This window comes from Meles meles, chromosome 5 (genome assembly GCF_922984935.1).
Source record: "Meles meles chromosome 5, mMelMel3.1 paternal haplotype, whole genome shotgun sequence".
Classification (NCBI taxonomy): domain Eukaryota; kingdom Metazoa; phylum Chordata; class Mammalia; order Carnivora; family Mustelidae; genus Meles; species Meles meles.
The window spans coordinates 147,631,564-147,919,921 of record NC_060070.1 but is presented as its reverse complement, the minus strand read 5'-3'; the positions used below and the strand labels follow the sequence as shown (position 1 = coordinate 147,919,921).

The following is a 288,358-nucleotide window of genomic DNA, read 5'->3' as shown; positions in this document are numbered from 1 at the left end:
CATGGAATGCAATCCTAAAGAAACTTCTTCTGAAATGTGCTCCCCTTCCGAAATATTCCGGGAGGAATACAATCCAGTATTTTACCAGTATTTTTTCCCAAGAACACATTACCATACCCTAGGGGAAGTCATCTCACAAGGAAAAGGAATCAGATATTTTAACCTGTTATTTTAAAAATTCAATAAATTTAGAAAACTGTAACAGGCAAAGCAGAATTAATATACTAGACAGAAGAAATTAAGTGTAATTAATGTCCTGAAAGAGATAAGGGAAGATATTGAAGAGAAGACACAAAAAAATGGGTCATCATTTGGAAAGGGTCCGAAAAATGAAATAGTTAAAATGACAAGCTCAGTACGTGGTTTCAAAAAGAGAATGAACATCGCGAACAACAACAAGAAACAGAGAAAGTTAGAAGATCAGGAAAGGTAAGTCTTCCAAAAGGCACCTAGGAAGAACAGAAGGCAAAATTTCTTTAAAATAAAATTTAAGATACAAGAACATAGAAGGAGAAGTGCATTCACATAATAGAAAACCCCCAAATAAAAACAAAATAATGAAAAGTAAGGACATATTTAAAGAGTTAGGGAATGATATTTTCCCAGATTTATGGTGAATATTATCCTCCGATTAAAAGTTCATAGAATGCCATTAAATTAATAAATAAATGGGGGAAATCCCACAACTCGGAATATTTCAGATAATTTTAAGAAAACAAGAGTGAATAAAAAAGTTCTAAAACCTTCCAGAGGCTAAGACCAGATCACTCATTGAAAATCAGATTTTCAAAGCAACGCTGGTCATAAGGAGACATTAAATTAATTTATCAAAGTAATGAGGGATAAAAGCTTCAAGCCCAGGATTATACAAAATAGCTAAATATCATTTAAATAATGGGGAAAACAAGTCTCCAAGGCCCCAGGGGATCCAGCATATTCCTGAAAACAAAGGGGAGTGCTATGACTCTTAGGAAAGTCGGGTTAAGTAAGTAACTTGGTGAAATTGTCGAAATAAGCAAGGAAAAGCAATAACAAAAGTATATAGCTAATATTCCAGAAATAAGTATAGAAATCATGAATATGGGGAGTAACGGGAAAAAGCAGAATGAGGCGAGAGTATGCTAAGGGATATGTTTTACTTGGGGGAAGATACATAGATTAAAATTTTAAGAAACTGAGACTGAACTTTAGTAAGTTGTGTGTAAGCACTAGAAGACTAAGAGTAGAATACATAACTTTCAAACCAGGGAAAGAATATTTATCGTATCTGATTGAATGCAGGGAGTGAAAACAAAAAGAAATCATAAAAAATGATGCTCAATAAAAAATGCCAAGTAAGAGGGGAGACATAAAACTTCAAATGAGTAACTCAGTAAATAACTTGTTATACTGTCACAAAACAGAGACTCACAGATCCAATTAAAAATTAGACAATAAAAAAACAAAAAATATCAATAAAAGCAAGAAACGTCAACATACACAAACATAAAACAGAGGCTGTCTACCTTTTTAGACTGATTACTGCCAGCTGCAAATAAATATAATGTGGAAAAAAAGGGAGTTACAACCAAGATTTTAAATGTTGTTAATACTATAAGAAATTACAAATGTAGATTTGAAGACCTAATAATATATATATATATATATTTCTGACAAATTTTAAATGCCAAATATTGCACTAAAAAGAAAATTTTAAAAATAGTTAAGACCAATAACCACTAAAGAAACAGTGATGTTTATCAGGATTTCTCCAGTGCTCGCTTCGGCAGCACATATACTATCAGGACTTCTCCAGAGCTTAGATATGCTTAAACTATAGGTAAAAGAATGTGTAAGAAATGGATAAAAGTAGTGCTTTCTGGGAATGGGGACTGGCGATTAAGGAGAATTATTGTTATTGTATCCTTTTGTATGTTTCAGAATATTGCCCTATGTACATGTATGACTATTAAAGATAATTTCTGACTGATTCATTCAAGAGTATATCATTAGTGAGTAAACCAATTAAGACTTCTGAAATGTGACATTTTATTCATTTAATTTATATTGGAAGTTAGAGGCATTTGAAAAAAAAAAGGTAAATTAGTAATATGAGTCCTAGTTCTCACTAAATACACTGTTCTCCATTGTAGGGAGCGTAATTGGTCCAACTGGTATGGAAAACAAAATGGAGGCTTCCCCAAAAATTAAAAAATACCATGCAATTCAGCAATCCCACCACTGGGTACTTATCCAAAGGAAATGAGAATAGGATTTTGTTAAGATACACACACTCCCATGTTTATCACAGCATTATTCACAATAGCCAAAATATGGAAACAAAGCAAATGTTCAACAACAGATAAATGGATAAAAAAGCTATGGAACATAGACAAAATGGAATATTATGCAGCCTTGAGAAAGGGAAGTTGTCCTGCTATCTGTGACAATGTGGATGGACTTGAGCATATCATGCTAAGCAGATAAGTCAGACAAAGACAAGTACTATACAAGATCACTTGTATGTGGAATCTAAAAAAGTCAACCCTATAAAAAAAGAGTAAAATGGTGGATACTAGAGGATAGGGGTATGAGGACATAATACTGATAGTTTTTAAGGGTATAAATTTGTAAGAAGCAGTAAATACGCCATAGACATGTAATGCAATGTATAATAAATATAGACAATAATATTGTTCTATAATTACATAATGTGATAAATACCGCTACAATGGCAATCATTTTATAATACTGAAATGTATCAAAGTGAAATGCCGTACACCTTAGATTCATGCAATGTTACCGGCTAATTCATTCCATTAAAAAAAGAAAAGGTATACATTGTTCTTAGAAGTAGACAAAAGAAGGGGGTGCCCAGGGGGTGCAGTTGGTTAGGCACTATACTCCTGGTTTCGGCTCAGATCATGATCTCAGGATTGTAAGATCGAGTCCCACATCAGGCTCCACTCTCAGCACAGAGTCTGCTCAAGTTTCTCTCCCACTTTCCCTCAGCCCCTCCCCACACTGTGCTCTTGCTCTCTAAAACAAAATAAACCTTTTTTTAAAAAAAAATACCTAAAAGAAGTGTAGTTACTAACACAATTTTTACTTCAATAATGTTCTCAGGAAGCAACTGTTAAAAAAAAAAAAAAGAAATTAAGCCCAACATTAAATATGAGAATTTAAGACAAATTCCAATCAAGGAAGAAAGAAATATAAAACCACAGAGAAGTACCATAACCTCGTTGTTAAGTGATAAAATAACTTGTTATCACTTAGATCAGGGGTTAGCAAACTGCAGACGCACGGGCCAGATCTGACCCTTGGCCTGTGTCTGTTACTAAACTTTTATAGGAACCCAGCAACACTTTCTCATTCACATACTGTGTAACGTGACCACGATGGCACGGTCGGGTACATGTGGCAGACACAAACCTAATATATTTGTCATCTGTCCCTCTACAAAGAAGTTTCGCTGACCTCTGATCCAGATGAAGTGGGGGTGGGGAGGCAGAACCACCTAGAAAAATTCTTATGCCAAAATATTACATGAAAATTCTATGAACATACTATTACAGTAAATAGAAGAGAACTACAAAAAGCAGTTACTAGTATTTGAATGGTACCAGTATGGCTGCTCTCTCTTTCCTCCTATTTTTTTTTATGATTTTATTTATTTGAGAGAGAGAGAGAGAATAAGTGGGGGGGGGGGGCAAAGGCAGAGGGAGAAGCAGATCCCAGGACCCTGAGACCATGACCCAAGCTGAAGGCAGACATTCAACCCACTGAGCCACCCAGGTGCCCCATTTCCTCCCTTATTTTTTAACTCAGTGGGAAATGTGGTCACAGTACATTTGTATTTTTATCTTATGACATTAATTTTCTGAACTGTAAGAATATGGCAACCGCAAAATCAGGAGAGGGCAATATGAAACGCCAAAAAAATGTGAATGAAAATTCAATTTGGAGAAATGGAAGAAACTGTCTAGAGTATGGTAAACTTGCCTGCACCAAACTGGTCACTTAAATCCCACAAAAAGAATGGGAAATTACCATAATTTGTGAGTCTTTTGATGGTCACTCATGAGCAGAATACTGATGCTCCCTAATATTGTCATAAAATGTTCTAATTTACAGATATTATCTCATTTAATCACAGACTAAGAAGATAATTTTTTTTTTTTTACAACATATAGTACATATGATTTCTGGAGTAAAATTCAGTGATTCATCACTTACATGCCACATCCAGTGCTCATCGCAACACCTGCCCTCCTTAATGCCCATCCCCCATCTATTCCCACCCACCTATTTCCATCAACCCTCAGTTTGTTCTCTTTTGTGAAGAATCTCTTATGGTTTGTTTCCCTCTCTCCTTTTCCCCCTTTTCCCCCTTCCCATATGTTCATCTGGTTTTTTCTTAATTTCTACACACAAGCGAGAATATATGGTATTGGTCCTTCTCTGACTGAATTATTTCACTAAGCATGATACACTCTAGCTCCATCCACATTATTGCAAATGGCGGGATTTCATCCTTTCTGGCGGCTGCGTAATATTCCGTTATTTATATACACACATACACACACACCACATCTTCTTTATCCATTCATCCGTCGACGGGCATCTGGGCTCTCGCTGTAGTCTGGCTATTGTTGATGATGCTATAAACACTGGGGTGCATATGTCCCTTCGAATCTGTATTTTTGTATCTTTTGGGTAAATACCCAGTAGTGCAATTGCTGGTCATAGGGTAGCTCTATTTTCAACTTTTTGAGGAGCCTCTATACTGTTTCCCACAGTGGCTGCACCATTTGCATTTCCACCAACAGTGCACGAGGGCTCCCCTTTCTCCACATCCCCACGAACACTTGTTGTTTCTTGTGTTGTTAATTTTAAGCATTTTGACAGGTGGGAGGCGCTATCTCTCTGTGGTTTCGATTCATATTTCCCTGATGATGAACGATGTTGAGCATAAAAGATCAACTTTTACATCCTTTTTGTGCATGGAGAAAGGAGGCTGCCAGGCTCAAAGAGATTTCATGTTTGGGAAGCAGGAACAGAAAGCAGAACTTTTATTAGCATCTTGATTGTGTCCACCTTTGAAAATAAAAGAAGGGTTTTTGGCTTCTTTTAAGGTGATGAGAACGTTAACCACTTGATTTTAAAAAATGACAAGATGTTTTTCATTACCGGTTGGTGGAAAGGATACTGAGTTAAGATGATTTTATGTTCCCCTCTGTGTTCTCACTATTATCATTTAAGCTAAGTCATCATGAACTCAGCTTAACATGTGATCTTTGTTACTGAATTCCTTTGAAGCAATCATTTTTAAATAAAAAGATTATCAATCACCCCTAAAAAATTAAATAAAGTCCATGTGGGCCATGAATAAGAGAAACTAAGTGAAAATAATCATTACTGTTGCACGTCTCTCTTGGTTTCATGTTAGGAGAATGTCTTACTTAACTACTCACCTTTTGTAATAGTACTGAAATAGGATAGAAAGTATCACTGTTCAGCATCAGTTTCTTGTCCTGTTGGGAGAACTATATGGGGGCCCTGTCCTCAGGATGCCCTTAATTTTCAAGTTGTAAAGAGTACTATAAAAATCTACTGGATTGTCTCATAGGACAAAGAATCCTTTTATTCTACTCCTTAGGCTTGATAAGCACAATAAATATAATAATGAATGAGGCTTTCACTGTCAATAACGCAGTTTAATGATTTTGCTGGAAATAATTCTTCTTGTTCAAGAAAAAAGTTAAACTGCATTTCGTTGTGAATAATAGCTCTTTCCATTTTTTTTTTTTTTTAATACTTTTTTTTATTTATTTGACAGAGAGAAATCACAACTAGGCAGAGAGGCAGGCAGAGAGAGAGGAGGAAGCAGGCTCCCTGCAGAGCAGAGAGCCTGATGTGGGGCTCGATCCCAGGACTCTGGGATCATGACCTGAGCTGAAGGCAGAGGCTTTAACCCACTGAGCCACCCAGGCGCCCCATCTTTCCATTTTTTTTTATTATATGTTTTTGAAAGCCAGGAATGCATCACTGCCCAGGAAACCTTCATAAGCCCTTGTGCTAAAAAGGCCCTAATGACCAAGGAAAGCAAAGACAAACCCACTGGGGCTCTGGGCATGTATCTCTGAGCTTCATCTTTATTAGAGAAATTTCTTTGAAATCCCATGTTTAATCTCTAAAATTCATGATCAGTTTGTTTTCTAGTTCTTACTCTGTCTTTGGGTGAAAACCTCAAATTTTCAAATTACTAAAGATTAATTTAATTGCTATTCAGAGAAGATGATGCTTGGGTACCCACCAGCTTCAAGTATCCAATGACATGGGATGTCAAAAGGAGTAGGAGATGAATGAATGAAGTAAATGACCTAATTTAAGCCTTGCTTCTTTGGAAATATGTGTACTTAGATCAATTAGTGAAAAAGTTCTTTATCCTTCAAATTCATTAAACACAGCAGGAAGAATTCAAGCTAGGAAAATGAGCATAACCACCCTGCTGGCAGGTGCTAGCTAAATTTTTCCAGCCTCTCCTGGGATAAGAACTATTAATCTATTCTATTAGGGAAACAAAAAAAGATAAGAGCTTATTTAATACTTCACTTTTCTCCCATTTCAAATTAAGTCACCCTCCAAAAACAACGGAGAAACATCAAAAGGGGCCCCTACCATGATTTGGCAGCCTTTGATAGTGAATAACGTCTAGACTATGTAATTTTCTGTACCGTGTATCACAATTCAACACATAAAAAAGAGCTAAATAAATCCACAATAAAATCCGTAGGATCACATTGTAACTTCCTCAAGAAATTCGATCCTCCAGTAAAATTGATGTCATTGCTACCTTGTCCAAATTTTCACTAGAAGTTAACATGATGAAATTGGTTTTTCCTTAATATAGCTATAGGATTGTAAAAACAAAATTCAGTTGGCCATTTTTCCTGGACCAAAACTCATTCTTTGACAACTGTGACCTATAATTCCAGAAATACTTACTTCCAGTTCAGGTGTCTTTGCTATTTGTTTTCATACAGACTAAATGGACATCGCAGAAAGACTGGATTTTAGAGCCGATGGATAACATGTAAATCCTTCATTTTATACATGAGAAAACCAGGAGTTGCTGAGGTGGTGATAAAATCAAGGTCGCCAGGCTCTTACTTATAATCACAACCAGGCTTTTAACTTGTGTCTCCTGAAACACTTTTTTTAAAGATAACATGCCATCCTATTCTTTTACTTATATTTAATCTCCCTATTACATTTTTTATCTTAAATATTAACTCATAATATTTGTGATTTTTTATGAGCCGGATGCAGGATTCGATCCCACAATCCTGAGATCATGACCTGAGTCATGATCTGACCAAGAGTCAGATATTTAACCCAATGAGCCACCCATGCACCCCTAATATTTGTGAGTTTTATGCTAAAATTATTACTTTCATTAAAGAATAAACCAATTTACCACTCACATATACTGTTTTTAAAAAGCAAAACAGATTTTGCTAGCAGATTTTCTAAAAGATTTATTTATTTATTTGACAGACAGATCACAAGTAGGCAGAGAGGCAGGCAGAGAGAGAGAGGAGGAAGCAGGCTCCCTGCTGAGCAGAGAGCCCAATGCGGGGCTCGATCCCAGAAGCCCGGGATCATGACCTGAGCCGAAGGCAGAGGCTTTAACCCACTGAGCCACCCAGGTGCCCCTGCTAGCAGATTTCCTAGAGGTTTCAACATTAAAGGTATGTAAAGCACCCCTAGCAATCTTCCTCATGTCAGCAGGACTTTCAGGAGGATGAAGAGACCATGTGGAGAGGAAAATCAGTTTGGTCTTTACTAGGACAAGACAGCATAATTACTGGCACTCAGAACCAAAGTATAAAATAAATTCTCAGTCAAAAGGACTGGACATTAGGGGCGCCTGGGTGGCTCAGTGGGTTAAGACTGCCTTCGGCTCAGGTCATGACCTTGGGGTCCTGGGATCAAGCCCCGCATCGGGCTCTCTGCTCAGCGGGAAGCCTGCTCCCTCCTCTCTCTCTGCCTGCTGCTCTGCCTACTTGTGATCTCTGACTGTCGAATAAATAAATAAATAAATAAATAATTTTTTTTTTTTTTTTTAAAAAAAGGTCTGGACATTGATGTGCTGTGAACCATTGAATATTCACCAGCTTATGCAACACGGTTTCTCAGAGTTAACTCTTCTAAATTAAGTCAGCATAAGCCTACTAGAGCGGAGTTTCTCATCGGGAGTGGCTGTGTGTCTCCTGGGGTCATCAGGAAAAGTGTGGGAAGGAGTGGGTTTCTAGTTGTCGGAAGGCCTACGGAGAACGAGTCGCACGACACAGGCTGAACATCAGCAGTAACTCGACATTCTATCCGAGAAGTCTCTTTGTGCTGTTTTTCTTATCTTAAGGGATAGACACTATGGTAAAAAGAGAAAAATTAAAGATGGCTAACTGTTGAAGGTTTGTTTAAAAAAAAACAACAACAAAGGGCGCCTGGGTGTCTCAGTCACTAAGTGTCTGCCTTCAGCTCAGGTCATGATTCCAGAGTCCTGGAATCAAGCCCTGTGTCGTTGGTCTCCCCACTCAGCAGGAAGCCTGCTTCTCCGTCTCCCTCTGCTGCTCCCTCTCATTCTCTCTCTCTCAAAAAAATAAATATAATCTTGAAAAAAATAAAAATAAAACTTAAAAACCCAACAAAATTAGTTTTGCTTTTATCAACTATTATTAGCAATAATAACATAAAAACAAACAAAAACAGTAAAAGAAAAAATTGCTGCCTTGGAATCATACTAAACTTTGCTTTACCAAGGATTATGATAGGAAAACTTGAGCGAGTGCGACAGCAGCCTCGGGCACTGATGTCACAATTGGAGGGAAGAAGCAGTTAGGATCCAGGGAGAAGTAAGCCCGTGAAAAGGCTGCAAGTGAAAATACACAAAGACACAGAATCCCAGTGGTCTGGGGCGAGGGTCCCCACATGTGCCCAGGACTTTTGTATGACATTTTAGCAAAAGTAAAGTAAGGTTTCAGGCAAGCTTCTGAGGTGGGAGCCCAGTGACAAAAGCCAAAATCAGAGATAGGTCTTTATCAGCTCTATCATGGGCCAAAGGTATCCCAAGAAAGGATCCTTGAATCACAAGGGCACCATCCTTGGGAAGAGGGAGGGCAACTGAGGATTCTTTGTCTGTTGCCCCCCAAAGACACTGCCCTCTCCATGAAGAACTTGCATGTTAAAAGGTTTAAGTTGATGGACAGGTGGGTCTGTTGGGAATGTTTGGGATGATCTGGGTTTTTTTGGTCTGGTCATTTGGTAATTTCCCTGAGTTTATGACCAGTGCTAAGATTTAAAGAATGGTAATAATATGTAATGACGTATATACTGAAATTAACTGAAACAGAACAGATGGCCACGCCTCCCCAGCTCGCCAGCATGAGCCTGAGAATGTGGTACGACCTGATGGGGTGGAATCCAAAAACCTTTTCTAAATTTCATGTGCTTTGTTCACAGCCTTCCTTAAGTGATCTGTCATTTTGTTTCATTATCCTCCAAGCTCCCCTTCCCATTTCTATTACGAACGCAAGAATTATATGAAAAACTTATATTTTTGATTAAAACCTGTGAATTCCTTAAAATGAATTCAAATCCAAAAAGTGTTAAATCTGGGGGCGCCTGGGTGGCTCAGTGGGTTAAGCCTCTGCCTTCGGCTCAGGTCATGATCCCAGGGTCCTGGGATCGAGTCCCGCATCGGGCTCTCTGCTCAGCGGGAGCCTGCTTCCCTCTCTCTCTCTGCCTGCCTCTCTGCCTACTTGTGATCTCTGTCAAATAAATAAACAAAATGTTTAAAAAAAAAGTGTTAAATCTGGATATCACTAATATTCTACAAAACTTTTTTGCATATTTGCTCTTCCCTGAAACAAAAACTCATCTCCTTAGCAGTAGATAATACCTATATGAGAAAGGACATGCACCTGAAGAAGTTTTGGCCATTGAGATATTTGGTGTCATTTGTGCTCTGAATGTCCATGCAAGTGCAAAATTTTTACTGGCCTATTTTTACGTGGAATGTGCTTAGAGAGGGAAGTTTCTATAAATCCATTAGCTTCTCCAGCTGCACTGTCTTTCATCTTTATTCACCTTACGCCTCCATTAAGAGAGACAAATAAGAGTTTCTTCATGGTTTGAGAATGTATTTGCTTGTCGTTTCTTTCTAATAGAGTGTTTTTTTAGAGCAGTTTTAGGTTCACAGCAAAATTGAATGGAACGTCTGTTTCCCACATGCCCCCTGTCCCCACACCAGCACAGCCTCCCCCACTGTCAACACGCTGCAACACAGTGGTCCGTCTGTTACAATCGATGGACCTGCAATGGCTTCTCATTATCACCCGAACTCAGTAGGCTACACTGGGATGCATTCTTGGTGCTGTACGTTCTATGGGTCTCGACAAACGTATAATAACACGTATCCACCGTTATACTGTCATACAGTCTAGGTTCACCGCCTAAAAATCGCCGTGATGCCTAGCGGCCTCAGGAGGTAAAATGTCCAACTCTTTTTTTTTTTTAAGATTTTATTTATTCATTTCACAGACAGATCACAAGTAGGCAGAGAGCCAGGCAGAGAGAGAGGGGGAAGCAGGCTCCCCACTGAGCAGAGAGCCCAACGTGGGGCTCAATCCCAGGACCCTGAGAGCATGACCTGAGCTGAAGGCAGAGGCTTAACCCACTGAGCCACCCAGGTGCCCCAAAATGCCCAACTCTTGATTCAGCTCAGATAATGAATGCAGGGTCATGGGGTCGAGCCTACGGCCAGGCTCTGTGCTCAGCAGGGGTCTGCTTGAGGTCCTCTCCCTCCCTCTCCCTCCCTCTCCCTCTGCTGCTCGCCCTGCTCATGATCTCTCTCTCTCTCTCTAATTGGTAAAACAAATAAAATAAATAAATAAATAAAATCTTTTAAAAATCCTCTGTGCTTGTCATTTTTGATGCTGAATTTTGATTAAAAACATATCTGTTGCTATTAAAGATATTATAGATGGTAATCATTTTTAGCGAGATATGTGAATCCAAAATAGGCTGAAGGATTCTGTTAAACGATGTCTTGTTTTGCTTTTCTCAAGTCTTATTATACACACGCCAATAAACTCCTCATTCAAACGGCCTTTAAATACAGACCATATACTAAGATGGAAAACCAATAGGGATATAAGGTCCTGTTTCTATGAGGGAGAGTTACTGCTAAGAAATATCTCCCCATTTGAGCTTGGTAGTGTCACCTGAGGGAATATTCCAGTTTCCGGAAATAAAGCCATTTCATTATTTCCACTCTAACAGTACGGATCCAGATCCCATAAATTCAGAGTTTCACAGGCCTTGAGCCCCATGGTATGTTCCCTTTAAATAGGGTTCTGTGGTTAAAAGCATTTCAGAAATGGTGCGTACTCTTGTTTGGGGATTTTTTTTTTTTTTTTGAGATTTACAAAGTACATTACCCATTTACAAATTGTGAAGTCCTACACCAAATAATTTGTTTAACTCCACCTATTCTAGCACTTTCCCAACTCATTTAATCACAGAACACTCTAGGGATTAAAAAAATAAATAAATAAAAATGAAAAGCATAGGAGAGACTAGTTGCATCAAAATTCTCAGGGGACACCACGATCAAGTGGGATTTATTCCAGGGCTGCAGGGTTGGTTCAACATCCGCAAATCAATCAATGTGATAGAACACATTAATAAAAGAAAGAACAAGAACCATATGATACTCTCAATAGATGCTGAAAAAGCATTTGACAAAGTACAGCATCCCTTCCTGATCAAAACTCTTCAAAGTGTAGGGATAGAGGGCACATACCTCAATATTATCAAAGCCATCTATGAAAAACCCACCGCAAATATCATTCTCAATGGAGAAAAACTGAAAGCTTTTCCATTAAGGTCAGGAACACGGCAGGGATGTCCATTATCACCACTGCTATTCAACATAGTATTAGAAGTCCTAGCCTCAGCAATCAGACAACAAAAAGAAATTAAAGGCATCCAAATTGGTAAAGAAGAAGTCAAACTATCACTCTTTGCAGATGATATGATACTATATGTGGAAAACCCAAAAGACTCCACTCCAAAACTGCTAGAACTTGTCCAGGAATTCAGTAAAGTGTCAGGATATAAAATCAATGCACAGAAATCAGTTGCATTTCTGTACACCAACAACAAGACTGAAGAAAGAGAAATTAAGGAGTCAATCCCATTCACAATTGTACCCAAAACTATAAGATACCTAGGAATAAACCTAACCAAAGAGACTAAGAATCTATACACAGAAAATTATAAAGTACTCATGAAAGAAATTGAGGAAGACACAAAAAAATGGAAAAATGTTCCATGCTCCTGGATTGGAAGAATAAATATTGTGAAAATGTCTATGCTACCTAAAGCAATCTACACATTTAATGCAATCCCTATCAAAATACCATCCATTTTTTTCAAAGAAATGGAACAAATAATCCTAAAATTTATATGGAACCAGAAAAGACCTCGAATAGCCAAAGGAATATTGAAGAACAAAGTCAAAGTTGGTGGCATCACAATTCCGGACTTCAAGCTCTATTACAAAGCTGTCATCATCAAGACAGCATGGTACTGGCACAAAAACCGACACATAGACCAGTGGAACAGAATAGAGAGCCCAGAAATCGACCCTCAACTCTATGGCCAACTCATCTTCGACAAAGCAGGAAAGAATGTCCAATGGAAAAAAGACAGCCTCTTCAATAAATGGTGCTGGGAAAATTGGACAGCCACATGCAGAAAAATGAAATTGGACCACTTCCTTACACCACACATGAAAATAGACTCCAAATGGATGAAGGACCTCAATGTGAGAAAGGAATCCATCAAAATCCTTGAGGAGAACGCAGGCAGCAACCTCTTCGACCTCAGCCGCAGCAACATCTTCCTAGGAACAACGGCAAAGGCAAGGGAAGCAAGGGCGAAAATGAACTATTGGGATTTCATCAAGATCAAAAGCTTTTGCCCAGCAAAGGAAACAGTTAACAAAACCAAAAGACAGCTGACAGAATGGGAGAAGATATTTGCAAACGACATATCAGATAAAGGGCTAGTATCCAAAATCTATAAGGAACTTAGCAAACTCAACACCCAAAGAACAAACAATCCAATCAAGAAATGGGCGGAGGACATGAACAGACATTTCTGCAAAGAAGACATCCAGATGGCCAACAGACACATGAAAAAGTGCTCCACGTCACTCGGCATCAGGGAAATACAAATCAAAACCACAATGAGATATCACCTCACACCAGTCAGAATGGCTAAAATTAACAAGTCAGGAAATGACAGATGCTGGCGAGGATGTGGAGAAAGGGGAACCCTCCTCCACTGTTGGTGGGAATGCAAGCTGGTCCAACCACTCTGGAAAACAGCATGGAGGTTCCTCAAAATGTTGAAAATAGAACTACCCTATGACCCAGCAATTGCACTACTGGGTATTTACCCTAAAGATACAAACATAGTGATCCGAAGGGGCACGTGTACCCGAATGTTTATAGCAGCAATGTCTACAATAGCCAGACTATGGAAAGAACCTAGATGTCCATCAACAGATGAATGGATCAAGAAGATGTGGTATATATACACAATGGAATACTATGCAGCCATCAAAAGAAATGAAATCTTGCCATTTGCGACGACGTGGATGGAACTAGAGCGTATCATGCTTAGTGAAATAAGTCAATCGGAGAAAGACAACTATCATATGATCTCCCTGATATGAGGACATGGAGAAGCAACATGGGGGGGGTAGGGGGATAGGAGAAGAATAAATGAAACAAGATGGGATTGGGAGGGAGACAAACCATAAATGACTCTTAATCTCACAAAACAAACTGGGGGTTGCTGGGGGGAGGTGGGATTGGGAGAGGGGGAGCGGGCTATGGACATTGGGGAGGGGAGGCGAACCATAAGAGACTATGGACTCCGAAAAACAACCTGAGGGTTTTGAAGGGTCAGGGGTGGGAGGTTGGGGGAACAGGTGGTGGGTGATGGGGAGGGCACGTTTTGCATGGAGCACTGGGTGTTGTGCAAAAAGAATGAATACTGTTACGCTGAAAAAAAAATAAATAAATAAAAAGGGAAAAAAAAATAATATCACTTATGAAGGTGGAAGGCCAGATACAGTTCCAAGATAAGATAACTGTTCATGGCTACCATATGCTCCAAATGTGATCAAAAGTATGGTAAGTGGACAGCAAAGTATTCAAATCCAAAATCCCAGGCCATGAATTCGGCTTCACTACCTCTAGCTGTACGATCTTAAATAAAACATTGTTTCTTGGGGCGCCTGGGTGGCTCAGTGGGTTAAACCTCTGCCTTCTGCTCAGGTCATGATCTCAGGGTCCTGGGATCCAGCCCTGCATTGGGCTCTCTGCTCAGTAGGGAGCCTGCTTCCCCCTCCCCCTCTGCCTGCTTCAGTAGGGAGCCTGCTTCCCCCTCCCCCTCTGCCTGCTTCTCTGCCTACTTGTGATCTCTCTCTCTGTGTCAAATAAATAAAATCTTAAAAACAAAACAAAACAAAACAAAAAAAATTCTCAGGGGAGTTGTTTCCAAGTGCAAGTTCTAGTAAACCAAGACAGAAAAATAAGATAATATGTGTCACCATTAATATTTTTTAAATGCATGTATAATCTACCATTCTATAGTTTAATTTCCCCTGCGTTATATTTTAGTATTATACTGACGTTTTAAAATTGTGAATCTGAACGGCCATGTTCCACATTTAATGGAGTTTTCTAGACGTCTCACCAGTGTTTTCATTAATGGGTGTAATAAATTTGTGGTAGTACACATTCCAAAACTATGAACAAAGAACTCAAAAGCAATAACCACAATACTTACACTAAAATATACTACCCCATAGACAGTTTATGACTGCCCAAAATGCATATCCTGCAAGAAAGAATCTATTGAACCCAAATACAAAAGTAGATAGAACAATTGTAGGAATGAGAAGATGACAGATTCTAAGTATATATTTTTAAAATATATACAAGATGCTTCACTTATAAACAGTTACGCTCATCATCTCTGTACTGGGATGAGAGGCTGATAAGAAAATGGTTACATAGTACATAAAGCACCTAGCCCCACACATAGCATTTAATTATGTCCCCAAGTTAATACATTTTACAAACATTCCCTATTAAACAAATCGTTGCAAAATTTGGTTGTATGTATACTATTAATCATATGTACCAAAATATATTTAACCTAAGGAACAGGTAACGCTCAAGTGAAATAAGAATGACCAATATATTCCCAACTTTTAAATGCCTTCTCTTCCAAAATGTTCACTATTTACATAATGACTTCGATCATAACTTTTACCCATAAAGGAGACTTTCTGTAGGTTATCAGAGTCAGTGTCTGTATCCCAGTTTTCTGGTATGATATGAAAAACAAAATTATGATTGTCTGTAATGTTTATAAACAAAGCGCTTACTTATAGTTAGGCAAAGACTCTAAAAGTACATGACTTGTGACTTCGTTAGGTTTCTTCCTCCATGTACCCTCTCATTCCCAATTCATGGATCTGTTTCCACTGCGAATCATAAATCCCTCTGGCAAAGACCACCCAGGTTCCATCATAAAATGGCAGCTGCCCGCACATACCCCATTTCTCAACGACGTTGTACTTGTGGGAAACACCTAATACAACTATAAAAACCATAGCGGACTGTTCAGAATGTATAAAGTCTAGAGAATGAATGGCTTTATACACATAATGATTGCCTTTTTTAAGACAAAATTTTATTTTATTCATAACAGATTCATTAAATAAAGATAGGAATTACAGAAAGGTAAATAAAAATCACCTATAATGGTAGTGCAGATCAATTACCTAGTAAATTTTTGATTACTTTTTTTCTATGCAGATACGTGCACACAGTGAAAATGCATCATATGGGTTTTTAATGTATGTATAACATTTATAGCATGTGATGTATGCGTACTAATTTTTTAGAGTGGTAGAAATGTATGAAAACTTTATATAATTTGTCCTTTAGAAAAGTTCCATTAACATTTATTGACCCTAACCAAAAGCTTTTTTCATACAAAATTCTTGACAATCTCAGCTATTATAATATCTTTGCCTATCTGAAAAAGACAAAACATCCCACTTCATTCATGTCTTAATCTGCTGTAGTTTGATTTCTAATAATGCTGAACATGTTTTGATAAAAAGATTAACCTTTTTCATTTTATGCATCATTATCATTTCATTTTGTGAATCTTTGCCAATTTTTATTGGAGTTTTGTCATTATCTTTATATCTTAATTTATAAAGCCTCTTTATAAAATAGTAATTTTTTTCATTAACCATGTTTGGAAAATACTTCCCAGCTTACCTACTGACATTTTCCCCCAGATTTATTATCATAGTACTTATTTATCAGCCTTTATAATTGAAAAGGTCATGAATTTCTGAAATCCAGTAGTATTAATAACTAGTGTATCAGCTTTCATCCTATGAACACTTCATTCTTATATTTTTTTGTTCCTCATAGTCTGTAACATCTTAATTCAAAAGAAACTTTAAAATAGCTTAATACCAAATAAGTCAATCAGAGAAAGACAATTATCATATGATCTCTCTGATATGAGGAAAGTGAGAGGCAGGGCAGGGGATCATGCGGGTAGGGAGGGAAAAAAATGAAACAGATCAGGAAGGGACAAAAACCATAAGAGACTTTTAATCTCAGGAAACAAACTGAGGGTTGCTGGGGGGTGTGGGGGGTAGGGAGAGGGTGTCTGGCTGATGGACACTGGGGAGGGTATGTGCTATGGTGAGTGCTGTGAATTGTGTGCTGAGTATTGTGAATCTGATGATTCACAGACCTATACCCTGAAGCAAATAATAAATTATATGTCAATTAAGAAATAAAATAGCTTAATATATGAGACTCATAAAATGAGACAATTGGAATAAAGAGAAAAATTATAAAATTTGGAAAGGAAAAGAAAAATAAAAATACTTTAAACGTCAAGAAACATTCTTACTAATTAAGCATAATTTTGGTTCTAGATGTCAAGGCTAAAAAAAATACAGTACTACAACCATTTTAATTTATTTTTTAAAATGTAAAGCATATTAGTTCATCTAGGGTGGCAATTTTTCCTAGAACCTAATTCTAAATGATCATAGGGATTTTGATGCAAGGGACTATGGGATTCATTCATTCCTTCATTCAGTTAACAATGCTTGCGTGTCTGATTTGTGCCCTGCTCAGGCTCTGGCCTTAGCTGTGGGATTATTAGTTTTAGGGCCCTGAGCACATGTGTCTCCCCCATTACTGAATCATCATCCAATCTGTTTCTCCATCTGCCTTTTCCCAAGTAGAATACTTAGAACCAAAATGATGAGGTATAATATTTGTGTTTCTTTTGGTTGCAGAAAGAAAAAAAAAAGGAAGAAAAGAAAAAAGAAACAATGCAAGTTAGATTTGTAAAAAATTGACTTACTGGAAATATACTGGAGTCTCTTACAGAATCTGAGAGTGTTGAACAAGCAAGTGTCAGAAATGATAGAAATCAAGGCAATTCCAGAGCTTCAGTGGGAGGAGTTTGTACGAGAAGTGTGTGTCTTCCTTCTAGAGCAGTACCTTGGACCCGGACTACACGTTAGAATCATCAGACGAGACCTTTTTGAAGTACCATACCCAGGCCCATCCCAAACCAATCAAATCAGCGTTTGGGGGCCAAGGCCTACTCAGCAGTATGTTTTAGAGAGTTCCAGATGCTTTTGAAGTACAGTCATTGCTGAACTGCTCTGAGGGCTGCATTTAACATCATTCGGCTGCCAACAACGCCTCGCCTCAGGGTTTCTCTTAGTTCAGCATTCAGAATCCAATGGACAGAGAAGGGAATGTGTCCAGTTTGACAAAGATGTACATCATGGCTGAATCAGTCATGGCCCCGAGGGAGGCTCATAAACCAAACATAGCTTCCGGGTTGGGGGACCGGTTGTCCTGGCTGCCCGAAACTGAGTTATTTCATAGGATGTGAGACATTGAGGCTAAAACTGGGAAACCAGGTAAGCCAGGGCAACTGGTCACGCTGTTGGGGAGCCAGACTATGGAACAGAGTTAGGAGGAATTCTCAGGAGAGGGACGAGTAGGTTGAGCCCCTCAAGAGCCCTGCATCACATTGGGTGAAATCTTCGTGTTTATGTCACTCTTACCATTTGAAGTGTCTTGTGACTCACTGGGGGCGGGGGAGAAGGAAGGGAAGAGAATGTGGATGTGGTGGTTCACCTGAAGTACTACATAAGGTTTAGCAGAAAGGCACTTGGGTGTCTCAGTCGGTTGAGTCCGACTCTGGATTTCAGCTCCAGTCATGATCTCATGGGTCATGGGATCAGGCTCTGCACTGGGCTCTACGCTCAGTGGGGAATCTGCTTAAGGATTCTTTCTCTCTCTCTCCCTCCGCCCCCCTCCCTATGCTTGTGCACTCATGCTCTCTCTAATAAATAAATAAATCTTTAGAAAAAAGTTTCGCACAATCTCACCATATTAAATGCAGGATATTTTAAAGAATAAACAAAACTGAGTGAAGTATGGAGATTTAGATTACAGAAACTCTTTTATGAGTTTAGTGGGCCTAGCAGCAAAAATCTTAAATACATAGATATTGAAAAAATTTTGTATAAATCTTTCCTAAAGCTCTAAAATACTTGAAGTCTACTTCATAACCAAAACTAAAAAATCACAAATGTGGAAATGCAAAATGTGGCACAAATGTTATCTTTGACAGCCAAATGTCATCCCTCTCCACATTTTAAAATGAAAACATTAGAAGAAGTAGGACATTTTAACTTAAAAATGGCATGCTATTTCCAGTGTCTCTGCTCTCTACTAGTCTAACTTGACTGAATGACTTTTTTTTTTTTTTAAATCTTAATTGCTTTTAATTCAGTAGGCCTATGGACTGTTCAGTCATAAGGCAATGGCAAGAGGAGAGGTACAAACACTGATATGGGAGTTTTTTATCTACAAAGAGAAGCTCACAGCAACTCCTTAAATCCTTAAATTATAAACTGTGATGAATGTAAATCATCACTCGATACAATGGGCATTCTGGAAATCTATTGCACAGCTTCTAGGAGAGGCCATAAGATCTAGAGGTCCCTAGAACTCTTGAACCAAAGTAAACAATGTCAATGGTACCAGGCATTGGGGAGCACACAATGGAATTTGTTATATATAAGGATGCTGGATAGGTTGAAAATTCCCTTCAGCAATACAGAGGAGGGATCTACAACAGATTTAACATTAAAGATTTAACACTGACTCAAAATATACCCTGCAATGGAAACCAGTGTCCTTGGAGTATGGAAGGAAGAACTAGTCAATATTGAACTAACCTAACAATGAACAACCTAACCGACCTAACCAACATCCCCCTGACAGGTACCACAGCTACACAACTCCCAGTTGAAGCACACGCAAGTTACTGCCCATGATACATGTTTTGAGAAATGCATCCTAAGAAATAACCTTGCCGTGTGAGTCTGCAAGCACAGATCTCACGATTTCTGTGCTTCAGAAGAGATTATAATCGTGTGGACAGGAACTGTTACAATCTCAGACAAAGACTAACTACAAAGAAACAGAGAGAAAGGGCCATGTTCCTTCCAAGAAGAAATATGGCTTTTCTGAGCAATAGTTTTCTGGTTTGCTGACATTCTAAATTTTTAATTCCTTAATTAGGCAATGGGAATTGGTTTCTATTCCTCAAAATAATCAAATGATCCATGGTAGGCCGGAAATCAAAAAGAGAAACCATGATAAAATGGATTATTGTTCTTTAGACAAAAACGAATTGATATTGAAGAGAGAGAAATAAAATAGTTCAGATTAAGTGTATAGTTTAATGACCAAAAAAAGAACTTGTCTGCTTGGATTTTCCCTAATCTGTCAAGTTTATTACCTCAGCATTTACACTAAGTGTGTTTCTTTATAAAAAGCACCAGCCAGCCCATATTAAAATAGACTTCACAGGGTGCCTGGGTGGCTCAGTCGGTTAAGTGGCCTACTCTTGACCTCAGGGTTGTAAGTTCAAGCTCTGCATTGGGCTCCAACCCCGGGACTGGAGTCTACTTCAGAAACAAACAAACAGCCTTCTCAGAGAAAGCAAAAGAACCAAGTTATTTGGGAAATTATGAGTTACTTTTCCATCTATTGTTTTGCTGCAATTTGCTTGCGCTCGTTTTGTTTTGAGAAGGCTTAGATGATCCTTGAATCCTTTCAACATTTTGTTACGACTTTTCCTCAGTTCCCCGGAAATGAGGCCCCTTGTCAGAATAGTCGCTGGAGCTCACTTTGGCGAGTTCCTCTCCTTGGTCCTCACTTTCCAATCGCTTCCAACCATAGAGAAAAACTGGGTTCGTGGGGAAGTTTGTTGTATGAAATCCATCTTGTGCCACGCCCAAAACCGCCACAGGTGGGTGACTTTTGTGGTTGCTCGTCTAAAAACGCCCGTACTCTGACTAACACAGGAGGCATGACCACCTGAGGCCATGTCAAGGGAACGGAAGGATCCAAGTGTCAACGGAGGTTTCCCAGAAGCCACATCGCTGAAGGCACGGTTTGTTCCCCTGCGTGTTTTGTACCCAGACACTAATGACAAGTGCTGGGTGCATCAGGGGGACCACATTGGCACCTCAGAGCCTCCGGGTCTCCTGTCTCAGGGCTCTGGTACCTCAGATTTATCTCCCACTGAGGTGCTCCGCCCATCACATATACAGACTCTGGACCCACAGACCCGCAGGTAAAGCTTTTATGAAAGAGAAGACAGGGCCGCCCGGGTGGCTCAGTCGGTTAAGGGTCTGCCTCTGGCTCAGGTCATGATCCCGGGGTCCTGGGATCAAGTCCCACATCGAGCTCAGCAGAAGCCTGCTTTTCCTTCTGTCCTTCCTCTCTGCTCATTCTCTCTCTCAAATAAATAAATAAAATCTAAAAAAATAAATAAGTAAAAAATAAATAAATAAATAAATAAATAAGTAAATAAGCAAACAAAATTGCTTTTTCTCTTTCGCAGTTATCATTAAGTCAAAGGGAAAGGAACGGTTTGAAATCAGCACTCTTGCTCAGAAAAGCTCCTTGACTAATTTGTCTGGACCTGAAAAAGCCTAATGCTCCCGCACTCCTGCAATTTGATCCCAGCCCCCCTCGGGCTGAGACCTGCACAGTCCTGAAGAGGACTGCAGTCCCGTGCCCTCCTTCTCCATTCATTTACAAACTTGATGGGTTTCTGCATCTTCCAGCTCCTCAGGCTTTTGCCAGTTGGGTCTCCTAGGGTGGAATTTCAGGGTCCTTTTTGAAACCCAGAAGTAAATTCCAGACTTGGAGGACACCAGGGAGGGCCCAACAGGCCTCTCGGGGCAGGCACCTGTCTCAGTGGTCCTTCCTGGGGAGGGGACCGGTCTGGCCTCGCGCTGAAAGATCCTGCTGACCGGGCATCACCGACAGGCAGGACTGCTGATGCCTGAACGATCCTCAGCAGGAACTTAAATCAAAGACTCCCATCCAGGGATCTTAAGGCCTTTAAAGCCCTTAACCGCATGCCCAAACAAAATCTCAAGATACACCGAAAGAAAAGATATGGCAGCTTTGAGAAATGAGAGAAGTAAAAAGCCATGGGAGGCTGTGAACTTGCTGTCATTCACCAGGAACAAATGAGAGGTAGACAGTAAGGTCTGGGGCAGAGAGGACAGTTTATCACAGACATGGTCTTCTAGGGACCAGGAATCAACCACGTTTAAAAAAAAAAAAAATCCAGTCATGTCTTAGAGAAAGCAAACTGAAGTTAAATAATCGAATCAGCATTGTCTTTGAGGCACACCACACTTGTCTGACTACATTTTCACGGTCTGTCTAAATATTTAGGACTGTTAGAATTCCAGAGCTTTGCAACATGAGAGTACAACAGCATTTTCATAAGGCTGCGCAAAATATCATATTTAGGGGCTGAAATTCTTCAGGCAAAATAATTACACCACCCCCAAATACCTGAAAACATTTCTTTTCTTTTTCTTTTTCTTTTTTTTCATTTGAAAATGAAAACATTTTCAAAGTGTGCTATGCAATCCCTCACACAGAGAGATAGGGCCTGCGAGAGCTCAGCTTACCCCAGTGAGGGCTTCAGGAAAGCAGCTGTTTCCAGAACAATGAAACATGCAGGGGCAAACAAGAGAAGAGAAAAATACATACGGGGAAAAGACTAGAAGGGAAATAATTATTTTTTAAAAGTCTAATGTCAGTATCTTAGGATCGCACAGGTCAGCATGACCGGGACTGATTCCAAACCGCTGACCCTGTCCTTTCGCTGGGGCTTGGAGAACATTCCTTCAGGTCAGGCAGGACCTCAGGAGCTGGGAGGGACCTCGGAGCCAAGAGGTGACTCACTCGGTGCACGTAGGAAGGGGGACGTTGCCATGGCTTCCTGACCTAAGCACGATGACTCTGCGAGGGACTGAACAGGTGGATGGCTCCCATCTGTCCTCGCCTTACTCCATGGAGGTGAGCTGCCCTTTCTGTGTACAAGTGGGAAAACATAAAGCCTGACACCAATGGACACACCATTTTTTACACATAACTACTGCACGAGGCCCGCTAAATCTTAATAGACTGCGGTCTTCGGGTGAAATTCAAAAGTGCTCTATTAGGGTCACTGTTGTTTTTTTTTTTAATTTTTTAATTTTTTTATTTATTTAAAAGAGAGCATGGCAAGGAGGGGCAGAGGGAGAGGGAGACGCAGACTCCCTGGAGAGCACGGAGCCCGACAGGAGCTCAGTCCCACGGCCCTGAGATGACCTGAGCTGAAACCAAGAGTCAGATACTTAACTGACTGAGCCACCCAGGTGCCCCTAAATCAGAGTCACTTTCAATAAAGTTCTCCAGTACAGATTCCCATGGGAATACTAATATACTTAAAATTCTGCCTATTCTTACAAGACAGCAATAACCTTTAGACACCAGCTGGCACTCCTCTCCACTGGTCTAGCAGCTAATTTAAAAAATAATAATCATCTGAAATTGTTAAATAAATAAATGGGATTAAATCCACCAAACACTGATTTTCTCGGCCGTCCTACTTTGCGTAGTAACAGGAGCTGCTCTAAATGAGATCAAAAGCTCTTTTCTTTCCATCCGCAACCTGAAAACTCCCACCACCTGCTCATTGCCCTCAAAGCCGTGTTCGTGTATTTGGTTGCTTTTAGGGAAGTTCTCACTTCAAACATGTAATTATCGATGCCAAAGGAAGCCGGTGTTGTCTGGAGTAAGTCACTCGCTGGCTTTCAATGACAGATTCCACAAGTCTCTAACACCACGGGTGTATCACTGATGACGACTCACCAGCTTTAGCAGACCAAAGCTGTGATTTCCTGCACAAAACATATTGAAACTGAGCCCTCTGTCATCACCCGCTATCCCCGGGACGCATCCTCGTTCTGCGTACCGCCATGGGGACTCGTTGTGCTGAACTCTGGACGAAGACTCAGGAAATTCACCACCTCATTTTCAAGGTGTGAATATAGCCTATCATTCTCCATTAGTTATCGAGCCCTAGCAGGGCACCTGGCACCTATTCTGACAGAGGGCATTTTTATAGAAATTCGGGACATAGCTAGAGCCGCACCCCCCCTTGAGGGAAAGAAAAGACTACAGGCGTCAACATGTGTTGAAAAAGTCATTAGAATTCTGCCTCCAACTCATCACTTGCCTACAGAGAGGAAATGACCTCTCTAGGGCTACAAGTGAATTTTGCAGGAAAGAAATTTTCAGTTAAAAAAAAACAAAAGATTCGGGTGCCTGGGTGGCTCAGTGGGTTAAAGCCTCTGCCTTTGGCCCGGGTCATGATCTCAGGGTCCTGGAATTGAGTCCCCACATCGGGCTCTCTGCTTGGCAGGGAGCCTGCTTCCTCCTCTCTCTCTGCCTGCCTCTCTGCCTACTTGTAATTTCTCTCTGTCAAATAAATTAATTAATCTTTAAAAAAAAGATTTATTTACTTATTTGAGAGAGAAAGAGAGAAAGTGCAAGTAGGGAGAGGGGCAGAGGGACAAGCAAACTCCCTGCTACGCAGGTTCGATCCCAGGACCTTGAGATTGTGACCTGAGCCGAAATCAAGAGCTGGGTACTTAAGTGACTGAGCCACCCAGGTACACCCCAAATTTTACTCTTTTACATAAAAAAGGCCAAGAACCTTCTTTCTGCAAATATGTACCTCCTATACAATTAAGAAAACTATACTTACTGAAATCAAGTCAGTAAAATGTGGTTAATATTACCCCGTATACATAAGATATTTAATATTATGTTACGTCTCCTACTTTTCAGATCAGCCAACAAAGAAAGACTGGTAAGAGCCAACTTTAGGATTTAGGGAGGATTTCATGAGGACAAATGACCATTCTGATACTACCATGCGTTGAATACAACCCATTGCTTTCTTAATATCTCATTTTGCCATATTTCTGGACCCTAGCCCTTGATTAGATGCTTAGAAGAATTTTATAAATCTTTGAGCATTCTTACCCTTTGAAAGAAGTTTAATCCAATTAAGTTTATGGGTATGGGTAGATAAAAAAACAAATATACCTTCAAAATGTAATCTACACTGACACATCAATGTCAAAAATTTTAACTAGTCTTTATTCAGCTTACACTATTGGCAAAATAGAATAGCATCCTTTTATCCCTATTTCCATATAAGTATTATATAAATGCATTAGAACACTATAAGCCTCATTTGTCAGGGACACTACAAGATTCACTGGAATAGAAGATGACAGGTTCCAGGGCGCCTGGGTGGCTCAGTGGGTTGAGCCTCTGCCTTCAGCTCAGGTCATGATCCCAGGGTCCTGAGATCGAGCCCCACATCAGGTTCTCTGCTCAGCGGGGAGCCTGCTTCCCTCCCACTCTCTCTCTCTCTCTCTGCCTACTTGTGATCTCTGTCTGTCAAATAAATAAATAAAAACTTAAAAAAAAAAAAAAGAAGGTAACAGGTTCCTATGTATGGGTATGTGTGCTGGCTTGTACATTTCCTATCTTCTGAGGTTGCTTTTTTTTTTTTTCTTTCTTTAAGTAAGCTCTGAGCCTAATGTGGGGCTCAAAATCCTGCCTCTGAAATCAAGTCACATGCTTTACCACTGAGCCAACCAGGAGCGCTCGAGGATGTTCACGTTAAATTGTTTTTCTCATTAAAGAAGAAAAAAATTATCCTTAAATTACTTGCTGCCATTTTCTCCATGGCTCACCTGAAAGTTAAGTGAAGGGAAAAGAGTGAGATATCAAAATAATACGTGAAATAAGACAGAGACAGAACTATTCATAAATATTGATGAAATTCAAAGAAGCATATAAAACTAGTTTTCTGAATCTTACCCCAACAACAACAAAAAATAATTGAAAACATGGATGAAATATAAACTTTCCAAAATATAAAATTTACTCTAGAAGAAAACAGCCAACAGGGATGCTGGGGTGGTTCAGCCAGTTAAGCATCTGCCTTTTGTTTCAGGTCATGATCTCGGGGTCCTGGGATGAGTCCCACATTACGCTCCTTGCTCAGTGGGGAGCCTGCTTCTCCCCCTGCTTGTGCTCCTCTCCGTCTCTCTGACAAATAAGTAAATAAATAAAATCTTCAAAATAAATAAATAAAAATAATAATAAAATAGCCAATAGTTCAAATGAAAATAAAAAAGGAGTTGATCAAAGATCTAGTTCCCTCACTTAACAAAAGGCACCAGATCCACATGGTATCACAGGGGAATTTTACAAACTCCTAAGAGCAGTAGAGTCTAGTGCTACATGGTTTGTTCCATAGCACAAAAAAGGAAGAAAACATATTTATTTTTAAAAATGGATGGTTTTATATATATATATATATATAAAACATAAAATATATATATAACATATATATAACAAAATATATATGTACACACACAGACATATATATAACATAAAAACATATGTATAACAATCTGTATTGGAACCCAATAAAGATTACACAGAAAGGACTTTTCAGACCAGTCTTACTTGTGAACACAAGTCCTGAGTGAGTGAGGGTACTAATTTCAGAGAGGTAAAGCAGGTTTTAGGGGAATGTAATCTAGTTGGACGGCAAGCCCCAAAAGAATGCCCAGAACTAAAATAAGAGTATCTCAGGTTCATTAATTACTAATAGATTGAATCTTCTAAGCAAGGACACAGCAGCAGGAATTTCAAAAACTGTTTTTTTCAAAATGTAGATTGTAGATCAGCTGCACGGGTTATAGATGGAGATTCAGGAAACTAACCCCAGACTTGCTGAATTAGAGTAATTCAGACTTGAGGCCCTGGAGAAGTAAACATCTAAGTCCAGGAAGCAAGGAGAACCTCCAACAAGATGAACCCAAGGAAGTCCACACCAAGACACATAATAATTAAAACATCAAACATTAAAGAGAGTATCTTAAAATCAAAAGAGAAAGAAAATGGTTAGGTACAGAGGAAACCCCATAAGGCTATGGCCGATGTTTTAGCAGAAACTTTGTAAACCAGAAAGGAGTGGTATGATATATTCAAAGTGATGAAAAGGAAAAAAAAAAAGAAAAAACTATAACCAAAAATATTCTATCCAGCAAGGTTATCATTGAGAAATAAAGAAAAGGTAAAGAGTTTCCCAGATACAAGTTAAAGGAGTTCATCACCACTAAGCCAGCCATACAAGGAAAGTAAAGGTAGTGTATCAGTAGCTTGTAAAGCCAGTATGAAGGTTTAAAGACAAAAGTAGTAAAATCAGTTGTATCCACAAAAATTGGTTACAGAATTCACAAGATAAAAAATGGAAAGTACGACATCATATATGTAAATGTGGAGAGGTGAATTAAAACATTGTGCTTTTAGAATGTGTTTGAATGTAAGTGACCATCAACTAAACACAAACTGCTATTTCCACAGGATGCTAATTATGAACCTCATGGTAATACCTATAATAGATACACAAAAATATCTATTATACCTATAATAGATACACAAAAAATACCTATAATATCTATAGTATTATAGGTACTATACCTATAATAGATACACAAAGACCTATAATACCTATAATAGATACACAAAAAATAAAGAAAAAATCCAAGCATAACAGTAAAGAAAGTCATCGACTGCAAGGGAAAAGAGCAAAAGAAAAAGAAAGGAAGAGAGAAGCACAGCAAAACAACCAGAAAACAATTACTAAAACAAAAAACTCATAACAATTAACAATATGGAAATAAGCACATACTTATCAATATTATTTTAAGTGTGAGTAGACTAAATGCTCTAATCAAAAGACACAGGATGACTGCATTGGCAACAACAACAAAACAACTAGGTCCATCTCTCTGCTGCCCGCAAGAGCCTCACTACAGACCTAAAGACATACAAACTGAAAGTGAAGGGTTGGGAAAAAGATGATCCATGCAAATGGAAGAAAAATAACAGGATAGCAATATTATGTCAGACAAAAGAGACTTTAAAACAAAGATGCAACAAGAGACAAAGAAGGGCATTACATAATGATAAAAGGACCAATCCAACAAGAGGACATAACAATTATAAATATCTCCATAACTTACAGAGGAGCACCTAAATACATAAAACAAATATTCACAGACAAAAGGGGGAAAAGTGACAATGATACAAGAGTAGATGACTTGTCACTTGCAATATGCCACTTACATCAACAGAGAGATCACCCAGACAGAAAATCAATAAGGAAACAGTAGCTTTGAATGACACATTGGATCCGATGGACTTAACAGATAAATATATAAAACATTTCATCTCAAACAGCAGAATAAACACTTTTTTCAAGTGCATATGGCACATTCTATAGGATAGTTCATATGTTAGGCCACAAAGAATGCCTCAATAAATTGAAAAGACTGAAATCATAGCAAACATCTTTCCCGACCACCAAAGAATGAAACCAGAAATCAATTACAAGTTAAAAAATTGGAAAAAGAACACAAACACTTGGAGGCTAAACAACATGCTACTAAAACCCAATGGGTCAGTGAAGAAATCAAAGAGGAAATTTAGACCTGGGTGGCTCAGTGGGTTAAGCCGCTGCCTTCGGCTCAGGTCATGGTCTCAGGGTCCCCGCATCGGGCTCTCTGCTCCGCGGGGAGCCTGCTTCCCCCCCTCTCTCTCTGTCTGCTGCTCTACTTGTGATCTCTCTCTCTCTCTCTGTGTCAAATAAATAAATAAAATATTTTTTAAAAAAGTAAAAAAAAAAAATACCTGAAGACAAATGAAAATGGAAACACAATGGATCCAAGTCCTTGGGAAGAGCAAAAGCAGTTCTAAGAGGAAAGTTTATAGTAACACAAGCGTACCCCAAGAAACAAGAAAAATCTCAAATAAACTATCTAACCTCATCCCTAAGAAACTAGAAAAAGAACAAAGCCCGAAGTTAGTAAAATGGACAGGATAAAGATTGGAGCAGAAAAAAATGAAATAGACTGAAAAGATAATAGAAAAGATCGATGAAACTAAGAGCTAATTCTTTGAAAAGATAAACAAAATGGATAAGCGTTAGCCAGACCATCCAAGACAACCCAAGAAAACCCCAAGAGGTCTCAAATAAATAAAACTTGAGATGAAAGAAGAGAAGTTAGAAGCAACACCACAGAAATACAAAGGATTATAAGTGATTACAATGATAAATTTGGATTACCTAGAAGAAACGGATAAATTCCTAGAAAGATACAATATCCTAACACTAAATCAGAAGGAAATAGAAAATATGGACAGATAGATTACCAGTAACAAAATCAAATCAATAATCAAAAAACAATAAACACAAGTCCAGGATCAGAAGACCATCACAGGTGAATTCTATCAAACATGTAAGAAAGAATTAAAACCTATCCTTCTCAAACTATGCCAAAAAATAAAAGGAATGCTTCCAAATTCATTCTACAAGGCTAGCATTACTCTGATACCAAAATCAGACAAAGACAGTAAAAAAGGAAATCATAAACCAATATCCCTGATGAACACTGATGCAAAAATCCCCAATAAAATATTAACAAACCAAATTCAACAATACATTAAAAGGATCATTCAGCATAATCATAATCAAGTGAGATTTATTTCAGAGATTCATGAATGATTCAATATCCACAAATCAACCCATCTGATACAATACACTAACAAAGTGATGGATAAAAATCATATGATCATCTCAGTAGATACAGAAAAAACATTTGATAAAATTCTACATCCATTCCTGACAAAAAATCTCAACAAAGTGGGTTTAGATAGAATATACCTCAACATCATAAAGGTCATATATGAGAAACGCACAGCTAACATCATACTCAATGGTGAAAACCTGAGAGTTTTCCCCCTAAGATCAGGACCAGGACAAGGATGTCCATTCTCACCACCGTTACTCAATACACAGAAGCCCTAGCCATGACAGTCACAAGAAGAAATAAAGGCATCCGAATCGGAACGAAAGAAGTTAAACTGTCACTGTTTGCAGATGACCTGATACTCTATATAGAAAACCCTAAAAACTCCACCAGAAAACTATTAGAATAAATGAATTCAGTAAAGTTGTAGGATACAAAATAAATATACAAAAATCTATTGCATTTCTATACATTAATATCAAAGTAGCAGGAAGAGAAATTAAGAAAACAGCTTCTATGACCGCATGAAGGTTTCCCCATTAACTCAACATCTCCATGTGCTCCTTTACCCTGATTCTCTTTAACACTTCATTTAATTAATGTTTTATATCATGTTCTCAGTATTAAGAATTATCAAAAGCATATTACAAAAGTACTATATATAGTAACCCATACAGAATATTATAAAATATCATATGGGTTATATATGTATTTATACACAAATGTAAAATATTCCAAATAGATTTGCCCATTAATAATTGGAATCATATCCATCAAAATGTCAATGGTGGTCTATCTGAATTATGTGATTCAAGGTATGTGTGTTTTCTATATTTCTAATGTCCTGGAATAAATGTCTTTTTCTTATTGAAAGGACCAGGATGTATTATTATTTTTTAAGTAGGTTCCACACCCAGCGTGGAGCCCAATGAAGGGCTTGAACTCATGACCCTAAGATGAAGACCTGAGCGCTGAGATTAAGAGTCAGCTGCTTAACCACTGAGGCACTCAGGTGCCTCCAGGAGGTTTGTTTTTTTTTTTATTGAATAAATTTTTTGAAAAAAAATTTTTTGAAAAAAAATTATTGAATAAATTTTGAATACTGAATAAATATTGAAAAAACATTTATTGAATAAATATTTTTTATTGAATAAATATTGAATAAACATTGAATAATATGTCTCTGATCATGTAATTACCTACTTGAGGGGAGGGTGTATATTATATATCCCCACAGCTCTCCACATGCATGGATATGAACATAAGAGGATACAAATAGGGGGAATGTTGAATTGTATGTTGGAATGGAACAGAAAGAAATCATGTTATTATTGTCTGCATCAATACAGGCCAAATAGTAACCTGATCAGGAAATCTACCATATGAAGACATCAGGCCTGTGGTTTTCCTCTGAGAGAGCTGTCTGCTTCATCAGGGAGAGTTGTGAAATGTTTCAGATCATGTTTTTATCATCCAGTGGTGGGGGTAAGGCAATACATGACATTTCGTTGGATGCTAAAGACCCTGTGATTTTTTAGCACATGTGCACACAAAGAATTGCATCACTCAAAATGCCAGAAGTCCACCGTTAGGAAAGTTGGTCAGATTAATCATTTAATTTACTTACTACTTATAAAAAAAAATGAGGCAAATGAAAACTCAAGGCAGTAGGATTTCATATTAGATCATATGCCCCACAGTGTGTGGCAAATGAATGGCAGCCTCAGTTCCTTGACACTCTTCGTAGTGAGAGGAGTGTCCTTCCTGGCAGCTCTGGATGCTGGAGTACGGCAGAAATGATGTGAGGCCAGTTTCTGGACTTCGCCTTTAAAAAAAACAGGTACTTCTGCCTTGCATTGTTAGAACCGAGCTACTAGGTGAGAAGACTACTGTGAGACCATCATGCCATGAGGAGCCCAAACCATAGGGAGAAGCCTTAGAAAATGAGGGGCGCTTGGGTGGCTCAGTGGGTTAAGCCTCTGCCTTCAGCTCAGGTCACGATCTTGGGGACGTGGTATCGAGTCCCGCATCGGGCTCTCTGCTCGGCAGGGAGCCTGCATCCCCCTTCTCTCTCTGCCTACTTGTGATCTCTGTCCGTCAAATAAATAAATAAAATCTTTAAGAAAGAAAGAAAGAAAGAAAGAAAGAAAGAAAGAAAGAAAGAAAGAAAGAAAGAAAATGAGATGCCATGTGGAGAAATAGAGACTAAGGAACACGGAGGTGCCAGGTATGCAGAAAGGCATCATGGACGTCGATTCTCCAACTCCAGATAGGCACTCCCTGTGCGTATCAGAAGACAGGCCCAGCTAGTCTTGCTGAAATTTCTGACCCCCACACAACTGTGTGCCAAATGATATGATTGTGTGAAGCCACTAAAATGTCTCCTTTTATCTGGAGTCTTTCTCCTTTGCCTCCTGGAAACTCAAAATGGTGGACGTATTGCGTTTTAATGTATTTCTAGAGAACACGTAAACCATTTTCTCTGCAATAAACAAGTAGACCTCAAATCTCTAAATAGAATTCTGGCAACAATTTAAACCATGGTTTTCCAATTTTGCAAATGATCCTATTTTTGATGCAGCCAACAGTTATAATTATCTACGAAACTCTAGCTAGCTAAAATGGGCATAAATCAGCCATTGTGCTGACTGGGACTCCATTACGACATTAATTAATTTAACACAACTTTATGACATAGAATTAGTCATATACATGTGTTCACTACTGAACTGAAAACTCCTTCAGGACACGAACAACGTCTGCTACATTTCTTATATTCCACCAAAATGCACCCTGCTGTGCATATGGGATGTGTTCAGCAAATGCTTGTGCTTGACTATAACACAGCCTACCGTTAGAAATTAATTATTTTGGTTAAATTCAGCATCACCTCCCTCCAGTCTTCTATTTGGAAGCCGTAAAGCTCTTGATTTAATTTCTGGCTTGCCATAGAATCCTCACTCTTGAAAGATTTCCAGTGTGATCCAGTCAAACATCAGTATTTCACAGATGAGGAAATTCACCAAGAGCTAAGTGACTTGCTCAAACTGATGGAGTTAGTAAGTGTAGAATAAAGTCATTATAAACTTTAAATTAGTTCCTTTAACAGATTGCTGGCGAAAGGACCAGGACAGCTGTAGGATGGTGGAGCTCCTGGATGGGGAAGGACTGAAGCGTAGGGAGCTGGTGAAACCGGAAGTGGCAGACATTGAGAAGAACCCAGTTACGTCATAATCCATCTGGAGCACCGATCAGCGGGGGCCCATATCACTCACAAACCTGAAGGGGAAAAAATGCTAAAAGACAGAAATGTGAAGGGGCTGCATGGTTATAAGAGGCAATAAGGATTTCTTTTTAAAATTAATTGTATAGAGTAAATCATAACACCAGATATTTCTGCACTAAGACTCTTCATGTACTGCTGCTTACTGTACTGTGAATCATCGCAAGATAATATATGCAAGAGGCTAGCTTGAAATTTGTGCTTCCCCTTCTCCAGTGAACTGGACTCTCAGAAATGGAGAGCAAATCAGGATGGCCAAAGCCGTCAGCAGCTGAGGGAGAGCAAACTTTCTAGCCATCTTACATTTCCGTTGTGTGTTTTGTAGGAAAAGCAGATTTGGGTGGTCGAAAAAATAACCAGTGGAAAGTACAGGTGTAGACGGTGGGTATGCTTCCTTGAAAATTCTGTGAAAATCCAGCTTGGGTTTTATCTGCATGACCTAAGAACCTCAGGATGAGAGCATACTTGAAGCCTTGTCCTCTCCATGCAGAATCCAAAATGGATTTGCAGAGTTGTCTATAAAAACACTGAACAATAGGGCTTAAGCACAACAAAGGAAAGTGTCATTTATTAATCTGTATTCCACGGTAATTAAAAAAAAAAAAAAACAGCAGAAAGAAACTGCTTGGCTCTATATGAGGCCTTAGGTAAGTAAGGCAAAGTCTTCATGTCCTTAGTTAAGGTATAAGCGCTTAGAGATTCCACTATGAAGAGTAAGTCCCAATGAGTCTGATTGTCAACTCATGGTATCCATCAACTTTCATGCATATAGCATATACCAGATGCTGCAGAGGGGGTACATCCCCCTAATCCCCACCACGGCCCCCCAAGACAGCTATTGCTTCTACTTTTAAACATAAAGAATTTCATGCTTGCAAAGGTCAAGTATCTCTCTTGAGGTCACATAGCTTATCAGTGGTGAAGCCAAAATCCAGTGAAGCTTATTACGAATCAAGCACATGCCAATCCTTCTACCCATCAGTTCAGTAAAGCAGATATTGTTATCCTTATTTTCACTATGAAGTAGCTGAGACTCAGAAAGTAGATTACAAAACTCAAATGAATGGAGAGAAGGGTAGCAGATTGGGCATCTTATCCAGGGCCAATGTTCTCCACTGCAGACTCTTGTCCTCAATGGGTAGCTTATTCTCACAGTTTTAATCCTTTGCTTGAAGGTGACTTGCACGCTAACAATAATTTAAGAGCTGACCATTCAAACTATGTAGGATCCCCAGCTTAAGACGGTGTTTACTGTCTTCGTTATCACAAGTGATAAAACCCAAGGTGCTTCAGGGGACTACAAGGAGCTCCTACTGCATCCCTTTCAGATCGGTTAGACCAGGCTGGCTTGTGTCATGTAAACAACAATCATGTAATTTTGGTAATTTAACAGAACACGCGCAAAGTCTGGCAGTGGGCCTAGGCCAACCTCCATGGCAGGCATCCTCCACGCGGTGACGCAGGGATCCAAGTGGCTTTGATCTTGAGGCTCTCTGGTCTCTGTGTGAGGCCTTCATCTTTCCCATGGCCGGGGAACAAACTGAGCCAAGACTCCCAAGGGCTTTCACGGTCTCCATCTGGGATTGGAGTGTATTCCTTCTTTTCACATTTCCTTGACCAGAATCCCTCATCTGCCACCACCTCACGCAGAAAAGTCTGGGAAGTGTGATTTGCTGTGTACTCAAGGAAGAGGAAAATAAAATGAAACTCAGTGAATACATAGCCTCTCTGACACATTAACCTAAAGAAGTGGGTGCAGACACCACGCACGCACACACACACACACACACACACACACAGCAAAAGGTTAGGAATTAGCAAGTGAGACCACAGATTCAGAATTGAAATAAATTTTTCTGGACAGAGAGACATAGAGCCTCACTCTATTTTATTAACTGAACTAAGAGGAGGCAAGAGTTAATAAACTAGCGATACCAGAAAAAACAACAACAACAACAATGTTTACATATGGTGATTAAATAAAAGAAAACTTACACATCAAAATGTGAAGTGTATTTTATTTAAATGGCAAAAGTGAAAGAAGGTTTAGGACTATCTAGCTCGACGGCAAGAGTTTATGCATAATTTCATTTACTGGACAACCCAACTTCCCAAATTCTATTCAGTATCTCCATTTTTGTAGCACTGAACAAGGTTCTACAGCAAGGCTGAAAAAATCCAGACAGTTTCACCCCCTTGAAGAGGACATTTTGATAGATGAGAAAAGCGGGCATGTCTGAAACAGGAGGACAAGATCACTGGCGATGAACTCTTGAAGGACGCCACAAAAGCATCATGCCTCGAAAGCCTCACAGGGGGCTCCCCAAAGAAATAAGCCACCTTCCTGCTGTTTGTGTTTCCAACCCAAGATACGTTTCTCCCGGCTGCTCCCTCTCATTTCCGCTGGTGCCGCGGTCATTCATCCTTTCATGCTGGCTTGGAAGCCCACGTGCGAGACTCCGGAGCCAAATCATCCAGAATGAGGAAAGTACATCATAGAGGCTTGTCAGCCCCATTCATCATGTCTGTCAGCTCTAGCAACACACAGAACCCTTAAGATGAGCCTCTGTCAGCCCACCTCGCGAGAAAGTGACATGTCCCAAGACTGCCAGCTCACCGTCAGGGAAACCGTCTTTTCCTCACTTGGTCCTCACAAACATTCTTCGATGTGAAACACAAAGACGGTGTAAGACAGAAATGTACTGATTCATTTCAATAAGCCTTTCAGAAGTCATAGTCTGTGCTGAGCAAAGTGATTTTCAGCTGACTTTATCTTATTAGTGAGGACTCTGGGGAAATTTTGTGGGGTAAATCCTTTTCTGCATTACCAGGCAGAAGAAACAGTCTTGCACACACACTTTTTTTTTTTTTTTTCTTCCCAGAGCCTAAATCTGGCCTGAGAGAAAGTTCTACTTGGCGAGCTCTCATTAATTCCACTGGTCTGATTTGTCCACAATTTTGTGATTCATTTATTTCTGCTAGTTTCTTCCTTAATGTTAAGGAAAGAAAAAAAAAGTAAAAAAGTTAAAAAAAAAGGAGGAAAAAAAAATCTACTTCTCACTTTCCCCCAAAATCAACATTTTCAGGACAAAAGTAAATTATATTTTCATGTGATTAATTAGGGATCAAACCACGATGTTGTATTTTCTTTTTCATGAAACAGGAAGATATGAAAGTAAAGGAAGTTTTCTCCCCAAAGAAGTTGTTGAGTCATGGGCTTGGTAAATCAATTTTATCATTTGGGGGAATTCTTGGTTACTAAAAGGTCTCATTTCTAAGTAAGTTGGAAGTGGAACTTTTGGAATATTTTTCACCCCTTGTTTTACCGGGGTGAAAGAAATGTGAGGGAGAAGGGAGTCAAATAGGCATTTTCTATGCACCTGATTTTTTTTTTCCATTTTATTTATTTTTTCAGCGTAACAGTATTCATTCTTTTTGCACAACACCCAGTGCTCCATGCAAAACGTGTTATGCACCTGATTTTTCACTTTTTTTTCCTTTCTGATAACAACCAAAATTCATCTGACTTTCAGGCCTTTGTGGTTAAAGAAAGAATATAACTGGAAAGGCTGACTACCATTGACCCTTGAACAACACAGCGGTTGAGTGCTAACCCATGCAGACAAAAACAACAAACAAACAAACAAACAAAAAACCCACTTATAACTTTTGACTCCCCCCAAAACTGAGTAGCAATGACTGGAGCCTTACTGATAACAAAGTTGATTAATGCATACTTTGCATATGTTATTATGTATTGCATTCTTAAAATAAAGTAAGCTATAGAAAAGAAATTATTAAGCAAATCACAAGAATCAGAAAATACATTTACAATATGTTGTACTGTATTTAGCAAAAAAAAAAAAAAAATTCAGCCTATCTGTTCAATCACTTGTTGGACTCTACAGTGCTCTCTGGTACTTTATTGTATTCCTTATTAAATTCAGAAGAGCAACTTCCTCCAAAAAGTTTTGTAATCGTTACCATCTCTTCCTTATTATCTCAATCATCAGTGTATGTTAGAGAGATTTTTAGCAATGCCTAATTATATGAAGCCTGTGTTGAACAACGTCATATTTACCCCCATATAACTCAGTGGGTGTCATATTCCCCCGACGTCACGTTTCAGATTTTCTACATTAATACAGCGATACGATCATCCTCACTCTTTCTTCCATCTGTAATTCTCCACCTACCCAGACTTCAGAAAGGAACAAGAGAAACTAACATATTGCTTGACTTTGTTGTTTAATAATGACATGCACATAGAAGGTATTACGATCATTGACTGCAAGGATCACTCTAGACTTTCCTTCTTTTAAACATACAAAGAAAAACCTCAGAGCTCCTGGGTGGCCAAGTGGGTCAAGCATCCAACTCTCGACTCTTGATTTCAGCTCAGGTCATGTTCTTGGGGTCTTGAAATTGAGCCCCCCTCGGGCTCCACGCAGGGCATGGAACCTGCTTAAGATTCTCCCTTTTCTTCCCCATCCCTTCCACTCGCACTCTCTCTTAAAAAAAAAAAAAGAAAAATAACATAACTCATTCAAGATTCGTATCGCCATCCCTGGAGTTGTCTGGGCATGGCTTTTTGTGACTCAACGACAAAACTGACATCTCAGTGCTGGCCCCAATTGGCTGCCCCAGTCAGCCTCTCCCTTTTTGGGTCTAGGTAACTTACAAGTGCAATTGTCTTACCTTGAGTGTAACAAAGCCAGCGCTGGTGGGGGGCTGGGAGTGGTTTCTAGACCAAAGACCATGCCTTGGGGTCTCAAAGCATTTTCCTCCTACCCGACCCCACCACATCCTTTCCAACAGGAGCCCTTGGGCCTTTCACTGCACCAAGCCGCCCCTGACCCAGACAAAGTATAGTCTACTGGCTGCAGACAAACAGAAGGTTCAAGAAAGGCCTCATGGAGCCTGGAATAGGCCCCTCTTAGGTCTGCATGGATGCAGAAAGAGTTTGGAGGTTTTTCAGTTACATTTAGCTCAGCTGCCATGTTCCAAACGCCAAGCTAAGACACGACAGAACATAGACAGTGTTGCCTCGATGCTCTGTAGGATCCAGTAAGGGCAAAACATACCGACGACGTGTTGTGATAGAGGGAGAACCCTGGTGCTAGAACGGACACCTGATAAATGAGAAGGTACCTGGGGTCCTCCCCGCAGATGATAAGGGAGCCAAGTCTGGAAGGACGAGTGGGGGTCACACGTACGGACAGCAGGAAAAAGCGCTCAGGGCAGAGGGGACAACAGTGTCTGAAGCAGGATGTGAAGTATGAAAGATACTAGGACAGGTACCATGATTCTGTGTTGTCAGTCTTTAGGAGTGGCCAAGTCAAGAGAGGAAAGTTTTGCATGGTGTGCTAATATTTTATACATACTCTTCATTCCGTAGAAGGCCCTGGAAGAATTTTGACAGAAGAAGGATATAAGAAGAATCAACGGAGTTTGATGTCAGGTAGATTGATTCAGAAACCAATTTTTAGAAGCCCACTCTGTGTCGGGCACTCTAGAGAGAGGTGCACACATAAACACGAGCTAGATCTCCTCGTGCCTTTCCATCGCTTCCGGTCTGACTGCCAGAAGCAAAAGGATGATAGAGACAAGGAGATAGAAAGGAGCACGAGAGTTTCTGCTTGGGCGGCTGGGTGAAGAGTGGTGCTATTTACAGAAACTGGGCACAGAGAGAAGGTAAAAGTGCGCTGGGTTTAGAACATCTTTTCTGGACGCTGAGGGTAAATGCTCAGCAGGGAGCTGGAGCCCACACTGGGATGTTCCCTCTGGGCATCACTGGTAGCCAGGAATTTGTTTAACCAGGAGTCAGCAAACCAGAGCCTGGGGAACAAATGCAGATCACAGCCCATTCTTCTATGGCCTTCAGACTCTACTCCCATGTGCTAACACTGTGAGCCACAGAAGCTAAGGGGATCCCCCCCTCTCAGTCCCAGTTCCTCCTGCTCACCGTGCCTGCCCGTTGACCAATGGCCATTGGTCCTCTTCTGGCCCCATCCCCTTGTAACAATGCTCCTGCCGGCCCCATCCTCTTGTACCAATGCTCCTGCTGGGGCATCAGTCCCACCCCCTGGAACCAGAGAGAGTCCCCAGCTGAAGGCTGGAGCCCCCAAATGCAAAAGGCAAACAGGACCACAGAGGGCTAAGTGTTGCCTTTTTGACACAAATCCCAAATCATTCACTATTTGGGCCTAAAAACAAACAAACAAACGAACACAAAAAAACAAAAAAAGGTTGCCAACCCCAGGTTGAAACTGAATGGTGATATTGAAAATAACAAGCCTTTGTATGTAATGCCACTGGCTTTCAGCTCAGATTAACAAACATAATCTCAGCCATTTAGATGTTTTATAATTAATAAGTTTATTATTTATTATTAATAAATTTATTATTAAATAAATAAGTTTATTATTTACTATTAAGTGGGTTTTTTTTAGGATTTTATTTATTTGCGAGAGAGTGAGAGAGCACAAGCAGGGGGAGTGGCAGAGGGGGAGGGAGAAACAGACTCCTTGCTTAGTGGGGAGCCGGTTGCGGGGCTCGATCCCAGGACCCCGAGATCATGACCTGAGCCGAAGGCAGACCCTTCAGCGACTGAGCCACCCAGGCGCCCCTTATTCAGAAGTTTTAAACTGGAAATACCGACAACTGAACACACACATTCGCTTCCAGAGAAGCTCTTTACTCCATCCTCCTCTCCCTTGCAGTCTGGAGAAAGAAAAATAAAAACTAATTTGTCAGCATGACTGAATCCCTTGCAGAAACTGTCAGATAACTTGCTCTCAGTTTCTCATACTTTGGGGTGAACTTCCCTTAGAGACTCATCAGCGCACCTGGCTTTCCATGGCAGCGAGGTTTTAAATCCCCTCGAGCCTATCACTTCCCTGGTGAAAGAAAGAAATCGAGGCACTGTGCGTTTGGCCACAAAACAACAACTTAAAAAGTCAAGTTAAAAAGCTTGTGGGAGGTAATTAAATGCTATTAGAAGCAAACGGAACCTAATTTGCCCGGATCACCAAGTGCGGTGTGGTCTTTTGAAAACGCGTCCAAATACAGGAATCAAATTTGATCCTCTAAGTCCTCCTTTTCTTCAGGATGCCTGTTTATTCAAAGCACAGATGGGGAGGAAAATCAGAAAAAGACTTTGGTCGACCCACATAAAACAGCATATTTGAGTGTGGGCATGAAGGGAGATGAGTTTGGGAAGGATTTTCATTTGTTTGATGTGTGAGATAGACTTGGGGAAGTGGCAAGGCACCGGCTTGATTTAATCTCTCCCAAGGAGGAGCTTTGGAAGGCTCTGAAAAAAAGCAAGCTCCCTCGGTAAGCACATACTTCTGTGCTCTCACGTCTTTGGTATTTTCCAGCATAATAAAAGTGGGGGATTTCCAGGACTGGCGTTCCTGGGTACTATGGACAGGAAGAAGAAAAGTTACGAAGGAACATGAACTGCCATCGACAAATGGAGCTTTTTTTAGGGTTTGAACATTTTCAATACATTTCCTCTGGATGAGGTCATGCCCGTGCGTGTCTTATATACAGCTCCAGGTGGGAAAGACCAAAATGGAAATCAGCAGAGCACCCTGCATGCACGGAGAACAGGTTTCTTGCTAACAGCACTCATGACCTCCCTACCCGAACCCCTAGGTCTCCCCAGTCTCCCCAGAAACAAGAAAATGGTTTCTCGGGAGATGCCCTAGCGTCGTCACTGCATGTCAGGAAAATCTGGCTATAAACTACTGCTTAAATCTAAGTGTAAGCTTTGATGGCTACTTAAAGCAAATTGAGCTTTTGAACCCGATGAGGTGTGTTCCTTTGAAATGTGGGCATCAATCTGGAGCTCAGCACAAATACGAACCGACAGGGGGGAGGACTCCGGATGGGGGATCATAATGGAAAGGAATGGCCCGCTGGTTGGTAACATTTCCATATGGACACAAGCAGCAAGACCACAAAAGATCAAAGAGCAACCGAAGAAGAAGAAGGGAGTGTTCGGTCTCATAATTGTGCATGTGTGTGAACACACGGCTTTCTGTAAGGATAATGGCAGAAACATGTTTTTGCAAGTGGGGTTCAGATACACCAGCTAATGGGGGTGCCTGGCTGAGCCTCGATCGGCAAAAATCTGCTCTTCCTTTACAAAGGATGCTACTGATGGATGGTATCTCAAATTTGTGGTAGCACCTAACAGACGCTTTTTGGGGGGGAAATACTGCAAAGTTTAATAGATTTCATTCTATTTTTTTAAAGATTTTATTTATTTATTTGATCGAGATCACAAGGAGGCAGAGAGGCAGGCAGAGAAAGAAGGGGAAGGCAGAGGCTTTAACCCACTGAGTCACCCAGGTGCCCCTCATTCTATTTTTTTTTTTAATTTATTTATTTGTCAGAGAGAGAGAGAGAGAGAGAAAGCACAATCAGGAGGAGGAGAGGTAGGCAGAAGGAGAGGGAGAAGCAGGCTTCCCGCTGAGCAAGGAGCCTGATTTGGGACTCTATCCCAGGACCCTGGATCAGGACCAGAGCCAAAGACAGACATTTAACCCACTGAGCCACCCAAGGATCCCAATAGCCTTCATCCTAAAACACAGAAAAGTGAATTAAGAAAACAGACTTTTTTTAAAGGGAGACTGTTAATAATAATGACCACTTAAAGCAAAACCAATATACATGGTCACAAGAGTGCCCTCTGCAGAGTTTCACAGGGGTAAGGGGAAAACTTGAACAGTGACCATCGAGTACAAACAAGAACAACCAGTGCTTGGGTTTCAATGTCTTTACGTCCTAATTTCACAAGATTCTCAGGAGAGAATTTCTCTCTGGTCAAGCCCTGTCAATCCCTCTTGTGGCCAAAGCTCAAGACAAAAGAATTCCGCCCACGCTTACATGGAGTCAGAGCAGAAAACGAACTTAGCGTTATTCCAACCTTTAAGTATTAGTGACAGATACGAGATTTGTTTGTGTTTTTTTGTCTGTTTTGTTTTAACTACTGTCTTTCACAAGGAACAACTTTGTTCTTTAAAGATTTTATTTATTTGACAGAGAGAGAGAGAGATCACAAGCAGGCAGAGGGCAGGCAGAGAGAGAGAGGGAAGCAGGCTCCCCGCGGAGCAGAGAGCCCGATACGGGGCTCGATCCCAGGACCCTGGGATCATGACCTGAGCCGAAGGCAGAGGCTTAACCCACTGAGCCACCCAGGCGCCCCCTGGATTGCTTTTTAACATGAAGGCACACAACCCCGCATCACCAGATAGAGGCATTTTTCATAAATCACCTTTTCACTGTATTTTCCCTTTTGCTCTAACCACAAGCCAAACTTATGTAAATACCTTCCTCCTTGCTAGGTTTCCTCTCTTCCCATTCTCCTGCCCACTTGCCCTCATCTGGAGACTCAGGATTTGCTTTAAGCATAATCCTTCCAGAGACTCCTGGGGGGTTCAGTCAGTTAAGGGTCTGCCTTGGGCTCAAGTCATGATCCCAGGGTCCTTTGGATCAGTTGAGCCCCACACTGGGCGTCCTGCTCAGTGGGGAGTCTGCTTCTCCCTCTCCCTCTTCCCTTCCCCACTCTGGTCATGCTCTCCCTCTCTCTCAAATAAATAAAATCTTAAAAAAAAAAAAAAGAAAAAAAAAAGAAGAAGAATCTTCCCTCAGGGGTTGTAGACTGAATTTGGTTAAGAGCGTGGGTGTGTGGAGGGGGCAGGCAAGTATGGTTCAGAATAGCATCAAATTCAAGAACTCTGGTTTAGTCAATTTTATACACCTTAAAATGTCATTTAAATCACCGGTTCAATAGGAAGTTTTAAGAAAGAGAGAGAGAGAGAGAAATTGTGGGGTTTTCCACAGGCTTTTTTTCCCCCCGGCTCACCTTTCAGCTGCTATGCGGGGGAATGCAGGTGGGTGCCAGGTTACACCGGGCCCTGGGGTGCTGTTTCCCAGCTGCCAATCTCCTCCTGGGGTCAGTGAGTAGGCATATAGCTCATTCCATTTGTAACCACGAGAAGCAGAAGCCCCCGGGAAAACACGTACTCTCCATATGCTCGCCCTGTGCAGTGGTCTAGGTGAATCACAGTTGGGGAGAGAGAAGGCAAAGGGATGTGTCTTGACACTTTATTTCCTCAGAGATACGGGGACGTCATTTCCAGGGTTAGTACAATGCCTTAAAATGGACCACTAATCTGACCCAGCCAGGGAATGGGATGCTTTTAACAGCTTTCCATTAAGTGCACCTGAATTCTATTGCTAAGGCTTCCACAAAACTATCAGAAAAGAAAGAAGAAAGAAAGAAAGGAAGAATAGAAAGAAAGAAGAAAGAAAGAAAGAATGAAAGAAAGAAAGAAAGACAGAAAGAAAGAAAGAAAGAAAGAGAAAGAAAAGAAAGAGAAATGCTTTAATATGTATCCCTTCTAAGCCATATGATTTCAGAACCTCCTCACCCAGCTCATGCCCCCCCACCCCTCACTCGGTCATCTGTCCTCCCACCATGGCAGAGCTGGGCCATGCTGTACGCCTTCCTGCCCATATGAACCCCAGTTGCTGAAAAAGTGAGGCCAAAAGAAACAGCCAATAAAAACAGAAACAGCTGTAACAATTCTGCACAGCATGATCTTGATTTCCTTGAGTTTTGTGTTTTTGCCTCTTTTTGCTTGCTCCTTCTCTTTCTCTCTCCAGCTCCATTTTTCATACAACACCTTCCGTGTCGGGGCCTGAAATGGAGCAAAGATACACTTTCTCCTTCTGCAAACCCCTATAATGCAGAAATAGGGTCCCTTTTGAATAACCGGCTCTCAAACATGCAGAGCCGAGGGGAGGCTGAAGCAAGGGAATTGAGCCAAGAATCAGCACCAAAGGCAGGTGCAAAGATTTTTTTTTTTCCCCCGAAACAGAAGTAATAGACCCAGCTCTCAAATTGGCTCTTCCTCGGGCTGCTGTTGCCAGCGGGTGTCCCCGTTGTTAGGGGCGTCCACGGAAGCCATTCTTTTGCATTTCAGCTCTGTGTTTGTCCCTGCCTCTCCAAAAAGAAAACCTGTCCTGAAGCCTTCCCCGGACGGGTCTTCACAGTGGCCTGATTTGACACCCATTTCCTCCAACTCAGCCATGCAATGGTAGTTTGTAAATGCACGGAGCTGTTGGAGGAATGATATTAGTGGCTTCAGAAAAGAAAAAAAGGGACAGACCAGAACAACTCAGAGCACTGAGCAAACAGAGTAGGAAAGACTCCTGGCAGATTGTGATCAGTGCCTTCTTTCCTGTCCGTGCAGGCTCACGAACCCGGGAATGTTTACCTTCCGCAGAACGCATGCACAATCAAAGACCTGCTCCTTCGGTCCCCTCCCCAGCAGGTGCTGCGCCCCAAACCCACGTTCCAGCTGAAATGTTTGTCGTGGGTGGCACTGACCTCTAATGGTTAGGAAATCCTCCTTTTTACTTTATTTTTGTAAGGGATTGGGTGGTATATGCTTTGTTTTGTTTCCCTCCAGCTGCTTCCTTTCTTTACCCAGGCTCTGGAACGAGCCCCAGTCTGGGCTAAGCCCAATGGCGAACGGGTAGGAATAAGGGTCCTTTCATCGGGGCACAGCCCTGTTTTTCAGATGGTGTGGAGCAGATCTGTAGTTTATTATTAATAATAGCACATGCGTGACACCGCATCTTCAAAGGGCTATGCAAACATTAATTCTTTTGTGCTGTGCAAAAAGCAGGCAGCAGCGTCTTTTTAAAGTGAATCTCCCAGGCTTCTGGAGAGGGGTGGAAAAAACACAGCTCCAGCTAGAGATGAATGAATCAAACCCTGGAGGTCTGGGATCTGGGTCCAATTGAGGAGCGCTTTGAGAAAAAAAAAAAAAAAAAAATCCAGAGTTTTATCTGAACTCTAGCATGTTCCAAATTCTACCCTCTTTCACACTCACATGGAAGTCTTCCGAAGGCAAGCTGTGGTATCTTTGTTCTGGGGATAAAATAAACAGAATAAAAGGGAGAAAAACAGAGCAGGACAAATGTGTGTTCTCCACAATGTTGAAACGCGATCTGAGGTCTCTAGCAGCAAGGATAATTCTCACCAGTTTGCTGAAGCTCGTCCTTCAATTTCACTTAATAAGTGATTTCTTTGTCAAAGTCACAATCTTCTGTTAAAAAGTGACCATTAATACCCCATTTGGCAGAAACAAAGAAAGAGAATCCAGAGGTCTCCCCTTCCACTGGACTTCCCCAAAAGATTTTTCCCCTGGTATTTTAAAAATAGAGCATTTGAAAAAAAAATATATATATATATATACATACATATAGAGAGCATTTGCTACTTACAAAAGGATAAACATAATATATGTGTCTATGTCACAAGGCGTAATGATAAAGTGAAGAGTAACAGAACCGCTACCTCACTTGGACACTAGAACGTCACCAATGGTGGCTGTGTGTTTCTTCTTTCCACACCTTGCCTTCCTGACCGAGGTCATCATGGTCCTGAATTCTATGATGAGTGTCCCTGTGGCAGACTGACCGCACTAATACCCCCCATTAATGTCCTCCTATGGCCTTGGCCTTATAATGTCGTCGTCCCCTCACATTTTAAGGCTAGGCTTGGTACCATGACTTGCGTTTGCCAATAGGATGTAAGCAACACGCATGCACAGTCCTGTTGGCCCTTTGCAGGACTGTGCTTGCATATTCTCTCCCTCGGGGCCTTGTCATGAGAACATGGCCAGACTAGCCATCTGGATGGCATCACACTAGGTCAGGGCCATCCTGGAGGAGTCAAGAGCCAAGACAAGGGCATGTGCCAGCCCAGATTACCAGAACCACCTGGCCAACCACGGCTCCCCAGGCAGCATGAGGGTGCCCAGCTAGGACCGGCCGAGCCCCAGCAAGATAGAGTGAATGCGGCAGACGGCGCGCTACATAAATACTACATGTCTCCTTACATCACCAACCTGTGTAGTGGTTGTGGGCCGTATTTTTTGCCAATAGACGATTTATATAATTCCCTTCTTCTTTTTGAAAAAGCCACAGAGGCATACAGTGCAGAAAAGCACATTGCTAGGCCCTGCCATTTTATCTTTTTCTTTTTTCACAATTTTACCGCAACACATTTTCCTTTGTGACTTGCGTTGTCCACATATCATTAGATTTCTTACTTCCATTTACGTAGTTTCGTGGACAGTGATTTGTCCTCACAGTGATTTGTTATTTAGCTTTTGTGACCATAAACTGTCCTCTCCATTCGTCTGTAGACGGACACAGGATTTCCTATTGAAAGGCATCTGGATTGCTCTCAGTTTGGGTTATCACAAACAATAAACTCACTCATGTATGTCTCCTAAAAGCTCATTTACAAGTTTTTCTAGAGCACATATACCTAGGAGTACAATGGCAGGACTATGGGATATGAGAATGTTCACATTTTGAAGCCAATGCCACCCTGTTTTCCAAATTGGTAGTAAGAACGTGTACCTCCAACAATATATATTCTCCAAGGTCCCCCACCCATCTGCATCAAACGAGCAGCAGCAGAAGAAATATGCAGGTCCCTTTTGGGAGGTTTCAACGGCTGAGTCCTGGAAGCAGCACATACCACCTCTGCTCACACATCATTGGCTCAACCTCAAACACATGACTTTTTTGGTGCAGGTGTCCCTGGGAAATGTAGTCCAGGAAGAGGAGGCAATGAGCTGACCACCTCATCCGTCCCTGACAGCTTCTAGTGCTTCGAATACTAAAATATCTTTTATTAGGTAAGCACCCCACAGTCTATACAGCACATTTGCATAAAGTTTCTTACTTTCACACGCTCACCAACTCTCTTGGGAAATTAGATCAATTATCATTATCCTCATTTTGTAAGTGAGGAAAGTAGGGCTCAAAGTGGTTAAATGACTTGCCCAAGGTCACAAAGTTAGTAATTTGCTAGAGACAGAATATAATATCAACTCTTTTTCCCCAAAGTCTTGTCCCATTTCTAGTATAATTAACCTTTCTTTTCCCCAATACTCATTCATCCAACAACTGAAATTAATTTTTGTATAACTACTACATGTCTACTGCACTATGCGTCCTTCCAAAAATACAAAAAAATGAACATCATAGGGATCCTGCTACAAAAACCCTACATTTTGTAGTTTTCTAGGTGTATCAGCTGCTATCTATCTGCTGTCTCTATTTACTCACAGCTCAGTCTCCTCACACTAAGTTCACCAATAACTTTCAGTTCATGGTAGATCTAGTTCAGGCCTCATCTTATTTGAATTCTGTGAAACCATTCCAAATTGAGACCCTTCCCTCCTTGTCCTGCTGTCATCCTTTAATTCCCATGATCCTGCACTGTCCTGATTTTCTTCCTACCTCTCTGTTTAGTAATTTGAGTTACTCTTCTCTTATCCTCCGCTAATGGGTCTTTGCGTATTGAGAATACCTAACCCTACCCGCCACAACCAGATCTTTCTTTAAAGACCCAAATGAAATATCACCTTCTTGGTGAATTTGTACCTAATTCCCCAGGCAAACGGAAGTATCTCCAATGTGCAGCAAAACTTGATTCTGAGTTCCTTCACAGCACTGACCATGTTCCACCTCATTAATCGTCTGGTCGGCTTGAGATACGGAGTCTTACCAGTTGAACTGATCTCCTTTGAGGCTCAATCCTGGCATATCTTGTCTTCTTCTAAATTCATTTTTGGCTGAAGGCCTTTATAAATGCTATCTCCCCTACCTGGAAGACTTTCTCTTTTACCTGGTTAATCCCCAAATCTCTTTCTCAGCAAAACTGACTTTTCCCATGAAGCCTCTCCTGACTCTGCCATGAGTTCAGGTCCCCTTGTGATGTATGTACTTGTCCCTCTTGGCACGTGTCACAATTGTAGTGCAATATTCAACTGTGAAATTCATTTCATTTCTGTTTATTCCATTAAAATTTAAGTCCTGAGATCACAAGGTCCAGGTGTGTAGTCTTTACTGATGTACCTTCTTTACATACAGTGGCCCTTCAGGAGATGTTTGTTGAGTGAAATAATTTTATTACGGCAGAGTAAACTCTCAATGAGTTTTTAGATTCTCTCTCACGCATGACTCACAGTTGGCTAAAATCAAGGAGTTCTTTCCTCACCCAAACTCTAGAGTCTCATTATTTGGTGGATCTCAGGCAGAACTATAAATATATTTGCTTGTAGACATCATCTTACAAGATTCAACCCACTGGGTTTGCATTCTGCTAGTCCACGTACACCATCTCTCCCACTTTCTGTCATCTGACTACATGATAATCAAGTCACTGACAAGGGCTGAACAGAACAAATAAGAGTCGAGGCTCTAAAACCTGCCTCTTGAAACTACTGCTTAGTAGATGACTGTGATACTTCACCAGAGAGGTTCACCTTGCCAGCTATATTATCCTGATCATGGCTAATTTTTGAAGGAGAGTCTGTATATCAAATACCCTTATGCTGCACATGAAAACCTAACCTTTTAAGGTCCAAAAGAAATGATCAAATTCTACCTAACTTCTCTAAACAAAAGTGCCCTCTTCTGCCTCCAGGTATCCCCATTGTATTCCTGCCATTCTAATCTCGCTGACATATATTATTGCTGATTGTTTGGACAGTACTAATCCTCACGACTCACATTCAGTTCCTTCAAGGCAACAAGGGCTCACATCTGCTGCATTGAAATGACTATTTATTGAAGATCTCCACCAGGCCAGAGACTGGTATTTTAAATGCACCAACTTATTTCTTTTTGGGGTAAATATTACAAGGATGAGCACTTCAGAGATGAGGAAACCAAATCTCAGAGACATTAGTTTACTTTATAGTCCTCGTCTGGCTTGGGTCCTGGCTCTTAGCATATAGTAAATGAGTGACTGTCAAATTAAAGTATACAAGTGATGTTGGTGGCAATCTGTATGGGGATTCTGCCCTCCCAGAGACTAGGATATTAATATCTTGCATTCGATACTGACTGGACTACATCTGAGCTGCTGTTCCAGATGAAAGTTCCCTGATGCATTATTAATTCTCTCTTTCAAAGAGAGTATGCATTCTATATTGCTTCAGGCAAACAGAGACAGGACAGATGTGTTATTTGGAAAAACACTGTTGCAGGAAACAAACGTATGCAAATTATGCCTCTCTGTACACTTCAAAACCCATTCTTAAATGGGTAAACTTCTTCAAGGTGACATACTGACATTGTGAAATAATTTCTCTCATTAGACTACACTGGCTACAATTCAGGCTTTTTAATGGAAGACCGAGGAGATGAAAACTGTCTTCCAAAAGCATGGAGTGATTGTTTCTACTGAGGATTTTTCTTCTCAAGCGAATCTAGACAAATACACAGTGAGACAGAGTGGATAATGAGGACTGTAAGTGATTCCAATGGGGAACTTGCACAACAAATCTATATATTTTTTTTCGGAGTCAGCCACAAAAACCCAGCTTGGGGGTAATGTTTTATATAAAGGTTTGCACAATCTTTGCAAAAGTACAGGATTTTTTTTTTTTTAAGATTTATTTATTTGAGAGAGAGAGAGTATACAAGGGTGGGGAGCAGTTGGGAGAGGGAGTCTTAAGCCAACTCCATGTGGAGCACAGAGCCCAACGTGGGGCTCAATCTTACAACCCTGACATCATGATCTGTGCTGAAACCAAGAGCTGAATGCTTCACTGACTGTACCACCCAGGCACCCCCGATATTTAATCTTAATTAATGTTTTCTGCTCATTTCTGCTTATAAGAACATCAGCTGAATGACTTTCTCATTTACTTTTATCTATTTATCTATCCATCTATCTTTCGAGAGGGAGGGGGAGGCAGTGGAGGGGAGGAGGGAGAGGGAGGGAGAGAATCTCAGGACCCTGAGATCATGACCTGAGCCAAAATCAAGAGTCGGATACTTAACCAATTAGGCCACCCAGGCACCCTAAAAGTATAGGATTTTCTAATCGAATTTCCTCTTATAGGTAAGAAAACGTAGGTCCAGCGAAGATGAGTCTCCCAGAGCACAAGGCGGTTATGTTAGAACTCAGATTAGAGCCCACTGTCCAGCCCTGGAGTCAAGCTGCTACATCACTGTCACCCTACCCGCTCACGCAAATGGGTCCCCACGACATGTAATTTCCATGTCAGAGTCGCAGGACATGACCACCCAGACTTCCGGTGGCAGCTCATGCCCCCACTGGCCTGTGCGGCCTTTCTCTCTGGCCTGGCGTTCGCAGTTCACTGGTCGAGACGCAATTCCTTCCATGTAGTGGGCACTCGTTTGACGGTCTGTGCATCCCATAGGGCTGGGCCAATACACTCTTCCCTCCTGTGAGCCATGACTGGAGAGATCTATAACACAACGTGCAGCAGGACACAGTAGGCAGGGCCTGGCATGGACTTCATTTTTTATTACGTTCAGTTGGCCAACATATAGTGCACCACAAGTTTTTGTTGTAGTGTTCAATGATTCACTGGTGTGTATAACTCCCAGTGCTCATCACCACACATGCCCCCCTTAATGCCCATCACCCGGTACCCCATCCTCCCATTCCCCTCCCTTCTGTAACCCTGAGTTTGTTTCCTGGAGTCCAGAGTCGCTCACGGTCTGTCTCCCTCTCTGATTTCTTCCCACTCAGTTTCCTTCCCCTCCCCTGTGGTCCTCCACACTATTCCTTATGTTCCACATATGAGTGGAACCATATGATAATTGTCTTTTTCTGCTTGACTTATTTCACTCAGCATAATCCCCTCCAGTTCCATCCATGTTGATGCAAATATTGGGTATTTGTCCTTTCTGATGGCTTGAGTAATGTTCCATTGTAAGTATGAACCATATCTTTTTATCCATTCATCTGTTGAAGGGCATCTTGGTTCCTTCCAGTTTGGCTATTGTGGACATTAGCATGGACTTCAGAATCTAATGGCAGGGCTGTCAATCCTGCTTCTGTTCATTCGCTCTATCTACATGTCCCCCCTTTCTAAAGTCTTCTGAACTTCAGCTTCCTCAGCTTTGCCATGGGAGACATCATGGCTACTCCACATTGTTGGGATGGGGAGTAAGCGAGATAATGCACGAATTGTATTTATCACATGGAAGATGATGAGTAATTCATTGCCATTTATTAATGCTGTCCTTAAATTGTGGCCACAAGTTTGCACTAGGTTTTCTGAGTTGTCGTTTTCAATGGCGGCTGTTACGGGAACATATCTTTTCCAGGGGTGCCTGGGTGTCTCAGTTGGTTGGGCGTTTGACCTTGATTTCAGCTCAGTTCATGATCCCGGTCAGGTTCGTGGGATCAAACCCCATGTCAGGCTCCACACTCAGCAAGGAGCTTGCTTGTCCCTCGCCCACTGCTCCTACCCCCAGCTCGCTCTCACACATACTCTCTCTCAAATAAATAAAATCTTTTTTAGAGAGAGAGAGAGAGAATAGATCCTTTCCAGAACATGAAAAAACAATCTACAGGGATCATATTGAGAACAATATATTCCTGCTAAATCACCTTTACACAAGCAGAATGCGTGGAATGGACAAAGGATGGTAAGGAAAATAGAAAAGCCTTCTTTCTACATGTTGTTTCCACCCCAGACATTCCGTTTCTCTTTTCTTCTTTCACTCGAGTAGTTCAGTAGGCTGGATCCAGCTCACCTTCAACAACAACCTTGAGATGATGTTTAGGAGCCTCCCGGCTTGTATTTAGGCAGGGTTCTTGAAAGAAACAGAAGTCATAAGAAACTGACTTGTCCAAAGCAACCCAGTTCCTCGTCCATGAGGAGCGCCCTACACTGCCGATGAGAGCCAAGGCTCAAGACAGCTGCCTAGTGATGGCCTTCACAACAACGCGGGAGGATTTGCAGGTTCCTTCTTGGTGACCAGTCAGCTTAAGGAATTCTTCTCCATACGTGTCCCTATTTGGAAAATAAGAATTAATTACCGAGTTCCGAAGCACAGTATCACAAAATCCAAGTGAGCTGACACAAAAGCATCGAGCGTATGGGTACAAGGATAAAGTCCTTCTGCAGGTGCAAGACCACACCCACTTCTAACTACTGAAGAGTGGATCTGCAATACTGTATTAGATTCAGGTGTACAACACAGGGAGTCAGTACACACATGATGAAACTAATAAGACCACGCCCACTTCTGACAGCGCTCGTCATTCCAGGGATCCCTAAGGCTGCTGTTGGGCTCCATCGTTAGCTAGAAGGGCTTCAAGTACACTTTGACCTCAGTTAAACACTGGAAACTATTATACTGCTTTTAGGATGATCACAATTGAGAGATACAGACTAAAATCAGCCAAGGGAAAGGGGATACAGAGCAGAGTCAAAGAAAGTATGAAATGTGGATCTTCTGGCTGTCCTTTCCCCAGGGACTCAGGGTCCACTTTACTTTCCTGGCACTGACGGGTGACAATATGCAGAGTGTTTCCAAGCGGTGGAGCTCATTCAAGCCTCAGCGTCCAGGGCCTTCACTGGGGCTCCGTCACCTCGGCATGACTAACTGCCCAGACAGCTGATCTCAGTCTCCAGCCCCTCCAGCTCATGCATGATGCAAACCCCATCATAAATCACGTGGTTGGTGCAGCCCAGAGCTTTCAGTCCAAACAGCGTTGCTCCCATCTGGCTGGCCAAAGGCCACCAGGTAAACAGAAGTGCTTTTCTCAATGTCAACTTTTGGACAACTTCTCTAAGATGACACATTCTAGGGCCTTAGAGATTCCCTCCCAGGAAACAAGGTCAGAGGCCAGACTTCTCTCTGGGGAAGGCTGAGTTCTTCACCTCTCAGTTGGAGAGTTGGTTTTGCCCAAGGATGCTCCCCTATTCTAACTAGACAAAAAGAAAATCTGTAAGTGGCCTTATCCATGAAACAAACATTTCTTCGGCGTATATTTTATCCGGGTCTTCTCTGAAATGTTTTCCTAACACTGTCTCCATTAGCCCTCACTGCAGCCTGCTACAGTGGGCACTAGCTTAATGGTACTTTCGAGATGAGGGAACTGAGGGTTGCCTCAAATTGCAGAGCCGCTGAGTGACGATGATGTAATGAACAGGAGGCAAGTGAGTGCAGAGGTACAATGAGGAGACTTACGTAAGAGTTCATGCTAATCCTCAACACACTGCAAATGTACTGCCTTTCCCATGGGACATGGATCTCCACACACCCAGCCAAAGAGGCCAAGGTCACTGAATGAAAATCGTCCCGTACTGTCATTCTGTTCCACAGGATAAGTGAATTCGGATCGCCACAACAAGTGACTCCTCTTGCCATGCATTTAAGAGAAGTAAATGTAAGACAGAAGGACATGAAGATTTACCAGGAGCTCACGATGCCTTGATCAAAGAAGGCTTCATTGACAACAGCATTCCAAATGGTCTCTTTGTCTGGAATCCCAGAGATCTGTACACCCTGGGGCACTGCACAATGATAAGATTGCGGGTGAAAGGCATACCTTTCTTCTAAAACCGGATAAGGGCAATTCTGAAAGGGGAGGTGGGAAGACCGGTGTTTGAGTCTTCCAATATACATGCCTTGTCAGAGAGAGAAATTTAGAAAAGAGAACACAAGGATGCTGGGAGTTTAAAAATGGTTTCCCTTAAAACATTCCATATGAGCCTGGCCCGTGCCAATCTTCACGTACCCCAGGGTGCCTTGGTTTGGTACCAACTCGTCTGGTTGATCCCATTTCAATTAATCTCAGATTTAGGGGTAAAGCTTCCATTAACTTGCTGTGTGACCAATTGTGTGGATATTTCACAAATAAATTGGGAGTCCTGAAAGAGGACTGAACATATGCGGAATTCAATGTGAAACCCAGCCGGAGAGTCTGACCCGATACCAAGGCGGGGAGGGGAGTCTTCATTTTTCTGAGGAACGGTGATTGAAGGGATGTGCCCCCAAGGGAGCTGTGAGGGAAAGTTCCCGCCCCAGCCCAGGACAGGACAAACGATGCAGTCTACCATCATATAGCACGACGGAGGAGTGGTCTACCCACGGCCATCCTTCCACGGCAGAATGAGATCTCCAGGGTGGCCAGTGGTTCCCACAACAGCGACACAGACAGCCAGATGTGGAGAAGCGACATGGGCCAGTTCTAAGCAGCAGAAGTTGCTGTTAGTGGAAAAACATGGGTCGGCCCCCTCTTAGACCTGTTTCTGAGTAGAGAATTCCCAGAGGAGGAGGGAAGGAGCTTAAGTTCCTTCCGGAAAGCAAAGCAAAATGGTGAGCATGAGCAGTGGAAGGACTATGTGGGTCTGGAGCCATTTTTAGGACCATTTTGTACCTCCACATCTCTCCAGTGGGTGGTCTTGGAAACATCGGTTACAAGGCTGATTTTAAAGAAATATGAAATACAGATGTTTTCCCCTTTTATTGCCTGTAAATTTTATAAACAGGTAATTGTGAAATTTAATATGTAAAATTGCCTCACTCCGAGGGTTATTTTATAATGATTAGAAACGAAACGATCTTTAAAGAAATTTGGCCAAAACATTGTCCGTGCCTCATTGTACCTACACTCTACAAACTACTGTAGCTTTCTGTTTTCAATAGAATTAGAAAGGCATCCAATCCACACCAGTATAATGAGTTGAAAAGTGAAAAGTTTGGGTTAAGTACCCAGTTGTACGACTCCTATGAAAACAAAGAAGAATGGTCTAGGTTTGGTGCTGACTTAGCCCACAGGATTGACGAAGCTCTTTGACTATTTGGTTTTGTGTCCCCAAGGTCCATACCACCTCATAGATCACAGTCCTTCGAATTTGGGGCTTGTATAGTCTGGAAAATGCGCACAGACCCTCTCCTGGCCGTGGTGTATGAGTTGAGAGGAGGATGTCTCGAATTTTTAGTTGAGAGGAGGATGAGAAGCTTCATCACTTATAGGATGGGAAGCTTCCATAAGGCAGGGAACCCCCAGCAGCAGCAGCTACCGCTCAAATAAAGTGGAAAAGAAAACCAGAGAGAGGGTTGACTCTCAGCACTTTCCTCAGAGGGAGGGGTGTACGCTCAGCTTTCTTGTTTTTGGCATCTCTAATGAAGACCTGGCCAAAGCGTATTTCTAGCAACACTTGGAAGGGCGCGGTGCCTTGAAGTCATGGGTAAAGGCACCGGGAAGGGAGGGTAGACGTGTTTCAGACTGTGCTTGGGAGAATTTGCCTTTGTTTCCAATTCATGGCCTCCTTCAGCCATGACATAGCATAAATGGAAGACGGAGCTTAAAAAAAAAAAAGAAAGAAAGAAGGCAGGATGGTTTTGTTTCTGCAAATGCCTTGGACAAAGCATGTGTTTCTGTTTAATACTGGATAAGCTCCAATTGATGTCTAGATCCTTGTCAAAATGTTTACTTTTCTGTGGGATTTTTTTTTTTTTTTCCAGTGGGGCATTATGAAGCCATGGCTATGGGGCCGGGCTTCAAAGCTGCAGCCGGCCGCCCTTGGAAAACCATTGTCGTGCCCGCTGCCCCATCCCTGTTCAAATGAAATCTTACTTAAAAAAAAAAAAATTATTTGGGGCCTCAAAAAGATAAATCTCCATACAAAACGAGAAGAAACTGAGGAAGAGTTGAAGGAAATTCACCAAAGCAACTACTGAGACGACAAATACTGAAAGCATGAATGTTTGTTTTCCTTGGGATCCTCGGCGTGATTTTTTGGTGTCATGTAAAACAACAAAAATCGCTTGTTTTATTTTTAAGCAGTTGTGAACTACTGACCTGAGTGGGCACAGCCCCTGCAGAGGGAACTTGGAAAATAAAAAAAACGTTCCCCTGTGTTCGCCTGGTTATTTCATTCAACGCCACAGGCCTGTAGGAGGTAAAATTCATATGCCCTGAATTATAAATATGTCAAGACAATAAGTGAATAAACCTGAGAAGTTTTAGCTTACATTTTCCCTAGAAAACTTAACCCTTAATAAAAGCCACATATATGATATGAGATGACGGGACAAAAGCCACATACTATGATATAAGAGATGACGGAACAAATAGAAAGAGAAAAAAAAGAGTGGGTAGAGAACAGCTCTTCAGTTACAAAGATAAAAGAATTTTGTAAAAATAAGCGAAAACGAAAGCCTCTGAGAGTCCCTGTAAAAGGATCCGATTTCTCCCTTTCCAATCTTTAAAATCCTTTAGATCAATTTCTTTTAAGTCCTGGGTAAAAGAGCCACTTTTCCATCCCCCGGCAGAGTGCTGAAATTGGATCCCCAAGTTCTGGGCTTTGGTCTTGCCCCTCTCCCTCCTTCTGACTGGAGGTTTGTGAGTTAGTGTTTGATGCTTTAGAAACCATCCCCAAAGGTAGTGGCTTAAGACAACAACGGATTATTAATTCATGATGCCGAGGGCTGGCTGGCTGGTTCTACCCCCTTGGCTGTCTTGCCGGAGCCGGTAGAGTGAGGCTGACCTCATCCTCACGTCTGAGGCTCCAGCCCAGCCTCCGGGAGGCCCATTCAGGCTGCACCTGGGACCACAAAGATCCCCAGCAGGAAGAAAGGGAGAGAGAATTGCACAAGCCCGTCAAGCCGCTGTGTGTACCCTGTTTGCTGTTGTTCCACTGGCCAAAAACAACATGAGTCAGTGCGGTTAGAGCAGGTGTAGACGACGTAAGGGAGTAGATACAGGGACGTGTGAACGATGTGATAGTGTTACTGTAACAACCTGTCAGTCTAGGCTAGTCAGTTCACCTGCCTGAGACGCATTCTCTTCACCTCCAAATTGGAAAACATAATAATTTGCACTACTTTAAAAAACTGGAGAATTAGATGAGAAAATATATATGGAAGTTTTGAAAAATGGAAAGAACTCTAGAATTGCAAAATATTATTTTGACAGAGAAATCTGTATTGTTCCAAGTAGTCCCACCACCCCACGACGTTATGTTTTTAATTTTTACGAATGTCCCAACCACTTTTAAATAAATTCATCCCCATAAAAAATAACTTAAACTTTTTTTGTATGTATATTTTAAAACCAAATCACTTCTTTTTAAGATTTTATTTTTTTAAGTAATCTCTGTACCCAATATGGGACTCTAACTCACAACGCCCAGATCAGGAGTCGCACGCTCTACTGACTGAGCCAGCAAGGCGCCCCCCCAAATCACTACTTTTTTTTAACTGAATTTTTAAAACACTGAATTCAATCGCCCGATCTACCTTCAGCAGAAAAAAAATCTGATGTCATCCAATCAAATGTTTACAGAACTACGGCTTTGTCTACACAATGCCAAAATATCTGGTTAATTTACCAAAGTTGGTTTTTATAAGGCATCAAGATGTCTCATCTACCTAACGCTAATGATTTTGAATCTCTACTGCTCAACTGGACTGTTTTATTTCATTTTTTTTTTAATAAGGTGCTACAGCTGCCCGCTTAAGAGCTTTCATTAAGAATATGAATATGCCCTGAGACTAAAAATGTCTTTTGTTGAGACTTTTATCCACCACACCCAATGAATCTCTTCTACATTTATTCTAGCAAAATAAATAAATTATACTTAGAACAACCAAGAGACTAAACAGAACAAACAGTATGTTGAGTTACAACTGCCAGAGAAAGGTGGGGTATCTTCTCCGCAGGCCCTCCTGCGTTTAAACAAGTGAACAAAGCACATAAGCAGCATTCCAGTAGAATCGTCACCTTTGGGGCGCCTGGGTGGCTCAGTGGGTTAAAGCCTCTGCCTTCGGCTCAGGTCATGGTCCCAGAGTCCTGGGATCCAGCCCCGCATTGCATCGGGCCCTCTGCTCAGCAGGGAGCCTGCTTCCTCCTCTCACTCTCTGCCTGCCTCCCTGCCTACTTGTGATCTCTGTCAAATAAATAAATAAAATCTTTAAGAAAAAAAAAAAAAAAGGAATCGTCACCTTCAATTAATGAGAAGGGAGCTGGAACAGCAATGCTGATTGGTCCCAAGTAGAGTTTGGAACTCCAATCTCCTAATTTGGTCCCCAAATTCAAGGGAGAACTAAGAGGATTTTTATATTTGGGGTTTCAATTCTTTAACTTTTACTTACCCACATGTCACATAATTTTAATTTCTTAACACTCACTGCTCCAGGAAGTGGAAGCTTTACAAGAAAAGCTTTGTGTGGGATGTCTGGTGGCTCAACAGGTTAAGCGTCTGCCTTCGGCTCAGGTCATGATCTTGGGGTCCTGGGATCAAGCCCCGCATCAGGCTCCCTGTTCAGTGGGGACCCTGCTCTCCCTCTGCCTCTGTTGCTCCCCCAGCTCATGCTCTCCCTCTCTCTCAAATAAATAAATAAAATCTTTAATAATAATAATAATAATAGTGACATTCATTAAGGGGCAATTGGAACCGTTCTCATCTTAGCACCCAGCACTATCCAGAGCAGACAACCTCTTACCCCTTTTTGTTCTTTCTTTTTTCCTCTGCTTCCTGCTTGACCCATTTCTCTTCCTTTTTTTTTTTTCTATTCTATTTCCTGATGGTGTCATTAGCTGCCGCAGAATTTCTTAGCAAACACATTGGTTTACTGTAAATCTGAGTCGTGTTCTGTGATGAAGAGTGCTTTGAGATGACGCACAGTGTTGTGCTAGTTTCAGGTGTTAAGGAGGTGGCATCACAGCAGGTGTCCTCCTTCATCCCCATCGCCCATTTCACCCGCCCCCCCAGCCACCTCCCCTCTGGTGACCATCAGCGTGTTCTCTACAGTGAAGAGTCTGTTTCTGGATTTGTCTCTCTCTCTTTTTTCCCTTTGCTGGTTTATTTCTTAAATTCCACGTATGAATGCAATCATATGGTATTTGTCTTTCTCTGACTGGCCTATTTAAAAGAAAACCCTCTTGAAATATGATTATCCTATGGCCATAGAGCTCTTCACCTACAACTTTCTATCTTGATGGAGAGTTTTGGCTAGGAATTTGCTGGGCCTCGCTAGTGGGTATGAAGTTTCATATTTAGGAAACCCAAACACTTTTCTGTCACATATATGGCCTAAGTCAGTACATAGGAGTTATAATAAAGGGGAAGAACAGTTCAAGGCCCCACAGAATCACCATAGTTTAATTTGTTGATATTTCCAGCATCTCATAGGTTACACTTATATTTCTGAATCACCACAAGATTAGAAGTGCTGGCAATAATCAAATTTGGAGAGGAAAAAAAGATTTAATTCTATCTAATACAACTTTTGGCTTAAGTGTAGTTTCTGGCATTCTAATTTTTGAAAATGAATAATGCTGCTAATCAATAATTCATTCACAACCACATTATAAACTGAGAAGTATAATTGTTCTGGTTTAACTTTTTGATCCTACACAGTAAAATTAGATTACACTAATTATAGCCAGAGACAGTGACCATTATGTTTTTAAATAACAATCTCCTTCTAATCCCTATGACCAGCTTCCTCTTCTATATCCAACCACCCCCAAGCAACCTCTCCATGAGCCGTAAGGAACGTGGGCTCCATCCTCAGACCTGGCAATGAGGCCATTGCCCTAGATGTTGCTGTAGAAATCCCTGCACTGGCTTTCTTCCCTAGGACTAAAGGAACGTTCCTCCCCAGGGCCTTATGCCTTCATCCTTCAAGACTCTGAACCCTGGAATTTCCTTCATCAAGGGCCCTATACCCCCTTCCAAGACCAGGGTAATGAGCAGAGTTTTCATCCCTAGGCTCAAGGATTCACCCATCTTCCCAGAAGGCCACCTGTAGGGGGAATCAACCTAAAGATAGGAAGATAGAGGGCCTCACTATTGCTTTCATCTTCTCCACCACCACCCAAGAACACAGAGCGAACCTACAGAATTTACCACTTTTCCCAAACCCTCAGTGCCCTTTTGGGTTTAATGTCTTTGCATGCGCTCTTCTCCAAAATCCAGACTTCTCTCCCCTTTTCATGCCTCAAGAGGTCTCCAAAAGATCCAATTCCACTTCTTTTTGAAAATTCTCATAACTTCTCTGGATCGATTGGGTGTCTTCTCCTTTGAATTACTATAGCCTATTTTACTAATATTTACCATACAAATTAACACATCTGACTATAATTATTTAGTCACATATTTGCCTCCTTCTCATGAAAAATTTGAGGCCAGCAAGACTTAATTCAAATGGTGATGCTTCATAAATATTTAATAATTATGTGTCGAATTAAATGCACTAAACACAGTCTATTTATACCCTCTTTATCAAGCACATTTCTCATGCTAAAATTCTTTAGGCTATGTCTTAGTAGAATATTACATTTTTATTAATGTAAAGGAATAGAATAGTAAACTCAAAATTGGTTATTTTCCAAATGTGGACAATTCCAAAAATTCCATCTATAAAAATAAACGTTTGATGTATCACGTAGTCCTTGATAAAAACTGTTGATTAGGGGCACCTGGGTGGTTCAGTCAATTAAGGGTCTGACTCTCAACTTCAGCTTAGGTCTTGATCTCAGGGTCATGAGATTGAGCTCCATGTCAGCTCTGTCCTGGGCACGGAGTCTGCTTAAGATTCTCTCTCTCCCTCTCCCTGTGCCCTTCCCTCCCCACCCTCTCTCAAAAAAATTTTTTTTCCAATTATACTTAGTATGGTTTTGTTTTTTTTTTCTTAGTATGGTTTTAAATGGGGAGAGATGCCCACAATCAAAAATATAACCAAGGAAATATATCACATTCATATGTTGGATGCATCCATCAAATCAGCTATTACTAACAGTTGGGTCAAACCAGAATGTCCCATCCTAGAGAAATAAATTCACATTGATATCCATGTACAGAAATGGGAAATATTATCAGAGGAATCTCACGAGGGTCAGGTTACTGCCCAAGGTCACTATGGGATTGAACCTATGACCGTCTTAGAGACAGAAAGATCAAAATTTGGGAGTCACTAAAATATGCATGGTAAATGGGCAACTGGGGCCATAGGGGAAATGCCAGTGAGGAGCAGCTGGTCAGTTAGAAGGAGAGAAGAACACTGAAGGGTCTGGACAAACAGAGGAGCTGGTGCAGGAGGTGGAGAAGGTGACATCAGAAAAGATGGAGAAGAAACAAGAGCAGGAATGTTCCAGAAACCAAAAGACGGGAGAACTGCATGAAAGCAGCTCCACATGACCAGACCTTGTACACACATCACACAGTTGACCATGAGGCAGTCCTGATGTGCACGTAGAGGGTCTCTGTTAGAAGTTCACATCAAGACTAAAGCCAGATTCGGTGAGCTGAATGACTGGAAGGCCATGACGATGTAGGACTAAAGAAAGGAATCTTTTAGAAGGCATTGAAAGGAAACACAAACACAAAGAGGAAGCTTGAAAGATAAGGAAGGTCCAAAGCTGTTCTTAACGGTGCGTATTTTCCACTGTCATGGAAGCAGAAAATAGGCAAATAAAGCAATTTTAAATATGGTATAGTTGTATTTGCTAAAGCCATTGGCTTCCTAAATTTATACAGCAGAATCTCGGTAGTTCTAGGCTCTCCATACTCAATGTTCGGTCAGCTCCTTAGCATTCCCCGGGAGGTAGTTAAAACTACAAAATCTCAGACCCTACGCCGGAATCTGTCTTTTAATAAAAATTGACGGTGATTTAAATGCATTTTAAAGTTTAAAAACCACGAATCTAGATTTTACTGTCGATAACCCAAGAGAAATCTTATCCGTTATAGTTTAAAATTGTTTTAATTTATTCTGTGTACACACCATAGTTACATCTAATTTATTTGTAAATATCAGCATTGCTCTTTTTCAAATCCCATAATTAACTAGTTTCAAGTTACACTATCTCGAGTAATGAACATTTCACTCTTTTTTTTTTTTTTAAGATTTTATTTATTTATTTGACAGATAGAGATCACAAGTAGGCAGAGAGGCAGGCAGAGAGAGAGGAGGAAGCAGGCTCCCCGCGGAGCAGAGAGCCCGATGCGGGGCTCGATCCCAGGACCCTGAGATCATGACCTGAGCCGAAGGCAGCGGCTTATTCCACTGAGCCACCCAGGCGCCCCTGAACATTTCATTCTTAAAGTGGAATGCAATCACATCCATGCATGCAGAGGGGTGCAGTCACTTGGGTGTGACCCTCCCCGCAGGTGCAGTGTTTTTTTAGCCCTCTCCAATTCAAGCCCTTTTCCATTTTCCAAAGGCAAATATTTTACCGATTTCTCTGAACAATGATGCTTCTTTTCCTCCAACCTAAACCAGCTTATGTCATAGATATATTGTAGCAGAATAAATAAAGGGCTTCACGGGGCTCGTTTTATATGGGATGCAGCTGAAGTCATAATAGTAGAAAAGGAGAAAGGATCTGAGGAGGAGGGAGAGGATTCCGTAAAAGGAAATCACACACAGAAACAATCCTTGTCCGCATAATTCCAACATACACAAATTTCAGCTATCGCGGTTAAGTGAAATACTGCTGCTTTCCAACAACAGGATTCAAATTTCAGTGACTGCAATGGATCAATTGTGAGTAATCACTCGAAGTATAAACTTTGCTGCTAGCTCTTCAGTCCACAAAACTCTACGTAAATAAATCAGTGTTGCACCCTATCCCGTGACCAACCGTCACACTTTCGTCAGTCTGCTGGTGACTGATCACTGTACATCTACTAGTTTGTGCAGGTAGAGACAGAAAAGCATGTCGTTCCATTGCCCCCGTCTCCCATTGAAAAGCCCACTTGACATTCTATCAAAAAAAAAAAAAAAAGGACAATCAAGAGGGAAATGCCCAACAAAGATACAAGTAGAGCACAGAAATGCAAAGCGCTAATACAGGAGTTAAGTTAGAATCTTCCATGCCTGCCTGACCATGGGAACGTTGACCCTGCTACCATCTGAGAGACTCTGGACATATGACCAATAAAAACGCAGTGAAAGAGGACTTACCAACAAACACGAGGAAACTAGTTGTGATGAAAAGGGTCGCGTTGTCTTAGAGGAAGTGACATCTGTAAGACATAAATTTCACATTAAAAGAACGCTCAGGGATATTTCATGACACCGAAGGCACAACGGATGAGATGTCAGAAGGTCATCCACACTTAGAAAGAAGTATGGCGATTTGCCATGGCCAAGAAGATATTCATTCCACGAGTTACATGATGAGAAGACGGCAAGCATGGTTCAAACTACCCTTGACAAATTTGTATAAAGGAACAAAGTGCTTTAATTCTCCAAATTTCTGTTTCAAATTATAAAATACGAAATAGAGTTTTACTGCTTTATTTTTTTCATTTCCCTATACATTTACGACTGAGAATAAGAGAATTTTTAATGTTTTAGCAAAAAACTGTAAAGGTCACTGATAAACATATTTTTTTCCTAATGATTATTAAAATTGCTTTGTGCATTTTCAGTTCTCAAGGTTATTTTTGCAATCCCACACTACCGTGCAGAGGACTGTCAGTCGAGATGACAGACAGATAGACAGATAAGATAGAGAGGCAGAAGTAGGGATTACAGATAGAGATATCTAGAGAAAAGAAAATGGTCAAAATGAATTCAGACATAGGGTAACTCCTTGAACTATCTTCTTTTGAGGTTTTTAAGTGCCAACCAAGGTCCACAAAGAGAAGTAAGCTTGCATATATCTAGGCAATGGGTATCCAATTATGATATTCACATGTATAAAACATGCAGATTGGGGCTCGGTTGGCTGGCTCAGGGATGCACCATGTGACTCTTTCTCTTGGGGTTGTGTGTTCAGCCCCACATTGGGTGTAGAGATGGTTAAAAAAAAAAAATTCACAAGAAACAAACCAAAACATGCAGAAATTGAGCATGGACTTATCTTTTAACTTGGAAAGGATTTACAAGAGATAATTCCATGAGAGTCTTACCAGCAACACTTCATATGTAATGAAGGAAACTCCTTTCCAAGTGTTACTTCGCTACACATGATAAATGTAATCCTACTTTTATATACATTCTAGTCTTCTAAGTTAAATCATACTCAGACCCACAAGGGAAAACCTCTAAGAACAGAGTATCACTATTTCACCTATAAAATTAAAAGCCTACATTAAAATATATAACCATTTTTATATAAATTTCCATTGGATCTATAACATTTTATATAAAGTAAGTAAAAATGAGGTTGGTCTTACTGACTGTTCTTAATCCGTAAGGCACAAAGTGTTTACATGCACAAGAACATGAAAATAAAGCTATTATTTGGTTTTCAGAGATTATCAAATTATAATATCAAATTATAATCTAATTATAATGTGAAAAACAATTCCTTAAAAAAAGGTAGAAAATAATAAAATGTATGCTAAAGATGACGGCACACAATTAGTTCAACAATGAAGAAAACTCTCCTTTAACCATTAGTTGCTTTTTCAAAAAAAAAAAGATTTTATTTATTTATCTATTTGAGAGAGAGAGCTAGGGAGAGAGACAGAGCATGCATGAATGCTCACGTTGGGGAGGCGCAGAGGGAGAGGGACAAGCAGACTCCCCACGGAGCAGGGAGCCCTGCCAGGATCACAACCTGAGCAGAAGGCACACGCTTAACTGACTGAGCCACCCAGGTGCCCGGTTAGTTACTTTCCATACAAAATTCCTATTTGTTTTGCAGAGCTTCTCAACTGCTGAGAAACTGCCAGTTTCTTTTCATTCCATAGGGTAGAGTTGCTATTGGAAAGCCTTGCGTCTAGGTGGGCCCAACGACTGGTTCTCACCAGTTGATTTAAGAGAGAAAATTGATTTGATCACTTTCAGGTCAAGGTGGTGAAGAGGACAGTGCAACCTAGCCCTTCAGGCAGTTGGCAGCAGGGATTCAAGGATTTGGGGCAGAGCAGACTCACAAGATGGAAGAGCCTGGATCTTCATCACAAAGAGAAAAGCTGCCTGACCACTGGGAACACCCACATTAGCATATAAATGAACCGGAAATATTTATCACTTTCTTACACCATACACAAAAATAAATTCAAAATGGACTAAGACCTAAATGTGAAACCTGAAACTATAAAAATCCTAGAAGAGAACACGCACGCACAGTGACCTCTTTGACGTTGCCATAAAAACTTTTTTCTAGATATGTCTCCTGAGGCAAGGGAAACGAAAGCAAAAATAAACTACTGGGAACTACATCAAAATAAAAAGCTTCTGCACAGTGAAGAAAACAATCGATAAGCCTACAAGGTAACCTACAAAATGGGAGAAGATATTCACAAATGACATAGCTGATAAAGGGTTAGTATCCAAAATATATAAAGAACTTAAAAACCCAACACCCCAAAAAACAAATCATTCAATTGAAGAATAGGCAGAAGAACAGACATTTCTCCAAAGGAGACATCCAGATGGCCAACAGACACATGAAAAGACACTCAGTATCACTAATCAAAAGGGAAATGCATATCAAAGTACAATAACTTATCACCTTATACCTCTCAGAATGGCTAAATTCCACAACACAAGAAGCAACAAGGGTTCGCAAAAATGTGAAGAAAAAGGAACTTCTGTGCACTGTTGATAAGAACGCAAACTGGTGCAGCCACTATGGAAAAGAGTATGGAGGTTCCGCAGAAAAGTTAAAATAGAGCTACCCTATGATTTAGCAATTGCGCTACTGGGTATTTACCCAAAGAATACAAAAACACTAATTCAAAGGGATGCATGCATTATTTATAAGAACCAAGATATGGAAACAGCCCAAGTGTCCATCGATCGATGAACGGATAAGGAAGAAGTGGTATACATATACAATGGAATATAATTCAGCCTCAAAAAAGAATGAAATCTTGCCATTTGCAATGACACGGATGGAACTAGAGAGTATAATGCCAAGAAAAGTCCGTCCAAGAAAGACAAATACCACACGATTTCACTCATACGTGGCATCTAAGAAACAAAACAGATGCACAAAGCAAATGAGAGAGAGGGAGACAAATCAAGAAACCGACTCCTGACTATAGAGAACAAACTGATGGTTACGAGGGGGGAGAAGTGTGTGTGGGGGGGGTTATGAAACAGGAGGTGGGGATTAAGGAGTGTCCTAGTGAGGAGCACTGGGTGACATATGGAAATGCTGAATCACTGTAATCTACACCTGAAACTAATATAACACTGTATGTTAACTAACTAGAATTAAAAACTTAAAAAGCCAAAAAAACACTCATCATAGCTGAAATGGTGGGGTTTTACTGTGTCTAATAATATCGATAAAAGGATATTGTTTCTTAGGTACCATAAGCCATACTTTCTAACCCAGTGCTGTACAATAGAACGTTCTACAATGATGGAAATCTTTCTGTGCTGTCCAATATGGCATCCACAAAACACCTGTGGACATTGAAGGAATAAACTGTGACTTTATTTAAGCTTAAATGTTAATAACCACGTGTGGCTAATGACTACCATAATGGGAAGCTCAGTCCTTATCTTGAGGAACACCATTCCAACTTTCAACAGGCTCTGTAATACCTGCCTATGTACTAACAGTCTGTGTTCCTGGGTCTTGAAAAGCTGACAAAAGGCAAGGTAAATTTTGGTTGATTATATTTTTCTAAAGAGAAAGAGGATAATGAACAACTACCTACATCTATTATCTCCAAAACATATTTTAGTTTTCCTTCAGAAGCACGTTTGAAGGTAAGGTTTGCTATTGATCGCCACTGGGGCAGAGGGCAGGGGGTTTGTCAGAAAAGTCTGGAGAATCATATCCTTGACAACGCAGGGTCCACTGCTGCCTGTTGGGTAAATATTCCAACCTATACTCTCTTCCCTTTCTCTCATTTTGTCAATAAAATTTCTCAAGCCACCAAATTATCCAGAGCTACAGTGACATGGATTCTTACGTTAAGTAACGTAAGTGAAATATGCATATGACGGGTCATAGACACGCATATGGTCAAAGTCCGTCTCTAGTTTGTACAGTATTTCCATAACCACTTGGAGTACCTGTATGATCCTGAGGTATAAACTTGGGGTACCTTCACTACCTACGAACACCTCACAGTGAACCCATTGTTGATAGTGGTGTGAATCATGGAATTCCCTCTTGTCCACCATCCGCTTCACTCTCGGCCATGCCCCGAAGTCCATGCAATGGCAGCATCCTGAGCACCCGGCCTGAGAGCTGGGGCATGAAACACCTCCTGTACTCTGGCAAAGATCATTAGTATAGAAAGAAAACTGGAGTAAAGCAAATCAGATTTCCTCTAGAGACACAGTATAAAATATCAGTTTTGAAGCAAAGGGCAAGGCAATGAGTAAATTCTGTTGATTTTAATGCTTTATGATTGTTTACTATTTATCTCTTGGCAACTTCAGATGTTTAAAAAGAGCATTTATTTTGAAAAATTAGTATTTATCACTGTTTATAAAGAGACAGAACAAACAAATCTAACCAAGATACTATCCAAAAAGGGGGAAAAAGAGAGAAAAAACAGATGAGGCCCTTGTCAATTTTTAATCGGCAAAGCAAAGAGCATCACACTAATAAAACTTAATTAAATCATTAAATATTTAAAATGAATTTCTGACTCTAGCTTATGGAATGAATTCCCTTTTATGTATTTGAAACCCTATTATGAAGTCTATACATAAAGCAAAATCAAATGTAGAACCAAACAATTTAATGTATTCATCCCAATCAAAAATTCCATTTCATTTATCCTTCCAAAATCTAAATCACCTCAGAACACTGCATCACCATTTACATTTCCCTCACATCAGGAAACACATAACAAAACAGTGCTACAAATACTTCGCCCACGAAGTGGCTGTACCTTACAAAATATAACTCATTCATTTTACATGTTTCATTTCATTTCAATAATAATGTATAATAATATTGCCCAATTTTCAATGAATGTCGAATTTCTGGTAGAAGATATATATATATATATATATTTTTTTTTTTTTTAACTAACTTCATTTTCTTCAGATCACTCACAACCAACCACCTACACATGTGTATGTCCTCAATGTCCTTCAGACAAGCATTTCTCACAGTGAGGAGTACGTATATGCCTTTGTAAGACAGAATCAGATTCATGATTACTTTCTTTGGTAAAGACACACTGTATCAGCTAATTATTACATGGATTCGAATACATCTATTGGGTAACCATCTCTCTTATAGAATACTATATATATAGTAAAAGCTTGACATAATTGTGCTAGGCTACCAAAGCTGTGAATACCTATGGATGCACAAATACATTACAAAAGTCACAAGTAACCCCATGGCCAACCAAGGGTGGAAGGATGCCAACTCGTTTGTTGGCACGTACACTGAAACTCACGTTAAGGTGGCTTTAGCAGGAAGCAGGAACAACACCCCTTGCTAGACCCAGAATGTTGATAAGTATGGAGATCGTTGCTCCCTCTGAAACTTTCAGGCTTCCCTTGAAGGACAGAAATGCTTTAGACCTAAGTGTGGCGGTAGAAACCCAAGCCATCTGCTTCCAAGCCACAGACCTCCCTTCTCTTTGATCTGCCCACCACCAGTGATCTCTCAGCATCCCGTCTGTGGCCCAAATCACAAACTACACTCATTTCTTTTTTTTCTGCCTCTCTTACAGTCATCCAAATCTGCCAATTCTACCCAAACGTCTTTGAACTTCTCCGCACTGTCTCCCTTTCAAGTTGTCCTGAGCCCAGTCTCCATAACCCTTCCAGGCTTACCCTGCAACTGGGCCTCCTGGTCTCTCCCTGGGCTTTCCTTTTGTGCACTGTACCAGGTTGTAAACCCATTTCACAGCTTACTTGAATCCTATCTCTTCGCAATCTCCTCCATACGTTCGTGGGCTCTCACACAGAGAAAGCAATGGAAATCTTCATGAGGAGGGGGATTGTCTGAGGACACAGAAGTCTGTTTCGGGGAAATAATCCCACAAATGCACCCCTAAATGCAGCTGCTTCACCTTAAAATGAACAATTAAATTAATAACCACCACCATAGGGAATAAACCAACCCCATACACACTTTTGTTTTCTTTTTTCTTATTCTTGGCAGACATGGTAGTTATACCTAAGGCAAGAGTGATTTAAGATTTTGGATTTAAAAGCAAAAACTTCATAATCTATAGCTAATATGTTAGACTGTGCTTCCCTAATGGATATATTAGGGAAAAAATTTCTTTTGCTTTCATATCCTTCCCCCAAATTTCTCTCATTTCGCATCTCCTTCCAAGTTCACCATTACCATTCTTTAAGGATACGAAATCCCTGAACTTGTCACACAAGACCTTCACAGTCTGACCCAATAGTACTTTACACACCCCAACCACTGACCCCAGGCTGCAGGCAAAATGGACTATGATGAACGTTCAGCTCTTAGCTGCTCTCTGGACGGACTGACACGCTCCATCCGCGGTTCTGACCTGCCATCTTACGAATTCTAAAACCGTTCAGTTATTCAAGGACTTGTCAGATTTCACTTCTACGAAATAAGGAGATGTGCTTAAGGCTCTGGGATTATAGTTTAAAACCAAACAGATCTGCAAAAGAAAGAAGCATTGTCAGATGAATAGGAGAAAAAAAGAAGAGCCAAGAGGGAAAGTTATGAAATGATGAAACACTCAAGCGTTTCCTTTCAAAACTTCAAGGAGACTTGGTATCCTTCAGTTTTATAAAGGGAAAACACAGAATTGAAATGTACATTATCTGTTTGCCTCTTAAACATCTGTATTGGGTTTTACAAAGAAATAATGGCCTCAGTAGCTGCTCCAAATGATACTTTAGATTTTTTATTTTCTTAAATCATTCTTATCTTGTGTCCAGTAAGGAACTTCTACTATAGTAAGGAAAACATTGATAACTTATAAACATGATAGAAGTTTATTGTCTAAGCTTAACCATGTCAACAAAAAACCACTATGTACCCTCATGCTTATTGTCTGAGGATACCATGTCAATAAAGCATATTCTCTAATTTATATAGATAAGGAGTTTTTTTAAAAAAAGTCTCTACTCTCTTCTTTGGTCTTTTAATGGAGAAAATTGAAACAAACTAGTAAAATGCTTTCCAAAAATATGTTTTTTCAATATAAACCCTCTTGTGCTACTTCTTGATATTATAACATGGAAGATGGGCCTTCAGCCGTCTCAGTCATGCATGGCTTTCTACATATTTCGGTGAGACTCCAACAAACTGGCTACCTCTTAAGGGAAAAGCAAAAAAACAAACAAACAAAAAAAAAACCAAAAAAACCTTCTATCCCAATATGGCTGAGGGGGCAGGGAATGAGTTTGACTGGTTTACTGAAGGATAATGCTAAAACTCATTAAGTACTTAAAGCATACTAAAGAAAAAGGGGATACATTTCACTTTGTATGTTACTATTCTGTATTCTAGAAAACAAATCTGGAAATCTGAGTGATAAAATTATTTTTATAATTCAATAGAAAGTTAAGCTAATTTAGCTGAAAACTATGGGAGCTTACTGTGTATTTGTCAGACTTAATGATACTTCATACTATGCTATTCAACTAAAAAAGGGGGCATCTGGGTAGCTCAGTCGGCTAAGCATCCAGCTCTTGTTTTAGCTCAGGTCATGACCTTGGGGTCATGGAGTCAAGTCCCGAGTTGGGCTCCACACTCAGCGCAGAACCTGCTTGGGATTCTCTCCCTCTTATGACCTCTACCCACCCATGCGTGTGCTCTCTCTCTCTCCCTCTCTTTCTCAAATAAATAAATAAAATCTTAAAAATAAACTGAAAAGAAGATTAGATTCAAAGTCAGATGTATCAGGCTTTTCATCCATGCTCTACTGTCAACTCCAGGTAAGATATTTAAACCTCTTTGCACCCCGATTTCTTCACATATAAAATACTTCTGTATCTACCTTACCACATTTGTATCAGTACATTACAATTATGTTTTTTCCACATTAGACAGTAAACTCAAGCACTAAGACTATGGCTGATGCATTTTTTTTCCCTCCCCACAGCATAGCAAAATTCTTAACACTGTGCTCTCACAAGTAGCACAGAAGAGTGGAGGATTGAAATTTTACATTGGAATTATAATTCCCCAGAAATGAAAACCAGAAAATAGTTAAGAATTCCAAAAATTTTGTGAAACACAGAGTCCAACAATCTTGGGTTTCTTTCATGGAGAAGTTGTCAGAACCTTACCTGTGTAAATACATAGTAGGATCATCCCAGAGGAAGCTATAGTCAGTGGCCGAATCCCTCTTAACCAAAGTGATCAGCACCAATAGCTTCTTGGTGAATGACAAAGTCCTTCAAACACAACGATCCCAACCACCAAAGAAGAAATAAATGCTTCTCTTCCCATATGGCCTTGCCCTCTACTTTGAATACACATGTAAGTATCCTTTTCCCTCAAAGGCCAGACCTATTGCACTTTATCCATGATTTCTAGATTTCACTTCTTTAATGTAAAATCATATGAAGATAGTAGAAAAAAAATCTAAGTACGGAGTCCTAAGATATAATTGTTTTAATTGTTTCCATCTGGTAGATTATTCCTAATTTGATAGTGAATGTTTTCAGACTCAAGGGTCTTACCAATGTCTTCCATTCTTATTTTTATTGAAACAGCTCTCTTATCAAACCTACATGTAATGACATGTAAGTTAGTATGTAAATAGATTTATTTAGTATGTAAATACATTTACATACTATTTCATGATGTTATATAATGATAATAGCAAGCACCATGGGCATTAACCAGTATGAAGACAAACAACACTGTTTCTTGGGGAACATTAACTCACCTACAGGGAGCTGTGGTGGCCTGCAGGGGGCCCTCCTGAGTAGCTAGTCAGCTAACGGGGGGCACCAGTAGTATGTTTTAGAAGAGAACAAGGGATATCTCAACAGTGGGAGAGTTACTTAAGTGAAGGTCACTTATGTGGATGTTTGTGGATGTAGAAAAGACACTGCAGAGGACCTTGGGTTTAAAAGGATCCTAAAACAACCCCTTCCAAATCTAAAATCATTTGTGATCACCAAGAAGATATTCTGTAAAGCTTTTTTTTTTTTTTTTAAGTTTTTTGTTTGCTTATTTATTTGAGAGAGAATGTGAGAGAGCACAAGCAGGGTTGGGGGCAGAAGGAAAGGGAGAAGCAAACTCCCCACTGGGCAGGGAGCCTGACGTGGGACTCAAACCCAGGATCCTAGGATCATGACCTGTGTTTACAATATATATTTAAACATAGTTAATGTATTACAGCTTGACTGATGCCCAAAATGTTTCCCTAGAAGACGATCCTGGCTACAGTCTGTTCCTTGCTTACTATCATCCTAAGTCTGACCTCAGGTACCCCAAATTCATTTTGCTTCTTACCAATTAAGGTGCAGTAGAACAGTCTGGGAAAGCTCACGGTATTGTCCCATTTCCCATTAAACGTAAGCGGTCCAAATTCATTTTGCTTCTTACCAATTAAGGTGCAGTAGAACAGTCTGGGAAAGCTCACGGTATTGTCCCATTTCCCATTAAACATAAGCGGTCCAAATTCATTTTGCTTCTTACCAATTAAGGTGCAGTAGAACAGTCTGGGAAAGCTCACGGTATTGTCCCATTTCCCATTAAACGTAAGCGGCCCAAATTCATTTTGCTTCTTACCAATTAAGGTGCAGTAGAACAGGCTCGGAAAGCTCACGGTATTGCCCATTTCCCATTAAACGTAAGTGGCCCATTACAATTTAGTAAAAGTGCTGGCTGTGACTTCATAAAGGGCCCACTGATCTATAGCCCAAAACATTTAGGCAGGAATGGAGAACTTACAGATAAAGCATCTGCCTTGGGTTCAAAATAAATTTGCCACCCACGAGGCATTTACAGAGCCAAGGTAGAAAGTATGTTATCTAATTAAGATCTAAAGAATGATCAGGAATCCAGTGGTGACTTTACTTGCCACTCCAGCCCAAGCATTTCAGACCTCCTGTTTCTAAAGGGGTAGTAAGCAATAAGGAGTTGCCCCTGATATAGCAGCATGCAAGCTATATTCATTTCGTAGTCCACGGGGCCGTATATCAAGAGCAGTCATCTATAGTGGGTATCATACAAGATGAGAAATGAACTTTATTGCTCCAATGATCCTTTTTGCTGAAGGTCACACACCTACCTTGTTCTTCTGCCCCTTCTCCGTTGTCAGATTTCCACGAGTACCAGACCCGGTTGGAAAACAAAGTTGTCAGTTGCAGGTGGCACGTATCTGATTATCCCTAGGAGTAAAATAACTTTTCCACCAAACAGATTAAGAATGTCAAGAATCTCCCGGCAGTAGAGCCACAGTTGGGAGTTTGTTTCAGGCAACTGGGATTCACGACTCAGAATTTTCACCTTGCTTCACCAAAAAATAGCTTCGTTTTTTTGCGAACTGACTTGTGAAACATACAAGAGTGTCGGCAAAGAGCGTCACATACAGCATTTTTATTTATTTGAAAACAAACAGAAACTCTTGAGAGCTTAGTGAAATGTCAGTTTGTGTTTTTTTTTTCCATAAAGAATATTCCTTTTAGCACTAAAATTGCAAAAGTCATAAATTAGTAAAAGAAACAAATATTACAAAGCTATTTTGTCTCAGAGAATCTCACAGAGTAGCTCAAAAGGTCAGTATTTCATTGCTAATACTCAAAACCAACTTCACCTTTCAGCTGACCCACAACAGAAAATTTTCTTCTACATTCACGAGTTGTTTGAGACATTTCTGTCTTTTTAAATGCCTGCTTTTGAAGGTACCACCTAAGAAATTATTTTATGGGAATCAAGGAGACAGCTCTAAGCTCATGCAACCAGACTGGTCCGTTTTATAAGCACACAAAGAGAAGTGTCGTGGTTGGGTTTACTGTTCCTAGCTCTCCAACAACAAGCCAACCTTCAAAGATTCCTACTGTTGCAATTACACAACAGACACCAAAAATGCTACATCATAGCTGTAAATCACGTTGGAAAATTAATTTGGGAACCAGGGAAAGGTGCATGGAAAGTTACAAAACAGATGCAGGTAACAGACAGGAAAAGAATACATTCCAGTAATATTCAAGTTGTATTGCAAAGTGAAGGTCTCCACAGCCGCTGTTTTTTAAACTGTCACCCATAAGAAAGCTGGGTTCACTGGCTTCCAGAAATCTCTCTGTCCCCAAATCTCCTTTCAGAGAGGAACTGGCACCAGTTAGAAAAAGGTAACTGGCAGGCAGCACATACCAAAATATCAATGAGTCCTTAACATTTAAAACCAACTTAAATGCCTACGCCTTGCCACTAACCAGCATTAGCTGTTTCTCTACCTTAGTTATTCTCATCTATTAAAAGATGCCTGAAAAAATAAGGTCTGAAAGAGGAACGAAGGGACCTTCCTACATCCTCCTGAATCGTTAGTTTCAGGCAATCTGTAATCTTTGTAAATTGCTAACAACCAAGAGGTGTTTATAAATTTCAGTAGAAAGAAGCTAACTAAAGCCAGGGCCAACATTTGCACATCTATTACTCAACACCAGTTGGACTGGGAATTAAACTTCACAGATCAACTAACGACTGACAAACATAAACCAACTTCACCTTCCACATGCCAAGAGCTTTCCAACAGATTAATTTCTCCTCTTTCTTTTATTAGCATAAACAAACACAGTTACACAGCAGCAACTGATCTCTTTGTGGTATTGCACAGGCAAAAACAAATACCCAAGCAATACTGTGATTTAAAAGCAATCTTTTAGGGAAAACTTTACTTTGGAAAGACTATGGGACGATTAAAAAAAAATTAAAAGCAGTTTATGATCATTTTCACAGGAGGGTTACAGATTATGAAACTGCTTCATAACATGCAGCTCTATCACTAAAGCGTTCCCAAAATACTATAATCCATAATAATCTATCATTTTCAAAACGTTATTTTAAAGTGAATATTCTATGATCACCAAGAACTTACAACCTTTCAATATTTATAACTACAGCTCAAGGAGGTGAGGAAGTCTGGACAGAGGAGGGAGAGGAGGGACACAAGGGAAGCCAGGGAAAGGTCCAGCCCTGGGAGACCCATGGGAAGTGACACAGGAATGTGGACTTTATTCTAAGGGACAAAGGGAGGCCATCCAGGGGTTGAAGGAGGGAGATGTCCTTAGCTTTGTATTTTTCAAGTGAAGTCTAGCAAAGAGCAGAACCTACATTGAAGGCAGCACAAGAGGAAACAGGGTTGTTAATTAGGGGACGACTGGTCATCCAGGAGAGATGGAACAGCTTGTGACAGCAGGTCAGAAAACAAAACAAAACAAAACAAAAAAAAACGGGTAAGTCTGAAACAGATTTAGGACTAAAGAAGGGTTCCAACGTAAAACAAATTATACAGAGGAGGGAGAAAGAAAGCAAGAGAGAAAGAGATTCTCCATCTGTAAACTCCTTGCCGTGCATTGTTGTGTGGATAAAAATGGAAATGTAATGCTGCGTATCCCCCATCTCCCACACGGCCTCGTCCACAGCAAAAACTCAAAAACATGAAAATGCTAATTTTTAGGCAGAAACCAAATTTTAAGCACTTCTTCTCACAAGCGACGCAAGCTGTATCCCCGCCACCACCACCACCCCAGGGTCAAATCCTGTATCTTTAGGCCTTTCCGCCGCAGGCAAAGACTGCAGCCCACCGAGGCAACCGGAAGTGACTGTTGCAGGTGTCAGTTTCACTCTCGGCTGCCATGCAGACGGTTGTCCACGTGCTGAACCGCCTACCTTTAGGCGTTGGCAGGTACTCTTGCACAGCCAATAGAACCAACCTAACCTATGAAAACAGACCTCAACAAGTTTAGTCAGAGTTCCGATTTAAATGTCGAGGACAATCAAGACCATGAGTTTGCATTCTTTTTCCAGAAGTCTATTTTACTTCTATGGGTTAAAACCTCAAGGTGAAACCCTTTGGATTGAAAAAACTGAGACATGGCCTAGTTTGGATGCCACACTCGCCAAGGCAGAGTTCTGGAAGGGGCACAACTATAGTTCGAGCCATGTGCCAGGTGCAAGGTATGGGTGAATTGTGTGGGCACTCCTGCCACAGGCCACGGGATGACCTCGGTGGACGACAGGGCACAGGAGAACAATCCTGTTTCTGGAACGAGACTCAGACCACCATTACACCGCGAAGGAGCGTGTCCTTTCTATACCGCCTGTTGACGTGCATACATTTATATTTTATATTTATAAGGGTGCAGTCCTAATAAAAGGCAAGAACTCAGTAGGCCTCTTCAAAATGCATAGAACCAGCCCACCATTATGCAGAATGACTGTCTTCTCCCTGAGTCATCTACTGGGCCCTATAGCAGAGCCGTGTATCTTACTCAGCAATTAAATCAGGGGGGAAAGAATCTCAGAGAAAGTTACTCCTGAACATTCTTTAGATCGCCCACAAAGGAAGATATTTGTGGTTTAGTACATACTTACTGTCTTGCAATAAACCTCGCCCGGTCGGCTTTTGTTTCAACATCGAAACCAATTGCTGTTTCTTCAGTTGAGACACTAGACGAAACACCAGGCCTGTCTGGAGTGGCCTTATTGTAAATATTTATTATTTGTGTTTTTTTGTTTTTATGAAGCACATGGAATTGAGTGAGATAATGCCCTATAGGTCCACTACATACAAAATAAAATTACTTTTTATCCATTTTCAGAACTGCCACTCAGATCAAGTCCTACTCTGATTACTGACTGAAAGGAACATTCAAGAACAATGTGAACAAAGGCATCATCTGCTATAACTGTCACATTAACCCTTTTTGCCCCACCTTGTTAGAGACAACACATCGGCACTGACCATTTGGGTTCTTAATGAACTGGACTGCTAAATGTGCAGAAGGGAAAAAAAAGTGAGATTTGTTTTCCTCTTTTCTCACTCATACGTGTACATACATCCCAAACGACCCCAAAGTCACCTGACTCTCCCATCGATACTCATTTCAGTTTAGAAACAGAAGACAAATTGAAGATCCTTCTCTTTGCCTCCAGGTCCACTCTCCACCCCCTCCCCCTGCTCTCTGTCCCCATGGACCACATCAGCAGGACGCCGGTCCTTTCCTGTTGAGGTCAGCGCATGGGCAGCCCCGGCAGGAGACAGATGAAAGGAAGGAGAATGGGGCCGGTGAGCTTATCCATTCTCCGGGGCTCCTCTGTTAAGTTTGCTCTAGATACAAATCACTGCTTCTTGTCTGCAAGAGTCTCTCTCTGTTCCATTTCCAGATATGCTCCCCGCTCTCACCTCTCTGGATCCACACTACCCATCTAAGACGACCTCATCTCCATACTCTCATAAACTAGCGCTCCTTGAAGTGCGCGGGTCTCCTTGTGCCGCCTGCTTCCTGTTCGAATTCTAGACAAGATAAATTAGTTTCACAGATGAAAACCCCAAATCTGAGAAGTTGGCAGACCCAAAGTGAAACAATTAATGAGACATTCATTCAGTGAAAGATACAGTGGGAATACACCGGACACTTGGTCTCTGGGAAGAGAAATTTCTCTGAAACTAACCAAAGGAACACAAAAGTGGCATGTTCCTTGGATCACAGAGCTAGAAGTTCAACGGAACAGACCTTGGGCATGGGTGGATGCGGGAGCTTGACCTCTGTTACCAGGAACGTGTCCCTGTGCTCCACACCTTGGTTTTTCTCCATGTTGACTTCATTCCTGGGCAGGCCATCCCCACAGGGAAGAAAAGAGCTACGAGAAGCTGTAAGATGACTTTCCCTAGATGACTGCAGCCAAGCTCTACTCACGTGCCTACCCAAGGACTAATCATAGTGAGTTACGGTTGGTGAAATGAACAAGCTGGCCGTCTCTGGAGTAGGATATTAGGGTCAGCCCCGCTCAAAAAGCATGAAGTCGGTGAGAAATACATTCTAGAAGGAAGGAAGGAAGGCAGGAAAGAAAGAAAGAAAGAGTGAGTGGAAGGAAGGAAGGAAGGAAGGAGGGAGGGAAAGAAGGAAGCTTTTCCCAGAAGTAGGGGTAAAAGAAATAATGCACAGACAGAACCAACAGACAGATAGCTGGTGTACAAGAAAAGAATCAGTTATTCTGAAACCCACTGAGTTTATACTTAACTACCACACATACTACAACCCAATAATGCTGACCTAATCTGAACCTTATTCCAGGGAAACAAAAGAAAATGATGACATCCGCACGACTGTTATAAGTTCTAGAGGACTTTCACATTTGTGATTCTCGCTTAATTCAGTGATTCCAGGCTAGGAATTCCAGATTCCTTGCCTACAGCATTCTTCAAGGTCAGACGAATGCTGGTGAATTTTGAGAATCCAAAGATTATTTCTAAAGGCTTCAATTGTGTTCACATGTTGTTAAGGAACTACAGTTAAACATCTGAGAAAAGCTCACGGTCGTCAGTTTTATTGTGCTAAGAATTGCTGTGGAAATTCGGCCAGAGACCCATCAAGATATATTTCTGGGCCAAAGGCCAAAGTTCCAGGATTGGTCATGTCTTCTTTTCTGCAATCTGCATTTTACCCAGGACCCAGGGGTCACACGAATCCTAAAAATACAGCCTCCCCACCCCCTGTGAAAACAACTTGACCAAGACTTTTACCATAATATTGCAGAAAGGCATGGATATGTGTGCTCACTTACCCAGAAATGTGTGGTTAGGAGAAAAATCTCAAACAAATGATCGAGAGGTCAAGGCCAGTAAACTCTTGTGATGGTTTTGAAGTAAATTGTGGGTTTGCTCTGGTGAAATTTAGTGGTCAGAAAAACACATGAAGGCCTCATGATGAAGCATTTAATAAAATGGCGACTAGTGACAAACTCTGGATCTCACTCAATTTTGTGATCATTAGAACCTGATCCGTAAGGTTGAGAGGACAGACCCAATACTCCGAAGTGAAAGACGGAACCAAATTTGTTTTTCTCTCTTGATCAAAATAAGAAGTATTTATCAGCTGTAAAAAAGAATGCACTTTTGCCATTTGCAACTACAGGACATGGACGGAGCTGGAGAGTACAATGCTGAGGGACAGATAAAGACCAAATGACTTCCCTCATATGTGGCATTTAAGAAGCAAAACAAGGACGGGGGTGCCTGGGTGGCTCAGTGGGTTAAAGCCTCTGCCTTTCACTCAGGTCATGATCCCAGGGTCCTGGGATCGAGCCCCGCATCGGGCTCTCTGCTTGGCAGGGAGCCTGCTTCCTCCTCTCTCTCTCTCTGCCTGCCTCTCTGCCTACTTGTGATCTCTGTCTGTCAAATAAATAAATAAATAATCTTTAAAAAAAAAAAAGAAGAAGAAGAAGCAAAACAAGGAGGCCAAAGGAAAAAAGAAAAAAGAGAGACAAACCCAGAAACAGACTCTTCACTCTAGAGAACACACTGATGGTCAGCAGAGGGGCGGGGGGGGGGAGGGGGGAAATAGATGATGGGACCGAGGAGGACACTTGGCTGTGATGAGCCCTGGGTGTTGTATGGAAGAGTTGAGTCACATATTGTACCCCTGAAACTAACACGACATTACATGTTAACCATGCTGGAATGAATGAGAGATGAAGGAAGGAAGGAAGGAAGGAAGGGGGAAAGGAAGGAAAGGAGGGAGGGTAAGGGGAGAGGGGAGGAGAGGAGAAGAGAAGAAGGAAAGGAAGCGGGGAAGGAAGAAAGGGAAAATGAACATTAAGGTACTGCCAAGGTTATTATCTATACAAATGTGTGTGTTTATGTTTATATATTAATGGTATAGATTTATATAAAACTGTTTATAGATATTTTTCAGAGATTTTTCTAAATCTCGGAGTAAGGACAGCAGACGGATCTTGAGGGGCCCAACTACAACTGAGAGTCCCATCACGTGAGGTTTTAAAAAGTGTCTTTCTGCAAAGTGACGGCAACATTGATCAAAGCCAATCGGCAGACTGGAGGTCAGTAATCCCCAGGACAGAGTTTATCCGGAGCCGCTAGTTAGAAAAATCAAAGTTGATAACATCTGTCAAAACTCAAAAATATTTTCGTAGCACTTGACATGAGAGTCAAGTGAAAATACCTGCTCTGTGGAGGGAAAGTCTCATTACGGGGACAGACCGGATGGGAGGATAAAAAAAAGAGGAGCGAGGGGAAACTGACTCTGAAATCTCGAGCTTTACTCGTGGGTTCACCCAACAATGCCTTGGGAGCCCTTTTGTTTCCTGCCAATTGCCGAACGGAAAGAAAGCAGCCCAAGTCTGCCTTTTACCCCTCACTGAGCAGGGCAAGAAAGAACAATTTCGAGTATGCAATTTCCTTCTGTAAGGAGTTGGAAGTCCTACTTTAGTCTGTGAAGCTGCATCTGAAGAATTATCTAAAAATACATGTAAAGGAAACTGATCAAAGGCTTTGATGCCCTTTTTTGGTGTTTAAGTGAAAATGAAATGTAGTACTAGGAACCCAGATTCGGTCACAACTGAGTCAGGTCCAGAATCGATGGAGACACATCTCTGAGTGTACCAACATCTGGCCAATTTGGAATCTCCCCATTTTCTAAACAATGACTGTGGAGCATCACTTAAAGCCCACAATTCAAACAGTTTTCATCACAAACTGTCACATGAACTTCGACATGTTAACACTGTGCTGGAAAAGGTTGCTAATGGGGAGAATTATCACAGACTGAGAAGCAAAATAAGAGCTCTTGCTAGGGAAGGAACGCCGCTGGTTCACCTGACCCTGGACAGGATGTCCAGCAGGCTCCGGCAAAGTTACGAAACAGATCAGTTTCGCGATTCAATCCTGGGTCTCCTGCCGTGAGACACGGTATGTCCTCGACATGGTTCAGTGACAGTTCACCATCACCGTTTTAGGAAAGAAACCAGAGGGAAGAAGAGTTGGTGGGAGATTTGATTTTACCATGCTTCCATCCCACTAGAGTTAAGACGTACTTTCCCACAAATCAGATCAAGTATGCCTGACACAGGTGTCAAATAAGTGATGAAAGGATGCGTTACATAGTTTCCATGCTGAACTATATCCACACACCCCGGACCACAGGTTCTAATGTTATCCCCAAGCCAGTTCAACATGTAAAAATATCAGTCCTATCCCCTGGAGAGTACATAAAGATTACAAAAGATAATCGCATAATTAAAAATGTAACTATACAATACTTAGGAGAGGGACAGACAGCCATACAAAGGGTCAACGAATATGGTACCAACCATGGAAAAATGAACAGCCAGAGCAAACCAATCTGCTGGGCATGAAAGAATCTTAAGGGTTAATCCACCTTCTCTCCGTGTGTCTCATTTGATATTCTATCCTAAAATGCTATTCCTCCAATAAAGTGTAAATAATTTGCATTCCAAAAGCATGGGGGTGGAAGAGAGTCTGACACTCTTGTAACCTAAGTGTGCGAGATTATCACAGGTGCAGGCAATTAGTAAGCAGATTGCCCTACGCCCAGAGTCCTTGGGGACCTGTCAAAAAGCAGTAAAGAGACATTCGAGATCTCAGCTCGGTTACAAATAGAATGAAGCCGAGAAAGCTTACTCACCCTGTTCTCATCTTCTCCATTTTCTTTTGAAATGGAGAACACACATTAGGAGTCGCTTTGAAGTTCGGGCTGCCTGAATATGATATTATTGATTTCTATAGCAGGTTTCTGCTCTGCAATGCGGATGTGCATTTTTCAAACATATTAAGCGAGCCTTTGATCTGATGTGGACCACCAGAACACCGTCTAGGGGCTGAAAACCATTTCTATATAAGGGTTTGCTGGGCTGAGGGTGGGGGCAGAGGGCTCTAGCTTGAAAGAGGTTGGAAATATCCCATCTGAAAGCTCTTTTCAGTTCTCCTCAGCCTAAACATTTTACTCGGAGGGGTCAAAGGTCACCAACTGTCAAAACAAAACCAAAATTACACAGTGCTCCTGCAAGGAAGCGAAGCAGAGGGGAAACTCCGAGTTCACCCACCGGGCTCCTCAAGGCAGCCTGCAGTGAACGGTAAAAATGCCCTTAAAAAGTAACAGGTATGTTCTTCCAAATCCTACTGATCTTCACAAGGCGTTCAACAGATGTCGAAGATGAGACTCTCCGGGATCAACGCAGAGCCTGCACTGAGCTACTCTCGAAGAAGGACCGGGGCCAGGCCAGACTTTGAGCTGTCAAAGCAACCGGTCCACTAGCTAGCTCCAAAACACCAGATGGTTTCATACCCCTAAAGGTTCATAAATCTTCCTTGAAAGCGTCCAATTTCAAAAGGGGGCTGTTTTCTTCGCGGGATCGGCGAATGGGGTAACTTTTTTTTGCCATTGGGTATCTCACCCACAAAACCCTAACAGCCTTTTAAGCTTTCTTGCTCTACAAGCTGGAGACCACCAGAGACAAGCAAGAAGCTCAGAGCAGGAGGCCATCTGCTAGCCAACTCCCTGTGAATGGAAGATGGACCTGAGCTTGGATTTCTCAACCCTGACTGTCTCATGACCATGTAAGGACGTTCTGGAAGTTTAAACATTCAGGGTCTGAGTGGATCTACTTATCCCTCATTCAGGAACTTGACAAGTATTTCTGAGTTGTTTTTTGTTTTTGTTTTTCCCTTAATGCAACACAACTAGCTTTTAAAATCCTGTTTGACTGTGCTCAGGGGGGGAAAAAAAGGAGAAATTTCTCTTCTCAAAGGTCTTCCTGAGTGGAGGTAACCTCAACTTTTCAGGAGCCCCCACACTCTTTTTTTTTTTTAATTTTTTTTAAAGATTTTATTTATTTGACAAACAGAGATCACAAGTAGGCAGAGGGGCAGGCAGAGAGAGAGGGGAAAGCAGGCTCCCTGCTGAGCAGAGAGCCCGATGCAGGGCTCGATCCCAGGACCCGGAGATCATGACTCGAGCTGATGGCAGAGGCTTAACCCACTGAGCCACCCAGGCACCCCTATCCCCATACTCTTAATACATGGATGTGTTTGAGCTCCCCTCTTCCCACTCCCTACCCAGTGGGAGACAGGCAAGAAAAGTACAGTAGAACTGGAGGGAAAGAGGCAGAAGACCAGAGAGCATGGCAGCATGATGTGGACAACCAGCTCGTTTCATTTACAGAGGTTGGGGTGTGTACACGGTGTATGCAAGCACATTTCTGCACCAAGTTGACCACAGTGGGACTCAGAGTCCCCCTAACCAGCCAATAAGAGTCTGCAAAAATTAGGGGTGTTGGGTTTTTATATGGAAGTTTGTGAATCAGAAAAGGGACGCTGTTTTGGGCATCAATCTCATATAGTGAAGCAAATGAACTCAACTACCATTACTTTACACTATGCCCAGGTGTCCGTCTCTAGTCTGTCTGTGTACCTTCATCCTCCTCCCAGATTTCTTCCTTCCTTATCTCAGTGGACAAACATCTCATCTTCCGATTTAGCACAATATTTGTGGAAGGGCCAAAGAAAAGAGAGCATGGATATGAAGTGCACTATAAACTAGGAAGCTTTATAATAATCTCAATTATGAGTAGTAATTCATACCCTAAGATATACAAAAGATTAAGTGAAAAGTAAGACTTCTGAAGAAGGTTAAATGCTCAGGATTGCTTAACTTGCAGAAAACTAGGTCCAGAGCATCTGGGTGACCTAGTCAGTTAAGCTACCGACTCTTGATTTTGGCTCAGGTCATGATCTCAGGATTGTGAGATTGAGCCACACATCGGGCTCCTTGCTGAGCAGGGAGCCTGCTTAAGATTCTCTCTCTCCCTCTCCTTCTCACCCTCCCCCCCACTCATGCTCTCTCTCTCTCTCTCAAAAAATAAAATTAGGTCCAAGGTCATTTAATACATTCAAGTACATAGAAATTATTAGTAGGCTAAGGAGGTCTTCAAACTCTGTGTAAAACCAGAAAAAAAAAAATGGGTGCCTTCAAGTGTCAAGGTGTAGGTAATAAAAAATTCCAATGGTCTGGGTTGTTGAGTCCTGGAGTGGATGAATCATGAAAGGAGACGGTGGCCTGACCTCCCAGGAGTTGTGCAAGAAGAAGAGTGGTCACCATCTGATGTGGTTCATACTTCGTAACCAAGCAAAAGAAATAAGAGAGATTAGGTCATCCCAACCATATTTGCCAAATCCAAAATGGTCCGAGTACTACATTAAAAAAAAAAAAAACAACCTTATGCAAAGTCCCTGTAACTTCAGTGTAACATGCATGCATTAAAAAAGAAAATCTATTGGGGCGCCTGGGCGGCTCAGTGGGTTGGGCCGCTGCCTTCGGCTCAGGTCATGGTCTCAAGGTCCTGGGATCGAGTCCCGCATCGGGCTCTCTGCTCAGCAGGGAGCCTGCTTCCCCCCCCCTCTCTCTCTCTGCCTGCTTCTCTGTCTACTTGTGATCTCTCTCTGTCAAATAACTAAATGGAATCTTTAAAAAAAAAAAAAAAAAGAAAATCTATTAATTTGAAAATTAGCTTAAAATGCCATGTTACTGACGAACCATGAACAATATTCCTAAGATAAAATATATACCACACAACAAATGCAAACGTTACAAAAGCCATTTTAGTTGGCACTTCTGCTTACAAGACACTCCAAGGGGTTCAGAATTATATGACAGATGTGGTCATAGCAACATAAGAGCGAGTTTCTCTGTTCTTATCAGCACCGCCCAAAGCCTTTAGAATCTGAGTTGTCCAAAAAATTTTGGATTTTTTAAAGTAAACCCTATGCCCAATGTGGGGTTCAACGTTACAACCCTGAGATCAAGAGTGGGCACGTTCTACTGACTGAAGAAGCCAGGCGGCCCCCCACTGCATCTCAAGAAAATATTTTGGTCAAATTAAGAGCTTCCATTCTTTCAGGGGCTGGTCATCATGAACATGGTCACAGTACGTCCAGACAAATGTTAGCAGCTTCCTTGTTAAAAGTTCCCTCAGTGGACATGGAGATGCAACATGGGGGGTTAGGAGGATAGGAGAAGAATAAATGAAACAAGATGGGATTGGGAGGGAGACAAACCATAAATGACTCTTAATCTCACAAAACAAACTGGGGGCTGCTGGGGAGAGGGGGGGTTGGGAGAGGGTGAAGGGGTTATGGACACTGGGGAGGGTATGTGCTATCGTGAGTGCTGTGAAGTGTGTAAACCTGGCAATTCACAGACCTGTACCCCTGGGGATAAAAATACATTATATGTTTATAAAAAAAAAAATTGGAAGGGGAGGCGAACCATAAGAGACTACGGACTCTGAAAAACAACCTGAGGGTTTTGAAGGGGTTGGGGGGGAGGGGAGAGGTTGGGGAAGCAGGTGGTGGGTAATAGGGAGGGCACGTATTGCATGGAGCACTGGGTGTTGTGCAAAAACAATGAATACTGTTATGCTGAAAAAATAAATAAATTTAAATAATGGAAAAAAAAATTCCCTCCGTGATACTTTATATGTATACGCCTGTGTATATGTTTACATATGTGTATTTTACACACACACACACACACATTTTTTTTTAATTTTTTTTTTAAGAAGATGAAGGGAAGTAGCTAAAATTCTCTTCTGACTTCCAGGTTTTATGATATGGTATTTTCACTTCTCTTGTACAGACTTTACACTGATAAAAGGGAAAAAAAGTATTACGGTAATAAAAAGAAGTCTGTATTTTAGATCTTTTGTGTAGTAGAAAGTGGGATCCTAACGTTCAGTTGCAAGCCCGTAGCTTTATTGTATGGTGTGTGTGTCACACACACACACGCACACAAATTCCACTGCTGCTCAGCCTGAAAAAAATTCACACACTGGCTATCTGGTCCTGACAGGAGGGGTCCAGGCAGGAGAATGAAATCCCTCCCTTAGCATGACCTCCGCTCTTTTTATCCTCCCCAAGAACACCAGTGAGAGACGGGGTGGTTTTTATTCCACACCAGCTCTTTCAAATGACAGAGAACTTTGGCACATCTGGGCAGCAGACACTCAGTGACACCAATGACCGTTTTTAGGAAGGCTGTCCTGTGGGTTGGTCCCAAAAGAGATGGTACCTACAAAAATACTAGAAGGACAAAAAACAGGGTCCTGTTCAAATGGAAGCAGGCTGCTGAGGGGCTTTCCATACACCCTTTACTACATCTATGTTCACCCTTTGGCTTAAACTACCCAGTAAGTTCTCGATTCTACGTCCCAGAAGATCCTGCCAAGAACAAGTTTCCTCCTACACAGACACCAACTCACATAGATCAAATGCCACAAGCAGCAAATGGTCAAAAGAGTAAGAGGGTTTTCTTTTTTAATTGAGGATGATCAACCACTAAAATTGTAAGATGTCAAAAGAAAATGAAAAATAAAATTGTGAAATGCTTTCAAGTGTATAAAAGTCTGTGACTTGATTCTCCTTTTCATCGAGTTAATGAACACATTCAACACCTCATCTGTTTGCCCTTTTGTGGTTGACGTGGAAGTCCGAGTCTCTCGGATTTCAAGTACACAATGCGATCTGGGCAGTTAGAGTCACCATGTTATACGTTAGATCATCAGCAGACCTTATCCATCCTAGGATGGAAAGTTTGTAACCTTCTACCAACCTCTTCCTAATCCCCACCGCCGCCCCCGCCAGCCCTTGGCAATCACTTTCCACCCTGTTTCTAGGAGTTTGACTTCTCTGTTTTTCAGATTCCACATATCACTGATGCCATGCAGTATCTGTCTTTCTCTGCCCGGTTTATTTCATTTAGCATATTGCCGCCCCTCCCCCCAGTTTCATTCATGTTGCCACAGATGGACAGAATTTCCTTCTTTTTATGGTTGTGTAACATTCTACAGTGCGTGTGCTGTGTGCGTGTGTGTGCGCGCGCGTGCACGCGCGTGCATGTGCACACATTTTCTTTACCTGTTCATCCAATCCCAGACACTTCGGTGGTTTCCATACTGACGAGTTGTGAATACTCCTACAACAAACACGGAAGCACAGCTATCGCTTTGAAGTGCTGGTTCCGTTTCCCTTAGATTTACACACAGAGGTGGGGTTACTAGATCATATGATAGTTCCATTTTAAATTTCTAGAGAAATCTCCACAGTGGTTTTCCGTAATAGGTGCCCCAATTTACATTCCCACCAATGATAGGCGAGAGTTCCCTTTCACCCACATCCTCCTCAACGGTTATTATTTCTTGTCTTTAATAGTAGTTTAAGAGTGTTTGAAGTCATACCTCATTGTGGTTTGGATTTGCATTTCCCTCATGATTAATGATGTTGAGCATCTTTTTATATAATGGTTAGCCATTAGTATGTCTTCTTTGGGGAAAAAAAAAGTCTATTCAGGAAAACTGCAGTATAGAAAACAGATACACAAAAATCAGTTGTGTATCTATACACCAACAATAAGTGATCAGAAAGAGAAATAAAACTATCCCATTTTCAATAGCTTCAAAAAGAACAAAATACAAATAAGTTTACCGAAGAAAGTGAAAGATCTCTATACTGAAAACTAGAAGATATTGTGTAAGAAACTGAAAGAAAACACAAAGAAGAGGAAAGACATTCCATGCTCCTGAAGTAGAGGAGAGTGTTAAAATGTCCATACCATCCAAACCGAGCTTCAGATTCAATGCAATCCCTACTGAAATTGCAAGGGCATTTTACACACATTAAAAAAAAAAAAATCCTAAAATTCATATAGAACCACAAAGACACCAAATGGCTGAAAAAAGTAATCTTTTTTTTTTTAAAGTTCTATTTATTTATTTGCCAGAAAGAAAGAGTGTGTACAAGCAGGGAAGGAGCAGGCAGAGGGAGAAGCAGACTTCCCCGCTGAGCAAGGCACCTGATGAACGACTTGATCCCAGGACCTTGGGATCATGACCTGAGCCAAACGCAGACACTTAACCGACTGAGCCACCCAGGCGCCCCTTGGCCAAACTAATCTTGAGAAAGAAAAACCAAGCTGGAGGCATAATAGTTCCTGATGTCAAACTGTACTTCAAAAATACAGTAATCAAAACAGTATGATGTTGGCATTTAAAAAAAGACACAGAGATTAATGGAATAAAATAGAGAACCTAGAAATAAACACACAATATAAACAGGCAATTTATGACAAAGGAGCCAGGACTATCCAACGGGGAAAGGACAATCTCTACAATAAATGGTGTTGGGAAAACTGGATAGACATATGATAAAGAATGAAACTGAATCCCCATCAAGATAACACCTGGAATCATAACACCTCTAGAAGAAAACACAAGAGGTAATTTTCTTGACATTGGTCTTGGAGACAGTGGTCTCCTTGACATTGGTCATGGCAGATTTTGGTGGATTTGACACCAAAAACAAAGGAAACAACAAAAATAAATAAGTGGGAATACATCAAACTAAAAAAGCAAAACAACGAAGGAAACCAAAGGAAATTATCAACAAAATGAAGAGGCTACCAATGAAATGAGAGAAAATATTTGCAAGCCACATACACAGTAAGGGGTTAATATCTAGAACAATAAAGGAATGCTTAGTTTAATAGCAAAAAAAAATTTTTTTCAAATGGGCGAAGAATAAATTTTGATAAATCTCCAGCTCACACTCCCGATGATAGGTATGGCAAGCTTTTCCTACCAGAGTAACAAAGGCCTTCCATGTCTCCTTTACTTTTTTTCATTTCCACCCATCTGTTCTGTGACTGCAGTCCACAGTGTACATCCCGCATTCAGAAGTCATCACCCCAAAGTGAACTCTGACAGATTAGTCCCAGTGGGTAATACTTATTAATGAGGAATATAAAAAGCAAGGTAATGCTTACAGTTTAGCAACCCATTGTTCTCTAAATTCTATTTCGGAACTGAATGGCAGTAGAAGAATTAGCTAGGGGACCTCAATAATATATGGTTAGAAAATCATGAAAAATAAAGTGGTAGCCTTAATGAATTATATGGTTTGGGATTTATTATTACTGTTGTATTTTTATCCCTTTTAGTTCTCCGGTCCCTCAGGTTAATGACATACTATGAAGATGAATACCAACAAAGAGGAACCTGGTAATGAAATCATAGTGAAGAGAGAAAGACAAAGACAGAATATATGAGGCAAGAAGTGGAATTTCAGGAAGTCAGCAGTGGGATGCACGTGAAGGATGGCTTGCCTAGAGACAAAGCAAAGTTCTCAAGGTCGCCCAAGAACTGAAAACAAGCCGGAAGGGAGAAGTTGTATGCCAGAAAAAACATTAATTTCATAAAAATATGACAAAGCCAAAAGCCAACTTTCAATCAATAAGAGAAGCTGATAATGTATGTGTAGATACAAAAATTTAAGGACGGAGGTAGGTCTGAGATCAGATACACAAATCAGCAGCGGGAGAGCCACAACACAAAAGAGCCTGAAAAACAAATCACCACTCAGGTGTCCAACTCAGGTATCCAACAAAAGAACAAGAGAAACAGTCTGGGGAGCCGAAACACAAAAGATCGTGCAAATGGCTAGAACCAGAGGATGCTTAAGCATGGGATTTGGTGGATCAGAAAATGGAAGAAACTCTAGCACCAAAAGCAAAGACTCTGAGGGAGGGTTCATATCCGAGCACTTCTGGGAACAAGCCCAGTTGTAAAGCTTGGACACTGTAACACTTAACAGTGAATGCAGGTCGAAATTAAGTTTTGCTATGACATTGAGATGAAGACAATAGTATTTGTCAGTTTATTTTTTTCATTAAACTGTAAAAGTAATGTGTATTTAGCCACTGACCATTGAGATCTTCAGGTCAGAGTCCAGATTACCTATTAAGAACTTTTTAGTCATTTTTACATACTTGGATAGGTCATCTGGTCATAAAAGGACATCTTAACAGAACAAAATCATACATTTGCTCATCTACCAATGTTTGACTGATCACACAAGAACTTAGGACATTCTGCTATACTTAATGCCACACATACAATCTATTTTAGATAAGCCCCAAATTGCTATATAGCAATTAAATGTATATTTATATTTATGCACATGAAATATACACAGAAATACACATATGCAAACATATCTATAATATATGAGCTATTATTCTCCTTTGCTTGCCACAAAAAGCTCTGAATATGTTGAGAGATACAATCATATCCTTCTCCAACTCATTCCTTTTTTTGAGGGCCGTTTCTTTTGCTTTAATCACCTAATTATAAATAACAATTTTGTTCTTAGAGACCATGGCCATTTCAATTGACCAAGAGCAGAGAAAACCTAATAAGTGCTGATATCTTATCCTTAATTTAATTACCATTCTTCTGATAAATTGGAAAAACAATCATGTTCAGATATCATTCAGGATGATAAAATCTCTCCCATTCATCAGTCTTTGCCCAGGCTAAATTCTTTCTCACTTCGGTCTTGAATTCCACTACTTACAAAGGTCACCAGCTCATTATTCTTCTACCCTTAAATCAGGTTCTCAATATACTTTTTCCAGTTCCAGGGGCAAAAAGATATCCAAGTTTATTAAAGCTTGATGACAACATGAAAGTTAGAGCAGACCTGACTGGAGCAGATTTTATAGACATATTTTTAAATTCCTCTCTCAGAAACATTTTTATGATGAAATATTAAAAATGAAGATGCTTTAAACAAAGAAGACCACTAAAATACTTTAGATAAAAGGACATTTGGCTATCCTCTGATATCCTTTCTTATAAAAAGGAAAGTAGACATTTTAAAAAATTCAATTGAAATTCATTTTACCCATGTGCAACAACACTGCTTTATATAAAATAGATCATGGTTTATCTTGTAACTGTGGGAATGTTTATATTTTTCAGTGTGGAATATCAAAAGACTTGTGTTCTGATGGATTTCAGAGGAAGATTTAATATCCTCAAATTTGCATGTACCTGAATCTCTGACTGTACTTTCTCCTTCTGCTGGTAACTATAAACTCTGGGGCAAGAAAATAGAAAGAAGAGAGAGGGAAAGAGAGAAGGAGAGGTGAGGGGGAGGAAAGAAAGGAGAGACAGAGAGCAGAGAGACAGACAGACAGATGGACAGAACATAAGCAAGTGAGCTTGAGAGAGAAAGGAAGAAAAGCCAGAAAGGGAGAAGGAAGGAAGGAAGAGAGGGGAGGGAGGGAGGAAAGGAGGGAGGAGAAAGGGAGGGAGTGAGGGGGAAAAAGGGAAGGAAGCAAAAACATATTTGAACATACTAAAGAAGACCAAATGCAGGACACTTCTAGAGGAGAGGCAATAGGAGAAGAAGGGAAGGACAAGGGTGATTTTCCTGTCTTACATGGCTTTCAACTTGAAGAAAGACTGTAATAAAGTTCCTTTGGGCAGCTAAAACCCTGTTGGAAATCTTACTATTCTGGGCAACTGACACCTCTTGAAAGTGAGCAGATAATTTCAGAAAAGAAAGACCCAGGGAAGAGGAGACCCAAGTTCTATATACAAAGCCCACACAAATTTCTGGCTGACCTCTAGCAAACTCCAAGCAGCACAGGTAAGAATTAAAGAACTGAAGTAAGGTTCTTTACTACCATCCAAGAAATGCAGATTGAAGTTTGATTCTTGTTAAATTAATTGCCAGATAAAACACACAGGCAAGCAAAATGTAATTCTCTCCAATCCACTATATTGAAATCCAAACACAATATAGCAGATTTATATTGTGCACAATGATTTATATTGTGCACAATGAGTACAATATAAAATTGACAGGAGCCAATGAAGCAATGGGAAAATGTCACTTATTTTCCAAAGAAAAGTCAATTAACAGAGTTTACTCTTGAGGTGATTTAGGTATTTGAGCAAACAAGAATTTCAGAACCATTATATTGAAAATGAGTCATATGAAGCTAAATAGGACCAAAATGAATGAAAAGAAAGAATCTCAGCAGAGAAACAGAATTTAAAAAAGCAAATGGAACATTCCAGAAAAGTACAATAACTTTTTTGACAGATTCAATAAACTTGAAGGTAGAATATAAAAATTACCTAATATGAAGAACAAAGAGGGAAAAAAGGAAAAAGAAACAGAGTCTAAGGGACCTATGGGGCAGATTTTAAAAGTCCAATTTACATTTAATGGGTGTCTCTGAGAGAGAGGAGAATATTGGGCAAAAATATTTCAATAATAGCCAAAAAATTTTCAAGTTGGTGAAAATGTACAGATATAAGAATTTCAAAGACACCCATATCGTGCAAATCCAAAGATTACCATGTCTCAGCGTATCATAGAGAAATCCCTGAAAGCAACAAGAAGAAACAATACATTTAACACTGGAGAACAATGATTAGTTAACATGTGACTTCTCATCTAAAATTATAGATCCTAGAAGACACTGGAATGCATATTTAAAGTGTTAAAAATATGACTAAAACATACTGGACAAAGATATTACTCAAAATAAAGGCAAAATAGGACAGTTTAGATTTTAAAAAATGACAGTTTTCGTAAGCAAACTTGTACTATATGAAATGTTAAAATTTTTTCAGTTTTACAAGAAATGATATGAGAGGCTAATCTGGATTTCTAGGAAGCAATGGAAAACACCAGAAACAGCAGATTTCTGGATAAATAGATAATCCTATCTCCTCTCTTAATGTCTGCATAATATGTTGAATGCAAAAAAATCCAACACCGTTTTGTGAGTTGTATCATGTATGGGTATGGAACACATAGAATGGCAATAGCAGAAAGAATGGGAGAGGGATAAATGGACCTACGTAATTGTAAGGTTTCTATATTTTACGTGCATTGAAACCCTGAGGCTAACCAGCCCGTGAAAAGTTATGAATAAATACTGTAATTGCTAGAGCAACTAGAAAAAAATTTATTAGAATCTGAAGGTCATAATAATTCATTTTCAAGATAGTAACTGTCACTTCAATCAAATCTAAGGAAGTAAATACATTTAAGCCCAATAGAATAATCATTGGCTTTATACTCCTAGTAAATACATTTTCTGTTGTTTCTTTTCAATATATTTAGTGTTTTTCATAATTGTGTTTATGCAGAAATTGTAAAAGTTCAAGGGGATCAGTGGAGCACTGATTTAGTCACAACAGCAACAAACTCCTCATTTCATTTGGATTATCAAGAGAATTTTCTATCAATATTTCGCATAAAGGCATGTATGCGAATAATTATCATGCAATTGTTTATAGTGAGAGGGGAATAGAGCTATTTGGAAGAGTGGACTAATAAAGTGTTAGCACAGTCAATGAAGCATCACAAGGAGTTAGAATTGACAGACTCCATGTCCACGTAGCAACCTGAACTCATCTTATAAATACAGCAATGAAAACAGTGAGTGTGATGACGATTCGATGAAATCTCTAAGACCATATCTCTGAGATAAATTACAAATGTATTCCCACGCGACAACAATACACATCGTACAGGAACACATACAAAGTAATTGCTACAAACAAACTAGAACGATCGAGTGTGGGAAAAGGAAAGTAAAAGGAGGGTAGAAAGGAATAAGAAGAGAGAGATGATATAGACAGGTAATAAATAAAAAAATGATGGGAGTAGGTATGCATTGAACAATAAGTGATAATGTGTGCTGAAATAAATTACCCTTCATGTAACTGAGGCCCATTCAAAACAACAACAAGGCAAGGAGAAACAAAGGAACTGGATTTTTTGAACATTGCTTTTTGCTCTTTTTCCTTCTTCTTTTCTTTCCAGCTCCGGATATGTAGGATTCAATCCTGCACTAGTTTTAACTTAAATCGACAGGTTTTATGAAAGGCCCATCTAACTATGGTGTGGTAACTCTTGGCAGTCAGAATTGAGAGCATTCAGCAGAATCAGTTGCAGTGATCAGACCACAAAGTCGGGTTCCAACACTGACCCATTCCTAAAATCAAATGAAGTATGATTCACTGGTCTTAAACTTTTTAACTTGGACCTTTGTCTTAATGATCCAGGCCAGAAGTTAACAATCTATAGCTTGCAGGCCAAATGCAACCAAACAAGTTGCTTTTGAACATGTCATGAGCTAAGAATGTTATTTCTATTTTAAAAAGATTATGTAAGTACCTATGTTATATCCTTCATTTTGGCTCTTGGCTAGCCAAGCCTAAAACACTCTCTGGCTCTCATAAAAAGTTTCCTGACCCCTAATTCGATTCTAGAAAAAAAAATAATTATTTCTAGTATTCCTTCCTTTGTAAGACTTGTGTCCTGGCTTCCAAGAAGTAGTTTTAGAAGCAGTCTTTTGGACCAAAGGAGGAACCTGTCCCTGATTGAAAAGCCCTGAGCTAGAATATGGGGAAATGTATTCCTGGTTGAGGAAAAAAAGACTGAAGCTAGGTAGACATCAAAGTTCATTTGCAGAAGAATGTAAGGACTGAACATAATAGCCACACCAGAGGACAAGGATGCCTGCAGCCTAAGTTTTCTAAGATGTACATAACCGAACCTTCCATTCTACACACTTTGCTTGCAGTGGTATGTTGATACCCCTCCCATTGAGAGATGTATCTGTTCTGTCCCCTCCCATATGAGCATGCCAGTGACCATGAAGGAAATGATATGTAGCTTCCAAGGTCTGGACTGGTTGATCTTAGAACCCTGCCTCCATGCTGTGAGGAAGCCCAGATCACATGGAGAGGCCATGAGTAGGAATTCAACTGGATAACCCCCGCTGAGTTAACATCAACTACATCAACGAATTGCCAGACATCTGACTGAGGAAGCCTTGGAGACACCTTTGGCCCTAGCCAACACTTGGATGCAACCTGCATGAAAGACCCAGAGGAACAATCCTGAGACATATTAATAAATTGATTAATATTATTATTTTAAGACACTAAAATTTGGGGTATTTTTTTGCAGTGATAAATAATCAGAACAACCAGATGATTCTTAACATGATTCAACGTATAGTTAAGTAAGTACTGTACAGAGAAGCCACTAACCCACATGTGTTATTCGATGTGATTTCATGAGACCTTTGCATGATACCTTAACTAAAGTCTGTCCCTTGTTGACGTACAGAGCTTTATGAGCAGAATCAGGAACTTTCCCAAATCATGATATATGATACTCATCAAATTTGGTTATAAAGTAATTAACTGTCACAATCATTCAGTATAGCCCCAGCAAGCCAGAAATGGATGCAATAATAATTTGAGACTCCTTTTTCTCACTCAATGGTTTAAGCACATAGGGAGTCTATATAACTCCCTAATAAACAATAACACACAATTTGTTCCAAGAAACAAGCATATGTCTTCATCCAAAATCCTGGAGTTTCTTCCCACATAACCCTTTCTGAAAAGAGAAGGCTTAAAGATAGAAACTTGAAATTTGGGGCTGGAAGGAAAGCAGACAGCTTTAATGTCATCTTTTATGAACTGTGTGCTAAAATGTATCAGTCAGGAGGGAGAATATATACAATAAAGTCTTTCATAATACTATAAAACAACATTTTTGGTTTTATGTTTGGGATGATAACGTTTCCTTTGCTTGGAATGACATTGAAGTAAACTACAAGAAAAGACTTTGGAGATTTCTTTTCCAACAAGGGCAAACCCACGACATTTTCACAGAGCCTTTGATCTTAACCTTGGAAATCTGTCTGCTTAGGATAAAGGCAGAGAAAATGAGCAGGAAAGCTCTAAAGGTGAGCTGCTGTTATTAAATGCAAATATATTCATTAAGGAATTGGCCAAACAGGAAGGTATATTCCACTTTTAATGAATTTTTTAAACACACAAATATTCTGCAGGTGTGCGTTCATAATTTAATTAACCTTTGAAGGAAGCATTGGTTATCAGTGTAAATGGGCCGGGGCGATAAAACGCTGTCAGACCTAAGTTTTCACCTCTTATTTTATATATGTCAGAAACATTTTTTAAATGCATCAAAAGCAGACTTTCTTCCACTTTCATATCTTTGACCTTCCTGCAGTCACTGGAAGCCCCAATGGCATCATTTTGATGGGATTTTTAATTTACGTCACATTGCTAGAAAGAACACAGATGATAGAAGTAACACATGTAATTAAAAAAAAAACATTTTCTAAAAACATCGACACGGATGAGAAATTAAGACATATTTTGCACGTAAATGTATCTTTGTGATATATACAGTGACACCGTGACAATTATCTAAGTAATTTAGAACAGACACACTTACACGTCCACTGCTCCCCTCCCCAGCAAAAACTGAGTAAAAGTGACTTATACAATTTTTAAAGTTAAAATACTCTAGAACAGAATCTACCCATCACTCTACAGGATTCTGATCCCAATGCTAAAAAAATGGCTACATTCTTTTAATCATCATTGTTCAAAAAGTGAAAATTATTAATGATGTCACTAACAGTTGCTTCATCTACAAAGCTTAGCAAACAATTTGATTTTTTAAATTTTTAAATTTTTAAAATTTAAATTTTTAAACTAATTTGCTCACATGTAAAAAAATTTTTAAAGTTCTCACTAAAAGAAGATACAGATCCATGCAAACTAATGCAGAAGCATACTTGCTGAAATTGCTTGAAACACTAATGGGAAAGAAAATTTTGGGTCTTGACAAATGAGATTAAAGTTCTCTTTCAAACGAATGTTATCAATATCGCTTCATTTTTAATACTTCATTTATGTAGACAAGAGTTTGGAGGATAGAGTTATTTCACATACTTCCCTTCAAAACATATTCCCAAATGATAAAATGTGTGTTTCTAAGTAATTGATGGGACCTTAATGGGAAAGCTTTCTATAAACCAAACATGGAAACAATCTCACAATTTCATCCATACACATCCATGATTTTCATTTATATAAATGGAGATTATTTTCAGGCCCGGCTGAAAGTAAAGTCTCTCCCCAATTCTGCAGTTATTAACAGAAACATACAGCTTATAGTCACTCTCTCTGTGAAATTAATGTCCCTTTCTGGAAGAAACACTCTGTTTCTCATCTATTAAGTTCATCATAGAAGGAAGGACTACAAATGGCCTGTAGAAAAGGGGATCCTCAAATACCACATCACATACAATGGTAATAATAATATCGCTTCTCTCAAGTGGTCGACAGATAACCTTTTAATTTTTTTTAATCTACAAGAATTCTTTGACTTTCATTCTACTAATGATGTAGTAGTGACAAGTGAAAAAGTTAAATGAAGATTTTGACACAAGCAAGACTCCTATTAGTAATTCTTTGAGACCAAAATGGCAGATAAACTCAAAGACCAATTTGAAGTAGAAATAAAATTAATGGCTCTTCCTTCCTTATCTGTATAACTCATTAAGAAATATTTTAACAAACGCAGTTTTTTTTTTTTAAACGCGATTAAGAATCACACTCAAATTCTATCTGACAGTCTTAGTGTCTCCTTAAAGGATTCAAAGTGTTTAAAACACTCCGTTTCTCTTTCTTCTCTCTTTGGGAACTCAATTACCTTGGCATTTTTGCTTGAAGTAATGTGTTTCTCAGTGTGTCTTCAAGGTCACATCTGCATGTCCTCAGGAACTCACTATCTTCAGCTGCACAAGACGTTCGGTGGGCAAAAAAGTATGAATGTGGAAGGCAAGGAGAGTGTTTGGGTTTTTTTTTTTTTAATTTTATTTATTTATTTGATGGACAGAGATCACAAGTAGGCAGAGAGGCAGGCAGAGAGAGCGGGAAGCAGGCTCCCTGCTGAGCAGAGAGCCCAATGTGGGGCTCGATCCCAGGACCCTGAGATCATGACCTGAGCTGAAGGCAGAGGCTTAACCCACTGAGCCACCCAGGCGCCCCTGGAAGGCAAGGAGAACTAGGACCAGCGTGGCAAGCAGGAACCTGGGCCAACTGTCAGTAATCAAATATGCTCAATGCATTGTTCTTTACCTGTGCAATGAGTACTTGGGTTAGATACACTGTCTAGTGCCTCTCGTCTCTAAAACTACGGTTTCAACAGATTAGAGATTGTTCAGAAGTGGCCCTTCAGGACGACTAATCTTCCTGATGGATAAACAGATTGAGACTGAAATGGACACAGGCAGGAGCAAATGGAGAAGCTAGTGGAAGTATTCAGGTCAAGATGACCTGGGAAGAGGAGAAAAGAAAATTTTGGGAAGTTAAGGAGGCAGAATAATTGCAACGTAGGAATGGAGTGGGAGTCAAAGGGGACAAGAGAAAAAAAGCAAATAAACACTATTCTGGGAGGGTAAGTGTGGTTGATGGGGAGGACAGTTTAAGAGAAAAGCTGAGTAGGTATGGATTACTAAAAAATTACTCAAGGTGGTTGGAGATGTGTAGGTTGAAATGTGTAGCAGGTAAGTGGCATCTCAGAGGACAAGGCAGGAAGGAGGACAGAGTTGGGATCAAGTTCACGGACGTGACAGGTAGTCATGGCACAAGGCAGGACGCTCAGTGGGAAATGAGAAACGGAATGACCCAGAATTGACAATAGCTAGGGACTTGGGACTTATTTGGATTCAGCAATGAAATAATCATCGGAGACTATTAAGAGAAAACAGAACAAAACAAAATGAACTACTTATATATTCTTGTTCCCATGTATGGTATTGGGGGGAGGGGCTGGAAATTGTTACATTTTCATTATGGCTGAGAATAATGTCATTTATCAAAGAGGTTTCACAGGTGTTTAAAACACACACACGCATTTGATCTCCTACTCTTGCGTACTGGTTAATTTCCCCTCATATTTCCTTAAGTCTATGCTTTACGTTTTGGATCCTATTAAATGCATAAAGACTGTTGATAGCTTCATCTCCACTGCTGACGGTATACAGTACCACGAAGGATGGCCTTTTAAGCTTCTTGCCTTAATCTTAAACCTGCCTAGGAGTCATGCCATCACCCCAGCAATTTTAAGTAATTCACCTGATGTGCATTCTCTGTCCTCCCCCCACTTACGTTCTCTTAGTCACTTCGCTCTAGGTCAGGGCTTCTCAACACTGGAACTACTGATGTTGGAGATGCTGTAGCCTTTGGTTTTGGTGGCTGCGCGGAGTGTTGTACTTACCGGCATTTCTGGACTCTACCCGGTCGATGTCAGGACCGCCCCCACATTCAGTCATGACAATCAAAACTGTCTCCAGACAGTGGCCAATGTGGGTCGGCTCCCACCTCCTCAGCCTTCGAAAGTAATTCTTTTAGGGATATCACTTGTATCCAGTATCTAACTGGCATTTGCCACCCTTAAAGAAACTAAGTCATTCTTTTTCTTTTAATAATTAACTTGTCCCATATTTTTGAGATTTGATCTTATTCTAACTTTTAATTGCGTGTGTGTCTGCTCATGTTCTCTATGCTTCCTTCTGTTAAACAGAATGGCTTTTATTTTGTGTACGTGTGTGTGTGTGCCTGCTTATACTTCCTTTCTCTGAGTTAGAAGGCTTATAATCTGTTTCCCATATTGTTAGTGGTAATAATAAATTTGCCTCATCTGTTGATTCCTTTCCTTTCTTAGAATACTAGCTTGATTTTATCTATTGATTCTCCACTCTGAGCCATGAAAAAAATAACTGGCTCATCTGTCCTACCTTGGGTAGCAGGTGTAATTTTGCCAGTTTTTTTTAAGCTTACTTTTTGGATCTTTTTTTTAGAATTAGGGAGGGCCAGAATTCTGAGATCTCCTTATCCCGAAAGTCTTCATAATCACTGTGTAACTCTCCTTTGCCCTTGTAATTTAGAAGTGCATGTATGCATACGTCTATGTATACATATAGATAAACACACACTAACATATACCTACACAGAGGATATAAACACATATGAGAAGCATAAAATACGTGTATATGTATATGTGCGTGTGTATGTATAGAGCATTTGGTCAATACAACATCCCATCTAGTAATTATTATTTATATTTAAACCCCAAATGCTAAAGAGTTTTGCTAAACAAATGTCACTTTAGTTACTCCCGAGTCTCAAAGCATATATTATGCTGCTAATACATTTTGCATTTAATGAATAAATTAAAGAAAAAGAGGGACATGTCCCAGCAAGCTATTTTAGGCAAATTCCAGGAGATAAACGTATTGTAGGATGATGGGTATATAGACTAGAACTGAAGTATATTATTTCCCACGAAGAACCTGCCCTACTTCTTAGTCTGAGTCCTTTCAATACCCTGAAAGTGATGAGCCAAGGAGGAAGGCAGAGATGACAGCTGTCAAGACATGCACGGCCCTATGAGCTCTGACACTATCGGAAGGTTCTCTTCGGATCAGTACAGATCGGGTGCCCTGATCGCATGTCCCTGACTCCTCCCGACTGCCCCAGTCCCTCCCCAAGGGCCCCGCCAGTCTCACCACAATTGAACAATTAAAGAATTAATGTCTGTCCGGGAGTACAGGCCCCTCAGAGAGCCTGGTATGTTGCTGTAGCATTCAGTTCTGTTTGGTCGTGGCCGTGCTAATTATAAAATTTAAAATTATCCCTGGAAGTAGCGACGGCTCAGAGTCCCACTTCCTATTAGATGATGACTCCATGAGTGTGTCCGTATCTATACAGAGAGATCATTCTCCCCGAAAGCGGGCATGCTTCAGATCCACTTTCCATTTTAGAAGATACACACACACACACTCTCACACATACGCACGCACGCGCATATGCACATAATATTGGAGTATGAAGAATCTTTTATAAAAAAGTTATCGGGGGGCACCTGGGTGGCTCAGTGGGTTAAAGCCTCTGCCTTCGGCTCAGGTCATGATCTCAGGGTCCTGGGATCGAGCCCCGCGTCGGGCTCTCTGCTCTGCAGGGAACCTGCTTCCCCCTTCTCTGCCTGCCTTTCTGCCTACTTGTGATCTCAATCTATCAAATAAATAAATAAATAAAATCTTTAAAAAAAAAAGAAAAGAAAAGAAAAGTTATCGGGACACCTGGGTGGCTCAGTGGGTTAAGCCTCTGCCTTCGGCTCAGGTCATGAACCCAGGGTCCAGGGATCGAGCCCCACGTTGTGCTCCCTGCTCCGTGGAAAACCTGCTTCTCCCTCTCCCGTTCTCCCTACTTGTGTTCCCTCTCTTACTATGTCTCTCTCTGTCAAATAAATAAATAAAATCTTAAAAAAAAAAAAAAAGCTATCATCTGCCCCATTTCGCGTTAGCCCACAGCCAATATCTGATGCTTTTCCTTGAAAAAAAATGCCATCTTAAAGGGTGACTCTGCAGTTTCCACACATTCTCCTCTGATCTGGCATTGTCCTATATCATGCATCAAAATGTGTCCAAAGGGACGTGTTGATGGGAACAAATACGTGACAAGAAACTCACAGGACAAGCTAATGCCGAGAACCCAAGAGAATTAGAGCAGAGGACGTGAATATTTATCAGTGAAAATAAATTACAGGAGACATTTCCAGAAGTTTCCATTATGGCTTTCTGATTGAAGGAGAAAATGCCCTGAAGACACTGCTAACCGATTAAGAACTTGGGTTCTGGAGTTACTTAAGGAAGCTGATGACCTGCAAAGCCCTGGCAGAGATAAGCATTAAATACAGGCACTTAAGGGAAAGTATACCTCGTAATATGCATGAAATTGACATACACAGAGGATGTAACAAAATCATTACTGTTGTTTGTCCTGAAAATAGTGCGGTTCAAGAAAGGGCCACCGTGACTGATTCCTTCTCCAGTGTGCCTTTCACGTTTTGTTATTTTATATGGAAAACATGTAACCTCTCTGATCTTTCAGTCCAGGTTTTGCAAGACCGCTGGTTGGGAATTCTTAAATCCACTAACAGTACACCTTTCATCATTTGAAACTTTCACTTTATTAAAGGCGATTCATGACCGGTATAAATTGAAATATCACTGTGATTCTCTTATCTGATGATGTTTAAACTTCTTAATTTCTTTTACTTTTTAATGTTCTCCACATCCTGCAGTAGATAGCTTTCAAGCTTTGTGAATTCTTTTTAATATTTTTGCATCATCAGTGAGACAAGAAAAAGCAGTATTATTCCAAATTTAAAAACAAACAAAAGAAAACTCAAAGAAACTGCAAGCTCCATTCCTAATTAGTAAGAAAAGAAACCTGATGTTACTTCATGTTAAAAATCAGAATCATTTAGAAGAGATGACAAAACTGTTCACAAGTTTCAGGTACTAAAAATTTCCCGGCAAATTGAACATCATTTTAGCAATTTATTTGGCTGCTTGACAGAAATCAATCATCAGCTCCCGGTTTATCCTAAGCCCCCACATGGCAAACAAATGAAGTTTCGTAAATAAAAACAAACAGGTCTATTCACAGTGAGTGTCCTTATTGCTCTAAATTAAGGGCAGGGTTTGGTAAAGAGAAAGATCTTTAAAAGAGCCATGTACAAAAATTAAGGTAAAGGCAGGTGATGTAGATAGCGGAAAGAAATAGGACCACTATGACTTTTTGCATAAAATACGCCTTTTGCATTATTTAGGTATTGCAATATCCCATTAACAGGAAATGGGGGTGGTGAGGCAGCAAGGAAGCAAATGAGATTTTACAGAGAAACATGCCTCTGTTTGGAGTCAAATAAATCCCTTGGCCTCCCAGAATGAAAACAACACAGGTGTCCTTAGATTGCTTTTTTCCTGGCTACCTACAAAAGTCACAACATTATGTTGTCACTTCTTATGGCGGCTTTCCCTACTCTTAAGTTTCTGAAAGAAGAGGGGAATAGAGGGCAGTATTAACTTTTCAGCCATGGGGCACTGCTCTCTTAAAAATTAATTCAGACTCTCACTGTCCAGGGTTAAAAAATGGACACCACTTAGGGTCGATGAAATCCCGACCCACCTTCAGACAGAGAGAGCCCGTATATCCCCACATTGGATATGTAGGGTACAAAATCTAGCATGGCTTACAATGAGGAAGATGATTTTTAAGGGATGTGACTCTTCATTGAGATTTCTAGGTCTCAGAAGAGCACTTGGAAAATCTCTGAGGCACAACTGTGGCAGCAGCAACTATGGTAGAAAGTAAATGCCCTAGAAAAGAATTATTTTAAAAATGAGCTCACCTGTTGATTAACTGGGAGAGGCATATGGTGACATTGAAGTTAAAGGTCACGGCTGCTTCAGATGCAAGGACTCGAAAATGAGAGAAAGTCGTCAATAACCCGGTTCTTATTCATTAAAATCATTTCATTTAGGAAATCTCTAGAAGGCGGATGGAACTTTTGAGCCCATGAAAGATGAATTTTTGTCACCTTGGCCCTGGAGGGGTGCTGGATCAGAGAAATAAAGGGATCATAAATTAGTGAAGTCTGTCCACTCTGTCCTCGAGGAGAGTGCAAATTATTGCCCAGAATTTTGTTTTTACTACATCATATTCCCAGGGTGTGTGTGTGTGTGTTCGTCCTTGAAAACCTCCATGTTGCTTGCCCAGAATAAAGTCTCTAAGGTCAGGGGTGATTTCTTATTTCTCGTTCATGCCCAACTGTGTTTGTTAAATGATTCATTTCCAAGTCTTCTTTGCATCCCTCCTGATTCCTAATGAAGCAATAATCCTTCCAGCATCTACATTTGACTAATGACTTCAAATTCTTGACAACGAATCTCTTCAGGCCTCTGTCCTTTAATCTGTAAACTGGGGACACTAAGCTAAATTTACATAAATGTTAAAGTCAAAAGAAATGAAGAGATGAAAATACCCATTTTAAAACAAAGTACCACGCATATATGTCATTTTAAAGGGGGCAACAGAGAATGTGTAAGAGCAAGAAAAAGACGACAGCGAAAATAGCAAGCGCATGATGGGAGATCGAATGTCCTACTTTCTCCTTATTCTGTATGTTCTGATACTTCCTGTGTCCGTTGAGATCTTGATTTCACCTGGCACTTCTGAACGGAGAAAAAAAGAATACCCACCGCTAATCCATGAGACACCTAAGTGATATATAACGCCATATTCAAGAGCTATAAAGGTAAATTTCACATCAATGACTGCTGTAGTAGCATGGGTCCTTTCACCCAAAATAGCCTCCACACCTCACCTTCATCATTTCTCTCATTTCCTTTCGGGCTAATTAATCAAAATCCTTCCTCGAATGTTCATTTCTGGCCAGTATGTCTTCCTGAATATGAATAAGAAATAAAATACCATTTGATGTTTGAAATTATGGGGGTAATCTCAATGACGGAAATAGATGACTGGCCAAAGGGAAGGGAATGTCTGATTAAATATATTCATGAAGATGTCAAAAGCTTATAAAGCCAATATCTGGGAGAGAAAGCTGTTGGACTACCAGACCTTCTCTGGCGACGTGTGTTTCTCAAAAGTATCACCACCATGGACAACAATGGGTGGTCGCTGAAAGGTACGTGCAACAACTCACGGATTTGTTGAATTATCCACACTCTTGAGGGGGGTGGCACTAATCTGAAACTTCAGTTATTATTCTCTGAGCAAGAGGTTTCAGGTTTACAGAGTTTAGGAGAGCTATCTAGCCACTGGTCTGGAAACCAGTTGTACAAGAGCACGAGAGGACGCTCAATCTCAAATGGAGATCATCCTTCTTCCAGAGACATTGAGCTAACGTCTGAGATGTGTTGGCGGCCTTAATTCAGAATGCGCGTGCTCCGTTAACTAGTTGGCAAAACTCAGAGGTGCTGCTGAATGTACCACAGCGCACAGGGCAGCTCCCAGAACAAGGAATGATCCAGCTCAAAAGCGCCCATAATGCCAAAGTTGAGAAACTCTGGCCTGGAATAAGACGACCAACGTCTATGGGTCCGATCTATCACAACTCCAGAAGGTAGACACCAACATTTTCTCATTCCCAGGACTCTGACGCGAGTCAGCCTGGTGAAACTTTGAACTCTGCAGTCATAACATAGAGACAATGATAGTAGAAGTGTCTCCTATCATCCTTTGTCAGCTGGGTTTCAGCCAAATGACATTTCAAAGAGAAAAACAGCCTAGTAATAATTAACCATCTTTACTTTCTTGGTTCTTGGTTGACATTTGCAAGAAAAAGAAATTAGCAACAACCATAAAATTCATTTTAGGAAAGGAAGAACAAAAACATTTATCTATTTTATCTCTTCTTAGACTGAGAATCCTTCAGATGATAAATGTAGTCAGAGTTAAATACTATCTATGAAGTGATGAATTTCCTAGAACTAATATTCCAATTTCTCGACCTGTAGCACACTTTTTATTTACACCTGTAGATAAAATATCCGTTCAGATAAATTACACGACTCTAAAGGCTCTAAAATAAGCTTTTTGGACATATCATGTTTTTTTGAAAAATTAGAAGTCTGTTCGATGACTCACAACATTCCTGTCTTTCCTTTTGCAGCTAAAGGTTGTGAGTTACAGTCTCTATTAACAAAAAATTTTAGATATTTGTAGGTATTTCGGTTTAGGAAGTTTTGCACACATAAATGTTCAGCACTTGCCTCGTGTCATCCTAGACATTTCCGATTACATTTACTGAAGTTTCCATCGAAGCTTGGTTTTCTGATAATACATTTCTAATTTAGATACTCTTTTAGAGTAGTTTCATTGATTCTAATAAGTGATTTTAATAGCTTGTTTCTTTCCTTTTGAAAGTATAAATTACTGATATGGCAGAGGTCCGTATCTGCCCATCGGCTGAGCTATCACCATGATGACTAATCATCTCTGACTAATTGTCCAAGATTTTACAATGGGGTGGTTTTGTAGATGGAACAGAAGAAAGGGATCAAGCCAACTTTCTAGGGCCATTGTGAGCATGCGTTAAGGGCAAAGTACCATTCTTTTCGAGGAATGGCAGTGACTCTCCAAGCCCTGAGTCCTCGTGCCCACTCCTGGCGCCCTGGTGACCTGGGTGCAGCCTGGGCACCCACAGGTGTGCGGGACATCACACGACACAGTGAGAGCGAAAACGCTGGTGTCCAGCCTCCTCCGCCAGCTAATAATAGGACATAATAATATAATATAAGGATAATAATATCACTTAACCTCTCTAAGCCTTCTGCTTCATCAGTGTAATTTGATGATAATAACGAAGGCCGCATCGCTCACAAGGTTACTAGGAAACACACATTTAAAAAAAATGCAAAGCTTTTGGCAAGGAGTCAAGAATCGCAGAGGGTTATGAAGGTGAGTTAGCAGATCTAGGCCATGGCACCGCTTCCTGTTCGGTTCCCTTCGTACTCCGTATCGACCATTGTCAATCGTATTTATTCTGATCAGGCATGAAAGTAAAACAAACTGATGTACCTTGTGGGGTCTGCCATTCCGGGGTCTAAAATGCAAGTAGTCGTCAACACAGAGTTTCAAAGATGACAGACTCACAGAGAGCCCGGCGCTGCTGGAAGTCCGCAGAAACCCCCAAGATGTGCAACTCACTTAGACGAATGACTTAAACACCCTGGCTCAGAGTTCATTTAAGCTCCGAATGTTTGCCAAGTAGGGAAGCTCTCCTGGGAGCAAGACCAAAATGCAGGGAGTAACCGCTTCTCCAACTATGTCTCTGTGCAAATATAATTACATACTGAAATGTACACGGTGGGAGATGTTGGTCCTTCCCTACCCCGGGCTATCACATGGTGGGGGGGGGGGGGCGCAGGACTTCCGATAACCTCCGCTGAACAGACCGCCTCACAGTGCTTGGCGTTTCTATCTGAGCAGGGTCTCTCCTGCCCCTGCTGCTGCTGGTGTCAGACCTGCTCCTGTGCCAGGGCGTGGCCTCCCTGCCTATCTGTCCCACCGGTGCTGTCAACTGCCAGGTGTCCCTCCGAGACCTGTTTGACCGCGCGGTCATCCTTTCCCACTACATCCATAACCTCTCCTCGGAGATGTTCAACGAATTCGTAAGTATTGCACTTGTGACTTCTTCCCGGAAGGGGAAGCTTCCTGGGCGTGAGGGGACTAGCTTGCCCTTGAGACGGGAACGCTGCCAGAGCTGAATCTCAAATAACATGATTTTTATTTTTATTTTATTTTTTAAGATTTTATTTATTTATTTGTGTGACAGAGAGATCACAAGTAGGCAGAGAGGCAGGCAGAGAGAGAGGAAGGGAAGCAGGCTCTCCGTTGAGCAGCGACCCCGACATGGGGCTCGATCCCAGGACCCCGGGATCATGACCTGAGCTGAAGACAGAGGCTTTAACCCACTGAGCCACCCAGGTGCCCTAACATGATTTTTTAATGTAAAAAAGCCATTGGCTCCTAAAATGGGGGATAAGAAGGGCCAGCTTCATGACACCTCAAAGATTCTTTAAGAGTACGATAACTCTTTAAAGTTTTCCTTTAATTCATTTTCTTTAAAAAAAACCTTTCTGATGAATGTTAAGCGCCCCCATTAGCCGGATGGGGCTGCTGTAACAGAATCCTGCAGGTTGTGTGGCTTCCACAGAAATGTGCTTTCAGGCAGTTCTGGAGGCTGGTGGTGTGAGACCAGGATACAAACGTGGTCAGGTTGTGATAAAGGCAAACATCTTCCCATCTTGCCTTTCCCTTGCCTTGTCCTCCTGGTGGTAGAAGGTAGAAGGTAGAAGGTAGGGATGGGCAATTCTCTGGTGTATCTTCTTGTAAGGACAGTAATCCTCCTGGGTCAAGGATCCAGCCTGAAGACCTCATTTCACCTTGCTGACCTCTATAAAAGGCCCATCTTCAAATATAATTGACTGGGGGTCAGGACTTCACCATTGGAACTTTGGGAAGACACAACCAATCACTCCATAACAACACCCCAGCATCAAGCGCTTCTGGGGGGAGCTTGGGAAAAGGGAAGCATGTTGAGTGCTTGTCCTTGTGTTTGGGTCTGTGTCTCCCGAGGCATTCGTCACCAAGCATCCCAGATCTCTATTAAATGACAATCACGCTGCCTCGAATGGACTTAATCCAAGAAAGTTAAACTTAGCTGAATCCATGTCAGGAAAACAAACAATAATAGCTCTTCTGAAACCGCAAAATGCTATAAATTATTGCTCAAAGATGTCCAGCGTATAGATGCAGAACCAGAATTGAAGGGTTGGTTTAGAATAGGAAACAATTTTCTCCTTCTGATTACGGTACTTTGAAAGTTGTGTGTTACCGTGTAGGAGAGCTTCCATACATCAGAGCGTCACCGTAAAGAATGGGGCTCGAGGGGCGCCTGGGTGGCTCAGTGGTTTAAGCCTCTGCCTTTGGCTCAGGTCATGATCTCAGGGTCCTGGGATCGAGCCCTGCATCAGGCTCTCTGCTCAGTGGGGAGCCTGTTTCTCCCTCTCTCTCTGCCTGCCTCTCTGCCTACTTGTGACCTCTCTCTCTGTCAAATAAATAAATATTAAAAAAAAAAAAAAGAATGGGGCTCGATGTTTGTAATAAACACGTATCCCATCGTTCTCTTTACTCGCCGGTTCTCCCTTCATCCTCCGCATTTGACTGCCTTTCTGGTGTCTCTCACGTCTTCCCAGCAACCTCCTTAGATTTTTCACTGCTTTTGGTAGAGATTAGCTTTATGTCAATGCTTTGCCTAGTTAGTGTTGCGGATGTTGTTGTTGTTGGTGGTGGTGGTGGGGTGTGTGTGTGTGTGGGTGTGGGTGTGTGTGTATTTTAACTCTGAGTCCACTGATTAATATTTCCTAAAATTTTATACCATTTTTTTAGACTTAACATTTTCTAACAATCAACAAAATTGTTTTACGCATCTATGACGCACATGGTAAAGTACAGGAGTGAATTCAGATGTTAGGCAAAGAAAAGTTAGAACTTTATTATACTTATGAGGGGAGCATATCGGCTTGGACCCCCCCAGTAGAGAAAATATTAAATGGCAAAATAAAGGTACATACGCAAAAGAATATTGGTTCAAATACTAAAGAAAGAGGATAGTTAACAAAATATTTAAGGTTTCTTTTCTTTCTTTTTTTTGGTATTTTTAGTGTTTGCTTTCTAAATAGTAACTTGTGGAAAGGGTAGAATTCAACAAGGGAATCACAAAAAAGGCAAGAGGTTGGGATTTGGAAAAGAAAGAGTAAAAAAAAAAAAAGGAATACATCAATAGAGAAAATCAAAATAAAAGGCCAGGGAAAAGGTGACTTTCTCAATTCTTTAGTTTCAGTTTTTTATGTAGTTCTCACTTAAAAAAAAATTATACATCAAGTATGTTAATATTCTGGTAATGGGCTCATTTAACCAAAGCTCACACAACTGTAACTAATTAAATTTGCGTGCTTGCTTTCAGGATAAAAGGTATGCCCAGGGCCGGGGGTTCATTACCAAGGCCATCAACAGCTGCCACACTTCCTCCCTCTCCACCCCTGAAGACAAGGAGCAAGCCCAGCAGATCCACGTGAGTCTTCTCGCCGGATTTCTCACCAACACCACTGAGGTGTCCCCACACTATAGACTGTCAGAAGTGCTGGGTTAGCTAAGGCTGATGCACACGCAGAGAAATATGGAGGAAGAGCAAGTCCTCAGAGAGAGATGACAGTCTGTAGCAACGAAGCATCAGTAAAACCAAGTGAGGACTAAACACCATAGCAGCAAAATAAATCTCTAAGTTGATCGTGCAACCAGCATGATTTTAATCAGTGCCTTGGACCCAGGATTGCATCGATCATACCGTAGGAAAGCCTGAACTGAACTGGACTCCCATGTATAAATGGGAAGGTCTGCCAGATTCAGGGATGGGGAAGACATGCAGAGGGTTGTATTTATCCCGGGACACGCCTGGCTCTTCCGCTGGCAGCATTCCACATTACCGAGCCCCAGCCTGGTGAGCCAACTCTTCCAGACTCTGCAGGCTCCCTTCTGAAGCTCCTTCTGCTTCTCTGACACCTGCTTCTCGCTTCATTCTTCCCAGACTTCCCCCATCACCTGTCACGTCCGAATCCTAAGTCTCTCCCCAGATCAGGTCCTGTCAAATACTATGTTTCTTTTCTCTTGGCTATAACGATTGCTTCTGTCCTGATGGCCACAAAGTCCACACGGGAAGCCCCAATCATTTATCCCCATTTTTTTTTTTAATCATAAGAATCTCTCCTTTCTGATTCCCTGCCACAGGCACCATCTTAACGTGACTTAAATGAAGCCTCTTCACAGATATGTCCCCATACATGCAATCACAACTTCATTAATGGGTCCCCGCCTTCCTGCTGCCTGCTAAGCTCCTTAATAGCACTGATGTTGATGAGGACGATAAAATGAAGGGAAAGAATGAGGAAGGATGAGGAGGAGGTAAAATGTATTGAGGGCCACTCCCTGGCCAGACACTTGACCAAGCCACGGACATGCATCGCTGTAGTTAATCCTCACAAAAAAGAAGCCAAGGACACTAGGCACCGCTATTCCACGTGCAGAGATGAAGCTGAAGCTTGCAGAGGTTGGGAAATCTGGAGGCGTGACGGGGTAGTAAGCCCTGAGTCTGAGCTTCCTCTAACTCAAAGCCCTCACCCTTACTCGTTATGCTCCAAGGAGCCCAACGAGATGGCCATTCACGGCTTACACCTCCTTCATATCCCAGGACATGTTTTTGTGGCCATATCTGTTGGGTTCCTCTCCATTCTTCACTTCTTCTACCCTAGACTAGCTCCCAGACCTCAGGAAAGCAAGCCTTGGAAATCAGAGACAAGCAGCTCCTAAGAGTTTCATGTGCGATCCAGACCTCCCTTGTAAATTCCACTGATGACGTTCCCCCCAGCACGGCGCCCTTTACTCACCTGCACTGCTCAGCAGGGGAGAGCGCTCTGGTCGCAGCACAGGGACAGGGGCTGGTACAGACTGAGGAGACCACATTCATGAGGGCCACGCCTTCTTCACCGGCTCTTCATTCTAATACAAAATAAAAACTACACATCACAAGTGGATCCACTGAAGAATGATTTGACTCATTTAAAGGAACGTGTCCTCGGATAAACGTGATGTGGACCCTTTGTCACTGGCACTCGTCGAATCTTTCTTTTTTTTTTTTTTAAAGATTTTATTTATTTATTTGACAGACAGAGATCACAAGTAGGCAGAGAGGCAGACAGAGAGAGAGAGAAGCAGGCTCCCCGCTGAGCAGAGAGCCCAACGAGGGGCTCGATCCCAGGACCCTAGGATCATGACCTGAGCCGAAGACAGAGGCTTAACCCACTGAGCCACCCAGGCGCCCAGTGGAATCTGTCTTTCTAAAGTCAGGTACTAGAGGCACATCCCGAGAACCAACAAAACTCTTTTTGGACAAGCAGAGCTGTCAAATAGAAAAAAACTCAGTAACTGGGCAGATGGCAGGACTTCCGAGGAAAACAAAATTCCTCATGCTATCAACTAGAATTCTCGTTAGAGGAAGTAGTTATTCAAATAAGCAAGATATATATATTTTTTATTTTAGCAAAGTCTAAGTCCATAGCTTAAACATTTTTTTTTTACAACTTTAACCACCTACAAACATTTTTACATACATATAGGAATAACAAAGAGATTGTTTAGGTCAGCCTCTCCGTGCAAAAATTCATAAGCAACTAAACCCACTGTGTCATGCTTTCTTTAAATTTGACTTATTTGGGAGAGGGCACAAACCAGGAGGAGGAGCAGAGGGAGACAGAGAAGTAGATTCCCTGCTCAGCAGGGAGCCCGATGTGGGGCTCGATCCCAGGACCCTGGGATTATGACCTGAGCTAAAGGCAGACGATTAACCCACTAAGCGCACAGCGGCCCCCTGTGTTATGCTTTCTTTAACGTGGTTGTTTTATGTGGTCACGTAGCACGAAGACCTTCTGAACTTGGTACTCAGAGTGCTGCGCTCCTGGAACGACCCCCTGTATCATCTAGTCACAGAAGTGCGGGGCATGCAAGAAGCCCCAGAATCGATTCTGTCCAGGGCCATCGAGATTGAGGAACAAAACAGAAGACTTCTAGAGGGTATGGAGAAGATAGTTGGCCAGGTGAGTATCCTCCTGGTTTGTTTTCCTCATCAATGAAAGAGGTGACCTCCATGGTGAGAAACAAGTTCCCAAATACCTCTCTTTGCAAGAACTAAATTTAGGCATTTCCCATTCTAGGCGCTGCTATTAAGTAAAGCAAGATTCTAGTAATCCATACTGGTAGGTTCTACTGTAAGTGACTCTTAGGGTGTGATAGATGACAGGTGCAGCTTTCCCTCCAGAACATACAAATCCACCCAAAGCTTGCCCCTTCTTGGGGACCAGGGTTTATAATATTTTCCAGGAAAAGAAAACTAGAGGATGGAGTCTGCAAGATAAACATTTTTCTCAAAGTATCCCAGGGCGCCTGCTACTGAAATTCGGTTCATGTCGTTTCTCTTTTCTCCCCGCACCAAAGGATGACAGTGGGAAGGGAGAAAAGAGAAAACAAAAATCAGGCAAGATGGTATTTCTTGCCACTACCCCAGCCCCACCTCTGCTGGACTTACTTGTCAGAGAGAGAAGAGATTGTCAGAGATTGAAAAGATGAAGTCAGATTTCAGTGGGTCACAAAAGAAGGGAGTGTCGCTTTTCTGAACTTATTTTGTCCTTTGCAGAAAGTGGTGTCATCCCAAATTTTATGTTTTCTTTTGAGGGGAGGTTTCCAAAATCAACACTCATAACATTACATCTAATCTCCCCAAATGACATCATGTGTGGATTGAGTTAATAGTTATATTATCGATCTCCAATCAGATGGGATCATTTCAGCTCAAGTGAGGTGGCACCCAAACAGCTTTATGAGGTTCTCAGAAATAATTTCTCATCTAAAGAAAAAGATAGTATAGTAAGAGTAACAGGAGTGATTTCATTCTTCCCTTACTCCATACAAAGTACATGTTATCATGTGTCCTGCTTGTCACTTTCATGGGAGAAGAATACATCCAACCAGACACAAAGCATATTTCCACCTCGAGACATGAAATAGACACCAAGAGTTTCAAGTTATTTTCTTCATTACTGCCAGCTCGCTTTCTGAGGGCACTAATTTGTTCTAGAATACTTCTTTCTTTTCTTTTCTTTTTTTTTTTTTTTTTTTAACCATTTGTTTCTTCTTATTCTTATGAGTGTCCCTTGCACAGTAAATTTCATCTTAGGGCCCAAGCACCAAAAGTAAACATAAAGCAAGGCAACAAATACACACACTACAAACACACACACTTTAAATTCCAATAGGAAATCCCAAGTTTAAAAAATATTCTTCCTCTATAGGAGACAGTTCAACAGATCGGGGTCTACATTTATCCCCCATGTGTATCCAGTGGCTCTCAAAGCCACTGACGTGCCCACTTCCCAAGCTGCCTACTGGGTCTCTCAGTCCTCTGGAGATTCCCAGTTTGCAAAGCCTGGAGGAACAGAGACCCAGGTCCCCCTCCTTCACATTCATCTGCGTCCTTTTGCTTTCACGGTCATGCTTCCCAGCCCACCACCAGTCCTCACCACTGAGGGGGTCACTGCTCGCACCCCCACTCTTTCTCATAGACACTGTCTTCAGCATCTCCCACCCTAGAGGTCTCAAAACAAAGCACCCGTTGCTCGTAGACCTTTGGCGGCGGGTAGCGGTCTTGGGTAGATCATGAAAGTCTCCGGACTCTTTCAGCAGATCTTTGAGATAGACGTCACAAACGACCTGCATCTCAAACCATCTGGGGCAATCCTTACTGTTTCTGAGGTCTTTTGTCTATGCACGACACGGAGAAGAGAACTGGTTTGAAGCAGGAAACAGATAAATGTAATTGTGCTGAACTATCAGAAGAAACACGGTACAAAGAACACATCAGAGAAAAGATTCAGGACATGAAATAGAACCCTCGACGGAGAGAACTGAGACTAGCTCCTGGGTTGTCCCTTGGTCACATTCACATACAGACACGTACGGCCCATAAATACACAGACATAGGGCACATTGCAATGGTATTGGTCTTGCAATGGAGCCTTTCTCAGTCTACAGCAAACGTGTGGTTCTCCATTTCCTCCGCTGCACGCACAGCTCATCCATGGTCACCTACACGTTAGGACACTCACACCCGAACCCTGCTTCTACTTTTTAGACTACGAATAGATTCCAGATACACTCGCTCAGTAACCCATGCCTCTTGTCTAGAGAGCTTAACGTCCATGCTTCTTGCCCAAATCTTAATTTGACATTTAGCAGGAACCAAGATACGTACAAACGAGTAATACTAAGTCACTATCTTTTCGGCGATTAGGTTCATCCTGGAGTCAGAGAAAACGAGGTCTACTCCGTCTGGTCAGGACTACCATCTCTGCAGATGGCTGATGAAGACTCGCGCCTTTTTGCTTTTTATAACCTGCTCCACTGCCTACGCAGGGATTCACACAAGATTGACAATTATCTCAAGCTCCTGAAGTGCCGGATCGTCTACGACAGCAACTGCTAAGCCCACATCCCCACCGTCCCTTTCTGGAAGGTTCTTAACGATCCGTCCCATAGCAAGCTCCTCTTAGCTTTACAGCTTTCTCATGCAGGCTTGGGTGTAATGGGTCTCATCTTAAAAAATAAAAACTGACTCCTGAGAGATGTCAAAATCAAAAAAAGGCGATTTGTCAAAGTTTCTTGTCTTCATTTCATAGAAAATCAAGAGAATCCATCACGATCATTGGGAAGTTCTTATTGACATTTGTCACAAAGAGCAGAAGCTAGCATTACAAATAAGGACATGAGCAGCTTCCTTTAGAATCACTGCAAATTATTACGGGTCATGTTATTAGAACTCAAGAATTAGGTAAATCATCATGACGGTCATGCTCCCAGGAAGAGTGAGCTCTCGGGACGGCTAATGAGAGTCTGCCGCACGCTCTCGGCTAACTCTCACCGTGTTCCAACAGACAATGGAAGCACTCAGAGGCTGTGATGTCCCCACATAGCACGAGATTTACTGAGCTGTCTTCAGCTCCGTAGGCGACCGTCTCGGTCCATTCTGGCTGCAGTAACAAACCACCACACTCACAAACAACAGAAATTAATTTCCACAGCATGGCCAGGTGAGGGCGCTCCCTCTTCCAGGTCACAGATCTCCTGCTGCGACCTGAAGGAACCAGGGACTGGGGGCGGGAGGGTCAGTTTTATGAGAGTACTAAGCCAGTCAGGAGGGCTCCACCCTCATAACTAATCACCTCCCAAATGCCCCACCTACTAATACAATTGCATTCTAGCGTTTAGGATTTCAACATAGCAATTTGGACCAGGACAGATTCAAACCTGAAATGGCATTATCCTTCTTCAGCGGCTGTTTTCAACCACGTACCACTGAACTCGTCTTGTGGGCATCATCGTGGATGCAATCCATAGATTCCAGTCACTCTGGGTCTCATAAGTCCATTCAAGTCTCAACTCCATTTCATATTCAAACTATTGTAATGTTATCTTCTGCCCTTTTGTGGCTCACAGGATCTACCAGGGGAAGGGGAGGTGGCTGCAAGGTTTCTTTCCTCTCCTTTTTTCTGGATGGATCTCCATCTCTCTTTGCTCTGCTAGAATGGGAGAGAGGATGAGGAGAGATGGGCAAGTTCTGGCTTCACTGACTTATGTGGTGCTGCCCATGGCCTTCTCATCACCAACAGAAACTAACCTTGAATTCCCACAAGTGGCAAGTGTCTCTCTCGTGGGGCACCCTTCTGATTTTCCAGGACATTCACAAATGGGGGCACCCCCACTGTCTAATGTCTTTGCCAGGGGAAATACTCTGGCCTGATTCTTTATCTACCCCACCACTGAGCCCCCTGCAGTGTTCTCCCCAGCCTCTACTGCTGCTCCCCTCACCCTGCCCACACCCTACTGGAGAACACCGGCTCAGGTCTACTGTCTACTAGGGAACCCACAGCAAACTCATGCATCATCACCACTCCAGACAATCAAGGGGCCATTACACTGCTTTGCTCTTTGTCCCATCCTGGGGTCTCCTGACCATTCCTCTTCTCTTCCTGTTCCCATAGACACAGAGCGGATCAGAAAGTTGGGTTCATGAACACACAGGAATCTGAGGGACGACATGTGGTTTCCCCCTTCATTGAGAAGCAATGAATTACTATCTCAGTCAATAATTTTCTTGGAGAGTTGGCCTTGCAAACACTCCCTGCTGGGCCACTGGATCACAACATCCTCCTCACATACTTAGTCGCCTGCTGGAGGGACGGAACTGGATTAGGGTGGCTCAGCTTGTCCGACTGCTGCTAAATAACCCGGGATTAGGGCCCATCTCCGCTAGCTCTCTGCAGAAGGTGGTGGGACTGCCAGGCTGTCTCTACAGCAGCTTTAGGGCTTTGGCAGGAATTCCGAGACAACAGACAATAGGAAATACTCCATCTAACGTCCTGAAATAGAGGAAATAAAAAGCTGGAGCAGCAGGAGGATAAGGAGCAAAGGGGTGAGGGGAAGAAGGTTAAACGTGAGTAGAAGACTTGAGTTGGAAGGGATGAAATGTTACTAGTACTGTAGTTGGTGAAGACCTAAATCTATTTCTTTGATTTTGTACCCTAACAGCGAACATTATGTCATATTCTCCTCATACTCCACCTGCCCCCTCTCCCTTCCTTTTCTGAAATTTTCCTTAGTATTATTCTTTGTCCTTACCGATAAACTCGCAATCGCTCCAGAGATGACAGAACTTGGCATGTCTTCCGATCAGAACTCAAGGCAATTTCCCTCCACTGCGTGAAGAAGCCTTTCCCCCCCACACACAGGGATGCTACCCAACAAAACCAACCTCTTCTCTTGTGGCCAACATCATTTTTGTTTGAGTCCTGCTTCTGTCTCTCGCCATAATGACCTGAACCTTTCAGAACACAACAGAATACCCTGCCCTAAACCAATTGTGAACCTCCCTTTTCCTCTGCCTGCATACAAAATGTCAGCTTTCTCATCTTCCAGTTTTCTTTTGAAGGCAGAAGAATATGAGAAAAAAACCCGTAGGCCCTTCCTTTCTCATTCATTTATTGCTGAAAACACCTAATTCTATTGTGTTACCCACTTAACTTCCTTTCCTTCAGTTTCTTGATATTTCCAACAGGGAGGATGGTATTTGTCAGTGGCGAGATTTGGCAATAAATGGACAAGGCGGTTGGAAGAAACGTAAGGTCACCACCAGCCCACAGACATCGTCGTGTGTTCTTCTCTTATAAAGTTTATTCCCAGCACAGATTCAAGACCTCAGACAAATACCTGAGGTGGTGATATTAAAAGGCTTCTCGCAGCTTGACCATGACATATAAAGTGAATACTGTAGTTTCCAGACAAGATTGAGCAGAGCCATGGGTGTTCTGTAGAGTCAGCGAGGGGCAGGCGGAAAGGGGATATTTGGGAAGAATATAACAATCACTCCCCTGCCAACCAGAGTGAGTCTATTTTTTTCTTCCTTTTACGGATATCCATGTAAGATCACATTTGAGGAAATAGGGCCTCTTATAGGAAGAACAAGAGCAGCGGTTACAAAACAGAAACAAACAAGTATCCTTGAAACGCACTGATCGGAGCGATGAGCCCACCATGTGTCCCAAGCCCCATAAGGACTAAAAGAGGTTTAGAAAATCTGCGTCTCCCGGAAGTTTGCTCTCAAGGGGTGGAGAGAGTGACATCAACATGCCAATCACTATACCGGATGGTAGAGAAGAGTCGGTAGAGCAAGTCATGTGAACCCAAGTACTGGGGGAATAAGAGGAGAGTGAGAAGACCTCTGGATGTGAGAACGAGAGAGTGTTCTGGACTGATGGGCGCATCCTGGAGTTCTGAAGGTTGATGGGATATTGAAAGGCACAACTAGGAAGAAGGGACATCTGTCAATTCATCTGAAATCATTTCACAATGTCAGGATCTCCTGCATTCTGAGCTGTTAATACAAAAGGAACTGAGCTGTTAGTCTGTAGAGCATTTAAGGTATCGGTAAATATCAAGTTTGATCAAAACGCAAGAAATGTGCACTTTTTAGCAGATGTGGAATAGCTCTCGTCCTTAGGCTCACATGATATGCTGTGCACAGTACCGGGGGTGGGGGGGTAGGGAGAGCATGAAAGGATGGCTTATGCACCGGGAAGATCCTATACGTCAATCTGGAAAGTTTGCACTTATTCTACAAGGCAACAGGAAACCAGGAAATTTTTGTTCAAGAGAGCAAGATGTCCAGAATTGGAAAATAGAAACACTAATCTGGTTTGGAGGGCTGTGGGAGTATGGGACTGGCAGAGCAAAGAAGCAGGCCCAGAAACAAGATGGAACAGTATGACGACACTCAAAAAGCACTCACATCAGAGACACATACATACATGGTAAAGCACAGTGAATTCGTAAGAGTCAAATGAAAACCCGTCTTTACAGAACCAGCCCTACACAAAACCTAAACAGAAGTCATGCCTGACCCCCCAAAATCTGTCCCCCCTCTCCAAAAGTTTCTCATTCTCTGCTCTTGAATCCACTCCTGTTTACTATCCATTCATTATCTTATACCCAGCAAATAGTCAGTTAATCATGAACCAAATAAATAATTAAAAAGTGTCCACTCCAGCATAACAAATGATATGGAGGACATGGGGAGATGGAGAGGAGAAGGGAGTTGAGAGAAACTGGAAGGGGAGATGAACCATGAGAGACTATGGACTCTGAAAAACAACCTAAGGGTTTTGAAGGGGCGGGGGTGGGAGGTTGGGGGAGCCAGGTGGTGGGTAATAGGGAGGGCACGTACTGCATGGAGCACTGGGGATGGTGCAAAAACAATGAATACTGTTATGCTGAAAAAAAAAATAAATTTTAAAGTTATTTAAAAAAAAAGTGTCCACTCCAAAGATAATATTCATATTTCAAGACACTTAAAACCAGAAAGCCTGTAATCCTCTGAAAATATAGCTTTAAGAGGGCATTGGCTGCTCCCCAGCATCTTTCCAAAATGCCCAGGAGTCATCCAGACCTGACTGTGCCACTCAGAAAGCTTCTGCAATAACTGTAACCTATTTGGACAGCGAAGATAGGAAAGACAAATGGAGAAATGAATGACATTTAGAACTCGATGCAGGAATAAATGGAAAAGATAACGTGGGTTTTAAAAACAGGTCTACACTTCCATGCCATACAACATGACAGGAGCCAGGCCAGCCTCGGTGACGGCTCTGTAGGAACTGGCTACAAGATGTCTTACTCAACTCAACTGTTCAGTCACGATTCCCTGATGCTTGCACTCGGAGCCACTCATCCCACTTGAGTGCTCTCACGAAAAGGGAATATGCTCATTGCATATTTGAAAGTTGCTAAGAGAGTAAATCATAAGAGTTCTCATCACACACACACAAATTCCTGTAACGATGCATGGTGAAGGCTGTTAACTAGACCTATTATGGTGATCACTTCATAATACATACAGACATCAAATCATTATGCTGTGCACCTGAAGCTAATGTAACTGTTACACGTCAATTACACCTCCTTTGGAAAACAGTGTGGAGATTCCTCAAGAAATTAAAAATAGAGCTTCCCTATGACCCTGCAATTGCACTACTGGGTGTTTACCCAGAAGATACAGATGTAGTGAAAAGAAGGGATTTCTGTAGCCCAATGTTCATAGCAGCAATGGCCATGGTCGCCAAACTGTGGAAAGAACCAAGATGCCCTTCAACGGACGAATGGATAAGGAAGATGTGGTCCATATACACGATGGAGTATTATGCCTCCATCAGAAAGGATGAATACCCAACTTTTGTAGCAACATGGACGGGACTGGAAGAGATTATGCTGAATGAAATAAGTCAAGCAGAGAGTCAAGTATCATATGGTTTCACTTATTTGTGGAGCATAACAAAGAACATGGAGGACATGGGGAGACGGAGAGGAGAAGGGAGTTGAGGGAAATTGGAAGGGGAGATGAACCATGAGAGACTATGGACTCTGAAAAACAATCTGAGGGTTTCGAAGGGGTGCAGGGTGGGAGGTTGGGGGAACCAGGTGGTGGGTAATAGGGAGGGCATGTATGGCATGGAGCCCTGGGTGTGGTGCGTAAACAATGAATTCCGTTACACTGAAAAGAAATTTAAAAAAAAATAAGGAATAGACTTATATTTTGAATAAAGAAAGCAAATCAACTAATATTTTCTTTTTTTTAAAAGATTTTATTTATTTTTCTGGCAGACAGAGATCACAAGTAGGCAGAGACGGGGAAGCAGGCTTCCTGCTGAGCAGAAAGCCCCATGCGGGGCTCGATCCCAGGACCCTGAGACCATGACTTGAGCCAAAGAAAGAGGCTTAACAGCCAGGCGCCCCGACTAATATTGTTTTCTTCTGTAAATGTTGTACTCTAGCTAGCATATTGGGTCTCAAAACTCAATCTCCAAATGTAGTTTATGTTTACACAGAGAAAAAGAAAAGTGTCCTCACCTGGTAACATTAACTGCAGAATGATTGAGCGACAATAGCTTATAAAAACCACTAAATCCTACAAGTTGTAGCCCAGCCCTGTACTCTGCTATTGGACATTTAACAAATATTTAATTAATTCCCACGTTACCCAGGCACTGTGGTTAAGTGTCTGGTTCATATCACTGAGCAAAGCAGGCAGACCCTTTCCATCATGGAGTGACATTCTGTCTGAATAGACATGAATATGAGTGCATTGTAGTATGGTAGCAGGTGACTGATGCTACGGACAAAGACACAGCAAAGCAGGGTAAGGAATTTAGGAAATACAGGTGGAGAAAAAGAAATTATTTTTAAAGATAGGAGAGAACCACTAGGAAGAGCAAAAGCTGACTTCCCTGTGAAATCACACAAGTTCTGTCCTGTGTGCTCGGACTTCCTTCTCTCCTGCAAGACTTCAAAAATGTTTCTTTCTCTGAGGCTCTCAGCCTGATGTGTATTCCTCAAACTCATGCAAACATGAGTATTTTACACAGTCTGTCTTTCTTTATTTGAACCGAAAGATTTGAGGGTAAACTCCCCCGGACTGAGTACGTTTTCATGCAGGCAATTAAAAAAAAAAAAAAATTCTGTTTCCTAAATCACTAACCTCCAAACTATTTTCACCATCCAGTCCAGCACCCTAGCAGGGCCCCCAAATTATATAATTTTAAATTTTTCTGCATCTATTGCTATTCTAATATATTATGGCATTTTTAAATAGGCATAAAATAGAAATTAAAGGACAATGAGATAAAAATAAATAGAAATGCTGATATTTCCTTCGCAAAGGGATGAAGACACTCACTTTTAAGACCACTGGACTAATAGATTCTGTATGCACACATATAATTATACTACAGTTTAACCATCGTAATAAAATAATTCTTTTACATGCAATTTAAATCAAAGCACTCAGAGTGCCACAAGGGGCTGGGAATACCATTACATGTGAATATCTCTCTTCATATGCATATATAAAATTTTGTAAGCTCAATTAAGTAATCACCATTAGCCCCTTTTATTATTCCATCAGTTCATCTGGTGCTAAATAATAGTCCAGATTGTACAATACAATTCATTTCCATGAGGATCTAAGTCTCAAGGCATGGCTAAAAGCAGAGCAATGGCCTATAAGAAGAAACAACATGTAGTTATGTTTATCATTACACATATCCACCTGTATACAGAAGTAAGGAAAAAATGCGAGACTTAAAATTGGATGAAACAGAAAGCTTACTCACTCGGAAATGGATGTGCAATTCATCTAGAACTTACTTACCTACTCAACTTCCCCCAGCTTCCAGAGAAAGAGGGCTCTTCCGTTTCCTTCTACCTGCGATGAAGTTTTCCACTTTCTTCCACAACTGCCTTCATTAAAAAGTCTCCCCTAAGACACTATAAAACTATAAGATAGAACCTGTATTGCTGAACAAGACGAGATAATATAGATCTATTTGTGCCCACTCTTTGCCCTGGAAATAACAAGAGGCCACTAAAAGAGATTTCTAATAGTTGCTAAGAAGATGGGGAACTGGTTTGGGATCTGAATACTGGAGGAGCAACACAGCAGTACCCAATGAAGAAGGGGATCCATGCTCCGCATTTCCTGACCCCCAACCAGCACCGGAAGACAGCCGGGGAAGGGCTATTCCTCCCGGACATGGAACCCAAATGAATACCAGGTGAGGTAGGCCAGAGCAGTGAGGGGGATAGATTGGAAGGACCACTCCCATCTGGTGTGGTGGAGACTCTGAGGCTGTCACACAGGACAAGGAAGAGACACCACATAAGCAGTCTGATTCTGGAAGTCCCTTTGTCCCCAGGGTCCTGTATCTCTCCTCCAGAGGGCACCTGCGAAGGAATTCCGCAGTGCAGCCTGGGAACACTCTCTGTCCCTCAGAGGAAAAGATCTCGTCAGACAAGCACCTGGCCAGAGAAGCCTCTGCAAGCCTGAAACCCTTCTTCACGTTGGAGTAGGTGGGAAGGACCACCAGAAGACCTCAGCACACAGGCAGCAGGGCTGTCTTTGACTCTAAAAGGCAAAATATCCCATCCTTTATCCAGAGACATTGGAGCGTCTAGGAGCCCTTTACGTGGATAATGCCATAGTAAGTTCTAGCTCAGGAAGCCTTTTTATTCCCATAGGTCCTGCGGTTGGTTTGGTTGGTTCATTGGATTTTTTTCTTTGTTTGTTTGTTTGTTTTGTTTTGTTGGGGTTTTTTGGTCTTACTTCACGACAACCAATGGTCCAGACTGGAGGAACCCATTTTGCTTCCTCAGAGAGCACATCTGGGGCCAGTGGGAGCCCAAGAAGCAACAGATAAGTCAACCAGACTAAAATTACATGGCAAAGGCTTTGAAGTTTAAAGTCAGTGGAAACACAGCCCACAAAGTCGGCCTGAAACTTCATGCTAAATACAAACAGGTTGCCCTTCTGCTGAAACAAATGACTGAAATAAGATCTTAAAGTCCTCTAACCTAAGATAAAAACGTCCAAGCAACAAATGAAAATGACTTGTCATGCCGAGAAGCAGGACAATAAAACCTTGCATGAGTAAAGACAACCAACCCATGCCAAGACTGGAACTAATCAGATAGGATTATCTGACAGAGGTCTTAAATCAGCCATCCTAAAAAGATTTCAAGATAAATTACAAATTCTCTAGGAACATGTGGGAAAAAAAACTTACCAAAGAAGTCGAAGTTATAAAAAAGAACCACATGGAAATTGTATACATGAAACATACAATAACAGCAACAACAAAACAGTCACAGAGTAGGAATGACAGAAGATAAGAATCAGTGAACTTAAGGACAACTCAGTGAAATTCATGCAATCTGGACAACAGAGAGAAAATTAACTAAAGCAGAAATGAACAGAGCTCCAGGGGCCTATAGGACATCCATTAGAAATCTAACATTCTTCTCAACATATTCAGAAAAAAAGGTAGAAACAGAATGGAGCCGAAAGACTAATCAAAGAAAGAGTGTCTGAAAGCTTCCTAAATGTGGAAAGGAACACAAACCTGCAGATTCATAATGTGCAGCATCTCAAAATAAAAGGATAAACCCAAAGAAATCCATACCAAGACACATCATAATTAAATTTTAGAAAATGCAGGACATAGAAAAAAATCTAGACACTAATCAAGAAGAAATGATGCATTAGTTATAGGGAAGCACCAAGCCAAAGGTCAGTTGATTTATCTAAGAAAACTATGATGGATATGAGGAAATAAGCCATACACATGGAAAGAACTATCACAAATTCCATATGTGGCTGAACTATCCTTCAGGAATGCAGGGGAAATAAAAGCATTCACAGATGAAGAAGAAAACTAAAAGAATATGTCACTAGCAGATCTAGTCTTAAAGATTGGCTAAAGAAATTCTACAAATAGAAAGGAAGTAACAATACAATTTTGGAGCATCAGGATAAAAGAAAGAAAGATGGAAAGAACTGAGTATTTACAACAGACCAATCTCAACCTCATGAGTTTTATATATCACATTTATTGATTGAAACAAAAATGATAATACCATTTGATACTCATGACAGTACTATTAAAGGTGGGGAAGACTGCAAATGGAAATAAGGGTTCTACACTTTCCCAAGGTAATACTAATAGGCTATTATTATACTGATAAGTCATTCATTCATAGATAGATAGATAAATAGGCAGGCAAACAGACAGACTCACCCAGAAAACAGAGACATTCAAAAGCACTGGAAGTAAATTAATATGTAATCTTCTATGCCCAAGTCAAGAAAGTCAAGCCCAAGAAAGTCAAAAAAAGATAAAGATAAACAAGAACCAGCAGAACAAAAGAAAGCAAACGATAAAATGGCAGACTTAAGAACTGACATATCATTAGTTACCTGAAATACACATGGTCTAAACAGACCAATCTAGAGAAAAAGACCTACAGAGTGAATAAAAGAAAAGAAATGAGACACTTGTATGTCGATTCAAAGAAACTCACTTCAAATGTAATGTCACAAGTATATTGAAAATAAAAGGATAAAAAAAGATATACCATGCAAACATTAATTTAAAGAGGAAGGAATGACTATATAAATATCTGACAAAATAGACATCTAAGTAAAGAAAATTCCTAGGGACAAAGAAAAATACAAGGACATTATATAAGGCAAAAGGATCAATCCAGCAGGAAGCAGGAAGACATAATCTTCTCAAATATGTACACACCAAATAACAGAGTCTAAAAAATTCATGAAGCAGAAACTGGTAAAGCAGAAAGGAGAAATGAGTAAATCCACAATTATGGTTTTGACACTATTACCTCCTTCTCAGAAACTGAATACAACTGTGGGACAGAAAATCACCAAGGACCTAAATGACACACTTAGGACACCCAGCAATAATAAAATAAATGTTTTTTTCCAAGTGCCCGTGGACCATTAAGATAGACCATATCTTGAACCGTGAAGCAAAGCTCAACAAACTTAAAAGTATTGAAATCATAGAATGTATTCCCTAACTAAAATGCAAACAAAACAAGCCCCCCCAAGAAAAAGAAATCTACAGATTTAATGCAATCTCTATCAAAATACCAATGCCATTTTTCACAGAACTGGAACAAATAATCCTAAAATTTGTATAGAACCAAAGACTCCAAGGAACCAAGACAATCTTGACAAAGAACAGGGAAGCTGGAGGCATCACAACCACAGATTTCAAGCCATACTCCAAAGCTGTAGTAATCAAAACAGTATAGTATTGGCACAAAAACAGACACACAGATCAAGAGAACAGAGTAGAGAGCCGAGAAATGAACCCACACTTATATGGTCAATTAATCTACAATGATGTAGGCAAGGATATACAATGGGGAAGAAATCATCTCTTCCACAAATGGTTCTGAAAACTGGACTGCTACATGCTGAAGAATGAAACTGGACTGCTTTCTTATACCACACAAAAAATAAACTCAAAATTGGATTAAAAAATGTAAATGTGAGAACTGAAACCATAAAACTCCTAGAAGAAACATAGGCAGTAATTTATTTGACATTGGATGCAGAAACATTTTTCCAGATATTTTTCCTAAGGCAGGGGAAACAAAAGCAAAATTAAACTAGGGGGACCACACCAAAATAAAAGGCTTTTGCACAGTGAAGGAAACCAACATCAAAACAAAAAGGCAACCTATTGAATGGGATAAGATATTTACAAAGGATGTATCCAATAAGTGGTTAATATATCCACAATATATAAAGACCTTATACAACTCAATAACAACAACACAACAAAACCCAAACAATCCAATTAAAAAATGGGCAGAGGGCCTGGAAAGACATTTTTCCAAAGAAGACATACAAATGGCCAGCAGATATACGAACACATGCTCAGGATCACCTAACCAGCAGGGAAATGCAAATCAAAACCACAACGCCATGACCTTACACCTGTCAGAATGGCTAGAATCAAAATGTCAAGAAATGACAAGTGTTGTCAAGGATGTGGAGAAAAAGGCCAACTTGTGTACAGTTGGTGGGAAGGCAAATTGGTGCAGCCACTGTGGAAAACAGTGTGGAAATGCTTCAAAAATTTAAAAATAGAATTACCATATGATCCACTAATTCTACTTTTGGATATTTACCCAAAGGAAATGAAAACACTAATTAGAAAAGATATATACACCCCCTATGTTCATTGCAACATTATCTAGAATAGCCAAGACAGGGAAGCAACCCACGTGTCCATCATTAGATGAAAGGGTTAAGGTGTGGTGTGTGTATGCATAATCGACTATTATTAGCGATATAAAAATGATGAGATCTTGCCATTTGCAATAACATGGATGGATGCAGCTGGTACAAAGCTAAGTGAGGTAAGTCAGAAAAAGATAAATACCATATGACTTCACTTGTATGTAGAATTTAAGAGACAAGAACAAAGAAAAAAAGAAAGAGACAAATAACACAGACTCTTAAATATAGAGACCTGGTGGTTACCAGAAGGGAGGTGGCTGGGGAGATGGGTGAAGTAAGTAAAGGGGGTTAAGACCAGACTGATCATGACGGACAGGGAGCAATGTACAGGGGTACTGAATCATTGTATTGTACACCTGAGATTAACATAACACTGTATGCTAATTACACTTCAATTAAATATAATATATATTTTTTTAAATAAAAGACATAAAGAGGTCCTTCCTAAATGACTGTATATAGCATTGTGCATGGACGGGGTGATTAAATACTGAAAATGTATTAGATCCCCAACAGTAAATTCATTTTGCTTCCAATAAAAAAAATACTGGAACTTCAGGGGTCAGCAAATGGCTAAGATAAATTTTTAAATAAAAACAAAAATGAAAAAAAAATCCTATTCAGATACGCTTTCTTTACTTTTTATATTATTTGGTAGGTATTTCAACCAATAGTCTTGACATAAAAAAAGGGGTTTCATGTCCTAATAATTACCCAGTGGGATTCACCAGATATCTAGAAAATGAAGAAATCTTGAAAATCAACTAGACAGTCCTTCCATTTAAGAGTTGCATAAATAAATCCAAGAATGATTATGTCATTTATCTAAACTCATAAAATTAGATGACCAAAGTAGAAATAGAAACTAAAATTTTCTAATTTTAATCCGACGGAATTTCTCATAAACCATGCTATCACTTGAAAACTCTACTTTTCAAGGAAGCACAGTTTTGAACACATACTGCTGCAAATCTAGCTTTTTCTCCTAAATCTCTGTGTCTTTATATATTTGTACATGCTATAAACGTATATGGGATACACTTCAAAGGTAACATTTTGAGAGATAAATGTCATACCCTAAGCAGCCTGGAAACAAGAAGTCACCTGCAGACATTAACAAAGGTCATGGCCATCAGGGGCCCAGCGAAGAGTATTTTTTGGAAATTACCAAAGTAAAAACTGAATAATTCAGTTATTTCTAGTTAGTCTCATTAATGTGTCAGTTACATTCCTTTGCGTTGATTATCAAATAAGTCCTTCTACATGACCATTAAGTTTCCACAGATCCCTAAATGTCCGTGTTTCTGACGACCAGACTCTTCCTGGCTTATATAATTATCATCGAAGCTCCTCCCAGGCAGGCTCATATGTCATCCACAAACTCAGCCAAATATCACATGCCATATGTCAATATCTCTGTTTATATGTCCTAACTGTATTTTTAAACAATTTTTATTTGGACGCTACCGTGTCTATCAGGCAACATTTAGGAAATCTCTCCTTTCCTTTGGGCTTTATGCCTGTATTTATAGATGTCCTTCCATAACTGAACAGAGAGGGGAAAATGTACTTTTTATGGTAGTTATTTTTTCCCCTTTTCCCCCATTTATTCAGCTGCGAACAGGAAATGAAAAGAATTGAGCAACGGAGTTGAACAAACGATAAAAAACCTCTATTTCTGGCAGGCAGCAAGCGATCTACGGTCCACACGCTGGCGGGGGAGACACTCACTGGTCCCGTGGGCTTCCGCTTAGGCTCGGAGTTCGCGGAGTATATTTCCCCAACGTGACAGCAAAGTGCACAAAACAATAGAGAATGAAGCAGATGCCAAGAGCAGGGTGAACCCAAACTAATCGGGTAATATTGCTATAATTTTTCAGCCTTTTTTTTTCCCCTCTTACACGACTAAGCTTGCTCTGAGTGAAAGCTGTAGGTTTTCAAATCCTGTTGACCATCCCAAAGTGAGAAGCCAGAACATTCCATGAACACGGGGTGTGGAGTGGGGGAGGCCTGTCAGCCGCAGCTCTGACTGAACAGAGGGTGCTGTTAGGGAGCAAAGGGAGGCAACTCGGAAATACGTGATGGGCCCCCCAAAATAGGTATTTGAGTGGAAGTTAAAAGACAATTTTCTGACAGTGTGGAATACTGTAGGGCATCTTGAAAACTCAAACATCCATCCTGTGCACTCAATTATCAACTCTGGTGTTATTCCACTAAGACAGAAAACAGAGAATAAGGGACATGTAACTTCTACTGGCGGGGGTGGGGAAGGTTGCGGGGGGGACCATGAAGGCCTAAAAAGGAGAGTGTCTTGAGGGGGAAAGGGTGCAGAAAGGAAGACAGCAGGGTGCAAAAGGGGTATTTCACCAGTTTCCCAAGATGGACTGGATCTGGTTCTGAGCCCAGAGAAAAAGAAAAATGCACCTGCTCTGTTTACTCCTAAACCAAACAAGCGGAAATGCAAGGGAACACCATTAAGTGCAACCTTTCCGCTTTAAGAACAAAGAAAGAAACTTCTATGAACCAGCATTTGAACTTAACTGCCCTGTTAAACACTGCTTCTATGACAAAGGAGTTCAAAATGGCTTACAAATGAACTTTTGGAACAAAACCTTTCCCAGGTAAGAGATTTCCTATAAAGAGGCAAAGGGAGGGGAAAAAAAATTAAAAGATTATCCCAGGAACCAATTTTGATAGGTCGAGGAAAACCCATAAAGTCTGTAGAAAGAGACAAGTTAAAATTTAAAATTTCCCCAAGCCACCAAATCCTACATCTTGGGTAAAATAATTTTAGTCTTAGTGATGCATTAATAAAGTCTTTATGCCGTATGTTAACTTAAAAGCTATCATTCAATGAATACCATCCATGTGTGACTGCATTTGAAGCTCTGAAACCTGACCCTTTGTTTATCAGCAGGCAGTGAGGCCAGAGAACTGAGGTTTGAAAAATAAACTGTTTAAGTGAGTTAATCATTTCAAGTGTGATTAGCTCTTCCAATTTCAGCTCCATCATAATGACAATCAAATCACTGACCACCTGAGTTCCCGATTTTAAAGTATCTCTGGGACTGCCCTGAAATTGCCTCCTTTTACTTAGTTGTCAAGTGAGTCCAGGGTTTATTATCTGCTTCCCCTGACAAGAGTGTAAATTCCATGAGGGGCAGGGCCTTCCAATCATTTACCACTGGATCTCCAGTACCTAGACTAGTACAAGACACGAGGCGTTGTTGAGGGAAGGAATGAATCATATAAAAAAATGATTTTCCTACATCGACCATATTAAAAAACATATAAATGCTAAAGCTAGTAAGGGGACATTTGAACCTGTGGTTTATCTGTTAGGATAATCTCAATTCTAATTACTTTCAACTATCTTTCAGTTGTCAGTAAATCATTAGCCAGGCAATTTACTACCAACATGGTGACCATCTCTGTCTTTACAAAAGCATTCAGGTTCAATAATGCTATTCTAAATATAATCCTAGAAGGCAAATATTAAGGAAAGTAATTCCAGGCCATTAGGTTAACTACAGGCCAACACCATCCAACAGCAGAAAGCTCTTGGCTTGAGACTCAAGAAACTAAAATTCTAGTCTAAACATTTACTCACCACTTGTGGGAACTTGTGTAGGCCATCTGACCTCTCTGAGCTAAAGCCTCGTCTGTGAAACGTCAAGATTAGATGTGATTGCCAAGACCTCTGCTAGCTCTAAAAGCCTATAAGGGTAATAAATTGAAATGATTAGCTAGAAGAAATCTGGACCATGCACATATACATACTAGTAACAGAGAACACCCAGAGTTTTTACTGAGGACCAGACTCTCTTCCAAGCACATAACATCAACGGACACACAAAATATTCACAAATGAGCCTTTGAGCTAGCTTTAGGCCTCTTCATTCTAAAGAAAGAGAAACTGAGGCCAAGACATGTTAGACCACTTTCTCAAGGCTCAAACAGATACACATGCACAGCCAAAGGCATCAAGTGATCTGCCCTCTGCCTGCTGTCGTCCTCCCCTCTACCTGTTTTGACATATCCGCGCTCAAGCCCCCTGGACTTCTCTCTGGACCCCGAGGATAGAAACATGTTCCTGTCTCAGATTCTTGGCCCTGGTTGCTCTCTTTGTTTGGAGGGTCCTTTCCATGCCTGGTTTCCTTTCTTATCTGGGTCTTACAGCAAAGCTCATTGGCCCACCCTGATCCCCCTAACGAAAGTCATCAGGATACCTAACCACTTCTTTTTTCCCCTGTATTTACAACCATCTAAAACGATCTCATTGCTTATTCATTCGTTCATTGAGCATCTCCTGAAAGTAGAAGAGAAGTGCTAAAGGGCAAGGATTTTGATTTGTCATCCCTGTATCTCCAGGAGCTAGACCAACAGTGAGGACAAAGTAGTTACACTAATTAACTACAGGAAAAAGGACCAGGGAATGAATGATAAGCTAATAAAAATGACTTTCCTATATTCATCCTAGTTACTCGAAAGGAGGAATGCTGAAGGTACTCCAGGATGCAGTGGATCTCGGCGGAGCCATTTAAGTAAGAGTTTCAGACAAAGGAGAATTGAGTTTTCTGACAGTCTTTAGTTCCCCCGTTTCTCAGAGCCCCTGCTTTACTGTCAACTCCCATCGAAATAATTATGTAAACATCTCACTTTTTTATTAAGCGAGTGTGTTCATTTCAGAGAGGAGTTCAGATCTTTCGCTAAATCGCCCAAGAAACTGAGTGACAATATGAGTCATCAAAAGCGTTAAGCCCACAGAATCTAACACTTCCGAGATGTCTTAACTTTTCCATTAAAATTTCTGTGCTCAAAGAGCCACAGCACGAGTGACGTGGAGGGAACAGAAGCAACAGCAACCAGGTTTTCATGTCCTCTCTGGGGAAGGTGGTAAAAGATCATTTTATCACTACAGAAAAAGGGGACGGTGAGCAAGTCTTGAGCACGGTCTGCTTTTGGAGGTGCCTTAAAGAACACACGGAGAGTGGACCTGGGTGGCTCAGTAGGTTAAGCGTCTGCCTTTGGCTCAGGTCATGACTCCAGGGTCCTGGGGTGGAAGCGAGCCCCACGTCTGGATCCCTGCTCAGTGAGAAGACTGCTTCTCCCTCTGCCTCTCCCCTGCTGGAGCTTTCTCTCTCTCCTCTATCAAATGAATAAATCTTTAAAATCTTTAAAAAAGAAAACGAAACAAAAAAACACGGGGTGCCCTAGACTGGAAGGGCATGCGGCAGGGAAAGGTCAAGTCTTTCACGGTCCTCAAATTCTCATGCTCACTTCCATCAATTATTTAAGGTAGCTTGAAACATCCATACGAAATACAAAGAAAAGATAAAAACAAAGAGGATTTTAAAAATGGCATCAGGGAAATGACAACCCAAGAAATTCACTGAGGCCAGGACTGAAGTGAATACACAAGCAGCCTTCGGAGCTTGGACCCCTAGACCCTTGCCAGTTCCCATACTGACCCTATCTTTTCCAGCATCCGGTGGGAGGAGGGCCTTGGGAGACAGAACCAGGAAGTCTGGGATTCAGACGAAGCCCAGTCAGGTGCATCATTCATAGCATGGATGGGCAATGTAGCCCAAGACAGGCATTGCTTTCAAATCCAAGAGAATGTTCCTCCCGTGGGTTCCCATAAAGAGGACACTGGGCGGTGAAAGAAATACAGCAGCATCCTTACACGAGGTGCATCAACATGTTTTGTAAGCCTGTTCCATATAAAAATCACTCACTGGGGGCGCCTGGGTGGCTCAGTGGGTTAAGCCTCTGCCTTCGGCTCAGGTCATGATCTCAGGGTCCTGGGATCGAGCCCCGCGTCTGGCTCTCTGCTTCGCAGGGAGCCTGCTTCCTCCTCTCTCTGCCTGCCTCTCTGCCTACTTGTGATCTCTTTCTCTGTCAAAAAAAAAAAAAAAAAAAAATTAAAAAAAAAATCACTCACTGGAGGCTGGGGCATTGTACGAAGGGAGTAATTCGATCAAAACGAGGATTTGGGGGGCCAACAGCAGTGAGCGGTCAATTAATGTCGTTCTGGCCGGACCACAGATGGTTCTGCTGGGGTGTGTGTCTATGCGTGAGGGGGTGTGTGAGGGCATTCACGTGTTTATAAACATCTTTTGTTCAAGGGAGCTTTCCACAGAACGGGAGCAGCAGGGTCCCTAAGGCAGTGTTCCCTGAGAGTTTCGGGGAGCGTGGCTATCCTGCATTGTGCGTCAGCTTGAAACAATGGTCTAAATTGGGATGGGCTCTCATTCTTATAGGAAAGATGAGGTATCCGCCCAACACCTAAGGGAAATATCTCAGTTCCTAAGGGAAAAAGCAAGAAGCCGCCCCGGGATGCAGTTTTGGAAATACAGATGAAAGGACCAACAGCGCCCCAAAGTTCACCAGCAGGAGGTACATGAAAATTATATATGCAGGCAAACCCCAATTATGCATGTCTTTTAGCCTTTTTTTTTTCCTTTTAAATCTCAGGAAAGCACCTCAGAAATGGTTCGTCTCGAATGACAGACCATTTTCTGTATAGTACAGGAGAGTTGACTGGAAAATATTTACCCAGAGAACTAAATAAATTCATGTACTGCATAAGCTCAAAAATTATAAGGAGCGCCTAGCTGGGTCACTCCGTAGAGTGTTCAATTCCTGATCTCGGGGTTTTCCATTTGAGCACTATGTTTGTTATTTATGTATGTTAACTAAAAATAAAATCTTTACAAAAATGTAAGTCGGGGGTGCCTGGGTGGCTCAGTGGGTTAAGCCTCTGCCTTCAGCTCAGGTCATGATCTCAGGGTTCTGGGATCGAGTCCGGCATCGGGTTCTCTGCTCAGCAGGGAGCCTGCTTCCTCCTCTCTCTGTCTGCCTCTCTGCCTACTTGTGATCTCTGTCTGTCAAATAAATAAAGTCTTTTAAAAAAAAATGTAAGCCAGTTGTTTGATTTGAATAGTTTTTTAAAAAATAAAATATTTTATTTATTTATTTGACTGAGAGAGATCACAGGTAGGCAGAGAGGCAGGCAGAGAGAGAGGGAGAAGCAGGCTCCCCGCTGAGCAGAGTGCCCAAGTGGGGCTCGATCCCAGGACCCTGGGATCATGACCTGACCTGAAGGCAGAGGCCCAACCCACTGAGCCCCTCAGGTACCCCTGATTTGGATAGTTTAAAAAAAAAATGAGTTTTGTTTTAGAGTAGGTACACCTGAGCCCCTCTGCTTAGCAAGAAATGAGGTGGGCAGGGGACCTGGGCGGCTCAGTCAGTTAAGCATCTGCCTTCTTCCGCTCAGGTCATGAGCTCTGCCATCGGGCCCCCCGTTCAGTGGGGAGTCTGCTTCCCCCTCTGTCCCTCCCTGCTCATGCTCCTGCATTCTTTCTCTCAAATAAATAAACAAAATCTTTAAAAAAAAAAAAAATGATGTGGCCAGATGTGTATTCAAGACATTGCTGGCTCATGATATTTTTACCACGCACTTCCAAAGAAAATAAGTGTACCTCTCTATTCTTGCTTTGTTGTAAGACTCTAGGAAAACAATGTGTCGTTTAATATTTAATATTGATGTTTAATTTCTGTGCTCATATATAAATCTACATACTATATATATAGTCATTCTTAAATATTTCACGTACACTTTTTCGAAGCAGACCCCTAAACTCTTCCGTAGGAATCTCACGGAGGACACCGTTCTTTACCTTATTCTCTTAATGAGGAACCTTGCGAAAAAATTCCTTCCTGGGATTAGTACACAAAGTAACTGTACCTCTTGAACAACTGGTCTATTTCTAACCTAAACTCGGTGAACTATGGAATTGTCCATGTTACGATTTTTCAGTTCGTTGTTAAAAAGTTTAGTGCTGAATTTTTGGTCTATTTGTGGCAAGTGTGTAGGTTTGTATAATATGCATTTAATATTTTTGTCATTGTTTATCTTTTAAAGTTTAAATTGTTTTTCATTTAATTTACTTTTAGTGATATTTTGCAATATTTTCTTGGTGTGTTTTAAGTCTGTTTTAAATCTACAATAGTGGGATGGACTTGTTAGTCTGTTTTCTCTTTATATACAATATGGGATTAAGTAGTCTGCTTTATCAAAAAGAAAGAAAGAAAGAAAGAAAGAAAGAAAGAAAGAAAGAAAAGAAAAGGAAAGGAAAGGAAAGAAAAGAAAAGAAAAGAAAAACAATAAGGGGTGCCTGGCTGGCTTGGAGATCATGTAACTCTTGATCTCGGGGTCATGAGTTCAAGGCCCATATTGGATATAGAGATGACTTAAATAAAACTTAAAAAAAAAATCCACAAAATCTGGTGTACTTTTTAAATCAGATAACTGATAATCTAATAAGTGGATATCTGGAGGGCAAGAAAATAAATACATTGTGGACTTACATTTTTATTACTTTGAAACAGAACTGAAGACAGCATACCTCCCCAATGTCCATAAGTTTTAAAAATTAATTTAAATTGATTTCCTTTAATGTGCTGGCTTTTTGGGTATGTGTTAGGGATGGAATTGTTTATTGTTGTTCTACCTAAAACTATCAGGGAAAGTCTAATTGTGAAATAAAACTGCATTCAAAATTTTTATACACATGAAACATAATATTCATTAGTTATAGAATTTGAATCCTTTGTGATAGTATTAGTCTTAATATCTTAATTTTTTTGTCTTACGTCACACAGAAATCATTTTCTCCAACTACTACATCCCCAAATTACCGTCAATAAATTTATCATAATAGTACTATATGTTTTGGCAGCCACTAGAATATAGAATATACTTAACAGTGATATGAATATGGTAATATTTTTTAAGTCTTCCAATATTTGGTAACTCAGTTCTCCAATTTACTCACACTTGGAATATAAGTATTTAAATAAGCTTAAAAGGAGCAGGTCAAATAAAAATATTCAAGTAACTTCTTTAAACTTCCATCTCAAAATTTCTAATATGGCAATTTTATCAAAGTGTTTACTATAGCATCAATTTTCTAGCTTAATGCTTTTATAACACAGAGTTCATACCATTCATGATTTTGTCTAGTTGATAAGTACCCTCAATATTGCTTTATGATATTTATGATATTTCTTTTTTTTTTTTAAAGATTTTATTTATTTATTTGACAGAGAGAGATCACAAGTGGGCAGAGAGGCAGGCAGAGAGAGTGAGAGGGAAGCAGGCTCCCTGCCGAGCAGAGAGCCCGATGCGGGACTCGATCCCAGGACCCTGAGATCATGACCTGAGCCGAAGGCAGCGGCTTAAACCACTGAGCCACCCAGGCGCCCCATGCTTTATGATATTTCTAACTTCCACCTAAAGTTTTTCTTTGCCATCAAATACGGTTTCCATAGATGGTGAAGGCCATATTTAGATACATAGACATTTCCAGTTCAGAAAATGACTTAAGAAAGAAGAAAATCTTTTTTTTTTTTTTTTTTTGTGGAACTGTTCTTCAAATTCAAAAAGCAGAAGATTTCCCAGAGAAGGAGGAAAAGAGCAGATGTTCTGGAAATAGGAATAACAGAACGTGTACATTTAGAAAGATGGGGGGGAAAATAGCAAGATAAGGAACAATGCAGATGAGAGACGACTGCCCAGAATCAAGGCCACAAGAGCTAACTGTTCTGAGAGGCAGGGAATGGTCGAAAATGTTGACATCAGAGGCACCTGGGTGGCTCAGTGGGTTAAAGCCTCTGCCTTCACCTCAGATCATGATCCTGGGGTCCTGGGATCGAGCTCCACATCGGGCTCTCTGCTCAGCAGGGAGCCTGCTTCCCTTCCTCTCTCTCTGCCTGCTTCTCTGCCTACTTGTGATCTCTCTCTGTCAAATAAATAAATAAAATCTTTTAAAAAAATGTTGACATCAACAGAGATGCTATGAAGAATGCACACTGAGCAAAGGTCACTGTATACAGTTAAAACAATGTATTAATAATACTCTAGAACAGTCTCAATGAAAACATACAGAATGAGTTCAGATCATAAGGATGTAAAGTAGACACGTAGATGTAAGATGTTGACTATTCATCCTAGAATTGTGGTAGTAAAGCAAGGACAGTCGTCCCCCCCACACCCATACCTTCCAAGATCTCCAGCAGATGCCTGAAACCGCAGAGGGTACTGAACCCTTCAGATGCAGTTTTTCCCATACATACATACCTATGAGAGAGCTTCACTTATAAATTAGGCCAAGTAATAGCGATAACTAATAAAATAGAACGATGATAACAGTATGCTATAATAAAGCTAAGTGAATGGGATCTCTCTCTCAGAATAGCGTACAGTATGGTAGTCTCTCCTTGGGATGATGGGAGATGATAAAATGCCTACATGAGGAGATAAAATGAGATGAACGACATAGGCATCGTGACCTAGCGTTAGGTTGTTATCGACCTTCGGACAGGAAGTCAGGAGGAGGCGCATCGCTTCCGGATCATGGCTGACCACCAGTAACTGAAATGGCAGAAAGCAAATCGGCACAAAATGGGGGACCAGTGCAAAATGCTGGGGCAGAAGCTACACTCCGATGAAAACAGGTCACCATGAGACATGATTTCCACCCCTCCTCAGCTTGGGGCACATTTCTCTTTGCCCTAGATTAATCGGCTATTTATTTATTCAGTGACTTTTCATTTCATGACTATTCTAAATATAACAATCTGCGTTATTTAAAAATACGCACTGGGACTTATTCACCTAGATATAGTATGAAGTACCCGATAGTGACACATTTTGAAAGAGCCCTTGAGCTACACTTATTTCAAGGCGATTCAATGACTGTGGCTCTCGAGTAGTAAATATATAGCACAGGTACACACTAGTTCAATACTCATCACAATTACACGACGCTTTACGAACTACTGTACTTTGCACTGTTTTTAAAATTTCACTCAAGAGTTGCATATCCTTCTACTGGATTGCCATAATAAATTCAAAATGAAATTGAAAAAAAAATCCACTACAAATAAAATCCAAACGATATTAAAATTCTATTTAAAAGGCACTGTGCAACACCATAAATCACATCCCTTTCTCCTGCTCTCAGAAATAAAATTAACGTGGAGCACCTGAGTGGTTCAGTCAGTTGAGCATCTCCCTTCAGCTCAGGTCATGATCCCAGGGTCCTGGGATCGAGCCCGCAGAGGGCTCCCTGCTCAGTGAACAGTCTGCTTCTCTCTCTCCCTCTGCCTCCCACCACCCTCATCTCTGTCTTTCTCTCTCTCAAATAAATCAATAAATCTTAAAAAAAAAGAAAGAAAATTAATGAAAGAGAGTCCCCAAATATCTCTACCAACGCCTTCTGTGTGCCTATTATGTAAACCCACAGCTTCTCATTTCTCCTTGTAGGAATTTTAACTATACAAGAGCCTAAAATTTGGGTGAGTGACTTCTAAAAAATTCAGTCACATGATTGCTATAATAAGTGTACACTGATTTTAATACCATAAGACAAATATATTGTATTTTATATTTTATTGTTATGGGGATGGGGAGAGGAGAGTGACATGGTGTCTAGGTAGAAGGAGGCACCGAGGAAGGTAAACTATCAGTTGTTACAGGGAAAGGTAAATTATAGTTGCCCATGACATTTGCCGCTAATTATAACAATCATCCTCCTAGACAACAGGAGGATAATGATACTCAATCAAGAGTAAGTACTCACAATTTCCTCCCCAGGCTCCACAGCCCCCATTGGTTTCAGTTCCTCTGTCGTCCTCCAGCGAGACGAGGATCATTCTTTCCTGAATTCTTTCTCAACCATCCTTTAACCCTTTTTTCTAGCCCATGATCAAAGAGCTCTTCGTCTTGGCATTGAGCAATCCAACTGAAAACCTGACAGGGGAAGAAAGAAGGAGTCTATTCAAACTAGGAAGACAGACTCAGAGAATAAAAGCAAAATAGAGACATCTAAAAACAATACGTGGCCACAAATAAAATATGATGAAAGCACACGTATGAGTTGACTTATGCTGTGTTGAATGATTCTCAAGGCATGATATACAAGAGGATTTCTAACCTTTGTCTCGAGCCTAAAATAGGCCTGAAGCTACGCATTTCAATGTTTACCCTTAAGTGAAAAAATGCACCTGAAAACATAATTATTGAGAACTAGACAGATACTACTCTGAATAACGGTGTCCCCAGTTTTCCACTATAATTTTCATGTACTTTCATATGTGTCTGAAGTATGTACCCAAAATACGTACTCAACTCTCCCGCACTTTCTATAATAAGGGCAATTTTTGAAGTATATAAGCAAATATAAATTAACCAGATACTTTTATAAAGCTTGAAATACCATACTGTAAAATACCCTATATGTATAAACCAGGGAAAACTGTGTGTTCTGATTTGGGGTTGATAAAATATAGTTATCACGGCCCTCGACCCCATCAGGAAATATACAGTAAATGCCGACCAGAGGTTCTCATTGTGCAGTGAGGAGAGATCCAGGGAAAGTAAGTTTAAATTGCACTAGGTGCAATTTTGAGCAAACAAGAAGCAATTTTTGATATGTCAGAAAAATCTACCAAGGGTGGTAATGGATTTAGCTTGATCTGTGAATGAAAAAAACAGCCACTCATTACTCTTACTGCTATCATAGTCACCATGGCCAACCCTGGCACCATCAACTTCATCGGTATTTATATTCAAAATCCCTCGATAGTCCCTACCATCATAAATAACTATGATACCCTGGGTAAGTCACCTGCTAGGACATGTCCAAGTAAAACAATGTCTGAGGCAGGGACAGATACAGTTCGCGTGGGACTTGAAGCTGATATATTCTAGGGGTTCCACTTCAAGAGGAAAACACAAAATTGTGGATGCAAAAATGACGCATAAACATACATATTTGGAATGAACGAAAACCAACCGCAACAGGTTTCAAAATGTTAAGGCTGACGAATACATTATACACTCAAGGAAAACAAACATTTTCACGAATAACCTATCAGGCCACCACTGCGGTACGTTTTACCTACATGTTTTGGCCTCAGCGTCCACGATTCCCTCTGTTGTAGAGACACGAGACAGCTAATTTAGTCTTTCCGTGAACGTGGTTAATAACATTTTCTTTTCTTTTTATTAAGAGTTTAGAAATGACTCTTGGCTTTTTGATGCATTATCGGTAATTTCCTTTTTTAATTTTTGCATGACCAGGAATGGAAAGGTTTGTTGGTAACTTGGGAGAACTTCTGTCAGGCCTTTACATACATGGGCATAATTTAGAACATTTTTGTGCAGACAAGGTCCCGCGTCTATAGAAAAAAGCTTTATATATTGGAAACCATAGTTTTCCTCCAACAGCCACACAAGGGCACTCTCAATGCCATAGCATATGTCCCCAAGGCTTTGGTGCCCTCGAGGAGCAGGTGACAACAGTAGGCAGCAGAAGTGATCCCAGAAGTCATTCCTAAACAAGATGACGAGCACTGATTCAATGATACTTGAAAGCAACTATGAATCACATAAACAGATACTAATGAACTCTAAACATATCCCCGACTCAGCTTCTCTTCATGAGATCCCTAAAAAAATATCATTTGACATTAATGGTTGGAGCTAATAAATACATTTATTATCTTGATTGTATATTAGGAGCATATATATGCATATGTAAAAATGTATTAAATTATATACTTCAAATAGTCTCACCTTATTATATGTTGTTTATAAATTTGATTTTCTTGTTAAGATTTTATTTACTTATTTCAGAGAGAGAGCGTGCAAGCATGAGTGGGAGGAGGGACAGAGGGAGAAGCAGTCTCCCCGCTGAGCAGGGAGCCCAGTGCCGGGCTAGATCCCAGGTCCCTGGGATCATGATCTGAGCCCAAGGCAGATGCTTCACCAACTGAGCCACCCAGGTGCCCCAAATTTGTTTGTAAAAGCAATGTATCACTCCAAATCTAATCAGGGTTCAGAAAACACTCAGTCACTTGAACAGAGAAGTTTTGATATAAAGAAAAATTAAGTGTTGTGAGCTCTTCCCCCGGTAAGCCCACAGGGTTCCTGGATTCTAGATGAAGGCATGGCATGATATGACTAATTCAGGAGTCTTTCATTGATAAAGTTGGCATAACTCTGAAAAAAGAATAATTAACTATAATGAAGGGCAATGGTAAAGATGTACGGAAAATTTTTTTTAAAAGTTGGAGGGAGAATATTTAAAGAGGATCAAACTTGGAAGTGGTGCCCTCTTCAAGGCTGAATGAAGACCAGATTGGAAAAAGTCTGTTTTACCGCCCACAGCATGGCAGCGAAGTTAGCTGCATTGCCTAAAGCAGAGATGGTCCATGGGTGTTAAACAGTAGAAATGGATGAATGAATGAATGACAGTCAGCCTCTCCCAGCTGCAGGTGAAACAATGCCGGTGAATGAGAGCATGAAAGGAGTCATGGATTCAAAGCGGAACCCTATTACACTGTTGGTGGGAAGGCAAGCTGGTACAGCCACTCTGGAGAACAGTATGGAAGTTCCTCAAGATGTTAAAAATAGAGCTACCCTACGACCCAGAAATTGCACTACCGGGTAATTACCCCAATGATACAGATGCAGTGAAAAGAAGGGGCACAAACACCCCAATGTTCATAGCAACACTGTCCATGATAGCCAAACTATGGAAGGAGCCAAGATCCCCTTCAACAAAGAAGATGTGGTCCATGTATACAGTGGAACATTACTCAGCCATCAGAAAGGGTGACTACCCACCATTTGCACTGACACGGACGGGACTGGAGGGCATTATGCCGCGTGAAATAAGTCAGTCAGAGAAAGACAATTATCATATGGCTTCCCTCATTCTGGAACACAAGGAATAGCATGAAGGACCGAGGGGAAGGAAGGGAAAACGGAGTGGGAAGAAACCAGAGGGGGAGACAAACCATGAGACTCTGGACTCCAGGAATCAAACAAGGGTTACAGAAGGGAGGGGGGTGGAGGGCTGGGGTAACGGGGTGATGGGCATTAAGGTGACGAGCACTGGGTGTTATACGCAACTAATGAATCATTGAACACTACATCAAAAACTAATCGTGGTCAAATGGGCATGATAAAACAAATAAATTAAATAACTAAACAAAGGAGTCGGGATGGAGTTCCAGCGGCGCCATCGGTTGGCGCACAGGACTGATACAGAAGGAGGTGGGGGCCCACTCCCCGAGGGGGCGCTGTGCAGCAGGTCGTATGCCCTGTCTAGTCAGGAGGGCTGTGGAGAATGACCCCACGGGGTACCACGGGAAGAGGCTGGTGGGAGGCTGTGCAGTGGAGGTTGGCATGTTGGAAACCTATGTCCCAAAAGGCCTGAGCAACCCCTGGAGAACATGGCGTCCACGTCAGCAGGGCCGGAGGGAGGGCGGTGGCCGGGGCAGGAAACTGAGTCCTCTGTGTGTGTTGCCGTGGCCCTGAGAGGCTGACAGCCACGTAGCAGGAGCAAAGGGACAGCACAGCCGCAGACTGGACTGTCGAGTCTGGGACTGGGAAAGCGCGGACACGTTACCAGATCTGCAGGCTAGCAAGTCAGCCTACCGTGGAGGTCTGTGTGTGTGCATGTGTCCGGATCGGATTCAGAAATATGCGGGGCTGTGCGCGTGAGCGCGTGGGATCTCTTGTTCGGGGAATAGACCTTTTATATCCAGAGCAGTGGGTGTCCCTTCCTCATGATTCAATTCTTCCATACGGCGACCCAGTGGGGCATCACATGCTCTATTTCCACATGTGGAAATTGTTCCAAATGAAAATGCGGGACGATGCAGGGTGGCCCATGTACGCTGTGCGTAAAAATGAGCTTTGCACCACGGGAGAGGAACTCTAAAATTGTGAAACGCAAAGCATATTCAGGGCTGCTGGCACACCAGCCGTCCTCCCTGTTAGAGAGACCTTTGCTCCAGAATATAAACAAATCCTCTCTGGAAATCCCCAACTCTCCCCTCTATGTAACCACTAGAATATAAACAAATGTAAACAAAATGGCTCTGGGGAGATAAATCGTTCTCTCTCCCCGGATATCTCTATCTTTATAGTTCTATTCAATCATCCTTTAGCTCAGGTGCCAGAATTCTTTGCTCAAAAGCCCTCACTGCAAAAATGTGAAAATAGACACAGAGCATTGACTCCCAACAGGAACCAGGAAGAAAATTCACTCCTCTATAGTATCCTCACTGCCTGCCTTTGACAAAGCTTATTATCACGCCTGCTGCAAAGGAGAAATGTTTAAAGCTCCATTCTCACAGAACAGGTAAAGAAGAGTTGATTTTGAGCTGAGAGGTAATAAATTGGTAACTGGAACATCCAATAAAAATATATAAACTTTATACCTGTGAGTTTGAGAACAAGATGAGATGGACAAATTCCTTAAAAGACACAAACTACTAAAGGTCACACGAGAGGTAACAGTCTGTAGAGCACTGTATCAATTAAGAAATTTAATTTATAATTTAAAATCTTTCCACAGAGAAAATTCCATATCTAATGGCTTTATTGGCCAGTTCTTGCAGACACTGAAGGGAGAAATAAATTCTTCCCAACTCATTCTGTGATAATAGCATTATACGGAATCCAAAATCAAATACATTACAGGAAAAGATAACTACAGAGCAGTACCCATGAACAGAGATGCAACAAGTTTTTAACATTGTAGTAAATCAAATCCAACTGTGTGTGTGTATAGATAGATTGATCAATCAATAGATAGACATAAATATATTTTAAATATAATGCATCATAACTAGAGTTTATCCCAGAATACCAGTCTGGATTAATATGAAAAATCAAGTCCATTCACTGTATTAACTGATAAAGACACATACATTCAATTTCAAGAGATGCAGAAAAAATCATTTTGCAAAACCCAAATCCATTCCTCGTTTAAACAAAAAACAAACAAACATAAAAAACCCCACACAACTTTCAGACAAGTAACACCAGAAGGAAACTTCTTCAACATGATAATTGACAGCTACAAAAAATGTAGAGCTAACATATTGAATATTAAATACTGAGTGCTCTTCTCCCAAAATCTGAACATAGAAACGGCATCTGCTTTCACTGCATCAACTCATCATTTTACTGGAGTTTAAGCCAGTGGAATAAGATAAGAAAAAAGAAATAAAAGTTATCCAGATTGAAAAGGAAGACATTAAACTACCATTAATTCCAAATGACAAAATCATCTCTGTAGAAAATCCTGTGAAATTTACCCCCAGACATGCAGAACTAAAAATTGGGCTTACCAAGTTCATGAGATCTGAGATCAACTAAAAACAACAACAACAACAACAAACCACAAAAAAAAAATACTATAATTTTATGGACCGATGATATATATTCAAAAGTTAGAATCAAAAGAAGCAATGCCATTTAGACAAGTGTCAAAAACAGGAAATACTTAAATATCAATATGACAAAGATATGCAAGAGCTCTACACTGAGAAATACAGAAGTTTGCAGAGAGAAAGTGAAGAACACCTAAACAAATGGAGAGATGCAATGAGCTCCAGATCAGAAAACTCAGTCTCATCAGGTTACCAGATCTCCTCAAACTGATTTAGAGATTCAGTGCACTCCCGATAAAAATCTCAGCAGGATTTCTTGTAGAAAGTGACAAACGGACTCTAAAATTTCTATGAAAATTCAGAGTATCTAAAATATGCAAAACTACTTTGGAAAAAATAAAAGAACAAATTCAGAGGATTTATACTGCCTAACTTCAACACTTATTATGAAACTATAGGAATCGAGACAACGTGGAATCCACATACAGAGAGAGAACCACGTCAATGGCGCAGAGTAGGTTAATTCAGAAGGAAACCTACACACATGTGGTCAAATGCTTTTTAACAAAGTTTTAAGGGAGAGAAAGGACAATATTTTGACAAATAAGTATTGGAATGTTCAGATATTCACACTGCAAAGAATAAAAATTAACTTTGAGCCACTCGTAAGAGCACATTCAAGTCTGCAGAGGAATTACCATGGGAAACAACCCAATATTTCGGGGTGGTGTTATGGTTATTAATTTGGTTTTGGTGAGGGATTATGTGTATATCCATATATCAAAACATAGCAAATCATATACTTAAAATATGTGCAGTTTATTGAAATCAATTATACTGTATTCAATAAAGCTCCTTTCAAAGCTGATACATTTATCTATGCTTAATAATTAAATGTCTTTTCAACACATGCATTCACATATAGGAGTGCCTATCAGATATGTTTAACAGACACTTGTCCTCATGAGACAAAACTGCTATTGTCACCATTCGTGGCATCTTATCCCAAGTTTATACTGAACTTTATAAAAGATGAAATACTTCCACACGTGCAAATGGCATTCCAAGTGGGAAAGTGCTGTTCGGTGGAAATCAAGAAGGGATTTTATGTGCGTGGGTCGGCTTTCCATATCGCTTGGCTTCATTTAGTTGGAAAGAATAACAGAGCTGAGCTGACGAGTCACCAAAGAAATCCTCTCATCCCCACAGATGCCTCCACAGTTGTTCTCACTGAGGACCAGCTAGGACCTCGACCCCAACTGCAGAAAAGTAAACTCCCATAATTTGATCTGTACTACGAGAACTTACGGAAGAGTAGACTAAATCAGACTCTCAACCGTAACGGATTTTATGTATTATTATTTTTAAAGATTTTATTTATTTATTTGAGAGACAACAAGTGAGAGAAGGAAAATGAGCAGGAGGGAGAGGGAGAAGTAGGCTCCCTGCTGAGCAGAGAGCCCGATGCGGAACTCAATCCCAGGACCCTGGGATCATGACCTGAGTCGAAGGCAGACACTTAACCACTCAGCTATCCAGGTGCCCCAACTGTAAGAGATTTTAGATAGCATCTAATCAAACCCTTTAAACTCTAAGTGAAGAATATGACATCCAGAGAGATCAAATGACCCGTCCCAAGTCTTGGTAATGGCAGAGTCAAATCTAGGATCCCAGGATTCTTGTGGCCAAATCCTGTGCCTTTTTCTTACTACCCCAGCATCATCCTTTGAGAATTTTCCCCCCATTAATCATATCCATATAGAAAAGCACCTTCTTACATTGCGCTTTATTTAAGTACATTTTTGTTTAATCATAATGAAAAATATCCCTGCAATCTTTTCTATTGTCAAACCCATCTGCAGACTCCCGATTTGACCTTTTGGAAAATTAGCTATTTAATTTATACACACTCGGGACAATGTCCCCTGATTTGGCTCCTATCTCTTTCTAACTCATTTTTCATTATCCATGGCAAAGACAATAGTCTCTGTCCTTCATCTAGAATAACTGTTTTGAAACCCTCTTTTAAAACAAAAGCACCAGGTTAAGAGTAGTTTCTTTAACAATGGACTCTTTAAATATGAGAAAAATATGCAAAAATCCCAGGGACCTCTTAATCATATTAGTGCAATCCACGTAGAATTAAATGAATTTTATACTTAAATATTCATTTTTTTCTGATTTCAAAAGCATTTTATGTTCACTAAAGAAACTATAGAAAACAGAGAAAAGCTTTAGAAAGCTAAAAACTATCCATAAACTGATAATCTAGCTATAGCCATTTTTAATATTTGGCATTTACTCCATTGTCTAAGTAGATACACATGTAACCAAAGGTATTTAACTAAAAAGCTATGGATATAAGTCCTGTCACATATAAATTTTGTATCTTTTTTCAATTAACATATAATCCTTTTCCCACCACTAAAATTATTTGTAATATCATTAAGAAACAGACATTGTTCAACCATATTGCTGTATTTATTATTTAATCTTTCATAGGTGGACAAAAATGTACTTTTTAAGCTTTTAAGTGAGGCCAATTACGTGCATGTCACTCTTTATTCACATTTCTGATTTTTTTTATAGGCTATATTTCCAGACGGCATTTTTTTAAAGGTTCAAAATTTACCAATAATGCATGATCATAGGAGCTAATTCAAGCTACATAAAGTTCTTCTTTAAAAGGAATATGTACCAAGTGCACTTGGAAAGTAAGAATGGAATGCATATAAAATGTCTTTTCCATGCATAAGTAGCTAGCAGGAATAGCAGCTAATTTTAAACATTTTGCTTTATTTCCCTTTATAGTAATAGTGGAATAATATTTGCACACAAATTCCCAGCATCTGGACATTATGGTGGATTTGAAACTGAAAAACTGTCATTGCCTAAAAGACTAGTTCCTAGAAGATCTATTTAAGATAAATTTTTAATAAAGGCATAAGCCCATGGTGTCACCATGGTGATAAAAGGAAGCTGGGATACCGTCGCATGCAATAGAGGTTGAATAAAAAATAGGTTGGAGATCCAGTAGGAGAAGCTCCACTGAAGAAAGGATCAGAAGAGCAGAGGGTGTCTCTAATGAAGGGAAAAAATGAGGCATCACAGAGGTATTAGTTTCCAATTAAATCATGTAAACACCACGTTTAGTTTTCCCTTCGCAGTTTGTGTCTGCTTATTAAACCTCAGGCTAGCTAAGCAGTCCATAGTCCACCTTCCCAGCCATCGGTGGGCACATCTCAAACACAAGAGACGAACAGGCTTCCCCAAGGATGCTCCTTATAACGTACCGGGTGGCTTTGTTGTTGCCGAGCGTTAATTCCATCAGGACTCAGGGACCGACATGGGTGAGCCGACTTCTTCACCCCGAGCTGTTGGCTACACTCAGACATTCTCAAGGTATAATGAGACCACTGCCTAAGAAGGTAGAACAAAAGAGGGCTTTAAAGGAAAAAATAATGATTCTTTCGCCCCTGCTCATTCCTGGGGCTGAGAATCTGTGGGGATGTTGTTGGCGCATAATTAGCTGGAGAAAATGTTCATTGTGGGTTTTTTTTTTCCCTCCCCTTCGGAGGAGAGGCAGGATGGGAAGAGGGCAAGAACGTGGGCCTGGCTGCTGTGTCTCTCACTTCATGGAAATCTGTGATCGGGACAAAGGTGCTTATAATGTCGCAAAGTCTCAGCTTCTTCATCGGTCAAATGAGGTTAATACCTCACAGAGTTGTCTTCAGGATTAAGGCACTCACTAGAACACTGAGTGCATAATGAACCTGAGAAATTAGAGCGTGCAGCATGCTTAGCATTCCGTATGGGCCAGCCTGGGAGATACGAAAATATGTCCAAAGTATCATTAATTGATAATCATATGGTACAAAGCGGATCGAGATCTAAGACGGTACGGTAGTAACTCGGGAGAACAATTTGTAGTCAATGCTCTTTTATTTTTCTTAAATATTTCAGCGGTGCTTGCTTGAAATGCACTTACTGATACATACAGCAACACGCAGACAGAGAATTCTGCTACCGGTACTTCTCAACCCTTGGAACTGCACTCTCTCCTCCCGAGAAGGAAACACGCCCAAATTTCTGTTTAAGATAATGCACTAAAGTCGGTACTTCCCACGCATTCGTGTTCGTATGAAGTCATCTGGGGATCTTGCCAAAACACAGATTTGGATTCCGTGGGTCCGGGGTGGGTCTCCAGACCTTGCGTCTCTGGCAAGTTTATGGGCGATGCTGATGGGCTGTCCTACACACCACAGAGCAGGGCAAGGGACTACACCAGGGGCTCTCAGCTGGGAGTGATCTGGGGCCCCCAGGGGCCATTTGGCAATGCCCGGAGACGTTTCTGGTTGTCACACCTGGGGGAAGGTGCTGCCGGCATCTCGTGGGCAGAGCAAGAACGCTGCTGGACATTCTGCAAGGCCCAGGACAGTCCCAGCCACAAAGAATTATTATTGCTTAAAATGTCAATAATGGCCAAAACACCGATAGTGCCAAGGCTGAAAAACCCTGGATGAAACAAATCTATGGATCTTCTCCACTTAATGTAAACATATTCTCTTGAGGAATAAAATATATTGTGTTTTATTCATACTATAGAGTCCCCCTCGGGTCATCCCAACCTGACAGACCCCTCAGGGCTGGGGCTATAGTTCTGGCGGATGGATGGTTTGGAGGCACAGATCCTGGGCATAAATAGGGAGCAGGCAGGCATGAGGCCCACAGCGCTGTCTGCCCCGAGCAGACACACACCGACAGCTGCCTGGCTAGAACAGGACCCCAGTGCCTGTAGATCACAGATATGGGGCCTAGGTTCTCCCCACCTGCAGAGACAAAGGACAAACCCCATGAAAATGACTCCCCAATCTAGGCAGAAGCACACTCTCTCAAACTGCCATTTCCTAACTGACATTCTCCTCCACTGGCATTTGACAAATGATCATTTCACAAAGCAAGTTTCGATTGATAGAATGAAACTACCAACATGTTTGCCAATAAAATTTTTTCCTCGGAATTTTCTTTTAGATTCATCAAGGAGTTTATTTTTATAAGTTGCCTTGAAGATTCCACAAAGATATTTTCATTAGCAAAATTGTAATCAACACCAGCTGTATTAAGAATTTAATTGACCCACTTGGGCAATCATTCACGTAACAAAATAATTTATCTTAGAGCAAGAGAAAGATAAAAGACAGAGGTTGGAGTTTAAACAGAAGACAAATCAAAAGTACAGAGAGGGTTTATCCCTTCTAAATGGTATGGGTAACATTTCTCTTGGAAAGAGAAAATGAGCTAGTATTCTACACGCAGAACTGATCTCAGTGGAAACCTCAATGCCACCTTAAACACGGGGACGTTGATCTGATATCATGGGACTTCTGGTCGACGGCCGTACCACCCTGAATGTGATATATATTTTCTGATATTGTGGAACTTGCAAGGCATCCAAACACTTCAGCCTAAAATCTAGATAACAAGCTCCGTGTCTCAGTTGCTCTGACAGAAAGAGAAGGTACATCTCCTGTGTTTGATGTTGGGTGTCATCAGAGGAATAAAAATGAACTTGTCCACCTCTACCCTGGTAGATCACAGACACGATCAAATCTTGAATTTGTAGGAAGCTATCCTTTTTGGTTTTTCACATAAGATCAAAATATTTTTAGAACGGCCTCAGACAAAAAGGAGAATATCAACGGAATTCAGAAACCTGGACAGTACTAACATTGTGTGTGTGCACATGGGTGTGTAATCCCGAGTTTGAAGATTGTATCGATATAGATTAACTTGGGTAAGGTCTGGAAAACACGAAAATGTTATCTCCTTTCTATACTCTGACCTTTCTCCAATTTCCGAGCCAGTTAATCAGTATTATTAAGCACATATTACATTGCATAATAGGACCAGGTCTACAACCACATGCTATGAGGGAAAAAGGCCTAAATTCCTTTAAAATGACATAGAATGAAGGTCCTGAGAGTGAATCATCTGTGATGATTTTTTTTTTCTTTTAGACTAATCTACTGAGAGAAAGGGAGTGAAAAGACCTCAGAGAAGCTGTGCCTTCTTCTCTTCCTCTTACGTTGCGTAATGAGAGTGTTGAAATAGCCTCTTTTTAAAATGCTTTATGAGCTTACCCCCATTGGTTAATAACAGTTGTGGGCAGTCTCTGAAATTCATCCAAACTTCCTAACTGAGGAAAGGAACAGAGCTCTATGCTAATTAAAGTGAAATGGGCCTCGCTTGTCCCATCACACAGATCTTTCCTCGAAATGATCAACTGCAAGTCCCAGGAAGCCCCCAACAGGAACAGAAACCCTGCCTTAAAGAGGGAGACGCTTCTGCCCTAGGAAATCTGTCTTTATACCCACCATTCACACCTAAATCTCCTATAATTAAATCAAGAGACTTAGGAGTCACTCTAACTGCTATCTCTAAATCCTAAATGAATTCTGTAAGTGTTCTTCGTAGGCATTTTTAAAAGGAACACACTTTAGACAAGCCGGGCGCAAAAGCGGGGTCAGAGCTGTGTGTCAACACGACTATTGTTCCTATTAGGGTACAATTCTGATGATATATTTTAAGAATGTAAAATAAAGTGAGCTGGAACATGCAATTCTAATTCCTTTCGGGGCTTATCACTCTTCAAACATTGAATAGCCACCCTTAATACTATTACCTCTGGGACAACACGGAGCAGGGGCCCCACAACCTAACAACAAGGGACTGGGGGAGCAGGACTGTGGTTTAAAAGCCTGGTTAAAGATTAACACAAACAGTAATAAGAAGGTTCTTTAGGAAAGAATCAGGACAGCTGCCGCTGAATCCCAGCTACCTGCTGAGGGTTGCTAGGCAACACGGGCCTACCACTGCCCCAAGGGTGTTTTACTTTACAATTAGGATTTTTGAAGGGGAAGAGGGGGAAGGGGGGGGGCGGCGATTCCTAGTGAAACTGATGTAGAGCCACATGTATAGATATGCGTTGTTGTGTTATATTTTTTTTAATGGGAAAATGGTGTCACTCCGTTCGTTCAAAGGGAGAATACTTACGATAAAAGCGGATTTCTTTTTTTGTGTGTAACTGACAAAAATCTAGGAATAACATGGAGTTTTAAAAGTGACATTTTGACTCTAAGGGAGGAATTATTTGCAATTTGTTTTGAACAGAAGCTTAGTTCATGTCAGATGTGAACCTCCAGACAATCATTAGTTTAAACTGCCTGCTATGTGTCTAAAAATTTCAGTCAATTTAGAGCTGATCTGAATTGCAAATGTGATGATAATAAGCCATTAGGGAGCTGCCTATCTTTTTTTCCCCCCCTTGCACTTACAACCCTCTGCTTTAAGGAGCTCCAACTACACTGAAATATGAAAATATCATTTTAATCATGTGCATTGTCGATAAACAGAGAGAGGCCAGAGACTCAGAAGTGGGAAAGGGGCATTCCGAGGCTGGAAACAAGAAACTGGACAAGAAAGAGGAAACAGATAGAACCCTTGCTTCAAATCCTATACAGTAGGAAGATTTTCCAAAAAAGCAAATATTCCGTTTTGTTGGGAATGCAACACGCATCCCCGAGCCCAACATCTGGATAAAATTTATTTTCTTTGGATTTTGGAATTAGAGAATGTCAGCTCAAACGTTTTATGAGGTCGCTTGGGAAATCAAGAGAAGAGCTTCTATGGTCAGATGTCAGCTTGCAGTACAAATAATGAGTTTTTAAGGGTGCTTATCAATAAAAATTCTTCTTTAAACAGCCAATTTGGGTTTTCTAAAACATTATGGCTTTCAGTAGTCTCAAAACCATCCATGTCGAGAGGTATTTTATTCTCCCAAAGATGTTCCGGTTCAGAGGCTCACACACTGGCACAAAAATTAGATAATGAAAAATTTCAGTCAATCGTTGGGCCTACCCATTGGCAGCCATACAGGTCATTGCTCAGAGGAGCATGGGATTGGGTGGGGGCGGGGGGAGAGAGAGAGGTGAGCTCCCCATATGGTTAGTGCCCACGGCACATTTTCTTCATTCTTAGATGCCTGTTTATTAAATCATCTGATTCCCAAGCTAAGAAGAACATTGCGAAGAAAAGGCTGATAACCGATCAACCAGCCATATGAAATCACTTAGTACCTAACTCTATCAGCCGCTGTGCAACACCCACTTCTACCCTTTGAATTCGCTAAAATTTGGCACTTGGCTTTGTCTCAACTGTATGAATAGGACCCCAGAAGTTTCATCTCCACGACTTGCCAAAATCTTTGGGAAATATGGAAACGTATGAGTAATGCATTCATGACATGTTTTCTCTCAACAAGTTAAATATTTGCTATGATAAAGATAAAATGTAACATCATTGGTAAATACGGCGCAAAACAATAGAATTTGAGACCCAGGGGGAAGATCTTGGTTAGAATTTAACCACAGTGGGCCTTCATCACCCAGAAGGTCAGGGCTCTGGCCAATCCCAATGTTTGTTTATATCCTGGAGAATGAAAGATAAGAGCGGGAACTCTGGGAGGTCAGGTATATTGGGGAAAGGGGAACCTTCTAAGGGTCAGCTTTTAGACCCTGTCTGGAGTCCACAAAAATAAGAACTTTTAAAAAAGAAAAAAATTCTCAAAAGGAACAGCCTTTCTTTTCCATAAGCATCACTTCACTTGATTGTAATTGACGCCTCTCTGAATCATCTCACGGGGAGGGGCCTCCCCTTGGTCTCCCCAAGAAATGTAAAGTAGAAATGGAGCCAATCTTGCATATGAATGAGGAAGGTGAACCCCAGTCCCAGAAGGGATTTTCCTCAGCAGCATGGGTCTTGACCTTATTCAGTCCCCCACTCCCTCACTCAACAAATATTTACTGATTGTGCTCCGCGTGACAGGGATACAAGAATGAATTAGACGATGGGTCCTGCCCACCTGGAATTTGCCAAGAGAAACAAAGCCTTCACATGAATAAACGTGATAAAAGATGGAGGTGAAAAATCTCAAAGGCAAGGTGCTGGGAGGCAGGCATTGGTGGGCCAGTTTCCGGGCAGCGTTCATAACCACGGCTGCAGAATCAGAAAGACTCAAGGTGCAAGGAATCAGAAAGACTCTGCTTTTGACAGAGACGGAGCAACCTTCAGTCTCCTATGCAAAGCTGTTTTACATCTCCTCAACTCTCTTGAAACCTCTAACTCTCCATGCTTCTCCTTGCTTGCAGTAAATGACCTCAATTCCCATCCTGCAGAGAAAATGGAATCCATCAGCTGGAAACCCACTCAGCTTCCTGCCACCAGCCTACACACCCAACGCCATCCAAACCCATCACACTCTCTCTTCCCTCCCCCAGCTTCTTGCCATCCCCTGCATTCTGAAAGGCCAACGCAACGGTCTCTGCTTTAGATCCCATCAACTTGCCACCTTCTCCTCAGAGCCTTTATTGATTCCTTCCCTGATCCTCTGCTACAACTTCAAAGGCTCCTCTTGCTGCCTAATACGCAAGTGTCTACCAGCTCAACAACAACACCCCCCCCCCCCAATCTCTTTCTCTTTCTACAGATTCTGTACCCTTTGCTTTTGTCTTCTCTGGTCACCCTCTTCTCACGTGTACTTACTTCAATTAAGTCAATTACAATTAAATAAAATCTAACACTCTATTCCTCAGGGGCACTGGCCACAACTCCAGTGACTCATGATGACCACAGAGAAGAGCACGCCCTTAGAAACTCTCCCTCATCGTGTAAATTCTGTTGCTAGATTTCGCCTTCTTTTCATTTCTCCTCTCTCTTTAGCCAAACGACCCTGGCAGTTTCCTCTGTGCCATTATCCTCTTACCCCCCTCCACACCTCAACTCACAGCAATCTGACTCGTCCCCACTCCTACACCGAAGCTGCCCCCGCCAACGTCATCAACCCTGCATGCAACTCAAAAGCAGCCATGTGTCCCGAATCTTCACTGTCTTGACCAGTCTGTAGCAATCAGGTACCAAGGACAACTATTAAAAGCAGTCTCGTTCATTTCTTATCAGAGCCCATACTTGGGCTTTTTCCTGACCTCTGACTGCCCTGCCCTTGGGTCTCCTTCATAGACTTTGCTCACTCTGCCCACCACATAAATGCCTTTGTTCCTCAGTCCTGTCTCAAGGGCTCTACTCCCTTGCCCTTCAAGTTTTTCCCCGGATGACCTCACCCCTCCCATGTCCTTCAGGGACCATCTACGCTCCCATTACTCCCACACGTAGACCTCTCCACTGAGTCACACATTATATACACATGAGCAGTAGGACACTTGAACCTCCTAATCGGCAGGGCCCCAGATTAAGCTTATTTCCCATGTGCCACTCCAGAAATCTGTTCCTTTTCCTTTGAAGCCTACAGCATCAAGTGGTATCACTTTACGCAAGGTACAATCCAGAACTTCATTCTTGAACACGATTCCAGTGGTTTCTTCCTTTTGTTTGTCTATGCATCCCTCCTCACCCCTACACTTCATCCCACCCTCCCCTCTCACCCAAATTAATACTACAGTCTCCCCATGTGCTACCCTTGTCCATCTCATCTTCCTCCAAACTGCATTTCCCACTGGGGTCAAAATTATCTTTAAAACAAACCAAACAAAAAGAAAATAACCAAGTTGGCTTGACTCTAGCTTCCCTACAAGCCATCAATGGTTTCTAATTACCCTTAGGATAAAGTTCAAGCCGCTTTACACAGTCAGGAAATCCCTGCCACCACCCTCTCTCCTGAATAGCACCCGGAGTTCAAAGGACACCTAACCACCCCTGAATGTTCCATGGGCTGCCTGCCATGGACACGCCCCCTCACTTTGGGTCTTTGACTGGAGTACCACTACCACACCCAACCCCTTAACTTCCCTTACCCTCAAGGTCGCCTTTTTGATGTTATTTCTCTGAGGAAGCCTCAAGGAGAGGGGTACTACCATTCTGATATCTTTCGCTGAACAATGAAACACCTCAAATATAATGCCTTATGCCCCCAATTTATTTGGCCCAGCAGTTCAAGAAGGGTTCAGTTGGGTAGTGCTGGCTCAGGAACCTTCCCACAGTTGGTCAGAAGGTGGCTACTGCTAGAAAAGTGGCAGGGACACAACCATTAGGGACTGGCCAGACATCTCTCAAGCTATCCATAAAGTCATGAGAGCTCTCAGTCTGGTCTCTCAACTTGAGCTAGTTTGAGCTTCCTACAGCCTGTGTGCCTTGGGACAGATGGGCCCTTTCCACAGCAGCTGAAGACTTCAAGGGGAGAAGTTCCTGCAAGCGAGGCAGAAGCCACGATGCCCCTCCCCAGCCTTGCCTCAAGACTCACACCACCACCAGTCACAAGCCAATCCAGCCTCCAAGGGGGAGAAGCATAGATGTCAGCCTTTTAGAGCAAGGTCACACTGGCATCAAGGTCACACCGTAGATGAGCAACCACGATAGACGACATTGTTGCTCTTTCTTTAGAAAATGCGATCGGCCACACTTGCCTCCAATTTATCTACAACACTCTGTATTCTTTTTTTTTTTTTTTTTCAAGATTTTATTTATTTATTTGACAGAGAGAAATCACAAGAGAGGCAGGCAGAGAGAGAGGAAGGGAAGCAGGCTCTCCGCTGAGCAGAGAGCCCGATGCAGGACTCGATCCCAGGATCCTGAGATCATGACCTGAGCCGAAGGCAGCGGCTTAACCCACTGAGCCACCCAGGCGCCCAACACTCTGTATTCTTAATGTAGTACGAAACACATGTGGCTGTCATTGTATCTGTGGCCTTTAGTCAGTGCTGGTAAGTCCCATCCTTTTACAGCTGAGGCCTGAGGGTCAGAAAGGTGAGGTAATGTGACAGAGATCACCTATCCAATAAATGAAGTCATGGAGTCTGGATTGGGGCTCAAGACTTCTGGAGCATTCTATCCGAATCACCTTGTTCTCTGGCGAGCTTGACCCACTCCTCAACCTTTGGAATGTAACACCTATGTTCATACTTTACCCCTAATACAATCAGGTGATCTTTAAATTTGAGGAGCACAGTTTTAATGAGTCCGGTACCCAGAGGCTCCCCGCTGTTTGCATGGACATACAGAGTGGTCACAGAAAATCAAAGGCAAGGCTGATCTGCTACATTTGATGCTCCAACACTCCCCAGACATCAGCTGCTGGATGAATCCGCATGCATGGTGCCTTAATAGACCTCACTATTTTGCACATATTCCCCTAGCTTCCGTTCTACTGCGAGATCACATTTCAAGGGCTCAGAGTCTGCGAGGTCTCTGAGCCTCTACTTGCCCAGGGTACCACTGAGAGCATCTTATCCTTTTTCTAGTGCATCCCTCCCCCAACTACAATTTAGGATTCCTGGGGTCACAGAAACTGATCCTCTTGGAGACTTCCTTGTTGCCTTGCCCAGGGTGGGTAAAAGCACAGAGGCCTTCTCAACCCCACCTGAGAAACCATGGACTTCCAGAAAGCAGGCTCACTGCCTGGGCTGTCTCCAGCAAGGTCTCACTGCAATCTCTGAAACAACCTCTTTGTCATGGCCACCCTCTCTCACCCTCTACTGGTGGGGCCGCTCAGATGCTCATCTCCAAAACTCAAAGCTCCACAACCTACAACCAAAAAAATCTTCTTAAGTACAGTAAGGTGTGGAGTTTTATCCAGCTTGGCCTAGTATGGCCAGGAGAAGATCATTTATCTCCTCCTGAAGAGATGCATTTCCTCCTTCTTCATCTTCCCCATGCCTTGGAGTTTTAGATTCTTTTTTAAACTCCTTATTAGAACTCCTTATTAGATATGGAATGTTACAGGAGTTTCCAGGCTACAACATAGTGATGGGACGAGTCTCACCGTTCAGCACGGTAAGAGTAGTCACCGCACAATGTTATTACAATGTTAGTCGCTACATTCCCTATGATGTTCTTTTCATCTCCATGACCTATTGGTATTACAACCAGAAGTTTCCACCTCCTAATCCCCTTCACCTACTTCACCCAGCCTCCCCCACCCACCTCCCCTCTGGCAACCAGCAGTTTGCGCTCTGTATTTAAGAGTCTGGTTTTTTAATTTTTACAATTCCACACACAAATGAAATCATACATTTGTCTTTCTCTGACTTGTTTCACCAGCCCCGTGCTTGAGAATTCTTGGCCTCCTCCCCTCCAGGCCCATAACTGTTGTTGGAGAAGCTCCTTTCCCTAGTCCATGCCTAACTTAGCTAACCATCCCAAGATTAATCGCCGGCCAGGATGGTGGCCCTGGGAGTCATACACCACAGTCCAGAGAGACCATGAGACCCATAATAATAGGAACTTGGTATTAAAAAAAAAAATAGACATTTGGCTTGTTTCCAGTCTGTTGCTGTTACCAACCGAGGCAATGAGTAACCTTGAATATGTCATTCTCCATATATGCATGTGTAGCTATAGGACGAGTTTCTAAGAATAACGTTGCTATAAACAAAATGCGTTTATACCTTCTCCTACCAAACTGGCATTACCAAGGGTTATTGCAGGCCCACCAGCAATGTATGAGTTTACCATAGTCTTCTCAACATGCTTTTGCATTTGCGCCAGTCGGAATGATAAAAATGTTTGGATTTTAGTCCATCCACTGTAATAAGACAGTGTAAATTTCTTACTGTGATTAAAGGTAAACAACTTTAAAAAAAAACAGATTTACCCACATCACTCCCACGACATTGGCTACTGTAAAACAAAACAGAAAGCAGGAAGTACTGATGAGAATGGCGAACCCTCGTGCACGGCCGGCGCTCCCGTGCGATGGCGCGGCCACTGCAGCAAACAAAGCATGGTAGTGCCTCCAGTATTTAAAGACAGAACGAGCACAGGATCCAGCGATTCTATTTCTGAATATAGGTTCCCAACGGATGGAAGGCTGAATGTGCTCCATCCAGACCACAGGAACAGGCCCTGAGGACATTATGGACGTGGATGGTGGTTAAAAAATACCGTCAATGTATTTAATGCCACTGAATTTGCACTTGAAAATAGTCAAGAAGGAAAAAAGAAGTAAAGACGGTAAATGCTATGTTGTGTGCACTTTGCCACAATTCACACACCTACACACGCACACACATATGGAGTGGTGGGGGGAGGTACACAGTTCTGGGCTTAGCACTTGGGAAGCATTTTGCTTCAGTTTCTGCACATAATCCTCACAACAACCCTAAGAGACACTATTATTATCAGCATTTCATAGATGTGGAAATGGAAGCTTTAAGTGATTAACTGATTTACCCAAGGTTATGCAAATAGGAAGCAGATGACCCAGGGTGCAAACCCAGGTCCCCTAGCACCTAGCTCCCAATATCCACCATGAGAGTCTACCACTTCGTGACCTGGACTCGCTCGGTGTTATCTAATGTCATCTCGTTACACCGAGCAAACCAAGACCCGCTACCCATTCAAATTTGCTATGGTCACTCTGTAACCTTGGGCTAGTGGCAGGGAATTTAGAATTATCTACCCTTTCTGTCTCTCAAAGAGTACAGTTTTTGTGAATCACAGTGCTTCCGACCCACAATAGATTTTTGGTTATTAGGAGTGTTCATAGTATTTATTGAGGACATACTGCATTTTAGGTTTGCTTTAAATTTTTGCACATATAATATAGTACTGAGAACATTCCTGCATGGTAATATCCTTATTTTCATTTATAAGATAATGGGACTGCAGGACTTTGTACAGTTAAGTACAAAGTCATGTGTACAGGTCACATGACTAGTAAAAACACAAGTCGAATTATTTATATATATATGTGTGTATATATATATATTTTTTTAAATACAAAATGTTTTCCACTCACTCATATTTTCCTCTGTTGCCTAACATTCAATGGACACCTAGCACCATAGATCCCTATTCTTAAATTTGGCTTTGGCCTCACGTAACCTTTCATATATTAATACTTATATAATACTTCATCTTAATACTCATAAATTAATTAATAGTCTTATTATCCTTAATGCAATACATATGTTTTGAACATCACCTTCCAAGCAAAATATTTTTTTTTATATTTTATTTATTTATTTGATAGAGAGAGAGGCCACAAGTAGGCAGAGAGGCAGGCAGAGAGAGAGAGGGAGAAACAGGCGCCGATGCGGGGCTCGATCCCAGGACCCTGAAATCATGACCTGAGCGGAAGGCAGAAGCTTAAACCACTGAGCCACCCAGGTGCCCCCAAGCAAAATATTTTTATCTGTTATCTCACCAGTAGAATTAGCAAGCCGGATGAATGAACTCTCGGTTTTAACATTTCCTCAGTCTCTAATTCTATTCTACAACCGCATCAGGATTAGGAGTTTCACCAGAAAGACTGAGGAAGAGACTGGACATAATTAAGAGTCTAATTCCGAGAGGCGGTAAGTTTTCTTATAACCTCAGTGTCCCCCTATAGCCTCACAGGTCTTGCCTCAAAAATTCAGCCTCTTAAATACTACTTTTCACATAACATACTCATGACAGCATTTATTATTCATGATCATCTGTGAGTTGTGAAGGATGAAGTCATGTGAATGGAATCCAAACGTCAAACAACAGCCTCTCAGAAGCAACTGAACCTCATCCAACTGTAGCATAACTCTGGGAGTGAGCTAACAAGTAAGGCTGAGGAAAATGCTCTGGTTGAGCTAGGGATTCAATCTCGAAGAGTCGCCACAAAAATGTAAATGGAGGAGAGAAGGAAAAAATGGTCACGGCATTAAAAAGTCACCACAGTCCATCTCACAATAGGTCACCTGTATGTATAACCCCGAGCTTTCAGTCAGACACACTCTGTAGGCTTGGAGGCAGACAGATTTCCTCACCTAACGTTTCCTGGCTCCTTGGTGTTGGCAAACTCAGTCAGGTTTGTGAGGGGTCAAATGTGTTGAACTCCTGTCAGACTTTCCAGGGTGGGTAAAAGTCAATAATTTTAATCTTAATCCTGAGGCCAGAGTGCGTTCAAATTGGAAATCCACTCCATATGTTCACGATATTACTTCACAGGAGTCCTTTAAAGGTTTCTCCGTGGGAGCTCTGTGAGATTTCCCAAATGGCTGAGGCCTTAGGGGCTTAACCGTTACGGTTATTAACAAGAATATCGTTGGTGACAAACAAAGAAGCCAACAGTGACCCTTATTGAGAATCTAGGATATGCCAGGCATTTGCACGTGCAGTATCTCATTTAAATCCTCATGACCAGCCAGCACACTGGCTGGCACTGTCCCCATTGTTCAGACACTGAGGTACAGACGGAAAAAGGACTTCATCAAATGGGTCCAGCTGGAATGCGGCCTCAGTTGAGTTATCCGACTCCAAAATTCATAACCTTTTACTACGTCACCTGGTTTCTTTTTAGGTGTATGAAATGATAGGTCTTCCATTCAAAATATGGAAAATGCCCTTGTTTAGAAAGAAATGAAGCCTAGCAACATGTTTTCTGCTACCTAGCCAAAGTCCCAGCTGCCCTTGCCAGCTGCAGTGATATCATAATATTAGTGTCCCCTATAGAAAGAGCTTTTTATGTGGGTCCTTTAAAACTGGAAACTAGTCATTCTGAAAAAGTCAAGCAGCCTGAATGTATGCCCATAAAGGTTGTTTATTGTTTGACGCCTATTACTTATGTCCTTTTCTCTTTATTTTTCTTAAAAGGTTTTATTTATTTATTTGACAGAGAAAGAGAGATCACAAGCAGGCAGAGAGGCAGGCAGAGAGAGAGGGGGAAGCAGGCTCCCCACTGAGCAGAGAGCAAAATGCAGGGCTCAATCCCAAGATCCTGAGATCATGACCCGAGCTGAAGGCAGAGGCTTAACCCACTGAGCCACCCAGGTGCCCCAGTCCTTTTCTCTTTAAACTGAACTTGTCAAACCATTTTTGCAAGTATTCAGAACGTGGGCAGCCATTTAATCTTTTCTAGAATATGCATTTGGAACGTCTTTCTATGGAACTAGAACATGCCCATTTTGATAACATTCAGAAAATTTTAAATTAAAATAGAAGGATGATGCTAAGTGATCAAAAAGGCAAGAGAAAAATCGCCAGAGCTAAGATGACTTCCTCTGACCCACCAGCTCCAAAGCTGTACGCTCACAGAAGTTTCTCTGCTGGTCTGTTATCTTAAGAAAATGCAAATTTCACTCTCTTGGAAGATATGAACAAAGTCAGTTGCAAAACTCTATGTACCAACATACAGTATTACCAATGAATTCTCAAAGAAGAACAAAAAATAGGAAAATGAAGACACTAAAAGAAGCAAAAAATCATGTTTCCGTTTGTGCCAAATCTGCAAGTTGTTTTTATGTGGCTTCCCTTTTCTGATAAAACTGAATAAAGTGGATTTTATTCTCATTTTTATAGATGGCCTCAGAGGTCATAACAAGGTCATATATCTTGCCCAAGTTTACATTAGAAGTAAATGGAAAACATACAATCAGAATTAAGCTCGAACTCCAAAACCTGTTCCTTCTTCACTTATGAAACTGCCACCTTTAATTTTAAAATACATACGGAAGTAGTCACTTAACTGTATTTCCATCTCCGGATAACTATTGTGGGGAGTTCTTCTGGAGTAATTCATACAGCAGAACTTGCCAAGTAAACACATTTTTAATGATGATGACCAAAGCACACTCATGCAGTCATTTAAACAGGTGAGGCGATCATTATATTCCTCCCCTGTTTAAACAAGGTTTCCATTCATTTAAGAACTATAACATGGCAGGATGCATGTTAGGAAGAGATAAGACATGTCTCAGAGCCAACATCCGACGGGGTGAGGCAGAGGCCCATGATGTGAGGGGGAGGACAGTGAGGCAAAATGCATTTTATCTCAAAGAAGCATATGCCTTGAGGTTCTTTCACTGAAAGCATTAAAGTTCAAGAAAAAAAAAAAAAAAAAAACTACAGAGTCCTTCCCTTATTTCCCCCATCAACACAAAATGATTTATCTGCCTAACCTTAAACCGTAAATAGAAAACGTTAACAAAGTAAATGTGCAAATAACTATTCCAAATAAGTGAGTGGTAAATTATCTATCTCCCCACTGGGATGTCGTTAATATTGAATAACATCACACAGATCATTTGAATCTGTTATCATTTAAGTAAAAATACACTGACATACTTCACAGTTTTGCATTTTCCCTTGTGTAAGAAAGAAGCAGCCCTTTAAAAACCAGGACGTACACAACACTGACCACACTGAGAAAAACAGGTGGGTCCCCGAGTCCGGGATCACTCACAGGCTCACATTCCTGGTGCTGTTCCCTCTCCTGCCCATTTGGAAACTCCAGCTATTCCATATCCCATGGTTGTTCCTTTCCCCCAAATCCGCTGTATCTGGCTTCATGGGAAAACTGAACCCAAAGCCATTGCCACAGGGTGACGGTCCATGGGGAAAGACTTTGTGCCTTCTGGTTCCTGATTTTCTCACTCCCTTCGAATGCGTGCTTTCCAGGAAGCAGGACAAGCAAAATCATATTCAGGACTGCCATCCTTCCCCTGCGAGGCTATCCCCACCCCACTCTGACCCTGATCTGAGAGCAGCTGAGCTCAGACTGGTCTCCCCCAGCAAGGACACTCAGACCCACGGCTCCTTTTCGGTGGCCATGCTCTTCTTGTCTACCCATGCCTACGACAATCGGTTAATTCCTCTTACTCATCCATCTTCTACTGCCAGGCAGCTTTGGCTGCCTTGAAGGTAGTTCTGTTCTACTGGATTTTGGTCACCCCATTCCCCATGATGTGCAGCCTGCATCGTCCCAGCCCCCGTCAGCAGAGCTGTGCTACAAGAAGCACTGATTTATCGTCTGTCAGTGAGTGATACTCCAGATGCTTACATGGAAACCCACATCGTTTGATTTCATGAGGAGGTTTTCGACGTGGCACTGTTGCAACTGGCTGGGAAACTCCAGACTAACATCTCTGGGCTTGTTGTTACACAGACATCCTCCTCTTGGGATAGGGATTTGAGCTTCTTGCTCGATCCCCACGGGAATCTCATAGAACACCCTAAAGTCCTTGGCATGCATTTAATTTGAAATAATGCCAAATAATATTTATTTTTCCAAATATGCTTTCAATAGCATGTGTCAACTTAGAGCATGAAAATCTACCACACAGCTAACTGATGATTACTAAGGGAAAAAACGCTGAAAGACATTGCATCATTCTACCAATCTATACTAGAGTTTCTTGGCATTGGGTGTATATCAGAATCATCTATGGGGCTTTTTTTTTTAAAAATTTATAACCGTGTTGGCCCCAGGTTGCCTGTGCCCGTTCCTAATAAATCAGACTGCTATTCAAGATTTTTCCATGATTCTGCTGCAACAGTATCATAAGGTTACCTCTGAGGCTTTTATAGGAATGTGCATAGTAAAAAGATAACCATCTCCACTGTTTGAATAATTTGAAGGGGGTAGAATCTTCAAGAAATACTACAATGCCTGCGACATTGGTCCACCTTCTAACCACATATGCCTTACCTACTAGATCCCAGTCTAAGAATTCCAGGGGTAATTGGGTTAAACTGTTAACCCAGTAACTGGGTAACTGGGATAAACATCCATGTAAGTAAGAAGATTGCTATTAGGCTCTGTCCTGCTTTACCATTTCTATGACCCTGCAATGAAATAATTTGCCTTTTTGATAAAAGTGCTCTTCCCTTATAGGTCATTGCTTTGGTTGCAAAACTCAGAGATGGGCTTCAGGTATCTCAGATGAGGGATATATATTGTCAGGCCCTATGACACAGAGAAGAAACTCCAAAAAAGGTCCACGCAAGTCACACCAAAGACTGGAAACAGAATGCTATCCAGGCTATTCATAGGTTTTAAGTGTAGAATAGGTGTTGCCTTGACGATTCTTGAATTCATCTCCTCCGAAAATGATGGAACTCTGGTCCAGTCAGGAAAGCAGAAATTACTCTAGGTATTTCAAGTATGAGGAATTTAATAGAGGAATTGGTTTCACAAATGATGAAAGAGATGAGAAGCCCATTGGGGGATGAAGAGCTCATTAAAAACAGCTAAAATCTGCTATCCTCCTGAGGGCTGAAGAGACAAGGGACGTCCAGTATTACTAGACTCCACAAAGGACAGCTACGTGGAGGAAAATGGAATCGCGGAAGGAAAGCCTGACTAATGGAAGCTGAGACCATCAAAGAAGATGCTTTCAAACAGAGCTGGAATCACGAAGGTAATAGAGAATACAGAAGGCAATATCAACTAAGACCAGAAGGGAGGGGATAACACAGTGGCCTTTCCCTTCTTCCTGAAGGCACATGTCTTACCAGTGCCTCCATTGGCTTAACACAACCAGCAGCTAGCGACATAGATCCATGCGCATGCAGCACAAGAAATGGATCTAAGAGCAAAGAGGCCAATGGCAGTACAGAGGGCATCTGTGGCTCCCATGCCCATCACCCCACCATTCCTGACTCATCATCTTTCTGTTGCTCTTTTACCTTCTGTTTCTAACTTCCCTTTGTAGGCTATGAATTCAAAGCCACCAAAACAAAGGGTATGTTTGGGTTGACTTTCCCTGCTCACAGGAAAGTAGCGTTATTAAGGAGAGTTCTCATAACAGGCCAGCTCCTCACAACCACCTCCCATTCAGCCACTGATCCAATCAGCTGCAGATTTCTTAGTAAAGTCACTTGGTACAAAGCAAAACAACTCATACAAAAGGAAACATCTGCAGCTAATTTTCTCAGTAGAGTGACATATGGTAGGTACAAGGCACTTAGAGGGTGTTTGGTTTTTTTGTGTGTTTTTTGTTTTTTTCAGAAATGGTCAGCAGTATGGGCTGAATGGTGTCCTCCCAAAATATGTTGAAGTCCAAACCCCCAGTACCTCAGAATGTGACTGTGTTTTCAAATAGGGTCTTTAAAGAGGTAATTAAATTAAAATGAGGTCATTAGGGTAGGTCCTCATCCAACATGAGTGGGGGCCTTATAAGAAGAGATGAGGACACAGAGAGATGACCACGTGAAGACACGGGGAGAAGATGCCACCTATAAGCCTAGAAGAGAGGTCCCCAGAGAAACCAACCCTGCCAAAAACTTTGACATGCGACTGCTAATCTCTGAATTGTGAGAAAATTAAAATCTTCTATCAAAGCCCCCTAATCTGGTGTTTTGTTTCGACAACTCTAGCAAACCAGTAAGAGTTAATGATTGGGTTGGTCTACATGTGTCGATCTGCCCCATCCTGAAGTCCAAAGATGTGTTCCATACACTTAGTGATGACTGTTTCCGTCACTAGTTGTCATTGACATTGATCTTTGTGTTAGTCAGGTAGGCCTTTTTCTTTGTGTGCACATCACTGAGGTCTCTTCCTCTTCTTATAAGGACACCAGACATACTGGATTAAGGCCAAGCTTAGGACATCATTTACCCTTAATTATCTCCCTAAAGGTCCTAACTCTAAATACAGTCACATGGAGTATTAAGATTTCAACACCTGCATTTTGTGCACACACAATTCAGACCATAACACTCTTCAAACATTTATTCTATTCTACTTTTAGTTGTATCAGTTGAAAATATTCCCATTTGGACAGTATAGAACTGGTCTAGAAACCTAAACAATCTAGACACCTCTCCTGAGTGCCATGAAGTTGATCACAAACATTGTGACTATTTGTCTTCTTTAAAATCCAAGTCCTGCGGCACCTGGGTGGCTCAGTGAGTTAAAGCCTCTGCCTTCAGCTCAGGTCATAATCCCAGAGTCCTGGATCGAGCCCCGCATTGGGCTCTCTGCTCGGTGGGGAGCCTGCCTCCCCGACTCTCTCTGCCTGCCTCTGCCTACTTGTGATTTCTGTCTGTCAAATAAATAAATAAAATCTTTAAAAAGATAAAACAAAATAAAATAAAATCCAAGTCCTATCTCACCGGGTTATTGTAGCAATCTAAACATGTTGTTGGTAAGCACATTTTATGAATAGTACAGTGTTATTGCCAATATCCTTATTATTATCCATGTACCTCTCAATTCTTACCTGTTCTTATCTAGAACCACATCCATCTAGATAGTCATCTTTCAAACACCAGGTCTACCTTATTTTTCCCATAGACACAGTGCGTGAATTACATTTTCCACGATGCCTGGGTTTTGTTTTTCCTTGATTCCTATGTTATCTCCAAGGTTATGGCCATTCATAGTTTCCTCATCGGTAAAATGGAGAATAATACTACCTATCCACACATCAGGGTTTTGAGGATGAAATGAGTCAATAGCCACAATGCACTCAAAACGAGGCATCACATATATGAAACACAATAATTCTTTCCTATTATTAACATTGCCATCATTATTAGAATTACAGGTAATTATTTTTCCTATATGAGAAGCTGTTGCTTCCCTGATTCCCCTTCGCTCAGCGACTGCAGGTGTTGCCTATGAAAGTTTCCTGCCCACAACCTTCTCCAGAAAACTGCCCTTGGCTGGTGGGAGCTGCATCTCCTGAAGGTGTCTGGGGTGTGGCGCCAGGTACCTTTCCCTGGAGGCAACTCCTAGACAGTGACTGACCAGTGGAACAGGTCAAACAGCCCAGTCCCCTTTCTCTGAGTAGGACATACTCTGCTGTGTGATTCGCTCTCCACATCCTGCAGTGAGAACAATGCGAGGCTAGATGTTTTCTCAAACCACACATTTATTTCTCCGGCTTCTTCCCCTGCTTTCTCTGGTTTCTCTCACCCCATTCAAGGGTTTTCTAAAAATATCACCTCAATTACTCTCTGGCAGGAGCGGACCTTGGACCTGGGATCCATGGAACCAACCTAAGAGACTCACCTAAGCGGAGAGTGCTTTTTAGACTTAGACCATGTCTTACGTATTTTCTATTCTCTGCCACAATTTCGAACCTCGTATCACCCAACCGTTAGGTGTTTAAACTAATGTTTTCTGGGTGATTGGCTGAAATATCAGCAACCAAATATCTGCCGGAGGAAAGCTTACTAATTTGTTTTCAAGATCGAGAGACCAAGAGTATAGATGGAAAATACAGAAGCAATCCAATGGGAAAACCAGCTCGTCTGTCTCAACAGCGAATGTAAATCACAGTTAGTGGAGAGCAGTGATTTGTATTGAATGTGAGCACTGCCAAAACGATAGGATCAAGTGTGTCATTTGGAAACTGCATATACACCCAGAGAGCATGTGAGGAATATTGTCATTGAACACTGTCATATGCTTTGTGGATAGATTGTGTCATCCTAGTGACAGCAAATCCTGCAGAAGGGGCCTCTGAGGAAGTCAGAGGACAGGTCTTTATCTTTTCAGTCCTCCTGAGATTAGAGGAACAAGTTTCAATTAAAGGCAATAAAAGAATGAGAGCATCCTGCACTGCTGTGAACAACCAGAAGCTTCTACCTTATTTCACATTCTGTTTCAGATCATAATAAAAGAAAAACTCAAGATGATCCACAGAGAGAGAGAGCCATATGCATCTATGGCAGAATCGGCTCTGCCCATCTCACAGTTACGACCACATGAAGTAACATACGAAAGCATGCGGTAAGCAGCAATGCACTATAGGAGTATGAGGTCCTAAAGGATTAGTATTAATAATGTGAGTAGAAAGATATATTTCCCATATACACTCAAGTGTGTCAGTTGTGTTAGTCAGGATTCATTCAGTGGTAAGTGGTAGAATCCTACCGTAAGCTAGCCTTAGTGAGAAAGGACTCAGTCATTGGGTAGGTAGAGTCTAGACAGTTCCTGGCACTAGGCGGAGTTCCAATTGTTAGTACAAACACAGTGTTGAATGGGAACAGCATACCAATAGAAGGGAATGTACCAGCTGGTACGATGTATCAGGTATTTGACAGGGGCTGTGACTGCACAACTAAGAAGACAACATTACCCCAATGGCTAATGCTAAGAGATATTGACAACACGATGGGTCTGCAACCTTACCGTGAGTCAAAATAACTTGGAGTGCTTGGTAAAACACAGATTTTGGGGCCCGGGTATAATTTTTCTAAGTTAGAAGGTGTAAGGTGGTGCCAAAGAATTTAAATTTTTAACAAGGTCCAAGGTGATGCTCATGCTTCTGGTCTTAAGACCTTTGAAATGGTCCTTCTGGGAAAACTTAATGAAAAGGTGCAGGTGATGAATGAAAACAAAAGTGTAAAAGCCAGAAAAGCCTCTCTGGTCCCTCACAAAGAGACTTCATTTCCTACAAAATAAGGAAAAACAAACAAAAATGATGGCAACTGGATTCGATGCTGGCTTAAGAGTCTCAATGACCATCTCCAGATGGGGAAAATGACCATGGCAAGTTGTTAGATGAACATCAAGACCTGGTTGGGACACTGACACGTGGGATGAAATCATGTGGGCAGAAGTCCTTCAAAATTTTAAACTCCAGGGATTCTGAAATGTCGGAACCTGTGGAAGTGACCACACATTCCTGATAAGAGCTGGCATTCTTCCCTCCACTGAAGAAAACGCTGAGACCTCTCCCCTGCAAGGTAACACATACCCACTTCCCAGTGGACAATCTTTGGGCACTAATTCCTAAAAACACTCAGCATGCCAAACCTCACCTCAACATCTGCTTCTCAAGAACACAACTGTGACAGTGGGCCTCTAGCTGGTGGAAACTGGAACCTGAAGCGTTCAGACGCTTTCCTTCCAAAATGTTTGTCTTTTTTTGCAAATCAGCTTAATTCTCTCCCACTAAAGATGCAGTTTTCCAATTCATGTGTGGACAACCCAGCCATGAACATATCAGACCAATCGGATAGTACTTCTGTGGCCCAGGAATCTAAGAGGCATGCCTTCTGATCTAATTTGAAAAAATCCAGGGAAAGGAACTCATTGGTCTGGCATGGGTTATGTGCTCACATCTTGGACTAATCACTGTGCCATAAAAAATGTAATTATAGCATCTTGAGTCAAATCCTCATTCCTGGGGCCAGGGACTATTACCAGAAGAAGAGAGAAAAGGCGAAGAATGGACAAGAACAATAGTAAGTCATGTTTGAATGTGATTGATACTAATTTATAGCAGAATCCTCCCATATGTCCTCAATTATTTTGACAGCTTAAAAAGGTGTGTGGGAGGGTAGAGAAAAGAAAGAAGGAAACAATGACTATTTCTTCGATCACAAATTTCCACATCAGCCTGGCTATGAAATTAAAAGTCAGTAATAAATCTAGGTCGCAAGAGACGGCACCTTAAACTCTAACTTAAGCAAAAAGTAGAGTGCTTGAAAGGCTCACATAACTGCAGGAAGTAGAGTAATTCAGCTGGCCACAGACTCAAATACCACCTAAGGCCAGCATTCTCATCCCTTCCCTGGCTTCTCATTGTATCACATTGTGCTCGGATATCAACTTTCTCTCCATAGCAGGGAACAATAGAATGTGAAGCCACCTGCTTCCTATTTCCCAGCTTCATCACATATGAGGAAATGCCTTTTGGTCCTCCATCTCTAGCTTGAACAATTATAGGAAAAATTTTGGTGCCCCAGTTTAGTCACATGCCTGATTCTGCAACCAGTCAGGCATGATCAGGAGAAAAGTTGTCTAGGGTTGGAGCAGGTTGATTTCATAATCATGAGAGAGGAAAGGAATTTTCCAAGAACATCGAAGAATCAAAAGAACCGCATGGCTGGGGAAGGAAAATGAGCAATTTTCAAAAGAAAGGGTTGCACTCCTTCGTAAAATGAAAAGGATATGAGACAGAGAAAACATGGACTCCACTTCAAGGAACATAAAAATGGGATTTGTTTTTTACCAGAAGTAGAGGAAATCACATGTAAGAGCCTGCAAAATTTCTCTCTCTCTCTCTCTCTCTCCACACACACACACACACAAAGAAAGGCATAAACTCCCCTTCGATCTCTTCAATCTTCCTAAAGATATGGGGGAGAAAAAAAAAATGGAAAAAAAACACAAAAAACAAATAGGTCATCAGATGTATGTCCCTAAATGAACTTTAATAAACCACTAAGTCCAACCTCATTATTTTTCAGGTGAGACAACTAAAGCCAGAGAGAAGTGATTCATGGAAAACCACTATTTGGTGGGAGGTACCATGATTTCCAGTCTAATGCTTTTCCTATTATGCCTGTTACAAAAGCCCTACTCAAGCACGGTTGGTACAAATATCACCAAGATTCTGGATAACTATTGGCCATAATTCCTCATTTTCAGGGTTGTTACAATTTTGAAAGATTTCTGTTTATATAAGTTTTTCCATGATGAGCCAATATATAAAGTTTAAAATATCATTGGGGAGTAGGAGCAAACATAAAATGATCAACATTTATATTCAGGAAACCAAGTTTTAAACCCAATGTACTGTATACTGCCTTTATTTCTTAAATAGCAATTTAATTACCTCATTGTAATCTGTCTCAAAGCTACTGACTCACGTATTTTACACTCTTTGTGTACATTCCCCTAGAGCTGTGAGGAAAGTTTGGTAAGAAAGAGAAAGAAGAGTGAAGACCATATCTCCATTCAGACAGAAACATGAAAAGTCAGCTAGCATATAAAGTACTACCAGAAAAAGTTAACTTGATATTACTCTCTTATGGAAGCAATGAAACAAATTCACCTAAGTTCAATCTTAATGCTTTTGGAATTAATTATGAGTATAATTGGCTTCTCCTCATCTGTCAGAATATTCAAATGATTTAAAAACTCAAATAGAATTACTAAAATATTTTAGGAATTCGTTTTATAGCTTACATGGTAAAACTTGTCTCCCTGCATGTCAGCTTATAAAATCAAAATCAAAAATAAAATCCAGCAGAACTTGGTGTTCTTTACATTGAGTTTTTCCATAATCATGCGCCTTCTCTGGAGTATGAATAACAAGTCTGGAGGAGAGATAAATATTAATTAAAACTATAGAATCAAAAGAGATGGGGGAAGTCAAGGAAGATAAAAGAAGGTAAAAGGCATGAAAATTGAGCCTCAAGTCATGCCAATATGACACAGGATCAAGATGATGAGAAAAGGAGAAGGAAATGACAGTGAGGTAGAAGGAAGGGAGAGAATGAGGTCATGGAATCCAAGTGAAGAGATCATTTCAATGTGGATGAAGTGGTCAATTATGTCAAATGATAGTGTATGATGCAAATGGAGAATTGGATCTCACTTAGTCATGTGGAGGCTGGAGGAGATCTTGATAAGAACGAATCCATTGCAATGATATCTATAAAAGATTAATTGGAGGGAGTTTAGGATGAAATGGGAGGAGAAGACATGGAGACCACCCACCAAGAGTTGAGCTTTCAAAAACAGCAGAGGAATGGTGAGGGAGTCACAGGCACGTGTATGGTTATATGAAGTTTTCCTGTCTTTGCATTAGGTTAAGTGATATCAGAGCATGTTTTCAGGCTGATGGGAGGATTTAGTAAAGAAAGGGAAATTTATAAAACAGGAAAAAAAGAAAGAGAATTGCAGATGAATAATCCTGACTAAGCATAAAGAAAGGGATCCGGGGCACAATGAACAGGATTATCCTCCAGAGCAAAGACAGTTCTTCTGAAGTAGCAGGTAGAAGAGCAGAATAGAAGGACAGAGCAGGTAGACAGGTACCATTCTTCTCAAATCATTCCAAAAAAAATTCCAAATCCATTCTAAGAAGCCAGGATTATCCTCATACTAAAACCAGATAAAGACACTACCAAAAAAAAAAAAAAAAAAAAGGCGGACTACAGGCCAATATCTCTGATGAACACAGATGCAAAACTTGAACAAAATATTAACAAACTGAATCCAACAATGCATTAAAAATATATTCACCACAATCAAATGGGATTTATTCCTGAGATGCAGGAGTGGTTCAATATTGGCAAATTAATCAGTGTGATATATCACATCAACAAGAGAAAGGATAAAAACCATATGATCATATCAATAGATGCCAAAAAAGCATTAGACAAAGCGTAACATTCATTCATGATAAAAACATTCAACAAGGTAAGTTTAGTTCCGGGAACATCGACATAATAAAGGTCATCTACGAAAAAGCGCAGATAACATCATCCACAATGGAAAAACAAGAGTTTTTCCTCTAAGGTCAGGAGCAAGATAAGGATGTCTACTCTTCCCACTTCTACTTAATATAGTCCTACCCACAACAGTCAGACAAGAAAAAGAAATAAAAGGTATCCAGATTGCTAAGGAAGGGGTAAAACTTTCACTATTTGCAGTTGACAAAATACTATAGATAGAAAACTTGAAGGACTCCAACAAGAAACTACTAATACTGATAATTCAGTAAGGCTGCAGAATACAAAATCAATATACAGAAATCCAATGCATTTCTATACCCTAATAAGGAGGTAGCAGAAAGAGAAATTAAGAAAACAATCCCAATTACAATTACACCAAAAGGAATAAAATACCTAGGAAGAAACGTAACCAAGGAGGTGAGAGACCTGTCCTTTGAAAAATACAAAACACTGATGAAAGAAATTGAAGACAACATAAACAAAATGGAAATAAATTCCATGCTCTTAAGTTGGAAGAACATTTTTGAAATCCAAAGGAATTTGGGAATCAAGGAATAAACAACCAAAGGAATCTACAGACTTAATACAATCCCTATCAAAATGCCAACACCACTTTTCATAGAGCTAAAACGAATAATCTTAAAATTTGTATGAAAACGCAGATGACCACAAAGAGCAAAAGCAATTTAGAAAAAGAAGAACAAAGCTAGAGCTATCACAATCTCAGATTTCAAGATATACTACAAAGCTGAAATAATCAAAACCGTATGATACTGGCTCAAAAACAGACATATAGATCAATGGAACAGAAGAGAAAGCCCAGAAGTAAACACAGAATTCTTGGGTCAATTGATCTTAAAGCGGGAAGGAATATGCAATGGAAAAATGTCTTTTCAACAAATACTGCTGGGAAAACTGGACAGCTACATGTAAAATATGAAACTGGACCACTTATTTAGAGTTCAATTACCATATAGTAAACTCAAAATGGATTAAGGACCTAAATGTGAGACCTGAAACTACAGAAGTCTTAGAGAGAACATAGGCAGTAACCTATTTGACATCAGCCACAGAAACTACTTTCTAGATATGTCCCCTGAGGCAAGGGAAATAAAAGCAAAAATAAACAACTGGAACTATATCAAAATAAAACACTTGTGTACAGCAAAGGAAGCAATCAACAAAACCGAAAGGCAGCCTACGGAACGGGTGCAGATATTTGCAAATGGCGTTATCTGACAAAGGGTTAGTATCCAGAATATATAAAGAAATGATATAACTCGCCACCCAAAAAAACCAAATAATCAATTTAAAAAGGAGTGAAGACATGAATAATTATTTCTCCAAAGACAATTTCCAGATGGGCAAAAGACACATGAAAAGTTGCTCAACATTACTCATCATTACTCCTCACCAGGGCAGTAGAAATGGAAACTACAATGAGACCTTTCCTCACATCTGTCAGAATGGCTTAAATCAAAAACATAGGAAACAACAGTTGGTGAGGATGTGGAGAAGAAGGTAGTCTCTTGCACTATCGGTGGGAATTCAAGAGTGGTGCAACCACTCTGAAAAACAGTATGGAGGTTCCTCAAAAGGTAAAAATAGAAATACCATATGATATAGTAATCACATTACTAGCTATTTACCCCCCAAAATTTGAAACATTAGGGGCGCCTGGGTGGCTCAGTGGGTTAAAGCCTATGCCTTCGGCTCAGGTCAGGATGCCAGGGGCCTGGGATCGAGTCCCGCATCGGGCTCTCTGCTCCTCGGGGAGCCTGCTTCCTCCTCTCTCTCTGCCTGCCTCTCTGCCTACTTGTGATTTCTCTCTGTCAACTAAATAAAATATTTTTTAAAAAATATGAAACATTAACTCAAAGGAATATGTGTAGCCCTATGTTTTATTGCAGCATCATTTACGATAGTCAAACTATGGAAGCAGCCCAAGTTTCCACTGATAGGTGAATGGATAAAAAAGAATTGGTAAAAATACACAATGGACTTTTTACTCAGCCATAAAAATGTAATCTTGCCATTTGCAACAACATGGATGGATCTAGAGAGTATAATATTGAGTTGGATTAAGTCAGAGAAAGAAAATACCATATGATTTCACCTGTATGTGGAATTTAAAAAGAAAAAAGAAAAAAGAGACAAACAAAAAAACCAGACTCTTAACTATAGAGAATAAACTGATGGTTTCCAGAGGGGAGGTGGGTGTGGGATGGGCGAACTAGACGAAGGGATTAGGAGTATACCTATCATGATGAACACAGAGTAATGTGTAGAATTGCTGAATCATCAGAGTGCACACCTGAATTTAATATAAAACTGAAATTAATTTTTTTAAAGTCACATTTAACCTCGGTTGAGGTTATGCCATGAAAGGAGAGAGGGCAAAGTAGATATAGTTATGTGCACAGGAATGGTCATAATGGTAGACTAAGCAATGAAAACTGGGTAAGGAAGAAAAGAATATAAAGTGGATTAGGGAGTAACAAATACTAAGGTTGGGAAGAATTCGTGGAGTTGGGACATCAGCAAAATCAAGCTGGAAACACAGGCGATCATATTTGAAGATCAGGATACTCAAGATTTAATCTATGCGAAAAGTTCAGTTATTGGTGGTAAGCATGATCTAGGCCAGGATATACGTGGCTGAGGTAAGGTGATTGTGAAGACTGTAGGATGAAAAGAGGTCAAAGACTTGAGTCCAGGGTATTGAAAGCATTACCTCCATGGACAGGGAATGCTACACTACAGTAATAAATAATCCTCATGTTTCAGGGGTAGCAAACATACTCCCAAATTTCTAATCACGCAAAGTGGGACTCAAGATTCTCCAACTCTGCTGTCTCCATTGAGGGACGTAGAGCAGACAACATTTCATTTTTGGCTCTGCATCTAAACATGTAGTATCTTTAGTCACTGAAAGGATCTTTGCTTTCCTACCAAAGGCGAATCGGTAAAATGGAGATGGCTCATGGGTTCTTCAGGGCACCAGCTCAGCAATGACTCTCCCCTCACCAGCTCCACAGCTCCATTTACCTGCACCAAGTGCATGGTAACAGGTGGGCTATTGAGGGAGAATTTCCAGATGCCAAAATGTGGATGTGTCATTATTAAGAATTATCAAGGAAGCAATGTTTGAGAGAGAGGTGGTGAACCAGGGGCCCAACTCTTCAAAGAATGAAAGGAATTATTCACCCAGAAGGTATGACGGTCAATGATTGAAACAAAAGAAGCAGCAGGGAGTCAAGACTGTTGGCATGAATGGCCAAGCTACTCAGGGTTCATGTGCTAGAAATGATCTCCCTGTTATAGCAACCTCTGTCTGAAATCTGTGCATATGACGTCAAATATCCAGATATGGAATGAAATTCAATCATCTAGATCTTTCCTAAGGCAGTTAATTTGAAGCTATTCAAAAGTGGACAGTTGATGAAGCTGATTAATATAGAGCTAACCATATTTCCTATGTGGATTGTCAGATTTCAACGAATAAATTATGGAAACAATAAAATTTTACTGAACATAATTTATTCTTTCCTTGATGATTTAGAAGGCACCTTTAGCTCCTATGGTGACTTAGGGACAGGCCTATGAACATCAATTACAATTCAACTGCGGATGTGCAAGGCCATAACTCATGTGGGCTCTGTGCACACTGGGAGCACAAGCAGGGCAGCCAGAAAGAGTAATGACCTTAGGGAAAGGAAGGGTCTAGAGATGGGGGAAAATAACCAGGTGACATGACTTGTCAGGAATTGAAATCATAAAGTTCAAGGAGATAAGGGATCCTGGGTTTCAGTCAGGGCTGATAACCAGGAGGTACTGTCCAGGTAGTGGATAATACCACAAATATATGTCCTAACCATAAAGGCAGATAATGTATCTTCAGTCCTGGTAGCTTAATTTATTAGAGGCAGATGTGGAGCACACAGCTATTGGGTTTTCCAATACATGGCCCATCAACCCGAGAGGGGGCTCTCCAAAATAAGCTGCTACTTATTTCAAGGTCCAAGAAAGGGCTCCAGATCCAGGAAGAAATTGAAAGGCAAGCCAGGAAACTAAAAAGTTAAGTGGAGCCTAAAGAATTTAGGCATAGGGCCATATCGGGTACAAGAGGGCATGCTGGTTTCAGAACACAATCACCTGGTAAGGAGAGAATCCTATTAAGCTTTTAAAAGCCATAAAAAGACATGCAGGAAACTTGAATGTATAATAGTAAATGAAAGAAGCCAATAGGAAAAGGCTACATACATATTATATGGTTCCAATGATGGGATATTTTGGAAAAAGCAATAAATATATGGAGACACTAAAAATATCAGCGATCGGCAGGAACCGGATGAGGGAGGGATGGCTAGGTAAGTACTAGGGAGTTTTTAGATGGGTGAAATTACCCTGTATACTATAGAGGTAGATACACGTCATTATACGTGTATCCAAAACCACAGAACATACACTACCACCAATGAACAATAAAGCAAACTATGGATTTTGGATGATTATGCTACATCAGAATAGATTCACCAATTGTAACAAGTCAACTGTGGGATATAAGGAAATATTCTAAGATTTTTTTTTCTTTTGGCAAGGAGAGCAGGGAGAGTCTCAAGTAGCTCCAGGCCCACCCAGCATGGCGCCCAATGTGGGGCTCAATCTCACAACCCTGAGATCATGACCTGAGTTGAAATCAAGAGTCAGAGGCTGAACCATAAGGAAAAATTCTGTACCATCTTCTCAAATTTGCTACGAACCTAAAACTGTTCCAATTAAAAAAAGAAAGAAAAAGGCTAGTCTACAGTCAACAGAATATTATACACTTAAAATCCATTAAGAGGGTAGATCTCATGTGAAGTGTTCTTGCCACAGTAAGATTTAAGCAAACAAAGAAAACAAAACAGGCCTAGTCAAGAGACCATCTTGAGAGGGAGGATGGGTTGGACAACAGAGGAAATGACATGCAGAAGTAAAATGTAAAGAAAACTTATTATTTACTCTATTACAACACCAGGCAGGAGTGCTCTATCTAGATGCTCCAGGATGGCATTCCCCACCCCTTTTATTTGGCAGGGTCTGTACTTATGCTCCCTTATTTGTAAGCTAGGTCAATATCCAGCTAAGAAGGGAATTTATTTGTAATGCAATTCAGTTCACAGAAAAGAGCTGGAGAATATTTTTAGCTTAATAAAGGATTTAAATTCTTCTTGTTCTGTAGATGTTTTGCTTTCCTTAATCTCATTCTCTACTCCCCTTGGATCTAAATCCCCTGCTATCTCCAAAACAAAACAAAACAAAAAAAAACAGATGGAAATGAAATCAGACCAAAGGACAGAAAACTAAAGAAAGTAGGTTGATGCCTGGGGTGTGGTGGGAGTAAGAAGCAAGAGTAGAGTTTCAAAGCCAGAGGGGTCTTTGGAAACTAAGAAGACCAAAGAGTTGGGACAGGGAGGGAGTGAAGAGGGACTTAGTTCACCTAGGAAGGCTTCCAGACAGACCAGTAGGGGGCGACTGTGTAAAAAGCCTCAGAAGTCAATTACAAAGGACCACCCAAGCAGGAGAGAGCTGGGTGCCCTGAGTATGGTAGAAAGTACTCTCAAGATGTCCACTGGAGGCAGAACAATGATCCAAAGAGAAGCCTTGGCAATGCAGAAGGAATTAGGCATTTTCAAAGACATATGCCACAGCTGGGAGAATTGCCAACGGTGTCAAAGTCATTTTACCCAAGGGCGCCTATTTATACAAAAAGAGCTATTTCGAGTTGTGTTTTAAATTTTATTTTTGTGTATTAAAGTAAAAAAAAAACACAAAAAACTTGGGACAGACTTTGCTTTAAATTCAACGTGCAAATCCTCTCATCTATTTATAAATATAATAAGTGTTATATAAAATAGACCAACTTTTAGAGGAAACTTTGATTAGCGTTTGATACACTCAAGTTACATAAACTAAATTCCTCTCAAAATAACCAATCTTGCTTAAAAACTTAATTAAATCCCCTTAAAAATTTTTTAAAACACTTACAAATCAAAATACCCTACTTCACATGCCTGACTGAGAAAATTTATGATTTTAACAAGCAAAAATCTTTCCCAGTTTGGAGAGAAGGACTTGGATATAGGGAAGTCAAACACCTAGAACTAGCAGGTGTCAGTCTACGTTTTGCAACAGCTGGTGCAGTTTAGGACGAGGATTTCAAGGGTAGGATCACAATTCATATTTAGTTCTCTTGGACAGAGTCCAAGAAACTAAATACTGACACACCAAAGCCAACCCCAATTCTGTTGGTTTTCTGTTCTGTTCAAATTTGTGCTCCTGAAAGGAGTGCCACACACAACTGTCTTAAGTTTGAGCCCGAAGAGAATTCCTTCCAAATAAAAACCATATTGCCCTGGCATTCTTTAACTCCTGGAGGCAGAACCTTCTGTTCATCCTATAGCACCGCTTTGGCTTTGCTATTTTTGTAGGAGACGATGATTCCCACAAGTCTTGTGGCTCAAGTTCCCTGGGAGGTTTTTGTTGTTTGATTGCAAGAGTAGTATGATTTTGTGCAGGAATCGACTCAAAATGAACATCTTCTCTTTCAAGATCCAAAGTGGAATATGGAGTGGGTGTCCCAACAGTGTCCAACAGCTGAGGCATATCTTTCCTGATGTCTTTTGAAACCAAGGTCATGTCTATGATCAACAAATCTGTTTTAATTTCAATAATTGACATGCTTTTGAAGATCACTGCAAGGACAAACTAGTAATTTTGAGGATAAAGAAGCAGTTTAGGTTTGTTTTTTTTTTTAAATCTGACAAAAAGAAATCTGGAGTAATAGTGAAGATTTTAGTCACTTAATTTATAATTTTTCTACATAATGCTACATACGTGAATAGTTCAAAGCAAATACATAGGTTGTCTTGAATTTCTAATATCACTGATCCTGAATATAAAGTAATTTCCAAGGGCACAAAGGAGGAAACCACTAGCTAAAAAGGGGTAATTTCGAGTGATTTGTACCAACTGGATTATTTTAGTCTGTTGCCAATAAAGGTGTCGTTTTATTTTCTCATGAGGGCGGATTCGTGGTAACAACCAGAGGGTGACGTTAGGGGAAGGGAGGAAGCAGGTAAGAGAGACAGGAGAAAATCAGTTCTTTCTTGAGCTTGTACTGCTAGAAAAGTTTCTTCAATGTTTTGCAGACTACACATTTTTAAAAATAATTAGTTGATCAGTAGGATTACACTACAATGGGCTACAACATATATAACAGACTTTTCTTTGACTTAAGCATTTTCAACCCAATAAGGTTGTTTTATTCCCAGGCCAGTTGTGCCCCGCACCAGTGGGCCTCTTACCGAAGCAGATGCGTGACTCAGAGAATTATTGCTTCCTTTTAATTTATGGTTTCAAGTGTTGTGGAGATCAAGCTCAAAAATTAATTTCAGATTGGTCCCAGAGGGATTGCTTTTAATGGTTCTGTTAATTCACTTTGAGAGAAACCCTATTAAAGTTGATGAAAATGGCAAAGACCCACTAGCCCATTTCTAATCTAGAGTTTGTTTGCAACAGACCTCGTCCTTCTAATTAGAGTTGTTAGAACACACTTTAATTTTATTAATAATAATTAACGTTTATAATACTTCAGTTTACAAAGCACTTTCTCATTATCAATTACCTTTTAAAAATCATCCCAGTAATCTCTTACAGTAGCGTATGAGTTTCCTATTGCTGCTGTAACAAATTACAATAAATGCAATGGCTCAGAACACAAGTTTATTATACTTTTGGATGTCAGTGGTACAAAACAGGTCTTACTTGACTATATTATATGTCAAGGATACTTCAACTGAAAATATATCTAAACACACAAAAAGTTGTTAGCAGGACTTCATTCCTTGTGGAGGATTTAAGGACAATCTATTTCTCTCCTATTTTCAGGCTTCCGTAGACTGCCTATGTTCCTTGGCTCATGGTCCCTTCCATCTATAAATCCAGCAAGTAATGTACAGACAAGTCTTTCTCCACTGCATAATTCTGAACTATTTCTGTTATCACATCTCCTGACTCCCTCTTAAACTCATAAGGTCTTTGTAATTACACTGCCCAGCCCCTAGCTGGATATTCTCCCAAGATGCTCTCCCTCCCTTCAAATGCTTAACTTAGTCTCCTTAGCAAAGGCCCTTTCCCCGGGTGAGTTCACATACTCACAGGTTCTGGGATTAGGATAAGGTATCTTCAGGGGATCACAATTCTGCCTGGCAATGCTTTAAATGTTGAATCAGCAGTGATGGCAAGAGGGAGAAGAAAATCGTTTCACAGGTAAGGAAAACAAGACCAAAGGATCCACAGTTGTTCAAAAGGAGATAAAACTGTATTTTAAAATTGGTATTCAGATGTTGATCTACTGTTTGTTCAACTCCATCATGACATATGAAAGTGCAAAACAAAAGTTCCTATTAGGCATTTCTAGTGTACATGGAATGACATGCTCAGCAAATTTTTTTTTAGATCATTTTCCAAAATTTTGCTTCAGGGCTTACTGTAAGTAATATCCACAACACTTTCCACCACTTAATTAATAATAAGGAGAATAAAATCTAATGATGACAGCTTTGATAAACTAGATACCCAAAAATTCCCTTAAAGTATGAAAAAAAAAACTTTCAGTTCCCTTAACATAATAGAAACTTCTTAAATTTCACTATTCTCACATACTATGAAATAATCACATGGTTCAGTAAGAAGGACAAATAAAACCATCCACAGCCCACACCTAAAACACAGCAAGGGAACCAGGAGTTGTCTCTGTAGGGAACCATCAGAAAAATACTGAAGGACTATGGCTACTATTCTAGGGCCATGAGTCGTAAAGTCGTGTGTCTTGGACCCAGTAGACACAGGCAAAACCCAAGGTTATTTTGTTAGCTGGTAGGAAGGGCAGAATCTCAGGCCTTGTCAAGGTCTGGCAGTTTACAGAGTAAAGATAACAGTAAAATCAGGGATAAATCTAAACAAGCATTTAGTATAAACAAGAGTAATATTACTGGGGCGCCCCCTGGCTCAGTTGGTGGAACACACAACTCTTGATCTCAGAGTCATGAGTTCAAGCCCCACATTGGGTGTAGAGATTACTCAAAAAAACAAAACCTTGGGGCACGTGGATGTTAAGCATCTGCCTTTGGATCAGATCAAGATTCCCAGGTTCTGCGATCGAGCCCTATGTCCAGCTCCCAGCTCTGTGGGGAGTCTTCTTCTCCTTCTCCCTCTGCCTCTGCCCCTGCTTCTGCTCTGTCTCTCTCAAATGAATTTAAAAAAAAATCTTTAAAAAAAAAAGGAAGAATATTACTAATAAGGACTAATTTTTAAGAGGTATTTAAACACAAAAAAGAGTAGAAAGTAGATTGGATTTACAAAAAAGAGATGGGGGTAGATATGAGTTAAAGTGCCTTAAGATCAGTCAGAGAAAGACAAATACCATATGATATCACTCATATGTGGAATTTAAGAAACAAACCGAGGAACATAGGGAAGGGAAGGAAAAATAAGATAAAAACAGAGTGAGGTAAACCATAAAAGACTCTTAACTCTAGGGAACAAACTGAGGGTTGTTAGAGGTTAAGTGGACGAGGTGAGCGGGGAAGGGAACACTGGGTGATGGGCACGAAGGAGGGCACTTGTTATGATGGGCACTGGGTGTTACATGTAAGTGATGAGTGACTAAATCTACTCTTGAAACCAGTATCACACTGTATGTTAACTAGAGTTTAAATAGAAATTTGAAAAAAGATCCTTCTATAGATCAAAATTTATATTAAGTGTGTATGTTGTTAGGCATGTACATTTAACATGCCCACTATAAGAAATTAAAGAGAATGAAGAACTTCTAAACTGACATAATGGGGAAAAAATTTTTAAAACCTCAATTTTTGAATAATAGGCAAAAATGAATGCCAGAAAAAAAGCAAAAAGAGAAAAAAACCACAAAATAGGAGGTAAACAGAAAATACAAAATAAGATGGCCAAAGAAAGCTCAAATGTAGTAGTACTAGCTATAAAGTATATTTTCTTATTGAAAGAGGGATTTTCACACCAGATTTTTAAGAACCAATTCATTTCAGAAGCTACACAATCACACACGCATACATATTAAAAAGAAAAGAACACTAGGAATCCTAACCAAATAAAATTTGAATAATTTAATGTCAGACATTTAAAATTTAATAAATGTATCAAAAATATCCAGCACTTAAATGAATTAATGTTCCCTGAATTAAGGTGTCATAGCACTATGTATTAAGATTCGTAATCACCAATACAGGTGTCAATTATTAATGCAGCTAATGAGGTATTAACCTTAACTCAGGCCCCTGCATCTGTTTCCTGGTTATTAGGAAATGCCATAAAATACCTCCTTTACTCAGAAAAATAATCACCGTGGGCATTTTCAAAATCTGAGTCACTCTTCTAGGAAGATTCTGAATAAACCTGTGCCCAAATGGCACTCTTCCATACATCCTGTAGAAGATGGATACTTAGAGACATTGAAATATCAAAATACATTTTTTAAAGGCTAAATAAAGAATGACTTTATTTACCTAAACAGTCTCTTGTTCTACTTTGCCCCACTATGACCAACTGAATAACTCTCACCCTAATACCACCCTCCTGCTACTAACCTCATTGTTGCTGGGATTTATTTTGTTGGTTTTATACTGAATCAGGGTTCTGGCTTTGAGAGACAACACTCCAAAGAGACCAATAATCAGTAGGTCAGGATTTCCACTGTCAAGTACCTGGAGGAGGACTTAATTCCTTAAGGAGACAGATCCGTTTAAAATAATCTCTGGGTGCTTGGCTAGCTCAGCCGGTAGAGCATCTGACTCTTGATCTTGGGGTTAAGAGTCAGCCCCATGTGGATGTAGAGATAACGTAAAAGAAAATCTTTTAAAAAATAAAATAAAATGTTCTCAGGGCATTTGGGTCATACAGTTGGTTAAGCATCTGACACTTGCTTTTAGATCAGGTCATGATCTCAGGGTTGTGAGATGGAGTCCCAAACGGGCTCCCTGCTCAACGTGGAATCTGCTTGAGTTTCTCTCTCCCTTTCCCTCTGCTCCTTCCCTACCACGCACTCTTTCCCCACTGGCTCTGAAACAAAGTTTCCTACACCAATGGTTCTAAAGGTGGGGTCCCCTGACTAGGAAAATCAGATCACCTGAGAACTTACTAGAAATGCAAATCCATGGGTCCCAACCCAAATCTTCTGCATCAGAAAGTCTGAGAGTGGGGGCCCAGCAAGCTGTGCTCTCACAAGATTTCCAGGTAAGTTTTAGCATTTAAGAGCTCTTTGATTCTCCAAAGAAGTTCAAGACAGGCTCCCGAAACCCAACAACAAAATACACAATTAAGTAAGACAAAATGGCGAAATGCAGTTCTGGATTCTCTGGTCTTTATTTCCCTTATTCAAAAGCCTGCAAAACTGAGATGAAAACTGTATTAGAATCTCAAGAATTTCAGGAAATAGAGAGGAAAACTTCCATTTTCCTCACATGATTAACCCATTTACATTTACCCAATTCTAAATGAAGAGTAACATCAGCAAAGTCATCGTAATAGGTCTTCCTACTGACCTACCTGTTACATAGAACAGGGTAGACAGGTAGAACAAGGGGCTTTTCAGATGGCAAATTCTTTAACTCACAGGACCAACTGGGAAGAGATTGACAAAATGGTACAACAGGTATTGAACATTCATTTCCAGGCTCAGGGTATTTGAGTAAGAGGACCTTCTGCTAACTGCCTAAGTAAAAGTAAGTGAGCGGACATTTCTGAGTATAATCAGAGTGAACAGATTTACTGTGTGTGTTATTAGGAGGAGATGGCAAGAAGTTGGTTTCTTGAGGGTTCACACTGGCTGTGGGATTTGACAAATACACATGCAAATAGGCAGTTACTTGTCTTGACCCATGAAGTTAAACCAAAACAATTAATGTTCTATGTGAGCGCAGAAATTTGCCGAAGCAACCCAGCACGACCCATAGCTCACCTTCAATCCTTTTTTAAGGTTTGGATGACGGAGGAGCTCTCGGGCCAGGATCCTGCAAGAGTACTGGGGATGGACACTGATTCCCCCATAAAAGCAACAGAATTGGTCCTTCAGCAGAATATAGTGATTCATTATTATAGCAATTCAGGCCAGAGAAGGAGACAGGAGCCAGAGTTTCTGAGATATCAAGTACTCTTTCATGTTCTGAGACATGTCAGTGGATAGAAGGCACCAATGCTTGCAAATTTAACATAAACGTTCGTATGTGTTATATTCTTACCAGTTCCTATTTTGCCACCCTCAAAAGATTTTGACAGTCCAAGAGAAAGCTAACCACGATGGTAAAAATCTGTAATCCATGTCATATAAGGAATTGCTCAAGAAACTACTTTTAGAACGGAATAGATAAAACTTAAAAGATGTTTCTACTCATTAAAGGAAGAGTCACTGGATTATTTCCCGTATGTTGAGGCCAATGAGTTGAAACTGGGACCAACTGGAATAAAAAAAAATATTAGAAGACACTGATTAAAGATCCATTAATTTTTTTTTCTAGTAATTTGAGCTCTCCTACATTAGAATGGAGTGCTTCAGGAAGTGGTAAGTTGCCTTTCTTGCAATGTGCAAGGAGAGGATAGATGATAATGTACACAGAATTTCTGCATTACATGAGACAGAAAATATATTGGGTAAGAGCCGGCATCTGTGACCTTAGAAAAATGAACTATTACGTCCTTTAATATTCTCATTTATAAACTGGAAGAGAAATATTTACATCTCAGGGCTTTTATGAGGTTTAAATAAGTCAAGTCAGGAAAAGGGTTACCACTATGCTTGGCACATGGTAGGTGCTTAATAAATATAAAATGTAAATAGAATAACACCATGGTAATGACTCTAACAACGCAAGTCATGATAATTTAACTGCCTTCCAAGGAAGAAGGCTCTGTGGCATGCCTCTTCTTATTTTAACCAGGATTCTAGTCTTCTAGGTAGTCTGTTTGGCAGGAGATACAGGCATATGGACATCTCAGAGAATTATTCCACCAGACTGGTCAAGCTTCTTAGAAACAATTGGCCTTTGTGTCTTTGGTATTATGCCCCTTATTATTTGCTCCATTCTTCATTACAAAAGAATATTACATCCCCATCCATTACTATAAAAACTGCAGTGCCCTGTAAGTGGGTTACGCTTCCCTGTACCATTTTAAGACTTCTCCAGGTGACTGGCTCTGGCCAAAGGTACAAGAGATGACAAAATGTGAGCTAGATATAAGCAAAAGCTGGAAGACACACTGGCTGTTTCTGAAAGCCCCGTTGTTCTTTCTCCCCATCATAAGAAGAGTAGAAAGAATGTACATTAACAGAGCTGAAAAATGGAGACAGAAAATAGACAGGTTGTTCCCTCGGTATGCAGGTCAGAATGTAAAGACACGCAGAGCAGACCAGCGGCTACGGATCTGCCAGCGGACAAAATGTAATGAGAGCAAGAAATGAACGTTTGTTGTTCTAAATTAATGGGATCATAGGGTCATTGCTATTGAAGCAAAAACAAAAAATATAAACATCTGGACCAGACAAATTGATACCAGAAGTCCAGTGATGACTTAACCATATATAAAGTATGAGTTACTGGTCTTGGAGCCAGGTGGGTAGATTGTGAGGAAAATATTATTCAAGTATGAGGAAAAGGATAGTATGTTTTATGCAGTAGTTTGGTATTGATTTAAAATATCTTCTGTGATAGCATAGACGTCAGCTCGACAATCCATTGAACTCGTGGCTTCAGGCAAAGAGAATGCAAAGCAAAGATTTTTGCTAGAGTGCCGGGATTTTATTATTAGTTGACATTGACAAGGTAGTAACATGAAAAAGGATCTCAAAAGAAGTTGGAAGAAACTATAGGGAGAGAATCCAGAAACTCCAGTTCTCACAGAGTTGAAAGGTGAAATTATTTTTTCATCTATAACTAGTAAAAGAAAATACTGACAAATACTTGAGGAACAGTATATTGTATATCTCAAGGTATCTCTCTGGTGTATCTCAAGTCTTGGGTATGGTCATCAACTACTTGCTTAAACATGGGAGGTGCTTTAAGATAGTCCATAGAAAATCTTTTAGTTAAGGCGAAAATGCTCAGAGTACAGAGAATATGTGTGTGGGTCACCTAGGAAGCTAGTAAACTCAAAATAAATCTATAGAAAGTATGTCTCAAAAAAGAAAAAAATTCTGGAATCTGTTTGGAAGCCAGTAAAAGTTTGACAGATTGTCCGGCAGAGGTAGCACCAAACTGGATGAAGGAAAAAAAAGATTAAAACAATTTTTGTGGCCCCAGATTTCCCCATGAGATCTTAAACTGACGAATCTGCTCCATACCCAAGAGGACATATTCTCTAGCGTTTCCTGCAGATATGGCCAAAGAGGGTGGGAGAAAGGGAAGAACATCCCAGGAGATGAAGCCGAGGGTATAAAAAAATAATGAAATGAGAACTATCAGAACTAGTGTCTATCAAGGAATTTCTTTTTTCTTATAGCACCAATGTTGACTGATAATTCGGTCTATTTATGGGAAAATCAAAATACAGCTATAAGATGAAATAATTATGTGTATTTCATAATTAGCTTTAACAAATATCAAAAAGCCCTGCTTTGAACTGATTTTGCTTCAGTAATAGGAACCTCATTAGAGTTAAAAGCATAACAAAAGTACTGTATCTATTTAATATGATTAGAGATTTAAACTTACTGAATGAGTGACTTTTTTCTGAGTGATTTCATTTTGGAAAATTAAGCATATGATTTAAGAGAGCCTCAAGACTAAAAAAAAAACCAGACTAAAACAGGATTAAATTTTCCATGTACATGGTATATAATCAAGTTTTATTGTTTTATCCTAGTCTGATAATTTTGTCTTATCAATGCAGAATTAAATCCAGTTACTTTTAATTGCTAATACATTTGGTTTAAATCTATCATTTTTGTCATTTGTTTATATTTGCCTATTATAAGGGTGCCTGTGTGGTTTAGCGTCCAACTCTTGATACCAGCTCAGGTCATGATCTCCGGGTTGTGAGACCAAGCCACATGTTGGGCTCTGTGCTGGGCGTGGAGACTGCTTCAGATTCTCTCTCCCTCTGCCCCTACCCTGCCTCTAAAAATAGTAAAAAATATATATTTTTCTATTATTCCATTATTTGCACTTCTTGGTCTCTTTTGAATTAACCAAGGATTTCTATTACTTATATCATTTATTGTTCCATTATTTGATAGTTTACTTTTCTTTCTGCATTTCTGTCCTTCCTCCTGGGGAAGATATCCTCAACATCCTTCTTTATAAAAGAAATTGAGAATTTTTATGATGCATTTGTGATGGTGAAAAATTCTCAACTTTCATCTCAGTGGAAGAGTTTTCAGTCTGCTCTCCTATTTGAAGAATACTTTCACTAAGTACCGAATTCATGGTTGGCACATAATTTCTTTAACCAATTTAAAGTATCATCTGCTATCATCTGACTCCCATCATTTCTGTTGAAAAGTGATCTATCAGTATTATGGTTGCTTCTTTTAAAATAATTTTTTACTCTACTGTTTCCTTTCTGTCTTCTTAGATTTTTATAATCTGTTATTAATTTGATTATTATGTGCCTCGGATAGTTTGGCCTCAGTATAAATCCTCCTGTTTGGAATTCATGAAGGATTTTGAAAGTGTTTTTTGAAGACTTTCCATAGTCTTGAAAATTCTTGTTTAGAGTTTATTCAGTTTCATATGGCTCTTCACATTTTTTCCGTATTTTCCATTTTTCTTCTTCGCATCAGTATGGTCATTTTGTATTGTCTAGTCTTCCCGATCATGAATCTTGGTTTGCTTTGTCTAATCCATGGAAACAATATAACAAATCCTAAATTTCAGACACTGATTTTTTTAATGCCAATATTCAATGTGATTCTTTCCTTTAGAGATTTCAAATCTCATTCAAATTTTCCAATTTCCTCCAATTTTCCCAAATAGTCATAATTATTTTAACAATGCTGACTGATAACTGTATTATTATCTGAATCACTTTGGGGTCAGTTTCTACTGTCATTTTTTTCCCTTGGTTTTCAGTCATTTGCTCATGTTATTTCCTATGCCATCATTTTTAAATTATTCATAGAATCTCTGAACGATGGCCTCTTCATCCAAAGAGAGAGAAACTTTTCTTTGGCAGGCAGAGAGAATATAGGTGTACCACCTTGACCCTGTGAGACGTTTATACGATGTTTTATTAGGGCTGCTCTATATCACAGGTTTCCCTTGTTTTTTGGTGTGACCCTTACTCCTAGAAGTAGCCTTTTCTGAAGTGTCAACTAAAATTTTGGGCAGTTACCGGAGCCCATCCACCTTGGCACAATCTGAACTCCAATTTTTATTTCTCTATCAGTCACAGCAGCTCAAATCTCTGCCACTGCTTTCAGCAAGGAGTTCAGAATACTCTGTACATGTACAACTCACCCATCAGTTAAGGACTCTGACGCAAAATTTAGAACTCATTTCTCAACAGTTTTTCCCTGTCTAGGGATTTTGACCTTTACATCCTCACAATTTTGGCAGCACCAAGTTATACTTTCCGTCTTCTCAGGCCAGTGAGACTACTGTTTTCCACTGAGAAACAAGAGTTCCCCATTACTATGACCTGGCAAATGCCCTTGAGGAAGAAGTCAGTGTGACTTTGAGGCGAAGCCGGATGCACACTCCTTCCATCAGGGATTGCAGCACCTTACGTCCTGCATTAGTGGCTCTCCAATGGCCTTAAACTTTTCCAGAATGTACTTTGTCTAGCTTTTGTAGTTGTGCTTGGCAAAAGCATTGGTTTGATTCAAGGTACTCATTTATGGCTAGGGTCAAAAGTCCTTTGTGAGCACTTCCAAGTTTCCCTTCTTGTCTTTAATTTTTCACATTTCATTACGGTATGCCTAGGTTGGGTTTACTTTTTTCTAATACGCTGCTTTTGTGAGGATTTTTGAATCTTTGGCTTGACGTGTTTGATCCACTTTGTCTAATTCTGTAACTTCAACTATTTTTTTAATAAAGCATTTCCTCTCTCCTCAGATTCCGATTACATATATGTTAGGTTAATTCACTGTTTTCCATGTATCTATCATTTTCTACAATTTCATCCCTTTTCTCTCTTCATGCCTTAGTATATTTTCCTATGTGTGGATCGAATTTTCCTCCTGGCAATCAGGGAAACTAGATCACTTTTCATTTGATCAGGTATTTTCCTAACTTGAATCTGAATTTAAGTTGATCTGTTTGCCCAGGGTTGAGACTAATCTATGTTGTTTTCACTTCTCTTCTTCACGGGCAACTCTTTTAAGGTCCCAACCAACAACCTGGAATTTCTCCTAGGGCTTTAGCGTCAGGGACTCTGAACATTACCTTCAGTCTCCTCAGATTGGGAAACACACCAGAGTTCTGAAGTGTCCCATGCTCAGCTGTTGCTTGAAATTTTCATGGGTGTTTTTGCTTTTTGTTTTTGTTTTTTAAACAGGAAAAGCAGCATCATCTATGGGGGTTTACCTCTTTACAGTTCTCTGGTCTCTAGGATCTTGGGCTAAGTGCTAGGCCCCCAAAATGAGAAAGACCCAATTCCTCCCACCTTTCTACTTTCGAATCAGGAGGAGTCAGAATGTAACAAGATAGTTTTAGCACATTATACTAAAGGCATGAACAGCGTCACATGAAAACACAAAGCAAATTATGGCATGTTAATGAGGGATTCCTAAAGGAGACAGACTGTAGAGTTTTAACTAGAAATAAGAGAGCCATTCCTCCTATTTACCCGTGATAATTTCAGTTTATGCCTGGGGTTCTAAACAATTAACCCATGCCTCCTTTCACTCTCAAGCATGTCCCAGTTTAAAAAGTCTATAATAAATCATAAATTATGTCAGTTTACCCTGGCCATGTTATTATTTAAGCCATCAAGAAAAATGGATGAGGGTATATAGGGTTGAAGACATTTTAGGAACCAAATTTCTGGGTCATCAAAGACCCAGAAATGAAACAGCACACTGTGTTCACGTACTCCAACTTGAACAGCAGTATCGGAGATACACACGAGAGCAATGAGTAACCATGGATCTGAAAATATAGCAAGAAATGGAACAGGAGAGACCGCGGAAGGTCTTATTTCTGTGGGCAACTGAAAGTCACTGACAGGCAGACATATGGCCAAAGGAGATTCTGCAGGTCCTACCAGTAACTCGCGTGAGAGATGCTATTGACATAAATAAAGACATGGGGAATAAGGAAGAGATTGAAGAAACATACAGAGAGCAAAATCGAATCACATTTAGTGACTGAGTAGAAGCAGACCCGAGATGAATCCACACACTCAGTCTGGCCAGGGAACGGTGACAACAAATATTTCTAAGAAATTTTACCAAAAATTACATGAAATGTACGCCGTCTGCTATGAGCAATCCATCCTACTATTGTTATACAGATAAGAAAAGCCCAAGGTGGGGGTTTCACAGCACAGGAAAAAAAAAAAAAAAAAAAAAAAAGGATCCAGTCCTTACTTCTAAAACAATTGCAAAATGGTTTGAATATTCCAGAACATCTGTTATTATGGAGAAATTAACACCCTCAACACATGGGCATTGTTCTGTTTCTGGAAGGACGTTGTATTAGTCAGCTCAGGCCACCATAACAAAATACCACAGACTGGGTGGCTTAAAAAATTAAAAAAAAAAATTATTTCTCCCTGTGGGAGAGGCTGGGAAATCCAAGATCAAGATGCCAGCTGGGGGTGCCTGGGTGGCTCAGTCGTTGGGCATCTGCCTTCGGCTCCGGTCATGGTCCTGGGGTCCTGGGATCAAGCCCCGCATCGGGCTGCCTGCTCAGCGGGGCGCCTGCATCTCCCTCTCCCACTCCCCCTGCTTGTGTTCCCTCTCTCTCTCTCTGTCACTCCCCCTGCTTGTGTTCCCTCTCTCTCTCTCTGTCAAATAAATAAATAAAATCTTAAAAAAAAAAAAAAGATGCCAGCTGATTTGATTCCAAAGGGGAGCCCTTTGCCTGGTACCTTCAGACTTTCCTTCTAGCTGTGTCCTCACATGGAAGTGGGTAACTGAGAGAGCTTTCTTTTCCTTTAGGGTTGCATTCCCATCAAATTAGGGTCAAACTTTATGAACTAATGTAACCCAAGTTACCTCCTAAAGACCCTACCTCCAGATACGGTCACATGTTCGTGGGGTAGGGGTGGGGGTGGGTTGGGGCTTTACCATATGGATTTGGGGGAGATGCAGTTCAGTCCACAGCAGACACGCGTCACTCTTCCAGGATCCCTTGTGTGACTTCCCGTCTGTGGTCGGGTAAGCCAGGGAGGGGTGTGGACGATCTAAAGAACCCACAGGAGAGAAATCACCCAGAACCTCTTTTGTCTCCATAGATACTCATTTTTAAGATGGCCCTGAAAGTACATAGCTTTCTTCCATTTAAATTATTTCTCCTTATTTAGCCTTATATCACCCAAGGAAACCAATGACAGATCTGATTCCAACATTGTCGTCTTGACCCTCGGAGTCTGCTCTTCCTAGGAGGGATCTCACAGGTGCATGGGGACGGAGAAAGACCCCATGGTAGGCAAGCCCACTGCTGAGGGTTTCCATTTTAGCTATAGCTCAGCGTAATGCTACTCCCTCAAACTGGGTGGGGGGCACCCCACGGAGGCTCTCATGGCAAGGCCAATGCGCTAATTCTGTTTATCAGGGCAAATGAGAGGCCGGTATGCCAGCCCTCTGTTTGTATTTGCCAAAATGAAAAATCAGCACACGAGAAGAAAAAGAGGGAAACAGGTCTGGGAGCGCTGCCTCCGTGGTACTGGATAACCTTCCCCCCGTGGAATAAAATACTGCCGTGTCTCCTAGAGTCGCCACCATAAATCTACTGTTTGCATAAATCTACTTGCTGCTGTAAGCAAGTTCGTGACAGTTCGGCTGACCTGACCACAGTTCAGTGCCTGGTTAACTGTGCAGTTTTTATGTGCGGTTGTTTTTTCCCAAGCCTTGTCCTGTTTTTCCTATTTTGGTGCAAATGTTAATACTTCTTAAACACTATCTATACATGAGATACTAGAATAGTGAAACATGGTCATCACAACCTCCACCATCCAGGGCCCAAGGTAAGATATTTCAATCAGTAAAGCTCAATAAGGGGCGCATGGATATGAAGTTGGCAGAAAGTACAGCGGAGTCTTGAAGGGAGTGGGCGTATTCTGGAGGGGGAAAAAAAAACCCGACACTGTAATTCCTATGATCCGTTTTAAATCACAATATTTAGTACACTGTGAAAATTGAAGAAATGTTTAAGAATGAGATTTTTACATTAATCAAACACAAATGTTTAAAGATGCATCACTTGAATAAACAGCGGCATAAAATTCATGCTTGAACTGCTAGAAGCAGAAATGCCATGAAAGCTCAGAGAGACGGCGTGGAGAGCTCCGGAGGGTTTCATGGAGGAGGGGGTATCGGAGATAGCTGACAGAAGCTTGTGTCCCATGGGACAGGCAGGCATGGAGCAGATTTGGGAACCCAGGGTGTGTTTAGGGAGAAGATGGCAGACCAAGTAGGAAGCTTAAATCACACAACTTCCAAAGGCAACACGGCTTGACCCAAATGGCCAAGGGACCGTGATCAAGCACCTGGGTGGAGTTCATGGCAATTCTACGAAACGGCTCAGAGAATAAATGAGGCCCAGGCTTGGTGATTTTGCAGCAAGGAGACTGTCTGCAAGAGCAAAGGACAAAGAAAAGAGACGAAAGAATGACACCCTTTAAATGACCTTTTTAGGGTGCCTGGATGGCTGAGTCGGGTAAGCTGCTGACTCCCGGCTTCGGTTCAGGTTGTGATCTCAGGATCCTGGAACTGAGACCCCATGTTGGGCTCTGCTCTCAGTGGGGAGCCTGCATGAGATTCTCCACGTCCTCCTGCTCATCCCCTTGCCCGCATGATCTCTCCCGCTCTCTCAAATAAATAAATAAATAAAATCTTTATAAAAAAATAAATGACTTTCTCTATGCCTCTTATTTTACATATTGCTTAGTGGACTATACATCCTGGTCGCAAAATTAGAATTAGGACAAAAGCAGCTCTCTAATGGAAAGAACCAGGGTTTCCTTTTAGACAGAAGGGGGTAAGATTACCAGTTCAACCACTGAGTTTCACCTCCTCGACCCTGCTTTCTCACCTTGACAATGGAATCCTAAATTCAATGTTAGTGTGAGGATTAAGCATTTAAATAGCGTATTGAAGGGCACCTCGGTGGCTCAGTGGGTTAAGCCTCTGCCTTTGGTTCAGGTCATCATCTCAGGGTCCTGGGATCGAGACTCGCATCGCGCTCTCTGCTCAGCGGGGAGCCTGCTTCCCATCTCTCTCTGCCTGCCTCCTGCCTCTCTGCCTACTTGTGACCTCTGTCGGTCAAATAAATAAATAAAATCTTTTTAAATAAATAAATAAATAGCATATTTAAGACACCTGGCTTAGTTCATGCAGCCTGGTATGTATTTTCCTCTTCTTAAGAGCACAAAGCATAACATTGAAAGATGGAACCAAAACTTTACTGTGGGCTAAAGAAACAGGTTGGTGAACAGTGCTAAGTTAGAAACTAGAAACACAGAATAAGAGGTTCCTAAATATTAGACGCACCAAGGGTACTGATTTTTTTTTTTTTTTAAGATTTTATTTATTTGAGAGAGAGAGAGAACACACACAAGCTGGGGGAGCAGCAGGCAGAGAGAGAGGAGGAAGCAGATTCCCCACTGAGCAGGGAGCCCGACATGGGGCTCGACCCCAGGACCCTGGGATCATGACCTGAGCTGAAGGCAGATGCTTAACCGACTGTGGCCCCCAGGTGCCCCAAGGATACTAATTAGTAGTCTGGACGCTCAGCTGTATGCTGTTTCTTGTACACGTGTATGTTTCAACACACCCTGTAGGATAAGGAACTCTTCAAGGTCAGACACGGCCAATCACTTGGGTCCACCAGATCTCAAGGATGGCCCATGCGGAATCCCAGCCCTGGAAGGCATTGACGGGAGCTGTGATAGCAAATACCACACAGGCTAGGAGCTATAAGCAACAGGAGGGTATTTTCTCGTGGTTCCGGCAGCTGACAGCCAAAGATCAAGGTCCCATCCAGGCTGGTTTCTTCCGAAGCCCCTCTCCTTGGCTTGTACATGTCCTCTGTGTACCTCTACATCCAAATGTCCTCTTCTCCTGACGACACCTGTCATCCTGGGTTAGGGCTCACTCTCGGGACCTCTTTTAAAGTGAATTATCTCTTTAAGGGTAGAAACTTCCAGTTACAAAATACAGCCATGGGTGTGCCCTGCGCAGCACAGCAACTACAGTCGACAGTACTGACTTGCATGTTTGAAGTTCCTGAAAGAGTAGATCTTAAAAGTTCTCACACACACACACACACACGTTTGGATTTATGTGTGTTGATGGGTGCTAACTAGACAGTGTGGCGGTCCTTTTGCAATCTCTACAAATATCAAATCGTTATGCAATACACCTGACATTGATTCAATGTTACACGCCTCAGTTAATGGCGGGGGGGGGGCCGCATTAAAACTTCAACATATGAATTTACAGGGGACGCAATTCAGCCCATGTGATGATGAGTCTTTAGCACAGAATAGCTTTCTCTGGTTTGCAAGAAAGCGATCTGTTACTCATCTCATCTGCCATTCAAACGACCCAGAATGGCAGCATGTGGGACAGTCACCAACTCCATTTAGCAGGTTCAAGGGATAGTCCGTGGAGGTGGATTCAAAGAACAGGGAATCGGACTCTAAATACAGTGCTCTTTTCATGTCGCTCTGCCTCCCTGCGGCGAGGGGCTGACAGCAAGCTCAGAGAAGGCACCGGTGACCCGCTGTTGTGTTGGACACGAGACCAAACGCTCCACGTTCCTTTTCATCTTTCTCCTTCACACCATTTGGGCACACAGCACAGTGCCAGACACACAGTGCTGCTCAGTGTATTTGGATTTAATCAAAGCCAATTAAGCTTCACCATGCAGACTACACACACTATCTGCTGCCCCTTAAAATAGCCAAACTACTTGTCTCCAGGCTCTTAACTATAGAGGTCTCCCAGCACTCTGCTCCAAGATCCTTAACACAGCGACATGGAGTCCGAAGATGAAATGTAACATACTGTCCTTTTAATGGGTGCTCGTTACCAAATAAGGGCATCCTCTTTCGGCGTCTCTTTCTCTCTGTCAAAACTTTAAACGTAAAGAGCAATTCAATTTTATGGAGAGAGGTCAAGTGCTCACATTTGCCCCACTCCCACGTTTTAAGGCCATCGTTTAAAATGCCTAAGTAATTTGATGAAACCAACCTGTGAAAATAAAAAGTGCCGTACAATATGAACACGAATCCTTGGGGACTAGAGGTTCCGTGTGGGTTTCCTGTAATCCATGTGAGCTCTCCCCATAATACGTACCCGAATACGGCACGGTGTCTCCTGCACCGAGTTTCAGATCAGAAATATAAACGGAGTCAGAGAGTGCGACCTGGCCAATGTAAAAAACGTGGGCATGATCAGCTTGAAGGAAAATGCTAAGTAAGGAAAGTTTATTTGCCAAAGGAGCATTTCATTTCATCTCCCAACTCTTTTCTGCATTGGGCTTCTTGGAACCTCAAGATATCCTCCAGGACCTGAATTCCCTACATTTTCAGGGTCTAGAACTTTCCTTCATCTTTTCTTATAGCCCAAACCCACACCGATGGGGTATATATCTGATTTGAAATAAAACTGGAATCTGAAATCTGAATAACTCATCTACTTCTTTTATATATATGTAACATATAAATATACAATTATAATAATATATTTATATATAAATAATAAGCATATATATTTTATATATATTATATATATATGTATACATATACATATATATATATATATATATATATATATTTTGGAGAGGGAGAGAGAGAGCATGGGAGGGGTTGAGGGACAGAGGCACAGGAGAGGCAGGCTTCCCACCAAGCAGGGAGCCTGATGCAGGGCTGGATCCCAGGACCTTAAGATCATGACCTGAGCTGAAGGCAGATGCTTAACCAACAGAGCCCCTCAGGCGCCCCTATTATATATTTTTAAATGAGACATGAAGAAGACAATCGCTAAACAGAAAATTTCAGAACTAATTAATGACAGAGTCAGAACTTGAAAATGGGACTTGTATTTGCTACTCAACGCCCATCTCTCAGTCAAGGGCTCAGCAATCAATTGGTAGTCAACTAATACAATGAAGTCTGATCATTTGCAGTTGAGTTTGGACCCTGAAAATGAATTGACACTTTAACCAGAGACTTAAGTCTATTTCAGATAGATATTGTAATAGCCCAGGCAGTCAATCAAGAGGAATTCTTAAGTCTACCCAACCATGATTTTGGCTCATTATTCTACCTATATTGACTCCTCTTCTGCTGTTTCCAAAGACAAGAGGGCTGACTGACTATGGAGGAGAGGCTATGTTTCAGTCCCTATAACAACCCCATTACAATATAAACCATACTTATATTTATGGCAGAAAAAGATTTTGTAATATTAGATTACACTCCTCGACCCTGGCCCCATTTAATCAGTTAAAGCATCTTTTAATGTGTTGAATCAGAGAAGGCATAACCCAGCAGAAGGCAGAAACAGAAAAAGACAAAGGGAGTCAACCTGTTTTAACACCATAGACCTCAGGAAGCAAGGGACAAACCTCAAAAAAGCAATAGTCTTCAGAGTATACGCAATAGCCAAAGACAGGCCATTGGACTCCCACGCTGGATGTCTCCCCCACAGAAGAGGACAGGAGATTGGAGGAGAAGCAAGGCTGTTTAACCTCTGTGGACTTCTGAGAAATACTGGTGAGATTTGGGTGTTGGAGACACCCAACTAATTGCCAAGACTAAAAGAGCTAAAGTCCTCTTTTAGTCCTGGGAAGGGGGCAGGAAATAGGAGGAAAATACCAGTCAGGTGCATTCAGACAAAGAGGGTCTCAAAGAACCCCGTACGGTATCTCACGGATCAACCTGGTGCAGAAGGAACAGAAGTTCTCCATGGGATCAAAAGAGGCCTGAAAATTCTTGAGGGCAAGTCAAAACTGAAGAAGCCTCAAGATAGGAAAGAATGAAGGATTAAATGTAAAAAACAAAACAAAAAACCATCTCCATCCACGTCAGTGTGGATGGATGCCAGCAGAGAACATGGCCGCTTAATGCCCAGGGGGAGCAAGCCCCTCCCAGCCTCCACCCTTCTGATACCCTAACCCTACCTTACCCCCTAAAACTCAGGCGTCACCTTTGGGAAAAGGAACACACCCCTAAAGTGAGTTAAATTAACACCTGGGGATCAGAGGCTCAAAGTGAAATCAGGTTTAAACTAGAGAGAGAATTTCCATTTCTTGCACCCCTGAGTTGGTGTACTAAGGTTCCTACCTATTCGGTGTTTCTCACTATTTTTGTTTTCATTCACTTCTGGTTTTTGGCATTTGCCTCAATTAAAACCATAGTAATCACCCTGCTGAACTTGAAGCTAAAACCCTCAGGCAAACAGAATTATAAAAATAAAGTTATTAAATATTAAATGGAGACAAGTAAAACCAATTTATGTTTTCTTTATTTCACTAAGAAGCATTAGTTTTGCAATCACATAAGTAAAGATTGGTGGGTTGTTTTTTATTTTTGGGGGGAAGGGGGGTTGACAAGCTGCTTTTTATACTCATGACATTCCTTTAGTACAAATATATATGAGGCCCCATTTTTCTCTTGGTCTATAGAGACCATTCCTTGTCTTTCTTTCTTAAGTCATAGCCTGTCATGGCACACTTTTTTTCTTGTTAAAATATTTATTTTTGGGGCGCCTGGGTGGCTCAGTGGGTTAAGCCGCTGCCTTCGGCTCAGGTCATGATCTCGGGGTCCTGGGATCGAGTCCCACATTGGGCTCTCTGCTCATCAGGGAGCCTGCTTCCCTCTCTCTCTCTCTGCCTGCCTCTCTATCTACTTGTGATCTCTCTCTGTCAAATAAATAAATAAAATCTTTAAAAAAATATATTTATTTTTGTTCTCAGGTTGTTGAAGACAGTTGAATATTTGGGTTTTAAAATATTAGGATATACTGGAAATGATATAAAATGCCCAGAGTTTTCTGACTATTAAGGAATTTTGTCAGTTTTGTGAAAAAATGAAAACCCGCGTTCATCTTCAACAAGCTCTACGTTACAAGAGGAATGTTGCCATCGTAACAAAACGAATATATATATATATGTGTATATATACGTATACATATATATATCCCCTCATAGGCTATTAGGTAATTACCCACAGGTAATTAGGATAATGTCCTAAAGATATTACCTCTCCAGGCCCTGCATAAACACAGAAGGTGTAGACACGGACTGCTGTCCCTGTCAAGGTGCTGTAGGGTTACGCAATTCAAAAATATCCCTTCTCGGGCGGGGGTGGGAGGTTGGGGGAACCAGGTGGTAGGTAATAGGGAGGGCACGTATTGCATGGAGCACTGGGTGTTGTGCAAAAACGATGAATACTGTTACGCTGAAAAAATAAATAAATAAAATTTAAAAAAAAATCCCTTCTCTAGTTACATAACGAGTCGTTCAATAAGGTCATGAGCCTCTAGATGGTTTCATTACCTTGGCCATGAATGGCAAACACCAATAGGCAAGTAACAAAAACCAGAGGACTGGGCAGCTGGTCTTGGAAACGAGAACCAATCCCAAAGGAAAGGAGAAGCAGGGACAAGAGGAAGCTGGCTCCGGGATTTTTGTCTCTACTCCGTGTATCTGAACATCATTTTTTAAAATTTCATTATGGGAAGTTTTGAAAAGCTAGGGCGTGAGCCTTTTATGCCAAACATATGGGCATTACCAAAACAGTCATTAAGCCAGGAGACGATTTTCTCATTTTTAGAATTCCGTACGGCTGAATGGCAGAGGTCTTTTTCAAGCCTCACATTTTCTGATGCTTTGTGAATATCCCTCTGCTGCCATTTCATCCCATCCCTTCCTTTCATCACACTCCACAGTAAAGAGGAGTTTCAGACCCCTGCATAGACAATGTATGCTGTGGAAGCCTCTTCCCTGGCTACCTGGGAAGCTGCCAGGGTGCTCCAGTCCTCAGAGTACATAAAAGAGAAACTCTTTCAATGGTGGCGTGCACGGGATAATGGGCCATTTTTTTAATCCAGCTCTTCTTAATTGAGGAAAATGACTTTGAAGACCTCTGAGGTTGGGCAGGACGTTAACGATGTGAGGAGGCGTACGTCCAGCAAAAGAGAAAAGGGAATTCCAGGACATGAAATTGTGTGCTCGGGAACATTAGGAACAAAGCCAAAGAGCCTTCAAAGAATAAACCTTAGCATTCAAAAGGGGTTCTCAAGGATGACTGGGTCCACGACCATCACTGTAAAGACGAGAAGACAAGATTCCAGATGTTTATTCCTGGGACTAGAAACACGCATTTCTCCAGAGCACAGTTCAACCAACTTTTTTTTTTTTAAGCGAAGAACCAGATAGTAAATATCTGTCACAATTACTCAACTTTGCTCCTAAGCAGCCATAGACAATGACTCAATGAAAGGCCTGCTTGAGTTCCTATGAAAACTGCAAAACAAAAACCAAAAATGTTGCAAAAACAGGCTGCAGACCGGATTCAGCCCACAGTCCCTACCATATCAAACCATGCACCGTAAGGATATTCTTTGACATGACAGCTCACTGTTCCCCTCATCACAGACAAAGGAAAATGAAATATCTCTCCCACTATAGCCAAAGTAGCTTTTAACTGCTTCTCTGCAATGGTTTGAAATGACCCTTCACAGGTGAATTCACTTGTAGGTAGTCTTAGCCACCATATGCAAGGACACTGCCCGGGGGAAAAAAAGACACACAGACAAAATATCAGGCATCCCCAACATTTTCCACTTCTGAAACCTGACCCTTATCAGGGACATCCCAGGTCTGTGGCTTCCCCTACCTTTCATTGGGTTTTTGTCACCTGCAACCAAACATCTTGAACAACAGTCTAACTGTTGACTTATCTGGGACTGACCACCTAGAGCAATATGATGGATGTGTCTGGACTATTTTTAATGTAAACCCTTCCCAAATTTGTTGCACACTTCTCTGTGGGCTTAAGTGGAGATTAATGTACCTACTTAAATGTAACTTAAAAACACAACCAGCACTATAGACCCGTAAGAGAACGCCACCTTACATCTGTGTGGAACTCTGAGTGTACAATACACTTTCATCATAAAATTGTTCCTTCCTACTGTTGCAGGAGGTACTCGGCAAGGCTGTTATTGTTCCCATTGTAGAGATGTAATGAGAAATCATCGGACTGGGCAACTCCCTAAGGTCTCCCATAAGGAACAAGACTAGAACTTGAGTTTTAAGAATGTCCATCTGGGGATCTCTTCACGACACTTCCCGACTGTGGACTGTGGACGACAGCGTGTCCTTGTCCACACTGTCATAGTTCCCTGTCAGGCGGATGTTAGTTATGACTCCCTCTGTGCTTCCACCATCTTTCGACCACACACCAATTTTCTTACCTCAACGTTATACCAAAAACTTACCACTTCTTAGATGGAGGGCTCTGGGAAATCAGATCATCGAGCATGCCAAGGACTGAAGGTTAAAAACGCTGAATCCGACCTTGGTGGCAACTCGAGACAATACAGGGTAGTGTGGGAATATTTTTATATACATCTAGGGTGACTTGTGCTGCATTAGACCGGGGTTGCTGACACAATGGTCTATGGAGATTCGGAATCCCTAGGAATACCACTGCAACACGAGTAAGCGGGATCCTCACATGACTTCCCTGAGTACAAATGACATGCTGTGAACTCCAGACTTTGGAAAACACAAGCGAAGATCTACCTGGAAACACTGAAACTACATTGGGATTTATTTTCCCCCTGAAAACTGGAATGAGAGATCCCTTCTTCCAAAACTGGCTTTATAAAAGGATCCTTGGCATGCTTACCAAAAACTCTTCCAAATCTATAGTTCAATGAATTGCTCCCAATACTCCAATGCTGGGACAATCCACATTCCCTTCCTCATATCTGTTCCTCTTCTCTGGTTATTGGAAGAAGACTGACTTTTTCACTTTCATGAAAACAATTTAATTTTACAGTTCCCAAGTACTGAGTTATCTGGCAAAGTACTTTTCATTTCTCTGTCAACTAAGAAGAATAAAACTTAAATTTACCTCTCAGTTTAACTTGATTAGACGTGGGGGAGACGATTTTCTCCATATAAATCCAGAATATTTGTCTTCCAGAATCCAAGGATATTAAGTAGACAGATGCCAGATAGACTTTCCATGTGATTCTTCAGTCCTTCCCTTCATTATGATCATCACAGCTGAAATTAATGAGGGCTTACTCTGCTCCAGGAATGTCCAGGCAATTTCTATGTTGAGGTATTAACACCATCTGATGTTGAGACCCAAGTGTCCAAACAGTGGGTCCATTTCAGAATCATACCTGGCAATGAGTTTTCCACTCCAGACAGGACCGGTTTCCTAGTCTGTCTTTGACTTTCACACTGTTGACATTTTTGAAAATCATAGTCCATTCAGGAGAATGTGCCTCACAATGGGTTGGTGAAGCTTCCTCATGATTAGATTCAGGTTACTGTCTATAGCAAGGATACCACGGTATTTCTCTTCCCGATCTATCTGGTGACACCTTTGACGGATGCCATGGGAACACCATGGGTGTTCGCTTTGATCATGTAAGGGGACAAGCACCAGGTCCCCCATGCAGAAGTTATTCCTGCTCCCTTTGTCATTAGGAAGTAATTTGTGTGGGTATATTTGCAGCTAATCTAACTACTCCATTCATTAGACCTTCAATGTACTCCTTCATGTCCTGAGAGTACTCTGGACTCAGGACACTGTATTTAATAGGGTATAACAGAGGACTGTCACTTCTTTTGATGCTCAACTTATTCCCAAGCTGGCCTCTGGGCGCAACTTGAAGACGACTTCTGAGTCCTGTTCACATATTCCCATCGTTCTCTGAGCACTTCCACACTTTCTGGCAGAAGACGTTCCAGGCTCCTATTGTACGTCCTCTATCCAAACTGAAATTAGCTTTTTTTTCCCCCAAGAGGTTCTTTCTTCTTTTACTTGTCTTAGACCATTAGAAGCTAAGATATAGCTGCAGTTGCATGGTCCTGATCCCGGGCCCTTCGAAGGGCAGAACTAGGGGCTATCCACACGCACATACACCTACACACATTACCTCCCCATGCATCACTAATACAAAATCGTGAGTTCTCACCGACACCATCAATTTCAAATATATTCTCCTTTTCCCTATTTTTAACTTCCCTGACAAGAAGAAACTTGGCTTCCATTACCCTTGATATAGTTACATGCCTATCTGATCAGCCCAGCATACACAACCAGTCTCTCATGTCCTGCTCTCCCCTGCCGCCAAGCAGATGGCCTCTTCACCCCACTCCGGATCTGATACCCAGGCAAGATCCACCTCCTACTTGGATTCTCTCCTATGCTGCAGGAGTTTTGCTCCCTTCTGTGCCCTGGTCCCATGCAGCTGCCCCGCCATGGGGATGCCCTTCTCCCTCCTCTTGATCTCTGACTCCCCAAGATAAGCCACCCCCTTCCATGTTACAGAAAATTGAATAGTACCCCACCAAAAGATACGTTCACCCAAAACCTTAGGATGTGACCCTATCTGAAATAGGACTCTTTGCAGATGTAACCGCGGCAAGGCTCTGGAGATCATTCTGGATTAGGGAAGGTTCTAAATCCAATGACAAGATTTCTTTATAAGAAACAAAAAAGGGGGGGCACCTGGGTGGCTCAGTGGGTTAAAGCCTCTGCCTTCGGCTCAGGTCATGATCTCAGGGTCCTGGGATCGAGCCCCACATCGGGCTCTCTGCTCAGCAGGGAGCCTGCTTCCTCCTCTCTCTCTCTGCCTGCCTCTCTGCCTACTTGTGATCTCTGTCTGTCAAATAAATAAATAAAATCTTTAAAAAAAAAAAAAAAAAGAAACAAAAAAGGGAATGACACAAAGACACAGAGGGGAGAGTGATATGGAGAATGGAGTCAGATATTGGAGTGACGTAGCTACAAGCCAAGGAATGCTAAGGGATGTCCGCAGCCACTCGAAGGTAGGAGAGATGGGTTGGGTGGGTTTTCACTCAGACCCCCGAGAAGGAAACAACCCTACCCATACTTTGATTTCAGCCAGGCATCCAGAACAATTAAAAATTTTCTGATTTATTAAGTCACCAAGTTAGCGGTAATTTGTTGCAGCAGCCCTGGGAAATGAATACAGAGTTTGGTACCAGGAATTGAGACTTGGGTATATCCATTTGGGGGTCTACATTTCAAACCACTATACACGTGGAGACCCCTCTTCATCCTGCTGGGGCTTCAAAACCCCACTCCAGGCTATCCCATGCATGAACATCCTCTTCACCCTGATGAAGCTCGTACACCCTCCTCCAGGCAGCCCTCCAACCAAAGCCTACTCACCCCCGTGAGCTGGACGTCCTGCTCTGTGACACAATTGCCCCCTGCCCACCCCAGCCCCCGTCTCCCACTGCAGACACACTGAGGTTCTTAACTTAATTTCTGAGACAGAATGAGGAAGAGACTAGAATTCCATTCACACCTTACCCCACTGTAAATTAATTTTGGTGATGATCAGCACTGCTTACCTTTTTTTTTAAACCTTTTTTCTAAGACAAAAGCATAAAAGCACTTTCTAAAATTATGGCAGTGTTGTCCAAATTATGCCCATTATCCTGGTGTGAGGAAAATGGACGCTATGTCCTCAACAGAGACCAATTCTTTTTGAAAATAGTTATCTGTCTTATTTTCAACACAGTCCTCCTTCCGCTGATCTAAGTAAATATGACATTTTAAAACAATAAATTGAATACAGAGATAGATCACTTCATGGAGAAAAAAAGAAAGTCAGTGGCTGAAGATGTTTTTTTTCCTTCCAGCATCTGACTCCCCCACACCCACCGGCACCCAACCCCGGTTCCAAAAGATACAGTGATGATACAGTGACAGGATAAAACACAAGGTTTTGCAAAGCCATCCATAAAGCATGATAGTCACAGGAGATCTTAGGTTTCATTATCACACTCTGACAATGCAGTCCTTAATGAAAACACCCTGTAAGTTCCCAGTTATTAAAAGACCCTTCTGGAGGCCCAGAAACGAGGGAGAAAATGGAAAAGGGAGCCTGTCCCATCTTCATGGCTTCCAACAGAACATTGGAGGAGAGCTTTGAACATTAGCAGAAACCAGTAAAGCCTTCAAAACTAGGGCCTTCTGAAGTTTTGTTTTTTAAAGTTCTGTTTTTCTTTAGCTCAGCCGTGAATGGCATTCCAGCAGAGAAGTTAGCATCTGATTCAAGATTGGAGCAAAGTTTATGGGTCCCTCTTGTTATGCAGCACTGAGCTACGGAGGACCTTTTATTGCCCCATTGCTGCCTTAGGCTTCCCGAGATTGTTTAACAATTCTGTGCTTCTGTGACATAAAAGACGGGCCAGAAACCTGAGGCCACACTTTTCAGCTCCAGATCGAACACGACATTACACACTGACAGCCTTTGACAATTTGGCTTGGTTTTGTTTTTTTTTTCTTTTTTTGAAGGCACTCGGACTGCATAATGACCAGGATGCAGGATAAAAAATAAAATAAAGAAAGCAAGCCTTAGTGAGACAACATTTGTAAACTGTAAAAATGTAATTCCCATTATTCCCTGGAAAGTTTTAATTACAATTAGTGGCGATTAATATTAATGAGAACTGCTTGCAAAGCGCGCAAGAGGGACGTAGCTCACTGGGGAGCAACTCCGTACCAGACACTCTCCTTCATTATGTCATAGAGAGAGTATCTAATCTGAAATCACCCCTCTCCGGTCCATTTGGACTCACCAGCTCGCACCCTTTGCCCGTTTTAGAGGACTAAAGAAAATCTAAAGCTACAACAGTCAATATAATCATTTCTCAAGTGGATCTATTTGTCTCTCAACAAAGAGAAAAGACAAAATGAGAGAAGAGCATTTTTCTGGGTCTGAATTACCCTTAACACCATGGGAGATACAACGATGCCGAAGCCTTAAAATCTGTAACGTTGCCTGCCGTGTTTGACAATACTAACTTGAGCCTGTCGAACAAATTACGGCAAAAAGCCTACATATTCAGTAGTCCATCAACCAGAAATTCCTCGTGACTAGCAATTCCAAGCTTTGCGACTACGGTGAAAGTGATATTCACGATTATGGCTGGTTGGAAAGTCCTACTCCTTCTCAAACAAAGGTTACACTGTGTTGGGCATTTTCACTGTGTATCTCTTTGGCTCTGGAGCTGTGAAAATTGGTGCTATCCTACAGCATGTGTGTTATGAACATAACCCATCGTAATGTAGCATACGTTATTTTAAGCTTTAATGTATAATTCACATTACAGGGTTGTGTATGTATATATTTAGTATACATTTATTTTATTATTATTTTATTATATATATTTTATAGAACATAAGGATTACAGAATCATCTGATTCACTTTATATCCTTCGTATTTTATCCCTGGTTCTGTTAATTTTTCTGTCGCTTCTTTATCCTTGAGGATGAATAAATCTGTAGCCCTCGCCTCTCTCAGCTTTATTACAGTCTCACGTTTCAATGGCCCGAGGAGTCTCGCTTCTTATATAACCCAATACTGGTTCTTGGGAAATTATAGGGATCTTGCACGTACACTGTGTACATATATGAAGGTACACCTCACACACACACACACACACACACAAAATCAGCAGCTATTTCTAGAGCAGCGAATTTAATTCCAGGTGTCACCGTATTCTACCAGGATCATACCTATGTATACTGCCTCATTCAATTCTAAAAATTAACAGGCACTTCGACTGGCACTATTTTAGAAATGAAGCACAAAGCTCGTGAGTTGCCAAAGAAAGTCACCGAGCCAGGACTCAGAATGGACCCCACGAGCCCCCCAGGTGCCCGTTCTTCCATTATATACATACCTCACCATGCTTCTGAATTCGAGACCAGACACCATCAGAGCTGATAATCAACTTTCACTTCTTCATTCCTATGATCAATTTGAAAGCAAGTCTTCAATTTTTTTCTTTGCTTAATTTCTAACCCTATTCCCCATTTCTGCCTTCTACTTCATTACTTTGAAAGGTCAGACTACTACAAGATCCTTATAATACAGCTAGCCTTTTTTTTTTAAAGATATTTTTAAAGTAATCTCTAAACCCAAGGTGGGATTCGAACTTACAACCCTGAGATCAAGAGTCATATGCTTCACCAAATGAGCCAGCGAGATGCATGCCCCCCGCCACAACTAGTCTTTTGCCCCTTAATCCCATTCTGGATATCAATACTAGAGACACTGTTCACCATGTGATTCCTTAGTACTCTGATTATGTAGGGCAATATTTCTCAAAAAAAAAAAAAAATGTTTTTGCTCGAGGTCCCTGGGTGGCTCAGGCAGTAGAGTGTCTGACTCTTGGTTTCGGCTCATGTCAACATCTCATGGGTCATGAAATCCAGCCCAACGGTGACTCCCAACATGACTCCCTTTGTGCCTCTCCTACTTACGTGCTCACTCTCTAATAAATGTCTTTTTTTAAAAAAATGTTTTGTGCTTGAGAAATACATTTCATGTAATGAATGACCTAGTAAACATAATGACCTACATATCCACACATCGTCGATCTGCATTATTCAGACTCCATATTTGCAAACCCACCTACTTGCTAAAACTGACTCTAGCCCCCAGATCAATATTCACAACATTGTTTCATTCATTCACAGACCTGCATGGAGCATGGAGTAACATGGAGTAACATTTGTCGCTGAGGCACCTGTTCCCAGCTGAGCCTGAGCGAGACGATATTCTGCCTTCTATGAACAAGTATCCTTTTCACAACCTATTTCCTGCCACCATTTCTGTGTTTCTGAGCTTTTTGTGGGTTGGTGACTTTTAGAATGTTTAGAATGGCCCCCGAGCATATGCTAATGAGCTGACTAGTGTTCCAGACAGCTAGTGGCTGTGATGTGTCTAATAAAGAAGAAATGTGTGTCAGATCTGCTTTGTTCAGGTATGAGTTGTAGGGCTGTTGGCCAAGAGTTCAATGTTAAAGAATCAATAATACATATTAAATAAGCTGTCTTGAAACAGAAATACACATAAAATAAGGTGACATATGGACCAGTTGATGAAAATCACGGAACCAGAGGCTCAAAGAATCCTAATCTTGTATATCCCTTAGGAGCAATGGTTCAGTATTCACTAATTCATTGTTTTCACTGACTCTATAGAATATACCACAAATAATGAGTATCAGCTATGTATAACTGAAACCGATGTTTCACAAAGACCCTTATTAACAGCAAGACACTGGACTATATCCATTCTGCTCTACTCTGTCCATTTCATTAAAATAAATATGTTGATTGTGACCCAATACATTAACTTCACAACCTACTAAGGAGACAAGAGACAAAGTTTAAGGGTCACTGATCTAGGACCTAGTAGTAGAAGATAAACAATTACAATTCGCTCTTAAGGCCCATCATGATCCTACTTCATTTTCTCTCTACTCTGTACTGATAAACTAATATATTTCTAATGCTCTATCCCAACATGCTTATTTCAAACACAGGGAGGCAACTAAACTATGTTCACATTCTTATCACAAAAGTTCTCCCAACTTGCAGTCTTTTGTTGAAACCAGGCCAATACCATAAAAAGGCAACTCAAAAGCTGTTATTTATTGAAAACATAAAACCTTCTCAGATTACCCAAGGTCACACTGGTCTTTCGCTACTTTGAAATCTGCTGGAACTAATTATTTTAATGTGTAAACATTCCTCCTGGATGAGTGGACTGAATGGAGGGGACTTTGAGGGATGGTATTTATCTTCTCATTGAGTAGAATGGTTGAGAAATAGGGCTAACGTACTGAATTCAAATCATTCTTCCACCACAAACAACAAAGTGGGCTATCATGGGCAGGTTACTTCCATACTTAAAGCTCCATATGTCCTCCCCTGTAAAATGGGGTAATACCACTAAATACTGCATTAGGTCCTAGTGAAAAAGAGAGACAGAATGCATGTGATGTGCTTCAAACAAGGACAGGCAAACCTAACCATTAAATACCTTTTACGTGTAATAATCACGATTACTGATTTTATTACTTTTTAATATTTTTTAAAGATTTTATTTATTTATTTGACAGAGAGAGAGAGAGAGAGACAGGGGATCACAAGTAGGCAGAAAGACAGGCTCCCTGCTCAGCGGGGAGTCTGCTTCTGCTCCCTCTGCCTCTCCTCCCACTGGTGCTAGCTCACTCTCTCTTGCTCTCCCTCTCTCTCTCTCAAACAAACAAAAAAAAAATCTTTAAAAAATTATTTTAATTTTTTAACACTAAATATAGTCAACACTAATTTTTGCCTAGCACCATCCCAGTCATGAGAATAACGGGGAAATGGGAACATGGACAAATCATTCACTCACGTGAGACTTAGCACACTAAGTATTTGCTCTTAACAACTGCAATGAAAATATCCATGTACATGCTGGATAATTAAAATCACTGAACTCTTCCCTCGATGATTCAAGTTTATGTATTGGAAAGGTGTTCTAATTTGGTAGCCACTACACACGTGGCTATTTAACTTTAAATTAATTAAGATTAAGTTATATTAAAAAGTTCTGTGGCTTAGTCAGTTAAGTATCTGACTCTTAATTTCAGCTCAGGTCATGATCTCAGGGTCATGAGATCAAGCCCCATATTGAGCTTTGTGCTGAGCACAGAGCCTGCTTAGGATTCTCTCTCCCTCTCCCTCTGTACCTCTTCTCCCCCTCTCTCTTCCCTCCCTTAAAAAAAAAAAATTAGTTCCATGGATCCAACTAGTCACATTTCAAGAGTTCAAGAGCCACATGTCAGGGGTGACTATAGTACCAGAAGGTGCAGACGGAATCCCATCACTGAAGAAAACTGTATAGGGCTATAATCAATACTTATTAGACCTCCCTTTAAAAACATCAACTCCATTGTAGTATTTGTTTCACACTGTTACTCCATTTTCACTGAATGAGGAATTCACCACCTGTTTCCTGAAAATGTTTGTGTAAGATTAGTATTCTTTATTTCTTCTATCTTCAGCAGAATTTATCGGCAAAGCCATTGAAGCTTCTAGTTTTCCTTGTTGAGGACTTTTTCATTCTGAGTTAAATTTCTTTTATTCAACATCAATCTATTCAAGTTACTTTTAGGTCAACTCTTCAATTTTGTCTTTCAGTTAATCTGTCCATTTCATCTTACTGGTCACATTTATTGATTCTTTTGTATCTATAGGACCTGTAGTGATGCTCCTCTTCTATTCCTGACATAGCCAATTTGTTCCTTTTCCCGTATTTTTTTGATCAGTCATGAGATATGTACCAAATTCATTTTTCTTAAGAATGAGCGAGCTCTGGATTTATTATATTTTCTTTACCATTTCCCCACTCCTTTTATTCAGTGATTTCAAATTTTTTCTTTATACTTTCCTTTTTCTTCTTCTTCTTCTTACTAGAGGTTTAATTTTTATTGTCACTGTCTAACTTCTTACAGTGGGAACTTAAATCATGGATTTGTAGAACTTCTTTTCCAGCTGAAAAGAAAACTTCCTCTTGTTCGTATACTTCTGATAGCTAGTCTATGTGTTTTTCCCTTACATTATGTAATTGTATAATTTACCAGATACCAACTGGGTATCCTAAAATACAGTTATGACACACACTAGCTAAGGTTAGAACAGACCCTATAGGTCAAAGTCTCAGGCCCACAAGCCTGCCACCCTCCCCACTTTAGACACCAACCACAAGCCCCAGGTTGTGATCTGTTCTCCACACCAACTAGCTATCAATCAGGGGTTCCCATGATCATCTTCTCAGGATCAGTAATTTGCTGGACTCACTCATAGAACTCAGAAAAGCAGGGGTGCCTGGGTGGCTCAGTGGGTTAAAGCCTCTCCCTTCGGCTCAGGTCATGATCCCTGCTCCCTCCTCTCTCTCTGCCTGTCTCTCTGCCCACTTGTGATCTTTGTCTGTCAAATAAATAAATAAAATCTTTTAAAAAAAAAACTTAAAAAAAAAGAAAAGCACTCTATTCCCTGTTACCAGAAAGAATTATGACTTAAATTCTAAAATTTTCACAGTCATCTTATAGTTAGTAGAGCACAATTTCACAAAATAGCACTCTTCAACTACATAGGTTCACATCATTACTCCTCCTTTTCATTTATTCTTTTGTTACAACATATATTATAGCTATATAGGTTATGAATACCATAAATACCATGTTACAATTTATCCTTTAAATAACCATATGTATTACAAAGAAATTGCATGGAAAGAAGTTTATTTCCCCAGACAGTGCCCATTTCTGGTAGTCTTCATTCCTTTATAAGGGTCAAAATTTCCATCTGGTATCATTCCCCTTCACTGGAGAACTTGTTCTAAAATGTCCTGCATTGTAAGTTTGCTAATAACAAATACTGATAGCTTTCTTTATCTAAAAAATGTTTTTATGTTGTCCTAATTCTTAAAGGATATTGTTGGTGAATATAGAATTGGAAGTATTTTTTTTTATTTCTACGTTATAAAAATGCTATTCCACATTCTTCTGTCTCCATTGTTTCTGAAGAAAAGTCACCTGCTAATCAAAACATTAGCCATCTTTTTGTTTATTCTGCTCAGTATGTAATAGCATCCTGTCTTCCAACAAATTTGGCTATTATTTCTTTAAATACTTCTTTCTGCTCCATTGTTTCTCTATGTCTGGAACTCAAAGTATATGTAAATTCATCCACCCGGTATTATCTAACCGGTCTCTAAAGCTCTCCTCATTTTAATTTTTATCTGTTCTCTCTGTTCTTTACATTGAATAGTTACTATTAATAGATTTTTTTTCGCTATTTTTCATAGATCTTAAAGCGAATTTTTTCCTTTGTCAACTCTATTTTGCTGTTAGACCATCAAGTGCATTTTTTTCAGTTCTAGGATTTCTATTGGTACTTTATCTTTTCTATTTTTGCCTGAGATTTCTAATTCTTCATTCACTGAGTTTGTTGTATTTACTTCATATCAGATGGTTATAACAACTTTAAATACTGTCCATTACTTCCAACACCGACGACAACCTATTTCCATCAGTTAATGTTTTTCTTTTCTCGTGAGGACAAACTCCATTGTCCTTATTACCTATAGGTCATGCAATTGTGGATTGCACCCTAGACATTATGAATAGTAAAATACTGAGATTCTGGATTCTGCTATTTTTCTTCTGTGAGTGTTGTTCCTTTTGTTTTAGCTTACAATTACCTTGCCCAACTAGAAACTGCTGATTTTGAATTTTGGATGACAGTTCTGGTCCAAATTAAGATATTTTATCACTAGCTGAAATGCTTTAAATCTGTTCCACATATGAGAATCACAGAAGCCAGATATATACAGAGACAAAATATGACAATCTCGCCTACAGCTCTGCCTTTTCTGGGATTTCCTCTTATCTCCAATGGCTGAAATTTCCCCAGATTCCATTTTCTGGTTCCCTGTCTAGAATGACTAGAGATTTCTTCACCAGCACCATGTCCCCCTATGTGCCATGTCTAAAGATTGAAGTCATGAAAACAGGAATAACTCCATTCGATTCTCCTCCTTCAGGAAGACTCCTCGTTAGAGCCTGCCTACTTTTGTTTACTCTCTAAGTGCCTTCAACTGGCTGCTTTTTGTGTTACAATCAGAATTTATAGTTGTTTTCTAGCACAGGTGTCCATCCATAGGACCCTACTTAGTTGTTTTAATAAGGCAAAAGATGCCTTTCCTTTTGCTTTGATGACTATTTTCTGTTTCAAGAACCCTGAGCTCAAGACTTACTGTGAGTTGGTCAGTCAATGTGTTCCTTTCTTTTAGGCAGCTAACGAAATGGCTTTAGAGTTTTCAAAGTGTATTCGGTTCTGTTCTGTTACTTCCATGCTTCTATATCAACAACTAGCTTTCCTAGAGGGTGGGGGGGGGGGTTCTTGATAGGTTTTGCTGCATTTTATATTCTGTGATTTAAGAAATTGTAGAGAGCTTAAAGAGTTTGTGCTTTAGTGATCTGATTACAACAAACCAGTAGCTTTAAGGCTGTACATTCCCAAGGTAATGTAGATACAACTACTTGACTCTAAATCGAGAGATGTGAGCCCCAAGTCCAGCACCACCCAATTGCTTACCATGTCTGTACCTCTGTTTCCCCACCACTAGAAAAATGCCCATCTCCACTCTAGAGGCTGCAGTGGGCTTTCAACCATATGAGAAAAAGACCCTGAGCTTTAAGTCTGAGTATCACAATGCAAGCAAGCAGTTACGCTTCCTCAGTTTAAAGCAGTATTGAAATACACTAAACAACGCGAACATAATCAGTGTTCTATTCATTCTCTCTCTAAACTTAAATTCAATACTATTTTCAAAGAGCCCCACAGCTTGTTCATGATGATGGTGGTTATCCCACAAGCTTACAGTTGTTATTGCCCAAATGTTTTGTTATTACAGGCGAAGTTATAAAACCCCTTTATGATCCTTTGGGGCATCCATTCCATCTATTCTATTCCAAATTCCATAACTTCCCTATTATCGTGAGTCCTATGGGTAATTATGCCTTTTGGCATTGTAAGAACCTCGGATTGAATCCACTTAAAGCCTGCAAGCTGTATTTAAAAAGGAAAAATCCTTCAAAAGCCAAGACATCTGGCGCTGCAGAGATTAAAGGGGTCTCAGAAATGGATTTCAATCAGTGGACTGTGAATTGGTGACTCACCACACCCATGGCTAGGTAACGTAGGAACATCCCAAGTGAGCTCACTGGGCTTAAATCGGGAAGGTCTGAGCACAGCCAGGAACTCCTAGAATGAAACCGCCAGCCCATCTGTGGGAACTTCACTCTTCTCAAAGATTTCAGAGGCATGCAGCCTTCCCAGGCTCCACATCTACTCTGGTAGTCACAGGCTTCTGAGACTTAAAGAATTTTCACATAAAAAGTGGGCAAGTTCCATCAATAGACAAGCGCTGCCCAACAGAAATATAATGTGAGCCACATACACATTTTTAATGTTCTAAAACCCACATATTGAAAAGTAAAAGAGGGACTTAACTTTGATGCCATTTATGAATCCAATATATCTAAACTATCATTTAACATGTAATCAATATTTAAATTAAGTCAATGTACATTTTACATTCCTCTCACTGTGCTAAAGCTTCTTAAAAGTCAAAGATGTATTTATTTTATCCTTATGGCACAGCTCAATGCGTACTAGCCCCATTCCAAGTACCCAACAGACATACGAGGCTAGTGGTTACCATCCTGGATACACACCACCCAACAAATACTCTCTTTATGTGCTGCTTTTGCTATATATTTTTTTTTATATTTTATTTATTTGACAGAGAGAAATCACAACTAGGCAGAGAGGCAGGCAGAGAGAGAGGAGGAAGCAGGCTCCCCACGGAGCGGAGAGCCCGATGTGGGGCTCGATCCCAGGACCCTGAGATCATGACCTGAGCCGAAGGCAGAGGCTTTTAACCCACTGAGCCACCCAGGTGCCCCTTGCTATATATTTTTAAGGTAGCCATATTATTATGTTCCAGAGATTAAAAATGAGTACAGATCTGATCAAATCTCACACCTAGGACTCTTCTTTTACTTTACTAGGGGGAATAGCACCAGGCAACAATTCCTTATGATACTTTAACTGCGCCATGTCTTTGTTTGGAAACCAACTTCTTTTAATTCATGACAGAGTCCACAGACCATGGCTGACAAAAGAGATACTTTGGTCACAGCTTCAAAAACATAGCAATCACTTTTTCTGAACATTGACAGTGTTCAAAAAAAAAAAAGAAAAGAAAAGAAAAGAAAAGCGGGGGGCAGGGAATAGGCCCCAAATGGACCTTGCCCCCCAAAACAGCAAACCACGACTTAATTGCAGGAATGTAACCTTTCACCAGTCGATCTGGAATTTCCTCATCAGCATGAGGTCATCTGCAGGATGGACCACCACCCTTCCCCCAAAGAAGGTGACTTTGCCTGAAACAAACCTTCCTCTTTCACTAGTAACTTTCTCGTCTGGTCCCATTTCTGCCTGTAAAAGTCTTCCATTTTGTACAACTCCTTGGAGTTCCTTTCTGCTGGCTGGATGGGTGCTACCCAATTCACAAATTATTGAATAAATCCAATTAGATCTTCAGATTTACTCATGTGAACTTTGTTCATCTAACCACAGACTATTAAGGGACAGAACTAGAGGGAACTCGTTATCACACTGTTGTCTTCTCACTGGGCGGAGCCTGTCCCTCCGGAGAGGAGTGATTTGCCTAAGCTCATACAGCTGGCACAGCAGCGGATCCAGGCTGGAAATCCACTTTTCTAGCTTTGTAACCTTCTGTTCCAGTATGCTGAATGCCCACACACTGGCTCTATATGGATTTCTAATGCACAACATCACAGCAGGATTCCCCGTAGTGGTCCTATATGAGCTCTTAGTAATACATGTTAGGCGTGAACAAACAAATGACTTGGAAAATGTAAGCACTGCAGACCACTTCTAAGGTAGAAGAAGGGGGGCTCAGGTTGCACAGGGTTACAGAAACATATACTACGTTGGAATCAAGGTAGGGGTGTGGTGGGGAATGAGCGCTGGAAAAAGCTCACAGTGTGACCTTGAGAAAATCTCTTCACCTCTCCATGACCCAATCTCCTTATCTGCAAAATGACTGGCAGTGGGAGGATTAGATTATTTCTGAGGTCTCTTCCAGTTCTAAGATACTTATTCTAATTCCTGCTAGACAAATGATTATATAATAATAACCTTTCTAAGTTAGTCTTCTGCTTAGAAGAAAAAAGAATTCTGCCACCTGTTCTCTCGGTGGATATTTCTAAGGATTGGTCAAATAATACTGAAGACTTTATCAAGAAATTAAATCTCAGGGTATCATGACCACGATAAGAAAGAGCCTCCTATAACAGAAAGCTTCATACAAAGCAATGGCATGGCTAAAATCACACTTTTTTTTTTTCAGAAAATTTCATTGTACTTAAAAGTTGTAAAAAGTTATAACAATGTTGTGTGGATTTTTTTTTTTTAAATTTCTAACTGGAAGCTAATCATTTACATTGGGCATTTTGGCTTAAATCCTGTTGACATCCTTCCATTGCTTTCAGTTCATTCAAAAGATGAATATATGGCACTTCCTCCGAGCCAGGCAACGGTGAGCTAAATTGATACAAGACTTGTTCCCGTGGAATTGCAGTGTAGATCTGAAGGAAACTGACTAACTCCTCCTTTAAGGACTGAGTCTGTAGTATGGGCACATCAACCTTTTATATTCCAAACTGATCTTAAAAAAAAAAAAAAAAAAAAAAAAGCAACTCTCTTAAAACATAGACCTTCATCTGCGCTTACCTTTCTACCTATACTTGGGATTTTGGTGGCAGAGAGGAGGATAGCGGCTCCAACCGGAGTCCTGGACATGCAAATTCCTGGAAATACGGTAAAGTCCTGTAGGATAAAATGGTTCCTCAGAACACCAAAGGCTTCTGGGATTGGGTTTCTGTTGCACAGCACCATCAGATTTTCTCTTCAAGGAATCCATAGTTGTCCATCCTTCCCATGCTCCCCAGGAATGAAGCCTTCTCAACTTCTGATTCCCAGCAATTAGTAATAAAATTGGTGGAAAGAGGGATGCAAATATTTCAGCTCCATTTGCTGTTGAATTGGCTGTACGCTATTAATATTTTGCTGCAAGACTCTCTCTATATGTATATGTGTTCCCTAAAAATATATATATGGGGGAAAGGGACAGAGCAAGCACAAGCAGGGGGAAGAGCAGGCAGAGGGAGAAGCAGACTCCCTGCTGATCAAGGATCCCAATGTGGGGTTCGATCCCAGGACCCTGGGATCATGACCTGAGCTGAAGGCAGACGCTTAACCGACTGAGCCACATTTAACTGAGTGAGCCACCCAGGCACCCCCAGCTTCCTTAATGCCTTAAATAAGAGTCCCCAGATTTTATAAAGATTAATGATGGTTAAACATTACTCCTGCTACTGATGTTGTTTTCTGTTGAAACAATGTGAAATGCAAAATCCTATAGAATATTTTTCCGGTAAAAAAAAAAAATGTGAAAGATTTCCTTATTAAAATTATAAAAATTACAAATTCCGTGATGCCTTTCATTCTGAAAATACCATCAGTTGAATGTGCCAGTGGCCATTCTTGGGAAACAAGGCTGGTATCGCTCATTCTTAAATCTAGAAACCCAAGCCAAAGTTGGTTTGTGGTATGAACTTTCAGTCCTACGGTCCTGGAAATAAGATGAAGTAAAGGTAAAAGGTATTCTGGTAACAGAACAAGGGAAAACATAAACCCATAGTGGCTAGAGAAGGGAAACAAAATAGAGTAAACCCAATGTCATCTACCCCAGATCTCCTGAGCATCCTTTGTAAGGCTGATGTCAGCCTTTGATAACAAGAACGGTAGGCAGAATCCAATGTCAGATATCAAACGCATTTGAAAAGAAAACAAGAGAGGGAAGACCCCTTCTATAAGGCACCCGCCAAATGCCAATTCTTATGTACCGGGTTCTTTCAAAATATTCAATCACACCTAATCATTGGCAGGAAACATAAAAAGGCTCTCACTTCCATGCTGCTGCATTCACTTCCCCTGGGGACCGTGGCCATTTGTGGCCACTAGCAGCAACAAGGGGAATTCCTCAGGGAGACGAGACATATCCGTTACCCCCTCACCCCTCCTGGCTCCACACCTCTCTGTGATTAATATACTTTAGTCCCTGGGTTAAGAAAGGGTCCTTAAAAGCATCAAAGTAACATTTTCCTGGGCAGATAGAGAACTAAAGGATTTTTTTTTATTAAAGAAAAATAAAAAGACAAGTCAAAATATCAAATTCCATTGATGTTTCCTGAACACTTTTCATTTAATAAGCTTCTCAATGGTTTGTTAGAACTCAGAACATGCCTCGCTCCTGGAATAAGATACATGTTTTATGAAATCGCCACAAAAGAGGAATGATCATTCTTTTGTACAAAATGCTTGCTTTATAACAATTGCTATTTTTGCTACTATAAAAAAAAAATTAGTTGCCCATCTCTACTACGTCTAAATAAAAATGTGTAGTTAGTTGTTTCCGATCACAGAAGTTTCAATAATGTTTATATTATCTCATTTGCTAATTCCATAACTGTACAGACAGGACCCTTCATTTTTTGGTGATATTCTAGGACAATGAGAGAGATTAACTCTTGAATCTCATGAGTAATGGGTACTTACTCCTATCACTGCAGCAAAATTCCGAGTGACACATTTAATCTGAATCAGCATAATATACAGGATGGATAAGCTTCTGACAGTCATTTGCTTCTCAAATATTTTCTGAGCACTTAGCAAGCACCTGTCATTCTACCGTGAGGTGATGGGAATATCATATTAAAGACACACACTCCTATCTTGTGGTTCTCACAGTTAATGGGGGTGATCAGACAGATGAAAAGCAGGAATAATGGTTTAATAAGGGGTTTGCTTGGGGACCTCGGGGTGCTCACACGAGAGGATAACCTAGGCCACATGTGAAAGCCAGAAAAAGCGTCCGGGGAAACATAATTACTCAAGGGAGGCCAGGAAGGGACAGGAAGTTAGCCAGGCAATGATGAATAACAAATGCTCTTAACAATTCGACACAAAATCAGCTTAAGACTGAGGAACCTTTGTGGACATGGGTTGCTTCTAAGCTGTTTAATCAGGATGAATTTTCTGGAGGAGATAAGCCTTGAGCGTAATTTTCGAGAAAGAAAATTGCAGCTTTAGAGTAGAAGAGCAGTTCTGTGCTACATCAGTTCTCTAAAGAGACCAAAAGGAAAAAAAGAAAAAACAAAACAAAAACCAATCCACCCCTACTGTACCTCTAGGACATTCCTAGGAGAAAATAATGCTAAAACACACCCACAACCAATTTTAAAAAGAAGCTGACACAGCTAAGCACAGGATTCCTTGAGAGTGCTTTGGATCCCTCCAGACTTGTTCTGGGCTTCTCTATCTCCATTGCTCTTGGCTTCAGGACTTCAGAGGCCTGGTTCCCCACAAAAAAGAGCTAGGTGACTCCTCACTTCGAAGAGAGTGCCCCGCAACCTCGCCACCAAGATCTCAAAGCGTCCTGTGAGCCGCACACTTCCTGGTCTGCAGAATGACTCCCACCAATGGAGGCAGAGCGGTAGCCTCAGGACCATTCAAATTTGGGCCAACTGGTCAACATTCACATAACACCAGGAGTGTTTCAGTTTCCTGATCTCGCCTCACCCTCGCAGAACTCCTCTGTGGTTGGTGCTCTCATTGTCCTTGTTTTATGCGGGACAAAGTTCACGCACAAGGAACTTACAGGGGCACAGGTCAGCTAGCTGGTAGGTGCCTGCGTGAGATTTCAACACAGACTTGCCTAACACCCAGGCTTGAGCTCTTAGATGATACACACACCTACTCACGGCCATAACGCCATTGACCAAGCTCCACAAATTCTACCATATAACAGAGAGGAAAAGAGAGACGAGACTCCAATGTAGCAAGAGAAAAGGTGCAGGTTAGATACTATGTAATGGAAAACGGACTGAGATCAGAAAAGCAAAGATCTGACTTAGGTCATTGAAATAACGCAGCATATAAATTGATCGAAAGAACCTGGAAACAATAACAAGATGCACTGGCGTTGCTTCCACATTTACCATTTTGCACCTTTTGATTATTGGGGCAGCGATCTGAACAGAGGTAGGGCCACCTCCTGTCCCTGGGTAAGAAGTGGCAGAAGGATAATCTAGGGAAGTAACAATCTTCCATTCTTCTTTTTTAGGTGTCGGATTATAATAACATTATATTTTAAGAAAGAACAACAATCTTTGCTCTTGTCTTTGATTTTTAAAATAAACTGCTTTGTGTCATTGCCAAGGGAATCAAATTTGGTAGACTAGCAATGCATCTCAAAAAATAATATTCGCCCCCTTGTCTTAATTTTTTTTGAATTGTTTGGAATTCTTTAGTATCTTGACGTTCAATGTACACATCCTATGTAATCACATCCTCGAAATGTCATAGGTAAAAATTACATCACTCTTCAGCAAACTAGAGTCCACAGACCAGATCTAGCCCATCTCTTGTTTTTGTAAATAAAGTTTTATTGAAAAACATGTCACATGCATTCCATTACATATTGTCTATGGCTGCTTTCTCCCTATACCAGCTAAGTTGAGTAGTGGCTGCCTGTCTCCTTATAAAGAGGTTTGCTGTGACCTACCCTGTACCACTGAGAAGTCTGCCCCGACAACACTTCATTATTCTCTACAATTTATCTTCTACATTCCCATTAACTCCCTCATTTATTCATTTGTTAATCAACTAATATTTGTGGAGCTACTTCCATGCGCCTGGCATGTAGATGAAGAATGGGGTTAGAGACTCGTGGAGAAACAGACAAACAAAGCACCATGTAATGATTGCTCTACTAAAGTAGGAACTCAGGGAACAGGAAGCCTGGAAGGTATCACCCTGAGGAAGTTGGACAAGTCTAACCTTCGGTGTTTTACAGAGGTGATCATGAAAAGCATGAATATGGCTTGTTTAGTCCTTCGCTTGGGAAATTCGGGGGTGGCCACACAAGAGGGTAACCTAGTCACATTTCAAGGAGTGGAAGAAGGTTGAAGGTGAGGGGAAGAAAACCAAATCAAACCATTTACGGTGACTCACGTGGGTCCAGGCAATGTTTAGTTTGGGTACTTAAAGGAATCTGACATAGTACTGTTTCAGTAACGAAGTTGAAAACCTCTGGGTTACATCAGGCTTCCGTGACTTCACAACAGACACATCCTGGCTTCCGGTTAGCTCTCCGGTGCTGCAAAGTGTCTGGACGGTTCAGAAGAGAGGGAGCAGCTTGTTCATGAGGTCGGGAGAACTGATATCTCCAAGCACCCAGTACTGTCATCACCAGCGCTGGCCCAAGTTAAAAGGATTACCTAACATTAGGTATCAGAACTCAGTGAAGGAAATGGTTTAAGCCAAGTTCTAAGTGTATCTGGTGCCCCACAACAACCAAGTACTGTGTTCGCTTTTCATCTTACCCAACAACATCCCCCAAAGCCACTGGTCCACACTGAACCTTGTAAGTGGAGAGAAGCCAGCCTCCTATGTGAGCAGAAAGCAAATACTTCCCTAATGAGGAAGTGATTGACTAAACGATTGAGTGTGATCGCTCCTTTGGCTTTTTGATCAATGGCGGTGGATGAAGTTAATACTATGGACATGCATTATCAGAGTTAAGCTTCACTATAAAAATTAAGCTTGACTGTGGCTAAGGGAGCACAAATGACACCTAAAATAGGCTTGTTTCTGCTTTTGACCCACCTGAATTTTACCTCTCTGGTAATGGAGGAAAGCCACAGCAATGAAACATTCTTAACAACCCAATGAACCAAAGGAGATTCACACGGAACAATTTCAGTGTGATCAATGAATTATTAATCAAACGACAAATATTCGATTTGACTGGGTACCTGGCTGGACACAGGCTGTACTCCACATATAAATTAGGCATCTGTTCTTAACAAATGTTAATGAACTTACGCTAGCGTTTTTGCCTTAATTATAATTAAGTGATTTTAAAATGGCATTTTAGTTCTGTAACTTTGAACTTAAATGATTGTCCATTGACCTAAGCAAAGAAGGTACCATGGAAGAATTAAGGTGCGGGCTAAAATAAATGAAATTGCTTCATTTTGGAAAGAGCAGAACACCAAAGTAATCTTTTTTTTTTTTTTCAACAAATATAAGCTGACATTTTATTCAGTTAAGAAAGATTGTTAGTGTGGTTGAAACCCTTTACAAATAAACGTTATCTGGGGGATTCTCAAAGCGAGTAAGGGTATGAAATACCAGTCATCAGAAAATACATCCTATTTTAGCTTGATAAGCTATATTTATATGCTGAAATGTAAATACTGCTGGGTTTAAAAAAGAAGATTGATGGATTTCTTGACTCTGCTACGATTAGAGCATTTTTGTTTTGTCTTGTTTGGACTGTGGTCTCTGGTGTAAGCAGAAATCACTGTTTAAAAACACATATCTAAAGAGTTATGAGTATTTCCAAAAACCTAAATGAAAAGCAAAATCCACACCTACATTTTCTTGCCTTTTGTCATGTAGCCAAGAAATCCAGTGGTACGAGTTCACAAGAATCTGCATCATTCCTCTCCCTAAGGTAGCCAAGCTTCTTATTTACTTGTACTCTCACAAATTGTTCTTACAAAAATTGATTCCAAATCAAAAAGGCAGGATAATTATTACTTTCAGCCATAAAAGGTAACTTAGGGATGCTACAATTTAAGCCCAGCTAGCATATAATTAAGAACAAGAAAAATCAAAGTATTCTTGATTAGACATTCATTGCTTTTCGTTTTCTCCTGAAGGACTTTCAGTTTACCTTAAAAGATCTATTAAAAATCACAAACACACAGATACTTGGAGAATGCAGGAGTAGGAAAAAAAAAATGGGTCATCTTATGAAATTGATTATGTGAGCTCTCTACATGCAGTGTTTACATCAGCAACAAGGAAAAATAATCTGCAGATAAATTCTGCAGCTATTCTTTCTTCTGGAGAAAAACCTGGGTCTTTCTGCACATTGTGAGGCAAAGCGGTTGGGGTGGGAGCAGTTAAGTTTTATCCATGAGCATAAACATCAGGCTGGCTTTTGAAAAATGAGCCAAACCCAAAATAACCCAGGAGGGGGGAAATCGTAATAAAGAAAGGGTATATATATTTTTTTTTTCCCGTCTAAATCTGGAATCCTTACTATCTTATTTTAAACAAGCCAGAGATTGCAAGCTTCAATCTGTTTGGATAGAAAAGAATTTATATAAATGTTTTGTTCAAGCCCAAAAGGGAAAGAGTTTAAATATACAGGGCATGAAAGACGCATGCCCAACTTCAAAACAGCTTAGTGCACAGAAGAGGAAAAAAATCATCTAACCTTCTGTGAGTCATTCCCAGCAGTCTTTAAGCTTAAATATCTTGCAATTTGTAACGTGGTTTCAATGACCCCAACAGTAAGAGAGGAACTGAAATTTCCTAACTGTCCGGTCTCCTGCCTCTTGGAGGGGAGAACCAGCAGGTCCAAGAACCAATGGAAACCCAATCTGTCTTTTGCACCCTTTCTTTGCACTCGAGAAAGAAAAACGAGGCAGATCAATCTGTATAATACTAAACCAAGTCGCTTTAATTCCAGTCAGCTTTTATCATTCAGTCACTGAGTCTGTGTGTGGGGAAAAAAAAAAATCATGCTAATTCCCCCTAGCAACAGCCTCAGCCTATCAGGAGCCTTCACGGACCCCGCAGCTGCCAGCCAGAGAGAGTCCCTCTAAGTAGGTCAGGCCTGTATTTCTAAAAATGCTACGGTCTAGTAACCCCACTGTCCCGTCTGTCTGCCCTGCCCCGTAATAACCTCAATTGCTTGGTGACACAATGACATACTACCCTGTTAGAGCACAATCACATCATGCTACATTATGCCGCCGCGAGCGCGGCCGCGAGGGGAAGGACCCTCCGAGGGGCAGCATTAATCAGGCAGGCATTCATGCTCACCACCTCCCTCCAGAAATGGGGACCGCATTCATGACCAGCTGTTGGAACGAACACAAACACAGTCCCGTCTTCCACCCTGTTGGGTGCACCGATGTGCTCTTCCAATGGGGGGCGGGGGTCCGCTCCTTGACTCAAGGGGAGATGGAAATGAAAAGGGCTCAGACAATGTCGGCGTTGGCAACTTCAACCTGAGTATATTTAAATTATATTACGCGGGATTCAAAAAGCGATTGGTTTAATAGACACAGCTTTCCCTGCCCCCAGTGTTCCCTAAGGCCCATTAAGAAGGGAAACGCGCACGCGGGGGGAACGCGGTGCCTGTGCGCCCACCACCCGGCGAAGCCCGACTGCACGCCGCGGAGCTGAACCCACGTCTCTTCGGGCGGAGAAACAAAGCGGGCCAGGAGTAATCGCGTGGCGTGAACACCAACACGAAATGAATGCCGTGGAGAAGCCCCGAAAACAAGAGTAAACATCCTCAGCCTACCGACCAATCAGCGCCTCCCACCCTGTCTTTGCGGGGGGGCTCCTGCTCGCACCCAAATCTCCAAGCGCAGGAGCGGGGCGGGGGGAGCCAGGGAACGTGGCCTTCAAGTCTCCGCCACCGTCCTGCCCTGACTTCCCACCGGGTTACCAACAGGCTGCTGTCTGCCTGCAAGCCAGCCCAAGCCCAGGTCCCTTCAGGCTGGACCTGGGGCTAGCCACAGAAATCAGAACCCCACAGGAGTTTCTTGAGCTCTGAGGTGGGAATTGTAGAAGGTAACCGACCACATGTGTTGGAATGTAACTTCTCTCCTCTCTATTTGACAAAAATCAGCCAACAGAAATTACGTGTGGATGCAGAACGGGACCGGCCGGTGCTGTCTGGGGGAAGTACCTTGCACCGCCAGGGGCTGCCCTGATGTTCGGCTCGCACCAGTAATCTGACTCTTTCAGGGCTCCTAATTTCATTTCATGAACGTATATGCCCCCTGACAAATTGAGAATCCAGCCTTCAATTATGCAGAATTCACCAAGTCTTAAAAGTGTAATCCATCAGCATTTGATTTACAAACAGAGAAAATTCCTTAATCCATTTGCCCTTGTTTGAACCGGGTTTGATAACTTAGTTATGACTATCTTCTTCACTTTGTGGCACACATCACATAGTTATTCTTGGAGAGATCCAGTCACTGACGCAACCGTGAGCCGCTAATTACAAGCTGCTGACATTCTGCTTGTCTATGCAGCTTTGAAGTTCTAAGTCTGTTCTCCTCTCTTATGTGCTTGCTTAGTTTCATTCTACACCCCACCCCCGACCCCCCGCCTCCTTCTGCCCTCCCGATCATCCCTCTTCCCCTCTTTCCACCCGAAGCCTTTCTGCATTCGCTCGTGGACTATCTGGAGAAAGCGGTTAAGAGTGATCGGATTCTCCGGCTCGCTTGCTTTCCATTCCCTGCCTGCACTCGGTGCACGGGGATCTACAGTTTGGAAGTACAGTAATGAGATCCCCACCCCACTCCACCCGCAGGAATGCATCAACAGCCGGCCAAACATAATCCAGCACACAGAGCTGCCTTTGTAGAAATAGTAACAAACAGTGGAAGGGCCAGACAGGCGTCTCAGAAGAGCTCCCCATGACAACTGGGAAAGCTCCTCCTCCCAGGTCTGAGCTGACTCCACGGAGCTGGGGTTGGAGCACCCAAGCTCCCTCATCTGGGTCCAAAACCAGCCTCAAGCGCCTGCCCCGACCTCAGAAGAGGCTATTCCGAGGGCACTCGCCTCTCCACACAGGAAGTGAGATGCACACGCTTTCTCCACCCTGGCGACTTGGCCACAGGTCACGCGTCCCTCCAAATGCGACACCACAGACCCCCACGTCTCACACCCGGCATCCCGCACCTATCGATGCCCAACCCTTGAGCTACGAGCTGCGAGGACCACCTCTGCTCCTCAGAAAAGGATTTTTTGTTTTTTTAAATTAAAAGCTGATCCCGGAATACTAAAACATGTAAATAGAACCCTGCATTCATCTCTATTGAACACTTAGCATCTGAAGCCTGTGGTAGCCAGCTGGTCTCAAAGTCATCTGGGATACATTTATTTTGATTAAATTGATCAGATTTCTATTTACAGGATAGAATTTTTCACCATACTGAATACAGCTGTGTTTACAGGGGTTTGTAGAAGGAGAAGAAAACAAAACCCCACCATCAGTCCTAGCAAAGCACAGAGTGCTCAGAGCTCCAAGGAGTTAAAGCTGAGGGGTCTTGCTTTCCCATTAACAAGAAAATTCTGCACGCAGCTGCTCTGGCCATGCTCTCTAGCTAGTCAGGAAATGGGTGTTGAGCTGAAGCTGAAAACACAAGCTGCAATCAAGCCCGATCCAGCAAAGTGACAGACTTCCTGTGTAAAATGGTCAGAAATCTTTCTTTTTCGTGTCCCTACATGCATGCACATGCATTTAAACCCATGGTGCAAGGCGGCTCTTCTCTCTGGGGACATGGTACAGTCACCTAGCCCATCAGTTTCTTCCTTGACAGCACCGGGGACATCCAGACTACAATTTACAGTTCCTCCATCCATGTACTGGGTTATAAATTATGCCGTCCTCCCTAGAATGGGAACGCAGACCAAGCGGCAGGCAATCAAGCGGCATTCGGCTTCTCTGGCTTCTCATGCGCTCCCCTCACTCTGCCTTTCTCCAGCTCTGCCTCACCAGGCAGATACAGCAGACACCTGGTTTCTCCATCTTCAGCTCCACTCAGGTAAAATGCCACCACATTTCGGCTTGGTTCTCCCCCCCTCAACCTCCCCGGACTAATCACTGGGAGCCGCCCAAGCCCGGTGCCCGTGGCCGGGGCTGTGGTCACGCTCGCCGTGCGCACGACCGGCGGGCACAGGGCGGGCTCCTAACTCCCCGTCCCCGGTCCGTGGCGTCCTCTCTATCCGTCCCACCCTGGGTCTTCTGCGGTGTCACCCTCTTGCAGCCGCGAGGGACCCCAGCCAGAGTCCAGAGCAGGTCCTTCTTCGGCACGGCGCCGACCACGACTCGGGGTTCCCGTGCGCCCTGGCGAAGCCGACGCGGGGGGTACCACCGGAGCAGCCCAGGTAGCCAGGGACGCTCGGCGAGCCCACAGCGATGCAGCCCCGGAGCTGTGAGCAAAGACGGTCTGGCTTCAGAATTTTAAAAAAAAAAAAAAGAGAGAGAGAGAAAAAAAAAGAAAGAAACACAAAACAGCGCAGCTCGGCGCCTACGGGGGTAGGAAAAAAAAAAAAAGAGACACAAACCATAGGGGGGAAAAGGCAAGAGTTAAAATCACATTTCAAAAAATAAAAAATAAAAAGGAATACATAGATCAGGGTACTACGTGCGACTTTTATTTCTGACGGTTCTCGGTTTACTGGCCGCCCCGCCCCCTCCAAAATCTCGTCTGTCCCCGAAGGCTACTGTCCATGAGTGCCGAGTCACAAAGGCTCTGCTCCAAAGCGCTGCAGCACCAGCATCACATGAGAAGCCACATGACAACCGGAGTCGGCTGCTGATGTGGTCAACTCTTTCACCGAGGCCGGGGGGAGTCGGAGGGAGATAAGTCTCAAGGGGGATGTGCCCCGCGTGCGCGGCCACGGAGCAATTTCCTTACAAGAACAATGAGAAGAATGCATCTCCGAAGAAGTGCCTACAGACTTCCCCACATGCACAGAGACAGAGACGGAAGAGACCACGGACGCTCCAAGACACTCTGAGGATGCTGTACCACGGACACTAGCTGGATGGCAGCAATATTATTTCTAGTTTGCATTAGTCAAAGCTGATTCCACTGAAGTGGATTCCTCAAAAGCACACACCATGTCTTCATAGCATGATCAGGCTTGGAAAACCAATTCTATTATCTCTCCCTGCAATCTGAATAATTTATTTTTAGATTAATAAGATGCTTGCCAAGACCGCTCCCTTTTCTTTGGCGAGTGGCGCAGGCAAATCTTCACCCAAGTGGGAAAAGCCTGCCTCTTTGTAGGGAGGAGAGACGAGATGGTTTTCATCGTTTTCAAAAATGGCAATTTCTTATTTAAAGGCACGCAAACACAGGACAATAAAGTTCTCCCACAAGTCATCGTGAAAAACAAGGGAAATGTTTCTGCTTCATTCAACGGACATGCCTCTGATCTGCAGTTTCACATCTCATGCTGGCCAACGGTGGTGATCTTTTTCTAATGCTGGTCGTGCCTACAGCTAGAGCCCTTAAGCCACACCGATATTGCTCCTTCTCAGCAGGGTGAGAGGAAACAAGTGCTTTCTGGAGCACCTCTCCGCAAAGGGCTGTGAGGCCAGGTACGTTGTAACAGTTACAATAAGGCAGCTAGGAAGGAGATGCCCTCGGGATCTTGTAGATTCCCTTACTTAGGAATCAGGTTGCCTTTTTGGGACAGCTGTGCCCCTGATGCGAGAAGTAGGTCTTTTTAGAAAACCGGATCATGCTGGCTAACCAGAAAGAGAGTATTGTTAACACAGGCGGCAAGAGGGTCTATACCATGGCTTCTTTGATGGTGTAGACAGCAAGGAAGGAGGCCATGAATTCATTTGAGCCTCACTTCTCAGCGTCCGACTGTGTGAGGGAACAGGGACTGTTCTCAACACCGAGAATCCCGGTGAGCCGGATGGGCATGGTCCTTGCCTTCATGGGCTCACAGTCTAGTAACTACGCACATCTTTTTTTTCCTTTGAAGACAGCCTCTTTTCAACTTGCTTAGTCCTAAGTTAGCAAAGAAGCAAGCAAGCAGTCACTGTCACACTCTTTCCTCGCCATCATCCTCTAAGAACACCCACGTCCTGTGGATTCCTTCCTTACAAACTGCTCCCCTACCCCCAAATTTAAGGGGGTAAATTTCCTCTCTGTTCCCCATTTCCAGAGTCTAAGCTCAGGCACTCATGCCCTAAGCCTCCACCATCTTCTCTCTGGTCTTCCTCTTTGCGCTCCAGACCATTTGGTGTCCCGCCACCCAAGAAATCCTGCTAAACCACCATGTTTACGGTGTCCAGAACCCCCATCCAGATGGTCTAGACAGTCCTCTGCCCAAAACTGAGCATGGTTCTTAGCCGATCACATTCACCTGCTACCAGTGAAGACGACTTGTTATGTGCCTATACACTATTTACATGGACCTCTTTTCCTGAGCATCTGCACACGCCAGCCATTGAACCAGGAAACGCATAATGATTTGGGCTTACTGTGCTTCATAGCAGGGCACAAACTGCTGCAAGGGAAACAAAGACACATGGGCCACTGTCCCTACCCTCCAAGAAGGTCTCACCTATGGAACCCATGGGACATATTCTATTGGTACTGGTCATGTACGATCATGAACTGCGAGCTATCTCTTCAAGTTTTATTTCTCATGAGAAAGTAACTAGGTGTTAAGTCAGCCTGCTAAATGGATATCGGGTAAATAGTGCGAGAGAAGGGCTGAGAAGGGAGGAATGACTTCTACCTACCTAGATGCTGGGGAACGGTCCCCAGGGAACCCTGAGATTTGCAGTGACCTCGGAGATGTCCGGCCAAGGCAGGGGTGAGGAGTTTGGGTCCTAACAAAAACAGCAAGCCCAGTATTGAAAATGCTAGCACTTGTTATATGCTACGTCTCCTCTGAGCATTTTGTGTACATGATCCCACTTAAACTCATGATCTTATGAGGGAAGTATTGCTCTTTTCAAGGATCTAGAGCTGAAACACCAGAGAGAGGAGAAAAGAGTTGTCCAAGACAGCACTACGAGTGATGGTCATTCAGGCCACTGAACGCACCTCCTTACCCAACTTGTGGGACAGTCTCGGGCCTGGACACACTGTGGGAGGGGAACCAGCAGAGGGAGAGGACTTAACTAGAGCTGAGGGTGCGTGAAAAAACCCACGTGGTTCAGGCAGGCTGTTAGTTTTGCAGAAGTGAGACTATTGAGAACAAGTCAAGAGAATGACCAAATTGCAAGATATGGAGTCTGGTCATCACAGCTAAGATCCCTAGGCGGGGAGGGAGCTTGGAGAGGAGGAGAATGATAAAGAGGCTCCCTCAATAGTCTGCCTATAAGGGGACGGAGCCTGAACTCTGGCAGTGGCAGAAGAAAGATCGAGATGAATTCCTGGAGAATGATGGTAGCGAAGTTGACTGTACTTTTTTTTTTTTTTTTAAAGCCTGGATAGAGAAAGCAAGCAGTTCTCGGTGCTTAGGAGTTGTATCATTAATCTCTGTTTTCCCGGTAGCTAGCTCCATGCTTGATGCATTTTTAAAAAATGATGAAGGAAGGAAGGAAAGTCAAGGAGGTAGAAATGGGAAAATGAGAAGTGATGCTACCCATAAGGAAAAACTCTACAGAGAGTGTGGCTGGGCTCCAAATGTTAGTGTAGTCCTTCACGGGACAGCCAAGGGGAAAGGTCCATGAGGACATTACACACAGAGGAGGGGGCTTTATTTTCTCTTTCCACCTTTGGCCCAGATTTTTGAAGATGGATTCTCCCACCACAAGCCTCCGATCTACTTTCCGACCCTCCTGAGATGAGGCAGTGGTCGCTTTATTCCCCTCTGGCCACTCCAATCCGTGCCCCCCGCCCACACCCCCCCCCCCAGCTACAAACCACCTCTCCCACCTCTAGCCCCTAATCCAGACGCAGCCCTGAGTTTACCATTCTTTTATTTATTTATTTATTTATTAATTATTTTTATTATTTATTATTTTATTTTATTATTTTTTTTTTAGGTAGCAAAGGGAAAAAACAAAACAAAGGGAAGTTGATCCGCTTTCTCACACAATCTTAGTACCCGGAATACTAAATTAACGAACGCACCTCTCATTTCTTAGGCAGTTAATGGAGGTTAATATGACAGACTGCCTCTGGCTCTGGAAGTAAAAAAGGGTGTTATTGCCTCATATTATAGCTGGGGGAAAAAAAAAGTGCTAATAATCTTTCTCATCAGCAGTAAAGGATTGGGCTTTTAATACCCAGATATATTTTAGTAAAAGGCTAGTATATCATCTCTAAGTGGAGTTTAACAGCGATGTTGGGTATAAGTAGGGCATTTCAAGAGCCTGCTTCCACGAGAAACCAAAAAAAATAAAAAAATAAAAAACCTTACATCCAAAGCCCAATTTATTCCTGCATTCTTGAAGGAAAAAAGAAGAAAGGAAAAATAAGTGAATTTATGGTGGACATGTTTTTATTTCTACTGCTTTAGATCAGTGTTCTGGTAATTAATCTTGAAATACTAAAAAAAAAAAGGGTGGACCTTGCAAATTAATGATTTTGAGTCAATGGGGACTATGGGACAAGGTCATTGTTTGATTTGGTGGCTCTTGAACACGTGTGTTGCACGGATCTGCTAATGAGATGGTGTCTAACACACGGGAGGGTGTAAAATGAATGAGACACTGTCTAGGCCTTTAATGAGTCTACAGTGCCCTTACCCCAGAAGCTACTTCCTATCCTTTGATGAAGGGGACCCATTGCTTTAGAAGAGAGTAAAGAATAGCAGAGATTACTTAAAAAAAAAAAAAAGTGGGGTGCCTGGGTGGCTCAGTGGGTTAAGCCGCTGCCTTCGGCTCAGGTCATGATCTCAGGGTCCTGGGATCGAGCCCTGCATCGGGCTCTCTGCTCAGCAGGGAGCCTGCTTCCCTCTCTCTCTGCCTGCCTCTCTGCCTACTTGTGATCTCTCTGTCAAATAAATAAATAAAATCTTTTTAAAAAAATGTATATGCCTTCTTAAGAGGAAATCAACAGCTACTCTGAGGTCTTACCATAAAGTAAAATTTAAAAACGTAGCTTGGATGATACAAATATTCAGCTGCTGTTACTCATAAGGTCCGTAAGTGAAGAAGAATGTGATGCTCTCGCTTTGCGATCCTGGGGAATATTCACGATGGCAGCGCTGATGATGAAGAGAGAGGAAGGGTCTCCAGGCTTCCTTAGTGGGTTGCCAGAGGACGGACAATGGCAGGCCACGTGTTCTACCTTCCCCCAAATGGACACTGAATTAAGACGAGGGTTTCAACAAGGAAGACTGACAGAGTGACTGATGGCTGGCTGCCGGCAGAGCACTGATTTCCCCTCTTTCTGTTACCCAGTATCATGACCCTGCCCCATTTTCCAGGGGCCAAGTGGCAATTTTAAGGTGGAAAGCCTGTGTTTGTTCACCTGTGAGTGGTTTGACCTTAGACTTTGCAGAGCGCTGGGAGGAAGTCAGTTTTTCCATGCTCTTTACAGTAAACAAAGACAGTGTGGCTGGGCTCCAAATGTTACAGAAGGTCAGGGACCAAACTGCCTCAAAGACAAAGACCGCTTCCAGAAATTCAAACACAAAATAGATTTAAGCACCACCAACATTCCAAACTGCACTCCTGTCCATTCTCAGGGTTCCCTTCAAACAATGTGACACATACCCAGCTTTGGTGCATAGAGAAACAGAATCACAGAGCCCCAGGTGCTGGGAAACACCGTAAAGTTCATCTGGTCCAAGTGCGAATCCCCACTGTGAACGCCGCGCTTTAAAACATCTCCTCTGCGCAGCCAGCCAGGCTCCCAGGGAGCACCTCCAGGGACTGAAAATGCGGTTCCCTGGAAGGGAGACAGGCCATCCCATCTTCTGAACGCCACTGCCTGATTATTTAAAAGCCCTGAGCCAAAAGGGGAAAACGAGGCTGTGCCTTCCATTTCCTGAAGGTTCTCCATATGACGGTCTCCAAATACTAGAGGGGATCAGAGTTTCCTTCTCTGCAAGGAATAGTTGCAGCTTCTTCAGTCACTGTTGTGTGACTGCTACTCCCTTCAGCATCTCATTTCTCAGCCTGTGAATTCATTCTGGTTGGTGGCTCTCTGAAGAAGGCGTCCCACATAACAGGGAACAGGACACAAAGGCCCGGGATGTGGACACACGATGTGAATGTTACCGTCCCCTCTCTCCTTCTAGAAGACCAGACCCCGGAGAGCACAGCATAACCTGCTTTTGCTTTTCTTTCTTTCTTTCATTCTTTTCTTTAAGATTTTATTTACTTATTTGACACAAGTAGGCAGATAGAGAGGGGTTAGCAGGTTCCCACTGAGCAGACAGCCTGATGCGGGGCTCGATCCCAGGACCCTGAGACATGACCTGAGCTGAAGTCAGAGGCTTTAACCCACTGAGCCACCCAGGCGCCCCCTGCCTTTGCTGTCACACTTTGTGAGTCACTCTGGTGACTCACTGGGTTCCCCTGTGCCTTCCTGAGTACCTTTTCCACCTCATGCACAATGTAACTATCGCTGGATAGGGGCTCTGTACGATTATTTGACCTTTTAGGTTGCTTTGGGGTTGCAGCATAGAAGATCCTATGGTATGAGCGAAACATACGAGGGGAAGGCAAAGCCGTGAACCATCCTTGAAGGAAACTGGAACATATTTATAAATATAAAGATCTCCTTCCCACCCCCTTCCTGGGGAAGTCACACACGCCTAGAAGACAGTGAGGACACCTGCTCTTTTTCCTTTATCATGTCGCTGCTTTGAAGGAAATGCCTCTGATTACGTAAATCAGCTTTGCCTAGCAGAATAAGCAGGGAAATCAAAAGCTCTAGGTCGTGAGGCACCTGCGTGGCTCAGTGGGTTAAGCACCTGCCTTTGGCTCAGGTCATGATCCCAGGGTCCTGAGATCGAGTTCCACATCAGACTCCCTGCTCAGTGGGGAGCCTGCTTCTCCCTCTGCTTGCTGCTCCCCCTACTTGTACTCTCTGTCTCTATTAAATAAATAAATTAAATCTTGGGGGGGTGGGGGGAGAAAGGCTCTAGGTTGCAATACCCTTTTTGCCAGGAGGAACTTATTTGCTCTATGACCCCGTAGGGGAGCAGTCAACGGTTTTCCAACCCTAGTTTCTTCCATTTCAAAGTAAGAACCTCAACAACAAGTACCCTGAGCTCCACAGCAATTGAACACTGAATGTTTACGTGGAATTTTAATTCAATTTCGAAAATCTGTTCCTTAATACAAGGGCATAAAAAAAAATACTAACCCTTGGATCAAGTTTCCTACAGACTTTTACGTAAAATGTTTCAAAACAAGTGAACAGCACATGGACAGATCAAAAAGTTCCTTGTGGCCACAGTTGTTTTTAAAAAGATATGCTAATTTGGAAAATGAGGCAAGCCGGACGGGGGTCCTGCAATCTTTACCCTCTGATGAAATAATGGTTTAGAGTAGCTGAGCCAATTACTGCGATTCTTGGGGTAAGGAATGAAATAAATGTCATAATGTGATATCATCACTTTTCCAAAATCCAAATGTCGCCTTAAAATGTCTCTAATTAACTATACAGAGAGAACCTTTAGGTTGCAAAGATCCAGTTTCTTTCACATTTTTTTAAACTAGAGCCATGCTATCAACCAGCAGTTCTCACAATGAGAATATGATCCACATTCTTAAATTATCTTAGTGAGAAGGGAGGCGCCGGTGGCCAAAGGACAGGACAGAAGACCAGCTCACCTGGAGATCTCACCTGGAGGCTCTAAGAGGCCTCGAAACCATCGGACGTTAATGTCACAGAGCACAACAGCTGACCTTTTTGCTGAGTAGGTTAGAAGACCCTGCCATGTTTCGCTTAGATCCAAAGAGAAAAGTGGGCTTGATTTTCTGGAAATGGGGCTCAGCTTGGACCTCGCTTTTCTCTGTGCAAGCCCCTTCCCCATTCTAGCCTCAGCCCCAGATTACTGTTAGGGAGTCAGCAAGAGTTCTCAAGACCGTGCAGTTATACAGCCAGGACCACGCAACACACCAGAGAGCCGGAATGAGAAGCCACGGCGAAACTACACACACGTGACGTCCAGACAGAGGCCACGCTGGAGACGTGGCCTGAGGCTTTCTCCTCCTCGTTTGCAAAATACCCAGAGGTAGCGAACTCTTACACCATAAAGTGCCTAATGGCATCTGATATGACAAAGGTTGAAAACATTAGCTAATTGTCACCAACAAGGTCCTAAAATGAAATTAGCACAGAGGACCACATCTCCATTCAACTGTTGAGGCAGACTTTTAGAGGAAGCTTTAAGATAATAAATGGCAATGTTTAGGATGCCAAAGGCATACAGATATCTCACTGGCTGCAAAAGCAATGAAGCTTTCATGGGCAACAGAGGAAGCAGGAACCAGACCTTCAGTAAGACCGAGCATCTCCCCGGAGCAGGTTCCCCTGCACCCCGGTCTCAGCTACAGCTCCTTCCAGATCAGGGCTATAACGTCATGATGTCCGCAGGAATGTGAAAATATGGAAGGGAAGAAAAGAGCTGCAGAATCAGAAAGACAAGAGATGTTCATAGGTCGCACCGTTTGCCTGAATGCATGGTTTCCACAGAATTCATGCCCTAAGGAAAAAAATTCAATTACGCTTTTTAAAAGTATTCTGGAAAGCAAGAGACATTCTGTGAGATTTTTTTAAAAGTTAACTGTGGATCAGTGTTTGACTTTTTTGTGAAAATGATTCCGTTTACATTGAACGTTGGTTCTTAACACTCTCCCGCTCAAATTCATGCACATTGTATACGGGGATGGATGGGATGTGTATATATTTTATTAAAATTATAAAGTTACATGATTTATGTAATGATGCAAGTAACTGAAACTAAATACATATTTAGAAAGAGTGTAAACCTAGATTATTTTCTTAAATTTAATGGAGCTGGTGCTGTGATCCTCTAAAAAACAAAGATTTGCTATTAATGAGGCTAGTCAATGAAACAATTTTCATGGAACACAAAAAACATTTAAAAATTTTTTTAATGTTGACATATTGACATGACTGTAGCATTTCTTGGGGTGACTACTTTGAGAGGATAAATTTACTTACATGGGTATATTAAAAAGATAAAGACGATCTTATTAGTTTGAAGTTACTGAGGCTGAGCTGAGGCAGATTTACCCACAAGACATATCCGATGCAGTAAATGTTGTGAAACTTTGGGAAAAGAATAATTCTAATAATCCCGAACCCTTAATTATTACTTAATACATGCTAGACAGTGCTGTGAGCACTGGAATTGAAGCCTCATGAGGAAACTTAGGAGTTAGATATAACGTTATATAGTTAGATATTCCTCCATTATATAGAGGAGGAACCAGCAGTAACAGAGAGGGTAAGTAACCTGACCAACGCCACACAGCTAACAGATGAGGCTTGGGGGTGGGGCAGGATACAAACTCAGGCATTCCGGGCCTCAGACTCCCTTACTGTGCCTGTATGTCTTCCTTCTCTCTCCCCTCTCTTATCTGACCCCAAGCACACCCAACACAAATCCAGGGCAGATCCCACGCTTGGGGTCTGTTCTGCTCTTCCTGTTCTTATGGAAACAACAGACATCAAAATGCAAGGAAGAAAATAGAACACCTCTAATGACATGTTTACACTAGGGAGGATTATCCAAATGACGTCCTATAGAGTTTGAAAAGTGATCAGAGCAGGGCACCAAAGTTGACAAGTCTGCTCATACTAGAAACACATGCGAGGGTCGAAATGAGCACGGGAGGCTGAGACACGTCTGAGTCAAGGGCCAGGGAGAAGGTGCTAACGCCAAGGTGAGGGAGTTACACCCAATCAAAGAATCAGACTGAGGACAGCGAGCATATATTAAGCACCCATGACAGAATCGGGCACTCCAGAAGAGCCTCAGAAAGATTTAAGTCTGAGCCCCAGTCGGTGAAGCCTCTGCCTTCGGCTCAGGTCATGATCCCAGGGTCCCAGGATGGAGCTCCGCATCAGGCTCTCTGCTCAGCGGGGAGTCTGCTTCTCTCTTTCTGCCTGTCTCTGCCTGCTTGTTCTCTCTCTCTCTGTGTCAAATAAATAAAAATTTGAAAAAAAGAAAAATTTTAACCTGATGTTGATGACCATTCTGCCAGTCTATTATTCTCATTTTACAGATGAAGAAACTGACCCCCCAGAGATGAAGCAACGGCCTCAAGATGAAAGAGCTAACGCCTGTGAAGGTGCGCACCTCACTCTATCTGACTCTTCAGCGCGTACCGCAGACTGATCATACATGACAGGTCCCGTTCAAAGCATCTTCCCCTTGAAAAAAGATAAGGCGGTCTGCGCAAACAGATCACGCGCTGAGTATCTATCTGGGTCACATAGAATGGCACCTTTGAGAACCCCAGGTTCATAGGGTCAACAGATCATGGCTGCCTGCTCTTTGGTTCTGATTTTCAGCCCTGTGCCTGCCAAGCAGAGTTGGAATCGGAGTGGTGTGGGTCATCTCAGAGCCAAACAAAATTAGCCGCTGCAAAGCCCTGTGGGAATTAATCAGAGTAAATAACCATAGAGCATGAGCCCCATCGAGTCTGAAAACAAGAGAGCTCGGACCATCAGAGAGAAATGACCAAGATGCATATGGGAAGCCAGATAGACGGGGGCGAACTGGAGCACAGAGCCTCATCCGTGAGGGGGTGGGGATAATGGGGCTCAGACGACAAGATGGTGAATTCCAGGTAATAAGAAACATTCACGAAATGGAAGAACCACCTGTTTTCTGTAAAGCTCCGAACAGTGAGATCACAGTGGACAGCCACTCAAATCATGCCTTCATAATACAGAGTATTATTGAGAATAACTCAATTCACAGGGAGCTTACGGCGGCCGGTGCTAGATGGCCTGTCAGGAAAAACAGAACGATAATTACAGAAAAGAATCATATCCTCAGAAAAACAAAAATTAATCAAACTAAGTTTGTAAAGCCTATCTGACGGACACATTGTCTGGACTCATGCTCTCAAAAATACTGTTGCGTGTGTGGTTTTTTTTTCTTTTAATGCCAATTTACTTACTTAGTTTAATGGTTTTGTCCTGTTACTTCTAAAGTGGATACACTCTGTGACTCATAACATCTTAAATTTCTTCAATGATTATAAGAACTTCATAATCACAAAGGACAGACTTATTTCCCCCAAAAGAAGCAATGACAGAATGGTTTCTATGTCTGTGGTAGAAAAATCAACCCTATGACCACCACCTTAAAAAAAAAAAAAAATCTAAGCTCCAATTAGCTGGAGACAGTTCTTGGTCAAACACAAATAAAAGGGGTAATAAGCAAATGTCATTAACATCGCACTGAGATTAAATAGGAAAGACTTTATCACAGATTAAAATTTAAATTTTTAAAAAATTTTAGAACAGTTTTGGATTCATTAAAAAATGGACATGATTGGATAGAAACCCCTTCTCGTCCCAGGACTCCCTATTATCAACATTTTATATGGGCACAATGAGTAATAGATGTGGTGTTATTAACTGAAGTCCACATATAATTCAAATTTCCATAGTTTTCACATAATATCCTTTTTCTGTTCTAGTATCCCATGCAGGACACCTCGTTACATTTGTCATATGGCCTTACATGTCCATGGGTCACAGCCTTCTCAGACTTGTGTCCTTCCTTATGATCTTGAGTAAAGCTCAAGTATTATAGAGATGCCCTTCAGTTTCAGTTGATCTGGTCTTTTCCTTATGGTCTGACTAGGGTGATGGGTTTGGGGGAAGGAGAACCACAGAGGCGAAGGGTCATTGCCATCCTCACCACGTTAGGCTGCAGACCATCAACATGCCTTCAGCTCTGGCTGTGAACCTTCCTCACCTGACCGTGGGAGCGCTGGGCACATTTCTCCACCAACCCAGTTACTCCTGCTCCGTATCCCCATCCACTTCCCATACTGTGCCTTCCCGAAGCTAGAAGTCACTATGCACAGCGCAAACTACGGAGTGGGGAGTTATTTCCCACCTCTCTTGGGGCAGGAGAGCCACACAAATTATCTGGAATTCTTCTTCAGGGGATAACGGTCTCTTCTCTCCCACTTATTCATTCCATCATCTTTCACATGAATCTAGACTCACAGGTACTTATCTTATACTTTGGGTTATAAGCCAGCACTACCACAATCAAGAGATTTTGAAAGGAGATTTACTCAAGTTCATTGGCAAAAATAGGCCTGCCCACTTTTTGTCTCCCAGACAGGGAAAGAGTGTAGGTAGAGTCAACTATCTCAACGTCACGAACGCTGTAAACGTTAAGAGGCTGAGGATTCGCAGGAAGAGATCTCCACTATTCTGGCTCACAGAGAAAAAAGGGATATTAGACCCCTTTGTTCCAGGGGACTGTCTCACTTCCTTTCTGATATAGCCAGAATAAAATTCATTTCATAGTCAGTATCTTCAAAGTTAAGCATGACTTGGCTATTGAAATTCTTTGAACAAATGCTGAGTCCATACTTCTCTGTCTTAGAATTAACTTTGGTAGGAAGACAACCATGAGAGGCTCTGGACTCCGGAAAACAAACTCAGGGTTACAGAAGGGAGGGGGAGGGGGGTGTGCAACGGGGTGATGGATATTAAGGAGGGCACGTGTTGTAACGAGCACCGGGTGTTTAAAATGCAACTAATGAACTACGGAACACTGCATCAAAAACGAATGATGTCCTATATATGCTGATTAACTGAATGTAACAACAACAACAAAAAGAAATAACTTTGGTGATCTAAGTACCACACAACTCAATATGTTGACTATTTAATTCACTACATATTTATAAATGTGAAAAACATTTGCCTTTTAAAAACTGTTCAAAATATAGGTACTGTGGGGCACCTGGGTGGCTCAGTGGGTTAAGCATCTGCCTTCGGCTCAGGGCATGCATGATCCCAGGGTCTTGGGATTCAGCCCCACATTGGGCTCTCTGCTCAGCGGGGAGCCTGCTTCTCCCTCTCCCTCTGCCCCCCCCCACTGCTTGTGCTCTCTCTTGCTCTCATCAAAATAAATAAATAAAATTTTAACTAAAAAAGATAAACAAAATTAAATATAGATAGTATAAAATGTAGAGGTACAAAAATATAATTGGGAGTTAGAAAAGTCTCGTAGATATTTACTACATATCATTCATTAGCACTAAGTAACTTCAGGCATAAAATCCATGACCAAACTCTGTAACAAAAAAAAAAAAATACACGAAAGCAGTAGAATAGAAAGTCATAGAACAGTGTATAGAAGGGAAGGAAATCAAGACAATAAAAAGCAGATTTCATTCATTCAATAAATAGTTACAGAGCACCTGCTATTGGTCAAGAACCATTGTAAAGCTGGTGCCCTATGCTGGCGAAAAACAGTTACCAATTTAGTTCTCAGGTTAGTCTATTGGGAAATCATAACAGCACTAGGGAAATGTGCACAGGAAAGGGTAATGCAGCCAGGCCTCGACTCTCAAACCCTGTGCATTTTCCACATCTCCGGGAGTGGTCCTTGGCCTGGCAACGGAAACATGACCTTTGACTCCTTGGCGTAGCTTACCAGGTAAGTGTCGTTGAACACCTGAAGCCTTGGGCCACACCAAACAGTCTATGTTAACAATGGGATTTACGGCAAGGGAGCATCTGTTTTTGTAAGCGTGAAATGTTGGAGGAAGCTGTATAAAATCTGACCTCTGGGGAGTTACAGACTGAGTAGATAAGGTACCGTATGCCTATATAAGAGACCCCCAATAAAAACCCTATACACCGAGCCTCAAGTGAGTTTCCCTGGTTGGCAACACATAGCTTATGTTCTTTTTTTTTTTTTAAGATTTTATTCATTTATTTGACAGACAGAGATCATAAGTACGCAGAGAGGCAGGCAGAGAGAGAGAGAGAGAGAGAGAGGGAAGCAGGCTCCCTGCTGAGCAGAGAGCCAGATGCGGGGCTCAATCCCAAGACCCTGAGATCATGGACCTAGGCCAAAGGCAGAGGCTTAAACACTGAGCCACCCAGGCGCCCCCATGGCTAATGTTCTTGAGAGAACAGCATATTGCTGACAGAATTAAGTACTATAAGCGTCTCCAGTGGGAGAGGACAACTGGAAGCTCGTGGCTGGTCTCTCTTGGATTCCAATTATGCATCTTTTCCCTTTGTGGATTCTAATCTGTGTCCTTTAGTGTAATAAACCATAACCATTGAGGATATCAGCTTTCTTGAGTCTTGTGGGACTTTATGACAAATCCGTGGACCTAAAGGCAGTCCTGGGAATATCCCAACTTTAAACTACAATGAAAACTGGAGGCACATACTCTGAAAGAGAAGAATATACAATTTATGGAGCTTATTACATAGTTATCTGAAGTAGAGTAGGAAGGTCAGAGAAGGCTTTCCTGAAGAAGTGATGTTTGAGCTGAAAAATGTATTGGGAAACGGAGCACGAGTGGGAAGAGCTTTCTCGCATGGGAAAGTGCATGTGCAAAAGGTTCTGGTCAGGGAGGCCCAAACATATATGAGTAGCTCCAAGTGGAAGGGTGTGAATGGAGGAAAAGGAACAGAAAGGATGGGAGAGAGACTGGAGAGGCCTCAGGTGCCAGGACTGGTAGGCCATGCAGAGGTCGGGGGTCATTAGCCCAAGAGTAATGGGAAACTAATGAAAGGGTTAAAACAAAGGGGAGATCATCAGGGCAGCCTTCTGAAGTTTAATTCTTCCAAAATGGTGGAGAATTTACTGAAGGTCATGAGTAGACAGAGTAAAAACCTGGAGACCTCTTTTTATGGTACTCAAGATGAGAGATGGTAGTGTCTAGCCTTGGGTGGGAGAAGTGGAAATACTAAAAATCGGAAGCTTTGAACAGAATTTCGGTAGGTCAGATTGAAAGGGATTGGTGATAAATTGGAAAGAGAAAAGAGATCATGGGAAATGGAATCTACTTTTCTGGCTTGTGTAAATGAGGGATGGTTGAGCTACTCACTGATGCAGGAAACACTGGAAGTGATCAGATACTTTTTTTTCTGGGTATGAAGCACCAGAATAACCATGCATTTGATCTTGGATACACTGAGTCTTATCTATTTTCAGAGCTGAAAGTGGAGATGTTTATGAACAACTGAATACGGAAGTATGTAGAGTGTATAAATTTAGTTTTTATCCACATAACTGTAGCTAAGCATTCGAGGGGCATCTACTATTAAGCACCTTATATAAATGAACTCATTTTATCCTTACAACAACACGAGACAGATATTATAAAGATCCTTATTTAATATCGTGAAACTATTAGACAGTAAAAGCCATTTGCTTAAGTCACACAACCAGGAAATAACCCCAGGTACTCCCTGTCATGCTAAGCTACCTCTCATAGTAAGCCAAGGGAGAAGATGAGACTAATTTTGGAGGCAGTAGGGAGTAGAACAGAAGAGAGGTTTTGAGGGTAAAATTATTTAAAAATGTTAATATGAAGAAAGAAGAGGACATGAAGTATCCTAGAAGCTAAGAGGAGTTATTGTTCTAAATGAGGACTTCTTAAAATGCTCTTCGAAGTCTCCTGAGGCGAGCCTCAGTGGTGCAGTCAGTTAAGCGGCCAACTCCTAGTTTCAGCTCAGGTCATGATCTCGGGGTCATGAGATCGAGCCCCCCATTGGGGTCTGCACTCAGCAGGGAGTCTACTGGAGATTCTGTCTCCCTTTTCATCTCCCATTGTCCCTCCCTCACACTCACACCCTCTTTCACGAAAAGGAAAAAATCCTTAAAAAAATAAAAAGTTGACTAAGAAGACGGCCAAGGGAGTGACAAGAGAAGGTCAGTGTAAATGGGAAAAGCTGTTTTGATGGCAGGAAGGAGATAGAGCTACACTGGAGAGGCAATGGAAGGCAAGGACATGAAGACAGAGCTGTGATCTCTACAAATCTGGCCATAACGAGGAAGAAAGACAGCAATACTTGTGCCAGGATATGGACGCAAGGAAGGGTGGGTGGGGTGTTTGTATGTAAAATGAGAACACTGTAAGCTTTCAAGTCCGTGGAAAGGATTCAGTTGAGAGGGAGGAGTTGACCATATGGGCAAGAAAAGGGTACATTGACAGTGTGAACTTGCCCTGTACTCAGGATGGGACAGAGGCAAGATAAATACATTCATGTACATTCAGGTAGAGCCACAGTGAAAGGCTACTCCTCATAGAATGTCCCAGAAATTAGTAACACATCCAGGCTCTGCTACTTCTCCAGTTCACTCTCCTCATCCTCCTGTGACTCTCTCCACCTTCTTTCCTGACTCCATAGCCCACGTTCTTCTCGCTTCACATACTCCACACAAGCTGCTCTTCTGACTGAGAAGGTTCTACCTTCTACCCAATGCTCCAACTCTTCACCCAGTTTCTAGTCTGGGGAAGACGGTGCGTAAAGAGCTGTTGAAGCAACAGTGTTCGAAACGCTTACTGAAACAAAGAACCCTCTGAAATACATGATTTGGGGTATTTGTTCTAATGTGGTTCTGCTCCCAGGTGCCAATATAACCATTTCGCCAACATAAATTTGAGTTGTATTTATGATTCCATTCATAAATGGAACCCAGGAAAAATGAATAAACAAACACAAAGCAGATTTGGAACTATAAATAAAGAGAACAAACTGGCGGCTGCCAGAGGGTTGGGCGAAATGAGTGAAGGGGAGGGGTGATGCGGTTCTCCAGTTATGAGTAAGTCATGGAAATAAAAGCAGAGCTTAAGGAACACAGTTCAATAAATAACAGCTAATAGTGATGTACTAGGACAGATGGTAGCTATACGTGTGGTGAACGTATATCCTAGAGTATAAAGTTGTCAAATCACGAGACTACAAACTTGAAACTACTGTAACACTGTTTGTCAATTATACTAAAGAAAATCATTTAAAAATTTTTGACATCATATTTAAAGAAGATGTTGAAGTGTCCCAGGCATCCTGACCCTTTATCTTTGCTATATATATATTTCATAAAGTCTTAGGTTTTGGGAGGTTTTTTTTAAAAAAAAAAAAAACGTCTGTTTGTGCTTTTTAAGTAATCTCTACCCCTTAACATGGGGTTCAAACTCCCAAGATCGGGAGTCACATGCTTTCCTGACAGAACCAGCCAGGCACTCCTTTAGTCTCTTTTTTAGATCTAGACTCGTATTCATCATTCCCACAAATACAGCAATGTACACATGTGCCATTTTTTATCTAAAAAGTGTTGTCAAACACATACAAGCCTATACTTAGCATGTCAATGAATTCGGTACTAAGCAAGCAATGTAGAAAACCAAATTCTAATCAGAACATCAATCTGTTAATTGACAAGGAGACACCCCACTGTCCTTTCAACCAGATGTTGTCAATCAGACCAATGTCTATTTTCACCCTAGACAAGCTACAGCTCCATGTTGGTTGACCTCACATAAAAATGTGAGTGGGAACAAATAATCCAATCAAGTAATGAGCAGAAGACATGAACTGACCTTTCTCCAAAGAAGACAAACCAATGGTCAACGGACACATGAAAACACATTCAACATCACTTGGCATCAGGGAAATACAAATCGCAACCACAATGAGGGGCACCTGGGTGGCTCAGTTCTTAAGAGTCTGCCTTCGACTCAGGTCATGATCCCAGGGACATGGGATCGAGCCCTGCATCGGGTTCCCTTCTCAGCAGGAAGTCTGTTTCTCCCTCTACCTCTCCCACTCCCCGTGCTTGTGTTCCCTCTCTCACTGCTCTCACTGCCTCTCTCTGTCAAATAAATAAAAATTAAAAAAAAAATTTTTTTAAATAAAATTAGGTTAAAAAAAATACCCAAACCACAATGAGATACCACCTCATACTTGTCAGAATGGATAACATTAACAAGTCAGCAAACGACAGACGTTAGGGAGAAAAGGAGAACCTCTGACACTGTTGGTGGGAAGGCAAGCTGGTGCAGCCCCTCTGGAAAACTGTGTGGAGGTTCCTCAAAAATTTGAAAATAGAGCTACCCTACAACCTAGCAATTACACTAGGAGGTATTTGCCCCAAAAGATACAAATGCAATGATTTGAAGGGGCAACCGTACCCCCAATGTTTATAGCAGCAACGTCCACAATAGCCAAAGTATGGAAAGAGCCCAGATGTCCCTTGACAGATGAATGGATAAAGAAGTGTGTACACACACACACACACACACACACACACACACACACACACACACTGGAATACTACTCAGCCATTAAAAAAATGAAATCTTGCCATTTGCAACAATGTGGACGCAACTGGAGGGTATTCTGCTAAGTGAAAGAAGTCAATCAGAGAAAGACAACTACCACAGGATCACTTATATGTAGAATCAAAGAAATAAAACAGAGGAACATACAAGAAGAGAGGGGAAAATAAAATAAGATGAAACCAGAGAGACAAACCATAAGAAACTCTTAATCATAGGGAACAAACTGAGGGTTGCTGGAGGGGAGGGGAGAGAGGGATGGGGCAACTGGGTGATGGGCATTGAGGAGGGCACGTGATGGAATGAGCACTGGATATTATATAAGACCGATGAATCACTGACCTCTACCTGGAAGTATGCAAATAAGTAAGTAAGCAAAAATAAATTAGGAAAAATGTGAGTAGGACCATAAAACAGACCAGTGGCTTCCAGAGGCTTGGGGCAGGAAGGAATCTGAGGGGATGAGAGATTCTTCTACAACCTCATTGTCCGGATGGCTCCGTGACTGTATGTGTTATGTAATTATTTAGAAGATCTTAAGAAGTTTCTCTGATTTGTGGGAAAGAGTTTTGGTACAACAAAGTCACACTTCACAGCTGGTGAGTCGATGGGACTCAGAGCCCTTGTATCAGGGTTCAAATCCTAGCTCTCTAAATGAATTGCTTGGTAGTAAGCAAATTCCTAGTGTGAAAACCTGACTCTACCTAACTTTTATTTTCCTGATCTGTAAAATGTAGCTATTTCAAAACGCAAGGGTTGCTCAAAAGTCATTTTGAAGATGTAGGAGGACAATGTAAAGTATTTAGCACATACCTGGCACATAATAGATGCTCAATTTAGCATTAGGTTTTCTCATAATGTGCAAGTCCTTTATTCAGGAATTCCTCTCCACCAGGCCATGCTTTAATGGACATCAACAACTTTGCCTTTGAGACTTTTCTCTACTTTCTTAGTCATATAAATATAACCTTGTTATATTTATACAGCCTTTCTTAAAACAGGATGCAAAACACTGATTGTTTCTGATTAGCAAATTACAACTGTTTTCCAGTCCTGCCTCTCAGATTTTTCCCAGGGACCACCTTGATTAGAATCTATGTGCTTTGTAATCTCTTGAGTCCTGCATTTATAGAAAATTTTCGGTTAGTCCTTACTCATAATAAATCACATCCATTTTGCAGAGACTTACTCAATTTAACTCTTAACACGCAAACTTGTATCCAAGTTGTTAGAGTGTACTTTCTCATCATGCCATGAATTTAAAGCATTGTTTAAATGTCTTCAAGGAACTGATGTGAAAGCAGGCAGTAGCACCTTTTAATTGATCTATAGGAATCAAGACCAAAAAGAAAATAATCTCGCACGGATGTTGCTTAGAGCAACAATCTTCAATCTGCTAGGATTGTCATTACTGTATCAGGACTTGACAGGAGCAGAGAAATGGGTAACTGATGCACACACACACACACACACACACACACACACACGCATACATATATATGTATACATATATTCATCTATGTATCATATATATCATAATATATACATACGCACACACACACATGTGTATGCATATATATGTATATATTTATATATTAATATGTATGTATTAGGTTGGGGTGGTTCTGGAACGCAGCTAGCAGGGGGCTCTTTCCGTAAGCTCACCAACAGCATCCAGAATGCAGAAAAGGAAAGATACTGAAAGGTCATGAGACAGTTGTAAGCAGAAGACTTAGATGCCCTCAAATGCCATAAACAAGAGTAAAATCGGGGGAGTAAAAGCGGGGGAGTCTCCAATCAGAGCATATGCCTGATTTTCCAGGAGACTAGCAAGAATGTCTGGATCAGGGCGCCTGGGTGGCTCAGTTGGTTCAGCAACTGCCTTTGGCTCAGGTCATGATCCTGGAGTCCTGGGATCGAGTTCCGCATCAGGTTCCCAACTCCATGGGGAGTCTGCTTCTCCCTCTGAACTTCTCCCCTCTCATGCTCTCTCTCACATAAATAAAGTCTTAAAAAAAAAAAAAAAAAGAGAATGTCTGGATCAATCAGTCTTGTGGTAAAGTAGTGTTAAAAGAAGTATTCCCATCAGCTGATGCTCACAACTTGTCAAATGTGCCAGTCAGCCCTTGTCAGAGAGGATTAATGATCACAAAACATACTTGAAATTAAGACACGTGATACCCAATAATCTAGGAGACGCAGGAGTTTTATGGACATGGTCAGACATCTCGAGACGTCTCTACACTTCACCATGCTTCAAGCCTTCAAAGATCCTTCCAGGAAAAAAAAAAAAAGGAAAAGAAAAATTCAGTTTCTATCTTTAGAACACTCCTAAAGCTGGGTTCCGTTCTTTTACCGGAGAAAATACACAGTAGTTAGCCAAAATGAACATGAATCCGTTTCAGGGAGTAGAGAGTAGACTCATGACCAGCCTGAGCAGTTGGTGACAAGGTACAAAGACAGAATTTTGATTTGGATGTCTTTTTTTTTTTTTTAAGATTTTATTTATTTATTTGACAGAGAGAGATCACAAGTAGACAGAGAGGCAGGCAGAGAGAGAGAGAGAGAGGGAAGCAGGCTCGCTGCTGAGCAGAGAGCCCGATGCGGGACTCGATCCCAGGACCCTGAGATCATGACCTGAGCCGAAGGCAGCAGCTTAACCCATTGAGCCACCCAGGCGCCCCGATTTGGATGTCTTATAACAGGACTCATTGTAGGATGAAAAGAAATGTGAGCAAAGATGCCAGTAAGAGAGAATGGCTTAGGTTTTAATTCTATTTGAGTCCAAATATTAAACTCTCGGAAAAGGAAAGAAGTTTTTAAGTATTCAAAAGGTCACAAAAATCCAGAATGCATACCACCGAATTAATCTACCTATCACAACCCAAGAAACAGTCCCCTTCCTATGTTAAGAGCATTTAGAAAGAGACTCCAACCGGAAGAGATCAGAAAGAAAATTAACTTTCTGTTCCTATTTTCACCTTCCTTCCTTTTTAGAACTTTCATAAAAATCTGGTTCAGAATCTCTCTCATGTCTTTTTCTTACATAGATGTAGAGAGCAGAATGAAACAGAGATGAGAGCTCAGTAGGTCGGAGGGGAACAAAATACTAGGACTTTGTCTAATATTCATGGTATCTAGGCTTCATGGTATCTAGAAACTATTTCCCAGGTTGACTGAGAATAAAGGATTAATACAGATTATGAAGCACCACAAATTTTTTAAAAGAAATTTTTGTGACTTTTAATGATAGAACACGTGCAGTACTCTGGAAAAGGAGAAAAAAAAAGACATGGATACTCATTTAGCCTCTCTGTGATCCAGGTTTCTCATCAGCAAAAAATGTTACTGAGATAGTAAGAGGAATTAAAAATATATTTCCCTAGGACACATCATGTTAATAAATTACCCAACAAATCTCAGAAAAGGGGGGGGGGGGGGGAATCCATCATTTTTATTAAAGCATAGCACTGTAAAATTCAAGACACAGAGAGATGTCAATGACTTTGGTCTGAGGATCATCTTAACCATTAGCCAAAAGGGGGAATGAGACCTTGGGGGAGGGGAATGAAGGAGGTCTCTGCCTGTACGGTAGGCAAAGTTGCTGTAAGTTTCAAAATACCAAATTTCCATCACAAACTTAAGGAAGTCACACATCCAGGGAGGCAAAGACGCTGTCAGTATATTAGGAATTTACTTTTTTATAAGGATTATCAGAGAAAATATATTTTGTGTCTATATGTGTTCATCTTGTTTCATAAAACAGATCCAAGTGTCTTGCCTACTGTAAAACGTGTTATAATAAACACCACAATACAGATTACATGGAATGAGCATTTGTGCATAAGGGATCGTGCTGGGAAATTCAGAGATGGTACCTATTTTAAATCACAGGGGTTGGAATCTCTCCCAAAAAGGACTTCAATCAAGAATGATGTGTTTACTTAATCTACCAATTGAACCATAGTGTCTTTTTATACCTTCATGCCTAGCGGAGCGTGAGAGCCGATGGTCCCTCAGGTGAGATGACTGGACTCTCATGTTATTAGGAGAGGAATTTTTTTTAAAAAAGGTCAAGATACAGGAAAGTCAATGCAACAGTAGAGTTCAGGACAAAGGGGAAACCTTGCATAACTTTACTTAGGGCCAGGAAAGACTTCACTGACAGGCTAACAGCCGAGATGGATCTGGAAAGAGAAACAGAAATCAGCCAGGTAGACCAGAGAGGGGTTCCTCATTTCCGGGAGAGAAAACAGCACTGTAACACCTGGGGAATTGCAAAAGGTTCAAGGGACTCTTATAAGTAAGCGACATTCCATTGGAGGGTTTCATAATCCAAGTGACTAGGAATTTAACCTTTGTGGGGGGAGGAAAGGACTCCGCTCCAGAAAATTGAGTGGGGAGAGTGGTAGGAGAAGGCTTTTTATTTTAGGATCTATGAAAAGATATTTCTGGAAATCCTACGCAGGTTGGACCAGGGTGATGAGAAACAGGTGACAGAGAATCTAATTAGAACAAAATTGTGATAGACCAATTACAGCTGTTGAGTCACAAGTGAAGAATGCGGCATGTACCCGATGTGGTGAGAGAAGACACAAGAAAATCACTGAAGGACCGAGGTCAAGAGCAAGGTCCCTGCTTGGGAGACAACAGCAGAGCAACGGGAGTGGCTGGGAGGGGGACACCACAGAAGATGATGTGGTCATTCAAGAAGTGAGTTTATAACCATGTTTTAAGTCTTGAGCACCCTTAAGAACCGCATAAAAGCTATGAATTCGTCTCTCAGAAAGATGCACATACCCAGACCCATACTGTACACGGGGTCCATGACCTCAGGGCATTCAGAGCTCACTTTTGAAGACTCTTCTTTTAAGAACCTCCTAACAGAGTAAGAAAAGCAACACAGAAACCCTGACAGTGACTGTCACTAAAAAGACTGGCCATGAAGGACAGTTCAGCCAAAGAAATGGAGGACGGATAATCAATCAGACAGTCCAATGCGAAGCCCGGAGAGAATGACGTCACGGCTTCAAGAAGGTGGCACATTTCCAGGAGCAGGAACCAGCAGCCGTACCAAATGTTATTAAGAGGTTACATGGAATGAGAATGAACCATAGGCCACTGGTGCTCACCGGTCTGTGGATTCGCTGGTCCAGAAGCCAGACAGTTGCAAAGAGACAGGGAAGAAGACACAGAATCCACGCGGACGTGCTCTTGAAAACTGGCAAGCGGAAAGTGGGAATGGGCAACACAGGTAAGACAATGGCTGGTTATTTATTGTTTCTGCGTAGGATGGAGACACGTCTCTTCAGTTGAAGGGAAGGAGGAGTGAGAAAGCCTGAGACAGGGGAGGGAGGAGGACAAGGAATTCAGTCACTTCTTAAACTTAATCAGCTCATTGTATGGAGCAGAGAGACATCTTCTATCAGGTAGAACCAAAAGGAAAAAACTAAATAACCTTAATTGGTAGAGAGTAGCAGATAGGGAGGAGAGAGAACATGGAGACAACAGTCCTAGACGGCCTTTCTCGCTCAATTATAAGGAAAGACCACCCGGGTGCGAGGGCAGGATGTGTGGTTAATGGTGGAGAGCAGAAAGGTAGGCTCGTGTCACAGAGACTAGCACACGATCCCTCCCTCACCACCATACACCAAACACCCCGAACAACCTAGGGCATACAGTGGGAGCTCAATAAATGCACACACGACTGAGTGCAGTTTGAGGGATTTAGGCACATAACATCATAGAATAGCAGATGTGCCAAATATAAAAGCTAATAAGCAGGGGAAAGTAAAAAGCACTCCAAATTTTTTTAAGGTGTCCGAGAAAAGAAAGCCCAGACGGGCTGTTATTTATTTATATGTCCTTCCACGGAGTCTCACGAGGAAAAGACAGAAGACCTTCTCAGGAGCCACCCAACACCGCCATCTTTGTACATCCCTACCACACAGGTATCCATTTAATGAATAAGTCATCAGAGACAGCTGGCAGATAAGACAGGCGGTGTTCTTCTCCAGCACCCAATATTCTTCAGCAGAGACGGACAACACAGAAAAATTAGCTAATTACGTTGTCAGTTGGTCACCTGGAGCTGCAGACACACAAAAGAAAAAAATAAAAAAAGCGAGCAGGACCAAGCCGACTTCTCAGCAGCACGCAGCAGTCCAGATAAATGAGAGGACTAGGTAATCCGCACTCTGTCGTGGAATGACATCCTCACGTCTAACACAATTCGCATTTGAAAACAACAATCCCTCTCCAATCCAAAGCAGCGGCCAGTGAACAACAGGGAATGGAAGGCGTATTATTAAATCCCTTCTGATCAAAGGCTGTTGAGCCGGATTCCCAGGGACTTGGGCTTATGATGGGTTAGAGATGCTGTGTTCAGGTGTCATTTAAATTCGCATTGTATCTCATAAATCACAGTATGTTCACTTGTCCTATTAAAACTGTATTCTACCTTACCAGGTCTGAATCATTTGTATAAAATTGATTGCTACAGTTCTCACTAGAAGCTCTAATTGCATTCCTGGTATAACTTAAAATGATAACCTTATCTTAATTAGTAGCATGATGCAGAAATGCTTTTGAAAGCCTCTGAGAATTAACCTGCATTTTTAAACAGGAGCCCTGGGGCTTTAAAAAACACAACAACAACAACTTAAAAAAATACTCCTGTTGAGTACGAGAGGCGATGTTAATTTATCAGAACTACAAAAGGAAATAATCACATGTGAGAGGCCAAGCAAAGCAGCGAACACGGCCACTGATCATAAAGTCTGCATTTCCGTTTGCAGAATCCCACACAATAGAATTCTAGGGCCCCGATCTCCTCAGCTCCTACCAATTCTCGGTGCCCACAGGAGTCTCTCTCTCTGGTTATTCTGATGAAACTCACCATTGATGATAAGTGGGATGCTACCACCGTGGAAGGGAGTGGACAGACTGGGCCATGTGGTGACCTCGCACGGGCTTCATCACCGTGAAGGTCAGCTTTAGTTCTCCTTTGGGCTCCCAGGCTAGGCATCTCCCTGATCAGGAATTTCTCCCTCGTCCAATTAATTCTGGCCTTCTGCGTCCATCCCATGCTGCCTAGCACCCCCTTATGCCTGCCCATATTTGCAACGTCTAAGCCAAGCTCTGGAAGCCAAGGTTCCCCATGCAAGAGGACAGACTGTGTGCCTCTCTTCCATGTTTTCACTCCGGTAAAGAGATCTACATTGGCTCACTGGATGACTGTCATCCTCTAACAGACGGCACCAGGCCATAGGAAAATGAACATTTCAACCACCTTGAACTAGACAATGGCAAGATAAAAAGACTTCACAGTAAGTCATCATTGTAAAAACACCAAGGAGATATTAAACATTCTCCAAAACATTGCTTGCAAAAGAGGGTCCTTCTAGAAAAACACTCCACAGCTTGGCGTATGTTCTCAATCATCTACCCAAAGAAATACACTAGGTCGATCTTATTATCATCCCAAACGATAACTGTAGCCACCTCTAGAAATGTTAAATACATGTTATTGCAAGAAGATGACTCTCTCAGGGTTGGCCTCTGAGGTCTGTGGTTTCTTTCCATAAGCTGGTACCACGTGGGGAATAATTATCGTCCTATAATGCAGTCTGGTATTTCCTTCTCTGAAAATGAGTATGGGTTCAAAAAAAATTTTTTTTAAGTATTTTCTCCTTACTAGAAATTAATGAACAGTTTTGTGTGGAGAGGATAGAGCTGGTGGAGAATATCAGAGCAGGTTATCACCGGAGCTGAATGTAAAATTAGACAGCAGAGAGGAATGAACACTTCTCACATTTGGGACTGGGGTAGAATGCAGTTCCATCTCCCTTCATTTCTGAGCACAGACAACAGTAAAATCGAACAGGAGACCACAGGCAAATATGGTTAGTTCTAAAGCAACCTTGCTTAAAGTTCCTGGTACCTTCGTTAATAGCGCTAAAACACAAATTTATTTTATTTTTTTTAAGATTTTATTTATTTATTTGACAGAGAGAGACACAACGAGAGAGAGAACACAAGCGGGGGGGTGGGGGGGTGGGGGACGGAGAAGCAAGCTTCCCACCAAGCAGGGAGCCCCATACAGGGCTCGATCCCAGGACCCTCATGAGCTGAAGGCAGATGCTTAATGACTGATCCACCCAGGCGCCCCCTAAAACATGATTTTAAAAGGCCTACTATATGCAAGGAGTTACGTGTTGTCATGGATGTGGGTGCAAACTGCTGTTACAAAATAGTAAAGCAAGGGTGCCTGGGTGGCTCAGTGGGTTAAAGCTTCTGCCTTCGGCTCAGGTCACGATCCCAGGGTCCTGGGATGGAGCCCCGCATCGGGCTCTCTGCTCAGCAGGGAGCCTGCTTCCTCCTCTCTCTCTGCCTGCCTCTCTGCCTACTTGTGATCTGTCGAATAAATAAATAAATAAATCTTTAAAAAAAATAGGAAAGCATTCCTTTAATTTACATGCAGCTTCTCTTCAAAAAGACAGGGCAGTTCAGAGAAGTATTATCACGTGACCTATATGGGCACAGATTTCCCTAAGCAAGTTGTCCATACCTGGAAAGTCTTGTAACCGTATACAGGGCTGGGCTCATTTTCTTTTATTTAAAACTATCTGCGGGCTTGAGAGAGAAGAGATCCAACTAAACATCCATTAGCACTGTAAAAATTCAGCCTGAAAAGACCCCAGTGGAAAAGACATTTGAATCAACAGATATTTCAAACTGAGTGACCCCGAATCTGTTTAACAAGACTGTGTGTTCTAGAGAAGGGAAGACCCTCCGATCATTTCCTTTGCTTTCCCGCTCACTGGTGTGACAACCACACACTGACAGCATCTTCTTCCCACTGCAGCTCGAGTCGCATTCACAACATTAACACGCTGAACTGAACGGGGCCTGCGGGAGAATCTTCCATGACGCTCCGACGGCCTCCGTACCACGGCGGCTAATTCTAACGCCCGGCAAGAATTATCATCATAACCTTTGCCGGGATCCCACCAAGGATGGTTCAAACTCCTTCTAAATGCATTAATCACCCCATGAAAGTCACTCCTTGCTTTTAACGAACAAAGATAATGTATGTTCCTGGGATTATAGCCCTGCATGCAGAATCATTAGAGAAAGAGAGACCAGAATTTATGATGAAGCCTTTGGACGGCAGGGCACTATTTGAACCATAAAAATCACAACCTGCAAGGAGAGTGGCCAAAGAGGAGGAACCATTAAAGGCTTATAATTAGCATCAATCAAGGTGTCACTACTGTTGACATCTTTATTACTTTAAATACACTAATCAAATACTTCTGCATGGAGATGGAAAGACTGATAGGCAGGTGGATGTAGAAACCATCCCTACGGAGCACAATTGAAAATGATCCATTCGAAAGGTAACAAAACAAAACAAAAAAAGCTTTGGTATCAGTCAAGTGGGATCCAAACACACAATTCCGAGATGGAAAAATTCCAAATGGACCCACTGGGTTGGCAGGGTTCTCTTATGGATGTTTTCTCGCCAAGCATTACTCCGAATAAACCTATAGCCGCATGTCCCTTCTGTGCAACCCACTGGAATTGCTTAATTTAGATGAAAAAATAACTCAGGGGAACATAAGCTTCAGGCTACTGTGTCAGATACATAACTAGCGGAGCGTTCCTGCCTGGTACATACTGCCTAGCGCCCTTCGCACACGGGCACACGGAACGGAACAGAAATGGAAAGCTCAACTCAGTGCCATTTACATAATTACAACAGGGCTGTCAATATTATCTAATTGCATCAGGGCTCGATTTCATACCACGCAGACTCTAAAATATACTGTTATTATTGCTGCTCATATAAATATTTCGATCTTAATGAGCAAGAAGCCATGCAACATCTTTCCCACCTCTTGAGCCCATATGGCATTATTCCTTAATGACTGTAATTTCGAAAAAGGTGCTCTTCTCCAAACAGTTTCTGGCTCTTGCAATGCTCACAGGCTGAATCCTGGAGGTGAAGGGATTAGATAAGAAACAACGTGACACGCTTTTCAGGTAAGAGTCTGGCTTGGAATCAGTTCAGAATTAGGGATGAAGATTTGGCAAGGCAAGTTATCCCAAGGGGACAATTTCAGCTTTGCCAAAGGAGATTATAATGGAAAACTTTCAGGAGACAGACTCTGGTGCCCAACAATCGCTGCGGCTCCAAAGTTCAACTTTACTTGTAGGTTCCTTAATTGGTGTATCCACTGCGAGGTTTAAAATACAGATTACATTTTCTCTCTGAATTAAAAACAGGCTCCTTAAAAAAAAAAAAAAAAAAAAAAAAAATTGTGTGTGTCCATCAAACACCAGGCAGGAAAAGTCGAAGGAAACTCCCCATTGTTTCTTTCCAAGCAATGAAGAAAGAACTGAGGAAAGGGGACTGGGACAGAGCTAAAACAGTTGGAAGGAGCACATTACTCAAACTACATTGCTCACAAGTCACTGAAGGACTATCAGAGAACTCAAGCCCACTTCCATTTTTAATTTCATGGTTAAGAGAAGAATGTTTTCCAATACAGCATGATAGCCTCACAGAAGCAAGGTAATAAGAAAAACGCAGCAACTGAGCTACTGAGAATCCCACTAGTTTAAGCCAATAGTTATCAAATCGCCCCTTCAACAACATTATGCTACAATTTCTAGAAGGTTCCAAGACGCTGACCTCCTCTCAAATGATAATAGCAAACCCTTCCAGCTCTTAAAAGCATAGTGGCCTGTTTCATATGAATAGGTTTTTGCAGTTGACAAAGTTATTTTATACACATTAAATTATGCAAGAACTGTGAGGTAGATATGATTCTTTTCCATTGTACAGATGAGGTCAGAGACTAGGAGAAGTTAAGGAACCTTTTAATGGGCACCTAGAGGGAAGGTCTGCTGACTCAGGGCCCTCCTCACTTTACTCTGTTGACCCGAGTTACTATCAAATGTTCCAAAACCTCATTAAGGAGAAAAATCACAAATTACAGATACTGATTACCTACAGGGAAGACAAATTTTAAAGGGTACTTTAGCAAGAGAAAGCGGTTTAACAGAAAACCAGTTAGATGCACAATAAACAAGAAAGAATCCTCCAATTCTGAACATTGGTTTGCTTTGTTCACAGATCAGTCATCTTTCTACCCTACTGCAAGATTTTGTTTTTCACTGGTAAGAGTCATTTGATTCTCACTGACGCACAAGGAATGGGGAAGGTTGTGTAATATTGTATGAGGCTGACCTTACCACTCTGGAAACATTGCCAGCCAGACAAAAAATGTCGGCTAATAATGAGTCAGGGATGGGCTCCAGAGTATCAAAGACCTTTATGTCGAATCCTTAACAAAGAAGCTTGGTATAAACAAGACTTCAGGGCTGGGAAATGACACAAGAAAAGGACAGTCACTTCCTCATCAGAGGACACAGCTTTTGCCAAAATGTGCTGAAATGTGTACACAGCACTTGCAAATAGACATGAGTGAGAGAACTCCTATCAATGAGTGCTATGTTCTAGATCCAGATGTGGAAATATCTGAGGTCTGGCAAATTCTCTGTCCTACCCTACTTGAATAGCTCAGAGCTATTTATATACGTTCCAGTTAATACGATTTTTATCAAAAAAGGGAAGAGGACAGAAAAGATAACACTGGAAGGGCTAAGTAGAAATGGAAGAACCAAGCAGAAAATAATGGCAAGTAAACTACATAACAGATAAAAAAAAGAAAAAGAAATGCTCATCGAACAATAAAGGCAAGAATAGTTCCTCGTAAACACAGCATCACCACGTGTCCCGTTGCGTTGTCTTTCACGATGCTTTAAGGACACTCACACGGTGTTGCCCCAGCTCCCACCCAAGTCCTAGAATTACACTCCTGGACTGACAACACCATAAATCTATATAAATCAAATGGAGGGATTTTTTTTTCAATTTTTTAAAAAACAGATAGGAATATTGTTCATTTACATGTTACACAATGAAACCATGATAAGTAGAAACAAGGCACCGTGGATATTAAGGACACTGAGTTAATAGTATGGAAAACTTTGACAATTAAATGGGCTTATTATCAGAAATGTCCTCGCAATCTAGCCAAAAATATCCTAACAAGTCATTTTTTTAAAAAGATTTATTTATTTGAGAGAGTAAGCGGGCAGGGGAGGGCCAGAGGGAGAGGAAGAAAAGAATCTCTAGCTGACTCCCAGTTAAGCCCAGAGCCCAATACTGGACTCAACCCCAGGACCCTGAGGTCGTGCACTGAGCAGAAATCAAAAGTCAGGGGCGCCTGGGTGGCTCAGTGGATTAAGCCGCTGCCTTCGGCTCAGGTCATGATCTCAGAGTCCTGGGATCGAGCCCCGCATCGGGCTCTCTGCTCCGCAGGGAGCCTGCTTCCTCCTCTCTCTCTGCCTGCCTCTCTGCCTACCTGTGATCTCTCTCTCTGTCAAATAAATAAATAAAATCTTTAAAAAAAAAAAAAAAAAGAAAAAAGAAATCAAAAGTCAGAGGCACAACCTACTTGAGCCCCCCAGGCGCCCCCCTCCAAGAAAGTCATTTTAAATTACATATGTGTTGTATTGTCATTTTCGTAAAGGGATGGAAAAGGAGACTTATTTAACTTGAGCATTTTGTAATATGTTGTCCACTATGTCAGATAATGATGGAGATACAGTGAGTGACAAAGAGGCTCACCACTGTGGGCACAAAAACATGGGTTTGCTCATCTCAGGTTGTGTGTCAGTGGTAATCAGGAGACATGGACTGGAAAATTCTGCTTAGTGTGAAGATTCTACAATATGAATACAAAAAGAATTCCCAAGGAATTTAAGATGTGAATTTACAACTACTCTAATGGCAAATCTGATCTGACAAAACAAAAATTATACAAAAAGGACCAACACTCTCTCTTAACACCCTAAAAGAAACTGCTTAAAGGGTAAGTTGTGTGATTGGAGAAGGTTCTGCAAGGCCCACTCAACTCTGATGGAAAATAAAAACTCCTGAATGAGGAGAAAAACATTCACTGGTGTATCTCTCTCAGAGAAACACACAAACTGGGATTTCCATAAACCTGACGAGGTAAAAATATATCCGCAATGACCAATATCCTTGAAGAAAACCCAACAGATCTCTTTCTACAATCATGAACGACAGCTCAACAAACCCAAATGGACTGAATGTTGAGAATAAAAAGTTTACAGTGAAAGGTTGACGTACAAGATGCGAACGTATATAAAAGCAAGAAATCCTGGAACATCAAACTACAGTCTCCCTCCCAATTTTAATAGCATCCAACTGCCTAAGACCTGGGTTATAGATATGTAAAACAGACTTGAATTCCTGAAGTGGTCCTGTGAATCAGGGCAAAGGCATGTTGTGCTTCAGGGTTCTAGGTCAAGGCCAAGAATATAAGCCCTGAATTCACTGATACTAAAGATGAATGAATAGTCAAAGAAACGGTAGTCTCTATTACTTTGTATTGAAGCTCATAAGAGATTTCCAATTATCTTACAAAATAAGTTTGCTCTCTATCCTTTGTATTGTTTGTTTCTGTCCATTATATGGCTAAATCTACTATACATCAAATAAGAGTGGATCATTTCTAATTTAATAGTGACACAAATCCTTTGGAGCTCATACACTATTGACATTGACATAGAATTTTGACCTTGAATTTATAAAATATTGACTCACTTTCATTGTTCCCTGCTTTTCTCCCGGGATAAGAAATGATCAGAATGAGTTTTCCATAGCCTGTGTTTTGTTTTGCCTAGATGTACTCATAAACTATCACACAGACTATTCTAGCAAAATTTTGACCACCACCAAATCAAAAGACTGAGTTGCATGCAAGTAACAAGTGAGTATTTTCATTTCAAATACTTCCTGATAAAGCTTTGCAGCAATATTTCTTTAAATAAAAAAAAAAAATAATAAAGGTGCGTAAGAGATCCTAACAATAACCATACCATTGCAGAGACTAGGGTTCTAGAAACGAAATGTGACCCAGAGGAACAGCATTTGTAGGGATTCTTCAGCACAGAAAGCAGCCCTGAATGGTCACCTGTTTTGGTTCTTTTCTCTCTCATCAGCTCTCAACTCCAAGACAAATGCTCCATTTCTTCACATGAGCTGAAGCAGAGTAATACTGACATTACCTCACCATGTTATGGTGAGAAACAGATGAGAAGGTGTATGGGAAAACATTCCCTACATCACCGAAGGTTACAAAGACATAAATTATAAATGAGACCATGATACATACATATGTTATAAACAAAGAGGAAGGCAGACTAATGGGGTTGATTTGAAATTTACTCATTATGACCCAGAGGTACAAAACCCAATTTTGCAAATCAAATGTTTTCCCATCACAGAACTGACCTCATCTTGCCCAGAAGTCTCCATTCCCACTTAGTGGCCAAACCAGGAGAATGAAACAAAAACTTCAAACTGATTCATTTGGTATAACTCGGGATCCTCAGAAAATAGTCATTGTGGAGTATGTTTTTAGTCTTTCTTTTTTTTTTTTTTCTCTTTTTTCTCTCTTGCCCCCTCTCCTGAATTATTGGCATCTCCTTAAGAAGAATTTTAAGTAAGACTGTGGTGGCAGAGTGGAGTGTCAACTGTGATCACTGCCCTTCCTGGGCGGGCTGCCCAGTCCTGAGGAGGGCGGAGCTACTTGGCCTGGTCTTTGGGTTTGGGTCTCTCCCATCGGTATGTCTGTTTCTGAAGCCTCTGGGATGCTTCTCTCGATCTGGCTGTGTCCACTGTGGGGACCCTGGGTGGAGGGGGCACATTGCACTATCTGCCACAGAACCCCCTTGCTCTGGGACACCTCTCAATTGAGCTCATACTGACTTATAAGCTCAGGTCTCCATCTCTGCCCCAGATATGAGTCACCCAGATAAGAGGGGAATAGAGTGTCATCTTTCCAATAGGGCACTTTTCTACTGTACGGCCCATGCTGGTGGCAGAGGCAGGGGTTAGAAATCCCCAGGAGGACTTTCCCAGGGTTCCAGAGGGGAAGGGAGACAGTTTCCTTTGTTCTCATTTCCTTCCTCAACATCCCTGTCTTCTTTTTAAGTCCTCTTGCCCAGGCTCCCATCCCCCCAAATCTCACCAAGCATCAAGTTGCACCACTGTAGGGGGCCTCCCCTTCCTGTGTGGTTGGGTCTCACTTTTATAAGCTTTCGTCTCAGGCCTTCAGACTTTCCCCTCAATGTGTTAATGGAAGCTTTACCATTTCCAGCAAACCCTGGCTTATGTAAGAACTCCTCCGACAAGAGCACAATGACACAACTGTTCCACCGTCTAGGCTGTATCTGCTCTACTCCTAAAGCAAGAAAGGCCATTGATTCCATGACTGCAGCAGCTGTAAGGCGACAAGATTTATAGGGAACCTCTTAAAAGTATCATTAAATATTTCAAAAATTTATCCTTATTAAATAAGTAAGCCATTTAAGAATATGAGAGATTTCAAGGGTTTCTTGAATAAAGGCAACTGAAGTAACAACCATAAAGAATAGCTGTAATTAACCCATTTCACAGATGAAGACGTGGAAGCTTGGGGAAGATAATTTTCCCAGTGAGATGCAGCATGTAAGCAGTGATGCCAAAATTACTATAACTCTAGTGTTCTTTTTACTACTGATACAGAAGTTCCTTGATAACAGCAGTCAACTCCAGGAGGGAAAACATGAACGTGAATTCTTGCTACTTACCTATGAAAAGAAAAAAAAAAACAAAACACATGACCTTGAAGATTGCAAAAGAGAGAAATACGACTAAGTTATTAACTTACTTGTTCAGCTAGCATTGGTTGAATACTTCCAGATATAACAAACACTACACTAGGGATTGGAAATCTAAAAATATGATTGTAATAAAGAACTTACGTAACCAAAACGAAGAAAAAGAAACAAAAAAACAAGCAATCTAATTAAAAACTGGACAGAGAAAATTTTTCCAAAGATGATTTGCAGATGGCCAATAAACACATGAAAAGATGCTCCACATCCCTCATCATCACAGAAATACAAATCAAACGACAGAGAGATACTGCCTCACACCTGCCAGAATGGTTAAAATCAAAATGACAAGAAATAACAAGTGCTGGTGAGAATGTGGAAAAAAAAGAACCCATTTGAGAATGTAAATTAGTGCAGCCACTGTGGAAAACAGTATAGAGCTTACATAAAATATTAATAGAAATGCCATATGATTCAGTGATTACGCTACTTGGTACTGACCCAAACAAACAAACAAAAACTCTAATTAAAAAAGATATGTGCATTCCTACATTCATCGCAGCATTATTTACAATAGCCAAGATACGGAAACAAAGTAGGCATCCATCATTAGATGAAAGGAGAGGGGCATATGGGTGGCTCAGAGGGTTAAGCCCCTGCCTTCGGCCCAGGTCATGATCTCAGGGTCCCGGGATCAAGCCCTACATCAGGCTTCCTGCTCAGTGGGGAGTCTGCTTCTCCCTCGCCAGCTCCCTCTGCTTGTGCTCTCTCTCCTTCTATCATAAATAAATAAATCTTTTAAAAAATAGATGCAAGGATAAGAAAGTTGTGATATATATGTATATATACACGTGCACACGTGTACACGCACACACATATACACACAATGGGATATTACACAGCCATAAAAAAAGAATGAGACCCTGCCATTTGCAACAACATGGGTGGAGCTACATAGTATTACGTTTAGTGACCAAGGAGGAGAAAGACAAACACCATATGACTTCGCTTGTGTTTGGAATCTAAAAATTGAATCAACAAAAAGAAGAAAAAGACCTATAGAGAACTAACGGTTGCTAGAGGGGAGGAAGAGGTGGGAGTCAAAGTATGGGCAAAAGGGGTGAAAAGGAGTGGCAGATATAGGCTGCCAGTTATAAAATGAATAAGCCACTGGGATAAAAGTTACAGCACAGGGAATACAGGCAATGTATCATAGTAGTGTTGTATGGTGACAGATGGAAGTGAACTCTTCTGGTGAACACAGCATCTGCATAGAGTTGTGAAATCACAATGCTGTACACCTGAAGCTAATGTAATGTTTGTCAATTACACACAAATTTTTAAAAAAGACTTTACAAGTCTTTTTTAGTATTACATAAATTTAGTATTTATGATTAGTATTACAACCAAAAAAAATTTTTTTTAAATAAAAATAAAAATAAAAACTGTCCCTGCTCTTAAACCAGAACACAGCAGTCGAGACAGATAAATGTAATTATAATACAACTGAACAAATTTAGCAATATAGGATTTTAAGTATCCTGGTGCTCTTATGTTTTCTAAACCAATTTTTTTCATACCTCAAATGGTCGCTGGAATTTTACAATAATTTTACAGGTAGAAGTTTCATTATACATTGGGATGTGAGAAATTACTTAGTACAAAATACCTGTCAATAAACCTTTTTTTTCCTTTTTTTCCTTTTTTTTAAATTTTAGAGAGTGAGAGAGCCCCAGTGGGGATGCAGAGGGAGAGAGAGAATCCTAAGCAGGTTCCATGCCTCACGCAGAGCCTGATGCAGGGCTCCATCTCATGACCCTGAGATCATGACCTGAGCCACCCAGGTGCCCCAATCCTGTCTCAATTATCTTTTAAAGATTTTAATTTTATATTTTATTTCATTTATTTGTCAGAGACAGAAAGTAGAACCATGAGAAGTGCAGGTAGAACAGGAAGAGGGAGAAGCAGGCTCCCCACTGAGCAAAGAACCCAAAGTAGGACTCGATCCCAGGACTCCAGGGCCACAACCCAAGCCGAAGGCAGACACTTAACCACCTGAGCCACCCAGCCATCCCCTGTCTCAACAAATCTTCATCACAAAAGGAAAGACCAAAATGTAGCGTATGTATCAATATGGAAGTCATGGGAGCCATCCATGTTCACTTTTTGTCCACTTATCCCTGGTGACGTCGTATCTCAACAGTCTCAGGAGACTATGAACGCTTCCTCTCTGGAGGAACAGCAGCTGTCCAAACACACACATACACATGCACGCGCACGCACACACACACGTACACAGCATTTAAAAATAAAATGTGTTAAACTTCATTTAAACATCCTCCATATATGTGACATTTTCCGATAATCTTGGAAGAATTACAGGGAGCCTCCCTCCAGAGGTAGGTCACGATTTTTCCAGTTGGAGTGTAGGTGTCCTGTCACGTGAACATTTTATGAGAACAATCCAAGGTTTCCTTTGTTAGCTAAAGAGTGATTAGAGCATTCACATGTAAAATGGGGTGAAGGGGAAAAGTACCATAAATGTGTCGGAATTCCATTTCTTCCAAATTCTGAAATCCAAATAGGTGCCCTAAAATACTAGGGTCCTTGCTTACAATGTAATTATAACTGTTCGTTTTAATTTTAAAAAGTACAGTTATCCCCCAATACCAAATAGTAGTGAGTTGTGTCAGTAAGGGAAATTAAAACCCAGGCCCATTTTTCCTCTTTTGTGCAGGGGGAGCATTTACATATCCCCATGTAATTATATACTACGACGTAATGATAGAACTATGGAATTACATACATGCTCACCACAAGCTAACAAAAATATGACAACATATTCTATGAAAATTGCAACTTGAAGAATTACCAAAAACATGCAAAGGCAAAAAAAAAAAAAAAAATCTGGAAAACAATTTCTGCCATCTTGCTTATTCATGTGTAAACATCCAATATGCTCAGTGCTTTGACATCTGTATTCATTTCCAGGTCTGAATCAGCTACAAACATATGACCTTTGATTGTGTGATTGATTTGTTAAAATTTCTGAAATATGTTACATAGGGAGCGAATTTCATATGAATACAAATATTTCTGTATCCTAAGTGACAACTTCTACAAGGCATTGAGACCCCTCAACAAAAGAATGTATTTACTCAACTCAGTTGTTCAAACATTTGTAATTTGTACCTAGAACTCTATTTTTTCACCATAAAGCTCATATTTGTAGGGTTTTTTTTTTCTTTTTTGCAGTTGTGTTACCAAAAATACTTGACAAGAGCATTCTATAAAAAACCTCTGTAGCTCGTGAAAGACAAAGAGAAGCCTCTTTCTATTTATGTTCCACTGGGACAACCTGACCTCTCTATGTAAACTCTCAGCAAAAAGAAAGACACCCAGTGGATTAAATGGCACAAGTTCCAAGCAAAAGTTCCTCCAGGTTTCTGTGCCCTCGAGCAACAAGCTGGCTTTTGCATCTGGCAAACATATGCAGAAAACTAGGCCAAATATGGTTGATAAACTTGGCCAAGTTCTTGCATGTGACCCACTGTGACAGCGAACCTAAAGTTCCCATTGTCGATTCAATTTCCAAAGGAAAATGTCATTTTCTTATCCATATGTGTCAATATTTAAGATATGGATATAAATAAACCTGTCTCACATGTTTGGCGTTAAAAAGTAAAGCAGTTTTTAAAATAACAAATGTACTGTATTTGTATTATTGGAAGGGGTGAATATTTAGAATAAGATGCATATAATGGAAACGAGTCTGGCCAAACAGTCTCAGCCCCACAGTCCAGGACTGAGAAGCACAGGAGAGGAATGCTGGCCAGTGTTTCTGCCAGGTGCAATGCCTTCGACGTTGACCAGAGGAATTGGCTGCCATGACTAAAGTCTAATGCCAGCTGAAACTTCATGACTTCAACCACTGTTGAAAGCCCAGGATTTCTAGAGCTTCTACTAGTCATCAAACAACAGAATTAAATATGCTCCAATAGTCATATGCTTTAAAATGTTGACCACAGGGGCGCCTGGGTGGTTCGGTCAGTTGAGCATCTGACTCTTGATTTTGGCTCAGGTCATGACCTCAGGGTCCTGAGACGGAACCCCTAGTTGGGCTCCCCACTCAGTGGGGAGTCTGTTCAAGGATTCTTTCTCTCTCCTCCTTCCTGTGGCCCTTCCCTCACTCATACATAAATAAATCGTTTAAAAAATAAAAAACAAAACAAATGTTGATAATAGGACTTCCATCAATGTTACTCTCTTTCAACACACTTGGCATCTTGGAGGCGTCTGACCATCGTAGGAACAATGATGAGGACATGAATGTTTGCACAGCCCCTGCCTCCAAGACACTACTGGCCCGAAACTCATGCAACTTGGGAGTTTCAAGCTGCTTCTTTGGGATCTCGTTTTTCAAACCATTTTGCATTATGTCAAGCAAGATGGAATGATTTGAGTTACTGTGTCTATTACATTTTACTGCATCAGAGCAACAGTGGTTTATTGCACCATTACCAAAAAGCTGTATTCTTTTTTTTTAAAGATTTTTTTATTTATTTACTTGACAGAGAGAGAAATCACAAGCAGGCAGAAGAAGGCAGAGAGGCAGGCAGAGAGAGGGGGAGAAGCAGGCTCCCTGCTGAGCAGAGAGCCTGATGTGGGGCTCAACCCCAAGACCCTGGGATCATGACCTGAGCCGAAGGCAGAAGCTTAACTCACTGAGCCACCCAGGCGCCCCAAAAAGCTGTATTCTGACAAAGTGCCTATCAGCACACAACAACTCAGTAAAGAGGAAACAGTTCCCTACTACCCCATTAAAAAAAAAAAAAATTACCAGGAAGATATAGGTGACATTAATATATAGGTCTCTAAGCATAGAAAAGTTACTATCTGACATAGGAAAATATTGAAACTCTACAAATTATCTCTCTTTTACTGTTGCACGTAAGGGTATGTGTACTACACCAGGAACCCCTCCATACACATCCCAGTCCCACCCACTAAGCTTACAACACTCCACTGGCCCTTTCCTCTCTTCGAATGACACATTTTCCCATCCTACTGACGTCTTCCACTGGTCTTATAAGCAAGCTCCAGTCACTTTCACCCTTAAAAACCACTCCTATTTCCATGTCACTCTATGCACCGATCCTTCTCTTCTATCCAAACATCTGGGGGAACTGAAGTATTTTTACTGGCCCATCTTCTTCATATCACATTCATTTCCGAATCCAGTGGTTTCTAGTTCCGATCTTTGCTAGTCCAACGGAACCCTCTCCTGCTAATGTTGCAGGTAATTTTCCAAATTGCTAAGTACAATGGACATTTTCCATCCCTCACCTGGGCCAGCAGCTTTGTTAAATTTGCTCTCGTTGACTGTACCCATTCTTTCTTTTTCAAGATTTTGATGGGGGGGGGGGGCAGAGGGAGAGAGAATCTCAAGCAGATGGCCCACTAAGTGCAGAGTCCAACACCGGGCTCAATCTCATGACCCTGAGATCATGACGTGCAGCTAAGAATGAACCATGAGGACTCTTGACCTATCACTCTTATGCATAGTTTATGCATCACTATGGAATGACTACAAATTCCATTGGTGCCTACAGCTCCCAGAAGTTTTCTCTTCTCTTGCTACCCGACATGGGGCTTTAGACAATTTGTTACCCATGTTAGTGGAATTCTTCCTGTCGGCATCTGGACACATAGGCCTCTGGTAAGCCAGGGCTTGCACTCATCTCTCCTTGGAGGCACTCATCCTTGGCTTTCAGGTCACTTGGCTGCCTTGGGACCCCAGCCCTCTCATGGGTTGAAGAAGTGGTATGTATTTACAAATTTTCTACCATTTTGTTGTTGTTGGAAGGCTGGGAACACTGTTCTTTTCATATTTCTACGTTCCAAATAGAAAAGTAGTGACTTTTCAACCAAGATCCCAAAGCATTTCTAAGGGTAAAGAGAGATCTCCACAACCAGCGATTCTACAACAATTGGTTATTTATGGGGGGGTGGGGGGGGAGGTGAACTTTTACCCACACTTCACATTACACATGAAAATGTATCTTAGATTATCACAGATCTAAACAGCAAAATTAAATGATAAAACTTTTAAAGGAAAACATAAAAGAATATCTTTGTGATCTTAGGGAAGGCAAAAATTTCCTAGAAATGCAACCATGGTAATTAAAGGAAAAAATAATAATGTGAACCTCATTAAAATGAAAACCTTTGTCCTCTGAAGACGTCATTGGGAAAAATAAGCAGATAAAGCTACAGACTGGGAGAAAATGTTCACAGCACACAGATCTGACAAAGGAGTTCTAACTGCTACAATTCAATAATACAAAGACCAACAACTCAATTTAAAATATGGGCAAAATACTTGAATAGGCATTTCACAAAGGGATATACGTGAAAAGCCAATAAGCTCAAGAAGTAGTGCTCACCAACATTAATCATTTTGGAAATGCAAATCAGTCACATGAGGCCCCATTAGACACCTACTCAAATGGCTGAGATCTGAGAGACTGACACCGCCAAATGTCGATGAGGACATGAAAGGGGGCAAAAAAGCAAAGAACAAAAAACTGAATTCTTACAAATTGCTATTGGGAGGGGAAAATGGTATAATCTCTTTGGAAACGGGTATGGAAGTTGTCTGTAAAGTTCAACACCTACTCTTTGGTATTTACCAGAGAGAAATGTAAACACACACACACATACATATAACAATCTGGTATAAAAAGTATTCCTAACCACTTAATTTGTAATGCCCACACTGGAAACAATCCAAGTTGGAAAGTGGATTAAAAGAAATTTGTGATACACCCCAAGAAGGGAACACGATAAAAAGGGAGAATCACAATAGAGCAAGAGCATGGATAAACATCAACAATCTTTTCCTTTAAAGATTATATTTATTCATTTGACAGAGAGAGACACAGCAAGAGAGGAAACACAAGCAGTGGGAGGGGGAGAGGGAGAAGCAGGCTTCCCACCGTACAGCCCAGTCCCAGGACCTGATCACAGGGACTCAATCCCAGGACCCTGGGATCATGACCTGAACTGAAGGCAGACACTTAATGACTGAGCCACCCAGATGCCCCAAACATCAACAATCTTAAGAGAAGGAAAGATCCAGCCACAGAAAGTACATAGTGCTTGACTCCACTTCCAGAACTGGCAAAACTGATCTATGATGAAATAGTCAGAAGAGTGTTTGCCTTCTTGAGTGGAGACCACAGGTCTGACTCTAAGAGGGCAGGGGTGTTCTTTATGGGGATAAAAAGGGTCCACATATTAACAGAGGCACAGATTATATTCATCAAAACCCATTGGCTACATGCTTAAAATATGTGAAATTCTCAATCTGTGTATCGGTGAAGTCTATCTCAATAACAAGCCAACAGTGACAAAATGTGCGCGTGCGTGCGCACACACACACACATGCTTTCTCTGGCCCCTCCATGAAGAAGCACACCCCCCTCTCCATCTCCAAAACTGGGGTCTGCTTTGGCATTTGTGATCATTTTCATTCAGATGTGGCATTTCAGCATATGCTAATCTATTCATCATCTCTACTGCCTATGACCATGGAAGCTTCTTGAAGGTAAGAACCTCCTGGAAGTTTGCCATTATTGATCCCGTGTTGACGGCGGGGGCGAAAAGGCAGTAACTGACCTAACCCGAAGCTGAACTTCGTTTTGTCCTCAATTATTTAGATTTCTTCTCTGCTTGCCCGCAAGGATTTTTTGATATCAGAAGAGCTAAAGCGTGGGAAACGCACTTTGAGACCTATCAGGCACTATACAACGTACGGGATGATATAAACATGAGACCTCAGCTGCTTATCAAAGACATCGAACGTCAGACGGCTTAAAACTTTTTGTAGAACAGCCCGTTATGCTTGTAACCTTTCCTCTGAGAGTCGCCTTCCAAAAGCAAGAACGAGTCCTGGGGAATCAGGCGGCGTGACGGCTAACTGTCTAAACACAAGGACTGCTCACTTTCCTCAAGTTCATGACTTTGCCTGAACGCCATGACTCAAAGGCACTTTTCGGGATTAGAGCGTCACAGCACTATCAGTCAGATGGAGACTTTCGACCTAAGCCTCTCTTCCAGCGTTTACAGAGTCATAACTAATTAGAGCCTGTCCACACCTCCCCTGAAATCATGTTAGCAAGACCCACGTTAAGGTACCTTTATCGCTAGCCCGGGTATAACACGGTCCTTTAAGCCATCCCAGGCAGTACTGGGATAAGATCTTGTCCAATTTCAAGATGCCTTTAAGAGAATCAATGGGTTGGTTTCAAGGAGGCCGCAGACAGAGTACCATGGTTCCAAAAAGAAGGTCTCAGTCACCTATCAAACATATAATCTGGTGGATAATTACACACACAGAGACATGCATACACAATCTCACCCGAGGACACAGCACAGAGTTCCTAAAAATGGGCACAGTATTTCAATCTAGCCCAGAGTACAAGGAGGGACTGGAGCATTCTGAGGGTCTCCTTGAGCACTGGGCACTAAGTTCATACCGTCTGGGTTGAGAGACGGACAATGTTCGATACTCAGGACAGATAATTACCAAAAGATCAATAGACACCTTTTCTTTACTTAAACTCTCTTCTATTCTTATCAAAGTGGAGATTCAGTTCAGCTGAAGAAAGGGCACAATATGATCTTTGTGAAGCTCTAAGTCCAAAGAAACGAAGGGGAAAAACCCCTCTTAGCTCAGCACACAATTCGACTCATGACGGTCTTTTATTCACGGTCACTGTCAAGGCTTAACCACCAAAATGGATTTACTCAGCCTTGCCTGTTTACTTGAATCTGGTTTATACCTACAGTGAAGAGAGTCACTTGTAAAGCAACAAATTCATGCACAAATTAAAAACAGTGCGTGTTTAACGGTCTGGAATAAAAAGAAAAAGAATAAAAAAGACTTTCTTCTCTGCCCTATAAAAGCCAGCAATCTCCTGAAGCCCCTTTGAAGGCTAGGGCACAAGCATTTATAGTCACTGCACTCGAAATGTTATCATTAGACCAAGTTTTAACCATCCATTACCTTTAGGAATTCTGGAAGATGACAAGTCGTCCAACAATTTAGACAAAAACATTTAAAGTTCAAGCCACTGTCTGTCCATGTATCTCTCCTTCACACTTGCTTCTTCACATGCTTTTACACAGAAACAAAGACTTTGGGCAAATGGCGTTAGATTTTAAAAATACGAAAAGTCCTGTGTTATAATAATATTTTCCTAAGAATGCCACATTGATCTTGAGAATGGACTCTGGGGGTCCTGAACACCTAACACACAGTGAGAGAGAAAGAAAATGCTTTTATAGACTCATCAGGTGTCCCCCACCCTGTTAGTCATTAACCATTAACTAGTCACAATGACCCATAACGCTGATCCAGCTCTGCATCTTTTCAGACCCGGGGCTGTGATGCCAAATACAGTCCTGGAACCCACAAACTGTGAGGACCAACTGACAGTCGATGACAGTTTCTGCCCGGGCCGGGAGCTGAATCAAGAGGCAGGGCAAAACTCCCATCTGCTGTCCATCTGCCACCCTGCCCCTATCAGAAAAGGTTATACCATGAACCACTGACAGATGGGCATGGCAAAGATCTATTAGGGAAAAAGAGAGGTCTGAGATGATTAGAATAATGACCTTTGATTCGACATAGAAATCCCAGTAGTAATGAAAATCATGCATAATTTCAAGGTCTTTTAATTGTGCTAGACAGATAATGTGTCTTTGGCCAACAATAAAAAAGGAAAAATGAGGTTTGCCTTCTACCACTAAGTACAGAGTGCACCAAGTACTATATATCCTAGGAAAAAAAACTTAATCTATTCTGTATCTCTGTATAGGCACATATATATAAATTCTTACCTGAAGTTGTTTTTCTCAATGACACATCAGTGAAGTTCAGTATAATGTAATTAGGCTAATAAAACAAACATTTCATAGGTTTTTGGTAGGGTGCATTTCCATCAAAAGCCTACTCTATAGAAACAGGAAACTGGGATAAGTCAGCTCATGTTTTAAACAAAAGACTAAAGACAAAGGGAATAGTAAACGCCTGAGCTAAAGCTAAGTGTGTGTTATGTTTCCATAGCAAAAACAGCCTGTGCAAGGCAAATAAACCCCCTAGACAAAAGGTAGCTATTCAATTCACACAAGACATAAAGTCTACCTACCATGCGCCAGGCAAAGTGCTAGATTCCAGGAATAGACAGATGAGTAAGACACAGATGGCTTTGGTCTCCAAGGAGCCTGTAGTCTCATGAGGAGATGGACATGTAATTGTTTATTATATGGTAAAGTCAAATAGCATAGCAGGGAGAAGGCATGCTACCGTGTGGTTGGTCTTTGAGGGAGAAAATAATCAAATAAGTTATTCAGAAAAAAAGAATCCCATAGAGCTGGTATGTTTTAATTTTCATATGCCTTTTATAGATATACAATGCTTAATTTTTCTTTACAGTTGGTACAAGAGAATCAAATATGGACAACCCATGTTTCAAAAAAAGGGCAACTAATCTCTCAAAAATGTGAACATATTTTAGCATAACTTGTACATCTGGGGCCATTTTTCTTCCTTTTATAGCCAAGTATCTTCTAAAAGTTGACATGAAAAAGGGATAGAGAAATTGCTATAATAAACACAATTTATAATGAACTTGTATCCTATGAAAAATGTGAGCTATCTCCACAAAAAGATGTGTATAAGAAAATTCCAAGTGTTTTTATTCATAAAGCCCAAAATGGAAGAAAGCTAGCAAGAGAAAAATGTATAACCAAACTGGGGCATATTGACAAAATTAAATACTCCTCGCCAGTGGAAATGCAAGAACTATAGATATGTGTAACACATGAATCTCAAAGCATTATGGGAAAGAGCACACCCTGCACGATTCTATCAACATATAGTTTAAGAACAGGCAACAAACATGTGCAGACAAAAGTCAAAATGATTAGCTCTGGCTGGGGATGGAGGATCCTGAGAGGGAAGGGGAATGAAAAAAGTTCCAGGGATCAGGGCTGAGAGACAGGATCCAGATCTCGATCTGGGGTTACACATGGAGAACGTGTATTTGTGAAAAGACAATCTGGTGCTTCCCACGAAGATCTGTGCATGGCACCCAATGCAAATGACCTCTCAATTTTGAAAATGTAATCACTGGGATAATTGGACACCATAAAATAGAGACTAAACACGAGTAGTTTCTACATTCATGTTGCCATATAACAAAATGTCTAACTGCTGCCATCATTTTACAAATAACGATGTCAATGCAGAGAATTGCTATTTTTATACCAATTTCAGGGAACAAAGAAGAAGGAATGCTTGGGAAGTGCATATTACAAAAGTCTTTCACCTGAAATGCAATGTGATTCTCCTCTGAGCCTTATTCAAATAACCTGATCTAATGCAGGGTCAAAAGGGTATCTTAAGCATATGGAAAATCCTATGTTTTGTCGCATAGGATTTTTAAGAAAACAATATCATTTCATTGTTGCATAAAATGGCCTTGCTGCCCTCATTCTTCATTTGCTTAAAAGTCTCACTTAATCACTACCCAACAAGCAGAAATATTTAATACACAATACACAATTTTTTTTTTTTTTTTTTAGTGCATTCTATTTTAATCACTAAAAGACTCTTACAACATCTTGGAATGGCCTGTGGTACAGGGGTTTGGCAAAGTTCAAAAAGGTCCCCTGAGAAGAAAAATAGATTCTACAGAGATGGTATTACTTGTTTTCTCCTGAAACTGTAATGGTTCAACAACAGTTTTTAAAATACAGTAATAGGTGAAATCGAAGTCAAACCTTTTCTTGGATTAGCCTCAGTTTATTCTGAGAAACAAACAAACAAACAAAGAATATTGCACTATTTCCAAAATATACATCATTCAGACATAATAATTTATCCTTTGATTTTTTTTTATTTTATCATTACATAAACTCACTTTCGTGAGGAAGTTGGCACTGACCTACTATATGCATTTCACAACAGGAAATGTCAACGGTTTTTAATTCTTAAACTCCTTATTCTTAACGAAACATATTTAAATCACTACCAAGTATCAGTCCTAAGGGGCCTGAAAAATATACCTAAAGATTAGTTGTGCAATTGAGTTATATGTAGATTGATTCTGATGTCTCCAAACACATATAATCTATTTTATCTTTAACAATCCAGTGGAGGGAAAAAAGCATAGTACTGTGCTCCATGCCTTTTAAATAATGATAAATGCAAAGATTAGTTGGAATGCAGAATGTGAAGTATCACAGGAGCTGTTTTCTTAAATTGTGTTTGTGTGTGTTTGTTATAAGCACAATTTGACTATCACTTCTGCTCTTTTCTGCACAACTCACACCGGAAGAGAACTTTGTCACAACGGGTTTGCGTTATAATATATATATATATATATATAGTTAGACAGATACAGACATCCATATGCAGGCAACGCATATACGTTTACGTATCTATCTCAGCCACCTGAAGACTCTCCATAGCAGGCAGATGAGGTAAGAGAATCAAAACGTTGGAAAGTAACTTGTACAGTGATGAGTTTCTCATTTCAATTTTTCTTGGGCAGTATGACCCCAGTTGCAAAGGTATTAGCAATGATGGCTGCACAAGTAGATAAAATCTCAGATAAACTCTTTCTGGCAAAAAGAATCAGAAGGGTTCCAGCAGGCCGGAGAGTTTAGAAAGAACCCCACAGATGAAAGAGTAAGAGAAAGGGGACCCTTAATTCTGTAAATAAGTATCACTTAAATTCCTGAGCTAAGCACGTACAAGACAGTCCCAGTGAAGGTATCAAAGGCACTGGGAGCTGAATGAAGATCTGAGACTTCTGACCCCATGCACCAGACAGACAGCAAACCAATAAAGCCACGCCTGAGAAAGACGAACTGAGGTCTGAATCACCTCCCAAAGGTGAGACACCACTTACAGCCCGAAGCTAAATGGCCTAATAGCCGCTAAAATAAACATCAACATCTCCAGATGGTTATGATAGAAATATTATGATAGACTCTGCACAACACAATCTTCAGACTACCCAGAATACAATCCAGAACTACTCAACACACCAAAAAACAAACAAACAAACAAAAACAAGAAAATATGGTAATTTCCCAAAGGAAAAGACCAAAAAAACAAAAAAACAACAAAAAGAGGATCTAGGTATTGAAGCTATCCAAGACATGTAAGCAGCTAGGATAACTATGTTCTATGAGTTAAGAAAACACTGTGGAAATAAATGAAAATATACGTGTTGACAGAGAAAAGTAAATAATTAAAAAAATGAAATTCCTGGAAACAAAAAATACTTAAAAGGAAAACCTCACTGGGAGAATTCTATAGTGGTATGGAAATAATACAAGGAAGAATTAGGAACTTTAATATAGATCAACTGAAACAATCCAAATCTAAAAATATAGTGGGGGAAAAAATGAAACAAAAAAAGAAAATCCCCAGAGACCTGTGGGACATTTCCAAATATGTAACATACATAACTGGAGTACAAGTAGAGGAAAGAGAAACTAAAAAGAACTTTTTAAAATAACAATTGTATATACTTAAGGTGGGCAATATGATGATTTGATATACATACATGTAATGTAATGATGACTAAAGTCAATATCTTGCTGGCAAATCAGCAATATTCAATGTAGTATTACTGCCTGTATTATTATGCTATACATTAGAACTCTACACTTGCAACTTTGTACCGACTGACCAACATCTCCCCAACTACCCCAACTCTATACCTCTAATAACCAATATTCTAATCTCTGTTTCTACGTATTCAACTGTTTTAGATTCCACATGTCACATCATGCCATTTTTGAGAAAACAATTTATGTAACTGCCGTTAAGTTACTAAATATAGTCACATACATAAATTTACAGATCTGAGCACAAAGAAAACCACATCCAGACATCGTAGCTAAAATGGTGAAAAACAAATATAAAAATTTTTGAAAAAAAATCTGTATCTATCGGGCCCATTGCACACAGGGGAATGGTTTGAAATACTGAAGATTTCTCATCAGAAACACTGCAAGCCTAAGGACAGAACATTCATCTTCATGGGATAAATGGATAAAAACATCAAACCTGAATTCTGTAGCTAGTGTAAATATCGAACAAACATGACAGTGAAATCAATGCATTTTCAAATAAAGGAAAAATAAGATAATTAGTCACCAGGTGATATGATATACAATATTTGCTAATGCAAGTTCTTCACAATGAACGGAAGCGATACCAGAAGGAACAAAGAAAGAGTAACAGAAATGACAAATTCCTGGATAATGTAAAAGATTAATTTTCTTTTTTAAGTTCTTTAGAATACATATAATTAAAAGAAAAACTATTTTATTAGCGGGTAGGATTTTCAGTGTATATTGATATGATACATATGAAAGCTAGAACATAATGGTCAGTGAGGGATAAACTATATTATTGTAAATTTTCTACGATTCATGTGAAATTTTACAGTATTAAAATAGACTGAAATATTTCATATGCAAAATGTGATTCCTAGAGAAAATACTTTTATAAAAGAAAATACAAAAAGACTTTGCTAAAACACATACATTAAACTAAACTGGAATAGGAAAAAAGACTCAAATAACATAAAAGATCACAGGGAAGAAGGAAGTGAAAATATATAATGAAGAGCGTAAATCAGTGTCTGAAGACACTAATTAAATGGCACTGACTGGCAAAAGGAATATAGAAGCTCGAACCACTATACACTAAATGTAAGAGAGACACTTTAAGCATAAAGAAAATAGATTTACAGTAATGAATAGACAAATAGCTACTAAGCAGTTAGCAAACAAAAAATGGAACTTTAATATCAGAGAACACAAATTTCAAGACAAAAAGTATTTCCAGAGAATAAAAGTAATATTTCGGATGACAAGAGGGACAAATTATCAGTGTTACTCCTAAAAATACATAAAACCAACACTGACAGCACTGAGGGGAGAAACAGACAATTCTACACCCTGGGCAAGAGATTTTAATACTCCTCTGAGTCATTCTTAAACTAGATTCTACCCCTCACCAAAATCACCAACATGAAGAAGTTCTCAAAAACTAGTTAACACTTAAAGAACCCTCAATTACCGAGTTCAGAATCCACATTACTTTCATATATGCATAGTACATTCACCGAGAGAGATCATATTCTGGTTCATAACGAGGTCAGTATTAAAAATTATCAGTCATACTGATTATATTCTCTGACCACAACACAGTTAAAGTAGCAAACAATAACACTGAGAAAAACACAAAATATCAGTAAATTACACTTCAAAATAATACATGTATAAAAGACAAATCCGTAAGATAACTGGAAATGATTTTGAATATACAAAAAATTGTGGCATGAAGCTGAAGAAGAACTTGGAGGGTAACTCATGACTGTAAATGCTTATATTAGAAAAAACAAAAGAAAGAAAAAGAGTTCAGATTTCCATCATAAAAAGCTGTCAAAAAATGAATTTAACCCCGGAGTGACTAGATGGAAGAAAATAGTAAAAAGAAAAAAATCAGTGAAGGGAAAAAACTGACAAAATCTAATAGTTATTTCAGGAAAAAAAAAAATCAACAAAATTGACAAAGCCTTAAGTGGAATGTTTAAGAAAATGAGAGGGGGACACAAATCGACAATACTAGGAATGAGACTTCATCATATGGATCCAATAGGCTTTAAAAAGGTAAAAAATGCAATACAACAGTAAAATGTGGGACAACTATAAAAAACTGATAAATTTCTTGAAAAATGTGACTTACCAAAGATGACATATGAAAACAAAAAGAATAATTATGAAATTAAATTATTATATCTTTCTGTAAAGAAAACTCCAGGCCAAATATTTTTAGTAGTGAATTCTGGCAAACTCCCGAGTCATTTATTTTTTGTAAATATTTTCAGAAAATAAAAAATTTGGGGTCACTACCCAACTTTATTAGGCCAACATAATGCTAATACCAAAATCTAAAGGATAGTCTATAAAAAATAAAGTCACACTTCAATATCCCTGCAATAGATGTAAATATCCCTAACAAAAATGTTATCAAGTGTAATACAATGTGTCTGTGTGTGGGGAGGGGGTGTATCTGTAAACACAGTGAGAGCATAACCAATGAAATTTTTCTTAAAATGCCAGGTTTAACCTGCAGAATAGGATAAAGAAGAAAAATATCGACACTTCAACAAAATGCAAAACAAAAAGCATTTAACAAACTTCAACAACTTTCATGATATTAAAAAGAAAGAAAGAAAGATAGATCGGTCTCAGCATATTAGGAATAGCAGAGAATTTCTTTAAACTGATAAAGAACATCTAGAAAAAACCAACACAATATCGCCGTTCAAGAGTGAAAGACCTAATTTTTTCCCCACGAGGTAAGAAGGCAACAATATCTGCTTTCAATATTGTCACTCACCATTTTACTACAAGATCTACCCGTTGCATTAACAGAAGAAAAGAAATAAGTAACAGTCAAAAAAGCATTAATAAAACTGTCAATATTTGCATGCTTCTAGGATTGCTTACCTAGAAAATACCAAGGAACCCATAAAAGTCGGCACAAACCTAATGAAAGATTTAGCACTGTGCACATGAACGTTAATATTTTTAAAAGTCATCCTATAATGATGTATTAGTAGCAAATACTGAAATGAATTTTTTTGTAATTCCTTTTATATTATGAGGAAAAAACGAAAGCCTAGGAATGAATCCAAGAAAAGATACCCAATATCACTATACTAAAAACTACAAAATATTACTGGATTAAAGAAAAAATAAAGAGGAAGATGTACCATATCCATGGACGACAACCATCCCAAACTGATCTTTAGACTCCATGTAATTCCAAACTAAATCAACAAGGCTTGTTTTGTGGTAGAAATTGACCACATGATCCTAAAATTTAAAATTTCAAAGAATCTAGATAGCTAAAAGTTGGAGAATGTGGCTTACCTTCTTCCAAGATTTATAAAGCTCTTCAAGAATGTGTGTTACTGGAGCACCTGGGTGACTCAGTGGGTTAAGCCGCTGCCTTCAGCTCAGGTCATGATCTCAGGGTCCTGGGATCGGATCGAGTTCCGCATCTGGCTCTCTGCTCCGCGGGAGGCCTGCTTCCTCCTCTCTCGCTGCCTGCTCCTCTACTTGTGATCTCTGTCTGTCAAATAAATAAATAAAATCTTTAAACAAACAAACAAACAAAAAACCAAATGCGTGTTACTGGCAAAAAGAGGCAGATCCACATCGGTGAGAAAAAGAATGTGTCCAGAAATAAATCCACATATAAAATATAGTCAAATTTTGACAACTGTGTCAAGGCAGTACAATGGGGAAAGAAATGATGTTCTCAACAAGTGAGGCTGGGTCAAATGGAAAGCAAAATTGAAAGAAAAGGTGCAATGATCCTTACCACACATTCAACAAACATGGATTCAGAAAAGAATCTAGACCCAAACATACAACCTAGAATGGTAATACTTCTAAAGGAAAACATACGAGAAGATACGTGCAATCTCATGGTGGGTGGTTTGAGCAGAAAGAACCTGTAGGCACACAGAAAATACAAATAACTGAACCTAAAATGGATAAATCACACTTCTTCAGAACTTAAAACCAAGCCATGTTCAGCAAGAAAATTTTCTCAGCACCATGTGAGATGAAGCTCTTGTATTCAAACTCGTCAAAAGAACATTTACAATAATGTACAGCCCATTAAAAAAAAAAAAAGAAAGAAAGAAAACAGGTAAAAGATTTAGAAACTTGACAAAGGAAAATATCTAAATGCCAAAACAACATGAAATGATGCAAACATCGCTTTTCTTCAGAGAAAAGCAAATTAAATACACATCTTTTCGATTGGCTAAAATGAAAAAGACTGACCATAACCAGCACTGACAAGAATTTTGAGCAAACAGAACTCCACATACTTGTGGTAGAAATGTAAAATGGGGTAACCACTTGGGAAACCATTTGGTGACTTCACAAAATGTTGAGCATAATCCCCATCCTACAACTCAGTCATTTCAGTTTCTAGGTATTCACCCATAAGAAAAGAAAACATATGCCCACACGAAGATCTGGCAGCTTAGTTTGCAACTGCCATTAACTGGAAATTAACCTAATGTCCCAGAAACAGATGAATGGAAAAGAAAATTATGGCGTATCTGTCCACATAATGGAATAGCACAGGGCAAAGAAAAAAAAGGAAAAAGAAGGGTGCCTAGGTGGCTCAGTGGGTTAAGCCTCTGCCTTCAGCTCAGGTCATGATCTCAGGGTCCTGGGATCAAGTCCCGCATCGGGCTCTCTGCTCGGCAAGGAGCCTGCTTCCTCCTCTCTCTCCCTGCCTACTTGTGATCTCTGTCAAATAAATAAATAAAATCTTAATAAAAAAGGGAAAAAGGAAATTCTTATACACACAATAGCACAGACTATCAAAAATACACTAAAAACATGCTAAGTGAAGACGATTGGCCCGAAAAAAGTGTATATTTACGATTCTCTTTATGTAAAATTATAGAAGATGGAAACTACAGGGAAAAGAAAGAAGCAAGCCTATGGTTGCCTAAAAATGGGTTTGGAAGGAGGGAAGGACTGCAAAGGAGCTCTAAGGAAAGTCTAGGGAATGATGAAATTATTATTTATCTTGATTATGAAGATGTTTTCACTAGTGTATAAGCATGTCAAAATGGATCACATTGTATTTAAATATATGCAATTTTATACCTCCATAATGATGTAAAACAAGTATGTAATGGTCTTACACAAAGTCTACAAAACACAAACACAACCAATATTAAAAAGCTGTCAAAACGCATTTGGTTTAAAGAAATTTCATTTAGCCTTTTTTTTTTTTTAACCTCAGAATGGTTTTTAGCTTTTTAAGAATAAAAAGCAAATAATATATTTGAAAAGAGGCTATTGTATTTAGTTACACTGTTGCAAAGTCCTATTATTTCAAATGCAAAACTGTACAGTGTAGCTTTATAGAATTTGATTCCAGATCCCGGTGGGACATCTACAATTCAAATACTGAATCTCGTGATTTATTATGTATATTGACTATTACACTTCAGAATAATCAATAAAAAGATCCAAACTAGTGATCAGAGTAGGAACAAAAGGATTTATTTGACCAAAGAGACTACTTCCCTACAGTCAGATTATCAATGCATCGTTATATAAAGATTTAACATAAAATCTTAATATACATATTAAAGTCCAAAACACTTATTTTCTAAGTAAAAACACGCATGCCATATTTACAGGTTTCTTAAGAGAAATACTGATAACGCTTTGCATTCCCATGGTGCATTTACCTGGGGCGTGCTTTCATGACTGCTGAATGGAGGGAACGATGATGAAACCTTTACACTAAACCCTAAGTCAGGAAAAAACTGTTACAGCATGGTTTTGCTTCCTTTTAGCTCCGCTACCTTAACAACTCATGGACCTTCAAATATCAGAGCAATAAGTTAAGAAGGTTGGACTTGATGATCTTTTAAAATTTTCTTTTGGCTTTGAAATGTGTTTCATTCTTATCCCCACACTAGCAAGGAAAGCAGGCTCAAATGCTGGCTAAGGGGGTTGTACAAAGAAGCAGGGGCCATCTGACCTGCGATGGAAGCACCAGGCCCTGTACCCCCAATAGCGTGTTCCTTCTACTGCTCTGTAAGCCCACTTGTGGGGGTCTTAGGAATGACAGACGGGCTTGTCATCTTCAAGACTGCAGAATTTCTCTTTGAACAAGGAAAGAAAAGACGTATAGCATGTGATAATGATTCTAAGATACTTGTTCCTTTATTTGTTCTTAAAATTCCTAGTACGTGAGATGAGGAAGAAAAATAATTTTTTTAAAGATTTTTTATTTATTTATTTGACAGAGATCACAAGTAGGCAGAGAGGCAGGCGGTCGGGGTTGGGGGGGAAGCAGGCTCCCCCCTGAGCAGAGAGCCCGATGTGGGGTTCGATCCCAGGATCCTGGGATCACGACTTGAGCTAAAGGCAGAGGCTCAACCCACTGAGCCACCCAGGCGCCCCCAAAAATAATTTTGTGAGAAAGTAAATTTTATCACTGATTTCATCTCAATATTTATCTTGTGTAGATCTTTAATAAAGGTGGGCTCAATGAACCAACCACCAGCATCTCTTCTCTCAAAAATAATTTTGGTTGGGGCGCCTGGGTGGCTCAGTGGGTTAAAGCCTCTGCCTTCGGCTCGGGTCATGATCTCAGGGTCCTGAGATTGAGCCCCATATGGGGCTCTCTGCTCAGTGGGGAGCCTGCTTCCCCCTCTCTCTCTGCCTGCCTCTCTGCCTACTTGTAATCTCTGTCTGTAAATAAATAAATAAAATCTTACAAATATATATAATAATTTTTGTTGAAAAAACACAAAGTCTGGGCTCCTGGAAGGCTCCGTCAGTTAAGCGTCTGCCTTCAGCTCAGGTCATGATCCGAGGGTCCTGGGATCAAGTTCCACATTGGGAATCCCTGCTCTGTGGGGAGCCTGCTTCTCCCTCTCCATACTATTGTTCCCCACTCACTCCTGCTTGCCCTCTCTTATGCTCATCCTCTCTCAAATAAATAAATAAATAATTTAAAAAAATACATTAAAAAAAAAAACACTTTATTAAGAAACTAGAGAGTAACCACAGACATTCAAAGCAAAACTGAGGCTTCCTGCCCACTTCCCTTTTTTATCCCCAGGCTCCGGGTATCCAGATTTAGAGAGCAGCACAATCACACAAGAAGAATATGGGTTGTAGAATTAGAGGCACCAAATTATTTAGGATTAGAGGCACCTGTTGTTTCTATATTTATTCTTCTTGATAAATGTATTGATTTTATTAATTTTAGTATCTGTTTAAAAACTTTGGATCTCGAGAGATTGGATTTCAACACCTTCCCCTGCAAATCAAGATCATGTCTAACAGAAAAATGGCCTTCTCCCTCATGATTTCATTATGAAATTTTTCTTACATCCAGAAAAGTGGAGAGAAGCGCACAATGAAAACCCATTTTCCCTCCACCTCAATTCTACAATTAACATTTGGTAACATTTGCTCTTTATCTGATATCTATTCATCTTTCCATCCTTCAGTCCTTCACTCGATTTTCTGTTCCATTCCAAGGTTATTACAAATCTCAATACAGGGACGCCAGGGTGGCTCAGTGGGTTAAGCCTTTTCCTTCAGCTCAGGTCATGATCTCAGGGTCAGGGGATCGAGCCCCACATCAGGCTCTCTGCTCAGCAGGGAGCCTGGTCCCCCCCCACACCCGATCTCGCCTACCTACTTGTGATCTCTGTCAAATATATAAATAAAATTATAAAAAAAAATTCTCAATATAGGTCACCCATAAAAACGTCAGCATGCAGGACAGACTTCAAAATATCTCAAGGGCTTCATGAACAAAATTCATATGCAGGGAAATACATAAATGTTAATGCTCCATTCAATTAATTTTGACAAACATATATACCCATTTAACACAAATCTCTATCAAGATAAAGAACATTACCATCCCCCCCAAAATTTTCCTCATGAGCTTCCTAGTCAAGTCGCTGCCCTCAACCCTCCTGTTTGGATGTTTTCACTACACATTGATTTTGCTTGTTCAAGGACTTGACATAAATGGATCCATAGAGTAGGTATTCTTTTCTGGAAGTTTCTCATGCAGCATAACGGTCGTGGGGATTTATCAATGTTGTTGCAGGAATCAGGAGTTCTTTTTTACGGCTGAAAAGTGTTCCAGTTATGAATCTTACCACTGATCTACTCCTGTCTTGATATGGAATAGCTATTTCCACTAATGGCTATTCTATTCTATTATTTGACAGAGAGAGAAAGAGAGGGAGCGTATAAGCACAAGCAGGAGGAGCAGAGGGAGATGGAGAAGCAGACTCCCTGCTGAGCATGGAGCCCAACACTTGGCTGGATCCCAGGACCCTGGGATCATGAGCTTAGCTGAAAGCAGACGTTTAACCGACAGAGCCACGCAGCTGCCCCAATGGCTATTCTAAACAAAGCTGCTATGAACATTCTTCTCCAAGTCTTTTTATGGACATGTGTTTTTATTTCACCTTGGAAAAATACCTAGAAGTAAAACTGTAGGTCCCAGGGTACATATGTGTTTAGTTTTATAAGAAATTACCAGACTTTTGTCCAAAGCGGTTGCACAAGTGTACATGTCCACAAAAGACTTCAAAGCTCAAGTTGTTTCATATGCTCACTGAACTTTGTTGTCAGTCTTTGTAAATTTAGCCATTCCCTAAATACGGTTAAATTTGCATTTCCCTGATGATTAATGATGCTTAGCATTTTGTGTTCCTTATCGATTTGTACATCTTCATTGGTGAACCATGCAACCAAGTTTTTGCCTCTGTTTTTATTGAATTGTCTTTTTTATCACTGAGTTGTGGAAATGCATTATGTAACTGAGGGCAGCAACGCTCTGTCAATGATACGTACTTTGTCAATTTCTTAATGTTTTCTCATTAGCTCGAATTTTCAATTTTGATTAAGTCCAATTTATCGGTTTTTAGGGTCTGTGTTTTCTGTAACCTAAGAAACCTTTGCTTGCCCCCCAAAGATATTTTCCCCTAAAAACATTATGTCAGTTTTAATTCTAGGTTTGTAATCCACTTCAAATTAATTTTTGTGGGTGGCGTAAGGTAGACATTGATATTCCCATGTTTCACGGTACCTTTTTTTTGTATAAGATTTTATTTATTTGTCAGAGAGTGGCAGGGGGTAGAAAGAGAGAGAGCAAGCACACACATGCACGGGGGAGGGGAAGGCAGAGAGAGAAGCAAGTTCCCCGCTGAGCAAGCAGCCCGACGCAGGACTCGATCTCAGGACCCCTGGGACCATGACCTGAGCCAAAGGCAGATGCTGAACCGACTGAGCCACCCAGATGTCCCACGGCACCATTTTAAAAAAATAATTTCCTCTCTCCATTGGAATGTTTTGGCACCTGTGTTGGTAACCAGTTAACTATATAAGTATGGGTCTATTACTGGGCTCAATTCTATTGTTTGACTATTTGTTGTTTTTTGTTTGTTTGCTTCATGAAGCAATCACAAAGTTTTGATTACTATAGTTTTATAGGGAGTAATGAAGTCAGAATTTGTTCTTTTTCAAGATTTCTTTGGATATTCTAGGTCCATTTCATTTTCATATATATTTTAGAATCACCTCTTTCTGCAAATCCAAAAACCGAATAAGACGTTGGTTGGCATTACAGTAAATCAAGATATCAGTCTTGAAACAGAGATCTCAACACAACGTGCTACATCAAGTGGAATTTTAAAAAATTATTTTTCCAGGGCACCTGGCTGACTCCGTTGGTGTAGCAGGCAACTCCTGATCTTGGGGTTGTGGGTTCAATCCCCATGCTGGGCATAAAAATTACTTAATAACAAAACCTTTAAAAAATTATTTTTCCCATTCTTTGTGTTGCACGTAAAAATACCTTTAAGTTTGTCTATCAACAACATACCCTGCAACCTTGCTAAGTTCATTAATCCTTGTGTTGCAGATTCTTTAGGATACTTGGTACAATCAACTATGTAATCTGTAAATAGTTTCACCGTCTCCTTTACCATCTGTATCTCCTTTTCTTCTCTTGTTGTATTGTCTAGGACGTCTGAAACAAACAACTGAAAAAGAGGAGAGTGGACACCCTTGCCAGTTTTCGGGTGAAAACATTCAGCATGTCACCATTAAGTAAAATATTAGTTGAATATGTGTCATAGATGCATTTAATCTGGCAAAGTTCTCTACCATTCCTACTGTTTGAAGTACTTGTTATAAATGCATGGTTCACATCATAAATTTTTCTGCCTTTATTTAAATCATTGTGTAGGCTTCCTCCTCTATATTGTACCTTTGGATGAACTGCATAGATTAATTTTCAAATACCTAGCTTTGCATTTGAAGGAATAAACTCGATTTGTTTGTGATATAATCATACTTAGCCTTGCTGCATTCTACTTAATAATATTTTGCTAAGGTCTCTACTTTTTGAAAAAAAAATTTTTTTTGGTTTAAGATCAGGATTGTAACAGCTACATAAAGTGTGTTCTTGCCCTTCTCTATCTCCTGAGAGATTTTGAGGAAGATTGGTACTATTCCTTCCTTAATTGTTTGATAGAATTCACCAGTGAAATCATCTGGGCCATGATTACCTTTTAATAATCACTGTGTCCCAGGCACTATGTAAGACATTTTATCTTAGGTCTGTAACAGTTCTTCAAATGATATAATACATTATTTTACACATGTCAAAATTAAGGACTGGCAAAGATTAAGTAATTTACCCAAGGGCATGTTGCTAAGATGTCAGATATAAACACACAGCTATGGCTAGTTCTAAAGTTCTCCCTATACCACGAAAAATCATGATAGACTGCAAGCTACACAGTTAAGTACCACTTAAGAAATCTTATCACTTAAGAAATGGCATTCATTAAAGAAGCAAGTGGCTCCACTGGTCATGTGTGCCTTTTCAAGACAAAAAGTTATTTCTCTAAACTATATTAAATTCAAAGTTCAATTTCAGACATGCCACTAATCGGAGTCTTCAAAAAGGTATATTACACAATGAAGATAGTTACATTTAATATTAACCCCAGATCACATTCACTCCAAATACACTCACACACACATTCATTCACTCCATCCCATTTTTGTTTCAAATAGGTGATGATGTAATTGTGCTTATCTTGAGCCTACAAGAAGGCCCAGTCAGTCACTGGCTATGCTTTCTCCCTCTCTGGTAGCTCAACAGCCTATAAAGGACCTGAGAAGACTTTCTAGAATGGATTAGACAGTGGAGTGCTAATTAGGAAATAAAAGAACCTTATAAAGAAATCAAATTTGTGCAACACGAATTATAAAAATAAATACATAAAAAATAAAAAATAAAAAACCCGACATTGAAAAGAAACACCCAGACCTTTAGATTCTTTATGGTTCCCTGGTAACCCAAAAGAGGTAGATGCTATTTATTTCTCAAGATACTTCATTGCCTAATGGGTTTAGGTCATGAGTCAAAAACGAAAAACAACAACAACAACAAACCCAACACACACCAGTGGTATCAGACATACTGGTAAGTTGGTGTACTGATTTTTCTCATGTGTGTAAAGAATTTTAGAAAGAAGATGCAGACACACAATACACTTTCTAATATTTCTAATATCATTTCTTTCACTTGAAATTACTAAAGAAGCAAAAAGGAGCAAGCTAACTACCCAGTCTATTACCAGCCACACTTTATTGCATTCATTTTTCTCCACATCACAAATGCAGATTCAGAGTGCTGCGAGTTTCCCAGCACACGGAATGAAGGGAAATAATGAGGCTGACAGGGCTCAGTTTTGACAGTGTATGTAGCTGTTCATAGCTTTTCATTTTTTCCATAAACCTCACCGGTATCAGTACGTGTAAAGTTTCTAACACTTCCAGCTAGGAAATACTTCACATAAGAAAAATGCTTTCCTTGGAGTTTACAAATGCCATTTGGTCTACTTTTTCAGCAAGGGTTTGTCTAGTTAGATTATGAGATTTTTCCTGGAGAGCGCCAACAAGAGAAGGTCTCCCATGCTGTCAGGAAAGGAGAGTTATATTTTTGTTCCTTGGAAGAAACATATAATGTGTAATGGGCAAAATGTCAAGTGGGTGGGGAGCGATTAGCCCACATAAATCTCCAGAGAGAGCTCGAAGAAAACAGAATTCTGAATACGATATGATACTAACATATTTGGTTGTAGAAATAGTCCAAGAAGGCAGAAGGGGGTTGGGTGTTATAGGGGCAGGACTTCCAGTGAAGCTTCCTGCCCAGACAGCAAGAGAGTGTGAGGGTCTGAGGGCTGACCAAAGACAGAAGTTAGTTAGGGAAAACTGCATTTCAAACACTAGAGACACTAACAGCAAAAAGGCAAAAAGAAAAAGAAAAAAGGAAAAAAAAAAAAAAGGTGCCCAGAGGGTCAAGGAGGATCAACACCAGAATTTAAAGGCTGTAAGTTGGGAGCTGCTTCAGAGAGTACAGGAACAAAGAAAGAGCTACTTGGATCATTTCTAGGAGACTTTTTCTACCTGAATTTTTCATCGATCAGATGGGTGTGTCTATGGGAATTGTCAGAATGGCTTAAAAAGCTAAAAGCAAGACTTCAGTTAAGATTCAATCCTTAATTATGAACTGTACATTAGACCAACTATCCTGCCATAGACTATTCTATCCTTTATTAATTTAGTTAGTACTTACTTCTTAAACTCAAATACTTTTCTACAGAGGACTCCTATTTTAGGTAAGCCTGATATTTTTTATAAAAACTAGATTTAAAAACTATTAAGATTTAAACTAAGGCCCCAGTGGGAGTCATTTTCATTCCACTTCCCTGGAGGAATGCATTACATTTCAACCCCAAAGCATTTGAAATAAGTTGATTGTATAATATTTATCAGGTACCCAGTGATCCTGCCCATGAGTCTTTACTTCCTAGCATGATTATAAGAGCAAGCACCAGGGAGTCAGGCTGCAGGCATTCAAATTCCAGCTTCCCCAATCCCTGGCTCTGCGATGCTACGCAAGTTACAAAACTTTCTTGGAACGGCTCTCCCTTGCTAATACACTGGGGGAAAGGGGGACACCTACCTCACATGCTTGTTGTAAGAATGAACTATCCATAAAGAATTCCGAGATAATGCCTAGCCAGAGTAAATGATATCTAGAAGTCAGTGATTGCTTCTGTTATGCTATCAGAATACTTTTGTTTTTTTTTAAACTGTTCACAAAAACGTTCTATCTCAAGAGATTCCAAAAGGCAGGTGGACTCCTCCATCTTAATATCTGCCCAACTCCTTCCTTAAAGAAACTGAAATCACCTGGCTTAAGGTCAAATTTAATGAGTAAGACTGTTTCTACAGATCCACAAAGACATGGAAAAGGAATGATTTCTTTACAACCCATTTATGATTTCAGTTGCCTGGTTGTACCTGAAAATAACTAAGGAAGATCTAAGCACTTACATGTATACCTCAAAGATACCCTCCTCATAAAATCAGCTGTGGTTACAGAAACTAACGACTCAAAATCTTCCCAGCTCCTGTCTTTACCTCCTTTGCCAGATTCTATAGCTAATTCTTTCTCTCCCTGAGGACCCTGTCCACACAGCTGGAACTCCCACCATGGCCTGGAATCCCACAAGGTGATAAACCCAAGATAGTGGTCTCAGGCCCAGGGAGGAAGGCTGCCACTTTCCCTGGTGTCACAGGCCACAGAAGGAGCCAACGGCAGAACGTTCAGCCAATCTGCCCTGAAGGTTTTTGTTCATAGTCTTTCTGCTGTTTCCCCAAATTCCCAAGTTCTAAATATAATTTTTTAAGATTTTATTTATTTGAGAGATAGCGAGAGCCTGAGCAGTGGGAAGGGAGACAGAGAGGAAGAAGCTGACTGCAAAACCTAATGCGGGGATCGATTCCAGGACCCAGAGATCACAACCTAAACTAAAGAAGGACACTTAACCGATTGAGCCACCCAGGCGCCCTCCAAATTCTACGTTCTTACAGGTCCATTAAAAAGAATTGTGAAATTTAGGTATTTCTGCACTTTATATAAGACTCTTTTTACTCAAGCAAATTCTGGAGAACTCTGTCATGGGCAGGATCAGTTACAGGTGAGTGAATGTGCACATATCTAAAATGTGCAGAACTGAGCTGTGCCCGCACATCGGGCCTTGACCAGCCTCCACCTCAGAAATCTGTCTCACGCTGAAATAAATGAGAGAGCACAGGGAAGATTCCCCTCAGGGAGGGAGAAGGTGCAGTCGTGGAGTTCTAAAGTTTTAACAAAAGACCCTGGACTCAGTTGTTGATCTGGCGCTTGGGAATGGGAAGTGGCCAAGAAAGTAGTCTTTTGCTCTTTTTCTATTTATAACCAGTTAACTGAGTGCACAGAAGAAATTTACATGGAGAAAACAAATTTGGCATAAGAGAAGTACCCTGCAAATTCCACATCCTGCTAGGTCCTACTTTGCTATTAACCATTGCAGATTAACCTCAGGGGACTTGAATCAGCATTCCTGAAGTGGTCCTATATACTCCCTCAAGAAAAAAGTCATTTCACAAAGTAGCTTTAACATTACTAGGTTATCAGTGTTGTTAGTGCTTTCATAAAAGGTCGTTTGTCAGATGGGAAGGCTGAGTCCTGACCCTTGTCCAGTAGCTACAGACCTACCCTGTCCAATATGGCAGCCATTAACCATATGGGGCTATGGCGTTTGGCAGGCAAGTTGGTGGTCCACATTGTGAAATACACACCAGAACTGGAAGACTTCATGGAAACAAAGGATGAAAAATATCTCAGTGACTTTTACAGTGATTACACATTAAAAGGATACTACTTTGGATATACCACATTAAATACAACTTTAATATTAATTTCACTTGCTTCTCTTCACGTTTTTTATGTGGCTACTATAAATTTTAAACTTCTTGATGCGGCTTGCATTTGAGGTCCACGTTCCATTCGGACAGCACTGGGCTGACCCAATCAGAAAAGAGTAGGCGTGGGGGTAGTTCTGAGCAAGCAGGCTCAGAACAACTACCAAAAGGAATTAGTGTTCGTCCCAGATAGCCCATTCCTCAATGTGATATTGCAACCTTCAAGCAGAGAACTTATCTACTGCTACCTTTACTTTTAGAAGAAAAGTCTTTCTAAATCCTCAATAAACATTTATTAAATTATATCTATGGCTTCGAGGTGATAGGAAATGAATTGTACAGCTGAGGGATATGCTCCGAGAGTTATCAACTGACCCGAGTCTGTAGTGGGTGTGGTACAGGCGATAAGTGATACAGACATAATCCACACCCTCTCACAGCCTCAAGGCAAAACCACGTGGCAAATGGTCTGTCTCAATGACGGACTGACTATGGCAGGTAAGCCACCGGTTTTATTAACTGAAGTTCTATGAAATAAAGTCCTTTGTGTACATATTGTCCATGGCTGCTTTTGCACGGAAAAAAAAAAAAAGAAGAAGAAGAAAAGAAAAAAGAAAGTCCATGGTCAACACTCTTAAATCGGTTCTCTTCCTCTACTTAAAAATTCTCCATCCTTCTTAGAGCAAAAGCCAGGGTCCCCATAGCAATCAGCTCCTTGCTCTTCTTGCTGTTAAACCAAACAAACTCTTGCATCAAACCTCTGTCTTTATTGTTTACCCTACCTAAAGGCTCTTACTCTACAGATCTACCAAGAACCCTCCCTCGCCTTCAAGTCTTGGGCATAAGTCAGTAACCACTGGACATAAATTAATTCCCTCCTTCCCTTTTCTTCTTTCTATATCTACAGAGCCCTTATCATTAACTGATGCACTATATATTTCCCCTGCATGTTTGCTGAGTTTTCTCCAAGTAGAAAGAAGCTCCATGAGATCACTTATTCTTGTACATTTTTTTTAAAGATTTTATTTATTTATTTGACAGACAGAGATCACAAGGAGGCTGAGAGGCAGGCGGAGGGTGGGGGGGAGCAGGCTCCCCGCTGAGCAGAGAGCCCAATGAGGGGCTCGATCCCAGGGCCCTGGGATCATGACCTGAGCCGAAGGCAGAGGCTTTAACCCACTGAAACACCCAGGCGCCCCATTCTTGTACATTTTTGCTGCTGTAACCTTAGTACCTAGAACAGTGCCTGGCCCATACAAATATCAAAGAGTGACTAGGGAGTTCATTGTTATTCTAATTTCATATAAGACAGTGAAGCATGGGCAAGATGGGACTCCTGCCCTACGTGGTAAGAAATATAATCAAATAGCTTATAAATATACACATGGGCATAAAGGAATTAGACAAATGGAAATCACTGTATGCCTTCCTTCCTGTCTTCCCATTGATGCTTACGTATTCATCCGTCAACCTAGCCATCCATCGACCAGCAGCAGAAACATTTATAATACCAGGGGAAGCATGATGGTCTGAAGAACAGAGTCAGCCCTGGCCACAGTTAGTGTCAAAATGCTTTTTGGGAAAGTGTTGTACAAGACAGCACTAGCATCTTGATCTTATCAGGTTTTTTATCAGCTGCCCTTGCTGGGAGACTGGAAGACGGAAGGTGTTTTAGGATTTAGGATGCCCTGCACCAATGGTTCTCAAAATTGGCACAGCAGATATCTAACAGAAATTTTACAGAACTGTTATTATATAATTTGAAAAATCTGGCTGAAGTCTTTTCTTTCTGAAAAGCCCAGGGAGTTGTTACCTGTGCCTT

General features: G+C 41.0%; 1 protein-coding gene and 1 long non-coding RNA gene across 3 annotated transcripts; one reads left to right on the top strand and one right to left on the bottom strand.

The window, feature by feature from the left end:
• Positions 1–50,366: 50,366 nt before the first annotated feature.
• Positions 50,367–275,155, bottom strand: LOC123941897. Of its 2 annotated transcripts, none has more exons than XR_006818366.1 (6): positions 275,053–275,155; positions 136,846–137,015; positions 109,821–109,932; positions 102,200–102,406; positions 62,331–62,392; positions 50,367–51,415 (listed from the first exon to the last, which is right to left on the bottom strand). It is a non-coding gene; the product is annotated as an uncharacterized LOC123941897 (long non-coding RNA). The 2 variants fall into 2 exon arrangements; XR_006818367.1 differs by lacking the exon at positions 50,367–51,415 and adding an exon at positions 55,242–55,309.
• On the top strand, positions 103,471–113,467 carry PRL (prolactin). The gene is made up of 5 exons (XM_046005712.1): positions 103,471–103,498; positions 105,805–105,986; positions 108,344–108,451; positions 110,847–111,026; positions 113,276–113,467. Exons 1-5 carry the CDS (start codon positions 103,471–103,473, stop codon positions 113,465–113,467), a joined length of 690 nt encoding a protein of 229 aa, XP_045861668.1.
• Positions 275,156–288,358: the final 13,203 nt, after the last annotated feature.

What these genes read in the sequence shown, in the direction of transcription:
- PRL (XM_046005712.1), top strand. Translation starts at nt 103,471, where the DNA reads ATGGACAACAATGGGTGGTCGCTGAAAG. An exon ending in CAATGGGTGGTCGCTGAAAG is followed by an intron (nt 103,499 to 105,804) that starts GTACGTGCAACA and finishes CTATCTGAGCAG; the next exon opens with GGTCTCTCCTGCCCCTGCTG. An exon ending in AGCAAGCCCAGCAGATCCAC is followed by an intron (nt 108,452 to 110,846) that starts GTGAGTCTTCTC and finishes GTGGTCACGTAG; the next exon opens with CACGAAGACCTTCTGAACTT.